This window comes from Ascaphus truei, chromosome 4 (genome assembly GCF_040206685.1).
Source record: "Ascaphus truei isolate aAscTru1 chromosome 4, aAscTru1.hap1, whole genome shotgun sequence".
NCBI lineage: Eukaryota > Metazoa > Chordata > Amphibia > Anura > Ascaphidae > Ascaphus > Ascaphus truei.
In genome coordinates, this window is record NC_134486.1 from 312,272,152 (window position 1) to 312,511,692 (window position 239,541).

General features: G+C 43.3%; 5 protein-coding genes across 10 annotated transcripts; 2 read left to right on the forward strand and 3 right to left on the reverse strand.

Annotated features, from left to right (window-relative positions):
• Positions 1–8,537: 8,537 nt before the first annotated feature.
• AKIRIN2 (akirin 2) lies at positions 8,538–30,813 on the forward strand. Its single transcript, XM_075597844.1, has 5 exons — positions 8,538–9,081; positions 26,035–26,178; positions 27,348–27,491; positions 29,324–29,395; positions 30,093–30,813. The coding sequence occupies exons 1-5, from the start codon at positions 8,910–8,912 to the stop codon at positions 30,101–30,103; spliced, it is 543 nt and encodes a 180-aa protein (XP_075453959.1). The 5' UTR covers positions 8,538–8,909; the 3' UTR covers positions 30,104–30,813.
• Positions 30,814–42,628: 11,815 nt separating this feature from the next.
• ORC3 (origin recognition complex subunit 3) lies at positions 42,629–99,083 on the reverse strand. 5 transcript variants are annotated; one of them, XM_075597846.1, is made up of 21 exons: positions 98,974–99,083; positions 96,003–96,038; positions 94,701–94,755; positions 85,831–85,928; positions 83,346–83,490; positions 82,618–82,722; positions 79,330–79,484; positions 76,169–76,320; positions 75,260–75,419; positions 74,010–74,123; positions 72,493–72,626; positions 71,570–71,633; positions 63,576–63,692; positions 62,371–62,450; positions 59,415–59,548; positions 49,442–49,527; positions 47,376–47,473; positions 45,278–45,419; positions 44,929–45,039; positions 43,769–43,842; positions 42,629–42,875 (listed from the first exon to the last, which is right to left on the reverse strand). In XM_075597846.1, the coding sequence occupies exons 2-21, from the start codon at positions 96,024–96,026 to the stop codon at positions 42,770–42,772; spliced, it is 2,154 nt and encodes a 717-aa protein (XP_075453961.1). In that variant the 5' UTR covers positions 96,027–96,038; positions 98,974–99,083; the 3' UTR covers positions 42,629–42,769. The 5 variants fall into 5 exon arrangements, with proteins under 5 accessions (XP_075453961.1, XP_075453962.1, XP_075453964.1 ...); XM_075597847.1 differs by having other exon boundaries at positions 99,025–99,078; XM_075597849.1 differs by having other exon boundaries at positions 99,055–99,068.
• Positions 99,084–99,140: 57 nt separating this feature from the next.
• Positions 99,141–138,613, forward strand: RARS2 (arginyl-tRNA synthetase 2, mitochondrial). Its single transcript, XM_075597851.1, has 20 exons — positions 99,141–99,400; positions 103,988–104,061; positions 105,765–105,867; positions 107,341–107,424; positions 113,442–113,539; positions 116,795–116,850; positions 117,756–117,839; positions 119,208–119,284; positions 121,204–121,362; positions 121,618–121,724; positions 121,977–122,069; positions 123,038–123,098; positions 124,545–124,621; positions 126,285–126,409; positions 128,697–128,764; positions 130,630–130,739; positions 132,658–132,753; positions 133,504–133,578; positions 136,084–136,147; positions 136,936–138,613. The coding sequence occupies exons 1-20, from the start codon at positions 99,365–99,367 to the stop codon at positions 137,020–137,022; spliced, it is 1,734 nt and encodes a 577-aa protein (XP_075453966.1). The 5' UTR covers positions 99,141–99,364; the 3' UTR covers positions 137,023–138,613.
• A 2,790-nt stretch (positions 138,614–141,403) lies between these two features.
• SLC35A1 (solute carrier family 35 member A1) lies at positions 141,404–159,877 on the reverse strand. The gene is made up of 8 exons (XM_075597852.1): positions 159,525–159,877; positions 155,211–155,394; positions 151,002–151,161; positions 148,482–148,634; positions 145,987–146,053; positions 144,500–144,676; positions 144,256–144,390; positions 141,404–142,869 (listed from the first exon to the last, which is right to left on the reverse strand). The coding sequence occupies exons 1-8, from the start codon at positions 159,535–159,537 to the stop codon at positions 142,736–142,738; spliced, it is 1,023 nt and encodes a 340-aa protein (XP_075453967.1). The 5' UTR covers positions 159,538–159,877; the 3' UTR covers positions 141,404–142,735.
• Positions 159,878–188,563: 28,686 nt separating this feature from the next.
• CFAP206 (cilia and flagella associated protein 206) lies at positions 188,564–228,789 on the reverse strand. Of its 2 annotated transcripts, none has more exons than XM_075597853.1 (13): positions 228,702–228,789; positions 227,639–227,747; positions 224,397–224,480; positions 221,944–222,034; positions 219,529–219,717; positions 217,296–217,454; positions 210,125–210,333; positions 208,637–208,756; positions 206,940–207,138; positions 203,971–204,111; positions 198,761–198,954; positions 191,060–191,203; positions 188,564–188,853 (listed from the first exon to the last, which is right to left on the reverse strand). In XM_075597853.1, exons 2-13 carry the CDS (start codon positions 227,744–227,746, stop codon positions 188,620–188,622), a joined length of 1,872 nt encoding a protein of 623 aa, XP_075453968.1. In that variant the 5' UTR covers position 227,747; positions 228,702–228,789; the 3' UTR covers positions 188,564–188,619. The 2 variants fall into 2 exon arrangements, with proteins under 2 accessions (XP_075453968.1, XP_075453969.1); XM_075597854.1 differs by lacking the exon at positions 228,702–228,789 and adding an exon at positions 228,437–228,692.
• Between the last annotated feature and the right edge of the window lie 10,752 nt (positions 228,790–239,541).

Genomic DNA, 239,541 nt, shown 5'->3' on the forward strand with positions numbered 1-239,541 from the left:
TTGGCGCTTGACTCACCGGGCCTGGGACAGTAGTCCTGGCTGGCCCCCTCTGTTGGTGGCCCTGGGCAACTGCCCCCTTTGCCCATTGGATAAAGGTGCTCTGCATAGACATACAGTAGGTGTTTTCTTGACAGTATCTGCAAAGGTCTGTTTTCTAAAGGTCTGAACTTCACCTTACTTTACCTTGTAAAGTAATACAATGGACCTAAAACATTGCGTGTTTTTCCACCTGAAGATCAACCATTTAATTAATCTGATCGTCAGTCCCAGTTTCATTAACCACAAGCAGAGACGAGTCTCACACGCTGAGTATATTATTCTCCCATCAAAGGGCTATTTAATGACCAGAACGCACACACTTCTAAAGTCAATCTATGATTGTAGGAATCTATTTTGCATGGCAGTTCTCCTAAATGATTTTTGGAATACAAAAACATGAATTTGTATTCCTTTTGGGAAATAATATTGTACTGCATCATCTGAACTTTTGCAGCAAATCTTATCTAGCGTCTTCCTTTAAAGCAGCAGTCCAGGCTGTTGTTTAAAATATATATATATATATATATATATATATATATATATATATATATATATATATATATATATATATATATATATATTGTACAGAGACCTTGCTCAAAACCAACCCCTTGGTGGTAAATGCGTGCTGCCTGGGAGAATGGTAAAATGGATAAAGAGGTGTACCTGAGGAGGGTACGGAAAGATCCCTGATGTAGGCGCACTGCAGACCTTTATATAATAATGTGGTCAGAGGTGAAAAAAATATATATATATTTAAATAAAGACAATTTTATTAATCATGTAGGTGTACTTAAAAGTGATATAAACCCACTGTGGGGTATATATATCTATAAGCTAAAGTTACTCTGTTGTTTATTAGAGCTAGGCACATTTGCCAATGTAATGGGAGGAGATGTGGGCAGATTGTCTGTCTGCACATATACCGTGGTTCGTGCACTGTTAGGTTGTTAACCGATGCTATGACAAAGGCTGATGAGGCTTAGGTATAATACTCTAAGAGTGTTTTATTAATCGCAGAGCAAATATATCCATTCAGTGGGTAGAGGCTATTTGAGGGTATGTTGCCCTCACCCTTGGATGAAACAGGTCTGCTGCCTGTATCCTCATATGAACTCTAGCAGTGTGTTTTTTTGATACAGGCAGCAGACCTGTTTCATCCAAGGGTGAGGGCAACATACCCTCAAATAGCCTCTATCCACAGACATTTGGTCTGAGATTGATATCACACTCTCGGAAAAAACCACCACAAGAACTGTATTAGGGTGTGTTCTCAATACGGACAGCAGACATATGGAGCATGCGCAGTGAATAGCTCCCTACACGAACTATACCAATATGTTTGCTTGACACAGGTAGTAGACCTGCTTCATCTAAGGCTTTAGGAAAATATCCCTTAGTAGCTCTTCACATACTGAAGTTACACACTTGATCTGAGTTTGACATTACATTCTCAGGGATAACCACCACGTGAACTATACTAGTGTATATGTCCAACACGGACAACAGACCCATGGAGCATGCGCAGCTAGCAGCTCCCCATATGAACTCTAGCAGTGTGTCTTTTTGATACAGGCAGCAGACCTGTTTCATCCAAGGGTGAGGGCAACATACCCTCAAATAGCCTCTACCCACTGAATGGATATATTTGCTCTGCGATTAATAAAACACTCAGAGTATTATACCTAAGCCGCATCGGCCTTTGTCATAGCATCGGTTAACAACCTAACAGTGCACGAACCACGGTATATGTGCAGACAGACAATCTGCCCACATCTCCTCCCATTACATTGGCAAATGTGCCTAGCTCTAATAAACAACAGAGTAACTTTAGCTTATAGATATATATACTCCACAGTGGGTTTATATCACTTTTAAGTACACCTACATGATTAATAAAATTGTTTTTATTTAAATATATATATTTTTTTTTCACCTCTGACCACATTATAATATAAAGGTCTGCAGTGCGCCTACATCAGGGATCTTTCCATACCCTCCTCAGGTACACCTCTATATCTATATATATACCCTGTATATATTTTTTTTTTTTTAAATTCCCCCTTTAATTTGTGCATCAGTACAATCCACACAATGATACATAATTAGCTAAATTCCCGATTGATATGTTCTCCTGTGTTTGATTGGCGAAGATTCGACTTGGGGGTTCACTAACTGACTGTCAGTGCAGCAGAAGAGGACCAAAGATGCAAAGTTCTGTGGGAAGATCATATGACCAGGCAGTCACTAGATACAATTGGTGCACTGCTAGAGAGAAGGCAGGGCTCAAAAACGGGTGTGCCAGAGTCTGTTTCAGAATAGGAAGGGGATGTGACTTTGTAAATGGTTGCTATAGAAATAAAAAATGCTTGTTACATTATAATACATTAAAAATGTAATTCAGAGTTGTTTTAAAAAAAATATGTTACAAGTATTTTCTCATAGTACAGAACTGATTTATAAAAAAAAACACACATGTAGGATATTGCTTGGTCTGCAGCTTTAGGCTGGGCTCAGACAGCCTACTACACTACGTTGCGGCCGCGTATGCATGCGATGCGTGCTCATCCCCAGCAGACTGAATGACGCGACTTGGAGACGAGACTTACGTCATCCATTTAATAAAAAAACAAAAACAAAGTGTGTGTGGAATGTAATTGGCTGGCGCAATACACGTGATGCGGCTGCCGCTTGAAATTACAACTTCAGTTGTCTCCTTCAAGTGCAGCAGCGTCAACGCGGTACTTCGCCGCCAGGAGTCGTTTCTTGTTTGACAACTCCCTATAAGAGCGCCGAACGTGTCGTGTAACAAGAACAAAAAGAGAAACAGCGCAAAAAACCTCATGGTGTCGTATATTAAAAATGTGTTTATAAATTAAACGGGTAAGTATTGCACGTACATCAAAGAAAAATAAATATCAGCATGACATGTATAGGGACATGTTACCACTGCAGCCGTGTTGGATCACGTTGTTTCAGCCCAGCAAACGGATCGGGTCTCCCCTTGTCCTCTCTCTGGTAGCAGTCTTTGTGGTCCTTCCGCTCGAGTTGGATGAGACTCTTACTGTATAATGAGGGTACGGCTGCCGTTAACGTGAAGAGAAGAACTCCTTTGCTGGTTCCGGGTATCGGCTCACTGCGCACGCGCTGATGACGTCATCAGAAGGCACCGTCAGTGTCTTCGCGTCGCGTTCTTTGCAGTTTGCCGGCCGAGAATGTTCCAAACAAAGTCAATATGGCAATAATAAAAAACCTCAATAGGTGATCAATTGGAACGCGCCCTCTTCCTTCCTACGCGTTTCGTATAAGAATATACTTTGTCAGGGAATATTGGAGGTTTCTTACTGGGCACTCTTTAGACCTATGCCCGTCCTGTGATTGGCTGTCGGAAGATAAGACAGCCCCTCACTCAGGGAAGGCACAGCTGGTGTACACTAAACTACTATATTTTAAAACACCCTATAATTATGGGTAATATATTTGTAATACATGAAAAACAATTTTATTTTAAACATAAAAGCATGAAGCAATAAATCTCTACAAAATAAAGAGACAAGAGTTAGTGCATAATAAAAAACGGTGGATAATTCTATCTATTACTATATAGATCATAAAGAAAAATTAGGACAGAAGAATACCAGATACCAAGATTAGATCATAAAGAAAAAATACAGAATACAAAATTGGGTTGAATCTTGGTGTTATGTATCTAAATAATTTAAATATTTTAACATTATATGTGGTATAACCAAAAAATAATATATATATATATATATATATATATATATATATATATATATATATATATATATATATATATATATATATATATTTATATAAATTGATTCACATATTCATTTCTAATTAAAAAATAATTAAATACTTTTATTAATACAGTGACCAGACATCAATCTCCTCATTTAGGCCTAATGGAGATAATGTCTGCATTTTGTAAATCCACAGACTTTCTTGCTTAGAAAGCATTTTCTCTCTATCTCCACCACGTCTTCCCAAGGGAACAATCTGGATACCAATATATTTCAAAAGTGTGGGATCACAATTGTGTTTATTTTTAAAGTGTCTAGAAACACTATGTTGGTCCAGAACAAGTCTGATGTTTCTTGCATGTTCAAGAATTCTAATTCTAAGTTATCTTTTTGTACGCACAATATATTGGTATCCACAGGGACACTGTAGGAGGTATATTACATGTGTGGATTTGCAGGATTGTAGAGGGAGGGGGGGGTTGGTCCGATATTAAAGGGGTTGCACCCCATATGGCCACCCCCTGACCTCGCCAGGGAGGCAAGGGGTTAACTGGACTGCGGTCCAGGAATGTAGCTTACACCTTGTCATGTCAGGAAACTGTATGTTCCCCTGTTCCCATGTTTCATTATAATCCTGTATTTGAATGTTTTAAAGTGCATTTCTGTATCTCCAGTTCTGGAGGTCACAGAGAGTTGATATTTGGCCAATATGTGGAGTCACTGTAGGCATTAAAAACTGGCAAATTTCGACCCACTGAGCCCACCAGAATGGAACTTATTAATATGTGTAGATATTAAAGAGTATATGTATGGTATTTTGGATCTGCTCTGAAAAATGCAGACTCCATCTGCTATGCTAAATAGGTCAGGAAGGGCAGCCGGATGATTGAGCCTAAGTACTAATCAACAGATCAAGTACTAATCAACAGACTCTGCCACTCTAATTGTTACCTGAGGGCAGAGAATCATCAAACTGGAGTGGTTTGTAAGTGTTATGTCTACACCTACAAACAATGAAGATCCTATCAGATACTTCATTTGGTAGACTGGTCGTTGCCCCTGATTGAATTATGGGGCTACAGAAATAAGACCCTCAGAGTCCCAGTACACATGGGCTAACTAGCTGGGGGGCATGGGTTAATCTGTGTCTCCACGTTAGGGATTGGATACAGATAATTGTTCACCAATAGTCTGTATTCAATGTTAAGAATAGGGTTACACAGGTATATAAACTGTGTCAACCCTACAGTTTTTAGTTCTTCTTCTGATACCATCTTGAATGTCACCGGATTGCTGGAGAATTGCTAGCTGATACTTCTCCATCCCCCAACCCTAAGTAAGTGTTACCTTTTTGTCTGTTAATTGTACTATATTGCTTTGTTCACCTTTTTAAGGAATAAATTATATTTTATTATATCTAAGCCTCGTTCAGTTCAACCCAGATATTTGGTGTTCATTATATCTTGTCATAAGCTACCGTGACAAGGATATATAGTCTTTAACTGTAAAACTTTCTTTTGTAGTGTTGGAATAAAATAGTTTACGATCTGAATTAAGCATATTACAAGCCTTACATTTTCCACAGCTAAAATTACCGTTAGGTTTTTTTGGCATCCAAGGGATCTCTAGTGATGTATTAATCGGAGGTCCAATGTCACTTGGTGCCAAATAGTGTTTCAATTTCTTTGCCCTACTGTAAATAAAACTGAGTTGTGGCTGAAGGGAAGGACCAAGGATAGGGTCATTACATAAAATATTCCAATTTTTATTTATAATTTTTTGCATATTCATACTGACTGAATTAAACTCAGTAATAAATGGAACTTTGATCTTATCAATTATGTTCTCGTTAGTCTTTTTATGATCTTTTTGTATCAAGAGTGACTCCCTATTCATATTATTAACTTTCTCTAAAGATTTAATTAGCAAGGTCCTATCATATCCTCGTTGAATTAATTTCTCAAGCAGAGTGGTGGATTGAACCTCAAAGTCAGTCTGAAGGCTGCAATTGCGTTTTATACGCATAAACTGACGTGTGGGTATATTATTAATCCAGGATCTTTTATGATTACTGGATGACAATAAAAAGCTGTTAGTGTCCACTTTAAAAAAAAAAAAAGTTTTAGTATTAATTTTTTGACCTATTCTTGATTCTAAATTAAGGTCTAAAAAGTCTATTTGGTTAACATCAGTCTCTGAAGTGAATTTCAAATTAAAATCGTTTGCATTTAGATAAACTTTAAATTGGTCCAAAGTGTTTTTATCAACCTCCCAAATGCACAGGACGTCATCAATATATCTTTGCCAAATGATGACTTTATTTGCAAATGGCCTGGGACCTCTGAGACTCTGCACCACTGTATGGAACATCTGCAGTGAATGCCTGCCAATAAAGACCGTTGTTAATTACACTCCTGTCTAAGTATCAGCCCTTGGGCAGGAGGGACACGTGTGCAATAGTGGGGGCTGATCTCTGGACACCCTGGAGCCCACTACGGCTGGAGGCACTAAACACCAAGAGAAAGAACTAAAGAGAAAGACACCAAGAGAAAGAACTAAAGAGAAAGAACCTAAGCCTGTCCTGATCGCTATACCAACGCAGATTACCAACGCAGATCCAACTCAGCTCTCCGGATCCTAACAGGTATCCACACCACACACCAGGTAGCAGAACCACACACAATATTAGTATTGTATATATATATATACAGTGTTCGACAAACCTATATATTTGCTCGCTAACATCGTGGCGAGCTCCTATTGGCCCAAGCAGCACACGTTTGGTACTAGGTGGCGAGTAGATTTTTTGGTGATTTGTCGACCACTATATATATATATATATATATATATATATATATATATATATATATATATATATATATCCATGTAGAGGTATCAGTACCGTGTTAGCCGAGCTTCAATAATCAAAAAATAAATAGATGATACCGTTCTGTGGCTAACGAAATGCTTTTATTTGTGCGAGCTTTCGAGATACACTGATCTCTTCTTCCGGCGATGTTACAATGAATGAAGCAAGCAAAAGCTATACTATAAACAGTGTCTATTGGAATGTTATCTGTGCTGGTCCTTCCCCCGGTGTGGATGTTTTTTATGGCTGGAGGTGTCAAAAGATATATATATATATATATATATATATATATACGGTGTTCGACAAATCCATTCACCTACAGGCCCGTGGCGACTGGATTTGACCCTGTGGCGACCTCCTCATGGCTGCCCAAGCATGGCGGGATTGGGGGCGGGACTAGGTGGCGAGTAGATTTTTTGGTTCGGCGAGTAGATTTTTGGGTGATTTGTCAACCACTGTATATATATATATATACCATACACATTTAAAGTTATGGTGGGTGAAAAAGGCGACAGAAAACCTCCACCGTTAGCATATAGCCAATAAAGAATATCACTTGTGAGCACATTCACATGTCTTATGCCTCGGGCATCCGTACTGAGGCGCGCTGCTGCTCGGCAGTGAGCCCCTGCAGCCGCAATGAGAGCGGCTTTAGTAGGGGCTCGCGCACGCTTCTGCAAGCATGCGGAAGCGTGTGTCTTATGAAAATTTAAAATTTTCGCGCTCATGGGAGCGCAGGGCCGGTCACGTGAGCGGTTCGCCCAATAAGGGCGAACCAGCTCCGTGACGTCACTGGCCCGCCCCCGACGGCGCGCTAACCAAGGTCAGGGAAAGCACCCGCTTTCCCTCCGCCTCAGCGAGCCTCCGCACGGGCTGAGTCACCATGGACTCAGCCTTAGACAGTTCTTAACATGTATATGGTAAACCTACCCAGCCTAGAAATATTTCAAAGCAAGTATAGACCAACCTCACACAGATGATACCCATCAAGATTGAAACATGTCTATGAGTGGTCTGTACTTGCTTTGCTAGTCCCATACTGTGCTTAAAAGCTGTGTGAACAGCGATGCATCAGATTAAATGGGCTCCATGTGAATGGATATTCCAGGCAAAAGGTGACACATTGTGTGCTCATTTGCATGTCATTTCCCAGAATCCCTTGCTGCAGTGGAAACACTGTATGCTAGGTGATAATGGTTGAAAGGCAGGGTTGCAGACCTGTCCAAGACATGTGAATGTGCTCACAAGTGAGCTATATCTATACAGTAGATATATATACATACATTTTAAGTTATTGTGGGTGAAAAAGGTGACAAAAAACCTCCACCGTTAGCATATAGCCAATAAAGAATGAAGAAACTTGTGAGCACATTCACGTTATACTGGCTTGGCAATTTGAAGCTTTGGACAGGCATCCACCACACATTATTTAAGTTATGTTGGGTAAAAAAAAAAGTGACAAAAAACCCTCCACAGTAAAGCATATAACCAAAAGAAATATTAGTGTGCTCATTTGCATGTCTACAACCCTGCCTTTATTCTAATATCTGCTGCTCAGGCTCAGCAGTTAATGCATTCCGGCTGTTTTCCCTGTGCTATGTGTAAAGATAGAAGCAGACAACCCCTGGATCACTCTTACAGTAAGTACTGTACATGGGGAGGACCTGCACGGGTTGCTGCCTTCAGGAATTCCATTTGCCCCACACAACTGGGATTTAAATTCGAATTCGGAAGTGCCTTTGCGGGTGCACTGCATGCCGGGAGATGTAGTCACTCGCTGCCACCCAGGACCATTACTAGAAGTGACGTGTGAAGGGCGGCGAGAACTACATTTCCCAGCAAGCACCTTGCCTTGCCCAGCGCCTGCCGGTGAGGTGAATGAATCAGTGGCGTTGTTATTAACGCCATATTGAAAGCAGAGAGTCACAGAGGAAAGCTCCGGGTAACGTACGGGCCGCCGTCACTACCTCCTCCCGCGGCATCCCTTGCCATCCTCCTCCGGGGAGGCATTTACTGGGCTGAGAGAGGCTGATAACTGCGCTTCGGACTCCCGGGGACCCGGCTGCGACGGAATTGAGATCCGGAGGCGGCGAAAAGGCGTAAAAAAACCCGCCCGAGGAGGGGCCGGTGATAAGCCGCAGTGTGAGGCCGCTGATACTACACGGGAAGTGCGAGCCGACCACCCCGGCTCGGGATCACTCACCCTCCCCACCCCTCGGGGCTAGTGCTCGGCCATGGCTTGCGGAGCTACCCTAAAAAGGACTATGGACTTCGACCCCCTGCTGAGCCCGTCGGCCTCCCCCAAAAGGAGGAGGTGCGCGCCGCTCTCCCCCGGGCCCTCCCCGCAGAAATACCTCCGCATGGAGCCCTCGCCCTTCGGGGAGGTGTCCTCCCGGCTCACCGCAGGTGGGGCCAATACCAGGGTTAACCGGCGGGGGGATGTTGGGGGCAGGGGGCGATCGATGGAGGGAGGAGGAGGGGGGGGGGGAAGAGGCGGCGGGGGTGTTCTTTGTTGCATATTGTGCGATTGGAGGCGTTGAGGGTGGGCAATCCTGGAAGGGGTATCAAATACTGGAGGGGGTATCAATGATAGAGGCAGTGTGGTAGTAATGGGAGGGGTGGCAGATGCATCATATCTGGGGACGAGAGGGGTTGATTATACTGTGCAGGGGCAACATTATGGGGTATGGGGCAGTTTGGTTGAAAAGGGCTCCCAAATTGATCTTCCATCTGCTTAGGGATTTATATTCACTTTCGCTATAATTCCCCCCCTGCTGGGGGATATATAATCTCTCCGATCCCTCTTCTGGGGGGGGGGGGGGTGGTGTTCTACCCCTTCACCCCCTTTCTTTCTGATCGGGACTCTAGTCGATATCCTCTGCCCCCCACCATTACCTCGCCCCCCCACCCCTCTATATTCTTAGCACCCCAGCTGTGTGAGGATCTCTATATTCTCACCCCTCCCATTATCTCTGCTAGGGATCTCTATCCCCCTCTGTATTCTCACCCCTCTACGCTTCCTCCCTAATGGGGTGGGGTCACTTGAATTCAGACCCCCCCCCCCCGATCCGTGGGCAACTGTGGGGACTTGTTCACTGTCATCGGTCTGTGGGCTGGCATTGAAATGTACCCCTCGCACCTTAGTTCCCTGCCCTCCCCTTGTCATTGTGCACGGTTGGCATGTGGTGATCCCAGTGGGGGAGGGGAATGTAATCAATCACTGATAAAAAGCCTGGACCGAGCTGAAGCAGTTTAACCCCTCGTGTGCAACTAACTGCCCAGCACTCGGCTGTCTATAGTGTTAGAAAAGGGGCATTTGATCCTTGGTCAGGGTGCCATTAAAGGTAGCTGTGCACTGCCAGGATGCACTGAGAGCAAAGGCGCTGTAAACACTATGTGGAGCTTTTAGATGCCAGTTTAAAAGGTTTTAATGTACTTCTGCCATGATTGCAGAAGGGGGTTGATCATTCATGGTTTTTGTCTAAAAAAAAAAAAAACTGGATTTGTTAGACAAATTAAATGAGTTCTCTACTCCCCTTCAGGCATCACTTTGCATTTCTAGATCACACATCTTCATTATATACCAGTGTTGTGGAACTGTGAATCTCTCGGTGTAATTCCCAGTTTCTTGGATAACCTAGTACAGTAGGATAGAACATATTTAAAACCATGTTTGACTAAAAGAGCAGACTGCCAATAATGAGTTTATAAATGAATCGAAGGGTGGTGTCAGTTTTATAATTCACATGACCCCATTCCCATAAAACTCTTGAGAGGGATAATTATAAAGTATTAACAAATCTGCATTTCATTCCTGCCAAATCACTCCACTATTTTTTTTATGTCGATCTCAAGAGAATATGTTATCCAAAATTGGTCATCAATTATAGTCTAAACCAGGTAATACTATTCCAAAAGCAGACTATTCCTTATAAAAGGTTCCAAACTAGCTACACGTGTATATATAATCGGGACTTCTAACAAAAAGTTGAATTCAAATAATATTGTATTTTAGTTTTCTGCAGTAGATTTTGCAGAGCTAGTATTTGTATTTCTAACAATGTATTACTATTCTGTATTTGCTGCTTCGTCGAAAATCGATAGAGGCAAAGGTGAAAGGCTCCTCCACTTTGACAGGATTCTAATTAGTCTTGAGTATGGGCCCTGTATATTGGAGCTGTTTGGGATCCATTGGATGGGGATATGACAAATGCCCAAACTTGTTTGCAAGTAGCATTCTTTTGGCCGTAAGAGGAATGCTAATGGATCACTAATCTTGTTTGCGACTTCCTTCTCCAGCAATGTCTGAAGTTTCTGGCAAGTTATGTATTCTATTTATTCCTGTGTACAATGATGCAACATAAAGCACAAGAGTAACCCACAGCTAAGGGAGGGATATATTTATACATATATACACACCTACTCTTTTCAAATTGGCGTGATTTTTAATAAGTATTCTGCTAATATTTGTCATGTCAGATACCCAATACATTTATATCAACTTGTTCACACTTCTCAATGCAGAGAGGAAATAGAAATACATTTATTCTGATACTTCAATTCTCCCCATGAGGGTTAATGCAGGAATCTTATGATCTAGAAACAAGTAATGTAGTCCTAAAATGTAGTGTATAATAGTTGCTACAGAAGCTTAGATGATACCCTTAACCATAGAAAATTGGTGGTTAGCGCACAGAATGTGAGTCTTTCAAAGACTTGCAGAAAAATGACATTTGAGGAAGTCATGTCATCTTATTAACTATTAGACAGCAACATTACAGGGACCACACTCATGTCCTGTTCATATTTATTTATTTATAAAATATTTTACCAGGAAGTAATACATTGAGAGTTACCTCTCGTTTTCAAGTATGTCCTGGGCATACCTGAAAACGAGATATATGGTGTATGGCCATCAACAGCAAGTGTCTGATTGCATCAATTGAAAAAATGTTTAGTTAATGGTTTGATGCAAAATTGTTACTCGGGTGCATGTGACATTGACATACATGAAGGGCAGGTAAAATATTTAGATGAATCCAATCTGCAGACTCATGCATATAAGGTAGAGTAACTAGATAGATGCAAAAGCTATTTCACATTGCATCCACTTTGCAATATTGTGCTGACCCCGATGTCTAGTATTGGAGCCATGAACAGGTGAGAAGTATAGTCAGTCTTTAGTACATTGGGAAAATCCAATAACAGTTAAGCAAGCAGTGCAGTTTGAGATTAGATTGTCTTTGCAAACTTTACAATTCTGTTCACCAGTTCTTCAATGTCTCTGCGTCTCCCGTACACGACACAAACCTGCTTTCACACTGCAGGCTGGGAATTGTGGAAGTTTAATACGCTTGCAGATTTTCACCATACTGTAAAAAAAAAAATCTACCGTAATCTTGTTTTTTCTAACCACCCCCCTGTTCCTCATTGATCTATTCTTAAACTGAATCCAAAACCTAAACTAAAATGGCTAAGTATCTTGATAACATTAATTTAATCCATTAGCAGCACAACTGGGCTTCAAAGAATCCTCTCTGAGAGGCTGAGTGAGACCCCTTGCATTCTGCATGGATACCGCAGTGATGCAAGGGAAGATAGAGTTCCCTGTTGAACATTCCTCTGCAGGCGGTGGGTCCTTTTTTAAAAAAATAATTAATATACAATCAAAACCGGCTAAGAATTTTGTGGAGAGAACTGCACCATTGAATCCTCACCAGGTTAAATTGGAATAGTCGGTGTCCCTGTGTAAGGCTAAGGCCCCGCTCCCAGAGTCAGCGCACCCGCACTGCTGACAGGCGGTGCGCTGAGATACACAGACCGCGATATGCGGTCTGTAGGGAGCGGGTGGTGGGCGGTTTGACAGGGAGGGGGGCGTGGCTTGAGCGGAGGGACCCGCTACTCTCCCCCCCCCCCCCTCCCTCCACGGACTCGAGCTGGAGCTTCGGTAAGTATTAAACACACACACACGCAGGCACTCATACATACACACACACACACACAGGCAGGCACTCACGCACTCATACACACACGCGCGCACACACAGGCAGGCACTCACGCACTCATACACACACACACACACACACACAGAGGCAGGCACTCGGGCACACACATACACAGACAGGCACGCACGCACACACACAGACACACACACAGAGAAAGGCACTCACCTGCTTTCACTCCACACTCCTCCCCGCTCCCCGAAGCCTCTCCTCCCGCAGCCTCCCCTCCCCATTGGCTCACAGCCTCACGCGTCAAAGCTAGAAAACACCATTCTCTGGTGTCTCCAGCGGCTGACGCGCGACAGCGTGTAGTCAGCTGTGCCGCCAGTGGGGACCGGCTCGCGAGGATTCCCCTGCTGGTGGGGAACTCGCTACATTGCCGCCCGCGCCAACGAGCGCAGCGGGACCGAGGCCTAAATCTCTCCCCCCCCCCCCCTCCTTATTTGATTTGCTTTGCCTCTTTGTTATAGAATTGAAGCAGGGTGTCTCCAGAGCTGAACCCCATTCATTTCCGCTCTGGGAACCCTCTGCTTCCCGAGATACTTATGGGGTGCAGGTATCTGTGGTGCTAAAAGCCCCAGGTAACGGTGGCCAATAGGAAGCCGCACAGGATGCCGTCACGGCTTCCTTTTGGGACATTTAAAACGCTGCCATTTCATCGGGCGCACAGTTCCTTGCCTGCAGAGATACTGGCACAGTTACAGAGGTAAGTATCTCTGGAAGCAGGGGTTTCCGGAGCTGAAATTAACAGGGTTCAGCTCTGGAAACCCACAAATGCAATCCTACAACAAAACCAAAAAAATCAAGCAACCAGTAGTGTTGCTTTAAAGGGGGTGACCTTTAGCAGGTTGAATTAACAAATATTTGTTTATAGGTGTAACTAACACCAGCTATATCTTTTTATTCTTACGTGGTTACTTATCTAAAACAATTTCCCCCATTTAAGGTTTCAATTAAATGTGAAGTGACAAATCACCGAATATACATCATGCTTTTGTGAGGGGTCATGCATTAACTGAGATGAATCCAGCAGCATATCAATCAGTACGTTGATCGGAAGTTAATCAGAGTTGCTGGAATATAACTGAAGCTGCAATCTGTTGCTAGACACAGATTTACATGGACTTTAGGCATAGAATAGGGCCACTTGATCAGTCTGGGGGTTTGAGGGATTTATATATGGCTCCCGAGAATCGCTGTCGCTCGCTCTATGGCCTGCCTCATAGATGTATGGCCTTTTGTTTGCACACATCGCGCAGAGTATGCACGCGGCCTAAGACCGTGTTTGTGATGGGATTTCAATTTCCGCAACCAAAGCCTACAAGGAAAATGGTTATATTCCATGTATCGTAGTTTAAGTTGGGTGACTTGCGTTCATGCTGTTGAAGTAAGTTTTAAATATGGATTGATGAGGCATTATCACAAATGTGTAAGATGCTTACATGATATGCAATAGGATGCAAATCCATTTCACTTTAAGGGGAGCTCTTACAACGAGAAACCTGCTTAGTTTGACCACATCCTGGATTTAAAGCATAACTCCCTTATACTTTGTAATGTAAAAAGCATGATGCCTGTGTGAGCAGCTGCGTTGAAGTTATTCCAATTTGTAGGCAATGAGGAGCCTACAGCCTTAAATACAAATTAGCGATCAGTGGTTGGTTTTGGTTTTATTTATTTTATTTTTTCAAGTTGTATTTAAAAAAAAAAAAAAAAAACTTATTTACTTTTCAGACAAACCCATTTTCCTTTTGGAATAAAACAATCTTAAGAGTACATCTGAACTTCCATAATTAATAAAATGAGGTGGTGAAGTAACGTTTTTGTTTTAGCACTGTATTGCAACTTAAATATCAAATGTTTAATTTCTGTCCCATAAAGCCAGTTTGTTACGTGGTTTTAACTGCTTTTGCATATCCGTTTTAGATTTCTCATCTAATTGAAAAAGTCCCGGAGCTTGATGAAGCCACTAACCCAAGAATTGTGGTGACAAAACTAAAGTAACAATATTTAGCAAACCTTTACTTACATTTTTTTTTTTTTTTTTTTTTTTAAAGGTGAAATCTCTGATCAAAAAACATCTTAAAAAATGAGCAATCTAATTGGCAGGCATAAGCTTAAAGGGATCCATGTTAGAAGTGATGCACGGGGTGCTCATTTGCATGTTATTGCCTAGTTCCTGGCTGCAGTGGCAGCTTTGTATTCTGTGTAATTATGGGGTTTTGTATGTTGTGTAATTACTGGGGGTAAGGTGGGTTTTGAGGACCTGTCTGAGATGTGTGGACTCATGAGTGTTTTATTGCTAAAGGGGATTAAGGAGGAGTAAATGAAAAACGGGTTCTTTGGCACTTTGTCTAAACACTGAGGGCATCTGTTCTCTGAGATTTACTTGGTGATTTCCTTAGTAACTAAAATACAATCGATTAATCTCTTAGCAGCAGGTTTCTGATTACAGTGGGTAGGCACGCACGGACCTAGTGTCATGTAGGGTGTATGCTGCAAAACTAGAACTGGCCTTGGCAGTTGGTGTGTTATCTTTTTGTCCCTCAGATTACCAAAAAAAAAACAATGATTTATATCGATCTATATTCTCAGATTTTACATTACATAAAGACATTGGTTTTATAGTATCTTTAGCTATTGATTACATTTATGGAGATGTCTCGGTTAAAAGGGTTATGAATCACATGTTTAGGGGATCCCTGGTTCTGGGGTTGTAAATTTAAAATATGGTCCTTTGTTTCTTCAGTAGCTCGTGACTCTTTTTTGAACCTGCACCTCTACATAGTTATAGTAGATGAGGTTGAAAAAAGACTTCCGTCCAAGTTCAACCTATGCTAAATTTAGACAACAGATACTTTATCATATCTATACTTATTGATCCAGAGGAAGGCAAACAAAACCCCAGAGTGTCATCATCCAATGATATCTCATAAGGGGAAAAATAAATTCCTTCCTGACTCCCAAGAATTGGCAAAACATACAGGACACCTGCAAGCTCATATTGAACCCCCAAAATAACCAAAAGGTGTAAATAAGCATATAGGTGTCACAGAGGAGTGCTACTGAGCTCAGTAGCACTCCTCTGTGACATATATATATATATATATATATATATATATATATATATATATATATATATATATATATGTTGTGATTATTTTGGGGGTTCAATATGAGCTTGCAGGTGTCCTGTATGTTTTACAAATCTTGTTCAGCTGGTCTTAGTTGACTGGAAGGTGGCTCTTCCTATCTTGTTGAAGCTCACCCCCTCCCACATTTAAATGGTTAAAAGCTTACTCCATAGCATCTCCCACTCTCAGGGGAACTTGCTTGCTTGCAGTATGATTGTGACAAATCTAATACAGAGTGCTTTTCCTGGTAATGTACAGGTTAATAAAAGCTTCAATCAGACTTAGAACTATGCAACTAATTTTGACAGATTTATTATAAATCATTCTTCCTGGTAATGCAAAGGTTAAGCATTTATATTAGTGTTAGGGACCTTTGAGATGTGGTCTGCCGTGTAGTGGCTCAGGGGCTTACAACACTTTGGCCAAAATGTTAAACTAAAAGACCATTTTATTTAATAGATATCTATACATATATATTTAGGCACTGTACCGTGTATAGGTTTCACTGGATGTGCACTGAGCTCTGTCTGTTTCATGTTGTGTCTCTGGTTTTAAATCCAAGAATTGGCAATCGGATTAATCCCTGATCAACATCCTTCCCATGTATACTTATTTGGTATATCCCTGTATACCTTTCCTATCCAAAAAGATGTCCAATCTTTTTTTGAACAAATCTATAGTATCTGCCATCACAGTCTCCATGGGTAATGAATTCCACATTTTAACTGCCCTTACTGTAAAGAACCTTTTCCTTTTGTTGCTGATCTCCTTTCCTCCAATCTTAAGGGATGCCCGAGTCCTTTGTACTGCCCGTGGGATGAATAGTTCTTTTGAAAGCTCCTTGTATTGTCCCGAATATATTTGTATATAGTTATCATATCCCCTCTTAGACGCCTCTTTTCTAATTTAGCTAGTCTCTCCAAGTTAGATTTTCCATACCCTTTATTAATATTAATTTGGTGGCTCTTCTCTTTACTCTCTCTAGTTCCATAATGTCTCTTCTTAGAATTAGTGCCCAAAATTGTACTCCATATTCAAGGTGTGGTCTTACTAATGCTTTGTAAAGGGACATAATTATGTTTACTTCCCTTCCATCCATTGCCCGTTTTGATGCAAGATAAGATCGTGTTTGCCTTTGCAGCTACTGCATGACTTTGGGCACTATTGCTAAGCCTGCTGTCTACAAGCACTCCTAAATCCTTCTCCATCAAGGATTCCCCCAATTTTATCCCCATTTAATGTGTAATTCGCCTTTTTATTCTTGCATCCCAAATGGATAACCTTACATTTATCTGTATTAAACATCATCTGCCATTTACCTGCCCACGTTTCCAGTCTCTCCAAGTCCTTCTGAAGAGAAATTACATCCTGCTCCGATTCTACTACCTTACACAATTTAGTATCATCAGCAAAGATGGAGACTTTGCCCTCGATGCCAACCTCAAGGTCATTAATAAACAAGTTAAAAAGCAGGGGTGCCGGTACCGATCCCAGAGGTACTCCACTCACAACTTTAGCCCAACCTGAAAAAGTTCTTTTTATCACAACATTTGTCCTTGCATCTCTGCTTGTGCTTTAGTCCCATTTCTTCACACCTTTTTCTTCTGCTGGCAGACCCCTTGCCGCACATGGCTGCTTCTAGTGAGACCACCTGTTTCTTATTACCAGAGACACTCATATATTTAATGCTACAAACTTTCTCTGAACCGCCAAGTCATCACAAGCAAAGGCCTTTTAGAAATTGACTAGTTTTCTGTGTTCAGCACTTGAAGCCCACCAAGAACTGTCTGGCTGTAAATGCAATGACCCTACATATTACTACATTTGGAAAACCAAGTAGATTAGTTTTATCAATTTTGTTCTAAAATCTGAGACGCTTTACGGACTTTGATGTAATGTAGAATCAAATCAAGTGTGGGGTTAGAACCACAAGGGGAGTACTGTGTATACTAGCAGGGGTGGCTGAATTTGGGAGTGTACAGTGTATTTATTTTTAATTCTGTGGTAATTAAGTAACTTTTTTTCTTGTGTGTGTTCTATGCACACTTCGGATCAGCTGTTCCAGGGAGCATACCCCTGTAGGAAGTGGGACCAGGTGGTCTCTTTGGAGTCTGATTGCTAATCTGAAGAGGCAATTTGTCAACATCCCTCAATATTGCAATCTTGAAAAGTGTTTAGTGCTCACTGAGTGTGCTCTGGCTGGGACCAGTGGTGCAGAGGGTGGAGCTGTCAATGAGGAACAGGTAGGTAGCTGGGGAAGAGGCAGGCCAGTTCTGAGCTGACCCATCCCAATAGATTTGCCAGATTGTGTGATGGGAGTGTCAGGGCAGGAAGGGCGAGGCTGGGGGAAACTGATAACTCTAGTAGCCAGGGGAATAGTTCGTCCAGCACAGAGATGGCTCAGGATACTCTGCGACCAAGAAAGGTTGTTGTGGTAGGGGCTCCATTATTAGGAAGGTATGTAGGGCAATCTGTTGCTGTGACCACATGAACCGAATGGGGGCTCGAGTTCAGCACATTGGATCGATAGAAAGATTGTTGGGAGGGGCTTGGCATGACCCGAGTTAGAGAAAGCTGGAGGGTCCTAAAAAAATATTTCGGGGATTTAGGCTGCAAGCTTAAGGCAATAACCTCCACGGTTTTTCTTAAATACTAGTGCCATGCGCTACCACAGGGAAGCAGTTGGAGATTAGGGAGGTTAATGAATGGTTAAAAGTGGTGAGGAAGGAGGGTTTGCCGTTTTTAGAGCACTAGGGCATCTCTTTCTGAGAGGTTCTATCTTTTATACTAGGGATGGATTGCACCTCAATGAAGGGGGATCTTCTGTGGTTGGAGGACATTTTAAATTGGGGAGGGGCAAGAAACAGACAATGAACTGAATAGATGGGGATGGGCAAATAGCAAGGGGTCATGGAGGTAGAATGGGGTGGGAGTTTGGCAAGCAAGGAGACACCCATATTAAATACAGCAAATACTATAAAACTTCTAAAGACTAAATCAAGGCAACAGCAGATAAAGGTAATCGTACAGACTGGAATAATCTTTAAAGCTATGCTTGCTAATGCAAGAATCCTGACAGATAAAATGGGGGAGTTTGAATTAATAGCTGCAAGGGAGCAGTATGATATCATAGGTATTACTGAAACCTGGTGGGATAAACTCAGGACCAAGCAAATAGAAGAGAAGGGGGAGTATGGTTCTTTCTATATGAAACCGGATCTAAAACCTATTGTAATGTTTATGAAGGGAATAATGAAAAATGTAGAGATACCTCGTGGATAGAAATTAGCAGTGGAAGCAGAAGGATAAAGAAAATGTTTGTAGGGATGTACTATATATAAACCACCAAATATCTGTGAGATTGAGGAAGCCACAATACTTTGCAAATGGAGAGCATCAAAACTAGGTCATGTCTGCATAATAGATGATTTTAATTATACAGACATAGACTGGGGCAATGAGGTTAGCATTACAACGAACAGGGTTTTGGGGGGTGCTTAAAGACAATCCACATTATTGAGGGGCAATACTGGATTTGGCAATATCAAAGTAGTAATAACAAATATTCAAATCCGGGAACATTTGGGAAACTGATCATAAACTATCTCATTTGAAATAAATGCTCAAAAACCATATTACATGGGTTCAATAATGACTTAAAATTTTAGGCAGATTTTAATAAACGGAGGAATATTCTACAAGGAATAAATGAAGATGGTTTTGCAGTGATAAATAGGCAGTCTTAAATGTGCTTTTCTAACAATTTTTTTTTTATCAGTGTATATACCCTTGGGTTATATAAAAGAAACAAATCTAAACAAATGTGGCTAAATAAACAGATAGCAGAGGAAATGGAGTCGGGCATTTATATTCTTAGTCAGAAGGGATGGAGGCATCATATCAGAATTATGGGGAATATAACAAAAGTTGCAAACAGGCAATAGAATTAGAAAACAATTGAAAATAAAAAAAGATTGCAATAGAAAGATCAACCCTAAAAAGTTATTTTAGTACCTTAATAACCAAATTAGAAAATGCACTATAGGACCCTTCAGTGTGAGATGGGCAGGTAAATAATTAGTGATGAGCAAAAAGCAGAGGGATTAAATTCTTTGCCTCTGTATTTACCACGGAATAATCATAAATTTAACGTAAATCATAATCATAAATTTAACGTAAATAAGGCACCTGGCCCTGGGGCCATACATCCAAGAGTTCTTAAGGAGCCAAGTTCAGTAATGGCCAAAGCATTACATTTAATATTCAAGGACGCCATTTCAATGGCTACGTACCACAAGATTGGCGTAAAGCAGACATGGTGCCTATATTTAAAAGGGGAGCTAGATCACAACCAGAACTTGTAAGCCTGACATCAATAGTGGGGAAACTTCTTGAAGGTTTAGTACAGGATTCAGGAATACCTAATAGAAAACAAAATTATTAGTAATAGTCAGCATGGATTTATGAAGGATTGGTCATGCTAAACTAACCTTATTTGTTTCTTTGAGGAGGTAAGTAGAAATTTAGACCAGGGTAATGCAGTTGATGTGGTCTACTTACATTTTGCAAAGGCTTTTGATACCGTTCCACGCGAAGTTAGTGTACAAAATAAAGCAAATTGTACTCGGTAAAAATATTTGCACCTGGATTGAAAACTGGTTGAAGCATGGACACAAGTTGTTCTAAATGGAATTTTTTCAGGGTGGGCTAAAGTGAGTGGACTACCTCGGATCGGTACTGGGGCTATTGCTTAACTTGTTTGTTAATGACCTTGAGAGCAAAGTCTCCATCCTTGCTAATGACCCTGTATTGTGTAATTTCTCTCAAGAAGGAACTGGATAGATTGGAACCTTGAGCAGGTAAATGGCAGATGAGGCTTAATGCAGATACATGTAAAGTTATGCATTTGTGAAGCAAGAATAAACATGCAATATACTAATACTAATTAAATGGGTTCAATTTGAAGAATCCTTGATGGAGAAAGATTTAGGAGTGCTTGTAGACAGCAGGCTTGGCAATAGTGCCTAATGTCATGCAGTAGCTGCAAAGGCAAACACAATCTTATCTTGCATTAAACAGGGAATGGATGGAAGGGAATTAAACAATGATGCCCCTTTTATAAAGCATTATTAAGACCACACCTTGAATATGGAGTACAATTTTGGGCACCACTCCATAGAATATACATTCTAGAACTAGAAAAGGTGCAGAGAAGAGCCATCAAATAAAGGGGATGGTTAATCTGATTTGAGATGCTAGCTAAATGTAGTTTTGTTTACATTAGAAAATAGGGGATATAACTATATACAAATATTTGGGGACAATACAATAAGCTTTCAAAAGACCTGTTTATACAGAACAAATTAAAGGTTGGAGAAAAGGAGATTTTACCAGCCACAAAGGAAAGGGTTCTTTACAGTAAGGACAGTAAACATTTGGAATTCATTGCCCATGGAGACTGTTGGCATAGTTTTAGAAAGTAACGGTATACAGGGAAGTCAACATGGGCAGGATCCAGGGAGATGATTTGCCAATATTTGGAGTCAGAAAGGGGCTCATTTTTGCCCCTAATGAGCTATCGGTGGATATTTCACTGGGCTTTTTTGTTTGCTTTTCTCTATCAATATACTGTAAGTACATACTATATGTACTGTACATACTTTATCCTATATGTGTACTTAATCTAAATTGAACATAGGTTGAACTTGATGGACGTATGTTTTTTGTTTGTTTTTTTTTTTTTCTCCAACCACATCTATGACTACGATATAAATTGAACAAGTTAGGTTTAAAATGTTAGAATGAGATAATTGGGATTTGGGAAAGTTAGATTAATTTTGTTCTAATGGAATCACTGCATTGAAGGGGTTGGAAGAGGTTGTATGCTAATTTTAGTTTTCTTCACCTTGATGTCAAGTTGAATAGGTTTTATACTTCTCTGCCCATAACACATTAGGTAAACACAATGGGGCAAGTTTACAAAGTGTTCCAGTACAACAGTTTCAGACCTATTTGTTCTCTCCAACTTTCCAGTTTGTAATTTAAGAGTGTATCTCTTAATTTTCTGGTAAATCATTATGGTGTCGTCGTTAACCAAAGACTGGTGTATCAGTAGTGCCTGCAAATGAGGAATGGTTGTTCCCATTGTAATCTTTGTATGGTTATGAATGTAAGGAGTACATTGTAGCTCAGCAATCTTCAGTGATATTCATTCACATCTGAAATATTTTCCTGATCCTTTTTAACAATGAAGAAATAAATACTATGTTCAAAGTTAGTTTATCCTGGTACCAGATGTGAGATTTTGCTCATTTTGCCTTGAGTCAGAAGTACGTATGTTTTTTTTAAATTATTATCCAAGCTGTATTTGGTGGAACTAGATATCTTTAATTATAAATTGGTCTCGGGCAGAGAATTGCATATAAGAAGACCTAGTGGTTGAGATGTAACTTATATTTTGCAGAACCGCTGTCATATTTTGTGGTTTACACCGCTGTAAAGAATAGCTTATTTTCACAATATAGCTGACTTCTCATTTAACTTCCTGTCATTTTGTTTAATTTTTTTCTCGTGTTTAAACATTGCAACACAGATGATGGAAAATGAAGGATTGCAGTTACTGAAATGGATGAATGGCAAAAAATGGGTTTTATGGGGGAAAATCTATCTCTTAGCTAAATTACATTCGTCCAAAAAAATATATATATCCATCTCTTGTTTTCAAAATGTAATCTGATTTTTCTTCACACCCCTGTCATATCAGAACTGACTGGAAAGATACGTGCCCAGGTGCAAGAGAAGTGAATTCAAATTCCCAGGTCTTAATATAGTGCTTACAAGTATTTGCATTGTGTTACTTTCCAGTGATTCATAGGGACACAATGACATTCCTAAGGAATAGACCTTCATATTAACATCTTAATAGTTTTATAGATTTTTATTTTTGTAAACCCTTTTTAGTGGCCATTTGTTTCATCCGAAGTTTGCGTGTCTCTGCTCCAGAAGACTGCCTTCGGATGCAGAGGAACCCTACATCAGACTACTGGGGGTTGGGTACCGTTAATGTGTTTATGAACAGGTTGTGCTTGTTTCACTTGGAATTCATGTAATGTTGGACCAACGCTATGTAAATTTGTGCATGGCCAGGAAATCATTTTTTTTTTTTTTTTTTTAAATCTTTGTAGACTTTCCATTATAAATATGGACTGATGCTTATCCTGGTAATGGGCATAGAGGCGCAATGTGTCAAGTTAATTTTCAACATGGGAAAATATTTCCCCTGAAGAAAAACTTGCTGCAACAGAGACTATTAGACCTACTTGGACCAAATTGCTAACTTTGCCAAGTTTGCCATTGGATTCAGCTGTTGGTAAAATATATATTTTTATGTTTTTTGCCTACTTCTCATTAGCTAATTTAAAACGGATAAAGTTATATGCCTTTGTGTTTTTAGAAAATGTGCTGTTTCCCCTAAACGGTGAATGTTGAGCGTTCTGCTTCTCCAGTTACAGTAGCTCAATTTCCATAGTACATACCCTCTACCAATTAGTCCGAACTTGCACTTAGCTGAGTGAAACCTTTCTAAAAACTGAGAGATAATGGGGAAAGACAGGGTTGCCGACATGCAAATGCACCACAAGTGGTATTTTTAGATACCATGCGGTGGAGGTTGTGTTTTTTTTTGTTTTGTTTTTAATTGTTTGGTTAAACCCACTACCAACTTCACTTTGCAAAGCCATTGACCTCACACTGATGAGATCCAAAAGATTGAAATAGCTGTCTGAGTAGGGTTACTGGCTATGCATTTTTTTAAACCAGTCTGTGCTGAAAAGCTGTGTAATGCTGCAGGCTTAAGCTTATAGGGGGGTCCATATTAAAATGGATGAGCAGTAAAATGACACACTGCTCATTTGCGTGTCGTTACCCAGAATCCGTGGCTGCAGTAGAAGCACTGTTTTCTAAGTGATAATGGTGAAATACATGGTTGCAGACCTATCTGAGACATGCAAATGGACCACAAGTGGTGTGTTTATTTACTCTGCTTAAGGCACAATCCAAGTGGGCTGTTTTTTTTTTTTGTTTTTTGTTTTTTTCCTTTACAGAGGATTGGAGCTAATCCCCATTAATTTCAGCTCTAGGGATCCCTTGCTTCCAGAGATACTTGTCTCCATAGGGGGTGCCGGTATCTACTGCAAGTTTAAAGCTCGTGTCACAGGGGCCAATAGGAAGCCACACCGGATGACATCATGGCTTACTATTGCCCGCAGGGTGCGGGAGCTTTGCAAAGCGGCCATTACGTGAATCCCAGCTAGCTAGCCGGAGTGGCTACCAGCACCTGCACAGGGTTTAGCTCTGCAGACACCCTTTTTCAATCCTATGTTTAAAAAAAAAAATGTAAAAAATCAAAAGGCAAAAAACCTACAGCTTGGATTGCTGCTTTAAATTGACTCCTTAAATTCATGTGACACCATGTTTGACTTGCTTGACTTCTGTGATATCAACAGAAATGAGGTTCAATGTCATGAAGAAGTGCTGGAGATTTTCTGGAGAAATGAACCTTCCTTTCTCTGGCTGGGCTTGGAGGGAAAGTCATTATAAGAAGTGGTGCTAAAAACAACCACAATTTACATTGATTTTTTGCAAGTAAAAATACCACTTGTGAGCACATTCACATCTCGCAGGTCTGCAACCCTGCTTTTCACCATTATCTCCTAGCATTCAGTGCTTCCACTGCAGTCATGGATTCTGGGTAAGGACATGCAAATGAGCAAACGGTGTCACCTTTTTGCTTTTATATTCATTTTAACATGGAGCCCTAACCTTATGCCTGCCGTATATTGATTTCTGACCCTGAAAACTACTGGTTATTAGAAAATGAAGTATTTAATTGCAAGAAATATGAGAAATAATCATTCCTGTTATTTTGTGCAAACTGGGACTGTAAATCTTTAAAGCAGTGGTCCAAGCTGTGTTTTTCTGTGTGCTCCCCCTCTGTTTAATATGTGCATCAATACAATCCACACTAAGTAATTAGCTAAGATGCCAATCGATCTGCTCTCCTGTGATCGATCGGCTGAGATTTGGCTCTTGGTCACTAAATGGCTCAGTGCAGCAGAAGACGACCAAAGATGCTAAGTTCTGTGGGAAAGATCATGTGACCAGACAGTCTCTAGATAAAATTGGTGCACTGCTAGAGAGAGGGCAGGGCTCAAAAAGGGGTGTGCCAGAGCCTGTTTCAGAAGAGGAAGGGGATGTGACTTTGTAAATGGTTGCTACATTATAATACATTAAAAATGTAATTGAGTTGTAGCATTTTTTTTTGTTTAAAAAAAAGTATTTTCTCATAGTACAGAACTGATTTATTTAAAAAAAAAAAAGGCTATTGCTTGGTCTGCAGCTTTAATTCAGTATGGAATTGCGGTATATCAGGCAGAACTTGTTTTGTTTTTTTAAAGCAGGGGAATCTGGAGCTAACCCCATTAATTTGAGCTCGGCGACCCCCTGCTTCCAGACATGCGTACTTCCATAGTGAGTACCACCGGTAGCTTCTCCAGGGTTCCCATGATGGCTGATTTTCAAAGCTTGCGGGCCAATAGGAGACCGTGATGTCTTCTGTGTGCTTTTCTACTGACCCATGTGACGCAGGAGTTACAAAAAGCAGAGCTACCTGCACCCCCTTTTTGGAAGCAAGCATCTCTGGAAGCAGGGGGTCCCTGGAGCTGAAATTAACGGGTTCAGCTCCGGAGACCCCATGCTTCAATCCTGTATACAAAAAGGAGGCAGCTTGGATTGCTGATTTTAAGTATACTTCTCCCCCCCCCCCCCCCCCCCCCACAGGTTCTGATGTTATAATTGCACTTGCAAAGGATATGTTTGTTACGAAACGCATTTCTTCTTTACTGTTCAAGTTGGTTATTAACTTTTGAGTGCACCCATCTAATTTTAGAAGTTACAAGTCTCCTGGGGTTTTTTTTTTTTCATTGTAAAGTTACTAGACAAATGATTAAAGCTGGTTGACTTTATCTCGTAAATAAAATGTCCTCTCGGGGCATCGAAAGATTCAAGTGCTACATCTTACTGTTTTTGAAAACAGATTAAACTCCTAAGAATTTAACTTTTCTGCTACGGGGGCCAGAATAAACCTAGACTGTATGGACTGTGAATGAGATTTGTTTTTTTTTTTGTTGTAAGATTGACACTTTGGATGTTTTTTTTCTTTTCAGAACAAATCCTTTACAACATAAAGCAAGAGTATAAACGCATGCAAAAGCGAAGACATTTAGAAAACCACTTCCAGCCAACAGACCCCTGCTGTTCCACTGGGGGACATCCACACGCTTTCCTCACCTCTGGGCCAACCTTACCTGGTGAGTAGGCTTTGTTACATGCTTTCCTTGCGTAAACCAGCATTACTGGTGACTGTTAGAGATTGCCTTCCATCTTTTTTTTTTTTTTTTTTTTTTTTTTTAAGCAGGGGGTTTCTTAGCTGATTAATTTCTGCTCTGGGGTCCCCCGCTACACAAGATACTTGCCTTTGTAGGGGGTGCCTGTAGCAGCTCCAGCTGGTCTTGGTTAGGCTATCAAAATGGCTTAAACTCCTGCGCTGTCTCTGCTGGCCTACGTGACTGGGACATTTAAAACCTGCGGAGCTGCTACGGCACCCCCTACGGAGGTACGTATCTCCAGGAGAAGGGGTCCCTGGAGCTGAAATGAACGTACCAGAGAGCCCCTGCTTCCCACATAGGAGAGAGCATATGCTTCTTTAAAGCGGCATTTCACTCAAAAAAATGCCCTTAATGAATAGCAACTATTTACACAGTCGCATCACTTCCTCTTTTGAAATAGGCAGCTCTATTGGATGCCCTGGGAAGCAGAATCTTCGCCGATCAATCACGGGGGATAACGGATCGATCAGCAGTTTATATAATTGCATTGCCATAGATGTATACTGCTAAAATGTATTTTTTGTTTTGTTTTGAGGAAATACCCCTATAATTAGTCTGTGGCTAGTAGCGGAGTACACATTCTACACTTGTTTGGGTTCTTTGACCTTCACTTATCTGCCGTTGGTGCACTGAATGAACCTTTAAACAATCCATTTCAACATCCATTGAACTTTACATGAAGCACATTTACCATGGACACTAGATCTCAAACACAAGCCTCTTTAAAGCAATGTATGGCATTCACACACTTTTTTTTTTTTTTTTTTTTCTTCCTTTCCTTTTTTAAACATTTGTATAGAAGTGCTTTGTAGGTGTTTATTGATATTGGCAATGTACAATATTCACAAAAGATCAAGAAGTATTTCATTATGTATTTTGCAATAAGGACTGTAGGTATATAATTTAAAAAAAACTTTCCACTTTATAAGTCCTGTTTGCTTTCACAGTAAGTTTATGCTATTGCTAACACTGCTGTTGAGGTAGTTGTAGTTGCTGAAAGTTGACATTGAGTGGTTGCTGTTTATTAATTTCCACAATGTCCTTAAATGTAAATGTTGTAGAAGTTTTAATTGTACCCTTTCTGCATGAAGGGACGTCCTCTGCATCACCGTTAAGAAAGGAACAACCACTGTTTACTCTAAGGCAAGTTGGAATGATTTGTGAGCGTCTCCTTAAAGAACGTGAAGATAAAGTTCGTGAAGAATATGAAGAAATTTTGACCACAAAACTTGCAGGTATTACCTTTACTTGGCAATAACTCTGGGGGGGAGGGGGTGTCTACTGTTTGGATAGCAACTATTGTATTCAACATTAAAGCAGCAGTTTAAGCAATATCCTACGTGTTTTTTTGGGTTTTTTAAATCAGTTCTGTACTATGAGAAAATACTTGTAGCATTTACAAAAAAAAAAAAGAATGTTTTAAATGTAGCAGCATTTCCAAAGTGACAGCCCCCGTCCCCTTCTGACAGGCTCTGGCTCTTGAGCCCGCCCTCTCTAGCAGTGAACCAATTGTATCTAGTAACTGCCCAGCCAATCATATTCCAGAACTACATTTCCCATAATGCTAAATTAAATAACCCCGAGCAAAGTGATTACATGAGAACGGATCGCTCTGCAGCTTAGCTAATCACTTGTCAGTGTGCAGATTGTATTGATGCACATATTGAATGGGCTATATATAGTTTTTTTTTTTTGTTGTTTGTTTTTTACTGCAGCTTTAAAGGCCTATAACATAGGGAAGCTGGAGATAAAATAGTAATGCATACACAATATTTTTTTGTCATTGTTGATATTTGGAATTCAAGCTTTCTTGCGGTTTCTTGAGACATGGGGATTGTCATAGCCTTGGGGGGGGGGGGGGGGAGAAGTGCTTGGGTTAACATGGGACACGATGGATGCATGGGAAATTGGCCTTTCAATGGATTGCATATGATCCCTACAAATGTGAATTAAAAAGTCTGCTAATTTACTCAACCAGGCCAATTTAACATGTATGCCAGACTTGTAATTGGGTATTGTTCCCACACAGGCTGTGTGGTGTAGTCCAAGTCTGGCGTACATTTTAAGTTGGTCTGGTTTTGTAAATTAGCAGACTTTTTGTTATTATTGTGTTAAGTTTCAGAGCATTTAGGACATTTATTAACATGGTGTTACGTCTTGATGGGTTAAAAAAAATGGATTTTTTTTTATTGGGTGAAAAGCCGGGGGTGTCTGGAGGTGAACCACATTTAATTTCAGCTCCGGGGACCCCCTGCTTCCTGATAGTTGCTTCAAAAGGGGTTGCCGCTCCTGCTGTGCATGGAAAATGCCTGTTTTAGAGGTCCCACGGTCCAATAGGAAGCATGCGCGACCTTTAAAGCTGCAGTTCAAGCTCCCGTTTTATTTTTTTATTTTTTTACTTCAATAGTTTCATGTGGGCAATCTCTACTTACCTAAAGAACTGCTTAGCTGCCGGTCAATTCGTTCTGTGTATTGATCAGCAAAGTTTGGTGCCATCTTTAGATCTGGGGAATGTAAATGGTTGCTATAGGAACAAACATGCTTGTTAAAATAGAATACAAGAAAATTTGTCTTTCAGAGTTTATTTATTTATTTATTTTTAAACAGAAAATGCTAAAAGTATTTTTTCTTACTACAGAACTGATTTATTATTAAAAAAAAAAAAAACACATGCAGGATATTGCTTGAACTGCAGCTTTAAAAAGATATGAGATACCGGAAGCCCCTTGAGAGTTAAGTATCTCAAGGCTCAGTTGGTCCCCTGAAATTAATGTGGTTCAGCTCCGAAGACCCCCTGCTTCAAACCTAGGTGGAATGTTTTGTTTTTTTTCTTAAAGGTATAGCTTATTTACGTTTGCCTGCACATTAATCACTCAATTCAGTGGGTCGCTCTAAAGTTACTCCTAAAAATGTTGGTCTATTTTGTGGAATTGCATCTTGCAATTCTTTCTGAATGCCATCTGGGTAAATGTTCACTACTGGAAGCGTTCCTCATGTTCTTTGCAGCTTACAGGAAAGTATCGAGCGAGACTAGTATTTAACCAACTAATACATTGTTGTTTTTTAGAACAATATGATGCTTTTGTGAAGTTCACGCATGATCAGATAATGCGACGATATGGAGAGCAGCCTGCTAGTTGTAAGTATATGCACTCTGCTTGCAGTAATTGCTTTTTTTTGTATATCCTTGCATCCACTATCCTGCTTTTCAAACAACCATACGCAGCTTAAACAAAACAATGTTTTTAAGACCCAGTCCATTTGAATGTTTTCAGTACTGACGACACAAAAATAAGTTGTGGAAAGCAGACTGCAAAGGGTCTTATTCAAAGTGGGTGGTAGCCAATATCGCACTTCAACGCATTTCCATTAAATGGTCTATAAGGCCCAAAACCTCAAGAACTCGGCTGATCTAAATGGGTTGCATGGAATGCAACTTTAAACTGGGTTCTTGTGTACCTCAAGTCCTCAAGGGCCACCAAAAGGTCATGTTTTGAGGATATACATGCTTCGACACAGGTGGTTGTCTTTGACTGAGCCACCTATGCTGATGCAGGGATATCTTGAAAACATGACCTGTTGGTGGCCCTCGGACATGAGTTGTCCACTACTGCTCTAACACCTAGTCGTTAGAAGCTTGATTGAGCTGCCCTTTTAGAGACCCAGATCTTCTAGAATGCTGATAATGCTTGAAGCGAGACTCCCAAACACTATCCTCCTACATGTTAGTGTGTCGGGGGGCTCTTGAAGGCATAGGTTAAAAAAAAAAATTGATATACTGTTTTTCTCCGTTAAAGATTACTGACTTTATTTTTTTGTTTTTTTTTTCCCTGCAGATGTTTCATGAATTATTCCCTTCCTTCCTGAGCTGCCGTTTTCCCCTTAATTGCTGCAAGATATCCTAGTTATAAAAAAAAAAAAAAAAAAAAAAAAATTGCAGCAATGCCATAATCCCCTTCCCTGTGAACACAGGTTATTTCAAGCTTTTGTCAGTGGCAACCACTCTTATGCAGCAACTGGTTTTTGGAGTGCTCCCTGATGTCCGTGCCACCTGGATGTGGATCTTCGCTACCTGTATTAATATACCAGTGGCCTCATTTGCTGTATCATTGAAATTTGGCTTTTGTTAATGTTTAAAAATGGAAAGGATTAAAGCTGGTGTTCAAGAACATGCCCTTTGCTTGTTGTGTAAATAAGACAAATTAGAATGGCAAACCCTTTTTTGACCGTTTTCGGTGAGGTTTTAATAACTGCACTACATCAACAAAAAAACAGTATCCACCAACATGAAGGTGGAATATTTCCTGGGACAATTTTAAAGTGATATTCCACAGTTTTGATTGGGACAAATAAATGAGGGTATGTCTGTATTAAAGGACTTTGGGGGAGGGAGCGGGGAGTAAGAATGGATTTATATGATTTCTTGTTTTGTAGTTTTTATTTATTCTATCAGTCTTTAACAACTGTTTAATGCATTTTTTTCCCGTCTATCATTGTTTAACTGCCTTGTAGTACTGGAATTTAGTTGGAAAATAAAAAACAAACAAAAAACCCTAATTTTGTTTTTGTCATACTGTTATGTGCTTGTAAAGTAGATGACTAAAATACTTGTATTTTTCCTACATTTGCTATGGCTAGGTGTATTCATCTGTGTGGAGTAGGTAGATGGGATGAATTCTCAATTGGAAGATACAAAGGACCATATTACAATATTACAGGGCAAAATGTTTGGAGCATCAATACTATTGAGGGGATTTAATACTCTTAGAACTTGGCTCGATTAATTGCAACCTTACCTGCAAATTTGTAATATGTCCAGCCTCAACATCACATGTTCAGACACAGGATACTTGTAGATACTATTGAAGCCCTTGGGTTGCAAGTCGGGTACAAACTAGATATATATTTTTTTTATCCCTGCCAAAAGTTAATCCATCATATTGCATTCCTTACATTAAATCTCCAACTGAATCACACTACATGTTGTGGGAACTTTGTGATGGGGTGAATTTGTGCATTCCTTTGGAATGTGCTTAATTTTTTTTTTTCCCTGTGAAGTCAAAAGGCTTGAAGGCTTTTATACGTGTTATAAACATTGCACAACAGCAATAGTTGTCAACTCTAAAATGCAATAAGGCAAGTGTTTGAGTGCATTTACATTTGAATGCAGTTCGGTTCTCCATAAAATATATGGTCTTGTCATGGTTCGAAAATGTATTTGGCAGCTTTAATTAAAAAGTTTTAACTAAAAGCAGCTTCTAATCTGAGCCAAATGGGATTATTTAATTAAAAGGGCACCCGCAGAAAAATATAGCTATTTTTAGATGACATGTTTGCAGAAAAGTTAATGAATTATCCAATTTTTCACATGCAAGGCTGAACAATGTGAAACTATTCAGGAAGCTTGGCAATAGACAAATTAAACTGGATAGGTTTTTAATTTAAAGACTTTTACAATACGTATTAAACATGCCATAACTACAGACTTGGAGGGGTTTTTTTTTGTTTGTTTAATTTCACGTTTGGGAAAAGACTTGATTCCTAACAATTCAAGGGCACTTGGGCAATTTCCAATGTATCTTAACGTAGTACATATTGGAATGGTACAATACAGAATGCTTTAACGGTTTTCAGCCGAATGTGACCTCTTTCTGCAATGATGGCACGTGAGGTAGAACGGATACCGCAGGTTTTTTGGGCGAGGAGAACGTTGTTAATGCTAACAATAAACTAGATCGTTGTTGCAAAAGTCAGAGCATTCCCTTATGGCAGCTGGAACTCCATACTATTCAGACTTGTTAGGAGTATGACAGGTTTGGTGCTAGGGGTGACTTTTTAGTACCGGAAGACCAGAGTACCTAACTGACTTGACACTCAAGGACTCGCTGGAGCTGATTTTAAGATATATCTATAATCTATTCTGCATGCAATTGTATAGAAAAAAAAATGATCCTTAAACTGAAAAATTGAGATGACAGTGAAGGTATTTTCCACCTCCAATATAATGCATTCATTGGCATCTATCCGTGATGTTAGAACAGTACTAGATATGGAATAAGTAAGGAACCGACACTCAGGGGTGATGTTTGTCTAGTGGCCTCAATTAGGGTTGGAACACCATTAGTGGTAGGAAAGTATCGGACTATAGCCAGCTAGCTACAATTTCAAAGTTGGGGCTGGATTCATGTGCTCGAGTCAAGCGGACCTTCACTGCTTTTTGCCTCCTAGACATTGCTGGAATTATGCAAGCTGACCAATTAAATAATTTAATGGGACCTGAGGCTACATGCCTTATTGGTTGGGAATACTCTGGCGAGTAACAGTGCAGTAACGGCAGTGATAGCGCAGGCAATGTGCTTTCATAGCCAGATACACAATACTGATCACACTGAATTGATAAAATGCTGATTAAATTCTGCTTACTGCCTAGGGTGGTGGGCAATAACAAAAACCCCACATTAATACATTTACCATAACTATAAAGAAATATCTGTTCAATAGGAAGTATAGAAAAGGACACTTGGTACAAGAAAAATGGAAGCAAGCAAAACCTTTTAAAATTATTTTTTATAAATTTGAAAAGTAGTTATTTAAAAATCTTCTTTAAATGTTAACATTAAGATAAACTTTTCACCCTCATCCCTGAACATCAGACATGGGGGATAGGGTAGAGAATTGGGTGGACAGGCCAGTGTGGTCTTCCATGGATGGAAAAGCAATATAACGAGAACACATTTCAATAGCCATTTAATCCTTTTTCTTGCACGGTTATATTGTCCAAGTCTTAACAGCGCAGTCTGTAGGCAGGCAGCATTTGTGAGGCCGCGCTTATTGTGCTGGCGACGCGACTGATGACATCACCACCAAAGAAAGTTGTAATTGGGTATGAAGCGACTTGCCACGGGGCGGGCCGCGGTCTCTGATTTAGAGACCGTAACGTGGCGGCTGTCTCTAAAAAAAAATCAAATAGACCCGGCTTCCAAATTTTACGACGCGACATCGCTCCGTCGCACTTATAGGCGCTGGCGACGGAGTCTACTGATTTGTTTTGGAGCGACGTCGCTGTCACAAGGCACTATAAGTGCAACCTTAAGAGGCAATGTATCGAGGTATGATTGAGATTTAAGATCTGCACACCACTGATTTAGTGTCACAGTAAAAATTGTCTGCTCAAAAGCACACGGGTTGTTCATTAAACTGTGATCGTGCCAATCTGGGCACTAGTGCACGTAAACTCCCATTGAAGTGTCCTGAACACAGTTTAATGAATCCCCCCCCCCCCCCATAGTATCTCACAATTTAGGTATTTCTAACCTTTAATCAATGTAATGACAAACTAATGCAAATATGTGTTTATTATAATCATCTGGCTGTAGAAGTAATGCCTCGCACACATTGCCGTTTATCCAACAGCTGTAATCACTGATTACCCCACAGTTCATTTTCAGGCAGCAGATGGAGCAGCATTTATCTCTTCCCAGGTGGAATTTGACTGTAGAGTTGCAAATAATCCTTTATGACTGAAAATAAAACGTTCGGTGTAAAGATGCAGAGTTTTGTTTTTATTTGGCAATGCAGAATCACGGTGTCTGATGTAAGGTGTCATCAAATATCAGTGTGTGACATGACTACGGAGATCAGAGAAATGGCTGGGGGGGGAACAGGCCACACAGAAGACATAACTGGAAGGAGTACGGTTGGAAAAAGATTGTTATTAAAGCAACTAATTAGTAAAGTGACAAGGCATCATCATTTTCTTCTGTACCAAAGTGAAATTCCATGTTAAGGATGGCAGTATATAAATAGAAAGTATGTGTAGTAACAGTGCATTGTAATGACGATTAGTGTATTTACACCAGGGGTAGCCACCTCCAGTCCTATCAATGGGTCAGTATATCCCTGCTTCAGCACAGGGTGGCTTAATCAGTGCGACAGCATGGAAAACCTGACCTGTTGGTAGCTCTTGAGGATTGGGGTTGGCCTCGACTGCTCTACACACTTCCAAACACAAACAGCTTGTTAATTTATAAAATAAAAAGAAAATGATCAAATACCTAGGGGTATATCTCACAAAAGATTACAAAGCATTATATAAGGCAAATTATCCCAAGCTGTTCAAGACTCTAAAGGAGGATATTTCAGGAGATGGGCGGAGTGTGGCATCTCTTGGATTGGAAGAATTCACAGTGTGAAAATGAATCTCCTGCCGAGGGTGCTCTACCTTTTCCAGGCCCTCCCGATCCCCCTGCTGAAAGAGGATATCCTCTCGCTACAGTCTACGATAACGAAGTTTATCTGGAACAAAAAGGGCCCAAGAATAAAAAAAGACATCTTGAGGAGGCCGACCTCGAGAGGAGGGTTGGGGGTGCCTTGCTTCCTCGCCTATTATGAAGCAGCGCAATTGAGCCAAATTGTACAGTGGCACGCAGATCCGAAACTTCGGAGGTGGGTGGCACTGGAAAAAGCATGTTGCGAACCTATAGAGTTGTACAATCTAATTTGGATCTCCAGAAAAACCGGTCCAGAATGCGGACACCGCTGCAGGCCACTTTAAATTCCTTGAAGATATGGGAGGCTACCAAATTTAGATGTTCTCTCACAACGTCAAACTCCTTGATGACGCCCATTTGGGGCAACCCAGACTTTGCTCCAGGCATGGATAGCTCTAACTTTACAATGTGGATTCAGTCAGGGTATTTCAGACTAAAAGATCTGGAGGGCAGAAAATTCGTCAAAACTTTTGACCATATCAAAGAGAAAAAAAATTCCTAACGCTGAATTCTTCAGATACCTCCATATCAGGGCATTCTATAACAAAGCCCTTATTCGGCCCCGCAGAACAAATTTCGAGCAGATGTGTTCAAGAGGTACGGACACGAGGGGACTAACCTCTAGGATGTACAGGGAAGTGGTCTGTCCAGGGACAGAGGACGAACCCAGACTTAGCTACATGAGACAGTGGGAAGAGGATTTAGGGGAGACATTAGAGGACGAGGACTGGGACAGGATCCTGCAGGCAGCAGCCAAAAGCTCTATCTGTACCACGTTAAAGGAGAGCGCATACATAGTCTTGATGCGCTGGTACTACACCCCAAATAAACTATCGAAATTTGTCAAAGGCTATTCAACGCTCTGCCCTTAGCAGTGCTGTGAAAGAGCGGACTTGCGCCACATGCTGTGGTCTTGCATGAAGGTGGCTCCGATTTGGGCGGAGATTAGGGATTGGCTGCAAAGATTGATAGGCGTGGAGGTCCCCCTGGACCCATGGCTGTTCTTATTGGGCAGGCGAACCCGGGGGATCCCGAATGCAACACATAAATTGATCACACACCGCCACCAGATACGAGATCGCAGCATTGTGGAAGCAACCAGATATACCGATTATACACAAAATCAGGAATAGAATTTGGTTTGTCTGCCGGATGGAACAGTTGACAAGTCTAGTTAACGACACCGGCTCAAATTTTCTAAAAGTTTGGTCGCCTTGGTTGGCCCAGACAGACATCCCGGGGGTGGATAGTGCCACGATTTTGTAATAATAGTCTGAAATGCGTTTTCCGCAACCAAGCGGATCCAAGACCACATAGCGACAGTAAATTGGAGAGGCAGGCAGGAGCCCGGAGAGCCCGGGAAATCCCGAGCTGATACGCTAAAATTCCCCAGATCAGTAAGAACCAAATACCCGCCAGAAAGGAGGGACAGATGTGTGTCTGCCCCCCATCCGTCGACTCGGTCGCCCCCCACTCATCCCCCCTGTTAGAAGAAACAGGTGGTTATACTAAAGCCAATGGGATGTGTTACCATGTATGTACTGTATCACCTAATAAAATTGAAGTTATTAAAAAAAAAAAAGCGCATTCCAAACGTAGAGCCTCAAACCACCTAAAATAAAATAATATCGTGCACAGAAATGTCTAAAAACATGGGAGTCCTGCCTTTCTTTTTCTCGATTGGCATTTGAAAAGGCTTAATGTGATTAGGGACAGCAATCTCAGAAGGGTTATGCTTTTTGACAGCCTGTTTTTTGTGTCGTTTCTTTAACAAGCTGCAGCAACAGGTGGTCTGTCAATCATTATATTTGTGATGTCTGGTTCCCTAGACATGCAATCCCAGCTGCATATACCACAATTGCAAAATACCTGTAGCCTACAACTTCTTTAAACATTCAGGTGGTTTGTGGTTACAGATGACAGAGTGCTGCTACATTGTTGTGCTGCTGATCTCATAGTGGCAAATGCTTTATTTTAGGATAACACACATATTGGACATTTCATTAGATCGTATTAGGCCGCGCTTATAGTGCCGTCGATGGCGACACAACAGGTGATGTCACTTGTCGCCACAGGTGAAACTTATATTTCGCTGGGCGGTGGCAGCACGGGTTTCCTGGCATTTGATTTGTTATGGGGCTGTCTCATGAGGCGACAGCCCTTGAAAAATCAAATATTGCCGGCTGCCAGTTTTTGCGACGGCGACAATGCTTACTATAGGCGCACGCGGCGGCAATGCATTTGTTTTCCGTCGCCGGCACTATAAGTGCGGTCTTAACCTTACTGGTGGTGGGACAGCCAATATTGCATAGCTACACAATATACTGCAAGATAGCTAGCACCTTACTACATCATGGCTGTTTCCACTCATAGTAAATTGATTTGCTCCTTATAATATAATGTTCACCACCTTAAGAAAAGTGATACAGATGTGATCTTCCGTTTTAGAGGCTATACTTTGGAGTGAATAAAGGCGACTGCAAAAACACATTGCACATTCAATAAACATTGCTATAAGGGCTATGTTACTAAAGCAGGTATTACAAATATTCTCGTCACCTATGACTTGCGGATACCAATGTTATTTTTGCCATAAGTCCAGTAGACTTCCAGCAACAAATCTGAGAACTTTCCAACACAAGTCAGAAATTGGGCCTCCATATGAATCTCAGCAAGGCCAAATGTGTCAACCAAGATTGAAATAAATGAAATAGAAGTTGTTAAAATTATGTCTACATTGGCCAGTAAGTATCAATGGATGGAAACCTATCAAATTGAATCAAGACAATGAAGATGGGATGGAACACATTTGGAAGAAATGAGACCTTTCAAGGGAACCTCCCACTGTTTCTTACGAGGAAAGTGTTTAACCAGTGCATTATTTATAGCTGTGTTAATAAAATAGTGAAGCGCAAACCCTATGATAAATTAAATCAAAATTCCATAAATACAAATTAATATCACCAATGGAGATGCTGCTGGCGTAGGGATTGGAAAATCCCTCAGGATATGGTACAGAAGCACTCAAAGTGCAAACCCCGCTGCTTGTATGAGGTGATCACTCAGGGAATCTGAAGACAGGAACTCTCGTGCAGATATAAAAGGAGAGAAAAAAGAGAAAATAGTGCAACACAGTTTAATCAAATAAAAAGGAGCAAACAAGCTTAGGCTTGTAAGCAAACAAGCTTAGGCTTAGTAAGCTTACATACTATAGATGTAAATCAGGCGATTTGACCACTCTGGGTCCTGCAGTGGTGTTCAGCTGTTAAAACAGAGCGAGGGGAATCTGTGTACATCAAGCAGCGTTTGCTCACGCTGCCTACTTCCGGATTCAGGTGGCAGGTGACGTCATCAGTCTCGACAGCCAATGGGGATTCAGTTCTCGTCTGAGACCATGCCCCCTGGATACACCGATATCGCCGATGGAAAGCAGCAAGTGCTCAACTTAGATGTAAAACCACCGCTCCAAATCAGCACACTGCAGGAATGGTAGTCCACAAGTGGCTCAAGAGAACTACCCTACGCGTTTCATTCGGATAGAACCGAACTTCCTCAGGGGTGTATGAATACAGAGTGCAGAGCCCAGGTAAAATAGTCCCTAGGGGCGTCGACATCATGACACAAAAGGGGCCGATGCAGCAGTGATAGGCTCAAAGCAAAGTAGTGCAATAGATCATTTACATATATAAACAACACTACCATTATACAAACGGATAATAAAACAAACAGAAAAACTATAATATCTAGTAATGGAGAAAATAATACATTAGGAGGGATGAATGGAGGTATGTAGAGAATCTAGCTAAAACAGACAAAATATTAGTAATGAAAAGACATGTAACTCTAATGCACTCACATAATAGAAAGATTTTACCTGCAGAATGTCTTTTGTGATGAACCATCTGGTGATACCACCAGTATGGATACTACTAAAGAAGAGGACATATCCCCTCACTTCTTCGAATTAGAGAAATTATTATTCTCTGAAACGAGGAAGTTGTGGGACATGGTCTCATTAGAGAATTATTTGAAGTGTAAACGTATTTCACATGGCTTACGCATTTTTAAACTACTTTTAATTTAACAGATAAAGATTTCTTAGATAAACGGAATAACATTATTGACACATGCTCTTTTGAGTTAATGAAACTCCTAATTTCTAATCATAAAATATCCTTAGACCTTCTTGATTAATCTATTAAAGATTTACAAATTAAATTAGAGCCTTTTGAAGATACGGCTAGTTTTAAGGATAAAGATAAATTGTTAGCCAGAACTGACAAATTACAGGCTGCTGTTATCTCTGTTAAACAAAATTAATTTTACAGAGTTAAACATGATTATGAGAACAACAAAATTAGGAACTGGTCTAAAGGTATTAAGGAGACAACTCAAAAAACAGCCAATATTGTGGAAGATAAAATAGTTTCCCCGAAGAAATTGGATACTAGTAAATATCAATCTTCATATGATAGATCTAGATCACCCCGCCAGCATAGAACTGATGATAGGGGGCGAGATAGACACCATTCCAAATCTAATTATAGGAATAAATCTAAACAGAATTATAAAAGAAAAGAACAGGAGAAACAATCTGTCCAACATAGGGAACAATTAAATGAGAGATAAATCTCCTCCTTTTTTGGAGGAGGGTCGTCACTCCAAAAAGAAAGAGGAGGACCTGAAGTTCCCATGGAGAAAAGCTTTTATCATCTTGTTGTCCAAGACTTTGAACAACTTGCGAATGAATCTCAAGGTAAAAACAATGTTTCTAGATTAGAGATAGACGCAATGAATAAATTGGCTGATGATAAAAATCTAGTAATTAAAGCTGCCGACAAGGGTGGGGGTACGGTTACAATGAGTAGGGCTTATTATCTAGAAGAATCCCATAGGATTCGGAATGATCGTAATACCTACTCTATTCTAACTACCGACCCCACTAAATCCTTTTCTTCCGAGCTAGATCTTTTACTCCAAAGAGGCAGGAATATGGGTATTTTAAGTGAACACGAATTTCCTAAAATACCCATTTTTTACTTTTTACCAAAAGTGCATAAGGACATGAATAGACCCCCGGGTCGTCCAATTATCTCCGGCATTAATTCTCTAACAGCCAATCTGTCCCATTACATTGATACTTTTTAAAAAGATTTTGTTTTTAAATTACCTTCCTTTCTTAAAGACTCGACGAAAGTTATCAATGCTATGGAGAACCAAGATTGGCATTTTAATTATATCTGGTGCACGGTAGATGTAACCTCATTATATACTGTAATTGATCATGATCAAGGTTGTAGTGCAGTTAAAAGAACACTAGATGAGTCTACGAAATTTAATCAAGACCAAACTGATTTTATTATAGAGGGTATTAGATTTATTTTAGATCACAACTTCTTTGCTTTTGAGGGATCGTTTTATCTCCAAACCAGGGGGACAGCGATGGGTCCCAGGTTCGCGCCAAGCTACGCAAATTTATTTATGGGTATTTGGGAGAGGGATTATATTCACCACTCCAACCCGTTTGGCGCAAACCTGGTGTCTTGGAAACGCTATATCGACAATATCCTTTTTATTTATCTTAACAACAACCCTCATAATCTGCATTTTACTCATAAATGTCATGAATCTAGCATAGATTTTTTAGACTTGTTTAATACACAGGTTGTGGTAAAATTCACACTAAAGCCTTTTTTAAAGCAGTTGACTGCAATAATTATATCCTAAAAAGCAGCTGTCATCATCCACAATGGACCTCCAATATTCCTTTTGTTCAATTTAGGAGAGTCCATAAAAACTGCTCTGATTTAGAGATTTTGGAATCTGCTTGAACAGAAATTCATAGATAGACAGTATCCTCCTTTAGAAGTGGTGGAGGCCAAAAAGAAAGCAAGGGATACAGATAGAAGCCTCACTTTACAATGTAATCCAAAAAAAGAAGAGAAAAATAATGTCATTCGTTTTATTACACAGTTCAACAGTGAACATTTTAAAATTAATAAAATATTAAACAAGCATTGGCATATTTTAAAAAGTGACCACATTTTAAAAGATTTTTTTTACCAGATCGAGCACAAGTGGTTTATACCAAGGCACGGAATTTGAAAGATAAACTAGCTCCCAGTCTCATAAAACCATTAGCTATTGAGAATACCTGGCTGGGTGAGACACCTAAAGGTTTTTTTTAAATGCACCAAGTGCAAGGCCTGTGAGTATGCAAAAACTAAATCTGACTGCTTTTCATCTAATGTCTCTAAGGAGACTTTTAAAATAAAGAATTTTATTAACTGTAAAAGCTGTTCAGTCATTTATCTGCTCCAATGTCCCTGCGGACTTCAATATGTAGGTCGTACTATTCGACCTCTACGCGTCAGGATATTGGAGCATATTCGAAATATTACTAATGGGTTCGAGAGCCATAACGTGTCCTTACAATTTAAGTTAGTACATCAATCAAACCCTTTGGGTCTTTTATACCAGGGTATTGATATTGTGAAACCACACTGGAGGGGTGGCAATCGTATCCAGGAAGTTTCCCAACAAAAAACTGTCTGGATACATAAGCTAAAAACTCTTAAACCTTTAGGTCTAAACAGATATAGATCTAGTCTCCTTTTTGCACTAATATTACTAAGCTCATTTAATATCTGGTCCCCTTTGCTTGTCTTAATGCTAATCTGATTTAACTGTGTAATTTATTATCTCGGTTATAGTATCATCTCCATTTCAGGGAGTTTATTTTAGCATATTTTTTTATTAATAAGTTTATTATAAATTTTAAAACTTAGTAGTTTTCCATAAGATTTCTGGACAATTATTTTTGTTTTCTAAATTTAATATAGACTTTTTCAGTAGCTTTCTATTTGACAATTAGATCAGATTAGTATCTCTGCACTTAATCTGTTTTAATATTTATAGAATTTTATATTGTTAGAATCTTTCTATTATGTGAGTGCATTAGTTACATGTCTTTTCGTTTACTAATATTTTGTCCGTTTTAGCTAGATTCCCTACATACCTACATTCATCCCTCCTAATGTATTATTTTCTCCATTACTAAATATTATAGTTTTTCTGTTTGTTTTATTACCCGTTTGTATAATGGTAGTGTTGTTTATATATGTAAATAATCTATTGCACTACTTTGCTTTGAACCTATCACTGCTGCGCGCCAGCCCTTTTGCGTCATGATGTCGACGCCCCTAGGGACTATTTTACCTGGGCTCTGCACTCTGTATTCATACACCCCTGAGGAAGTTCGGTTCTATCCGAATGAAACGCTTAGGGTAGTTCTCTTGAGCCACTTGTGGACTACCATTCCTGCAGTGTGCTGATTTGGAGCGGTGGTTTTACATCTAAGTTGAGCACTTGCTGCTTTCCATCGGCGATATCGGTGTATCCAGGGGGCATGGTCTGAGACGAGAACTGAATCCCCATTGGCTGTCGAGACTGATGACGTTACCTGCCACTCGAATCCAGAAGTAGGCAGCGTGAGCAAACGCTGCTTGATGTACACAGATTCCCCTCGCTCTGTTTTAACAGCTGAACACCACTGCAGGACCCAGAGTGGTCAAATCGCCTGATTTACATCTATAGTATGTGAGTGGCCTGAGCTTGTGTGTGTTTCAGCAGAAGGATGACATTTTGAACATACACTTTGAACCATACTTTCACCTCAAACTTGATAGTAATCTTACTTGTTTCAGATGAGACTACAACAGTTTAACACATTTATGAGCTACGAAAAAAAACAAAAAACTGATTGAACGAAAAATATATAGTATAAGATGTGATGGAAAAACAAAAGGGACACACGCTTTTGTTAACGAGCAAAGAATAGTATTAAGTGTAATAGACGCAATCATCCATAAAAATAAAAAAAAAGCGTCAAACAGACATCTTGGCAAAATGTGTGAGAATGTGACCGAGACACCACTAGCATCCAATAAATAACCACTATTCTCAAGTTCTATGTGAGTGCCGGTATTATATTTTACCATTGCTGTAATCACTCATTGCTTCACCAACAGGATTGTGCACCGTTGCAAATCTACAAAAATCGGGAGGGCTCCACATTTTCTGTTTTCATACAATCAACAGACTTACAACAAATATTTTATTTAACAAACTCTGTTCGAAGAGCATTGGATCTTCACTTTCATAAAAAGTACAAAACAGTCATTACAGCCCTCGGTTCGCCTCCCTCCATCTGACATCGCTGGAAAGTATTTTTCTCTACTGGTTTAGCATCCTCCCCACGTCAGCCGGGCCACATGATCAGTCTTCTGTTTGGTGGGCTTTACGAAGCCCAGTAGCTCCAGCTCGGACACCGCCCTGATAAACCGAGCACTGAGAGGAGGAACCAGTGAAGGAATTCAACAATCAAATACTTCCGCACTAATGATCACTTGGCATTACAAGCTCTTCTTAAATAAACACATATCGCAAGTTTATGGAGGGCGTCAAAAGAAAAAGAGCTTTATATCTGTCAGTATACATAGTCACCGGAGACGAGTTTCATTCCCAAAAGTGATCTGCAACAATGTCACAATATGTCCACATATTTCTCATCCCTACACTTGATTGATGTGACTGGTCTCTGTTCCACCCATGTCGCTTCTGTACAGGAGAAGTTTAATAAAAAATACAACTGTAGTTTCAAGCAAGGCTTCCATTAACTATCCTCTTTCACTTTTGGATAATAAACCAATTGATGTATTTAGCAAATGATTGCATTAGAGGGAATTGGGAGAAGAGAAAATGTTCACAGTATCAGGGTTTCGCTGTACTTTTATTACTAAAGTTCTCCAGTATCCAGTAATGTGCACATACTGTATGGATACAGACCAGATACTGCCAACTGCATACAACAGTCGTTCCATCTGGTCTTCAAAAAGAAGGGCAAGCACCCCTTTTGTCTTTAAATGATTTTACTGTTCTGGAACAACATTCAATGTCCTTAGCATGCATTGCTCTTTGACCTTAAGGTCACATAGGTTGTTCATTCATTGTGTGCCATGTTGATCCATTATCCTCTACAGCTAAACCAGAGAATTGTTAGGTAGGAAAAGGATACATAAAATAGAGCAGTTTTTTTTTTTTACATGTTCAGGTTATTACTGACCACACCGAATCACATCCAAGGTCTGACCCCAGGCCACATGCCCGTACTGCATTTCTATATGTACATCTGCTGCTTGCCCCTAATATTTCATTTTTTACGTAGACAGCCGAAAGGATACTGGATAATTTCATAAACTGGCTTAGAGGAATTGGAGTCACTCCTGTCAGCAGAGCCGACTACAGTTGCAAAAGCCTGTGGATAAAAAAAAAAAAAAAATTAAATAATACCTATTGGTGCTTTGGAGCATTTTGTGAATAACCACAAATTAAACAGCAAATAAAAACTGCAAATGCATAATGTACATATAACACTACCCCCTACGGGACTAGGTTATGGTTTAGGAGAACCACAAGCTTGGTGCTTTATGTGGTTGCCTCTAAAGAGAAACAGGAACATTCGAGGAAATGGGAAATACTACCAACAAACTAGGCATAAAATCAATTTCAGTTCCAACATGGCCAGGAAATACAGAATATGTCATGAAAAGCTAGGTGTTACAAACTTTCCCTGCCAAAATAAAATATTGATGCAGAGATACATTAGATGCCATGTGTAATGAGAATAGTTTATTGTGTTTCTGATGGCCAAATCCAAATCAATCTCTTGAACAAGTAATTTTCTTGTCAGAACACCATGTTTTTGCCATGGAGTCTCTTTATTGACTGAGAATATATGACCATATTTACCAAGCAGGGCTATTCCAGAAGACGCCTCCAAGTGCCAAAGACACCTTTCAGTCCATTCAGGGTTTTGAGAAGGAATTAAAATGCCACACACAGATGTTCACAAGTCTGCTATATCTACTTTATATAGTGCCTGGCAAGGACATTCCCAAAGTAGTAAATTATTTCTCTAATGTTTGAAGAAGGGCGTTTAAAGGGTTAGCTCATATAGTTATAATGAAGCTTAATAACTACTGAACATATAAATATAATTACCACTAGACCAAAAATGTAAAAATCAAAACAAAGCACATTTCAATAGGAACATAGCACCAATGTTTCAGATCCCAGCCAAGTTTGCCATCATCCCGACGATGGCCCCGGACAGGGTCTAAAATACTAATTATTTCATATTTCTATTTAATACACTTTATTTTGATTCATACGTTTTTGGGCTAGTGGTTAATATATGTATGTAACAGGTATGGAGTGATTCTACCAAGGTTTCTTTTTTTTTTATGTGCCATATTTATAGACGCACTCTATAGACAACACATTGTTGGTGTGGATTATCCACCATAAACAGCATACGACTCTCTTCTTTCACATACAGTACCTCCAACCAGTCATAGAGGTTAATCAGACGCCCGCATTCAAGGTGCAGTTTGTACGCAATACAGATATCCGGTGCAGCACTGGAAACGGATCCACCGTCACATTCTAACGACTGCTCAGAAGAAAGGATGCAGAGGAAAGAGGTGTCACAACTCTGACCAAACCGTGCGCTGCATTCAATGTGAACGTATTCAACAAGAGAAGCAGATCAGTATGAATATATACTGCTGCATAAAATATGAAAAATGTACGCACCAACAGGCATTGATATAACATATTTGATGCTAAGCTTGTGCATTTTTGTTCCAGTTTTGAAAGGAGACAACGGGAAAGCTGTAGACAACTATTACCTTCAAGTAGCAAGAGGGGTTGTTCAGAGCAGTGTGCAGAGCAACGCGAGGTGCAGCGTTCAAATGCCTGCGGAGGGTACTAGCAGCACTAAAATATACCGCTTCATGCAAAGGCTGCATTTCTGGGGGGGCAAGATACTCTCTGAAACAGAAAGTGGGAACATTTCTAAACAAACTTAGCTAAAAAAAAAAGACCTTTGAGTTTTATGGAAATATTAAGTAGAAGGAATTGTTGTTGGATCAACCTATACACTATGCATGGGTCTGTGGGTTTTCTAGCATGCATCTTCTTCAAATCCATCTTCATTAGAGAGCAAATGACAGATCATCATACAAAAGCATTCATCTCATTTCATAGCACAGGTAACTTTAAATCATGTTTCACGGCTTGTAAGGACTTAAGGGAAAAAAAAGCTGTACTTCGGTTTACGTGCCGGTGCCAAAAAAAGAGTAAAGCTGACAAAAAAAAATAAAAAAAATAAGCATTTTTATTTGTTCAAGCTGATGTGATTATTTCTCAGCTTGCTAGCACTCCAAGCAAATTCTTTGCTGCCTGCACATGAAAACCATGGACTGTGCATAACGTTTCCTGGACTCAGCTTGTACAGATGTTAGGAGTCTCAACACGCTTTGCTTCCATGTAAAAGGAACACAAGCTATCAGGCAGCAGCACGTTCAATCTTAGTGCAAATACACACTTACCATTAATATTCATACAGAATAAGTAAATGCTTAATAACTCAAAGGTGCCCAACCTTCTTAGACAGAAAGAGTTTATAGAACAGTCATGCCATTTTATTTTGCCAATGAAACCACCAGCAAAGGAATACAAAAATACAATCCTGTATAACTGTCCCATAAACATTTGCTGAGCAGACACTGGACACAGTTGACTTTATTTGCATTCAACATCTTTCCAATGCTCTAATAGGATACATTAAAAAATCCAAAGCTGTGAAAAGTCTACCCGCCATGCGGTTAATATACTTAATAGATATACCTCTTCCACAGAAAGCTACTGAAGATATGTCCATTGCTGCATATGCATTAAATATAATATGAATACAATATTTTTAATAACGTGCATGCGTACACACATACATACATACATATATATATATATATAGGTAACAGAGCAGATGGCACACAAATACAGATGAGGACAGGTGCTTAGTCCCATATGAATGAATACAATCAAAGGCTCCTTACCAGGCAGACCAGAGAATCCAGGGAATCCAAAGCAGGCACAGCAAGGAAGAGACAGCACACTTGTTAGCAAAAAGAATTGTATTAGTGAAGCAGGCACAAAACACCAACGTTTCGGTCCTAAAAACAGGACCCTTGATAGGACCCTTCACTAATACAATTCTTTTTGCTAACAAGTGTGCTGTCTCTTCCTTGCTGTGCCTGCTTTGGATTCCCTGGATTCTCTGGTCTGCCTGGTAAGGAGCCTTTGATTATATATATATATATATATATATATATATATATATATATATATATATATATATATATATAGTGGAAGTGCTGTATGCTGGGTGATAATGGGGAAAGGCGGGGTTGCAGACCTGCCTAAGACATGCAGATGAGCATACAGCTATATTTGCATATTTGCTTTCCTGTGGAGGGTTTTTGTCACTTTTTTTACTCACCATAACTTAACTCAGTATTATGGTTTGGCCTATCCCATAAGCCTCTCTTGCATTCCCAGTAAAATCAACCCCACACTGATGAGACCCATCAAGGTCGAAACAGCTGTCTGTGGGTGGTTTTCTGGGTATGCACCTTAACCCTGGCTGTGCTCAAAGCTGTGACCATGCAGCAAGCTTAAGCCTATAGGGAACCATGTTAAAAATGGTTATTGAGGCAAAAAGTGACACTGTGTGCTCATTTGCATGTCATTTCCCAGAATCCCTTGCTGCAGTGGAAGTGCTGTATGCTGGGTGATAATGGGGAAAGGCGGGGTTGCAGACCTGCCTAAGACATGCAGATGAGCATACAGCTATATTTGCATATATATATATATATATATATATATATATATATATATAAAATTATTATACATATACACACACACACACCTTCTACAAACACACACCTTACAAGACTGTCTATAAAGTCCACAACTTCAAGACGGAGTGATTCAAACTTGGTTGGTTTCTTTGATCTTCTTGTTTCTTTCATTTCTAACAATGTCTACATAAAAGAGAGACGCGGTTTACGAACTTTTTCTAGCCATCACTTGTATCAAACATCAGGTTCCAATAAAAGTGCTTCTTTGACCTGCTGTTGAACTCGGATTTAAATCAGTGCGTTTTTAAACTTATCTTTTAGCAGAATATAAAAAAAAAATATTTTTGATTCAACTGACATTTGTTTTAACTGCACATCTGTCAGTGGGAAAGGGCTTATCTGGTTTGGTACGATTTATGCCCCCATTGCTAGCTTTTAGAAACAATTCCCTGAGGGCACACAGAGAAGTATAACCCATTGTCTCCTCAACTTATTAAATCTTACAGTGGAGATCAGACAGTAGGAGACAGAAATCTTTCCCAGTTGCTTACTTAAGGGAATTCAAGAGATTGTCTGACAGAGACATGAATGATTGAATGTTGCCCAGGACATACTTGAAAACGAGAGGTAACTCTCAATGTATTACTTCCTGGTAAAACATTTTTATAAGTAAATAAATACATCTGCAGATGTTTCCCTGGAAATGAAGGTTAGAATCATAAATATCGCAGCACATTTTTATCCGACTGAAAGTCTTAGATTTTTGTTAAAACAACAGTGTGGCTTAAATAAACAGTTCATTGAAATATCCAGCATCTTACTTTCCTGCTTCCAGATAAGTCTGCTATTACATTGCACTTTGATGACAGTCAGGGGTAGATTGTGCAATTGCAGGGCTAAGCATGCACATACTGATGCCAGGGGTCCTTTACCACTGCAAATCCCATTTAGGAAATCCCTCCAGATGTTTCCCCAAGAACACTAAAAGGATTATGACAGAATGGATTCTGAAAGACTTCACCAATGAAGAGAAGTATCTAACTCTCCCACCACAGGTTTAAGAACAGTTGTGTATCCACATCATCATTTGTCTTGGTGTATTAATTTGAGTGCCCCAAGACATACCCTGAACAGCATGAGGGACGGCACTCTAGGGCCCCTATGATGTACAGGGCAGATGTCATGCTATGAATGCTAACTTTCTAGAGTGACATTCACTGATCCACGTCCGTTCACGTTCTGATGGGCCTGCCCGTGACCACGGGGTCACGATCAGGATGACCGGTGCCACTCATTGACTTATGCGAAAAGTTTCTAGAGTCTTACAATGAAGAGGGCAGAATGAGACAGGAGCATCGCAAAAGGAGAAAGCACAAAAGTAGAACAGGACTGAAGAAAAGTGGAGATTATAATCCAGCCCCTTCGTTTACACCAGGGGAGCTACAACTTTTTTTCCCTGCGCCCCCATGCCAGCAGTTCCCCTCTCTCCGCGCACCCCCCCCCCTTACCTCCGCTCCGGCATCGGCGTCATGACCTCGCAGCGTCATTTGAGTTGTCTAAGAAGCCGCCGGAGTCAAGGTAAGTGAGGGTTACAGAGGCCTTCGCCGCTTCCCTGGCACTTAATTTAAGTACCTTCGGGAAGCGCCCGGGGCCCCTGTAAACCCCGCGCCCCCCATAGTCTCGCGCCCCCAGCCCCCCAGTTTGCGCACCGCTGGTTTAGACCATTTTGAATGAAAACCCCGGGGTTTACAAAACACGATTATTTGTTTATTTGTTTGCCAATTTTCTCCCAAATGTTGCATTATCCAATATAGATCATTTTATTAGGAAAATACAACACATTGCATTTGATATATGTGGTATTTGAATAATACTTTTGTATACGACATGCAGAACTTCTGAAATTGACACTGAAGTCCCTATAAGCATCCAGCATATCTTTACATAAAGCGGTAAAATGTGTCTAAATGTAGTAAAATAAAACCATTAAGTTTTTCCTAGAATTAACGCCACCAAAATAAACCCGGACATTTACACACCAAAAAAAACATTTTTATACTGTTCACTCATTTTTGTTGCTGTTGGAAAAATGAAATATAAAATGAAAATGAAGGGTCCCCAACTATAACTGATTAAGAAATATATACTGACCTTCTGAAGTTGATACAAATCTGTCTTTTTCTGGAGGGCTTTCTGCGGAGAAGTATCTTCATCCTCCATCCCACCCAAACTTTCCACTGGAACACACACAGTATTGGAGATGAAAGACATCTTAACATAATGATATGATAAGGTGTATGTTTAACCTTCTTAGTTCCCACCAAATTCCCTCCCCCCCCCGGCTAACTTATTTCTAAACGGTTTTATTTTGGAGCCCAATACAGAAGGTAACATGGCTGCAACATCCACTCTTCCCACACTCTTGACTTCACAGAGCCTTATCTGAGAGACTCAGGATAAAACCGCTTCTCTGATAAGTCTCTCTGAAGCCTTCATGGGAAACAAATCTGAGAAGCAAATAAAAAACAGCAGAAGCGGCCATGCACATTTAAACTACAATGGTCAAACACATAAGAACCGTTCTAATTGCAGACAGCAAAAAGCATAGTACATTTAGGAAGCAGAAACATATTTTAATATAAGCTTTTAAATAGTTCCGAAAAAAGGCCACGGTCGGTCCCGTCTCACACACAGCTCTTACTTCCGCATCAGCTTGCTGAATATGTCAGTGCATGTCCCAATGCATTTCATCACCTGCGTGACTACAGTATGTGCAAGAACTCCTTTAATGATAGCTCGTCTATGCTAAAGGAACCTCACACATAGGGGGTGCTTGGTGTGTCCTATGTATTGGATACCACAAGAACAGGAGAGTAAATAGACTACATGTGTAATTAAACAATTGATGGAACTTGATGGAGCGACACAGTGTCCCTAGGTATTTTTTATCTAGTCACTCAAAAGATCCCGCAAGTTTTACCATTTTGGGATTGGAACATATCCCTGCTTCCCAATTAGGAGGGACAGGTTCAAATCTTTTTGCATTCGTGAATCCTTTTGGATCTAGAATATGGGCATTCTCTCACCATTGGGTCTGAACAAATGCATAGATACTAGCATTTTAGTATAGACATTTGCTAGCCTAAGGCTTTGTCCATAGTGAAAGCGAGCGAGACTGCTACAGTGCTATTTGCCTCGCACAAGCTTTCCTCTCCGGCGATGTGTGGACTGTAGGTTTTTGGAAAGCGAGCAAGGGGGTGGACGCGGTCATGATATGGGGAGAGGCGTGTCAAGGAAGTGTCATGCATGAGAACACACTTTTAGCAAATAATAAAATGCATAATGCCATGCAATTTACAGGTATTCTGCAAACATATATACACTGTCATGCATGAAAACATGCCTTGATAAAAAAAAAAATGTATAAAATGTGATGCATTGAAATAAGCATTATACACAACAACAAAAAATAATAAATTAACAATTATATACAAGTAATACATCAGAAACGTCTCTCCAGAAATTGATATTTCTGCCATGGTATGAATTAAAGGGTCACGTTTGTAAACCTCAGAAATCAAATTTTCAATAGTTGAGTTGTCCATATTCTCACAGCAAGCACAACTCAACTGACCAAGTAATTTGAACAGTATTCAGGCAGAATAGCTTACTACATTTTCATTGGCTGTTAGCCGCTTACATAACCAGACTGTCTCGCTGCAGTAGCAAACAAGTTTGTCTCCTCTGCTTTTGGGATGCTCGCAATCACTATGGCCATGCGCTTTGGAATACACACGTTTGTTTGTAGCGCGAGCTATGTAGCTCGCTCCGTATCTTGCACTATGGATGAGGCCTAATGGTGTTTGTTACCCATGTTTTGCCCTTTGTTCTGCACTCTTCTATTCAATTACAGATGCAGCGGCCGTTATTTAACAAATCACGCGGTCTATACCTCGGAATACCCATGTCATGGCGCGGGATTTCTTCCAACCGCACCACTTTTAGACGCGAGTGCAGGCGAGTGCATAAAATGGCATTTTACTGTTCTGGTTTTTAAACACCTGAAATTGACACAGTAGCACAGTACTGTACACATTACAATTCATTCATTTCATTGCGTTTAATTGCACACAATCCATAAAATTCAAACAAAGCAACCGCGATAAACCCGTGTGCCTGGGGTGATTGGCCGCATTCATGCCGCGTGGGGTACATCAGCGCACACGAAAACGGCGCCATGATGCCTTAAAATAACGTCCGCTGCATCTGTATGCATATACAGTAGTACGTTGGATTATCTCTGCCATTGGTCTACTCCAGGCCTGCACAACATACGGCCCGCGGGCCGCATGCCTCTCTCTGCGGCCCGCGATGACTCCGGCCGGGCGCCAGTTAATTAAATAAATAATAAAAAAAAAAAAATGGCGGCAATTCCTTGTGGTCCCGGCGCGCATGCGCAGGGCCGCTCCCCCCCCGCTCCCAACGTGGGACGGAGGGGGAAGTAACAGCCAGCTCCTCTCCTACGGGCCCGTTCCCCCCTGCTCCCAACGTGGGACGGGGGGGAGGGGGGGAATTAACAGCCAGCTCCTCCTGCGGCCTGCTTCCCGTGTCCCCCTGAGCTCACCTCCCGTGCCCCCCCCCCACAAGCTCACTTCCTGTGCCCCTCCCCCCGATCCCACCCCCCGTGCCCCAAGCCCAACTCCCGTCCCGGGCAGCTGCCGCAGGGATATCGGGGGCAGAAGGGGAAAGCGTCCGGCGGCAACCTGCACCCACCCGGTCAAGGTAAGTCACTGTCACCCACCCAGTCACTGTCACCCACCCAGTCACTGTCACCCACCCAGTCACTGTCACCCACCCAGTCACTGTCTCCCACCCAGTCACTGTCTCCCACCCAGTCACTATCTCCCATCCACCCACCCACCCAGTCACTGTCTCCCACCAACCCACCCAGTCACTGTCTAAGTCACTGTCTCCCACCCACCCACCCAGTCACTGTCTCCCACCCACCCAGTCACTGTCTCCCACCCAGTCACTGTCTCCCACCCAGTCACTGTCTCCCACCCACCCAGTCACTGTCTCCCACCCACCCAGTCACTGTCTCCCACCCACCCAGTCACTGTCTCCCACCCACCCAGTCACTGTCACCCACCCAGTCACTGTCACCCACCCAGTCACTGTCTCCCACCAACCCACCCAGTCACTGTCTAAGTCACTGTCTCCCACCCAGTCACTCTCTCCCACCCAGTCACTGTCTCCCACCCACCCAGTCACTGTCTCCCACCCACCCAGTCACTGTCTCCCACCCAGTCACTGTCTCCCACCCAGTCACTGTCTCCCACCCACCCAGTCACTGTCTCCCACCCACCCAGTCACTGTCTCCCACCCACCCAGTCACTGTCTCCCACCCACCCAGTCACTGTCACCCACCCAGTCACTGTCACCCACCCAGTCACTGTCTCCCACCAACCCACCCAGTCACTGTCTAAGTCACTGTCTCCCACCCAGTCACTGTCTCCCACCCAGTCACTCTCTCCCACCCAGTCACTGTCTCCCACCCACCCAGTCACTGTCTCCCACCCAGTCACTGTCTCCCACCCACCCAGTCACTGTCTCCCACCCACCCAGTCACTGTCTCCCACCCACCCAGTCACTGTCACCCACCCAGTCACTGTCTCCCACCCACCCAGTCAATGTCTCCCACCCATCCAGTCACTGTCTCCCACCCACCCAGTCACTGTCTCCCACCCAGTCACTGTCACCCACCCAGTCACTGTCACACACCCACCCAGTCACTGTCTCCCACCACCCAGTCACTGTCACCCACCCAGTCACTGTCTCCCACCCACCCAGTCACTGTCTCCCACCCACCCAGTCACTGACTCCCAGTCACTGTCTCCCACCCACCCAATCACTGTCTCCCACCCACCCAGTCACTGTCATTCACCCACCCAGTCACTGTCATTCTCCCACCCACCCACCGCCATTCACCCACCCAGTTACTGTCATTCACCCACTCACCCACCCAGGCAGTCACATGTCTTTAGTTGAAAATATAAAAATAAACAGGTTGCATTGTAATGTTTTTTTCTGTATCACAATAAGAAAACAGTTAAGTAAAAGTTGCGCGCCAAAAGATATTTTTTCGTGGTAGGTGCGCTATGGGTTCGGGGGGGGGGGGGGGGCTGCTCCTTTCATTTGTCCCATGATTTCTGTTGGTGGCTCTGTGGGTGATGTGAGGTGCAGGGGGGGGAGAGGGTGATGGGTGATGTGAGGTGCAGGGGGGAGGGTGATGGGAGGTGCAGGGGGTGATTTGAGGTGCAAGGGGGTGATTTGAGGTGCAAGGGGGGTGATTTGAGGTGCATGGGGGGTGATTTGAGGTGCAAGGGGGGAGAGTGATGTGAGGTGCAAGGGGGGAGAGTGATGTGAGGTGCAAGGGGGGAGAGTGATGTGAGGTGCAGGGGGGAGAGTGATGTGAGGTGCAGGGGGGAGAGGGATGTGAGGTGCAGGGGGAGAGTGATGTGAGGTTCAAGGGGGAGAAATGGGAGTATGAGAGATAGATGGGGAGTATCGCAAAGGTTGATAGTGAGGGGTTCTGGGGGAGATATGAGGATGATGATGAAGGGTGCTGGGGGAGATATGAGGAGGATGATGATGATGATGATGAGGTAATGGAGAGATGATGATGGTGATGATGATGATTTTACCCGTGCAGCCCAATTTTTTTTTCCTTGGAGGAGTTCGGCCCTTCTCACTTTACGAGTTGTGCAGGCCTGGTCTACTCTATTGGTCCTTTTATTTTATCGAGAGCTACTTTATTAATTTATCCTCTTGTCCTTCCAGTCATCAACGCTATTATACACAACACTATTATACACTTAGTATACATTTCTAATTCTAATAGTATGTTTTAATATGTTTTATAAATGTATGTCATTATAATATATTCATCTGGTTAGTTTAGTGTTTTTGGTTTTATATATTGTTGCTCAACTATTTAGTTCATGTTATTGATTACTATTTGAATGTCAGTCATATAAGCAGCTGATTGCACCGTTTGTATAATCCGTTGCTTTTTACCCTTTTTAAAACAAGTGGTCCCGGAGCTAAAATCCCGGCTCCCTCCTTCCTGGGTTATTTAATTTTGACATTAACTTATAAGAATTATTGCTCGGGAGACACAAAAGGCCTCGTGGTCATGACATCATCATGAGATGACATTGCAGCTTCTGATTGGGTGACCCAGCCGCATTCTTTGTATTTCCTTGAAAGTACTTGCAAATGTAAAACATTAAATATCTTGGCATTTGGGGGGCTCCCTCAGAGTTTTGAGTGTCACCGTTGAGCTCTGGGGTACCCCATGGTTCATGTAAAGTGAACAAAAAAAAACTTTCACTGTCTGTCTCAGCTTCCTCCCACAAGCAAAATGGCTGCTACCAAGGTGGAGCATCCTCCATTTTACCCACCTACCTCATGCATCCAACTGCTGATTGGCTCGCAAAGTGGGCGGGCCCGATAAGTGAAGTATGTATTTTCAACTTAACTTTATTGTAAAAAAATCTCGCCTTATAAATGGGGCAAAACCGGTACATGCTCATTTGAGCAGACTTTTTTTTGGCTTTTAAGGTCCCACATAGTTTGCATTGTGTTAAAATGTCATCTAGTAGTGAAGGGGTTAAGTGCGCTGGTGCTAATGCCTCCAAAGCTCACAGCTGCAGCTGAGTCAACACAGACAATTCAGAAGCCAAAGTTAAAACACATGTAAGAGAACTTAGTGTTTAGCATCTGCTGTAACTCCTGGCACAGCCCCTGTAGCTTCAAAAGCACTAATGTTACTTCTATGGATGGGAACAGAATATGAGCATCGTGATATTAAGCCAGCTCCATCATTCTGGACAACTGCGGCCCTCCCCCTATATTGTGGGCCCCGCTTGCCACCGCTGTGCATGCACAGAATCAGCTCTCCATAAAATTAAGACGTCAAATTAGCATTTTCCACCACAAACGGCTGCTGTGGATGTAGCAAATTCATAGCCTGGAGATACATTTAGCCATCCCAGAACCAGGATAAAGTTTCATTTCCCAGCTGTGTAACTAGCAAAGCGATATTGTTGTGTATTTGCTTAAATACGCTTGCGGTCTTTGTCTATGTAGCAGTCATTTAACCTTGTGAGTGCAGGCCGACCCCAATAGCACAGCGCGGTCACATGATCGCATCGGCCCTTAACTCTGAAACGGAAGAGGCGTCCTCCTCCTCTCGCTTCCCTTCAAATCGTGGCTTGCGCTTCATTAGGTTAGGTCCCCGTGTGCTGCAGGAACAAGATCCGCCCCTCACTGAGGCCGGGTCCAGCACCTGCCTGCGCGCACGAGTGTGTGTAGAGATCGCGATGCGCGACATTTTGCAAAGACAAGTATTTTGTCTTTACTAGTGGCGACGAGCCCTGGCCATGTCACGGCGGCGGTTCATCCAACGAGGGCGAACCAGCTGTGTGACGTCATGGCCGCGCCCCCACCACGCCCCTCCATCGTGATCTTGTCTTTCCCCTCACAGAACACAGTGGCACGGCTTGACACGGTGCACGCGCCTCCAGGCACTCCAACCCCAGCACGCGTGGAGTGACTGGGGCTGTAGCCTTAGGCCTCAATTATACCAGAAACTGCAGAGCTGCAGAGAGATCCGGTGATGTCATCGTAGCGACGCAGCGGTGCTACATGTGCACATGCAGAAGCGATTTGTAGCACTACTGCAGAGGAGAAATGACCAGTTCATCACTTCCTGGTTTATTTAAGATGCACTGTGATTGGCCTTGCCAATCATTTGATGCGGCCGTCGCTTGTGAAAAGCAAAATCTCTTCAAGAGACAGAAGCTTTGTTCGTCGCGGCGCTACCATCGCGATTGGTATGTGCGCTTTCATTGCATTTGATTGCTTTGTTTTGAAGCTGCGCAGCGTAGCACCAAGCGGCATCGCCAGAGATTTCTGGTATAATCACGGCCTTAGGCTGCATCCATAGTAGAACGCGCTAGCTTCCGCACTCCTCTGCGCAGCGCACATTTACCTGCAAGCAGGAGACATTTCCTGTCCTGCAAGCTGAGGTGTGTCAGGGTGCGCGGCCATGACGTTACGGAGCTGGTTCGCCCTCATTGGGCGAACCGCTCACGTGACCCGGCGTCGGGCGGGAAATAGAAACTTGTTTTTATCTCGAAGCACCGGTCTCCCTGTAGCACATGTCCATGCGCTAGCACGTGCACTATGCACATATGCATTGGCGTCCTAGTGTTTGTTTCGGTGCGAGCTACATAGCTCGCACCGTATCCTGCACTATGGACACAGTTAGAACGCAGGAAAAAAGCCCTCCGCGGGCAGTGACTACCTAGGAGCAACCAAAGGGTTTAAGCAGCAATTTCCTCTACTCACCATAAAAAAATAATAATAATAATAACATGTCCTCTACCACTGTGAAACCCTTCTGCTGCCATCTTAATCAATGCTGTGCTGTTTACAGTCTGCAGGTGCGTTCAGGAGATACCAACTGCTGAAAATGAGACTTCCAAGGAAGTTTAAAATGGCTGCTGCCAGTCACACACACACATTAAAACAACAGCTGATGAAAATAATAAAATAATATAATAAACAGCTGACAAGAGGGGGAAAAAATAGATCAGCACATGAACTGCCAGTTCAGATTATGATCTCGTTGGCATTCATTGGGGGAGGGGAGTGGGATTGCTGCTTTAAAAGGAGCAGTCCCTAATACTTTGTTCTCCATTTCCTTTTCTTTCTGTGATGCCCTTTAAAGCAGATTACTTTCATTGTTTTTATTTTATTTCCTAGCTGTTGATATTATTTTTGATTTTAAAAAGGCCCAAAGCCTGTAGAAGTGTCTTCACATGACAATTCCTGCTGGGTTTTTTCTTCTTCTCATTTGCTCCACCCCAGCAGGCAGCGCACATTTGCATGCAGACTTCAAAGGGACTGATCAGAGTGACTGTCCTATCCTGAGCTTCTCTAATAAGGCTCTTTGAAGTGCAGTGGTGATGTCACAAAATGGGATGAGCTTATCAGTCATATTAATGTCATTTTGGGGGCTACATTTTTAGTAACAAAAAGTCAGTGAAGAGGGGAAGAAAAACTAGAGGCGAAAACAGACATCCTACTGTACAGTATAGTGAGGAAGCAAAAATGTGCAAGGGAACGGCATCTTTGCATTATACTGAACATCTTAGCTATATTAAATGTGCTCGCATATTTTCAGAAAAGGCCCTTCTAAGGAGGATAAGAACTCTGTAGCAAGACATTTAATGACATATGAACACAACATGTTTCCTGATTACAATGCATGATTATAGAACACATTAAAATGATACCACAAGGTGGGGACAGACACAGGAAGGACAGGCCTCACATTACAAGAGACATGTTCCGAAACGTTCTGATTCCTTAGACAATCATTCATTATTTTTTTTCTTTTACTCCACATGACTTACCTTTGTCATATACTTGGGACTCATTTAGTCATTTTTACCCCCAAATGTGATTTACCCTAATTAGAACCGTACTTAGGCCTTTTTGTCCTTACCACTTCCAATAGCTGAAGGGAGAGCCCAGTGCAGTGTGTGCTTTGTTTCCAATCAATACATACTGGCCCAGATACATCCAGCAGTGGTAAGGAAAACTGGGAGGTGTTATGCATGCAAGTTGACGAAAAATGTACAGCTCAACCCCCTTATAACGCTGTGCTTGGGGTCCAAAGAATCACATTGCGTTATAATTGGATCGCGTTAGAAATAATGTACAATTGTATGCATTGTACAATAAAGTATTTAAGATACCAATAATCGTGTTGTAAAAGTATTCATAAATACGAAAATTGGGAGCCACGCTTGCACCGCGTTATAAGCGGATTCGTGTTGTAACGGATCGCGTTATAACGGGGTTGAGCTAATTTTTGGAGATAACTTTTTTTAGTGATTTTCCTTACCACTGCTTGATGTATCTGGGCCATTGTTTCTTGCTCGCCTTATGTGATATTCTCCTATATTGCCCCTTATGATGGGGGATTGCATCCATGTTTTCATTTGGTATACAGTACGTCTTTATTGTGCTACGGTCTGTTTTCCCTTCAGCCGTGAAGCATTTTCCCCTTATTTTTTTTTTTTATCCGGCAATATTTGTATGTCTCTGCGATGCCTCCTACTTTTATATTTGACCCCCAAAGCATTTACTGCTGTTCATTTTTAGTTCAATAACATTACATGACTTCATCTCTTCATCTGACCAGACTACATACAAAGAGATTGCCACAGTTTGGGATATGCTGTTTTAAAATGGGAAAAATGTGAGCAGATTCAGACAACCTTCAAGACCTCTTGATAAAGTGCAGGAGCGCGAAACGCGTAGTTTTTTTTTTTTTAACCTGTTGCTGCGTATGTGAGCTGAATAAATATAACTTTAATAGGATCTACCCTGTCATGATTCTTTTGTTCCTGTCTTGTTGAGGTTGTGCTCCGTTCACATCCGCTCATCTCAACCAGGGGGGTTGATGATCTCAACTGGGGAGGGGTTCCTCTCCCAATTGCGGTCTGTCACCCAGTGGCGAGTTTGACGTTGCCCCTAGTTGGGTTGGTAGGTAGCGTATCAGGTGGGAGCCGCGGGGCACGGTTTAGGTCTGGCTTTGCCTGGTAACCCCCTCCCCAGCCTTGTTGGTATTGTTACCCATGGTTATTAATGCCTATCAAGCATTCTCACCCTTCGTGTACAGTATATATAAAGCAAGGTAATCCAACATAGAGACCCTTGTCCTTTTTGTGACATTGTTTGAGTAGTATGAGAGCAAGAGGGCAGCAAATGTAACTATCAGAGTGATTCTTTAAAATGTTGGTTCTCTAACTAGATGGAGTTCCACTTGGTTAGATTCTGTTATGTTAATCCTTACTTGGAATTGCAGCAAATTCATTTCTAAATAGGCTTTCAATTTTAATTTAATGCTATCCCCCCCCACCCCCCGGCATCTCAGATGGCTACAAGTAAAAAGGTGCACCCAGGTGGGTGGACACAGGTTAAAACCCCCACCATGTGTTATTCTTTATCTCCTGCCAGCCGAGTGAGCTGCGTGATAGACACTTGCCTTCCGGGCTCTGGAAGTGGACCAGGAACGCCTCCAGCTTCACCAACGCACTGCCAAGCTGTTTTCCAGAACACGGTTTTAAAACGTCCACACATTTATGAAGTGTGGCCACAAGCTCATCTTTCGCCAACATCCTGCATTAAAAAAAAAAAGTTGCAGACATTCAGACACTGTACATCTCCTGCAAAAAGGACCCAAAAGCAAAAAAATAAAGCACATTCAAAAAATCTGTTTTGTTTTAAGGTCTAAAACCCACAGACTCTCCAGTTAAGAAAGAAGTGGCTGAGTAGGCAGCACTACATATGCTTACCAGAGAGACACATTTTGATTCCCAGTTACTGCCTTGGGCTGGAACACCCAGACCAACGAGGAATAGATGGATTCAGGAGTTGAAGTGTTGGTAATGAGGCTGAAGACTGGAGTCTACAGTTTGCTTGCTGCAGGATAATAGCACCACTTAAGAAATGTGCCCTATTCAATAAGATGCCTCCTGGTACTGAACAGGCACCTTGTAGCCCATTCAAGTGAATGGGTCAAAAGGCTTCTTCTGGCACGGAAAGAGTTCTTATGGAAAAGCAATTCTTAGTCAATATGGGCCAAAATGTGTACAGCGTTATCTCCCGACAAGGAGAACTGTGATTCTGATTGAGGTCAATTTTTGGGCACTTATCATTGACAAACTGCTTTAATATATACATCAGCAAATAAATTGTTCAGGCGTACCCCATGGGGTTTAAATTAAAAAAACACACACAAAATGGAGAAATAAATCAGCAATCCAGCACTCAAATGGGACATGAGGGACTTGTTTTTATTCTTATGTTCTGGGTGAACATTACTGCATTTGGTGTTTTTCTGGTAAAGCTGCTGCTTTAACCGTCTGAGTGCCACAGCCCGTCGGGCATGTTACGATCACATGATCGTGACATCACTAATGACGTGAACAGGAGTCGTCTCCTCTTTGGGTTCAGATTGGTTGGAAAACCATCTCCTCTAGCAAATGAGCAAAAAGCCCATAATGTAACTACTATAATCATGCCCCCTCCTCCCCCCGCCTGCCAGACCTCATGACGGTGTACGTAGGGATGAAGCAGCAGTCTGCTATAAATCGCCATTTTTGACTTTTTAAAAAAAACATTTTTTTGGATCTCTTCTTGATTTTTCCAACGCAGTTTTTATTTTTTTATTCCGATGCTCCATTCAGGAGATATCCACTTTTAAATATTAAGTGGTTAAAATGCAGCTCTCCCCAGAGCCCGATGCAAAGGTTACCATGCTAACCTCAGGAGCTAGTGACTAAGAAAAGCATGATTTTTAACAGCACATTTTTATTTTGAAGAGCAGTACATGCTCTGGGGGCAAGAGAACTTTATGTTAAACTGCCCCCATTAACCCTTTCACCGTCAGCGGGAGTTGCAATCTGTATCGCAAGAAAAGATGTTCTCTTTGTCTGTGGCGAAGGACTTTGAGGATTGTGTTAAAGTGCTATAACATAGAGCAGGAGTAGCCAACGCCAGTCCGCAAGGGCCACCAACAGGTTTTAAGGATATCCCTGCTTCAGCACAGGTGGCTCAATCAGCAGCTCAGTCACAATGCCTGAATAGCCCCAATATCTGGCCTGTTGTTGGCCCTTGAGGACTGGCGTTGGCCACCCCGGACAAAGAGCAGTCTCAAAAACTAGGGTGCTCCATTTCAACATGCATTCAGTGGGAAGCAGTTCCACCCTGCACAGCAGCGCTTAGAAGTGGTTCAGGACGGGCTACTGACGTCACTGCAGAGCTGCAACAACACTTTCTGGGAAACAGGTCAAAAATGGAAGTTGCATAAAGTTGTGTGTCATACATTATTACAGTAGTTCCTTAAATTAGCAAATCGGTTCATGCTCAGTTCATGCTCTGCTGCGTTGCAATGTCAAGGAGGATGGAGTGTGACCTCCAACCGCGTAAAGCCTACATTAGAGAGACTCAAAAATTAATTGGAGACTCTCCAGCACTGAATAGACCCTGCTTCCCACAGCCCACTCACTGCCTTCAAAAACTGTACATACCCATATAGAATTACCAAGTCCACAGAACAATATTGACTTGGAAGGGGTGTGAGTGTGTATTGAGTCTACAAAAAACAGCAGGGGTTTGGGAGTGTAAAGAGACACTTAGAATAGTTATACAGTGTAGCAAGCTAATTTCCATTAACAAAAAGGGTACATTCTATTTAGGTTTTACTGGACCAACAGTTCTGGACCAACAGTTCTTTGCTGGTGAAATTATACTGAACGAGAATTCCAATGTTGGTCTGCTACAATGCATCACATCCTACATCGAACCTGCTTTCCTCCAGGACCAATACGGCGATTAGAATTTGGAACTACATAAAAGGGTACATACAATTCCCCTTATGTTCAGAAAACTCTGCTTTAAAAGTAATTGGTCAAATGTGTTCACTGCTGGGATGTAGCATCAATAGTGTAGTATACTCCATAAATGTAGAATCCGAAGAATTCAGGTCCTTAAGCAATTGCTTTGTTGCCTAAAATGAATCAGCGCAATATTTGCACAGGGTCAGTGTGTGCAATCAGAGAACCAACATGTTCCTATTACAGTAGGTTAAGGAGCCTTTACACCAGACTCTCTTGGAGATTATACCATCCGATTTGCAGCAAAGGCAGCAGCTGAAGGGCAGCCAAAGGGTGTCAGCCGTTTGCTGATGTCGCAGCTGCCTGTACACACCAACCTTCTTATCCCCCTGTACCCTACATTTCCATTTACCTTTCCTTATAGATTGTAAGCTCCTTGGACAGGACCTTCCTTACCTACTGCAACACGGTACGTCAATGTTTGCTATCTTATTGTTTTTCACCCTCCAACCCTGCTGTACTGCAATCACGGAATATGTTGGCGCGTTATAAATAAGTGATAATAATAAAGATAAGGGAGACTTTCAATGTAGATGTATGTACCGAAGCAGGAGCAATGCAGAGTTATAATCTTCTGATTCCCAGACCTTCTTCTCCAGACATGTGCAGTAAAGCTCTCTGATCTGGAAGCAAAATGCAATAAGCTTAGCACGAATGCAATATGGTTTTTTTTTTGGAGGTGGGGGTTTTAAACGTTGACAATTCTTTGAGAAGAAACAAAACTAATTTTTATTTATGACAAAAGCTTAATAAAGTGAATATCATCAAAACTGTAACATAAGTTACAACAAGGGAAAAACATCTGACAAAGCTAAGACTGTTGAAAGGTCACATCAGCCAAATAAATAAACAGTGAAAACAGCAGGGGGCAGTCAGAGGACGATAAAGCAGGTATGGCTATGGAGTGATATGGCTTTGTGCAACTTAGGAAGATAAGCAGGTTGCTATGGACAACACTTGTGTCCTTGCTGCTCTGCTCAAGTTCTGTACACGCTAATAAGCTAACAATAAGCATGCCAATTAGTTAGAGCAGGGGTGGCCAACTCCACTCCTGAAGGGCCACCAGCAGGCCAGGTTTTCTGGCTATCCCAGTGGCTCAGTCGAAGATTGAGCCAGCTGTGCTGAAGCAGGGATATCCTGATAACCTGACCTGCTGGTGGCCCTTGAGGAGTGGAGTTGGCCACCCCTGCGTCACAGTGTGAGAGCACAGATTGCCGCGGTGCACTGCACATATTTGTGTGTTCCGAGGCGAGTGCCCTCTGGAGGTTATAGTGAAGGTTACCACCTCTAGTCGCCGTCCCTTTTAATAAACGATTCTTGAATGAAATGGGATCATGCAAAATAAAGGAGTATTCAGTATTAGGCAATACCTTTTTTTCCTTGGCAATACTATTATTGCTTACCCGGAGGAAGGAAGTAGAACTTTCGCAAGCTTGTCCTAAAAAAAAGGTATAACCTAATACTGAAGTACTCAAACAGTTCACCAATGTGTGTGGCATCTATGGACGGGCACTTCAATAGAAATAATGAGAGAATTAAAACGTGCACAGTTTCTTAAGGCGGCACACAGACCATTCCGGTTTTATGCTTTTGACTTTTAAACAATGCAAAGGAAACACGCAGTTTTGACTAAAGAAGTTAGTTTTCAAAAACAAGCCACAAACAACCATTATATTTAGCAATTTCTTTTTTTGTTGTAGTACATTAAAGAAGTTCTTTAAAACGCATTGTTGCCCGCTCTCACTCACCTGCTTTCCCAGAGGGTATTTCGGAAGGATCGAGGTGAAATGATGCAGACACCTCAGGACCGGGATATAATTCTCATGGTAGGAATGCAAGTCTTCTAGGAACTTCTGTGTCCTTTCCTGATCAGACAAAAAACAAACAAAAACAGATTGATTTAACCTGACAAACAGTGGTGTGTATTTGCTAATCACAAGAGACAGCATCAAAAACACTGCACAGACTAACTCTTACACATTTGCCTCATAGACATCCCTCTTGGAATCGCAACATAGAAAGGACAAAGTGGGGCCATATCACATTAACCCCGAATACCTGAGAGAACTGTACAAAGTCAATAGCAACAATAAAATGGAAGAATAATATTATTTCCTTTTTTAATTGTCTATTTACGTCTCTAACTGTTAACCCTTTCAATGCCTGCAATGCATCGCGCCCAGCTTAATAGACATAATTCGCAGCATACGGAGTAGGGGCCAGTGTGAAATAAGACCACTCATCTTTTGCTATAGCCGGGCACAGAAATGCAAGGTGATGGGACGAGGGGATCACTGTAGAATGAGTGTAAAAAAGCCAGACACAAACGGGTTATTTTCCCAACAGAAGTTGAAGAGGCTGATCCTCTAAATGTTTCTTCTGCGTGGGAATGTACGTAAAGTAACATGGAAATGATTGTATGTGAATTGCCGGGACTTGTCACCGCCGCCGGCCGCTTTGCCACTAAGTGCCTATGTTTAACCCTTACCCTAAAACCATCTACCCCAAGCCCTTATCCTAAAACCCCTTAAATTACCCCTTACCCTAACCACTAAAAACCCTTAAATTACCCCTTACCCTAACCACTAAAAACCCTTAAATTACCCCCTACCCTAACCACTAAAACCCTTAAATTACCCCCTACCCTAACCAGTAAAACCCTTAAATTACCCCCTACCCTAACCAGTAAAACCCTTAAATTACCCCCTACCCTAACCACTAAAAACCCTTAAATTACCCCCTACCCTAACCACTAAAACCCATAAATTACCCCCTTCCCTAACCAGTAAAACCCTTAAATTACCCCCTACCCTAACCACTAAAAACCCTTAAATTACCCCCTACCCTAACCAGTAAAACCCTTAAATTACCCCCTACCCTAACCAGTAAAACCCTTAAATTACCCCCTACCCCAACCAGTAAAACCCTTAAATTACCCCCTACCCTAACCAGTAAAACCCTTAAATTACCCCCTACCCCAACCAGTAAAACCCTTAAATTACCCCCTACGCTAACCAGTAAAACCCTTAAATTACCCCCTGTCCTAACCACTAAAAACCCTTAAATTACCCTCTACCTTAACCAGTAAAACCCTTAAATTACCCCCTACCCTAACCAGTAGTGAAACTTACCTTAGAAGGGGCCAGTGGCGGGGATTCCATCGGCAAATTGGCGGCGCGGAGTGTCCCATTGTGGCCGAAGACCAGCGGTAATTTGGTCCCAGCTAAAACGGCCGCGACCAAAACCCCATATCGAGTGAATTGTTCCTAACCCCTGATGACCGGGACGCTGTAGACCCCTTTTGGAAGTGTAGTGGTTAAAGGTGCACCCCCCCTTCCAAGCTTCCAGAAATGTTTTGTTCCTCTTTTCTTAAAATCAACCCCCCCCATCCCCAACCAAGCATTTTCCTTAGACAACAAAGCAAAAGCATCACCTACAATGAGACTTTTTACATACTTTTATACATACTGATATGTCCAGATTTCTGCAGCATAGAAATAGAGACAGAAATATCAATGCACAGAGCAGAAATACATACAGCCCCCCACAAACTCACACCCCAAAACCACCACACATTTGTGTTAAAAAGGAGTGCTACTGGGATTGTGACCCCATATTTACAACAAAAGACAAAAAGCCCCAGTGCCACATCCAATATGACAAATTATATAGTTAAATACTTTTCTGTCCTCTTCTTCTAAGTGAGGGTCACTTAGTTACATTCTTTGGCAGAAGCATTTTAAGCTGCACACAACACCAAGGTATCCCCTCTTTTGAAAGCCCTAACACTACTTTACCTGCAAAAGCTCTCCTTTTATTAGCACTAGCAAAAGAGGGCACACGTGGCATGGTTTGCAGGCTTAAAATGCTTTGGAACAAAAGACAGAAAAGCCCAAAGCTACATCCAATATAATAAAATATATAGTAATTGGTATATAGTTAAATACTTCAATAATAATATTCTCATAAACAAGGGTCATTTGGTTAATTAAACCCTTTTGCCAAAGTGCTACAAGCCTGCAAGCCAACGTCAAGGCATGACCAAACTTTGCAGGTCCTAACACTAACCTGTTGAAAACTCTCTCTTACCCCTGTGGAGGGAGATTGACTGCAGTGAGTCCATCAATACACCATAATGAAAGAACATTCCTTGCTTTAAAAATGTGGGGAGGGGAGAGCTTAAACCCTGGGAGGATGGGCCACCAACCTCCAACCAAGTGATACCAGTTGAAAATGAAATGAACGAACACACAACATTAAAATGCTTTGGCCAAAGAATGTAACTACAGTAAATGACCCTCACTTCTGAAAAGAAAAACAGATAAGTATTTAACTATCTCATTTTTCCTATTGGATGTAGCATTGGGGCACAGAGAGCATAAATGACTGAACGTTTCGATAATTCAATGCCCTAAGAAACGACAGGATAGCGGGCATGCACTGGAAGGTCACAAATAAAAACACGTGGGATTCCAATGCGCTACAGCAGGGGGGCGCAAACTTTTTTCTCTGAGCCCCCCCTGCCGGCGGTCCCCTTACCTCCGCGTCCCCCCTCACCGGCATCATGACGTCACGTTGCCATAGCAACATGATGTCACATGACCTCACGGCTTCATTTGACGCCGCATTGCCATGGCGACGCGTGTGAGAGGCCGCCGGAGCCAAGGTAAGTCAGGTTTACAGAGGACCTGCAGCTCCCCCGGCACTTAATTTAAGCGCCTTCGGGAAGCACGCGGGGCCTCTGTAAACCCTGCGCCCCCCGCACTCAGTCTGGCGCCCAACCCTGGGGCTCGCGCCCTTCCATTTGCGTACCACTGCGTTACAGAACAGATTATTTCTAACCGTTTTGCGTAAACCCCCCCCCCCACCTAAAAATCAATGTTATATATTATGTTCTCAGTACAAAATGGCAAATAAATGCCTTATTAATGTCTCATTGTTTACCCATAAAGGTGAAAAGCTAGAAATAAAAAAAAATACGTTTTGCAAAACCTAGTTACAGCTAAAGGCATTGAAGCCTTAATGTTGAAATGAAAGCAAGAGCACAATAAATAAACAAGCTATTGAATGTATTAATCCCTTACCAGCCGCAGGTGCCTACAACATAGAGTATTGCTGTGAAATATGCTACCCACCCCCTTGTGCTGAAGGAGTTTAAAGGCAATTTGTGGAGAAATTAAAAAAAAAAATCAATAGCCTGCCAATTACTCCCAAAGAACCAGACAAACGGGTCGAGTGAAAGCCCCCTTGGGAGCCCAGAAATGCTATTGTGAAATGCTAACCTGGCAGCAGCTGAGAAGCAGTAAAGAAGCAGTAAAGAAGCAGCGCCAATTGAGCCCGACGAGAGAAGGATCCATACTGTGTGCTCTGCCGGGGCAGCGGCCGCAGCGCACAATTAGTCATTTTCTCTTTTGTGATCACAGTCGAAGCCCGCACAGCTTTTCAGAAAAACATCAAGTGCATCTCTTAATAAGCAGCAATTTGCCTTTGCAGTGACTGGATTATCTGTCCTATCTAAATCTGAACTTTCAACAGGGAAAAATAATAATTACATACTTGGTTCACCTAACACTGGAAGAAAAAAAAACGTGTTCTGGGTTAAGTATTGCAGAAGTTGGAGAAACATAGAAGATACGTTTGGCTTTATTCAATATACTCCAAAGTGGCTGTTGCGGTCTGAAAACGGCAACTTTGGACTAGCTACATTTACCCCCTCAAAGTGTTTTTAAGATGCTTAAAAGAAGAAAATGATAAGTTGTAGCAGTGATTTTTTTAGAGTCAGGTAACCACAGTTGTATACTAGTTATACATAATGGCTGCATAACATGGACCAGTCAAAATGCTGCAGTCAAACCCTCACAGGCCGCGTTATTTCTCATAGCCACAAACGGAGTACGTGCAGAAAGCTAAGGTTCTGATTGGCGTAGGCCGTTAGCATGGATATGCTGTATCGTTCTCATCAGTCACTATACATTTCATATCCACAGCTCTTTGGGTGCACCATTAATTTAGAATGCATGGGGGGGGGGGTGGGAGGGGAAATCAACTTTTATTTGACTTGAAGAATTTCAAGATGTCAGAACTAGTACATTAGCAATAGTGTACAATGTCAGGCAGGAGCTGCAAAGGCAAAACATATCTTATCTGATGTAGCGGAGTCCCCCTCCTTACCTACTGTGAGGGGTAGCTGCTCTGCAAAGTTCTGCGCGATCGGGGAGTTAGCAGGGGGCGGCCATTTTGCAGAAAGGCGCGCACGCGCACTGTTGCCAGTGCGGCGGCCATCTTGGATTGGCTCCGCACGGACCGAAGCGGCACTACGAGTCCCAGAATCCTTGGGGGGAGGGAGATCACGTGGGTTGATCCAGCCAATGGCTTGGATGCTGCCTAAAGGAACAGGATATCCTCTGCGGGCGGAGAGTCCGCGAACCAGTCTGACGGAGGCGCCAAGACAGAAGGTAGTGTCCAGGGAGCAGTAGCTTCCTGGACTAGGCCAGACTCTGCCGCACGGCCCCAGTCAGGCCCTGAGCCAACCATAGCTCCGTATTTGTTGGGAAGGCCTCAGATAGGGACCCTCCTCACCTTATCATTACCGCTACACTGTCGCGCCGGTGGACTGATGTCCACGCGGCAGACTGCGGCCTGGGACCAGACTGCAGTGTTCAGGGACCTTTGTGTGAGACACTCCGGCTGGAGCTCACACCACGTGGAGGCCGGGACCCTTAGGCGAGAGGGAATTACTATCGGAGGCCCTGCTGCATGGGACCTGCGTCAGAGGAATTTCCGGAAGCTGCCCCTGGTGTACTGGAGTACCCGGGCAGTAATCACAAGTGCCTCAACGGTTCACATCACACGGTGGATAGCGCTACCTCACACTTTGGGTGGGCTTGCTCGTGTGGACATCGGGTTACAGGTGCTCAGGGCACCCTCAGTACTTTGGGGAACTGATTGATGGTTGTGGTTGTATTGCATTTTACCCATATATTATTGTTATATGTGTGTCAGTAAATACAAGTTATATATTATCTGGTGTGATACTATGTATTACTGACTGTATTGGTTCCAATGAGAAGTCATCCCGCCAATGCTGGGATCCCTCAGAGGTGGAGGCGCTGCACTAAGAGAGAAAGAGCTCACCCGTGGCTCCCAGAAGTGGAGGCTCAGGCCTCCTGTGAGCGTACAGGTGTTAGCAGCACGCGTAGTCGCCCGCGATTTCCCTTAGGCACAGGGAAAGGGGCTACACTTACATTGAATGGGAAACTGATGGAAGGGAAGTAAATATAATTATGCCCCTTTATAAAAAGCATTAGTAAGACCACACCCTGAATATGGAGTACAATTTTGGGCATCACTCCATAAAAAAAGACATTATGGAACTAGAAGTGCAGAGAAGAGCTACCAAATTAATAAAAGGGGATATCTAATCTGATTTATGAGGAGAGGCTAGCTAATTTAGATTTGTTTACATTAGAAAAGAGGCAGTTAGAGGGGATATGATAACTATATACAAATATATTCAGGGTCAATACAAGGAGATTTCAAAAGAACTATTCATCCCACGGGCAGTACTAAGGACTCGGGGGCATCCCTTAATGTTGGAAGAAAGGAGATTTCCCCAGCAACAAAGGAAAGGGTTCTTTACAGTAAGGGCAGTTCAAATGTGGAATTCATTACCCATAGAGACTGTGATGGCAGATACAATAAATATCTTTAAAATAAGGTTGGACATCTTTTTAGAAAGGAAAGGTATACTGGGATATACCAAATAAGTAAACATGGGAAGGATGTTGATCCGGGAGAAATCTGATTGCCAATATTTGGAGTCAGGAATGAATTTATTTTTCCCCTTATGAGATATTATTGGATGATGGTTTTTTTTGTTTGCCTTCCTCTGGATCAATATATTGTAAGTATGGATATAGGATAAAGTATCTGTTGTCTAAATTTTGCATAGGTTGAACTTGACGGACGTACATCTTTTTTCAACCTCATCTACCATGTAACTATGTAAAATACATGAATGGGAAGCAAGGATCTGTATCAAAGGATATCAATAAGTAACACTTGCACTTTAATTTTCAAATATTTCTAAGGGAGACAATTATGTAGGACTGACCTTTTATTGAATATACTACTTAAGGAGGTGAAAATGGTGTGATTTTGGAATCTAAGAAAACAAATCTGCAATGGCAATCAAAACTAAAAGTCCCCGCAAGTGGCTTTATAAATATTTTTTTTCTCCCAGAAATTGAAAACTGCTGAACTTTGACAGTGACGTACGTGCCTGAAAAAGGACAACAAAGAGCTATTTCTAAATGACATATTGGGTATTGTCTGCTATTGGGCCTTTGCAGCCGGAAAACATACACTGGGGGAGAGAAGGAAAACAGGGAAAGTTATCCTCGTACTTTGAGAGAAATTACTATACCCCATTTACCAGGGGAAGACAATACACATGTACGCTGCCAGTTTGCAATGATCATTACAGATCAGGTTAAGCTTACGGTCAGGATAATATCATGAGATATTAAGTATTTTAATCAACCTGGGGCTTCAGGTGTTAATGTGGTTCCTGTTTGTCTTACAAATACAAGATATTGTGTTTATGCCAGGTCAAGAACCTCCCTGGGTCTGGGTTATCACTGATGGCCCACTAAAAGTGAAATATGTGTTGTTTGGCACTGATAGAATCTAGAGATAAGGCATTTGTTTTGCCAGAGATGGGACTACATTATGGCTCTTCCGACACCCAAGTAAACAGGACACTTGTAAAGGTACTTCCAAAGCATTACTGGAAGGGTTCTACAGAGTCCCACATGGTCTTATGTGTGTTTCAATGCAGAAGGTCTGAGCATTAATGTTGGCATGTTTCATAGAAAATCAGAATTCATATGGTAACGTACTGTATAGGGATTTCTGTTTCTTTATCATTTTAAGAAACTGTTCTGCATTTATTGCAACTTTATGTTCCTGTAATAATCTTTTTCTGCAATCTAAAGCACTCTACTGTACATTTATATATGCTTTGGGGCTCTGAATGAACTGTTGAACGCTTTGTAGAAAGTACTTATATTTTCGGACAGATTTTGCTACAACAGATTTGTGTGTGTTAAGTGCATAGTTTTTTCTCTTAGGCTGTGGCTAGGCAGGGAGCGAGCGCGCTGGCGCTCATGCGCTGTGACGTCACGCTCCCTGCTTGGCCGTGCGATGTCACGGAGCTGGTTCGCCCAAATTCAAATTTGCTTGCTCTGGAAGCAGCTAAGCGCCGAGCAGGTGCAGGCGCTTGCTCACGCTGGCGACACACATTGCCTCAATGTGTTTCATAGCGGCCAGTGTGAGCGCGCCCGCCCGCTCAGCGCCACCATGGTTGAGGCCTAATAAACAGGGACCTGGGACCCTGGCAGATATACAATTACATATTTTTGCATATGTCTTGGGTGGTGAAAGCAGATAGATAGGATTGCAATGGAGTAATGAGTTAATATTAACTAATTGAAAGCACCTTGCACAGGAAAAAGGTGAGATGACTAGAGTAGCCGTGTGTATTAACCCTGGTTGCATCTCTAAGTCACGTGCTCACCTGTGTGCTGTTCATGACAGATGGTGTATGGGAACGGAGTGAGGGGAGATATTGTTCATTAGGGACCTTTGTGAAAGGTGAAACGTGGGCCAGCTCGAGAGCTGTGCATTAACCCTTGTCCCGTATGCAGGTCACGTGCTCACATGTGCCGTACGTGACAAGTACCTTTAAATAGCTGTCGCTGGTGAGAAGCTTCACTTGTTTCTCTGGTGTCTGACATTCAACATAACTGGAAGAAAAAGAGACAAAGAGGTGCTTTTCAAGTACATTTATTCACAGTCCAACTGCAAACATGAAGCATTACACGCTTGCTGCTATGTGGTACATGTGTTTTGGGACTCTTTTTTGTTAATGGAAAATCCAAAAATTATATAAGGCTTTGCTCAAGGTGTAACAGAAAAAAAGCAAGAGGCATGAAAATCGGGCACTCTTGCTCATACAAACCTACATTTTATTAAATTCATTTAAAGAAATGGTAGTTGTAATCCACACGTTACCCATGAATATAAACAGCATGCGACTTCATGTCCCGGTAAAGATACTGGTTATTTTATAAGGAGATGATAATTCTGAAGTTGCGATATGATCGCACAAAGAATTTAGCACTCTGGGAAATTAAAATGGCTACTGCCATTTACACACATGAAGCAAGCAGTGGTTCCCATTGGGAACCACTGGGGGGGGGGGGAGGGGGTGAGGGAGTAGAGGTGCATACAAAGCAATAATGTTTTAGAAAAAGATAAAACTGTTAATCAGAGCATCAACAATTAGAATATGTTACTGCCACAATTATGTCCTTATGGGGATTGCTACTGTATGTTAAAGGGGAAATCTCTGATAACAAATATGTGTTTTCAAAATAGGTTAATATCTGATTTCTACAAACATTTTATGCTACTGAAATAATGTGTGTCTGCCTTGATATGATGTAGCTCTCCAGAACTAACGGCTTTTCATTAATTATTGCTGGGGGATAGAACTAAATGGCTGCCATTTCACCCTCACTGCTGTGAAAGAAAGAAGAAACACTAGGGACATGAATTGTTTTAACAGTCCGTTGTCTTCCTATGAACATAATGCCTACTTGCCTCATAAAAGATGACAAATGCCGAATGTTTTCGCACTGCCCATGTGAGAAGTTCTTGGTTCTTTTCCTGGCGTCTGGCAGACTACAGCACAGCACGCTCAGGGGCTGGGAGTGGAACTGTTCCACCACGGACAGCTGTAAAGACAGATCCCAACATGAGTTCATGAAAATGACAGAGTTATTTCCTTAAGAGGAAATAAAGCCAATTATTAGGATAAATGCGTGAGTAACCACCTTAAACTAACCCCACTACCACCACTGACACGTAGCCCTATTTTAATATGATATATAATTATGCCATGGTCATTTTTGTTGATTTTTTTTTTTTTGGCACCAGCAGAAACCATATCAAACAACAATGAAATACAGCCAGATATCTGGTTATCATTCTGCTGTATTTGCATTTTTGTAAATGAAGCACAGAGCCTGGGGCAGTTGAGAGTGAAAGGTATAATTGAGTTCAAAACTAAAACTGGGATACGCTGTGATTTGGGGAGTGACTGATGTTGAGAAGCGGAGCTTTCTGCGGAGATAATCAGTGAGATGGAGAGAATTTGTGTGCATTGAACAATAAGTAATGGAAGTTAATATGCCTGTCCAAATATACAGCAAGAGAGGATTAACTAATACTGAGCCGTATGAAAATAATCTGATCTTGTGGGAGGGAAAAAAAAACTATTCAATAGGTGACTTTATAACAAAATAAATCAAAATGTTACACAATGGTAAATCACCCCATTGAAATGTAGTAATATTAGGGCAATCTTTAAAAAAAAAAAACAGCTAAAAAGCATTTGTGCAGTTTCAGAGATTTTACACAACATTCAATAATTATCTAACAAAAATGTAAAAAGGTCCCAACGTGGAAAGAACAACGGTGGAGATAGCCACGTCTCTGATCTGTTCCACTGTTCCCTCCTGGCTACCAGTTACTACTCGTTGCACATACTGCTTTGGCCCATATTTGCCAAGTGCTGCTATTCCATCAGACACCTGGTTATTCCCTTTAATGGGCTTTGAGGTGTCTTCAAGTGCCAGAAAGGGTCTTACCACTGGTTAGTACGAATGGGCTATTCAATGTTGCCCGTGGTATTGCTGCATAACACTGAATTCTAGGTCATGCGCATTATTCATAAATCATTTTTCCCAACGCTTCTTTTTCAGAAAAAAAATGTGTTTGTTCATTGAGGATGTTAATATTTCTTGTAATAATTAAGATCACAATTCTGTCTATTCTCATTTCAGGTTTGTATCCTAAATGGTAATTCCCACAAATAATAATAATAATAATAATAGCATGTTCTTCTATTGCGCTGCTAGTTGTACGCAGCGCTTTACAGACATAGGTCCCTGCCCCGTGGAGCTTGCAATCTGTTTTTTTTTTTTAATTTTGTGCCTGAGGCACAGGGAGATAAAGTGACTTGCCCAAGGTCACAAGGAGTCGACACCGGGATTTGAACCAGGCAGTGTTGTTACTCACTGAGCCGTTATATCGCCCTATAAATGTATTATCGTTACCTGAAGTCCTTTGATGAAGTTCCGAACGGAGAAGTCATGGTACAAAAAGATGGTGATGAGAACTTGTAGCACTTTGCCGCTGAGCTTAAACGGGAAGTGGTTTGTGAGGAGCAGCTGGGCGAGGAAGAAAGAAAAATACATTTGTTTCTTTGTTCTTCCGGTGAAATCCTTCAACACCAAAAATTCGATCTGCGGTATGTACTATTTTAACCTATTCAATATCATCTAAATGAATAACGTTTGGTGGATATTCCATCACTTCCAGTTTTCTAACTAGCTGAAGGTTTCCATCAGGAGCCAATTCGCGCAGAGGACAATATACCTGCCTAAGACATGCAGATGAGCATACAGTTGTATTTACATTTGCATATTTGCCTTGCTGTGGAGGGTTTTTGTCACTTTTTTTACTCACCATAACTTAACTCTGTATTATGGTTGGCCCATCCTTTAGCTTCTTTGCATACCCAGTTAATCAACCCCACACTGATGAGACCCATTAAGGTCGAAACAGCTGTCTGTGGGTGGTTTTCTGGGTATGCACCTTAAACCTGGCTGTGCTCAAAGCTTTGACCATGCAGCAAGCTTAAGCCTATAGGGAACCATGTTAAAAATGGTTTTTGAAGCAAAAAGTGGCACTGTGTGCTCATTTGCATGTCATTTCCCAGAATCCCTTGCTGCAGTGGAAGTGCTGTGTGCTGGGTGATAATGGGGAAAGGCGGGGTTGTAGACCTGCCTAAGACATGCAGATGAGCATACAGTTGTATTTACATGTATATATATATATATATATATATATATATATATATATAAAAAAAAAAAATATATATATATATATATATATATATATATATATTCTTGCTCTGTCCGAGCACTTTTTTAATGTGCTTATCTTCATTGCTAAACACCATTTTGTAACTATTCATTTGATGAGGTCATCACATGCAGTCATCAGTTCCAAAGACAATGTATTAGATTATCAAATAATTCTTAACTGTGATAATCTACTGTGACAGACCTACAATTGCTCACAATTTATCTTCAAAAGTGCACATTGACCACAGGTAAATAAAAGGTGGTGGAGTAGTTCAACACATCCTTGTAAACATTGTTTATACAGAGGCCCACCATCATACATTGCATTTATGAAGCAGGACTTTTGTTTCAGTCCCGGCTGATGCCAGGACTGAATATTCACAGTGCGGATTTCTGCTGTATGTCACCTGCTACTATTTTTAAGTGTTAAACGTTACCTTATCGACAATGGTGGCCAAGTGCTCAGTGCATGACAAGGACTGAAAGAGTTCGATACAGAGCAGGGAGGAGACCGAGTGGGACAGAAGCCTGTGAATGATCATCGGAGAAGTGGCAATCCCAAAAACCAGTACCAGTGGCAAGTCCCGTATATACTGACTGTTGGAAAACAAACAAAAAACGTTATCATTTACACCGACAATTTAAACATGATAAAATTATTTTACTTAACGTGTAACTTTACATGTTCCGACAGAAATGGCGTTATTAGCAGAAAACAATAGAGGTGACTTTAGCCGTCACAGGACGGTGTTCCATGCCATGACGACCCAGACAAGAAAGTTAAAACAAACTCATCGTTTCGCCTAATTACATTGGCCTCATTAGTCTAATTGCCAAATGAGTTGGTGATTCAGGTTACATTCTCTCTGGTGGGCTGAACCTTAATTTCTCTCCCTTGTTGACATAATCAGTCATGGTTTTCCTTGGTATAGTTCTATGTATCTGCCCGCTTTGTATTTCGAAAATTTAGGGCACAGAGTCATGGAATGGAAGATAATACTCTAACAGGTGAGGTCTGCTCTCTCATGTCTAAGCAAATCCTTTGTGTGAAACAGGCTTTGCTCCTGTAACATTTGTAGTGCATGGCTTGGGGTGCATTACAGTCATCTTCAGTACTGAAGAAGGATGAAGGTGTCAGTGAAGGAGTAGTTACATCGACTCCATACAATAGTCAGCGGGTCATAAGTGAAGTGGATCTTGTGCAGGTCATGATGTGGTTTATTCATTCTACCTTAATGGAAACACAGGCCATTATCTGGGGTAAACAATCTATAAGATGGTCCTGTGAAAAATCCATCACATCCAGTATGAAACAAATGCAGAAGTAATTGTGAGATTGAGAGTACCTGCTGATGACTATGAACTCCTGCAGTACGCTAGCGGTGAAACTTTCCAGGTCCTTGAAGAGCACAACCACCGGAGGTGACTGCCAGTGCACGGAGGAGGACAACCTCTTCTTGCTGGGAGAGTTTGTTTTCTTCATTGGTGAGTTTGTTTTCTTTATTAGATTGGAAATGGCATAAACAAACGAAGGGAATGAATACAGAGATTCATATATTATTTATACATACTCACATATTTTGTGGGTGTGTGTATAATATATGTATAATTAAAAAATCTATGTGTCTTTTCACGCAGTGACACAGGTATTGGTACCTCTAAATCAGGACTGCAGGAACTGAGGGGCTTGAAACTTTCTGGGGGGAGCACAGCGGTTACAGAGGCACCGCGCTATTTCCCAAATCATTTAAATTAAATGCTGGGGAGCGCGTGCGAGGCCTCGGTAACTCACTTACCTAGTCTGCCGCGGCTTCTGGCGATGCGGAGTCAGGGTCACATGACGTTGTGACATCAGAAGATGCCGGAGAACAGGTAAGGGGGGGGGGGGGCGCGAGTAGGGGCGGGAGAGCAGACAGGGGGGCACAGAGTAAAACGTTTGCGCACCCCTGCTTTACATGACCAAAATTACATTGGTTAGGACATGACCCTTTGAGACAAGCTATTCGTATAAAAAATCTTGTGAGGTGATGAAAGCTCTAGGAGCTTACTTACTACTTCTATGAAGAACACTCATTGTTCTCTATCAACAAAATTTTACCAACAGCAAGTACAGCAGTAGCACGTTCCAGCCAAGACCAAGAATGGTTTCTACAACTCTATACTATACAGTGCAATTCCAGACCGACTGCTCGATGGATATCAAAATGAATCCAGCTACTTCGTACGTCTCTATTAAAAATGTCATCTCTTTATTTAAATGCATTACAATTACTACGTTTCTTATCAATAGTCAAAAGATCATTAGTTGCAAGCCTAACTCCTACAGTATACAAAAAAAAATACACTTGATACAAATGATCTTTTAAGAATTGACAAGAAACGTGCTGATTTTAATGATTAATAAATAGAGGTATAATTGAAAGAGACAAATGCTGTGACAGTGTGTAAGATATGAATGTGCTCACAAGTGATATTTTTTTGCTGTATGCAGTACGGTGGAGGGTTGTCACTCACCCACCTCACTCACCATAACTTATATAATGTGTGTTTGAAAGGACATGTGGCCTGGTCCCCTGGCTATCATCTTTTCTGTGGCCCTAACAGTATAAGTCCTGTTAGACCCAGGCACTGTGAGGGATAAGCTCTCTCATGGAGGCCTAGCTTGTTGTTGCAGTCTGGATACACTATTGCTGTATCCAGGAGCTGGCCTACCAACAGCCAGAGAGTGTCATCCCTGGGGAGGATACTTGCTGGATCACATGGCCATGATGTGATGCCTGTCAGTATCGGACCTGCCCTGTTATGAGGCAGGGTTCCAAGCTCCTCCACTGGGGTACATAATCTGACACTCCCAGAAGTCAGGCGGTTCCTTCCCTCCCTCAGTGGAGTGGATGTGTTACCCCTTATCCCATCAGAGGATAAGGGCTCGGCGGCCGCGTGAGCGCTACTCGCCATTGCCTTGTAGCCTCACGATCCGGTCCCAGTCCCTCCTCACTGCCAACTGACTACGTACTGTGACGCGTCAGGCAGCAGGGGATACAAGAGAATTGTGTTCCCGTGCGGCGACGCGTCACGTGGTCTCGCAGTGAGCCAATGAGGAGGGGAGCTGGAGGGAAGTCTGTGTATCTCTGCAGCCGTGAAGCGCCCACCCGCCTCTTGTGCCCGTTTCGCAGGCTGATCCTGCTCCGGGAGGGGGATTTCTGGGAGTGTGAGGGCTACGGGGCTCCAAGAGTGTGAGGGCTATGGTCACTGCCAGAAGCAATGTCAGGGAAATATATATATATATATATAATATCTGCTGCTTTTGCTGGGTGTTGCAAATAGCGTATGTTTTGGCCCGCTCCTGTCATGGCCCCGCCCCCCTGCCACATTTTGAACACTCCCCGCCTCCCCTCCCTCCGGTGCCGGTTTCACTGGAAAGGTTGCGGCCAGCTCCTGCTGAGTTCATCTTCTTCCCGGGGAGGAGAGGCGAGGCAGCAGCAGCAGCATATTTGGTGGTTGGGGGGGGGGGGGGGGGAAGACAGAGAAGCAACACGGCAGAGGGGTTTCCATGTGTGCCTGTGTGTAATGGCCCCGCCCCCCACATCATGACACCCCGCCCACCCGACACGTTTTGGTCACGCCTCCCCGCTCCTAAAAAAGTTTCCTACAGACCGCATATTGCGGTCTGTGTCTGTCAGCGCCCCGCCTGTCTGCAGTGCGGGCGCGCTGACTGAGGGAGCGGGGCCTTAGCCTAAGGGAGCTGAGGAGGGGCGTGTAGGGCCTCAAGCCCTGTGGGTCTGCTCCAGGGAACATCTATGCTGTAACCAGAATGATGCCGATAAAGATCCTGTTGTATACATCTGTTGTGCCCTGTATCAATGGAACACTATATGAGTTGCTAGTAAGAACCATCCTGGCTGCACCAGGATCTTCACCGGCTGGAGGCACTGCGCTATAAGGATCACCACAGAGAGCCTCTCCTGATGTCTCCCCATACCATTGCGGAGTTCTCAGGGCTTCTGTTCAGCCTCACAGGTATGCACCGCACCAGAATACACCGGTAGCTATATGATCTCACTTAGGGTGGGGAAAAAGGTGCTACACACACACAAAAACGTATCAATCTTGTAAAATGCGAAAGTTTCAATGAAGAGTTGACAATTAGTGTGCGAGTGTTCCTTTTCTCCCCTTTAATGCAGATCACGCATTGCATGCCAATTAAAAAGAAAGTTAAATCATGCTGATCTCTCACTCCTCCCTCACTACGTATTTGTGTGTATTAAATTAACACATTAAGGTTAGGAGCCCAAAAATTGATCTACATCATTTTTCATGGAAGAGTAAGCAGCTCGGCGATTTTTTAAATATATATATATATATATATATATATATATATATATATATATATATTTGCTGATACGACAATCTTCAGAATCCCATAGTACATACTGTACATACATTACATTCAGGGGACGTTTAATGAGGGCAGCCACAGCACAGCAAATGTTAGAATGGTTTCATTTACCTTTGTGACCTTCCGATACCAGCCAGCCAGAGAAGCCAGGGAGCAGTTCATCTTACTCTGCGAAATGGCAACATGATCCTCCTCTTCATCAAATTCAACATCCGCACTGCGTCCCATTAGCTGCGTGAGGAGCTTCTGAAGCAGTTGCTTAATGCCTGGAAGAGAGAGTATGGGGAGGAGATGGCTATTTCCATAACAAAATAACTGCACCTCCAGTTCAGTGCTTAGGATTTTGCCTGCTTCCCCCCCGTCCCCTTTCCCAGTCTACCAGCCAGCTGACCTCTAGCTAAATAAATGTAAGATATACAACAGCACAGGTAAGTATTGCACCTGCACGTCCCTTGACAGTCCTTCTCTTAAATGTCATTCCACATAAAAGCCAACAATCCATCATAAATTAACAGTGTTAAGTGTACTGAATATATGGTATCGATCTTGCTATTCAATATCTTTTAATGGCAGATGTCTTAGTTCAGGAGTTTTTTAGTTACATATTTTGGACCAAACATGCACTAGATTGTGTTCCAGGCTGAATAGTATGTGGATAGATCTCTAGGCTAATGGCCATACAGTTCACTGGAGGTTAGTTGGGTGAGCACAATATTTGGCAACATTTGAAACAAATACAATTAGTAGAATACCATATTCATTTAGACTAATGATATTTTGCCTTACTAGGAAATATGGGAATTCCAGGACTCTGTCACATTGCTAGACCCTGTACAGCAGTTCAGAGATTTAACCCCTTAGGTTATTATTTTGTACCCTCTGTTTCGGCAAGGAATCTCTTAAATGGCGCGGACCAGAGGTGGCCAACTCCAGTTCTCTGGGGCCGCCAACAGGTCAGGTTTTCAGGATACCCCGGCTTCAGCGCAGGTGGCTCAGTCTTCCACTGAGCCACTGATTGAGCCACCTGTGCTGAAGCTGGGATATCCTGAAAACCTGACCTGTTGGTGGCCCTTGAGGAGTGGAGTTGGCCACCCTTGGAGTAGACATTTGCCAGTACCTTGTGCTTCATTTAACAACTGCAGGAAGCTCTTTCACACTATATACCGCAACCTCACCTGTCTTATTCCTTACATCTGAATCAAGTGACCATGTTACACATTACAAATGTTTTGCTAACCATGCATTTTTATTGCCATATGCCATTTCATTTCTATTGTGCACAAATGAAAGTATGTATATTCCCAGTAAGTAAGGGTCCCTGCATAAAAATCAGCAAGCTTGAAAAGATTTTCAAGGAAATAAACATCCAGCACACGTAAGTCCGGCACACCACCTCAATAAATACATCTCAAACACTGTGACAGGTTGCAAAAGGTATTTGGCACCCCCCTATGTTCTTCATGAAAGGGCAGTGGATGCAGTGCGGAGACTCACAATGTAGGCTGTTACTGAAAATGTGGTTATTGAATTAATAAAAAGCAAAACCAGTAAGAGCACAAGGGAACAATTAAGACTCGTGATTATGTGGCCCCCGCACCTTATAGTTTGACTGTATATCTGTCAATATGTATGCAAAAAATAGCAAACAGAGTAGGCAAAAAAGCACTTGGAGCATTTAATATTCTTTTGGTTTCTCTGTTCAAACCAAGTGCTACCATAATCCAGCTTGTCACAAGTTTCAATAAATAACGTTTTTGTGTTGGCTCAGTTTATCTAGTGGCAATAAGTACACTGTTTTAGGTGCTATTATAGTGTAAGGTCAACCGGAAAATTTACACTATAGCGCGAGGCCTATCAGGAAACTACAATATTAAAACAAAATTAATTTATTTAATTGAACCATAAACATAAAACTACAATATTAAAACTAAATTGTGAGCTAAATAATAATTCATACTTTATTTTATTTAAAACGTATGTTGATAGGTCAGGGAGTTTTAGGGCAGAAGGTTTTAGGGTAAAAGCTTTTAGGGTAAGGGCTCTTAGGGAAGGAGGTTTTAGGATAAGGGGTTTTAAGGTAAGGGGTTTTAGGATAAGGTCTCTTAGGGTAGGAGGTTTTAGGGTAAGGGATTTTGGGGAAGGAGGTTTTAGGATAAGGGGTTTTAGGGTAAGGGCTCTTAGGGTAGGAGGTTTTAGGGAAGGAGGTTTTAGGATAAGGGGTTTTAGAGTAAGGGCTCTTAGGGTAGGAGGTTTTAGGGTAAGAGCTCTTAGGGAAGGAGGTTTTAGGGTAAGGGCTCTTATGGAAGGAGGTTTTAGGGTAAGGGCTCTTAGGAAAGGAGGTTTTAGGGTAAGGGCTCTTAGGGAAGGAGGTTTTAGGGTAAGGGCTCTTAGGGAAGGAGGTTTTAGGGTAAGGGCTCTTGGGGTAGGAGCCATATAGTGTGCTTACAGCTACTCTGTAGTAGAGATGGGCGAATCCATTCACATCCATTTCACAGATTTTCTAATTTTTCCACCGAAAATCCGTTTTGCAGTGTCAAATCCGGATGTGGTCGATTTGGTGGATTAATCAAAAACCGCCATTGGATACAACACGTGGATGGATTTGTAGAATCCAGTCGACGGATTCAGCAATCCATGAATTCTTCCAACGGATTGCTGAATCCGCGGATTGGATTCTACAAATATCTGTCCACAATTTGCAGAATCTGTGTAGTGTATTGGTAACAATAATAAGAAGTCCGCAAAACACGAATCGCCCCTTATGAGATTGATCCGCTGAAATGCGCGGACCATAGAAGCCGGCCAATTAACTGCGGATCCAAATTTGGCAAAAAAAATCACCCATCTCTACTCTCTAGTGTGCTTATGAACAAGAGCCGACACTCCTGAACCCCAAAACATGGATCAGAGGTAACTAAACGGGCATCTTCACTGTCACAGCTTACAGCTACTCCAGCTGAAACAGAGCGCCCTCTACTGTGCTTACTGCTATTCCAGCAAAAGCAGAGCCCCATCTAGTATAGGCCGCACCCACAGTTTGGTAGACCACAGACATCCAGGTAGACCTCACGCTATAGTAGCACCGTTTTATACAAAAAGTTAAATAGACTTTTGGGGTTGACTATGCACTCCTGTACTTGAACTCAATATTAGTGGTGTACTAAGTGCTGTCCGGGGTCTTTTCCTGTGGCAGAGCCCAAAAGAATATATAGTAACGATAGAAAGGCAGTGGTCGCTCCAAAAAATCTTGAAGAAGATTTCTTTATTATATTATAACATTCCAAAACTTTTCGTTCTCCAGGTGGGACCGAAACGCGTTGGGGAATGGTGTTATAATACAATCTTCAGCAGTGATTTTTTTTGAGTGCGCGCTCACTTTATACAAAAAGTAATACATACCTGGACATTCCTTGGCTTGCAATAGGACTACAAACGGAGTTATATTATCATGAAGAACTTCTGAGAGACTATTAAACGTAAGCTCGTGGTCTGTGACATTCACTCCTAGCAAAAAAGAATGTCGGGATGAGCAAAATTATTAAACAACGACGAACATAATAGTACAATGCACCCTAAACAAAATTACGGAGATGTAAATAAAACTTGAATTAAAATGTATGTCTCTCACATAGGAGCTTTCTACTCGATAAGACACTGTGCATCCCAGATTTGTTTTATATTAAGGATACCCGAGGGCAGGTCATTGGAGGAAAAGGTCATTATGTTCGATTTCCAGGAATCTCGCGAGTGCCGTAGGTGCTACTTAACTGTATAGCTTAGCAATTGAGATCTTCCGTTATGAAAAATAAGGTAAAACAGGAAGAAAAAAAAAAATCCCCAGAAATGTTGAAGTTCTTAAATATTATAAAAAGGTGTTGTAAGGGGACACATACTGTACAGCCAAGCAAATGGAAGTGTTCCATGTATAAACAATGAGTGTGGGGCACCTCCACTACCGGTATTGGGGGCCCTATAAACTTTTAAGAAGAAGGCACTCACTGAGTAATAAAACAGCTCTCAACTGTAATGATCATTTCTCCTAACAATGTTGACATGGCACAAAGTCCCCTACGTTGTTTGAGGCTTAGATACAGTATACAACATGACACATAAGAGCACGAACATACCAAGAACAAGAGCGGCTGTGGGTATTTCACTAGATCTCATCCTGCAGCTCCAACTGTCCTTTTTCTCATGAAAATTTGAGTGGGATTGCCTCAAAAAGCGTGTTAGATTGTCAAAGAGCTTTTTGTTCAAGTCCTCTTGTAGTTGCTGAAAAAAAGGATGGCAAGCCCCCTGAATATTCAAGAAGTGACTTTGTCCTGCTATAATTCGCTCTGTGCATTAGCACGGTTTCAAAGCCATTGGGGCCATTCCTCAGATCTCCTTTTGCTAGTCTCAGAAGGGAGCCTTATGAACTATTAATATTTCACATCGGGTGGGGGGGAAATAAACAATTAAAGTGTTGTGACCGGCAAAGAAAACTACTTGGAAATGTTGAACATATTTGGATGTTAAATTTATGTTATAGTGATGAAAGCAAATAGGATAATTAAACCTTTAACCTTTTCTGCTCAGCAGCACCCCAGATTCTTTAAATACATTCAGGTACAGCACTATTTATTCTTTTAATGGTTTGCTGATTCAGGTCATGATTGTACTAGATATTAAAAACAGATGTAATTTCCATTATTACTTGAATCTCAAATTTTATTTTCCCCGTTTGGATTGTGGATTAAAACTAAACCCCTCCTCTTCGCAAGTTTTGTTTTTTTAAAGTAGCAATTCCATCGAAAACTGATACATTCTATTTAACAGAACTGGAAAAGGAGCTGAATCACATTATATTCAGCTATGGGGACCACATCCGCAGATATCTACCAGTGAAGTTACCAGCATCACTTCCTGATGTCTCCAGGGGGTTTAAGTGGCCGCCCAATAGGTAGGTGCAACCGATGGCGTTGTGGCTTCCTATTGGCTTGCAGGATCCACGAGATTTGAACGGCCATTTTGTTTGAGGGACAGATACTGGTAACTTCACCAGTAAGTATCTATGGGAACAAAGGGTTCCCAAAGCTGAAACTCAGAGACAATAAAGTGACATTACCTTAAAAAAGGGGACGGGCATTATTTTCTCAGTTATCGTTGTACTTATGGAGTTAAATCAAGCTCATTAGCATAGGGCTAACATCCCGTGATAATCAGGATAACCCTGCGTTATCTTCCAATAACGTGATGTTATGTATGTGTTGGCGTTATTTCCATCCAGACCCTTAAATGTATGGGTGTGTATATTTTTATTTATATATAGTGCCAATAGTGTACACAGCGCTTTAGGAAAGAGACAACACAGGGAATTAAAATACATTCATTACAACAAACATAAAATCAGACAATAGGAAAGAAAATCCCAGAGAGTTTACAATCTAATGAGAGGCATCAAAGTCCTATTCCAAGGTCTGGATGGGAGTAAGGCCAGAGTAATTAATAATGCATCGTTATTTCCCAGCGCAATGAGAATGGGATGAATATCATGCAGGCTGTAATGAGCTTGTTTGCAGGTCACAATCCTTGTTAACAGCACATTATTTGTTTTAGTTAAGACGGACTTAGGTTAACGTTACATTAAATATGATAACATAAGTTACCAGAGCTTAGTGAATCTAGCCGTAGAGCAGGGGTGCTCAACTCCAGTCCTCAATCCCAACGGGTCAGGTTTTCAGGATATCCCTGCTTCAGCACAAATGGCTCAATAAGTCCCTGCTTCAGCACAGGTGGCTCAATCAGTCCCTGCTTCAGCACAGGTGGCTCAATCAGTCCCTCCTTCACCACATGTGGCTCAATCAGAGGCTCAGATTGAGCCACCTGTGCTGAAGCTGGGATATCCTGAAAGCCTGACCTGTTGGGGGGCTTGAGTACGGGAGTTGAGCTACCCTGACATAGAGCGTACTGGCAAAAATAAATAATGAATCTGGGCTTTCCAACCTTTATCCGCTGCTCTCAGATCCCAGGCTGGGAGGGAGGAAATCTGAGGATTGGGAGGAAGTCTTGGGACTGAGTCATATGGATTGAGGTCATCTGGTTATATTTGATAGATTTTTCTTAATCCAAATCTAAACTGCCCAGTATGTGTTGTTGCTTTTACTTTATAACATTATTATTATGTGGCAGCCAGGTGCACAGTCTTTTTGCAATACAAGCATACACATACGTTCAAATATATGGGGACATACAGATAATGAAAAAAAAATATATGGAGATGACAAGCACAAGCATAAATCAAAGATAATATAGGGAAGTACACGGACGGAGAAGGAAAGAAGAAGGTCACAGAAAGAAAAAGGTCACATCTCCTACCTACATCTGAACTGAAATATGGCAGGTGTGTCACACAGAATGCATTTGCTTTAAAAAAAAAGGAAGTCTATTATAATCTCCAAACACGGTCTTTCAATGTATTAGTCTGACAATACGAGATACTGGAGGGCTCTTGCAGAGCATTCTCATCAGCAGCAGCTGCCGCCTTGTAGCCTGCGCAGAGCTCATGGACAAGGTCGAGCGTTTGTCAAGGACACACCAAAAATCGTTGACATTATTATGGATCCCACGAACCTCGGTTTCGGATTTCATCTGTTGCCATAACAACTGGCAGCTCTCAAACCGCATCTCGCCGCCTTCTGAATCCTTGAGACCTTTATTAAAATAGTCAGCTGAAAAGAAAATGAGACAATGACATTTCTGAGAGGGCAAACTTAGAGATCTCTTCGTGTCCTTTCCTGGTTTTTTTTATTTTTTTTTTAATTTTAATCTGGAGCTAAAGTGCAGTCTAAAGAAGCAAGAAATAAAGAAAATCATGATTTTGAACACTTAAGTTTTTTTTTTTTAAAGCAGGACATGTTTAGGGGGAAAGCTAAGTGAGGCTTGCCAGGGTTGCCCGTAGGCTGGAGAAGAGGCCTGATCCCCGCTAAGTTAGTTTGGCACCAAGCTGGGCGAGTCTGGGAGCCAGGCTCAGCTGGTTCAATGTACGTGGCTGGGTCGGTGTAGAGGGGGCGGGCCATTTGAGGCCTGTGAGATTTGGTGGGTTGGAGCCCTGGCTAGCCTTTTCTTACATATACTGTGCATACTATGTCTAGTGTACCTTAACTTCTGCTTACCATTGAATTGCTCGTGGTTTAAGTAGAAGGGCTTAGTTGTTTGGCTAATGGAAAGGGGCACCCTTACCTCATACATATGCCATGCAGAAAAGGCCATTTCCCCATGGGATCATTTTGTAATGAACTAGTCATGCTCCATGATCGTAGTGGCTAAAGCAGTAGGATTAAGAAATCCCATTGCTAAACCCAGAATGCATTTCAGTTGACTATGGTGCAGGGGCGTGTACGATATTCATGTCAGTATTTCTCGCCGTACAGTTGCAACTTTAAAAACGTGTCAAGTGCATCATTTAAACAAACAAAACAATGTGTAATCACACATCTGTGAGCATATTTATAATAGCATTATATAGATTTATTCCCTGGCAATGTTCAGATCAATGAGAGCACATTTTCTCAAGAAATTGGCAAAGAAAATGTATGTTCTATATCTTAAGAATAATTAAAAAAAAAAGAAAAATAACATTCTTTCAAAAATAGGTTTGCTTCTTTCATGTTTGAGAACGCTAACTCACAAAGAGGCAATCCCACATAACGGGCAAAAATCAATATCATCAGCTCTCTCTGAAATTTTTATTTTTGTCGGGATTTGAATATTGATTTTATTTGCTTATTGGATAAAAATAAGTAAATTTACATTTTATCTGGTAATTGCTGTTTTTTCCCCCCTTAATCTTTTTTTTTTCCCCCAACTAACCATCATTAAATCAAATACTGCATCAAAGAGAAAGACTTTGAATGAACAATCTCCCTGCATTTAGAACAGTTTACAAATTGAGATAAATACTCCTAAGCCTTTAGTTACGGAGACATTAAAACCTTAAAAAAAAAAAATTATAATAATAATAATTTTGGAAAATACTTACACTGCACTTGTTTGATTTGTATAACATTGTGCCAATGACCTACATTTGTTACCCTACAAAACATGTTCTCTAGTCCTAGGATGGCCTGAGAGCTCATAATAAGAAAGTTACTGATAGCGATGTCTGACAACAATACCCTCTGCTTACTATGGAGGGAGAAGGTAGTTAATGCACAGTTAGGATACTTCCATTCATTTGAAACTCTACACAGGATGCATGTGTAAAGACTATCAAGACCTACTTAGAAGGTGATTTATAATAGTTTTAAAAATACACTGTGTGGATTTGTAATAAACAACCGGAGATGTAAATAAAATGTGTGTCCTGGCCCCTTAGTATTTGCAAATAATCCGTCCGAGAAACAATACATAGAAACACAGGAAGTCCCCAATTATTAGGACAAATTAACAAAAACTCATTTTAAGTGAGGTGACTTTCACGGCAGGACTGGTGTTGATATTGGGATATATTTGGAAAATCTAACATTTGATTTATGTTGCCCGTTTTGCTTTTTCTGTTTACAAGGTTTTATGTTTTACATTTCTGTTATTGTTTTACTAAAAATAACCTTCCATTGTAACTGGATACTTGTCCTACAACTATACTGTATGTAATATCCGCGACCATACTGTATGTAATATCCGCGACCATACTGTATGTAATATCCGCGACCATACTGTATGTAATATCCGCGACCATACTGTATGTAATATCCGCGACCATACTGTATTTAACATCCGCGACCATACTGTATTTAATATCCGCGACCATACTGTATGTAATATCCGCGACCATACTGTATGTAATATCCGCGACCATACTGTATGTAATATCCGCGACCATACTGTATGTAATATCCGCGACCATACTGTATTTAATATCCGCGACCATACTGTATGTAATATCCGCGACCATACTGTATGTAATATCCGCGACCATACTGTATGTAATATCCGCGACCATACTGTATGTAATATCCGCGACCATACTGTATGTAATATCCGCGACCATACTGTATGTAATATCCGCGACCATACTGTATGTAATATCCGCGACCATACTGTATTTAATATCCGCGACCATACTGTATGTAATATCCGCGACCATACTGTATGTAATATCCGCGACCATACTGTATGTAATATCCGCGACCATACTGTATGTAATATCCGCGACCATACTGTATGTAATATCCGCGACCATACTGTATGTAATATCCGCGACCATACTGTATGTAATATCCGCGACCATACTGTATGTAATATCCGCGACCATACTGTATGTAATATCCGCGACCATACTGTATGTAATATCCGCGACCATACTGTATGTAATATCCGCGACCATACTGTATGTAATATCCGCGACCATACTGTATGTAATATCCGCGATCATACTGTATGTAATATCCGCGACCATACTGTATGTAATATCCGCGACCATACTGTATGTAATATCCGCGACCATACTGTATGTAATATCCGCGACCATACTGTATGTAATATCCGCGACCATACTGTATGTAATATCCGCGACCATACTGTATGTAATATCCGCGACCATACTGTATGTAATATCCGCGACCATACTGTATGTAATATCCGCGACCATACTGTATGTAATATCCGCGACCATACTGTATTTAATATCCGCGACCATACTGTATGTAATATCCGCGACCATACTGTATTTAATATCCGCGACCATACTGTATGTAATATCCGCGACCATACTGTATGTAATATCCGCGACCATACTGTATGTAATATCCGCGACCATACTGTATGTAATATCCGCGACCATACTGTATGTAATATCCGCGACCATACTGTATGTAATATCCGCGACCATACTGTATGTAATATCCGCGACCATACTGTATGTAATATCCGCGACCATACTGTATTTAACATCCGCGACCATACTGTATTTAACATCCGCGACCATACTGTATGTAATATCCGCGACCATACTGTATGTAATATCCGCGACCATACTGTAACATCCGCGACCATACTGTATGTAATATCCGCGACCATACTGTATGTAATATCCGCGACCATACTGTATTTAACATCCGCGACCATACTGTATGTAATATCCGCGACCATACTGTATGTAATATCCGCGACCATACTGTATGTAATATCCGCGACCATACTGTATGTAATATCCGCGACCATACTGTATGTAATATCCGCGACCATACTGTATGTAATATCCGCGACCATACTGTATGTAATATCCGCGACCATACTGTATGTAATATCCGCGACCATACTGTAACATCCGCGACCATACTGTATGTAATATCCGCGACCATACTGTATGTAATATCCGCGACCATACTGTAACATCCGCGACCATACTGTATGTAATATCCGCGACCATACTGTATGTAATATCCGCGACCATACTGTATTTAACATCCGCGACCATACTGTATGTAATATCCGCGACCATACTGTATGTAATATCCGCGACCATACTGTAACATCCGCGACCATACTGTATGTAATATCCGCGACCATACTGTATGTAATATCCGCGACCATACTGTATTTAACATCCGCGACCATACTGTATGTAATATCCGCGACCATACTGTATGTAATATCCGCGACCATACTGTATGTAATATCCGCGACCATACTGTATGTAATATCCGCGACCATACTGTATGTAATATCCGCGACCATACTGTATGTAATATCCGCGACCATACTGTATTTAACATCCGCGACCATACTGTATTTAACATCCGCGACCATACTGTATGTAATATCCGCGACCATACTGTATGTAATATCCGCGACCATACTGTATGTAATATCCGCGACCATACTGTATGTAATATCCGCGACCATACTGTATGTAATATCCGCGACCATACTGTATGTAATATCCGCGACCATACTGTATGTAATATCCGCGACCATACTGTATGTAATATCCGCGACCATACTGTATGTAATATCCGCGACCATACTGTATGTAATATCCGCGACCATACTGTATGTAATATCCGCGACCATACTGTATGTAATATCCGCGACCATACTGTATTTAATATCCGCGACCATACTGTATGTAATATCCGCGACCATACTGTATGTAATATCCGCGACCATACTGTATGTAATATCCGCGACCATACTGTATTTAATATCCGCGACCATACTGTATGTAATATCCGCGACCATACTGTATGTAATATCCGCGACCATACTGTATTTAATATCCGCGACCATACTGTATGTAATATCCGCGACCATACTGTATGTAATATCCGCGACCATACTGTATGTAATATCCGCGACCATACTGTATGTAATATCCGCGACCATACTGTATGTAATATCCGCGACCATACTGTATGTAATATCCGCGACCATACTGTATGTAATATCCGCGACCATACTGTATTTAACATCCGCGACCATACTGTATGTAATATCCGCGACCATACTGTAACATCCGCGACCATACTGTATGTAATATCCGCGACCATACTGTATGTAATATCCGCGACCATACTGTATTTAACATCCGCGACCATACTGTATGTAATATCCGCGACCATACTGTATGTAATATCCGCGACCATACTGTATGTAATATCCGCGACCATACTGTATGTAATATCCGCGACCATACTGTATGTAATATCCGCGACCATACTGTATTTAACATCCGCGACCATACTGTATGTAATATCCGCGACCATACTGTATGTAATATCCGCGACCATACTGTATGTAATATCCGCGACCATACTGTATGTAATATCCGCGACCATACTGTATTTAATATCCGCGACCATACTGTATGTAATATCCGCGACCATACTGTATGTAATATCCGCGACCATACTGTATGTAATATCCGCGATCATACTGTATGTAATATCCGCGACCATACTGTATGTAATATCCGCGACCATACTGTATTTAATATCCGCGACCATACTGTATGTAATATCCGCGACCATACTGTATGTAATATCCGCGACCATACTGTATGTAATATCCGCGACCATACTGTATGTAATATCCGCGACCATACTGTATGTAATATCCGCGACCATACTGTATGTAATATCCGCGACCATACTGTATTTAATATCCGCGACCATACTGTATGTAATATCCGCGACCATACTGTATGTAATATCCGCGACCATACTGTATGTAATATCCGCGACCATACTGTATGTAATATCCGCGACCATACTGTATGTAATATCCGCGACCATACTGTATTTAATATCCGTGACCATACTGTATTTAATATCCGCGACCATACTGTATTTAATATCCGTGACCATACTGTATTTAATATCCGCTGTTTCTGTACTTTCCATACCTGATGAAGAACCCTGCAAGGTTCGAAAGGTTGTAACTTATCAACCTGTTGGTCCAAAAAAGCGTATCATACTACCTACTCCTTCTCACTCCTTTGTTATTTTACTGCATCAAAAGGGACAATTGGACTGTTTAATATGTACAATTAACTCTCTGGACGATTTTGATATGTTTATTAAAGTGTGTACTTTGAGTAATATATATATATATATATACACTTGCTATAGAAAGATCATGCCCGGGATGCTGCTCTGGAAATATTGACTCCTGTGTGAAATTAACCAAGTGATGCATTTCACCTTTTCAGAACCACAGCACATCGAGAATGTCATCAGACAATATAAGCACAGTGTTCAAAACAATAGTCCTCCTTGGCGCTGGTGTCAAATGAAAGTGCACATCGTGATATAAAAAAAACCAGGAAAAAGGTGTAAAATACCCAACGATATTATTGTGATTGACTTTGTTCAATTCAAAGTTACGTGTGCAAACAAGATTTGCAAAGGCAAACAAGATCTTATCTTGCAGTAAACGGGCAATGGATGGAAGGGAAGTAAACATAATTATGCCTCTTTACAAAGCATTAGTAAGACCACACCTTGAATATGGAGTACAATTTTGGGCACCACTCCTTAGAAAAGACATTATGGAACTTGAGAGAGTGCAGAGAAGAAACACCAAATTAATAAAGGGGATGGACAATCTAACTTATGAGGAGAGGCTAGCTAAATTAGATTTACATTAGAAAAGAGGCGTCCAAGAGGGGATATGATAACTATATACAAATATATTCGGGCACAGTACAAGGAGCATTCAAAAGAACTATTCATCCCAATGGCAGTACTAAGGACTCGGGCCATCCCTTTATGTTGGAGGAAAGGAGATTACACCAGCAACAAAGGAAAAGGTTCTTTACAGTAAGGGCAGTTCAAATGTGGAATTCATTACCCATGGAGACTGTGATGGCAGATACAATAGATATGTTCATAAAAAGGTTGAACATCTTTTTAGAAAGGAAAGGTATACAGGGATATACCAAATAAGTAAACATGGGAAGAATGTTGATCCAGGGAGTAATCCGATTGCCAATTCTTGGAGTCAGGAAGGAATTTATTTTCCCCTTAATGGGTTTTTTTTGTTTGCCTTCCTCTGGATCAATAAGTAAGTATAGATATAGGATAAACTATCTGCTGTCTAAATTTAGAATAAGTTGAACTTTATGGATGTATGTCTTTTCTCAACCTTATCAACTATGTCTGTGGTGCGCAAACTGTGGTGCGCGAGACTGACTGCGGGGGGCGCAGGGTTTACAGAGGCCCTGCGTGCTTCCCGAAGGCACTTAAATTAAGTACCGGGGGAGCTGCAGGCCCTCTGTAAACCTGACTTACCTTGGCTCTGGCGGCTTCTTAGACGCGTCGCCATGGCAGTCATGTGACGTCCCGTTGCTATGGCAACATGACGTCATGCCGCCAGAGCCGAGGCAAGCGGGGTGGGGGGCGCGGAGAGAGAACCACCGGCAGGGGGCGCAGGGAAAAAAGTTTGCACCCCCCTGTACTATGTAACAGTGAGCAATTGTTACCAACAACCACAAGAAGTGACATCCCACTTGTTTGACAGGGTGGGTGTTCAGTACAAAATCCATCCGACCATTGTATGAGAGAAAAATAATTGATAGTCCTCCAGTACGTGGTCTTATTGCTTCTTTCTCCGTAATATGTAGAGAGAAAACAGAAAACACACCACAAACCAGTGGTATAATATGCGTTGATATCACAAGGGATGTTAGCATAGAGATGAAGTTAAAGAATTTGACACTTGCTGTGCTTTGTTCTTGCTGCATGTATTCCTCTATACCCTTCCTGCTGTTACCTGAAGCTTGTCTTCAAAGTGGATGGCTTTGGATTGCGGGTGATGATGTTGCAGTACGAGAGCTTGCAGATAAACAGGATTCATAGGGCGAAGATTTTTCTAATGGTGACATCACATTCTGGATGTGACAACACGAGTCAGTTGGCAAGTCGGAGGGTTTGCGTCTTCGTTTCAGGAGCTCCCCTGCTGTTCATTCATTCTGATCCTGTGTGGTCTACATGTGCTCTGTTTTCAGTCACCCACCTCCTGTGTTGCTGTATCTGGTGAGAGTCCTTTTGTAGCCGTGTCGGTCCTGTCGGGTGCGTGCAGGCAACCTCTGTAGCAATAGTAGAAACTCCCACGCTCCCTCTGAGCCACGCTTCCTGGATCAGGTACGATCAAATGGAGAATAGCAACAGACATGCAGTGGCATCCGGAGCAGCAGAAATAGACGGCAAAAATGTCTTTTTCTGACATTCACACATGGAGGAGTTTGAATAACCTCCCTGGGACTCTGGCTGCGGGACTACAAGTAACTTTATTGCATTTGAACTGTATAGTATTGTAAAAATAGGTCTAGCGCCGCTCTACCACTCTTTGCCCGACCACTGTATGAGCACTGGGAAGGCTTAAAGGGTGAATCACTCCAAATTATACCCAATACCAATTGAGTGACTACCATTGTCACATTATCATTAGATTTTAATTGTATTCTGCATGGTTCACCATCACTATTATTGTATTTTCAAATAGAGATAAGAATCACAATTACATTTTTATTTGTTTACGTGGCAAGTCACTTTGAATTGAACAATCACAATAATATCATGGAGTATTTTACACCTTCGTTGTTCTGTTTTATATCATGTGCTCTTTCATCTGACACCAGCGCCAAGGAGGATTATTGTTTTCAACATCTGTTGGCAGGCTTTGGACAATCCGGGAGTGCTCCAACCTGCAGGACTTTTTACTTGAAGGTTCATTACCGCATTGTTGTAATTATTGTACCGTGTGTAAAGTCACACTATTTTTATTTCGTTTAAATAGCTGTGGATTAGCGCTGGAATGTGTGTATTATCCTGTTACAATATAAGCATATTGTTTTATACAGTGCCGTGTCAGTTGGGGAGCTTATCAGTTTTTTTTACTTACAAAGGCATTGACATATCAGTGAATCACAGGTTAAAGCAAAGAACCCTATGACAACATGTTTAACCAAACCACCAATAGTAACCCGTTGTTACACTGACCCACTGTAAGAGAAGTCTTTTTCTTCTTTGCACTTGGCTTGAATACAAAGCAGCCCTAAAAAAAATATAAAAAGAAAAAACAAGTGGGTAAAATGACTGTATACAGACACCAAGGCCCATATTTAATAAGCAGACTGCTGCCATAAGACACCTTCTAGTGCTGGAACTGACCCATTAAAGCCCATTCACTTGAATGTCCCTAATTGTACATTCTAAGACCATTGCTGCATCAAGTTCCTGTATCATTCTGCAGCGCAGGTACCTCAGGCTGCAAAGTCACTGTAAATCCCTTGATTTTTGGATTGTGTTCTCCTTTTTTGTGTTGTTGCCTTATTGGCACCTTGTTTTGCACTTTATTGTGATATTTTTAGTATGTAGATCAGTGTGGTGTTCGTCTTCCTTGTCTCCCTTCCCCAGTCCTCCTGGGTATACCCCTCACTGGGGGAGTATGTATCTGGGTAGTTGCATCCTGATAGTGCCCTGTGTAGCATGCCGTTTATGAGATTGTGTTGCTCGCCTTGCATTAAACTGCTTTGAGTTTGACCTCTATTGGTGTCACAACTGTTTAAGAGTGCTGCAGGTACTCTTATTTTTGTATTTCAATTGAGCGAGGATGCTCTCCCTAACATTATTAAGAGACTGAATATGGCTTTTGAATTACATCAACATTGAAAGATTGGAAAGTGGCATATAGAGTAAAAAGACTTTGTATTAAGAAATGTATGAATGTCCTCATGGCTCTTTGGTACATGCACCATATGTAGAGATGATATTCATATACACATCTGGCCTGGGAACCAGTCTCCCCATGTTCAATTAAGGTGATACTAAGCTAGGTGGTAGCTCTAACGATTATGTTTCTATGTATTTACCCATTATTTGCCACACTTGCAGACCTGTCAATCTTCACAGATTGTATGTCAGTCTCACTGATTTTTAGCATCAGCAGTCACAGACTTTTAATACAGTCTGATTGACAGTATTGTGGGATTTTTGTGACCCAGAACCTCAAAATCTCACCAGTTTGGGCCCTTAGGGTTTTTATATCTGCACCTACAATAATGTTTTATTCGTGCGTTGTGTAAGTACAGAAATAGAAAGCTTTAGACCTTGGTAAGCTTCCCTGTTGGAAACAGCTAAGGCTATAAAATCAGGGCTGATTTGTATGCAAGAAACACAGAACTTGATGTATTTAGAATCCATTCCAAACCACCATGGTATTCCTTCCGGGACAATTGGTTCTGAATTATCTGTACTAAAAGGAGATGAAGTACAGTAACTGAACTGTTGCCTGAAACCTACCTTGGAGACAGATGATGTGCTCATGATCTCGGACACCTACAAAAAAAGCAACACACATGAGAAGCGGATTCTGGCGGGATTCAAGTACCCTGCAGCACTCTCTGGATGCACACAACCTCCTGCAGCGTTCTCTCCAAGTCATTTAGCAGGCCTTGCAACTGTACATAGCCACCTAGGACACTCTTTCCACCTGCAAAGATCCCCTGCAGCACTCTCTCCAACTAGCTTCTTGCAACACACACAACAGTACATACAACTGCAGCAAACCTCAGTGCTGTATCTGTGAGATAGCCAGTCTGCAAGATAAGCACACAGACTGCAGCACTTTCTACTTCCCTCCAATACACAGAGAGGGTACACAGCGTACCAGACAGCACTTTCTATTCACTTGAATACACACAGCGGCATTTTCTTTTCTAATATACGCACATTCTCAGGCAGACAGTTTCTCCAAATGCACACATCCTTCTGCCGCAGGTCACACACACGCTGTGTCGTAGTCAAATTAACGACTGCAGCACCGCATGAACCATTGAAGTACGGTAGAGGCTATTTACCAGGTGAGCCGGGTATATAATGCACTTGTTCAGCCTTATTTAACTGTCAGTCGAATAAATAAGACGTTGATCAGCTTAACCTTTAAAGCAGCAGTCCAAGCTTCGGTCCCCTCCCCCCCCCCCCGCCTTTAATATGTGCATCAGTACAATCCACACAATCATAAGTAATTAGCTAAGTTGCTGATCGATCCGTTCTCCTGTGATCGATCAGCGAAGATTTGATTCTGGGGTTCACTAAATGGCTGTCGGAACAGCAGAAGAGAACCAAAGATGCAAAGTTCTGTGGGGAAGATCATGTGACCAGGCAGGCACTAGATACAATTGGTGCACTGCTAGAGAGGGCAGGGGTGTGCCAGAGCCTGTTTCAGAAGAGGAAGGGGGTGTGACTTTGTAAATGATTGCTATAGAAACAAAAAATGCTTGTTACATTATAATACATTAAAAATATAATTCAGAGTTGTTTAAAACAATGCTACAAGTATTTTCTCATAGTACAGAACTGATTTAAAAAAAAAAAAAAAAACACATGTAGGATATTGCTTGGTCTGCAGCTTTAACCTAACCCTAAGGCCGCGCGTATAGTGCCCGCGACGGGCGACGTCACTTGTCAGTTATATTTCGCTTTGCGGCGGTGGCGCGGGCTTACTGGCATTTGATTGGTTCAAGGGCTGTCACATGAGGCGACAGCCCTTGAAAAATCAAATATTGCCAGCTTCCAAAATGCGCGACGCGACATCGCTCCGTCGCAGTCGCGGTTACTATAAGCGCAGGCGGCGGCATTTGTTTTTGGGCGACATCGCAGGCACTATATGCACGGCCTAAGTGCTTTCCCTGGCCATGGTGGACGGGCCATGGGGGGCGTTCATGGTGACGTCATGGAGCTGGTTCGCCCTCATTGGGTGAACCGCTCACGTGACCTGTCTGTCGCGCTGAGAAATCAGTTTTACTGATTTCTCACGCAACGCCCGCCCCCTCCCACTTCCGCGTGCACGCCGCATGGACGCGAACACTGCCCGCACGGTCTGCAGTACCATGGCCCCAGCCTAATATACCAACCTAACAAACAATACCCTATTAATGCCAGTCTTACCCTTACATGACAGATTGACCCTAATATGCCAACTTAACCCATAACCTAATAGTGCCATGTTATCCCAGAATCCTAATATGCCTAATAATCTGGTAGAAAATCACTGCCGGCTAAATAAGGCAGAGGGGAGAGGGAAGAGGTTATAGAGAGATGCTGGGTAAGCAGAGGGGAGAGGGAAGAGGTTATAGAGAGATGCTGGGTAAGCAGAGGGGAGAGGGAAGAGGTTATAGAGAGATGCTGGGTAAGCAGAGGGGAGAGGGAAGAGGTTATAGAGAGATGCTGGGTAAGCAGAGGGGAGAGGGAAGAGGTTATAGAGAGATGCTGGGTAAGCAGAGGGGAGAGGGAAGAGTTTATAGAGAGATGCTGGGTAAGCAGAGGGGAGAGGGAAGAGGTTATAGAGAGATGCTGGGTAAATAGCCAGTCCCTTCAAATACACATCACCGCCACACACTGTGCCCCAGACACCCAAGACCACCGCACTGTACCCGACACCCACCACTGCGCACATTGTTCCCCAGACACACACCACTGCCACACACTGTGTCCCAGACACACACCACTGCCACACACTGTGTCTCAGACACACACCACTGCCACACACTGTGTCCCAGACACACACCACTGCCACACACTGTGTCTCAGACACACACCACTGCCACACACTGTGTCCCAGACACACACCACTGCCACACACTGTGTCCGAGACACACACCACTGCAACACACTGTGTCCCAGACACACACCACTGCAACACACTGTGTCCCAGACACACACCACTGCAACACACTGTGTCCCAGACACACACCACTGCCACACACTGTGTCCCAGAAACACACCACTGCCACACACTGTGTCCCAGACACACACCACTGCAACACACTGTGTCCGAGACACACACCACTGCAACACACTGTGTCCCAGACACACACCACTGCAACACACTGTGTCCCAGACACACACCACTGCCACACACTGTGTCCCAGACACACACCACTGCCACACACTGTGTCCCAGACACACACCACTGCAACACACTGTGCCCCCAGACACACTCACCGGAGCAGCACACTGTCCCATACGCACACCACTACAGCACACTGTGTCCCAGACACATACCACTGCAACACACTGTGCCCCAGACACACACGACACACCACTGCAACACACTGTGCCCCCAGACACACACCAGAGCAGCACACTGTCCCATACACACACCACTACAACACACTGTGCCCCAGACACACACCACTGCAACACACTGTGCCCCAGACACACACCACTGTAGGTCTCTGCGATCTCCCCAATACATACATCCATGCAATACCTTGCCGCACTGCACAGTATATTCCCTCCACTACTTAAACACTACACACACCCAGCAGCACACTGTGCCCCGGACACACACCCTGCAGCGCCTCCCTCACTGCAGTGAGAGGTCACACAGAGCAGCGGAGGCTGGGATTGGAGCAGAGCATGTTCCGGGGGCCGGGCTGTGCGGGTCATGGGGAGCCCATGTGTGACAGGCTGCTACAGTAACACACACTGCAGCTGTGTGCATGTGCACAGTGTGACACGCTGCTGCAGTAACACACACTGCATATGTGCACAGTGTGACACGCTGTGTCTGTGTGCATGCTCCTCGTGCTAAGATGCAGCTGTAGACATCCTGGTCACCCTCCTTTTCCTTGTAGATCTGGGTGCCCTGCAGAGGGGACATGGCTTGTCACTTTCGGAGGGTAATAGCTGAGCAGGTACTGTTACCCTTCCTTGTCCTTCTACTGGGGTGAAGCCACTGATCCCAGCACTGGGTGAGGTACACAGGCGTATTCCCCTTTCTGTTGGATGTTTTCTTTTAATATCTACTGTACTTTTTTCATTAGTAAATCCTAAAGTTTGAATTTCATAGAAAATAAATATATAATATTTATCAGATTGCCGTTTGCTGCAATTATTAAGTTATTACTTGAATATTATATTTAAGTTTTTTTGCTGAATTATTAAGTACAATGAAACCTAATATCAATCAAATTCAGGTGTGAAAATAGATGCATTTTTTTTAACACAATGCTTGGACAACAACGACTTGCAACTTACATTAGGATATAGAGCAGTGTTTGTCACTGAGAAGTAAAACAAAATGTATCACTGTATTCCGAGGCTACTGTTATTTATATTTTTAATATAGTTCGTCCTATATTATATAATTTATATAACGCATCCGTAGAATATTTTGAGATGGTCAATATAAAAAAATGTACCCAAAAATGATTGCGGTATAGTTATGTTTGTCCATTTGCAATTGTGCAATTAAATAAAAAAACAGCACAACACAGTGTGTGTGTGTATGTGTATATGTATATATATATATATATATATATATATATATATATATATATATATATATATATATATATAACACAATTATTAATGTTATGGTGGGTAAAAAAAGTGACAAAAACCCTCCACAGTAAAGCATAAAGCAACTGTAAATATTACTGTATGTTCATTTGCATGTCTAATATATATATTACATATACACACACATACACATACACACACATATACACACACACACACACACACACACACACACACACACACACACACACACACACACACACACATACATTTGTCCCCATCACTGAACACTGCTCTGATGAGATAATCCCACCGTGGATAAAATTTTCATTTTGTTTATGGACAATATATATTTGATCATATTTTCTACAGTGCTGTGTTTTCTTCATTGAACCAGTTTTTGGGTGAAGTGTTTGAATTGTATTCTGTACGGTATGTGCACTTGCCTTTATATAAATGATAACCAAGCATTGAACTGTCTGTGATGTGACCTTATACTGTACATTCTCATTCTGGCATGGATATTTCAGAAATACAGCAAATGTATTTCCTAAACTTGAATTATGGATGTTATACACTTTGCACTGATTCTTTTGAATTGAGACTTCTGGTGCTTTTCAAAGTTTGTTCATTTCTGTGGGGACCATGCTCCCTCTATGTTGTCTTTTCTTAAGAGCATTACTTCGAATGTCGTGGCAGAGAACCTGTTCAGTATAATAGTCACTATGTCAGAACTGCTGAGTTTAGATGACTTTTGTGGTATTTAAGCATTCATTTCTGACATGCACCCCTGACCTGAGACCAGGTACATTATTATACTGTACTAACCGTGCGGACAATATGCCCTATCCGACCTCTGTTACTCTTATGGTATTTTTAAATTGTCTCCTTACTGGATTGTATATTGTATAATACCTAAAAATGTGATGATCCAACAACTGCGTTTAACTTTGGTCTGGTCCCCAGTAAATATTACAACCCTTTTATATTTTCTCTATCTGGGTCTCCTACAATGTGTGAATTATCTACCAGGTCTATGGTGTGCTGCCACAGTCGGTTACCGATGTTAGGTTGTGCTTGGTTAACAGCCCACTGCAATTGTCACATATCATATTTTGTGCATTAATTATTATACTCCACACCAGAATTATTATATTGTTATATTCCACATACCAGCCCTACAGTATATGCCCTTTTATCATATGGCTTGTGGAGAATTTATTTGAAAGTAGTGATGCCGCCCCCACACTGTTGGTTGTTAAAGTATTGAACCTTTACAAACTTATTTGAAAGTTTATTTGTATATTTTTTTTATATGTGGCACATCTATATCCTGGACTTAATTTGAGGTCATTATGCCTTGAATTGTTACCTTTTGATATTTTTGTAACCCCCTGTGTGATGAGCTCACACACTCTCGCTGCCCCCTGGCAGGTTTCTCTCCAATGTGTTATGGGCATGAGAGCAGCGAATAATAATGGCCATGTAAGAGGAGGGACTGTGAGGGAGAGGAGACTTTAGGAAGGGTGGTGGCCATGTTGGGTCAGATCTGCGCGGACCTGAATGCTATCGGTCAAGGTCTGCAGAGAGTGCTCTTGGCGGCTGGAGAGAGAGAGATCCACCAATCGCTGCTGGAGGGGACCCTCAATGGCTATAAAAGCATAGTGGTACCGAAGCAACATCCTTTTTTGAAGATCAGGCCTGCAATAGGTTCAGTACAACACAGGCTTCCACCGTGTGGCCGGCACCATCATAAGCCAACATACCCAGGATTGGGTGGCTACTACACCACTTACACTGGCTCACATCCGCACAGCGTTATTTATGGATTGTAGAAAGGTACTAGAGTCAGTAATGTGCCAATAAACTAGTTGTATCACCCATACTGTGTCTGTATTCTTCCTGTCGTGTGGCCAAGTAAGTTATTAAGAGGCACTCGGGCCCCAGCCTCAGCTATAGTTTTAAGTCCGAGAGGCAAAAGTAGAGGTCTTACATTTTTCATACCTCTAAATGCCTGTTTATTATTGTGGAACCTCTATCTTTTGACTGCTAGTTTCCTCCTAGAGCAGGGGAGCGCAAACTTTTTGAGCTGCGCCCCCCTGCCTGCTCCCGTCCCCCTTACTGTTTGACCGGTGTCAAATGACGCCGGGCGTGATGTCACATGACCCCGTTGCCATGGCAACGCAGCGTCAAATGACGCTGTGGGGTCTTGTGACGTCACGGCGGCGTGGCACAACAAACTACTGAAACCCGGTAAGTAGGTTACAGAGACTTCGCGCGAACCCCCGGCATTTACTTTAAATGTCTTGGAGATGAGTGCGGGGCCTCTGCAAGACCTAGAGTACTATACTGATTGCCGTGGGAATACACCCCTAACTACCTTCCACATTCAATGTCACCCCTCCCCCCCTGCTGTTTTGATTTTTCCGCTGTTTTTTTTATATAACCCTTGTGAAAGGTCCCCCAGGGGGCCGAAACGTCAGGATTTTTGTCTGCATTTTGGATCAATAAATGACCTCCTTTTTTGTTTGTTTTTCAGTTGCTGTGTTGGTATATTCGATCACTCCGGTGATTTACTTGTCATATGTAAATGACGGGCACTCACAAATATCATGGGAACTTGCCTGGGTGCTGCAGAAAAGGGTGTTCACCGTGGATAGAAAAGGTTGGCACTCCAGGTACTTGTGTAAAGTATTTTATTATGATAAATCCCGTCAATACTTCGGTCCTCTCTCTGGACTTTCTTCAAGATTTCGGTATCTGGAAAAAGAACCGAAACGTTGATGTGATTTATTTATCACAATAAATACTTTTCACAAGTCCCTGGAGTGCCTGCTAATGTATGTGTTTTATTTCCCCCCCTTGAAAAGTAAAAATAAACACCTTTGCTAAATATTTCCATATTGCATTCCACTGAATGCTTAGCTTACTGTACATAATGAAATGTTATCGTGGTCATAAAGTAGCTGTGTTACTGCCATTAATATGTAGAGGGGAATGTATGGACACATCTGGTGGTTGTGAAACCTTGTGTTTAACAGGCTAGCAAGTGTTTACATTAATGAGTTTTCGTATAGCTTCCAAATGCTTGTTAATGTAAAATGGGCTTACATTTTGTTATCCCAAGCAACAAATATCGTCTTTTATTTCCTCCTATGTTGGTCTTTCTTTAGTTGTTTCCGAATCACACTGAAAACCTTGTCACAAGGTACCTTTTAACATGCGCAGTTGCACTTATCAATACAGTTTGGTTACTTTGTAATGTTGGTCTTTGAGGAACAATAAATGTATTTATTTATAAAATATTTTACCAGGAAGTAATACATTGAGAGTTACCTCTCGTTTTCAAGTATGTCCTGGGCACAGAGTTAAGACAAATAATACATGTTTACAAATACAGTTACATAATGAGCAGGGTATACATTATATACAAGACATTGCATGCACAGTAAAAGATAATATATATTATGGGCGTATTAAACAGTTACAGACCAGATTAAAATGCGAGACAGCCTTAGATTTGAAAGAACTAAATGCTACAGAAAATGTAGGTGCCCATATCTACATAAGAAAATGTTGTCGAAAATTCGAAGCTTCACTAGTTTAAGGGGGCTGTTCAATAAACTGAGAGTGTAAAGTTAAGTACTATCTCTACTTCTCATAAGTAAGGGTCATTAGTCAATCCTTTGGCCAAAGCATTTTAAGCCTGCAACCATGTCACGGATAACCGTTTAATTGGCAGGGTGCAGGCCCTGCAGTAAAGTGGGATGGGTGAACTTAAATAGCACTCCTATTGATCCCTATGTGTATGTCTGTAGTGGGTTTGGGTTTTGAGCTTGCAGGGACTGTGTGTGTTTTTGAACTAACAGCGTGGCAATATATTCATCTTTAGATAAAATGTGTTGATTTCGACCTGAACATAAGGATGTACTGTGATGGGCATCGCACGGCGTGACCTGGTCTCTGTCTTGTCTTTTTAGGTTTCACGAGTTTTGGGGTTACCATTGGAAAAAGTAGTCCGATCCATTCGAGCAATTCCAGTCTCCAAAAAAGGGTAAAAAAAAAAATTCTCTTGTTATGCATCATTCACCTTTTACTCTTTAAAAAAGATCCAGAATCTAACTCTCCTGGCCTTTGCCATTTAAGCCTCGTGCGTTTCTATGGAGATGTATCAGCGAGTGTTACATTTGTATCTGTACTCATCTATTTAGTGCGTCTTTGTTTAGATTTGAAAATAAATGGAAATGGCTACATAGAACTGGACAGTAAGGATAACCAATTCTGATTCATAATAATAAATGTGATTTTTATTTCTGATTTTATTTTTATTTTTTTAAATATATAAAGGGTCTAACCCAGGAGTGGCCAACTCAAGTCCACAAGGGCCACCAAGAGGTCATGTTTTAAGAATATCCCTGCTTCAGCATAGGTGGCTCAGTCAACAGCCACCTGTGCTGAAGCAGGGATAGCTTTAAAACCTTACCTGTTGGTGGCCCGTGAGCACTGGAGCCGGCCACTCCTGGGGGGTCTAGCCCACACAACACTTACACTTAAAGGCATGCTAAACTATTTTAACATGCTGACATATGAAATTAGTGTACTTCTAAATTAGTGTACTTCTAAATTAGTGTACTTCTAAATTAGTGTAGCTGCATAATAGGACATGTATTATTGCAATTTTCTTTTCAGGAGTCTGGGGAAAGTCATCTGAATTGTGATGTTATTTCTTAATAATCACTTTATCTGCAAGCCTGTCGTGTGTCTCCTCTTGTTCTCCTGAAAGTTTAGACTTCACTAGAGCTGAAGTGACTATACATCAATGTCAATGAGCTTCAGCCTTGCTCATCACAAACCAAAACTGGCTGCCTCCCGACTCAGGAGAAGGACATTTAGATATTACAATGATGTTATTTTAATATAACTCCGGTAGTGTTCATATTTAAAAAAAATAAGTACATCCTCATGGTTAATTACAGGAATTAAAAAAAAAAATTAGGAGTATATTTTATAGCAGATTTATTAGGACTAACAGCAGATACGTTTCACGTTCTATGTGGACGTTTCTTCCGCCTGAAAGGCGGCGTTGCTGCTGTTTACATGCGACTTGTGTTGGCTGCACAGACAGTCCTTGTCTCCTATATTTTTCCATTTCCACATATTTTTTCCTTTACCTTTTTATCCTCCCACATTTTAGAACGGGTAATTTAGTATACTTTACAGCAGCCATTATGGGCATTGAGATGGCTGCTTTGGTGCATATTGAATAAGGCAACAAAAGACAAAAATACCCAATGCTACATCCAATGTGACAAAATACATAGTTAAATACGTCAATGTTAGTATTTCTCACGGCATGACCAGTAAGCAGGTCCTAACACTAACTGTGAATACTACGTATTTTGTCACATTGGATGTAGTATTGGGTATTTTTGTCTTTTGTTGTATACATTGACCACGCTCAGAACTCGTGTGTGTGTTCTGGGGATAGAGCTTGCTGGAATTCTGTGTTCATTAATGTTGAATAAGACCCTTAGGGTTCACAAACTCACTATTATGGGAGTATTTTCCATGTGACTTGTTGGAGGGATTTAGAAGCGTATTTCACAGATAATATGTTAATGAAGGGGAAATGGATGGGTGATAGGACATCATAAGTGCTTAGAGATTGTAATCGGCGCACAAACCGCCGTTTAGAAGTCGGTGTTACATTGCGATGTGCTGTTTATTTGTATTGAATGCTGCCTCCTTCTCTCCCAGGGGGTCAGCAGATTTCCAGTGTTTTGTGGCTTCTGTACTAGCAGATGGCCCTTGCAATGCCAAACCTCACCACCAGGAGAGAGCCCAAGAACTTGCCGGGAAGGTAGTGGCTTCTGTCACAATGCAATGACAATGTGCACACTTGCAACAGTTCTGTCACTGTATTTTAAAATGGAATGTGTGTCGTTTTTTTTTTAAAATAGCCAAATGAACTGTTCTCAAAAATGTGTAAGACGTGTGAAATACATTTCTAACATGTACTACTTTGTAGATATTTCACTTAAACTATCTTGCAGAACAGGAGATTGTTCTTCACCGAGCCTGCAGCCGGACAAGACACTTTTCTGCACATACATGTTCATAGAATATTATGAAAGGTGGATAACGCTATCAGTCAGATATTTATTCAGATATTGAGATGGGCACGTACAAAACAATAATAATAATAATAATAATAATAATAATAATAATTTGAAACACACAATTAAATAGATGTAGCGGTCCTCATCCCATATACTGTAAGGATGCCCTTAATAAATAGCAACACTTTATTATAAATTAAATTCGTGAGGCTTAATTATTTGACTCTTAATGTCTGATTTGATTCCCTGTTAATCCCCACCCGGGGTATTGTGTGTCCTCTAGACCATTGTGTTCTTATAACAAATGACCATATTTTATTTATAAATCTGAAACGTAATTGTACAACAAGTTACACTGACCCTTTCGTGCCGGACTAAGTAGCCAAAGGCGCTGATCTACAACAAAGGGAAACAGGAAGGAGAAACCTGGGCTCTTTCTAATGTCTTTAAGCATTCATGTGACGGCCCACCTGAAAAAACAGCTGAAACTGCACAAGATCCAGGGACAAAACAGTACTTCGGCATTAACACAATATACCAGGATAATTGTTTAAACACATGCATTTTATATTTGTTTGCAGTGGAACCCTCCGTGCAGAATAGTCCATATTGAAACTGGAACTAAACCAAATACAATTTCTGTTGCAAAAAGGGAAATATATGATGACGAGTCATTCATTATTTTGTATAAAAATCGTATCGTTGGCCTTGGTAAAAGCACGTTTGGCTATGCTGCCTTCCAGCACGTGTGATGTCAGTCTTTGAAAGATGACCACCTTTATAACTGGCCACAATACAGTAGAGGCAACGCTTATTCTAACATTTGCTTTAAACTAGCCGGGTTACATTCAGGGTATGTGCTGGGTATGTTCTGGGCTAGTTTGAGGCACGTTTAAGGCATTTCTGCATTGACTAACGACCCATAGGATTAACACAGCAGGGATCCCTGGCAGTCCAATTCAGTTTGAATGGGACTGCCAGGGACCCCCACTGTTAATCTGATAGGCCATTAATCAATGCAGAAATGCTGGGGCTAGTTTAAGGAAAGTTTAAGGCATGTATTCAGAATGTACCTCGGTGTACCTGGGTCTTTTGGGGAATTGCCACTGGTTTGTGTTAGAATAATCGCTGCCTCTACTGTAGCACATCTCTCTTGTTTGCCTGTACAAACACACCTTCACGTGCTGACTTTTTGCTGTATATCCTTGTTCTAGCTAGTCTGTGACTCGGTGATTAGTGAAATTGCCACTGGCCGGGGAACAGTAACCTTTCAAATCAGGAGGGATTTGTTAGCAGAGGTGAGTCTTCATGTATAATTTCCCCTACCGACACTGACCTTCGCAGAAACACAATGAAACGCTATTTGGTTACAGATTCCATGGGAATGTCAACCCTCTTTGCTAACCTTTCAGATTACGTTCCTAATACATCTTTCCTACCTGTATGGTTGAATAAAATTAGTGTGAGTTTGAACGAGGAAGCAAATCAGGTTATTGCATTAAAGCAATATCCTACATGTGGTGTTTTTTTTTTTTTTTTAATCAGTTCTGTACTATGAAAAAAGTCTTGCAGCATTTAAAAAAAAAAAGTAAGACATTTTGAATGTATTATAATGTAACAAGCATTTTTGTTTCTATAGCAACCATTTACAAAATCACATCCCCTTCCTCTTCTGAGACGGGCTCTGGCACACCCCTTTTGCCCTCTCTAGCAGTGCACCAATTGTATCTAGTGCCTGCCTGGTCACATGATCTTCCACACAGACCTTTGTGTGACGGGGAGAAAGGGGTTAATACCTGATTTGCTATGCATTACTGTGGTTGCCCTGTCTCAGACATTTTGTCCCCCATTTACAAGCCATTCCCTGGCTGCCATGTTAAAAGACAAAATGCATTGCTCGCCATACCCTCTAACCGACACATGATGGCAGTATAGAAATCGGCTTTTCAATGAGCTGTAGGTATTTTTATGACGGAGCTTCAAAGGGGTCTCAATGAGCTGTAGGTATTTTTATGACGGAGCCTCAAAAGGGGTCTCACAGATTTAGAGTTTCCCTGTCTAAAAGGGTGTCAGTTATGAAAAGACCCAGATACCCATAAGTTATACACGGCCGGCATTCTGAGGTATCACAGATGCCAGTCTATTGACATTTATTGGTCAAAAATCAGACTGAGCGGCACCAAGTTATGGGTGTAGCCCAGGTATGCTAAGTGGCATGGGCGTCAACCTGACCCACCAGACAGGCCTTTTGACCGGTCTTATGAACTGTGGGTAACTTGGCTATTCGTGGTTTTTTTTGTTCCCACGAGGGGATTGGATCCACATGTTAAAGATAGCATTGGCAGTCTATAACTGTGGCTCACCAGGCATCCCCAGTGTGATTCCTGAATTTTAATCCATAATGTAAAGATGCAAGACTTTGTTCCAGCCCAGCAGCAACCAGTCCAGGAGTGAAGGGGTTAATAACAACATAACCACAGGACTTTTAAAACCAAGGTTGCATTTCTGGCGCTTGCAAGCAAAGGACAATTTCTTTCGTTCCAAGGACAATTTCTTTCGTTCCCTTATCCCAGTGAGTGTTGTTTTCAGTGTATTCTGCAGATGTCGTGTGTTTGTCTATTAAGGAAATAAATCACAATTTATTTTGCAACTTGTTCTATTCAATCAAGTACCCAGAAATATAAATGTGTTGATAAAAGTTGGTGTCATCGTGACACTTTGCATCTTGGGTACTCTTTCGCAGCACTAACAGTGATTTTAGTGAACCCCCGAGCCGAATCTTCACTGATCAATCGGCAACTTAGCTATCACTTGTTGTCAGTGTGCAGATTGTATTGATGCACATATTGAATGAGGGGAAAAAATTGGATGATCCCAGTATTAATCTTATTATTCACAAGTGTTTAGTCCTACAAGAGGTCCATTCTTCTGAGGAAATGGTTTCTATTAAGATTTCAGCAACAAGTCTAGTGGAGGACACTCAAAATAGAGCAATGTACATTCCTGAGAGTGACGCTTAATGCATGCCTGAGATATATGGTATTGCAAATCATGGAGAACAGGGACTGCTTAGGATAAAGAGGGGGGAAGCAGAGTGTATAAAAACCTTTAAACTACAAAACACATCCATAACAGATTTATCATTTCAGAAACACCGTAAAAATATTGGTTATGTTAGGGCAGGCCTGCAAACTCATAAAGTGAGAAGGGCCGAACTGCTCCAAGGAAAAAAAAATTGGGCCGCACGGGTAAAATCATCATCACCATCATCATCACCATCATCATCTCTCCTCCAGCACCTCATCATCATCACCATCCTCATATCTCCCCCAGCACACTTCATCATCATCATCCTCATGTCTCCCCCAGAACCCCTCACTATCAACCTTTGCGATACTCCCCATCTATCTCTCATACCCCCATCTCTCCCCCTCACCCACACACATAATACTCCCCCTCCACATCAAACACACAATACCCCCCTGCACAGAACACACATCACATCCCCCCTGCACCTCACATCCCTCTCCCTCCTTGCACCTCACATCGCTCTCCCCCCTTGCACCTCACATCGCTCTCCCCCCTTGCACCTCACATCAGTCTCCCCCCTTGCACCTCACATCAGTCTCCCCCCTTGCACCTCACATCACTCTCCCCCTTGCACCTCACATCACTCTCCCCCCTTGCACCTCGCATCACTCCCATGCACCTCAAATCACCCCCTTGTACCTCAAATCACCCCCCTTGTACCTCAAATCACCCTCCATGCACCTCCAATGACCCCCCCTTGCACCTCAAATCACCCCCCTTGCACCTCAAATCACCCCCCCATGCACCTCAAATCACCCCCCTTGCACCTCAAATCACCCCCCTTGCACCTCAAATCACCCCCCTTGCACCTCAAATCACCCCCCCTTGCACCTCCAATGACCTGCACCTTCCATCACCCATCACCCTCCCCCCCTGCACCTCACATCACCCATTACCCTCTCCCCCCCCCCCCCCTGCACCTCACATCACCCACAGGGCCGCCAACAGAAATCATGGGGCCCGGGACAAATGAAAGGAGCAGCCCCCCCCCCCCGAACACATAGCGCTCCCCCGAAACCATAGCGCTCCCCCGCCCGAACCAATTGCGCACCTACCACGAAAAAATATCTTTTAGCGCGCAACTTTTACTTAACTGTTTTCCTATTGTGATACAGAAAAAAACATTACAATGCAACCTGTTTATTGTTTATATTTTCAACAAAAGACATGTGACTGCCTGCCTGGGTGGGTGATTGACAGTGACTGGGTGGGTGAGAGTGACTGGGTGGGTGACAGTGACTGGGTGACAGTGACTGGGTGACAGGGTGACGGTGACTGGGTGGGTGATAGTGACTGGGTGGGTGGGTGACAGTGACTCGGTGACAGTGACTGGGTGACAGTGACTGGGTGGGAGAGAGTGACAGTGACTGGGTGACAGTGACTCTGTGACAGTGACTGGGTGGGAGAGAGTGACTGGGTGACAGTGACTGGGTGACAGTGGGTGACAGTGACTGGGTGGGTGACAGTGACTGGGTGGGTGACAGTGACTTTACAGTGACTGGGTGGGTGACAGTGACTGGGTGGGTGACAGTGACTTTACAGTGACTGGGTGGGTGACAGTGACTGGGTGGGTGACTGACAGGGTGACAGTGACTGGGTGGGTGGGTGGGTGACAGTGACTGGGTGGGTGGGTGGTTGACAGTGACTGGGTGGGTGACAGTGACTTACTTTGACCGGGTGGGTGCAGCTTGCCGCCGGACGCTTTCCCCTCCTGCCCCCGATATCCCGGGACGGGAGGTGAGCTCGGGGGGACGCGGGAAGCTGGCCGCGGTGGGAAGCAGGAGGAGCTGGCTGGTACTTCCCCCTTCGTCCCACGGTGGGAGCAGGGGGGGGGGAGCGGCCGCAGAGGAGCTTGCTTGTTACTTCCCCCTCCGTCCCCCGTTGGGAGCGGGGGGGGGGGGAGCGGGCCCTGCGCATGCGCGCAAGGAATCGCCGCCATTTTTTTAAACTTTTTTTTTTTTTTAAATTAATTAACTGGCGTCCAGCCGGAGTCATCGCGGGCCGCACAGAGAGGCCAGGCGGGCTGTACAGAGAGGCCAGACGGGCTGTATGTTGTGCAGGCCAGTATTAGGGCAAAGCTGTATGACATTATCCATATCATGTAGTGAATTTGTTGGTTTCAGCAATGTCATGGTTTGGGATGTTTTCCACATGTAAATAGGATGTTATTGCCGCCTCTTTATTTGTAGTGTCCTTTCTAATGTATAATACAGCCTGTCACGTACGGCCCACCAGAGAGCACGTGGCCTGCATACAGGATAAGGGTTAATGCTCACGCTCGCAAGCGCTACCACTTTTCACCTCTACAGGGGTTCCTCAAATGGACAATATCTCCTTTACAGAACAAGGGTTAATACACAACCCGCAAGCTGTCCCATTCTTCACCTTCGCAAAGGTCCCTCAAATGAGTTAACATCTCCCCTAAATCCGTTCCAATATATCACCATCACGAACAGCACACAAGTGAGCACGTGACTTAGATATGCAACCAGGGTTAATACACACGGCTACTCTAGCCAACTCCCTTTTCTCCTCCGCAAAGGTACCTCCAATGAGTTAATATTAACCCCTTAATTGCAATCATGTCTATACACTGCTACCACCTGGGATATGCAAATTAGATGTAAAATTAATATTTGTCAGGGCCCCAGGTCACTGTTTATTATAGAAAAAAATTATGCACTTTAACACACACAATCCGTTGTAGCAAAATGTGACCGAAAACGTAAATACTCTCTCCAGAGCGTGCAACAGTTCATTCAGAGACCAAAGCATTACTTATTAAGTGTGTGTGTGTCTGTGTGTGTGTGTCTGTGTGTCTGTGTGTGTGTGTGTGTTTAGATTACAGAAAAAAATATTACAAGAACATCCAGTTACAATAAAATGCAGAACAGTCTCTCAAAATAAAAAGGATATAACATAAAAGAACCTATACATCACCACATTTCATATGTTTGATGCCACTGGTTCAGGAACATGAGATTCATGCGTTTGGACCAAACCAAACCTGTTGAAATCTGATTTTTCATAATCTTTGCTCAGACTTAAATACATTCTTTACTCATGGGAAACAACATAAGCCCACCGCCATCGTAAATCAACTGTTAGATTGACAGTTTTATGACAGAATAATAAAAAAACTTTAGAAACGACGTTTGAATCTTGTCTCAATATCTAAATGTACTTATAACTTTCCTTAACTAATACTTATACACACGTGGGTAACCTAATACATTCTGACGTTCATGGTGAACACAGAGAGACCGAGCATGACCATCTTAATCCTAAATTTAAATGACAAATGAATATCAGTTCCCCAGTACCTGCAAGACCTCCCATATCTGAACCCTTTGCGCTCGTCACCCTGTCACGAATGCAAATATCAAAATGCCACTTTTATATTAGAGGTGTTTTTTTTTTTTTTTTAATATAGCATTGAAGCAAAGGGTCTCCGGAGATAAAAACCCATTAATTTAATCTCCGGGGACCTCCTGCTTCCGGAAATAGTTACCTCCGAATTAGGTACCGGTAGCCGCTCAGCTGCCAGGGATCACAATATGTCTGCTGTTTTATAGTTTTTTGTGCGCTGCAGGCCAATAGGAAGCCATGACATCATCGGTGCGGCTTTCTATTAGCCCATGTGACGCAGGAGCATTAAAGTTTAAAGCCCTGCTTGCTGAGCTGAAGTTGCTACTGGCACCTACTTCGGAGGCAAAGTATCTGCAGAATCAGGGGGTCCCTGAATCTGAAATGAATGGGGTTCAACTTGGGAGACCACCTGCTTCAATGCTATATAAGAAAATGTGCAACAAAACTGCTCTCTTGGATTTCTCATTTAAAAATCTAAACTTGAACTGAGGTATTTTTTTTTAGCACCAGTAGATTCACAAAAGGTGTCAACTGAAACCTATAGCTCCATGGCTTTTTATGTAACCTTGGAATCTGTTTAATGGAGATAGAAAAGCCTGGCAATCATAATCTCTAAGTGGTAAGTACATAGCAGGGATTGCTGACATTGGTGTCATCAGTGAGAGAATATATGATCATTATGGTTATGGGTGTCGGCCTTCCCGATTTTGTGGGTATTCCTTTATTTTGGCTCTCAATATTGGCCAATAAAGTCTTTACTAGCATCAGTGTTTCACGATATTACGTTATTGAGCAATTTTCTGGTAATTTATGCACTGGAGAGTGCATTTTATTTATACATTTTTACCTTCTCTAGACTGTTCTGCGGCAGGTAATCAAAGATGGCCCCAGATATGGGTTTAACAGTGAGTTGCTGTCGGGGTTACCTAGAGGGAAGACAATAGTGGAATACAGGTGAGTAGACCATTTGCATTGTAATCAAGCGGATTGAAAAGCATTTCATATCCAATCCATACTATAAGTATTGGTTTTGTGCCTCCCTCGCCCCCACGTTTTAGTTTAACTGGTTGATATACAATCAGTCGTGTTCCTCTGTTTGTTACCCCCCCCCCCCCAAGCATTTAACCAAATCGTTAGTATAGAATACCATGGATGTATAGTGGATCTTATGCTTCACACATGTAAACACGTGGGGGCGTAGATTGCTTACTCCTGATGTCTAATGTAAGGCGCTCTTATTCCAGTACTGTACAGGCATACCCCGCATTAACATACGCAATGGGACCGGAGCATGTTTGTAAAGCGAAAATGTACTTAAAGTGAAGCACTCCCTTTTTCCCACTTATCGATGCATGTACTATACTGCAATCGTCATATACGTGCATAACTGAAGTAAATAACGCATTTGTAACAGGCTCTATCGTCTCCCCGCTTGCGCACAGCTTCGGTACAGGTAGGGAACTGGTATAGCTGTTCAGGACGTGCTGACAGGCGCATGCGTGAACTGCCGTTTGCCTATTGGGCGATATGTACTTACTCGCGAGTGTACTTAAAGTGAGTGTCCTTAAATCGGGGTATGCCTGTATTCAAATGTATGTTCTGCAAAGTTTCTACAGGCATGGCTGCCACCATGTAAATAAAAATATTCTGCCCGTGCAAGGTGCGAAATAGCAGTCGGCCATATTCTTAACGCTTTAACAAATCTGTAACATTTACATTTTGAGAGGTACAAAAAGGCTGTTGAGAGTACAGATGGGTGAAATTTCCGCCGGCTTGGGATTCCGCCACAGATTGGCAGTTTCCAAGAGAGTGACCGAGACCCATATTTTACTACATTCTCAAGTTCTATATAAATCCACTCAAACCTACCTCCAAATAACATAGGCAGAGTCACATGGGCTCAAAAACGAGCCAGAGGTACCTGGGAGATATGCTAATGAGATATGCAAAGTATTTAAATTACTCGCATCCCACACCTCCTAAAATGATTTCCATAAAAACTATATTGTGTTGACATCTAAAGCACCTTGTGAGAATTGGGGTACTGGTGTCGGGCCAAACGGGATTAGAAGCCACAACCTCTGCTAGTCTGAGAAACCGTTCTAGCAGTGTAAGGTTTGAAGGGACATACACACACAAACCCATCTTGAGACCTAGTAAAATAGGTCTCTCTCTACTATAAGCCATATTTCACTGATACGAATTCCAGATGTCTTAAGAATCCGGAATCCGATGGTGGATTCCACGAAATCCCTCTGGAACGGATTCTGCGATACCCGGATAGAGATTTTGTAATGCCCAATCCTCCTTCTGATTCTGGACTGCGAGTCGGATTTTGGTAAAACCACAGCTGAAAATCCGCCAATCTCTAGTTGGGAGGTGAAACTGTAAACTGTCTTGACATACTGTACCTGGTATGCCCATTGTGGTGGTGGGGGGGGGGGGGGGTGCATTTAGGCATCTCATTTTATATCAAATAAGGTAAGTAAGTGCAGTGAGTGACGGGTGGTGCAGCTCTTTGTTAGAGTTTTATAGGGTTTGGGTAAAAATGCAGTTGTCGTGTTTTAAGCTTTGAAGTTGGGCGGTGAGGGAGCTTGAGCTACTGGATTTGGAGTACCATATATTGGGGCAGTAGGTAAATGAAAAAAGGCTCTTGGGATCATGCTTTTGGGGGTTCCTGAGATACTTATCGGTAAAGGTAACGATGGTACGTCATGGTCTTTTTAAATCCTCGGCGTGCCACGGGCCAATAGGAAGCATTTCCCACTGGCCCCCATCATGTATGGGATTTAAACAGCCATTTAATCTCCCCTGAAGGGGACGTTACCAGCGTTACCTGCACTAAGTATCTCTCCAGGAGATCGCCAGAGCTGAAAATAGTGCGTTTAATTTCTGGGGATCCCCTGCTTCCTGTCCAGGTAAAAATACAAGGTGGATTTAAAAGGGGGAAGAAAAACATTTTGAGAAGGGGGATTTTCTCCTTTATTTGTAAACAATTGCATAAAGCAGAGGTGACCAACTCCAGTCCTCAAGGGCCACCAACAGGTCCAGTTTTCAGGATATCCCTGCTTCAGCACAGGTGGCTCAATCTTTGACTGACCCACTAATTGAGCGTCCTGTGCTGAAGGAGGGATATCCTGAAAACCGGACCTGTTGTTGGCACTTGAGAACTGGAGTTGCCCCCTCCCCCCCGGCATAAAGTATGTAAAGAATATTTGTCCCTGCTAATGCCCTTGTAACTTACAGGTACTCAAACAACAGTATTTATTTTGTAGTATTTCTCTTAAATAAAGAAATAGGACACACTAATCACAAATGTCTGATATTCGTAGAATTCCTTATTTCAAATCTATGCCAAGATGGCATATAGTGAAATACTCTACATTTGTGATTTGTTAGGTCTGTAATATAGTGCGCGTACGTTTCATGTGTATGTTGCCAGCGGTGACGCGCGCGGCTCTGACTGCATAGCGTTAGGCCGCGCTGTGATTGGCTCGCGGTGTCACTTGATGCGGCAGCAGCAGCGAGAAAATACAAATTTCTTGTATTGGCTCTGATCTGCCGCGCCACCGTTCACGGCCGTGCGCGCGCGCGTCTCGACTGTGTATCAATGTTGGCCTCCCACAGTCAATTATTATTGACGCGCACGGTAGCGCACGCGCGCACTATATTACAGACCTTAAGTAATCAGTGATCAGACACCGAGAAATCGGTATTTTCTCATTTGTGTCACGCTTCATATGAGAGATGTACGTGAAAATACCATGACATTATTTGCGTTGCATTTTCATGTATTTTATTTGTTTAGATATCAGATATAATCAAACCCAAATCAGACATCATATAAATGTTGCTTTTTTTTTTGTTACTGCTATTTGTATTCTGCTTCAAATGTACATAAACAAACGCTTTTATGGTGCAAAACCATACTTAGACCAGTGTATATTTGGCACCAATAAATTGATCAAAGGTGTCGATTGAAATCTATGGCTCCATGGCTTTTTATTTAACATTAGAATCTCCTTTTTAATAGCAACCCCTGGCAATCATAAGCAAGGATTAAAAGTATAATGCATCGAGACATTCATGTTAAAAACCAACGCTTTAGTAACTACTGTAATATTTTTGCAGGAATACCTGACATCAATAAACTAAATATGAGTTGAATGTCACACGTTTACTGAATTCCATTATTTATTTATTTTGCAGTTCACCTAATATTGCCAAAAAGTTTCATGTTGGACATTTGCGCTCCACAATAATCGGTGAGTTGCAGTTTTTGTTTCATTTCTTTCTCAAGTGTTAGACGCGCTCAAACTGGATGGTTTCTCATAGCTTTGCTGACATGAAATATCTGTTTTATATGCTACTTATTGATCATTTAAAATGGCAACAAGCGACATCTTAATTTCATTTGACAAAATAATGTATTGATCTAACTCTCACACACTCTTTTTGGGGCACTTCTATGTTATGGTGTAGTATTCTGGCTACAAGAAGATCGGTGCTATCATGTCATTATTGATCAATTGGATGCAATCATTTTCTGCGAACATATGTATTCTGAGTTCCTTTTTTAAAAATTATTTTATTAATAGAATATTTCTTGTTTTTTGTTTTTTTTCCCCCCCTTAAAATGTAAAAAAAAAAAGTCCACGTGGGTTGCTATTTTAACCACTTTTTTCATGGTTAGTGAATCGTATGCCCCTCCAACATCAAAGTGGTCAGTGCGATGTGTCAAGGTCCATATGACTGAATATAGATCAGAAATATTAGGCGTTCCAGGTGGCCTTTTAATACATTGCACTGCCTCACACACTACAGTAAGTGAATGAACAGTCTTGGAATAATTCAAAGGTCCCAAAGATGGCGGGCATGCTCCACTCCTTTCCAAGTGGTGGTTGGTGCTCAAGCAGGAAAGCGAGAATCCCAGCAGAAATCGCTCCATAGACTTCAATAGAGAACCGTATCCTTTGGCACTCAAACTCCGTGACAAAAGGCAAATAGACATTTAAGGCTTTTTAATGCGGCAGGCCTAATGCACAATGTTTCGGGGAAATCCCTTCTTCAGGTGGAATACACACGTATGTGCCACAGGATACTGTTATCCATCATTTGCAGTTTTGGAATAAGTCCTCTAAACTTTTCTTTTTCCCTTTTACCCTACCAGGAAATTTTATTGCTAACCTAAAGCAAGCGCTTGGAAATGAAGTTGTGCGAATAAACTACCTTGGTGACTGGGGCCTGCAGTTCGGTATGTTTCATTACACACTTCAGGCAAAAAGTGGTGCTCACTAATAGGAATCAGACATTTGAATTGCCAATACCGAGGCAATAACCATCACCATTCTTCACTAACAGGACCGTTACAGTGTGACAAATGTATCTTAGCGTTTACAAGAGGACCAAATGCATAGAGCCATATTTTTCAGTACCTATTTATCACTGCCCGTCACCAGCCATATAAAATAGGTTGAGTAGATGAAATTATAATTAATCTAAATGTATTTTATGGTTTTGTCAAAAGATCTTAAGGCTGGTCTTTGTGTTACATACAGTCCCTCTCTGAGTAGGGGGGAGAGTGAGACCCACCCAAACCTCGATTGGGTGGATAGATGGGTGCACTAGGGGAAATAATTAATCACAAAAAGAATACCACCCCTGAAGATCTCTCCTAAAAAGGGGAGCATTTGCGAGTGCATCTAATTGGGGTCTCTTCCCTGCCTACTCCCCTTCTTAGTAGCGATCTTTAGGGACAGTATTCTTTTTGGGATTGAATTCCTTCTCCCAACATTATTGTTTATTATTATTATTATTTTGATTTGATTCCGACACAGAAAGAATATGAAAACACAATTGGAAGGACTAGTCACTGTAGGCAGGATTCCAGGCGTCCGTGTTACAGCAGTGCTTGAATTGAAAGGAGAAAAGGATTAGAACTTGACCAGTTTTTCTGTTGTGTTTTCAGGCCTATCTTGGAAATGTTCATTTTAAACTAAAGCTTTTTGCCTGCACAAATTATTGCTGGAGCGGTCACAAGACGTTGCACATTAGTGAAGAGGTTACTACATCTGCAGTGCTAAGCAAAGTCTAAATGACACTTCTTGTCCTTGGCTGCGTCCATGCTTACCGTAACGCGAACATTAGGGGGCGATGGTGCGGGCGATTTTGCGCTTGACAAAATAATTTGATTTTGTGGTGCGACGGCCAGGTCACGTGAGCGGTTCAGCCAATGAGGGCGAACCAGCTCTGTGATGTCACGGGTACGCCTTCCTGTCACATCTCCCCCTAGGCCACAAATTGCCTCTGCTGCAGGCGCGCATGACGCAACTTCGTGCGCGCCTAGTATGGCCTCGGCCTTAGGCTTGAGCGTCACAGAGGCCATGTCTCCTTGGCATTCAAGGAGTCTGTTCGGCTTTACCAAAGGGGTAACCGTAAACATTTTCTCAGAGGAACAACATCACATATACATTTAGTAAACCACTTAATTTGAATAGTAGAATACATCCCTTTTCTTTTCAAAGTGTTGCAGTTCTCTCCTGCAACAAGTGGGTTACATAGTTATTTTCCAATATTTTTGTTGTTCCTCATTAATATTTGAAATGTGTCTGTCTGTTCCCAGGCCTTTTGGGAGTGGGATTCAGAAGGTTTGGCTGTGAGGAGAAACTTCAAGCTAATCCCCTCCAACACCTTTTTGAAGTGAGTTGTGGTAAATCGTTATTTGCGTCATTGCTTCGTCTCCACTCCAGTCCATAACCTAATGCAGGAGTGGCCAACTCCAGTCCTCAAGGGCCACCAACAGGTCAAGGATATCCCTGCAGAATGACTAAGCCACCTGTGCTGAGGCAGGAACATTCTGAATCCCCAACCCGTTGATGGCCCTTGAGGACGGGTGTTGGCCACACCTGATCCAATGCATCATGTGGTTGTGTATCTGTAAGTAGAGAACATGGAGGAGGCTTTGCTAAGTACCTTTATAATTACAAGTCAGTCTGGAAGAATCAACCATACATGTGTGCTATGCACTTATTTAACTCATGTACAAAAATGTAAAGTATAGGCGCTCGAGTGCAGGAGATATATATATATATATATATATATATATATATATATATATTCTATATATCTCTCTCATTTAGTCACGCAAAAATAGAGACACAGAAATTGTGACTAATAATAACAAATGATTAGAGTAAGTGAGTACGAGTCTGCAATGAAGTCCATAATAGGCAAAGGTACCCATAAGGTATGAGCTACTGGGCAAAAACCCACCCATCAAGACCTCATTGGGATAGCCCCTTTTTGCCCACTTCTTTAACCCAGCCTGTGCTGAAAAGCTGTGTGATGTGGCAGACATAAGCTTATAGGGGTCCATGTTAAAATGGATTTGAGCCAAAAGGTGACACTGTGCTTATTGCATTTCATTACCGCAAATCCCTTGCTGCAGTGGAAGCACTGTAGGCTAGGAGATAATGGTGAGAAGCAGGGTTGCAGACCTGTCTGAGACATATGAATGTGCTCACAAGTGGTATTTTTATTTGGTGAAAAAGGAAAGAAGTTGAACTCCCTTCTTTTTTTCACAAGTGACACCTCTCTCAAACCCTGTAAACAGATCTTGTTCAGTGGTATGTTCCTTAGAAAATATAAATTAATGATGGATTTCAAATCCGCAGACGACCATCAAGCAAAGGAAATTAAATATACATGTAATTTCATTCAATATCCATTTGCTTGCAAAGTGAAAGAAAGCAGGAAAAGTAGTTGAAAGATCCGATTAATGCTGCTCCGGTAGTCACTTGCTTATGTTTTGGCCAATATACGCAATCGGGTGGCACTCCCCTTGTACCAGTAATAAGTGCACCAAAAAACGGAAGCGAGCACACTGCAAGGTGAACTTTACATACAGTATGTAATGCCAGGGCTGGCTAAACATATGCACAAGTGTGTATAAATAACATGAAAAGCATGCATTAAAACAAAAGGAGGAAGAAAAGTCACTTCGAGCGACAAAGTACTGTAGCTCCTCCGTGTGAAACAGGAACTGTTATTAAAGTATTTTAAGATCTATAATGATGGCGCCTGCCTGACTTCTCCTCGCCTACCAGCAGAGGGCCTGTTAAGCACAGTCTGGGAGAGTTCTGTTCGCCTGCATTCAGCAGATTTAAGAGCTGTGTAACAGGCAGCCATTCTTAGGCTGAGTCCATAGAAATTTCTCCCGTGCGGAGGCTGAGGGAAAGCGGGTGCTTTCCCTGGCCTTACTACGAGCGCCGTCCGGGGGCGTGTCGATGGGCGGGCCAGTGACGTCACGGAGCTGGTTCGCCGTCATTGGGCAAACCACTCACGTGACCGGCCCTCCGCTCAGCGCTGAAACGGAAAAAAATTTGTCTGCTACGCCTCCGCACGCCTGTGAAGCGTGCGCGAGCCCCTGCTAAAGCCGCTCTCATGGCGGCTGCAGGGGCTCACTGACAATCGTGGGCGCGGGTCAGCGGCCAAGCGCTGACCATGCCCGCGGCCTTACAAAATAAGGTCACTAAACAAATGAAAATAGAGCCTTCTCATTAGCTGACTTCCCGATCCGCTTCGTATTTGCTGAGTATTTAGTTGCTTTGCATCCTCAGGTATATGTGAAGATCAATGCAGCAGCGGAGCAGGAGGAAAATGTTCAGTTATCGGCCCAGGAGTTTCTGAGGAAGCTCGAGGAAGGAGAACCGCAGGCGCTGTCTCTGTGGCAGAACTTCAGAGACCTGAGTATACAGGAGTATATTAAAGTCTACAAGGTACCTTGCCACTTCGTCACTGAGTTGTAGTCGGCAGGTCCAGTGTAAAATGTAGCTTGTCAGCCTATAGGTTAACAAAAGGATTTACGGATATAAAAACCATTTTGATTAGTTCCCAAAGCATAACTCTAGAATAACCGACGGCACGTGAGCAGAAACCCCAAATTTCCCCCTTGTCAATATATCCTGTAACTTGAATGTGGCTTTATTGGGTACAACATGTGATGAGCCTTGGTCTCCTCTTGCTCTTTTCAGCGCCTTGGTGTACATTTTGATGACTATTCTGGCGAGTCGTTTTACAGAGAGAAATCGGAGGATGTCCTGCGGCTGCTAGAGCAACGAGGGATGCTGCAGATAACCAAGTCAGTCTTACCTGAGGCTTCCATAGACTGGTTTTTCATTCATTTATTTAGATTGTAACCTAACTGCACTCCAAGTTGTACAGCACTATCCAATCCTCACCCGAAACACATTACTTTGCACCACAGACTATAGCTGCATCGCACCTCTCAGTGAGATGAACAATGGTGTGCATTTGTAGAGTAGCGTATGAGTCTTTGCTGCACTTTTCTTTCCATCCTCCTGATATGTTATTTGCCTGTTTTTTGTTGTAGTAAAGGCACTGGAGTCATCGACCTCTCAGAAGGAGATCTTGCAGCTCATGCGACCGTGGTCCGCAGCGATGGCACATCACTGTATATCACCAGGTATGGACCAGGCTTCAGGAGCAGCATTGTCTCCGTATGTGTTTTATTTGCAAATGTTCTCATTATTGGCAAGCTCATCCAACATTTTCAGCACTTTTGATCAAGATACTATAACATTTCCTATAATCGGCTAATAAAGTTAATGGAAAGATTATTCCCTAAAATACCAGCAAATAAAAATACCACTTGTGAGCACATTCACATGTCTCAGACAGGTCTACGACTCTGGTTCTCACCATTATCACCTAGCATACAGTGCTTCCACTGCAGCAAGGGATTCTGGGAAATAACATGCAAATGAGCACACAGTGTCACCTTTTACTTCCTGTCCATTTTAACAAGGGTCCCTATAGGTATATGCCTGCCATATAACACCGCTTTTCAGCACAGCCTGGGTTAAAGAAATGCATAGTCGGTAAACCTAAATATCAAAATATGACAAGTGTCTAATATGTTCATGTATAACAACCAGGAGTGTTTCTGGATATATATAATACAAGAAACAAAAACAAAAATGAATTCCAGTGAACGTTTCTGACCCGTATCACACCCTCCGTTTCGCAAAAAAATGAGCCCTTTCCTTTTGCTTCCCCGTTCAGGCCTCATTCAGGGTGGTGCTGAGCGGGCGCGTGCGCTGGGCGCGAGGAAACACGGTGCTGCAATGTGTGTGTCCAGCGTGAGTGAGCGCCTGTGCATGCACAGCGCTTATCTGCTTGCAGGGGCAAGCACATTTGATTATGCCGCTCATTGGCGCGTCACGTGAGCGGTTCGTCCAATGAGGGCGAACCAGCTTAGTGATGTCATGGCCATGCTCCCCCCGCGCAACTAGCTGGCCATAAATCGCCCCGGCAGAGCGTGTGATGTCACCGCGCACGAGCGCCAGCATACTCGCTCCCTTCCTGGCCGCAGCCTAATTATATTGTTTGCTTGAGCAGCATTGCATTGTAATGTCATTATTTCATTTCCAGAGACCTAGCTGCTGCCGCAGATCGCATGGAAAAATACAACTTCGATGAAATGATCTATGTGGTATGTAGTCTGATGACTTGAAGGACATTTTCTGAAAGCACAAGAGGTGGGAGTCTGTGTTTTAAGACACTTGTAACACCTCGGCAAAGCTGATGTTCACAGGTTCAAATCTTCGCGTTGAGATTTGTATAATAATAATGTGTAATGTTATATTTCTTAAAACAATGGTTGTTGCTGACGTGTGTGCTACAGCTTTATCTTGGCATACAGGGCTCAAACTTCCTCCCAAGTCTTCATACCCCTCCCTGCGTAAAGTGCAGTAGACCTGAAAATGGACAGGTTGCCTTACTTAATTTTGTATATTTGTCATTGTGTGTAATCTGATCAAACTTAACAATGTGATTAAAAAAAACAAAACAGTGTTCCTAGGTTGTGTTAGCCAACTTCGTGCTGTGTTTATCAGGAAGTCACAAACCTACTGAAATGGAGCTCATTAGCAAATAAACAATATAGGTTACAGAGCATAGTAAACATGTCCATGTGTTCAGGGGGCCTCTTGGACCATGCTATGCTCCTAGTATTCACAAAGTTGGCTTATTGTTAGACGCCCAAGTTAATGTACCGTGCTTTCTCTGTGTGCTAGGCGGGTACACAGTATATCCAGCTGTGGATATAGCCGGCTTTTGACATTATAATTTTTTGTGCTTATTGCTGTGATCCTTCACTGCCAGGGAGCCGGAAACATTGGCACCTGCCTAAGCGTATTCACATATTCTTATAGTGAGCCTACCCACCACACTTGCGCACCACCTGCCTCACTACTCTGTACCCCGAAAGACTTTGGCATGTCTTTATTTTCCATGGTCAGTTGTTAACTAGCAGTCCAAAAATCCACTTTGTCATGTGTTACACCCCGCTTGTGATGTAATTAATAGAGACATCATGCACTATATTTTTTACAGGAGTAGAATACCTGGATTTGTGTTTGGATAATACTTGGTTTCTAAATGTAAAGATATCCTTACTGTCTCCCCAGAAGTCTAGAAACTGCCACATTGGGCTTGTGAAACCATTTATGCAACTTGAGAGAGGATACAGTGTATTGTGCCTGTTTCACTTTCTGTAGAGATGGAGTCCAAAAAGGAAACCGGTGCACAGCTGAAAAATGCAACTTGGACAGAAATTACCATTTCAAAAGTATTTATTAGTTTAAAAACATACAGGTAGAGTCCTGACAGATCCTCTGACATGTATCACGCACAGGGCCCTTTATCATAGAGTGATCTGTCAGGATAAAGGGTGCCTTGACATAGAGTGTTTTGCTGATAAATCGGCAGTCTCACTTTCTGAGCTAACCATTTAGTTTTTTTTTGTTCAAGATTTGTAACATTTTATAAAGCCTGATATCTTTCGTTTAATAGTCACCTAGCACCTTCCTAATTGTTGGCACAGGATGATATGTTTCATTAACTGGTATATATTAATATACATTTATTTTATCCGAAGACAGACAAAAGTCAGGAAATTCATTTTCAACACCTGTTCAGGATTTTGACGTTAATGGGATGCAAGCGAGCAGAAGGGTGAGCATCGCATTGACTGGTTGATGGGGCAGTCTGCAGACTTTCTGTGCCAAGGATTCATTATGGGCCACGTGTGGAAAGCTCTAAAATTGCAAAGCGTTAGTCGGAGACCAACTTGAACTAATATGCTCCATAAAGTCTCAAATTTGTCTCTGACCAACACTCATTCTCACCATTGTGAGTTTCCCATTCTCTTCACTAAAATTCCTTAAGTGACCACGGCTGCTGTCTTGTCCACTTTTACGCTGTAGAGCAGGGGTGAGCAACTCTAGTCCTCAAGCATCACCAACAGCTCGGGTATTAAGGATACCCCAGCTTCAGCACAGGTGGTGCAGTCTTTGAAGCTGGAATTTCCTTAAAGCCTGACCTGTTGGTGGCCCTTGAGGACCGGAGTTACCCACCCCTGTTCTAGATGATGATTTGTACAGTGTTGCGCCCTCCTCGGCTTGACATGTAAATATCTGGGTTGAGCAGATATGATATACATATTTTTCTCAATTAAAGGGATTGAATCTAATATTTTTTTCATCTGGTTTCGAGTGGTTCATTATACATTGTGTAAGTTTAAAATATAGATTCATTATAGTCAGTGTTTTAATTTTGCTATGATAAAGTTGAGGTATTTTTTTTACTTCTGTAGCCAGATTCCCCAGCCACTAGCCAGTACTGGTCATTTAACGCAGCAATCCTGCCCACAATTCTAATACAGAGCTGAAAATAGAGGCTCCAAAAAAGAATTAAAGACAATAAACCGAGCGGCTGAGATGGCTGCTTTAAAAGTCGACTCTGGGATAAATTATCTTGTGGCTAAAGTATGTTCTGGCGTTTAAATAACTTCTGATCACTTTCACCCTGACTGTGATTTACAGCCTAATCCTGGCAATTATTACTGTGGTTTAAAGGTCCGTGGTGCCAGATATCACTCAGATGAAATAATACAGGTTTAGCATGGGTTGTTAGCATGGGACTTCCATTTAAATGCTGTGTTCTGTGAGATACGACTTTACGGAGGCTGGAACTATAGCCATAGCTCAGTATCAATGCAACATGGAAAATGTTCATTTTCAAGAGCCTCATCCCTCCCATCCCCGAACATGAAATACTATAAATGGATGTTTATTGACCCTCCCAGTGTCATGGCAAAATACTCCACATTACTATGCAAAGTCATGTTTGCTTTGTCCTGTGCATTGAAAATGATTTCCCAATTAATTGAAGAACGTGCTGTACGATTTAGATGAAACAATATTGGTGTCATTTTATTTCCAAGGTATTTGTAACTAAATAAGTAGCAAGTGGATTGACCTGATTTCTCTGTGACTGATTAAGAACAACACCATTTATTCCAGAGCCCCCATTCTACACTTTTTTATAAAATAGTGACACATCCCTTTGCCTGTCACAACTTTTTGTTGCTTGTTTTCTGCCTTGGCATTCAGAATAGTTTACAACCTTGAATATCGGAGAACATTTTTTATAGCTTTTTTAATTGTTTAGATCCTTGACAAACTGACTTTTTTTTATATCTACATCAACTCAACATTCATATAGCAAGTCCCCGGGCTAGACATATTAACAGATGGAGACCCAGATTATGCTGATCTAGTGGCAACAGTGTTTGTTCCCTTTCAAAGGTGGTTACATGTCACTCCTATCATTTCAGCTGTCGCCATGTCCCCTTTGGGCTGGTACAGGGGATGAAGACACGAAGGGGAAATGTTGTTTTTCTGGAAGATGTTTTAGACGAAGCTCGCTCGAGGATGCTGCACAATATGGCAATGAGCAAAAGTGAGCCTTTTTTTTTTTTACTTGCCTAAAATCAAAACACTAGGACAATCCTATGTAGATCTGGATAAATCAGAAAGCAATGTCAGTGTTCCACTGGTATTTATCCAGCCCCGTGGGCTCTGTGGAATCCGTGTCATAGCCTCGGTTTAGATGCCAGATAAAAGGTACAGCTGCTTTATTGCCTGATTTTAACATGGCACGAGTCCAAAGCGAGAGAGGCACTCTTCAATGGATTTGCTTTTTAGTGAGACATTTTATTCAATTTGGAAAATAAATTAAAATAATGGAAGAAAGTAATGACGTCATCAGATACACCGCTTCAGCGCCTCACATACGTCACACATTTAAGGTTATTTGTATATTTGTCGTACACTTTGTGTCTCCGTACATCCCTATTCTGCCCTGGCCTTTTGACTACCTGTTAATCCATGGGCCCAAGCCCTCAAAAAATATAGTGGAGAGTCTTTCCATCAGCATGGTTTCATTTATTCTGTTGAGCACTTGTCTCCTGCTGGGGCTATTGGTTTTTCCATTATGCAGCAGTTGCACATCTGTCCGCCGTTAAGATGTGGGATATAAGTTTGCGTTGGTGAGGGTTACCACCTTCTATAAGATTAGCTAATATGGGGACCAACGGGTCTAGAGGTATTTTTTATTCCTACGGTTTCCTCTACTAGGTCCCGGATACCACTCCAGAATCTACCTAACTTGCATTATGTGTACTAGATCTTCTACCTTGCTGCATTCCCTCCAGCACTTGTCTGTGCATTCCGCGTATATTTTGCTACATTTTTGGGAGTGGTGTTAGTTTTGATGGCTATGAGCGTAAATGAAATCGCAATACTCCATATTTTGAGAGTGAATTTCTTAGTTTGATTTAGTAAAGAGCCCTGATCCCCTTTTATCCTTCTGTTGCCACAGTAGTGCTGGGAGTGTTGTTGGGCTTGCGAAATGTGTTTCTACAGTATGTCTTCCCCTTTGTAGGAGTGGTGCGCAGTGCCAAGTGACTATTTGTTTAAGATGTGCAGCCAAGTAGTATTTTCGGATGTCCGGTACTGCTAATCCACCCTCTGATTTTGGCAATGAGAAAACTGATCTCGCAATCCTTGGGGATTTGCGTTGCCAGATTAGCATACAGAATTTGTTTTGGACTGATTATGGTAGTGTTTGAAAGTAATATAGTAGATGAGGAACAATATTCATCTTTAGTGTTGTCTCCCAGCCAGGATATCTGGAATGTATTGCAGGACAGGTCTTTATTGATTTGGAATATCAATTTGGGATCATTGTGTATGTAGTGACAGATGTGTGTTTGTGATATTAATACCCAGATATCTACTATGTGCATCTTTCCACTTATAATTATAGTTCAGTTGAAGTAGTTTGACTATGTACTAGGTCTTTGTGTGTCTTGTATTTCTTTCCATTTGAACTTTCTGCTTGAAAACTAAAATCTGAAAGTCCTCTTGGCACCAGCAAAGACATGTGAGTTATTAGCTTTGTCATGGAGTTTGTGATTTATTCTGCCTTTCGCTTGCATGGATGATTAAGTAGATATGTATTTGACATCCAGTAATGATGACGCCAACCAAGCAGAAATGTATTTATATTGCTTCATTTGTCACTGTCACAGCGGGGTAAAAGAGATGGCAGTCCGTGGTGCTCTGCATGTTTCTCGCAGTTGGGAAGCACAGTACTCTGTTATAATGTCAGACATCATATTACAAGGAGGAACAGTTGAGCCCTAAACAAATAAACTGTTCCTCTTGGTGGGCGGTGTGCAAAGAGACTTTTCTCTCGCCTGGCATGCTGTTGAAATGCTGGATGTGTGTGCAAAATGTAACCGACGTGACTGTAGATCGGGGGAAAGAAACATGCACTTGTTGATGTGGCGGGAGACGCAAGTAAAAAAACAGAAACAAAAGTTACAGATAAGAGGAAATCAATACCGTGGCTTCTGCTTGTCTCCCGGTAACATAATCAAGATCAGAAATGTCTCTGTAATGGTCTACATAAAACTAGCAGCGCTATACAAGAACATGTTGTTGTGATTGTTATTATCTTCTTTTTCCAGCTGCTTTTCGATGTTTGTGGTCCTATTAGTCTGTTGAGATAATAAATGATAACCAGGGTGTATGGCTCACATAACTATCACAAGAAAAGAGCACAACTTTTTAAAAAGAATACAACAGTCTTGTGGTGATAGTTATGTCTCTCTGTTTGTACATTTAAAAAAAAAATAATAATAATAATTTAAATGTAACTTCTTTTGTTTATCTTTTTATAGCAACCAAAGAACTTGAAGACCCTTCTGACACTGCTGAAAAACTTGGGCTTGCCGCCCTTATCGTGCAGGTGTTGTATTTTTTGTAACTATTGCCTTTTGAAAAAAAGGAATATAGTCAATCAAAGGATAGAGATATTACGCAGGTCAAACACGAAAGCCAAGCTATGTCTGTGTTACGTGGTCACATTACTAGTGCCAAGGTATGACATTGCCATCAATAGGTGCCGAATTGTAAGAGCCTTCTGGATCATGGAAAACAAAATATATTGGGAAGTAGGGATGCTGCATTGAACCAGGTTAACAATTAGGTGGCGAGTCTCTTGCATGAGGCTCTGAGGTTGTTACTTTGTATGCCCCTGTTGTATGATCAGTTTCCTGGTTGCCAAGCAGTTAAAATGCAACTGTACAGTTCGACTACGTGCTATTGGTTCATGTATTGTCCTAGGCAGTAACTGTATAGATCGTGATAGATAAAAGCGAATGAATAAAGACTTATAACATTGTACAATTCCTTTTAAACTTGGTATTTTACAGGAGATCTCACATTACCCATTCAATTTCTTTGGGCCCACCAATAATACATGATTAAAATTAACACACGCGGTGGTTCAGTGTGTTCAGAACTGTTTGAAAATGTTTCCTAAAATTAATTCCAGTGGTGATGGGAGGGAGCAGACTTCATTATAGGGCCTTATTCATACCTGCCTAGAACAAAAGTGAACAGTGGGATATTTCATAGGTTAAATGTTGCCGATTTACACCTCCTTAAAATAAAAACTAAAGAAGTGTTTTCGTATATTTGTCTAATTGTTTTGTATTACCATGGTTTTTAGATTATAAGACCAATTGACAGTTATCAAAATGGTTAGCTGAGGTTTGTTCCTTTTGTTTGCAAAGTCATTCTCATGCCATCATCGGCGAGACAGATAAACAGAAGTGATCCCTGGAAAAACGTCTAAATATTCACACGATAGAAATAATCAAATTAGGGATATGCGCTCCAACATAGAAGTCCAATCCTGGTGTAAATCCTTTAGGTAATAATGTAGAAAAATAGGTACTGGGGCTAGTGAGGTATGTATTCATAATGTAGCATATGCCATTAACAAGAACTCTAGCCCTGAAGGCTGAAATATGAAGAAAATCAGACCTACAGCCTCATTGGGGGAGTCCAGAGGTAGGTAGAAAGAGGAATATCTACTCACAATTTGTATTGCCCCAGTCCTGTAGTTCTTGGTGGGCGTGCAGCCAGGAGAATGCATAGAGATCCAAGGGAATAAAACTCCAACGCACAGCCCTGAACAAAGTAGGTCCCACAAAACTAATAAAAATATATCAAATGCTTTATTCTTCCATAGTTTAAAAAAACGGAGGTAGGTACCCTCCTACGCGTTTCGGGCAATCCGCCCTTAAAGGAGGAGGGTACCTACCTCCGTTTTTTTTAAAACTATGGAAGAATAAAGCATTTGATATATTTTTATTAGTTTTGTGGGATCTACTTTGTTCAGGGCTGTGCGTTGGAGTTTTTTCCCCCACGATAGAAATAAGACAGATCGTTACCTTCTTAAGGGCGATTTAAATCTTTCTAAGAAATCCAATTACAATAATTAAGTTGCTTAAAATATATATTTATTTTTTGGACCCGCTAAGTTGAATACTTGATACTGCCAATCCTAGCACAATAGCAAGAAAACTGCGATTTAAGTTCACTGGCAGTTTCCCCCGCTATCTCGCCGTGCTCTTCTGCACGATCATTACTAAAGGGATTCACCTAGCACCAACATTGGGCATCGCACTGTGATCCTGTGTTATCTGCCATTGACTTGAATGACCGTTACCGCAGGAACGCAGTGCGCCCACCTGCAGAGTCTCTTGGTGAGTGTCCCCCCGGGATGTTTACTACATGCTCTTTATTTTCACGTTTGCATTCTAGGATTTCAAGGGCCAGCTTTTGTCCGATTACCACTTTGACTGGGATCAGGCACTGCAGAGTCGTGGCGATACTGGAGTATTTTTACAGTACACACACGCACGGCTGCACAGGTGAGCACGTGTTACATTATGCTAAATACATGTCCATTGGGGCCTTGTTGCTATTAGGGTGAGGCATGCACACGTATATATAGTTTTATTTATCTGCTGCCATCCATGTACATAGCGCTTTACAGCAGTAACACACGTGACATCATAGGAATAAGCGCTTAACACATAAAAGTAGACTTCAGGAAAAGGAGTCCTTGCCGAAGAGTTTACTATTGGAGTGGTGTATAGTTTGAATCTATTGTTTTAAAGCTGCAGACCAAGCAATATCCTACATGTGTTTTTTTTTAATAAATCAGTTCTGTAAACTCCCCCCCCCCTCACAACTCTTACCTCCCCCCCCCCTCACAAGTCTTACCTCTTCCGCCCTCACAACTCTTACCTTCCCCCCTCACAACTCTTACCTTCTCCCCCCCCCCCCCTCACAACTCTTACCTTCCCCCCCCCTCACAAGTCTTACCTCTTCCGCCCTCACAACTCTTACCTTCCCCCCCCCCCCCCTCACAACTCTTAGGCTGCGGTCCCAGTACAGTCTGTGCGCACGGAGCGGCGTGCACTGTGCGTGTAAGCACCGCACTTCAATGGGGCTGGGCCCAGTAAGCACCGTCATGCAGAAGGTGCAGCTGCGCCGTGCTGCAAGGTTTTTCCCAACTCAATAAAATTGAGTTTACTCCTAGCGACGGAGCCCCCGCAAATCCCCGACCACGCCCCCTCCCGTTGCAAGATTCTCCTCTCCCTCACAAACCGCAGATAGCGCTGTGCACGCGCCCCCCCCCCCCCCCCGCCGGGCGCGCGTGTCACAGACATTACTGGGACCGCAGCCTTAGGCCTTGTTCAGGGTGCAGGCTTCGGAGGGAGCGCGTGCTGACGTGCGTGCAGCCGTCCGACACAATGTATTCAAATTGAATACTGGTTGTCAGGGTAGCAGCTGCACTGTCTCCGAAGTACGGAGTTGACGCTGGCTACAGTTTCAATAAACAACCCAAGTCGTTTTTTTGAAGCTGCAGCAGCGTCACTGGGACCTCGGCAGCCAATGAAATCATTCTTGAGAATGATTTCAAGACTGCAACTTGGATCCCTAAGCTGAGGTCTGTAGCCCCGCCCCCTCCCCGCCTCCTCAACGCCTGAAAACGTCTGCTGGGGAGGATGAACACACATCGCCCAGCAGACTGCCTCCCGCCCTCCAACTCCTGCCTCTGGCACCCTGAACGAGGCCTTACCTCCCCCCCCCCTCACAACTCTTACATCTTCCCCCCTCACAACTCTTACCTCTTCCCCCCTCACAACTCTTACCTCTTCCCCCCTCACAACTCTTACCTCTTCCCCCCTCACAACTCTTACCTCTTCCCCCCCTCACAACTCTTACCTCTTCCCCCCCTCACAACTCTTACCTCCTCCCCCCTCACAACTTTTACCTCCTCCCCCCATCAAAACTTACCGGCGGTGGGGTGCAGCGATCTCCGTCTTCTCCCCTGAAAATTCTACTGTTTCCCCTGCAGGTCCTGGAAAAAATAGCTGTGCGGTGTCAAATGACACCGCGTTGCCATGGCAACGGAACACCAAGACGTCACAGTACCACGCAACATGGCGCCGCGTGTGACGTCACTTAGCGTCCCGTTGCCATGGTCATTTTTATCAGGACCTGCAGGGGAAACAGTAGAATTTTCAGGGGAGAAGCCGGAGATCCCCGCAGGCCGCACAGCGAGTCTGGGGTGTGCGCATGCGGCCCGCGGGCCATATGCTGTGCAGCCTGTATTAAAGGGGAAAAAAGAACGTCAGCTTGGACTGCTGCTTTAAGAGCAGTGGATGAGAGCAGTGTGAGAAGTGCTGTAAATAAATGCTAATATTATTCGGACGCTTTACTCGGGCAGTCATTCTTTGTAGTAATGTTTGTTTAGCTACATCTATTATCTGTATTTAGCCTGCAGCGTATGTGGGATACTGGAGAGCTCAATGACTTCGATGCCGCCTGTTTGCAGGACCCGCCTGCGGTCTCCATACTGCAGCATCTTCTCAGGTATACTCTGCATCCTTCTACATACACGCAAGTATGGGACCGGACCATACGTGTCTCTGCCATTTTATTTGGGGTTGAAACACAAGAAATAAGAAAGAAATGGCAATTTAACTTTTTTGTGTTAGAAACCATAAAATACATGTTTAACTAGATTCTGTAATTTTGTTGAGGACGTTTCAGCCAGGGAGGCACTTTAACTGTAACCCCTTCTCTGCCAGAGGGGCGAGCCTCGCAATGCCAGGAGAGCGACCATGAATACGCTGGCAAAGAGATACATTTCACTAGTGAAGCTCAGGGAGTGTACTATACATATTAACTTAAATTGGTTTATTTTATGATAACTAAAGCATAGTGTTTGGTACTTTATTAGTATACGTTATAGTATAGTGACGAAGCAGGCAAGCGTTGTCTTTTATCACCATACATAAAGGTCACAGCCCTTAGCTTGTTCCGGCCACCAGGAACATCTTGACTAGTTGAGTTGCAATACAACATTATTTACACTATACAGTAGGATTGGTAGTAAATTTGAACCGTAATGTTGATTTTAAAAAGTGGTGCTTTTCCATAAGACCTCCCAGTGCTCAAAGGTGTCATGGGATAGCACCACTTGGTAAACATGCCCCAATATTTTGGGCTTTGTTCTTTACATTTATGGTTTTACCCAATTTAAACACAATTCTGCTTCAGAAATATTCAATACACGCTGCTCTGTAATATGCATGTTGCATGTTATTCTTTCCTACACAGGTACGATGAAGTAATATACAAGTCTGTAGAAGGTCTTCAGCCAAAATATCTGGTTAACTTTCTCCTTGGCCTTGGGTAAATCATTTTGTTGTTACACACTGAAAAATATTACATCCCATATCCACAGTTTTTTTGCTTCTTTTATTTAACAGCGTTTCACTGAGCTGGAGGTATCTGAAGGCACAGTTTTGCAATAAGAACAATGACTCTATATACGTTGGTGCTTATAACACCTATAGTTATAAAATGTGTGCGTACCATAAAGCCATTAAGGTATTTCCACATGCTCCTTTTTATGTGGTTGGGTACAAAAACTGGTTCAACATCATTGCTACTAGTGATATGCCTTACTTTGCCTTTTTATTTATTTATAAAATGTTTTACCAGGAAGTAATACGTTGAGAGTTACCTCTCGTTTTCAAGTATGTTCTGGGCATAGAGTTAAAATGACAAATAATACATGGTTACATATGTTGACAGGGTATACATTATATACACGAAATTGCATGCACAGTTAAAGATAATATATATATTATAGGCGTATGTAACAGTTACAGATGAGATTAAAATGTGAGACTACCTTAGTTTTGAAAGAACTTAAACTGGTAGTGGATGTGAGAGTCTCCGGTAGGTTGTTCCAGTTTTGGGGTGCACGGTAAGAGGAGGAGCGGCCGGATACTTTGTTGAGCTTTGGGACATGAACAGTCTTTTGGAGTCAGATCTCAGATGATAAGTGCTGCGTGTGGTAGGGGTGAGGAGCTTGTTCAGATAGATGGGTAGCTTGCCCAGAAAGTATTTGAAGGCAAGACAGAAGAGATGAACTTTGCATCTAGACTCAAGTGATGACCAATCTAGTTCTTTGAGCATTTCACAGTGATGTGTGTTGTAGTTGCATTGGAGAACAAAACGGCATATTGAATTGTAGAGGGTATCAAGTTTGCTAAGGTGGGTTTGGGGTGCTGAGCCGTATTCTATGTCCCCATAGTCTATAATTTGCATTTGCATCTGCTGTGCGATACGCTTTCTGACCAGGAGACTTAGGAAGGATTTGTTCCTGTAAAGTACACCTAGTTTGGCATAGATTTTGGATGTAAGAGTATCAATGTGCATCCCAAATGTTAAATGGGAGTCAAACCATATGCTCAGGTATTTAAAACTAGTCGCTTCAGTTGGTGATCTCCTTACAGCACAGAACAGCCATTAAAATACCGTGCACATGAAGAGAGCTGCAACAAACTTACAAATATACATTAGAAAAAGGAGCCTGCCTAATGAACTTGGGGTTAATCCAATATGTTTCCATGTGATCTGATGAAAATCCCCATTCAAGTCAGGGGTTAATTCAATATGCTGCAAAAAAAACCTACTAAGGCCCAGATCCGCAAGAGTGCTAACCTTTAGCACGTGTTGTCTGCCATTAATTGGAATAGGAGTGGAGGCGTGCTAAAGCTTAGCACCCTTTTGTGCATCTAGGTCTCAGGCTGAAAGACTAACGAGTTGCAGTAAAGCGGCTAATAGGATAAGCAGGTGGATAGGAACTTTGGATTCTGCACGCGCTATTTCTACAGTGGCCCATTGGCCATAAATAAATATTTCTTTACGATGAGCCTAGCAAAGGTGTAATAATTGCACGTTTGCTGGCCTCATTCTTCCTGTTATCCATGCTTTCCCACATTACATATGACATACCATCATATAATAGTCAGTGACAGAAAGATGAACAGGCAAGTCATGTTCTAGATCACCTTGAACTAGAAAGGAGAGAGCTGCAGGTCTAAACTATGATCACGAGACATCTATTATATCCTAAACCAAATAGGAAGAAGAGATGTTTAACCTCTTTAATGCCAGAGGGGTTTGTAACATATTGCAGCGCCCCCCCCCCCCTTGTTGTAAGCGACGTTAGAGCAGCAGTCCATGCTAAACGCCAGTTTCTTTGCATTAGATATTTTACCTGCTCTTACCTAATCTCCTCTTACTCTTTACATGGCTTTCTTTTTTTTAAACCATAAAAGTGTGAAGGGGCCACAGCACCGGAGGGACCCGGCCCCATCTGCACTCAGAATCACGTGACTTCTCAATCACTGTTGACGAAAGGGGGAATGTCTTCCATCCGTTCCACTTAGTGACAGATCGCGGGGGAGCGCAGAACGCCTCCTTCCCTAGAAAAACAAGCGGGGTCTTTAGGACATAGCTACTACGTCACGGGGCCCCTGGAGTACATCCATTGGGCACCCAAGTGGTTTAAATCTTATGCTTCATTCGGGGGGTAACATGAAGTGTTTGGGACGTTATAATGAAGCTCTCCCCAGAGTCCATTGCAATTTAAAGGTTATCATGGTAACCCAGAAGCTAGATATTCATGGGTTTAAAAAACTTTTTATTTTTTAAGAGTGGGACATATTTAGGGGGCATTACCAGTACAGACGGTAAACACCTATAGGCTTCTACCCTTTTTGCTGCTTTGAGTCCCAGAGCCTCTGTTGATCTTTTCCTTTCTATTTACATTTAATATAAGTTTGTCATGGTTTTTGTTGAGGCTTTTCCAGGGAGATGTACCGTGTGTGTGTTCTGTTTCAGTCACCTGGCTGCAGTGGCGCATCGCACGCTCCATGTGAAAGGAAGTCCCCCTCATGTAGCACAGGTACGTCTTGCAGGGGTTTACCCATTAAAATGAAACCAAACCAGTTCTCATTTCTCTGTTAAAAATACATCTGAATTGTAAAACATGAATTATTTGACATTAAACATCCTAGGACCCTTTCAATGAATAAAATATTTCAACGGTTAGGAAGAGCTAAAGACACCAAATAATCCAGTTTGCAGAGGTCTGTACAGAAGCACAAAACATTAAGATGGTTTTTACATGCCGACTAATATTCTTGATCTCTGATTTCTTGTAATTAAAGTAGCACACATTACTTTTCTGGGCCCAAGTCTTTCTCCAATATATTGCTGTCATATATACCTATCCCATTTGAGCTTTCAAGAAATGTAGCAATATATGGAGACAATAAGAATTTATTGAAAACTGAACATTGGTTGCAGATTTTGACTACTTGGCAGTGTCCAGGTCTGTCAACTCTATACTAGAACAGTATATTTTCTTGTTCCACTTTCTACAACGGTAAGGTGGGCTTGCATACTGTAGGTATATAGATGTGGCTTTTCTTGCCTGCACCCTCACCTTTCTGATGGGCACAGTACTGCTCGTGCCTTATTTGTATTTACTGATCTGACATCAGGGAATATTAGACCTTTGTCTCTACCCAACTAGACCTGTTACAGTGCGTGGCTCAACAGAGCAGTCAGTATTTAATACAATGGTTTAATTATAAATCCTGTGACCACAGACCATGATGTTAATCAAATGACAGTCCTGCATATTGTACATGTACAGCAATTCAACATTGACTTTCCCTTGCTCTGCAGGCTCGACTGCTCCTTTTCAACTGTGTGCGTGTGGTTCTAGCCAGCGGAATGAAACTTCTTGGAATTACACCTGTGATAAAAATGTAATTGAATATATATATATATATATATATATAGACATATATTTATATTAGGTTTAAAAAAAAAAAGCTGATGGTGCCTTAAACCCTACATTGCATTTTGTAGCTGGCTTCTCAATAGCAAATGGGTTGAAATGTGTTCCTCTGATTTTTCATTTCCATTAAAAAAAAAAGAACAAAAACAAATCTGTTGTCCCATTTAAGGTTTTTAGTTTTTTTTTTCCTAGAAAAAAAATGGGTAACTCCTCCCACTAAAAATAGCAAAAAGAGCCACACAAATATTAAAACGTTAAATCCCTCCAAGGATATTTTTAGGAATGACACTGGAAAGTAAAGTTATCTTTAACGAGCATAGAAATGTTGATTGAAAAATTGAAGGTAACAGAAAAGTGCTTCTCAATACAGTAGTATCACAATTGCGTTTGAGGACTGTTTCCCATTGTGTAGTTATCATATGCTCATAACCCACCTTCTGACAGAAGGGGTCATCCCTTCTGATTGCTATTGCAATCTGAACCTTTGGCCACGAGCTCCCATACAAACACACAGAAAGGTGTTCACTGATAAAAAGAGCCCGGACCATTACTGGCCATTAGGACATTAAGTGAACGTCCTCATTTCGGTCATATTTTGCTCATGTTTGAGAGATTGTCTGTCACTCTTAAGAAAAGTGTGAACATAATTGATTATAAAAAAAATAAATAAGCGTTATACCAGGAAGTAATACATGGAGTTCATCTCGTGTTCAAGTATGTCCTGGGCAGTTTTGTTAAATACATGGTTGCATTAAATGAAGAGAAGTTAGACATTCAGTTTAGACACTTCATAGACCGTTAGAGATTATATACGATTATGGGCATATGTAATTACCATACGTCCGTATTGGACATGTCCGGTTATTTAATAGGAAGTCGCCGTTCAGGTGGATTTTTTAAAATAACTAAAACCGTCTGGAATTTCTAGCTGCTCATAGCTAAATCTAAGCCGATAACGCATGTGCTGACTGCACATGTGCAATGGGTGGTCCGGCTTGGTGTCCTGTTTTTTTGAGTGGTGAATTATGCTAACCCTGATGTAACAGTTACAATTATGTTAGAAGGGTTAAGAGAGGCCTGCAATGTATTGTGTTAAGAGGCCCTGCCCTAAGGAGCTTAATAGAAACATCGTACAGGGGGATGAGGAGGTTGGTGTGTTTTGGATTGTACCAGAACCGCTGTAATAACAAACTGCTTACACCTTTTGGCTGCTGCCTTCTTGGCGATGTAGGCTGCATGTCCTTTGTCCAGGGCCATAAATATTGGGCGTGAGGCTGATAAAATACATAGCAGGCAAACGCAGCTCTCGGGGAACCCTTTCAGACGTCCGCCTTTCGGAAGACGCAGAAGAGGAACTTCACTTGTTCTGTGTTTAGAGCGGTCTAATCACTATACTCATGGCACTTGGTTAAAATTGTCATTCCAGTATTCAAAGGGTTAAAGCATTACATATGGTTTTATAGAACCATAGTAGTATATGTACTTACACTACATCTAGGGTGACTAGACGACCCCGTTTTGTGTCCACTGTCCTGGTATTCCTAAATGTCCTGGTTCTCTCTGAGGTTGCCGATCAGAGCTTGCTGGCCGTGCATGTGCGGCTGGCAAGCGCCCCACATGCACGCACGGTCTGCGCTCACCACATTGCGAATGCGCGGACAGCCTTTTGTGCATGCCCCACATGTCTGTTTTTCCTGGGGAAAATATGGTCACCCTAACTGCATCTCATCCTACAATGCACATTTCCATGTCTTCCCAGTTTATTGCCTGAGAACAAACTCTAAGTTCACCTTCTCTATTTCTCATACTTATTCTCTATTGTAGCTTAGCCACCTCAAGGTTGTACACATTGCAGCTCCTTTTACCAGAGAGAGGGTTAAAGTAGGCGGGACATCCAGTGCAGTGAGGGCATTGTACCAATGTGGAGATCTGGTATACACTGGTCACATCTTCCTATGGTGAAATGGGCCAACACCACAGGGGTGCGCTGCGAGGCATTTCAGTTAAATGCTGGGGGGTCCGCGCAAGGCCTCTGCTACCGCTACTTACCGGGGTTCTGTACTCTTCTGGACGCGTCGTCAAGGCAACACAGCATCCTATGACATACGCATCGCCATGGTAACATTGTCATGACACTGCAGGGTCACGTGACTTGACCTGCACAGAGAAGGGTCACAGAAGGGGGGCGCGAGAGCTGGGGCTGTCGCATGGGGGGGTGGGGGGGTGTGCAGCCCAAACTGCACACCCCTGTGTTAGAGCAAGGGAAAAAGAAAATGAGCAAAAGCTGTGTACTTTAAAAAAAAAAAAAAAAAAACATCTCCAATAATAAAAAGGTAGAAATCTTCAGTTGCCGCACTGTTCTAATAGAGCCTCTTTACAAGACAATGTTGTTATTAATCTGCAAATAAACAAGAAATTTGCATGCACAACGTTTCGGGGGATCTCCCTAAAGTTAAATATTTACATCCATAGGATCACCGAAATGTTGTGCGTTATTAATCTGCAAACAAACATATTTAACAACAATGTCTTGTAAAGAGACTCTTAGAACAGTGCAGCAATTTGAAGATTTCTACCTTTTTACTATGATTACGTGGCAGACGTGGGATCCCGGCCACCCTGCACCTCACAGAAGAAAATTACAGCCATTTCAACAGCGTGCATAACAGGACTTGCGATTAAGTGTACTGGGTGAGCTTAAAACCAAAAAGGAAGCAATTGCAGAAATCCCAGCAATTGTTTTGTTTTTTTGTCAATTGGTACCAATTGCTGGGAGGTTTGTGACTCCTCCTCCCTAATTTTACCCAGCCCACTTTTAATAGCAGGTGTCATTGCACTTAGGAATGACCAGTGTATTGAGACATTTCTTCCTCCGTTCGAGGTGGAGAACATTTACAGGTAGTGTAGGACCTGCAGAAAAGGTGATATGGTTGCAAGCTTGTAATGCTTTGGCCAAAGAATTGAACTATATTACCCTTATGAGAATAAATAGTATTCAACGATAATTTGTCAGATCTAATGTAGGATTGGAGTTTTTTTTTTGACTTTGGTTGTATTACATTGTCATTAACTCAGTAGCACTTACATTGACAACTACATTGTGTAGTAGGTTAGGGTTTTGAGCCGACTGGAAATGAATAAATACTGTTATCATGTGATACAAAGTACTGACGAGATTGTGGTGTCACTGAATCCAGAAACGAGCAGTTTACATCCTCTGCTATTTCCCTGCGTGCCAGCCTGTGCACAGAACCCCATCTCCCCCAGGAAAACACAGGAGAATATCCATCTCTCTTACATTCACACGTGCTGTATGTTCTTGCTTCAGTTCTGCCGATATTTCAGAATATTAAATGTTTTTTTATTCTCACTAATTTTCTGCAAGTCAAACCACAAGGTGTCAATATTATATAAATGAAAAACCATTTTTGGTCCAGAACCCCCAGAAAACGTCACTTATTTAGTCTTGGAGATTGACATTACTGCAGCTCATATGAAAATCATGGACATCAATGATAACAAGCAGAGCCACCCTTGGGATCAACAACTTATCTATTGATACTACAGGAAATCCCTCACATTTTAGTTGGTAAAAAAAAAAATTTACTCTCCAAATCTGATTTTAAGATCAAATATTAGGGCACTCTGGTGATTTATCAGCATTAAAGCGCCATAATAATTTAAACATGAACATCTCAACAATATGCCACCTGACATCAAAGAGAAGCAGCAGGCCATGTGAACATTTGAGACCTGTTTACCAAGTAACTTTTTGTAATCATCTTTAGTTTTGAGAGAGATTGATGTGACATTTAAGTGATGTGGTGCTATGGGTTCCCAGCTTGTAGCAAAAAAAAAAAAAAAAAAAATGCAACAATTTAGGTACAAATAGGTGATATTTATGACCCCCGCCACCCAATTATAACTGCCATTATATTTTTACAGGGGCTTGAGAAAGGGCATCATGCCTCAAACATTGCATATTTGTGTGTTTTGTAATGAAGAATAAAGAAATTAAGTTTTATTTTATTTTCTTTGATCTACCATTATATCTGTGTGTTCTGGCAAGTATTAACAAACAAATGACATGCTCGGCTTCCAGCTGCCCCAAACCTAAATGGCATATGACCAGCTATTTCCACCATCCACTCCCCCCATTTCTGGTCTTTAATTTTTACGGCGTTTTACATTTGTCCAGCTAACCCAACAGAAATGGAATCTATGTCAGACTGCAACTTACCTTGTAAGTGTGACTTCAAATTGTCCCAATATTACTGACTCATTAGCTAATTCAACTGTAATAGGTTTATTAAAATGGTTTATTTAAAAAAAAAAAAAAAAAAGTCTTCAGTCTTTGAACCATTAAAATGATCTGGTCTTTAAAAGAAGTGCCAAATAAAGCACTACAGGTAGCATTGAGTGACAATACTGCACCATTAACAGAAAATAAGAACATGAACCAGCAGTTAATACAGATGTAACACCCGCTATTTTTAACCATGGCATGTAATAGCGCGTTTACTGCGACACTAGGCCGGCGCGTGTAGAAAATAAAAAGCATTCTTGCCTTTTTTGTTTTGTTAAAAATGCAGTAAAAGTTGCTAAATGTACATAAATTCTCACGTAACTTGGATTCCAGAATAGGGACGTGCAGAGTCCCTATTGGGACTGATCATTTACAGTGTTAACGTGCCACCAGGGTTTTTGTTTGCCTTCCTCTGGATAAAAATACTGTATATACAAATATAGGATAAGTATCTGCCATCTAAATTTAGCATAGCTTGAACTTGACAGACAAGTCTTTTTCAACCTTTTCTATGATGGAACTAGAATTCTCAATATATTTCTCCCGAGAATTTGCAAAGCCCTTGCACATGCTGAAAATGTGTACGGTGTCCCAATTCCCAAACAGAAGTTACACAAGAAGTTACGTAAAGTGCATAACTGTCACAGCAAGTTTACAAATAAAGAATGCTTTCAATGTTGTAGGGCAGTCCTGGTGGAACTAACTGCTCAACAGTTAAAGATCAGCTCTGCTACATTTGTACGTGCAGGAGATCTGCGACCTTCAGAGGGGGCAGTTTTATCGGCTGCTAAACAAAAAAATTCTCTGGTGGACGAGCAGCTTCGAGCAAAAGTTTCCAAATACATATTTTACACTGTACATTGATCCTTCATTAATTCGTTCTGGTTCTGTATTACGTTCCTTCTGAGATACTCATGGGTATTTCTGCACAGTAGCAATTGACCCCGTCGAATGCTGGAGCGCTGTATCCTCGCTCCTCATAGCAATCCTGGGTTAGGTTCGCTTTAGCGTTTTCTTACTCCTCTCAGACTCTCCCCATGCTGCTGTAATCAGCATTTTGATGCTAGGAACCGTCAACATTTCAAGTCATTCATACCCAGTGCTGACCTTCATAATACGCAGACTTTACATTGTCACGGCAGGAATGCCTACGAAAACAAATAATTTGGCCTTCCATACACAATATTACTGCTTTGGGCATTCAGTTGTAAACGTGCTTTCCACTGAATTGCCAGAGTACTTTCCATGACAGCACCGTTCTGCATTGGTGGCTGGCTTAAGGCGACAGAGGAATATAATACAGGACTTTTTTTGTTTAATTTTTTCCTTATTTTTTTGTTTTTTTTAATTGTCCGATTTGGTCTTTCATTTGGCAAATGTCACACACTGACAAGTCTCTGTTTGAAGTTTTTGCTGGGTTCCGCTGCTTCTAACTTGGTAGTGTCTTTTCTGGGTAATCCATAGGTGTATATTGACACACACACAAGTAGGGCGCCTACAGAGAAAGTTGATGCTAAAATAAAAAAGATAAAAAATACATATTAAAAATGGTTGCAATATACCGGGGGTAGCCAACGCCAGTCTTCAACGGCCACCAACAGGTCAGGTCTTCGACAGCCACCTGTGCTGACGCAGGATATCCTGAAAACCTGACCTGTTGGTGGCCCTTGAGGACCGAAGTTGGCCACCCCTGCAATATGCAATCAAAACTTTCAGTGTTAGACCCCACTGCAAGCACCCCGACACTAAACGTCCGTATTCTCCCCACTGCCAGCCAGGCCTGAAACACACCGTGCGCCCGTGGCAATGAAACGGTTAACACGTAGCACAGACATTCTTTTTCTTCTATTACTGTCACATCCCATATGATTATTTTCAGTACTAGATTATTACGTTCCTACATTTTCAGCATTCAGCCAACAGTGTTCTTTGATTTATTAGATGATCAAAGCCATAAGTAGCGTTTTTCAGAGCAAGTTTCAATGGGGGCATACCAGTAATTTTGGGCAAAGGTGTCTGCTTGTACAGTTCGGCTTTTAAAAGTAAATGTGACTATAAAAAAAAAACAACAAGCAACTAGTGTCGTATTTTTTCCATTGGGATCACGACCCCTTCAGTGCGCAACGTACATTCACCAAAGTGGCATTCCCGGGGGGGCCCTTATACTGTACGTCACCACACCTTGCGTGTTTTTTTTTTTTTTTCCAACTTTGTATTTTATTAATTTTCATTTAAAAGGTACAGCAGTTGGTACCGCATTTGTATTACATATTATTATACATATCATAGCTTAGCATGGTCAATCTTCTCTATAATATGTCTGCTTCGTTTAGTGTAACCAATCAAATGCACATATAAACACAGCACCAAGACTCGGGAGGGGGAGGGGGAAGGATGACACATGAGGAAAAAAAAGGGGGGGGGAGAAGGAACCCTGGATTCACATCCGCGAATTCTTCTGTGGATCACTTCCTCTCCTGAATTGCAATCTCCTTGTAGGTGTTTCCACCCACTCTATAATTTCCATGTGTGCTGCCTGCGCACTCTGGCTAACCTCTCCAGATGGAACATTGGTCACCTCCATCTGTCTCGTCTGTCGTCTCTCTATGCTTGCCACTATTTGTCAAAGGACAAATACGCTCCTTGCGTGTTTTATGGGGCTGTACGCGAAGGAATACCACACTGAAGGGACGCGCGCCCCCCCGCCCCCATGTCACAGCCGGCCCGATGGATGGTACTGAAACAGCAACACATGATGCAGGAGTCCCGGAGGGTCCGTGGCCAGAGGTGTGGTACGACCCTCCAGCACTGAAGGGGTTAAAGCAGCAACCCTCCCAGAAGCCTATACAGGTTTAACTCACACAGGTCTGTTTTATAAGTAAGATATAAAAGAACATACTTATCTGTAAGCCAAAGAGCATCACAGATGCAATGGTTGAAAGGACAATCGCTGCTGCTGCAGAGAAACCCTTCATAATATTATCGGTGTATTTTACAACGACTGAAGTGTAGAGACCCCCAACACTAGCCAGTACTGCAAGAAAAGACAAAAGCAAACGTGTCATCAGCAGCAATCTGGCAGCACTCTACAATTGCCCCCACCCCCATCCCAGTGATCAGTTTCAGAAAACCTAGGTACTTACAAATTACAATCCCGACAAGGTAACTGTAGCCAAAGAAAAATCCCTTTTCAATGACCTGTGCACCGTCTGACACGTAGACACCAACTAATGTCACCGCAATGCCAGAAATGTACATCTGAATGTTCCTCACCCACAGGGAAGTGTCAGAACTCTTTAATACCTTCTCAAAATACACTCCTGAAAAAGAAAGACACGTTATTCCGACTAATGTTAAGTTTTTTTTTTTACAAATGGGCACAAATAGTTTTACTAAATCAGTTTTTAAGTTGAAGATACACAAACATGCAAAAAGACTTCAGCAGTACATTTGTTACAGCAAAACTGGCTTTTCTACATTATTCATCTGCCTAAAGCAGGGTGGAAAGCACAGAGGCATGAGGAGCTGAACTATGCTATTTCCAGCTTAAAGGACCTTCCTGCTTTCCGAGACATTTACCAGTGAAGTTATTGCGTTTCAATCTCCTCCAGGAGGAACAAAAAGCAGGCCAACAGCAAACCGCAACATCATCGGTTGCAGCTCCTTGTTGGAAGTACTTTTATGTCCCTTTTAAAACTAGAAAGTAATGCCTGTAACTTCAACGGTAAGTATCTCGGGAACAGGAGCAGCACTTAGCTGATAATAGCAATGGGTCAGTTCTGCAGGATCCCCTAGGCCTCTGTAGCAGCAAAACCTCAAATCCGTTCTGTCACATTGGTATCCAGGTAAAAGGTTGGCTATCCACCACAAACTAAGGTTTACATCACATTTCTACATGACTTTTACTAAAGTGCATTACAATAGTAAATATAAATTCAAAACAGACACTCAAATATAATACTAAATGGCCTTACTAGATCAAATATTTATAGCAATAACAGTGCCACAATCAGGTGATACATTAGTACAGAGAAAAATCAGACGTGACTAATCGGAGGCTTCCTTGATTAATTAAGAGTAAAAAAAGAAAGTACAGCTGAATCCCGTTATAACGCAGCGCTCAGGGTCCACCCGATGTGACGCGTTCTAACCAGATCGCAAAAAAAATATATCCGATGTTTCGCGTCCGCCGCGTACTGTACCTGTACCCTGCATCCTCCTCCTCTCAGCTCGGCGCTCTCCCTCGCTCCTGACGTCACAGAATCCACGGCCCAATCATGCCCCGGGTAGAGGTCAGTGGGCGGGACCGTCCAAAACGATGTGCTCTGGATGTGCTGCTCACGCCGGAGCAGAGGAGGAGGGGGGATGCCAGAGCAGAGGAGGGAGGGGGGCGCCTGCACCCGCCCATGCACCGCAACCAGCATGATCCAAGGTAGGAGAGGCAACCACTGCGTTTTGTTTTTGTGCTAAGGGGGAAAACGGGAGCCACATACAGACCGCGTTATAAGAGGATCCACGTTGTAGCGGATCGCGCTATAACGGCGTTGAGCTGTATATTCTAAAACAATGAGCAGCCCGTAGAGTGACAGCTAAGATAATGAAATGGGTCAAAAGGTCATGTTTAACATACCAGCAAACCCAGAGCACAACACTGCAACAGCCACTGCACCAAAGCCCAACAGGGGGTTCTGTTCAACCTGTGAAGTGACAAAATGCAAAAATCAGGTGTGCAAAACTCCACTATGTAGACACAGCGGACATGTCTCCTGCTATGCAGAAATGCCTGAAGGAGGGACCATGAACCTGAAAACATGTCTCTTTATAACCCATCATTTAGTCAAGAAGGGCATCATCTAATAAACTGCATGCATCTTCTGTTGGTCATCATAGTACGTGCCTCCGGCTGCATGAGCAAAAACTCACAAAACCAAGCCCTTCACGTCACACTGACTCAGGTAGCATTTCTGTGGCCAACAGTCTATGCTATTTTTTCCCCCCATAGTCTCTAATGCAAAGGTGGGCAAACCACAGCACAACCTGTGGCTCCTTCAGGGGCTCCAACATTACTTACAAGGACATATCTATTTGGTATTGAAGTGTCCAATGTATTCTTAAATAACATATCAAAAGTATATTAAGGAAATTTGGCTTTGCACCTTGATAATAAGACAGCAACCACACTACTGTCACCATTAGCTCAGCTTTCCCACCACTGCTGCAATGGAATAAGATGTGCCAGTGTCTCAACTACCACTATGATTTGCATGGGTGACTGTGAAGACCCAACACCGTAGACTCGTTTCTCAGCAATTTACACAGATCTTTGGCAACACCCTTCAATGTCATCATTAAAATGGTGCGATACAGACAGATGCAAGCAGGGTTCAACTTTCCAGTCTACTCATTTTCCAACTATTTGGCTGTGATATTGGTTTAGCGGTGGAACTCTTCCCGTGGGGGGGGGGGGGGGGGAGATGAATAAACATTTATTGTGAAGACAGCAAAACCATCACTACTCTGGTATATAAAAACATGCATCTCAACTATATTGTACACGAGAAAAAAAAAACAATCCAAGAATTACAAGGATATACCTCGGAGATATTATAGAATATAAAAGAAAGAGAAGTATTTCTGTAGAAGGAATGAAAGCAAAAGTATTAAAGATTCAGGCATCACTAGAGTATTACACTTTTTATTTTTCATGTCACCTTAGAATGGCAACATTTCCCAGGTGACTCTTAGGTGCAGGAAAAAGGCAAACCACTTAAGGGAGTGTTTCCCCGAGTCATTTGATCTTGCAGGGCGGATGCCCTTATCCTCTTATGAACATGAAAAAGGTCTCTTCAATGCCCGATAATGAAAGGACTAGTGCTGAAAGCACAATAGCTTTGAGTATGCAACGTCACGAGCAGGAACCTCGAGCGGTAAAGGTTCGCTGTGACATGTGTAAAGTCACGTACTGTATTTGAATAATTTTGGGTGAGGCTCAAATGTCAAATATGTTCTACAATTATGCAAACCACCCGCTTCTGCTCATGACATGGATCATGAACAGCAATACCACACCTGTCTAAACAGTGTTAATCCTTTTGCTACTACAGCACATTCAATATTTGTGTGTTTAATAGGCACTCATATATGCTTTTGCAATAGAGAATATACTTTGTAGTCTCCCTCTGTCATCTCAAGCTCCCACGCTGTCAAAAGATTTAGAAACAAAATCTACTTAGGCGTCAAAGCCTTTTCAGGGTTACACAAAGAAAATATGTTGCTTTAATATTCCCCGATTTCACATATTGCTCTATTCCTTTTTGTATCAAGTTTTTTTTGTGTGTCAATTTAGCTCTGCTAGCATCACTTAGGGATTTAGGGGAGTGAGTTTTGGAGCAAACAGAAGATTAGCCAAGAGCAATAACAAGAAAGGGGTAAAAAAGCTCTATTACAATCTTCATACTGTACATATGTGCAGCTGCAAAACAAATCACTTTCACTGTAGTATGCAAACTGCGCCATCTTGACACATATGCCCTTCACGTCAAGAAAAGTAATCTGACACAAAGATGTACAAAGATTATTTTTTTTGTCTGTACGTCACAAGAAAAAATTCTTCATGTTGTAAATGTGCAGTGCTCTTCACCTGCTCCCTATGGTAATAGAAGTTAATATTTTAACGTGTCTATGATTAGTTTTCACATTTGGCAAAAGAGCTGCCTGTCATTACCCAAAAAAATTTAAAATGACAAAAACTGTATTTATATACTATAAGAAATGTCATGTACTTTTTATTTGTGCACAGCAGGTGTGTGTAGCTTATTATTGGTGATACACTGACTTTCCTATTTCCTAATCTGTTACCCCTGAATATAAAGCTTGGACATTTCCCATACATAAATAATTAACCTGAGGCACATTTAATAGAAGGTCAGCTGCTTTGAGAAGATTTGTAAGAGATGAGATACTCAGATCTCTGCTTTGTACATGGGGAAAATGTCACGACTCCAGGCTACCTCAGGCTACGGCTCAAACTGGATTTCACTCCAGCCCTTTGACGAGGCAAATGTGATACTCAGAGTTAAAGCAAAATAAATGTTTGATGTGTCTCTCGAATCTAAAGCGACTTACCTGTACTTTCGTGGCCTCCACCGGGCTGTACTGCACAAGTGTCACCCCTCCACACAAGATGAACACCGAGATCCACTGCAGCTTGCTCAGCGAGCGCTGGAGCATTAAAACGGTACACAAGGCCGTGCATGGGATTTTCAGCTGGTAGGTCACCTAAAAAGAATAACTTTGTGGTGAGCATTTCTATCAAAAAGACACAGTCAACGGTACTTTGTGTGGTACTATGATCCCCTACACCAAAGAGCTTGCAATCTAATTTTGGCAGAAGACGCGGGATGTGACTTGCTCAAGTGAAAGCAAGTTAAATCATGGAGATGAATCCAGTAGCGTTGTTGGCATATTGAGGTAATAGAGTTATGTCCCAAGAACATCCCTGCAATAAACCGTCTTGAATAATACTAGTGCCCAGACCATGTGCTTCCAGGAATCATTTAAAGAGGCACTGCACCTTTGGTTGAGGGAGGAAATAGATTTAATGCAACCATAATAATAATTCTGAGTGCATGTATGCATGGCTAACATCTCCAATGCTCTTCTTCAATTCGCTGTTGCTTAAAAAAATTGAATATCAGGGTAATAGAGAGAACCTCGCTCAAACCCCAAATGTGTGGTGCTGCCTGGGAGTGGGTAGAACAAATGGAGAGTTGGTGTAGACTTAAGAGGACAGAATACACACATAGAATCCCTAATAGTGGCGCACTGCAGACCAATAGTTATATTATAATAAGGTCTAGGCACGACAGTGTATAAACAGTTAATATTAAATTTATTAATATTAGTGTAATATTAATTAAAATACTATAAATCCATAGGATATAGATGTATGGTTTCTATGAGAGTATAACTGTTATATGGCTAGTTATCCATACATCCAAAAATTGATCCAGATAATCGGGTCAGGGTATATGTATACCTAGAATGGATGTATGTCCCATTCACTCGTGTCAAGTTAACTGTGAGTGAAAGGTGGGGGTGTACGTACCTCCTATGCATTAGTGTCAAGCATAAATAGCTACAGCTATACTCTGAATTGTCCGGTATAGTTGGTGTGGAAACTAGTATATGGATTACTTAATAGATTATATGAGTATAGTCCTATCCCCTGGTATGCAGACGTCTCTGCAGCCAGAGGGTGTATGGAGTATATCCCTCAATTGGATGGATCAGTGCCTATCCTGTTTGGGGGGAATAACTGCTGTAGATCCTCTCTTTTCTAGATGGATAGAGTGTTGATCTATATATTACTACTCCACAAGACTGAAAATGCAGATAAGTAATCCATAAAAAATTGCTTGGTCAAACTAACTTGTTGACGCTGAGAGTATAACTCTAATATTACCAGTAGTGTACTATAAACTTGCAGTATAAGTATCTGTTGGGCATCTAGTGAGAAAGTTATAACCATATGTGACTAACTAGGATTCCCGTGCAGCTGTCTGATGGTAAGATAATACCCAGCTGTATGGTCTGCGCATGCGCAGTTAACGCAATGTAGCGTGTGATCTGCGGTGATTAGTAATTGTTTACACTGACACCGTTCCTGTTCCAGACTTGGAGTGGAAAACCGTTATACTCAAATGTAAGTATGTGTTATAAGGAGAAGCTGTTGTACTCTCTCACTAGATGCCCAATGGATACTTATACTGCAAGTTTATAGTACACTACTGGTAATATTAGAGTTATACTCTCAGCGTCAACATGTTAGTTTGACCAAGCAATTTTTTATGGATTACTTATCTGCATTTTCAGTCTCATGGAGTAGTAATATATAGATCAACACTCTATCCATCTAGAAAAGAGAGGATCTACAGCAGTTATTCCCCCCAAACAGGATAGGCACTGATCCATCCAGGGGAACTCTGTGACCCCCAATTGAGGGATATACTCCATACTCCCTCTGGCTGCAGAGACGTCTGCATACCAGGGGATAGGACTATACTCATATAATCTATTAAGTAATCCATATACTACTAGTTTCCACACCAACTATACCGGACAATTCAGAGTATAGCTGTAGCTATTTATGCTTGACACTAACGCATAGGAGGTACGTACACCCCCACCTTTCACTCACAGTTAACTTGACACGAGTGAATGGGACATACATCCATTCTAGGTATACATATACCCTGACCCGATTATCTGGATCAATTTTTGGATGTATGGATAACTAGCCATATAACAGATTTATACTCTCATAGTAACCATACATCTATATCCTACTCTTTCGAATCTGGATTTATAGTATTTTAATTATTGTTACACTAATATTAATAAATTTCATTTTAACTGTTTATACACTGTCGTGCCTAGACCTTATTATAATATAACTATTGGTCTGCCGTGTGCCACTATTAGGGATTCTATGTGTGTATTCTGTCCTCTTAACAGTCTACACCAACTCTCCATTAAAAAAATTGAATACACAGAAGTTGCAGGAATATTTGCAAATATCTGCTTGGACTATGAGGTGCAATCTGCAGCTGTGTCTCCTGTGCTACTTGTGGCATTACTACCCACCTGATAAACTGCTGCATCCAGATTGCTCAATGCCACGAAAGCCATGTTGTTCTGCAGAGCGTACACTACAGAGGGCACACACAACTTAAGCATTTCCACCGGGCTTCCCCAGACATTTTCTTTTAAAGATGCTATCAATCTACTAAGGCTTCCAGTTTCTCTACATTGGAAGAGAGAATATTTTATTATACATAGTATAATGCATGCAGCTATATAGAGAACACAAGAAGTGCAATAACAGAATGGCTTATAATCCATTTTAGTGCGTGACAAGGGGAAGTTACCTGCCCAAGGTCACCCCAAAGTAGCATGCAGTGAAAACCAGCTGGTTTACAATTTAGATGTCATTGCATTCAAAGCAAGAGATGCATATTTTTTCCCCATCCCTTTAAGACTACTGCAAGGAATTAGGGAAGCGTATTAAATTGTGTTCAGCTTAATGAGCTTCCCTAATTTCTTGCAGTATTAGTCAGAAAACATGCGTTTAAAACCAAAACAACAAAAAACTTCTCAATGATTTATTAGAAATTCCAAGCGGAAGTTTAAACCAAATTTCAGATTGATAAATTATAAGTCTGGCTGCCTTACTAGAAAAGTCGGCACATTGCCATAAGAGATACATATTTCTGTGCTATGCTGACATTTTATAGTGCCACAAAAATGGTGGCATGGGGAAAGAGTTGGGACAACTACAAATAAAAGGAGCACTGCTATATTGGTGAACACGTCCTGAAATAAGGATATGTACAGTAGCACAAGATCTGCAATGAAACAGCCACAAGACACTAATCACAACTCAACGGTGAATGGCAAACGTTAATTGTACACTTATACAGACGCCTTCAGAGTGTAAAGAAAAAAAACCTGATAATGGTCTTAACCACTGTAGGTTGTTTTCCTGAGGCGGAGATTAAATCTACAGATGTAGATGAGAGACTGTGTGTGAGGAGTTTCTAAAATGTGCAAGAGACATTCCTTGTGCCGCACAGTAGAACTATTCATGAGCGGGCGTGTCCAACCAAGGCGACGGCCCTTTGGTCTGAAATCATTCCTTGTGTCTGACAAAAGGTCCCTAAGCAGCACGTTTTTCTACACAGCTATTTTTAGATATAAAAGTACATTAAAGATAACCTGTATGAATTGCAAAACCCAGGCGAATCAATACCTAAGGGTAACAGGAATACGGACACAGAAATTCCACCCAAAAGCTACAGACATTCTGTGTTCCAACGAACCAAGTGTCAATAAGAAGTGTTATATTGGTAGCTGGTTTAAGAGCTGGAGCAACATCCAAGTCGTGAAGGTTTGGAACCATATTTACAAAGAAGTGTTAAGACAAAAGACATCTTATGGCTCCATAGGCATCTTACAGCTCAGTCACTTGGTGCTTGAAGAAGCAGGTCCGGCCTACACTTTTTTTCTGAACCACATTACTTTCAGCTCAGAGGACCCCTTGCGTTCTGAGATACTTCTCTCCGTAGATGCTGCCGGTAACATGCCCGGCTGGGTGAACAATATGGAGGCTTAAATCTCCCGCAGCACAGGAGTCAAGAAGCAGCTGCAACGTTATCCATTGTGACATATTGGCACACGTTTGAGGATATCAGAATTACAAACGGAGCTAATTGCAATCTACTTGCAGGCATAAACCATTAAGATTAGGTAAATATAAAATGCATTTTACTATCCTGCAAAGAAAAAAAGCATAAAATATATATTTTTTTTAATTCTCTCAAAAACCAAGTGCGCCAATAACCTTATACTCAACCCAATAAACAAGTCACAGCTATTAACGTGGTCTCAGGACGTACTGTCCCTTGAGTTGGACCTGTAGGCGGTGTGCTGTATCCAAACCATCACAGGCCCAACACTTTCCTGGGTCACGTTAATGTTTGTTTTTGTGCCATCTTTCCCACTGACAAAAGCGCTTTCCACTTTAATTCTTCCTTGCATTATCACGTCTTAGAAAGGCATAACAGGAGTATAGAAAACAGATATGTAATCTTCAACCTTGGTCAAGAAAGCATTCCTTCGTAATTTGAAATTGGTGTGGAACACTGAATTGGCCAACTCCAGTACTCAAGGGCCACCAACAGGTCAGGGTTTAAGGATATCCCAGCTCCTGCATCGGTGGCTCAGTCAATGAGTTGGCCATCCCTGGGTTAGACTATTCTAGATATCTCACCTTTACACACAATAATATACTTGCTATATGACTATAGTAGACATAGGCAGAAAGACTATTTAGAAGGCTCTGGTTAAGTGGTGAACTATATATTAACACATTTACAATGACAGGTCAAGTTTAATTATGCTCATTTTCACTTCATAGCCATTCAATTTGTCAAAGATAAATGTATAATTATATTTAACAAGTCGAGTGTGGCACAGCTAGCATTTTGAAGGATTGCTAGTCAATGCGGCTAATGTGAGATTTCTTTTGATAATGGCTCATAAAATCGGGGAAACAGTGGCATGAGAAAAGATCACAATGACAGCAGACGTAAGTACACCAAAGGGGAGTGAGTGCCTCTGAAAGTTTTAGACACATAAAATTTAACAGCTGTATAATATTGCATAAAAAGTATTTCTGATATGCTCCTAGTTTCTCCCAGGAATCTGGTGCCAGCTAATTTTGATTTGTGTCGCTGCAAGTATCAATCGAGCTGCCGTGTATTTTAACTCAACAAAAACTTTTTGGTTTTGATTTTCCAGAAACATAGGGAAATTTCTCTTGCTCAAGTGTAGCTACGATGAAGAACAGAGGCAGATCTGTGTTTGCTACAGAAGCTGCAGAAACCAGAAGGATCAATGAGTAAACATAACACAATAAGATTAGAAACCCGAGATTGCCAACAGCCAACTCCTTGTGAGATTTTAATCATTTGATATAGCTTGTTATAACTTTCTCACTAGTAACTGTTTGTAGTAGTAGTTGCATTCACATGACCAGTTTAAAAAATCAAACTATCGAGCGGGATCGATACGTTACTACATGGAAGAAAGGACCAACACAGCTACCTGCCCTTCTTTGCTTTTTTTAAATCAGTGTTTTTCAACCAGGGTTCCCTGGGTATCCCTAACAGTTCCCTGCAATCCTCAGGTCATTTGAAAATTGTACCAAATACAGAAGAATTTACAATGCATCTGATCTCAGACGCGCTATTAGAGAGGGTTGGGGTTCCTTACAATGCATCTGATCTCAGACGTGCTATTAGAGGTTGGGGTTCCTTACAATGCATCTGATCTCAGACGCGCTATTAGAGAGGGTTGGGGTTCCTTACAATGCATCTGATCTCAGACACACTATTAGAAGGGGTTGGGATTCCATAGAATTTCAAAATATAATTATAGAATTCCTTTACCAAAAAAAAGGTTGAAATCCACTGGTTTAAGTAAACAGGCTTTTCTCAGCTCTCCTGCCAGAGACACAAGTATAGTACAGTTCCAAAGTGTGGCAGATAGGATCAGGCGAGGAGAATCCTGCTTGTGCAGCCAACACACCAGAGAAACCAGTTCTTCAAAATGCAGGTCTCCTCCAGAACAGAGGTACACTCACAAGTTCATAATGCAATTGTTCATTTATTGTGACAGCCAAGAACAGACGAGGAACAACGTTTCAGGTCCCATATGGACCATTCATCAGGTCCCTGATGAAGCCTGGATATCCTGACCTGTTGGTGGAGTTGACCACTCTTGATCTAATAATAAACAGATTTATTTAAAAAAAAAAAAAAAGATTTCTAATTGAAATGCTGCTTTAACTGCATGTGTATATCTGCACTGAATTTTGACATTCAGCACCCACGGTGATGCAATACCTGTCACAGCATCTTATGCATACATAGTTCACAGGGCAGGTCACCATGCATTATAACTCGAAACACATACATGCTATCTTATGCACGTGACAGTTACCACTAGTCAAACCTTGAGAAAGCGCCGTTTGGTGTGAAACGCGTGGGAGGATTTTTTTTTTGGTCTTTTGTATTCCAATATGTCTTGAATAAAGTTGTTTTATTTTTTTTCTAATTCATTGAGTCCGTCACATTTGTTGCCAGCCGCGACTCCGCACGCATTCAATTTTTTGCCACCAATTAAATCATAGTAAGATTAAAAAATATTGGATGCAGAACTCTGGATATTTTGCTAGGTTGCTCAATATGAAAACAGTCTAGCACAGAAAAAGAAACGAGTGGTACTACTTACTTCGCCAAAATACACACACTGAGTAGTAACTTTATAACTTCTGAAATACAGACGGCCGTAGTGGAAAAGTACAGCTCTGATTTGACTGTTGTGGTTCTTGTGTAGCGTAGTAATACTGTGTATGCTGCAGCAATCAGCGTCATCACCAGCAAACAGTACAGCTTGAAGAGCAGGCTGACATTTTCTGAGGAGACACAAGAAAGGTAAGAGATGAAAAAAAAAAAAAAAATCTTCAGCATTTGAAGGTCTTCTCCAGATGCTCCATATTAAAAACATGCATGTGAATGCCTCTGGGTACAGCCATGCAAACAAATAAACCAACGAGCAATAGGGTAAAAAAAAAAGTATTAACTCAATGCAATTGTCTTTTTTGAACATTTTACTTAAAAGGGCAGTTAAATACTTAACTTATTTGCTTCCAGTTTAAAAAAAAGAATAGTTATAGTTGAAAAGGTTCCAGATGAAGGAAAAAATGCCAGTGCATCCCTCGCTCAGAAAAGGAGGTACTGGGACACAACAACCAATAGTTTTATTGAATGTTAAAAACCATGAAAGATAGCACAGGCAAAAACACTAGCGCGTTTCACACGCCGGGTGCTTTATCAATGTGTGAAACGCGTTAGAGTGTTTGTGCCAGTACTATCTCATGTTTTTTACAGTCAATAAAACTTTGTGTCATTATGTCCCAGTACCTCCTTTTCTGAACGAGTGGTGCACCGGCATTTTTTCCTTCATCTGGAACCCTTTGAACTACAGTATACCTTACTTTCGCCTGAGAGCACGCACAGCAGGAGATTGCCCAGCGGTACCGTGCATTTTTCAGCTATCAACATCATTGTGCTTTATGGTTAGAAAGTTGTTATTGTTAATATTAGAGATTCCAGCTGCAGGGTGACGTGGACGCATCGGGTCACGGTTAACACGTGGCTTCACCCAGGCAAACGGTACTTATGTATTTTCACATTTAAGTACACGGAGACCGCATTCATATGGACTTTTTTTTGTGCTTACACATTACTCCTAGTGATGTCATTAGAGGAACTTTATTGGTATCGGTTGTGATACATATATACAAGCTGCATTTATGAGGAGTTCTTTGGAGCACCGGATTAGGGGCCCTGTTTCAACTCAATTTATTCTATATAAAAACAATTTAAAAAAAAATAAAATAAAAAAGAATAGTTCCCTTGATTTGAACTCATGAAACAGTAGCATCTTGCCCCAGACCATGTAATTCTCTTTTTTAATCCCCCTTTTTTTGGTAGGGTTAAAAATAACGATGTCTTAGGCCTCGTTCAGGGTGCTGGCTTCGGAGGGAGGGCGTGCTGCCGTGAGAAACAAAGTATTCAATTTGAATACTGGTTTTCAGGGTAGCAACTGCCCTGTCTCCGAAGCCAGGAGTTGAAGCTGACTACACTTTCAATAAACGAAAATTTCGTTTTTTGGAGCTGCAGCAGCGTCACAGGGACCAAGGCAGCCAATGAAATCATTCTTCAGAATGATTTCATGACTGCAACTTGGATACTTACCCTGCTGTGTGTAAGCCCGCCCCCTCCCCAACGCTGAAAAGTCTGCTGGGGGATAAACACAGATCGCCCAGCAAACTGCAGCACTGCCTCCCTCCCGCCCTCCCTCCGAGTCCTGCAGCTGGCACCCTGAACGAGGCCTTAGGCTCTAGGGTCTGAGGTTGCCATGGTAACCTTCACACTGCAATGGGGACAGCTCCATTTTAACCTCCTGGACACTTAATATTTCAAGCGGTTACATATAATGGAACGGAGCATCAGATCTATATAAAATAAACGCATTGGAAAAGGCAAGAGGAGAGCTCAAAGTGGGGGGGGGGGGAATGGAATGCAAAACAATGTTGATAAGCAGGAACTGTTGCTTTAATGCTAATATTATCTGCCTGTGGGGTAGTTAAGAGCACTATATGGAAATACCAGCAGTAATGAATGTATACGTTTCTCCTACACAATACAAAAAAGTGGCACATTAGCTAAAGTTGTAACATTTCTGATATGCAACTGTTTAATGTTGCAGTAGTGCAGTAGAAGGGCTGCATGCCGTGCCAAAGGGATTCACTTCTGGCCCTATTCACCACATTTACGCTAAAGCCAGGATTCATGAAGCCGCAATGCATGTTTATCCCACCTCGATCTGGGGGCGACAACTGCCGTTCAAGTCAATGGCAGTTATCTGGGTTTCATAACACGAGAATGTGATCAGAGTCATCGCTCTGATCACATTTCCGTGTTATGTATTGCTAATTATTTCCCTTTTGCACCTTTGTTGTCCCAGTTGTGACATTAATTTGGTTGAGCGGTTTCACATCTTTACATTAAATAAACCCTAATAACCTACTGCAGAGTATTTCCATAATGTAAAAGCTACTTTTCTGTTATAGAGAAAGTTACAAGCAGATTGTTGCCCCCAAAACATTTACAGGGGAGTGTGATATCTCCAGAGAAGGGAGACACTGGTAATGTCAGAGGGGCTGACACATTGTACAGCAAATGGTCTCATCGGTCACTAAACATGTTAATAAAAAAAAACTTCACTATGGGAGGAGCCTAAGCAAATTGTGTAGAATGCACTTAAAAATGTCATAAGTATTTCCATGTATTTTGCATCTTAAAAATAAATATATGTATTAAAAATATATATATATATCATGTCAAATAGTTGAAGGTACAGCAATTAGTTCACTTAATGGTCTTGACATTGCCTTTTATAATGAAGCCAACAAAGACATTGGAAACTTTACAAACGATCCGTTTTCTTCTAGGGACAAAGTATAGCTCAATTCAATGACCATCTTAACATTCAGGAGGTAGCCTGGTTTGAATGGTGTGCGTTGCTATCAACTGAATAGCAGGTGTAGAGAAATAGGTAAAAACACCGATAAGTGACCAAAGAGGGTCACTAAAAGTCCCTATAGTTTGCACTCATTAATAAATATCTAATATACATAAAGAACCAGTTTAATAACTAGTACCACTAAATTGAAAATGTTACGGACCAAATGGGGATTACCCACACAACCAAAACTATAACACAACAAAATATACAATTTTATTATACTAAAATATGCCGAAATGCATAAAATAACAACTACATTAAAAAGATCCCCTTGTGGGCGAAACAGAAAATGTGGGTGAATAAAGGTGCTTAGTTTGAACCTATGCTCATGGCCCCATAGAAATGTAAGGGGACAGAGTCCAAATTATACTAGCACAGCTTAATAGCCTCATCATAACATAATGCAGAGTAACAACCTTACACCACAGGATAGTTTCACAACGCTAGAGATAAAGCATATCCAGGACAAACATTGATATGTCAAATCTGAAATAATAACCACCATAGTGATGGTATAGAGTGGATACAATGAGTTAGGTGTACAGTAGGCTAAACACATATCCATATAGATGTTAATGGATTTGAACGGCTGTATAAAACTAGGTTGCCTCCCCTCTCTGTGTATGTGTGTGATCTCTCCCCTCTCTGTGTATGTGTGTGATCTCTCCCCTCTCTGTGTATGTGTGTGATCTCTCCCCTCTCTGTGTATGTGTGTGATCTCTCCCCTCTCTGTGTATGTGTGTGATCTCTCCCCTCTCTGTGTATGTGTGTGATCTCTCCCCTCTCTGTGTATGTGTGTGATCTCTCCCCTCTCTGTGTATGTGTGTGATCTCTCCCCTCTCTGTGTATGTGTGTGATCTCTCCCCTCTCTGTGTATGTGTGTGATCTCTCCCCTCTCTGTGTATGTGTGTGATACTGTATCTCCCCGCTGTGTGTATGTGTGTGATCTCTCCCGTCTGTGTATGATATCTCCCCTCTCTCTCTCTTTCTCTGTGTATGTGTGTGATCTCTCCCCTCTCTGTGTATGTGTGTGATCTCTCCCCTCTCTGTGTATGTGTGTGATCTCTCCCCTCTCTGTGTATGTGTGTGATCTCTCCCCTCTCTGTGTATGTGTGTGATCTCTCCCCTCTCTGTGTATGTGTGTGATACTGTATCTCCCAGCTGTGTGTATGTGTGTGATCTCTCCCGTCTGTGTATGATATCTCCCCTCTCTCTCTCTTTCTCTGTGTATGTGTGTGATATCTCCCCTCTCTGTGTATGTGTGTATCTCCCCTCTCTGTGTATGATATCTCCCCTCTTTGTGTATGTGTGTGATCTCTCCCCTCTCTGTGTATATGTGTGATCTCTCCCCTCTCTGTGTATGTGTGTGATCTCTCCCCTCTCTGTATGTGAGATCTCCCCTCTCTCTGTCTCTGGGTGATACTGTATCTCCCCGCTCTGTGTGCCGCTCACCTCGCAGCGCCATGCTCCCATCCGCTCCTCTCACTTCTTGCCTTCAGTTTCCCGGAGTCCGCATGACCCCGGATGTGACGTCACGGGCAAAGCAGCTGTCTTCGGAGGGGTGGGGAGAGCAGATAGAACGTCATCCTGTGTCACGTGACGTGCGAGCATATTTCAAACCTGAAATTGCCGTATGCGCAGTAGCAGAATTATATGACGCAGAAACAGAACTATATGACGTACCAGGCGCTACTTCGTGAGTTAATGCTGCTGTGTGCAGGCAGAGACTAAGCTAAATGTGTGCAGTGTGCAATGTTCTCCATACATAGTGGCATGAAACTACATACTCTATACATATATCCATATTATTATAGTATGTATTTATGTAGCAAGGTCCCCCCTCTTGCTCCCCCCCCCCCCCTCAGTCACCTCCCCTGCTGTGGGGGGATGTTGTGGGTGGCGACGGGTTCGCCGGCGGCTCCCTCTGCTGGGTGCCGCCATGTTGGTGGTGCGCGCGCATGCGCAGTAAGAGCTGCAGCGGCAATTATAGAGTCGTGCATTCGCAGTACACTATGCGCACACGGCGGCGGCAATAGAATAGGGGCTCTGCGGGGACTACAACTCCAAGCAGCCCCAGGGGCTGGAGTCACATGGGTGCAATCGGCCAATAGGGCGGCGAGAATCACGGCAGTTTGGAGAGAGACTTGGCGCGCTCAGAGCTGGTAGGCAGTCGCAGCTGGGAGATAGTTAGGGGAGGTTGTATGTGCCACTTGGCTTATATTTATTTAGACACCATCACGATGCATAAGGAGATCCATGTATATAATGCAATACAAACCTAAGCGGTCCAATTTTGCTCATCTTTGCAACCGCTATAAGGGTTTGCAAGAGGGTAAAATTAGAACCTCACTACTAATATTATAAATATCACCACGGGGGTAAGGGGATCCAGGTATACAGTTTAATAAATGCATGGATCTGCAATGACCGCTATGGGCAGACCAGCCAGCTATCACTTCACTCCTACTACACTATATCATAGTTATTTATATTTATAATTATTCATATGGCTTTCTTATAATTTTGTTTAGTGACACACATTATCCACCCAGATTGCTTTATTTAGACACTATCACGATGTATAAGGGGATCCAGGTATATAATGTAACACAAACCTAGATCTGTATTGACCCTTTGAGCAGATCATCTAATTTGATATTTCACTACTACAATACACACACACATGTGCACTATCAAAAGAGAGAACATCATTGTAATCATCCATTGGCTTGTAATCCCTATGTGCTATATATCTGCAATTAGACACACTATGCCGAGACACAATGATCTAACAACAGAATAAATATACTCACCATTACTTAACCTTTCTAATAGTAGTGGTACTTTTCAGCCAACGAGTAACACATTAAGCATATTTACCAACAATGCCATTGTTAAACCGACATCCCACACTCTCATACCCACGATTGACACCACACAACAAATTAGACAATACAGTCCACCTAGGATATTTATATCTTTATTATAGGGAACAAAGTTGTTAATTAATAGGACTTCAACGCTTTACCTGGTGCAAATACCAGATACTATCGCGGAATCACGGATAAAACCGCCCCCTGACGTTCAAAGGGGCGTGATCTTTCAATTATCTAAATTGTATATATACTCACCACCAAGCCCTCAGGGTAACTCCTCCTCCCCTGATGAAGCGTAACCCTACGTGAAACGGCCGTCGGGAAGTAACGTCACTAGTTGACGTCATCTGAGGTGGCGACATCCCCGCGATCCTAAGACCCTAGTGAAGACAGGCTTATATATACAGCGGTGCTGGATAAGAGATACACTGGCAATGAACCGCCGAGATCACAGATCATACCATTGGGCATAATGCATTGTCATCTTAGCTAGAAGAGGACTTATAAAGGTCCTAGATGTATATAGTCACTCTATTTCTGAATCGAAATACTGACCCACGATACAGTTCAGTTAGATGTGACAAGTAACTACAGGTTGTATCCATTACAATTAACTCAATACATTGACTGTATATACGAACTGGACACAGTGGTACTGCTATTCAAATTTGTATGCAGCACAGATAATAAAGTTTACCAGCTGCACACTATATAAAGATATACAGCCTGTTGTTTATTTACAACCCAGGGGATTATTTAAGGATCTCATTACTAGTTCGGTAAACAATAGATTATACCGACAGAGATGTCTGTGAGTCAACAGGACATACGTTAACTTGGGTATATTCCTGATACAATTGTTGATCACAATAGCCACCTCCGTTTTGAGGGATTTTAAAAGTATGAATGTTATGTTCGTGTTTTTAAATAATTAACTAAATAAAAATGTATTATTTTTCTGATCGGACCTGGTGGGACTCAAAGGGTTACTTAATCCCCATATACATTGTAATGCAGGTAATTTGAACCTGTCAGATCATTGTTATCTAACTCTACTTTATTTGGCATGAGTGCTTTTGTTTCTTTGGGGAAAAAAATCTGGATCATATCTGTAATTAAATTTTCACGTGACGTGCGAGCATATTTCAAACCTGAAATTGCCGTATGCGCAGTAGCAGAATTATATGACGCAGAAACAGAACTATATGACGTACCAGGCGCTACTTCGTGAGTTAATGCTGCTGTGTGCAGGCAGAGACTAAGCTAAATGTGTGCAGTGTGCAATGTTCTCCATACATAGTGGCATGAAACTACATACTCTATACATATATCCATATTATTATAGTATGTATTTATGTAGCAAGGTCCCCCCTCTTGCTCCCCCCCCCCCCTCAGTCACCTCCCCTGCTGTGGGGGGATGTTGTGGGTGGCGACGGGTTCGCCGGCGGCTCCCTCTGCTGGGTGCCGCCATGTTGGTGGTGCGCGCGCATGCGCAGTAAGAGCTGCAGCGGCAATTATAGAGTCGTGCATTCGCAGTACACTATGCGCACACGGCGGCGGCAATAGAATAGGGGCTCTGCGGGGACTACAACTCCAAGCAGCCCCAGGGGCTGGAGTCACATGGGTGCAATCGGCCAATAGGGCGGCGAGAATCACGGCAGTTTGGAGAGAGACTTGGCGCGCTCAGAGCTGGTAGGCAGTCGCAGCTGGGAGATAGTTAGGGGAGGTTGTATGTGCAGGGCGTCTGTGACCCCTGCACTAGGCCAGAGCCCCCTGATAGGCCCAAGACTGTCTGAACGTGGGACCCTCCAGCTGGATACCACCCACGCGGAGGAGGACCCACCACAGATGCAGAAGCCATCGCTGGATGAGTGGATTCTGCACAGATATCCATCAGCGGGCCCGGGTGCTGGAGCACCCGGCAGGTACCTATATCTTGAAGTGCACCAACCAAGTACACACACCATAGTGACAGCACTGACCACATACAGGGGTGGGGGTTATATTCTCATGGACACCAGGGTGGTTGGGTGCCTGAGGGCCCCGTCAGGTACTGTGGACACGGTGTGGGTTACATGGTGGTGGGATAAGGCCATGTGAGGCTGAAGGGGTAGCTGTAACCAGTAGCATTACTATCTTCATTATCATTGCATATATATGTTCTTAAGTAAAGGTTATTGTTATGGTATAGTGTGTGTAACAGAATTGTGATCCCTATGAGGGGCTCCTCCCACTACGTTGGGATCCCTCCCAGGTGGAGGCACTGCACCAAGATTGTGTTGTTATATCAGCCCGGACTCCCTATGGAGGCTTGGGATCTCCGTGAGCCAACAGGTAATGCCAGCACCAGTAGAATCTTTACACTAGGGGGAAAGAGGGCTACATTTGGAGGCACTGCTGAGATCTCAGACCTGGGGTGCCCTACTCAGCAGTCAAATTAGTTAGTCAAAATTCACAGCATGTTCTCCCCATCCAAACAACAGGTCCGTGATTGGGCTTTGGAACTCAATGAATCGCCCCGCCACATGGTCGCGGTGGTGGGGTGTGCCCTTTGACACTACCCCTCAAGAAGTCATGAAACAACTTGGGCCCCTCCTGGATTTTGGCCAAATGCGACTGGTCAGAAGTGGGACCCCACATTCCGCTGGCACATCCCCATCCTAGCAACCCGCCACGAGGTACGTGAAGATGATACTCCTAGTGCCTTACACTTTCCGGGAGCTCTGCCTCCGGGGTGCCTTGTCATCTTTCCCAAATTGTCCTTGCCAGTGGCAATTCCTGGCCCTAAGCGCTCCTACATTGTGCCCTATCACGCGGAGACTCCGTGTCCCTCACACACCAATGGGAAGTGTGACGCATTACTCACGGGGTGCTCACTACTGTATTCTGACCTCCTGCCCAGAGTGATCTTCAGTCCCGGTACCCCACAAGAAAGCCCCCTACGAACGGAGACCCTGCGACCCTCCCTGGACGGTGTCTATTCATCGGTCTTGTTAGACCCTGGGTCCCAAGTGACCATCATATACCGGGGGTTCTATAACCAACACCTACAGTAGCGTACTTTGCAGCAGTCGGAGCATATGAAGGTGAGGGGGCTGAATAACCAAGACTATCCCATTGACGGGATTATAAAGGTACGTCTGGAAATCGTTCAACTGAACACCGATGACGCACCCTATGGATGTGGAGGCCCCAGTGTGTCCTGAGCCCCAGGAACAGCCTAAGTATCCGATTATCCTGGGAACTAATACGGATATAGTGCGAACAATCATCCGAGCCTACCTACAAGAAGTTGGAGAACTACCTTTGAACAGCCTCAACCTCCATCCCCTCTTACTAGAAGAGTGCTGCAAAATTTCTGTCCTAGATCATCACAGGGATCTCTTTAACCGGCACGCCGTACTGACCGAAATTCCCCCAGGGGGAGTGCAGCGCATGGTTGCCTGGTGCTGCTATCCCGACAGAGCCGAAGCTGACCACCTTTTCTCCTTGGAAAGCACACCGGAGGAAGATGCTCGGAGAGGGTGCAAGTTAATACATGAAGTGAGAGAATGGACGTCTAACATCCGAATTTACGTGTATGTTCAGAATATTTCCCTGTACAGTACACTATGGCTTTTGATGAGGGACAGAAATTGGGTCGTATATATCCTGTCAGCCCTGTGGAGACGATGCCTCAGGTGAACACTGCCATAGTGTCCGAGCAATCAGCTGAGCTGGGCTTCAACTTCGGAGATTCGACGTTACCATCAGAATGGAAAAACCGACTGAAGGCCAAGTTGCAAGAGCGATGGGCTGTGTTCTCCACGAGTGAGATGGATGTGGGTTGCAGCCGCAGCTCCCAACATACCATCCAAATGAGTGATTCTACCCCCTTCCGAGAGCATTCTCGCCGCATAGCCCCTCAGGATGTGGATGATGTAAGGGGTGTACTACATGAGATGGAAGAGGCGGAAATTGTGATCAAATCACGGAGCCCCTACGCCTCACCCATCATAGTGGTAAGAAAGAAGAATGGGTCGGTGAGACTGTCGATTACCAGACACTGAATAATCGTACAGTACCGGATCAGTACACTCTTCCCCGCATAGAAGAGATTCTTAATACCTTAAACGGGAGTCAGTGGTTCAGGGTTCTGGACTTAAGATCTGGGTACTACCAGCTACCAATGAGTATAGAAGATCAGGGAAAGACTGCCTTCATATGTCTCCTAGGCTTCTACCAGTTTACACGTACGCCTCAAGGTATCTGTGGAGTCCAGCGACTTTCCAACGCCTAATGGATAAGACGATAGGAGACATGAATCCTCTGGAGTGTTTAGTTTACCTGGACGATATTATTGTCTTTGGTAAGACCTTGGAGAAGCATGAAGAACAGTTACTTAAAGTACTGGAAATTGTCGCTCGACAAGTGCCGGTTCTGTCACACCTCGGTGACCTACGTAGGACACATTGTGTCTGCCAAGGGAATCGCCACGGATCTGACCAAAGTGGTAGCTGTTGTGAACTGGCCTCATCCAGAGAATGTCATGGAGCTACGCTCATTCCTTGGCTTCTGTGGATACTACCGTCGCTTTGTGGAAGAGTACTCCAGTAGGGCCAAGCCCCTCAACAATCTCCTGAAGATATACCCTGAAGATACACGGTGAAAGGCCATCTCGGCCCATCAGCAGTTCGGCGATAAGTGGACGCCTGAATGTGAACGGGCCTTCCGGGGCCTGAAGAAAAGCCTGACAGAAGCACCGGTTCTCACCTATGCTGACTCAGAACAGCCCTACGTTCTGCACGTGGACGCCAAACTCAATGGACTAGGTGCAGTCCTACATCAGAAACACCCAGAGGGACTCTGGCCCGTGGCCTATGTCAGCCGCAGTCTGACTCCCAGTGAACAAAACTATCCTATGCACAAGTTAGAGTTTCTTGCTCTGAAATGGACAATCATGGACAAACTCCATGATTACCTCTATGGAGTCACTTTCGAAGTACGGACAGATAATAACCCACTCACATCTTGACTTCAGCCAAGCTGGATGCTTCCGGTCACCGATGGCTGGCAGCCTTATCCATTACAACTTCACCTTGAAGTATAAACCTGGGCCCCTGAACATTGAGCTGATGCCCTATATCGAAGTCCAGGGCTAAGTGCTACCTCAGACGACGATCAATGAGAGGAGATCCCGTGGCCAGGGATGGAGCTATGTGCAGTTTGGCAGCCATTATCAATGACCGAGTGGCCTTTTCGGAGTTGAGTCACGGATGCCTTAGGATGTAATTCCCAAGCCATTCCTGCTGCTTATGCAGGAAGCTGATAAATTCGAGATCTACAATGAGCTACCCTACAGTATGGTGCAATATCACAACCACCCGGATAGACGACAACTGGTTCTACCCAGGAACCTACAACATATGGTCCTGAAGGCCCTTCATGATGAGCACGGACATCTCGGTATAGACAGACGTTCTGACTCATCAGAGACCGGTCCTACTGGCCCAAGATGCGTGAGTCGGTGGAACGACATTGTCGAAGATGCTCCAGGTGCATCCAACGCAAGACATTACCAACCCGAGCGGCACCCATAGCTCACTTGAAACGCTTGGGCCCCATGGATTTGGTATACATGGACTTCCTGTGCATCGAGCCTGATACCAATGGTATCTGTAACGTGCTGGTCATCACGGACCATTACACACGATACGCCCAAGCGTTCCCGACCAAAGACCAGAAGGCCATTACGGTGGCGAAGATCCTCAGGGAGAAATATTTCATGCATTATGGCCTACCCAACCGCCTTCATTCTGATCAAGGCTGGGACTTTGAGAGCAATTTGATTCGGGAGCTATTAAAAATCCTGGATATCATCAAGTCTCGGACAACTCCGTACCATCCTGAGGGTGACGCTCTGCCGTAGCAGTTCAACCGGACGTTGCTGGGCACGTTAAACGGGGGACAGAGAGACAGAGTGGAGTCGGCATGTGGAGACCCTGGTACATGCATATAACTGCACCCGCCATGAGTCCATGGGATTCTCACCATACTTGCTTATGTTTGGGCGAGAAGCCAGACTGCCAGTGAATGTACGTCTACGGGTATCAACGGATGGGATACACAATGCCACCCATTTTAAATATGTGCAGTGACTACAAGAAAGTTTACAACAGGCTTATCAACAAGCTGAAAAGTCTGCTGAAAAACTCAAAGCCAACAACAAACGGCGCTATGACCATAAGGTCAGACACCGGGAAATTCGCCCTTGAGATGTCGTGCTTCTCCGCAATCAGGGAGTCCCAGGAAAATACAAACTAGCCGACCATTGGCGGGATGGCGTCTACAAAGTTGAGTCACAGATGCCTGGCCTCCCGGTCTACCACATAAAAAACGCGGATGGGCGGCTAAAGGTATGGCACAGGAATCATCTGCTCCCCATCCCACAAGTGGGAGATGATCAGCCTGAAATACCGGCTACACCCCTGGATGGTGAGCCGAATCCATCAGAGGTTGGTCAAGAGACTGTAAATGATACCACCTCTAAGGATCATATGGAGGGACCCTCTCAAAGGGACCCTCAAATTCAAGGGGCATCTCCCAAAGGAGCTACGGGTAAAGGCACCCGTCGACAAACACCTACTAGGGTGACTTCAGCGAGTCAGCCCCTGGATCTGCAGAGCCCGTGCTTTCTGCCCCAAAGAGACTGCTCAGAGACATTACTTCCCTCAAGGGAAGAGGCTAAGCCTCAGGCATATGCTTACACTCAAAAAAGAAAAATTGTGATAAAGCGCTAAAGTTTAAACACCAATATGATAATAAACAGTAAAAAATATCCTTTACATAAACGTAGGCTGCCTGGTACCTACTGCTAGTACAGTACAAACAGATAACACCGTGAAAAAAGAAAAACCTGGCGCCAAATGTTCATATGGAAAGTCCTGTGATCCTCAAAGAATCTGCACGAGTGCTTGACAGGCCATGAAACGAGAGAAAAGAAAACAAACACAGATCATAGCGTATAACTGCTCATAGATCATAAAGAAAAGAAAACTTTTCTTTTTTCACAACTATGCTTGTTACTCTCCAGAGGGAGTGGCTGAAGAGCAGCTCCGCCGGAGCCAGAGAGAGTTGGTCAGCCTCCAATGAAGATGACCTATGATCAAATTGGGGCACCCCATTATGAGGCTCATCAGTGGGCCCTCAGTAGAGTGAAATACGTCATAGTGATGTTCACTGAAATGTACAATCTTATGTAAAGCCGATATACAGTTGTGTGAAAAAGAAAGTGCACCCTCTGAATTCTATGGTTTTACATATCAGGACATAATAACAATCATCTGTTCCTTAGCAGGCCTTATAATTAGGCAAAATACAACCTCAGCTGAACAACAACACATGACATATTACACGGTGTCATGATTTATTTAACAAAAATAAAGCCAAAATGGAGACATGTTTCTGGTGATCCAATATGTTGTCTGAAAAGACTAGGATCTCATCCAGGTATGCCACTATGAACTGGTCTAATATTTCCCGGAGAAAGTCGTTAATGAGATGCTGGATGGTAGCAGGGGCATTACAGAGTCCTAAAGGCATCACCAGGAATTCATAGTGCCCATAGCAGGTTCAGAAAGTCTTCCTCTCGTCTCCTGGTTGGATGTGGATCAAATTGTACGCTCCTCAGACATCTAACTTGGTGAAGATCTTAGCTGACCGCATTCTTTCCAGTAGTTGAGGAATCTTATTCAGTTCTCGATAATCAATACAGGGGCATAGGGAGCCATCCTTTTCTACGAATAAGAGAGCTGCACCCGCCAGGAAAGTAGAGGGTTGGATGAAACCCTTAGACAGATTCTCCTGGAGGTAGTCCTTTAGAACCTTCAATTCTGTCTCTCAAAGGGAATAGATTCTCCTGAAGGTAATGGCAGCACTTGGTCTTAGTCCAATGGGGAATTTGCAAACATCCAAGAACTCTGAGTATTGAGTAGGCAGCAGACCTTCCTGAAAGTAAGAAATCTTGTGTATTCACATACAGGAGAGCTGGTAGTGCTCCGAGGGAAAGGCGAGTACCCAGGTCTTCCACTAATTGATTGGATTATCATGAGCTATGCAATTCCCGGAATCTGAGGTGAAGGGATAGACTAAAAGAAATCTTCTCCTGGTTATTGGGATCTATGATTAAGGTTAAACCAGGTTTAATGGGTGGCAGGTCCTGAGCTCAAGGAAGAACCCTCAACAAATTCCATCCTTTCAGGGGACTCTTTGGGTAGAGAAGGTATCAAATGGCTCTCTGCGAATTCAATGTCCATTAAATTTCCTCCCGTCCCAGAGTTGACCAGTACTGTGGTTAAAAAAACTCTGTATTCCCTCCTTGAGAATAATGGGGATAAGGCAATGTGGATGTATAGGAGTGTCATTTTTACCTTGAGAGGTAAATGCAGCTGATTCTCCTGGGACTCTGGGAAGAGGATCGCCTGGACTTATTCGGGCAATCAACAAGATAGTTCCCTGAATTCTTGCAATACGGAGACCCTCTGAATAGTGAAACTGCAGGGGATTGGTGGACAGCGCAAACACGAAAAAAAAGCACTCTCAGCTCACTGGGTGTTGCCAAAAATAAAAAAATATTTATTAAACTACATAATTAAAAAAGATATACTAGGGAGAAAACAAAGGGGTTCTTCGCCCACATGTTTCACGCTTACACTGCGCTTTCTCAAGGGTTGCATACCCTCTGAATTGCGTCTATTATTTTCTTCAAGGGGAATAGGTCCTTGCAACATGTTCACTTACATCGGCTCAACCTCAGTTTCCCTGAAGAGTCATAGGGTGTTAGAATTTCTAACCCCGGGGTCCTTGGGCATGAACCCCTGCCCCGCCAATCTCCTTTCAGTAAGCCTTCGATTTCAATGCATAAATGGAGAAAGTCCTCGAACCCCTCTGGAGGCACCACCCAAGCAAGTTCAGCTTTAATTTGTTCAAAGAGGCCCTGGCAAAAAAATTCTGAGTAACTTCGTTCCAATTAGTAACAGTAACCCATCTGCGGAACTCAGCGTCGTACTCTGCTGCCGGGCGTCTTTCTTGACAAAGGTTGGTCAGAGTTGCCCTAGCTGTCACATGATTGTTTGGGTCATGAAAACTCAGGCTCATGGCTTCTTTGAATCCCTGCAGGTCCCTTAGTAGTGGGCTATTCTTTAGCAGCATAGGGGAGACCCAAGCAAGGGCCTCATCCTTGGGCAGGGGGATAATTTGTCCAACCTGGCTTTGTTAGTATTATAGACAGTGGAGAATTTCCCATTAGCGATAAAACAAAAGTCCTCCAGCGCGTAGTATCACGTACCTTCCTCTCCATGGTATATAGGGAGAAAAAAAACAAAAAAAAACCACATACAGATGGTGTAATATGGGTTGATATCACTTATGAATGATACTGAAAGCTAAAACTAGAGAACTTAGCACTTGCCTGTGTTCTGTTCCCAGTGTGTGTGCTCCTCAATATCATTCCTGATGGTATCTTGAAATTAGAATGGAGAAAGGCATAGCATAATACTGTTTAATGACAATAAAAAAAAGAGATACAAAATAAAATTTACACTCACAAACAAACAAACACACAAGGCATTGTGGTTTGATTTGCAGCTTATGTTGTTTGGAAGCAGTCTCTCTCCGTTGGGATGTCCGTGCGGTCATCTGTTTTTAGCCCTCAAACATCGGTTGGCTCCTCCAGCGTTCAGAGGCTTCCCCAGGCTTGTGCACAGTCTGGTTTACCTCTCTCTGCTCGCGTCTCTATTCCGCTGATGCGCCGGTTCCTCCGATAGTTCACAGAGCTGATTGAACAGATGGCAATCCCCAGAGGTACGGTGGCTCCAAAAGTTCATAAAACATCAACATCAAACGCGTTTCGCCAGGCTGGCTTCCTCAGTGATGTAATCTATCTTTTCCGAGGATTTTCCATTAGGCTGAGTAGGCTATCGCCTAGAGTGGCAATTTTTTTGGGGCGGCAATTTTGGGGGAGAAAGTGTGTGAGGGCAAGCCTTATCTTTTCCGGAGCAGGCCCCCACCTGTAGCGTTGTCATCATGGGCACCGAATGTCAAATGATGCCGCTATGTTACATGATGATTAGTTGTCATGACGTCACTACACTAGGACGGTGAGCCGCCCCTCGCCTATGGGTGGCAAAAACATAAGTCTGCCACTGATTATAGACGATGTGCTGTAGTTGAAACAGGAGTTGGCATGGATTGAGAAAACCCCAGAATTGTTGTAGTTTTCGCCCCAAAAATTCTGGAAGGGGTAGACGGTGAGCGGTTTGAACAGGCAGAACAGGATGAGGGGTAGACCATTCATGTAATTGATTTTCTGTGCTGACAAGGCGACTGTCCCTGGTTTCTCCCTTTTTCTCTTACATATGTTTTCTATATTGTTCCATACCCCTTGGTGGTATGTGTTCTATTTTTCATTAAACTATTTTGGCTTATATTCATTTTTCTTTTGTCTTTTATGAGTACTGGGAACATTTTTTTGTATCTATTGTTCTGTTGGAAATAGGGTTCCTCCTTGTTCCACGCTGAACCAATTTAAATTTCGTGTATGCTATTGTGAGTGCTGTCTATTTTTTTTTTTTAGTTTGATTTTAAATAGCAACCAAAAACCATTAAATACCTAGGAGTAGTTATAACAAAAAAAGAGTATTTCTATAGCAGGCAAACTTTCCTAAAATTATTATGAAGCTACAGGGAGATCTACAAGTTTGGAACAGGTTTCCAATCCAATCTCCTGGATTGGAAGAATTTGCTCCATCAAAATTATCTCCGTCCCTTATTATACCCGTTCCAAACGCTCCTTATATGGTCGAGAGAAATTAAAAATGTACATTAAAAAAATTATAGATTTGGGGGGCTTCTGGTGACGTCATCCGGCATGGTCGAGTACTAGGAGAGCTCCGTGGACCACAAAATCGACCACATTTCCCCCAACTTTTTTCGACCTAAACTACCATCCCCAGAAGGGTGAATACCGCAGCAATGCAGCTGAAGCCAAAGAAACCCACAACTCAGGCTGTAACTAAATATTTCCCCCCGGCACAGAGGAGCCCGGGCGCTGCGCCCGAAATCCAAGATGGCGCCGACACACGCAGCTCTCCCGCCATTGCAAGTGGTCAGCAACTGCTAAAGGAGACCCAGGGCCAGAGGACTTGATTACAAAATCGTATTTAGAAGAGCTAATGACCTCCCTACATAATAAACTGTACTCATCTCTACACCATGACCTTAAAGCCGCCGTCTCAGAGCTAAAGCAAGAGATGTCAGGACTGGCTGATAGGACTACTGGAAACAAAGCTAGGAGAGTCCCTCCAGAGGCAAATGGAGGCAGAGGACGAAATATTCCGTCTGGGAGAGGAGGTGGCTAACCTTAAAGACGAGATGGAGGACCAGGAGAACAGGGATAGGAGACAAAACCTCAGAATACGCAATGTACCTGAATCTGTTCTCCCTGACTTCCTCCGGCCGTACCTCTCTAAACTCTTCTCCACAATCTGCAATGATATTGACGCCAGAGACCTGGAGATAGACCGGGAACACCGCGCTCTGGGACCCAGATCTGAAGACCCAAACAGGCGCAGGGATCTAATAATACGATTCCATAGTTACACAACCAGGGAGAAAATCCTGACAGCCTGCAGAGACAAAGGCGACATAACGTTCCCGAAACTCCAAGTTTACAGTGACCTCTCCAGAATAACTGTAAACAGACGGCGGGAACTTAAGCCCCTAACTCTTCTGTTGCGCGAAAATGGCGTCCGATATAGGTGGGGTTTCCCATTCAAATTAACTGCCAGCAGAAACGGAAAATTTCTAACCCTGAGACGCCCGGAGGAAATGGCCGCATTCACAAGAGCACTGGGCCTCTCCCCCCGCTCTCTTGGAAGGAGGGAGGGCGCCCGGGCCGGGACGCAGGAGAGGGCGACGAAACCATCCGATCCTCCCGTAGAATAGCCGCCCAGTCCCAGTCACAACCTAGAGGGAAATAATTTCTCCAAGGCTCAGAACTACCCTACCAACCTTACCAATCCTAGTTGGCCGTTGCCACTTACCCGTTCTAGCGCAAGGAGACTAGCGCGTTCCTGCTGTGCCACCAGAAGAGGAGCTCGCACCGACCCTGCTGCCAGCCGCCCACTCCGCTGAGCACATCCAGACACCGCGTCCTGAATCCCGGACTTCCCGACGACTCGCCCGCAACCTGACGGGTGATTCTGCGCTTAGTACCAGAAGAGAAGCTGGAGAGGAGCTGCCGTTCTAAGCCGTTGCTTGGGGGGTGGGGAAGCGGGAGGTTGAGGAGATCGCGAGACGAGCCGAGTTGCGGCTTGCCCGGTCCTCCCCTTACCGGGGAGCCAGCAGAATGAGGACGAAGCACCCGCCATAGGAAGATGAGCTTGATCCTGCTGACGGTCTGTAAAAGGGGGTTTGGGAGGCCTACGGAGGGGATTGTGACTGCGCTTACTGTCCCCCCCCCTGCACAAAGTAGATTGTGAACATTTACGATCCCCCGATGCGAACTTACACGTGTAGACCCCCACTACTAAGGAGGCCCTAGCCCCGGGCCCCCCCCCCCTCCTTGCCCCCCCCTCCAGGTCCCCATCCCACCCCCCCTCTTCCCCCTCTCTCCCCCCCCCCCCAAGCGGACCCTTGCCCACCTCCCCCCCCCTCCCCATCCTTCCCGCGAGCTCACCCCTTTCACCCCCCCCCCCAGAAGCTCTGGACATACCACAGAACCTAAAAAGAACTTGGATCCGTGACAAGGATCACCTGCAGCGCAATGTTTGTGCCTCCCGTGCCCTCCCCCCTCCCTTTCCCCCCAGGTGCAATTGACTGTGTTTTATGCATATAAATAATGCTAAGATGTGAATGATCTGGCTACTATGATCAAACCATGGAGGTATACGTCGGCGACATATGTCCCACTACAGACAGGCCTGTCATAGCTTTCCGATTGGCGTTATAATATGTCAGCTTAGATGTATGGTCCACGGTAGACAATCCCCCGAAAGACTCCCGGGTATCCGCTGGTAATGCACCTCGCCACCTGTTTGATCGCCCCCCCTTTCCCTCCCCCTTTCCCCCCCTACACACACTCCCCCCTCCCCACCACACATTCCCCCCCTCCCCCCGCACTCCACCTACCCACCTACGCACCCCTCTTCCCTGCGCCGCGACCTGTCCCCCCTCCCCCCCTCAGAATATATGCACCGCAACCCCTGAGGCCACAAAAAAGATCAGAGACTCCCCCCCTGGGCTTGCTAGCACCCAACCTAATTAAAAATAAGCAGCTACACGGATACCCCCGCACAAGAACCGCCAAGCTGCGATTGCCCCCTCCTCCACCACCCATGCACCCTCAGGCGTAGACCCTGACACAGCGGCCCAACTGCCTCACGGCATTACTAGAGTTGAAAGAACCTAGCGACACACGAAACAGTCTCTGCGCAGGCTGTAAATAATGTACGGCTGTTGATAAGATCTGTGAAAACTGTACCATAAGCACTTACACCGCAGCTGTCTGACTCCACAACAAGCTCACTGATAGAGTCATAAGGGAACACACACGCACAAAACAGATACGGTTCAGGTCGCAAATGTTGTGTTTACGGTCACTGCGGCTACTGAAAGTAAAGCCACAGGCTCCCCCACAGCAGCTGATGATCCACTCCACTACAAGGTCACTGGCAGAGCTAGTTATGTTTATCTTGTTTCAGTTCTGTTAAAGTTACGGTTATGTATAACGTTACTGTCGTTTGTAAAGTTTTATGGAAAAGTTTAAACACAGGCTTTCTCAATGCAGCCAACCCTCCTGGCAGGGAGACTATGGCCAGAACTATTTGTGCCTATGTTAGCGCAGAAAGTGTTTATATTACCTGACCCTATTATACTAAAAACTACATTACCGCAGAGGCCCTACACCTCCCCCCCCTTCTCTCTTCCCCCCCCCCTCCTCCCCCCATCCCCCTTCCCCCTATTATACTAAAAACTACATTACCGCAGAGGCCCTACACCCCCCCCCCTTTTCTCTTCCCCCCCCTCCTCTCCCTCCCCCTTCCCCCCCCTCCTCCTCTCCCTCCCCCTTCCCCCTCCACCCCCACCCCACACACCCCGAGAATCAACCAGAGTTCCTGAAAAAGGTCCTAGACACGATCAACCCCACCTATCTGTCATCACTGATAGTGGGGGGGGGACCTAAACATGGCCCTGAACCCTACTGAGGACAGATCACTCCCCTTAAACCGCCCACACACGGTTCTCTCCCTGAAGACAGGAAGGGCATTTAGAGCGATCATCAAGGAGTATTCCTTGGTGGACGTTTGGAGATCCCAACATCAGGGCCAAAGGGACTATACCTTCTACTCCACGCCCCACCAGACCTATTCTCGCATTGATTACCTTTTTACAACCAAGAATGTTTTGGAGACCTCCTTACAAACGGAAGTAGGCCCGATCACATGGTCGGACCATGCCCCTATTTCACTAACTCTCTCTGTTCCATTCGTAAAGTCGAGCACATTTAACTGGAAACGAAATGATTCATTGTTGAATCACCCGGAAATAGAGAGAGAAATCAAGTCAGCCCTGTCAGAGTATTTTAGGATCAACTCAGGTTCAGTCTCTTCCCCAGCGTTACTATGGGAGGCCCATAAGGCAACTATCAGAGGCACTCTTATCTCCATAGCATCCCATAGAAAAAAAGTTAAAATTACTCAAAGACTTGACTGAGAAAATAATCAAACTAGAACAACATAAATCCAACCCCTCTGGGAAAATATATAAAGCTTTAACTGCCGTTAGAAACGAGTTGAAAAAGATCCAACTCGAAGATGTTGAAAAAGCCCTCTGATGGACGAACCAGAGATATTATGACAAGGGCAACAAAGCTGACAGACTTTTGGCCAGCAAATTAAGAGGGGTACAAAAAAGGTCCCAAATAACTGCGATTAAGAATAGGTCAGGTGAAATTCTATATAATGATAAGCAAATCGCGGAGGAATTCACCAAATTTTATACTAAATTATACAACCTCAGAACCCAAGAGGAAAACAATAGAGCATCAAGGCTCACAGCAATATCGGACTATCTAGATAACTGTAATCTTCCATCGTTAACAGAGGAGGAGAATGAGAAGCTTAACGGGAAAATAACAAAAGAGGAATTGGCAGATGCGGTAAAAGCACTAAAACTCTCCAAAGCCCCTGGCCCTGATGGGTTCACAAATGCCTACTATAAGTGATTTCTCCCGACCCTATCAGATCACTTACTAAATCTGTTCAACTCCTTTATGGAGGGTGATCCCATTCCAGCCTCAATGTCCTTAGCCAATCTGGCAATAATCCATAAAGATGGCCGAGACCCAATGCAGTGTGGGAGCTACCGGCCCATATCGCTGCTGAATAACGACCTCAAACTCTACAGCAAAATATTAGCTAATAGACTGAATTCTATTCTACCCAGACTCATCCACCACAACCAGGTGGGGTTTGTCTCAGGCCGGCAGGCCTCGGACAACACCCGCAAAATTATCAATATAGTAAACCATATTAATCTCACAAGCACCAAGGCGGTTCTTCTGAGCTTGGATGCAGAGAAGGCGTTTGACAGAATTAACTGGCTATTCCTTGATAAAACCTTACAGAAATTCGGCTTCAAGGACTCATTCCTAGAGGGGGTCCGAGCACTGTACCAAAACCCATCAGCAGCAATTAAACTCCCGAGAGGCACAACACAGAGATTTTCAATTAAGAATGGTACAAGGCAGGGCTGCCCCCTGTCCCCTCTCCTCTTCGCCCTGACGATCGAGCCGCTGGCAGCCAAAATACGCGAGAGCGTAAACATCCAGGGCGTACCAATCGGTGAAACAAATTATAAAATTTCCCTCTTTGCTGATGATATAATATTATCCCTAACCCACCCCCAAACATCCCTTCCCAACCTACATAAAGAATTGATAGAGTTTGGCAAAATTTCGGACTACAAAATTAATAATGACAAATCAGAAGCCCTACACCTAAATGTACCCGAGCCGGAAGTCAATCTACTGAAATTAAACTTTAACTATAGATGGAGTTCCTCATACATTAAGTATCTGGGAGTGAATGTAACAGGAAATTACCACTCACTATACAAATATAACTACCCAAATTTGTTCGGGAAAATTAAAAAAGATCTAGATAAATGGGAAGGTTATCAGATCTCAAGGATCGGGAGGATGATCTCGGTAAAAATGAACATACTCCCCAGATTGTTATACTTCTTCCAGATACTCCCGATCCATGTTCCTGCCTCGGAACTCAAAAACATTCAAAACAAAATGTTTAATTTTATTTGGAAGGGCAAAAGGCCCAGGGTTTGCGAGGTCGGTCCTCTTATCGTCCAGAGGAAGATGGGGCCTGGGGGTCCCAGGCATCTCAAAATATTACTTAGCAGCCCAACTGAGACAAGCCGTAGTGTGGAACGCAGACCCAGGCCTCTACTGCTGGCTAGATATTAAATCCCACTACGTAAAAACGCCTTCTCTGCAGGCCCATCTTTGGAGTACAGATAAAGGAGATAGACCTCCCCCCAGATTTGAGCTTGGGGCGGTGAGACTCACCTGGGAAGTGTGGCGGAAATGCAAAACTAAGTTTAAACTATCATCCCCAGTTCACTCCTCACACCGATCCATAATAACCCCAGTTTTCCTCCAGGATGTGAACCCTAACAATTCGACAATTTCAGATTGAAGGGGATCAGGGTGATCACCGACCTGTTGAGCGGTGGAAGGCTGCTGAACTTTCAAGAACTACGCGCAAAGCACGAGGCTCCAGAACTGGGCCCATTTAAGTATCTCCAAATTAGGCACTTTCTCCAAAAAATGTCCCCAAAATGTGAGTTTCCTCCTCTCACAAATTTTGAGATGTTGTGCCAAACGAGCACTCAAACAGCCTTGATCTCTAAAATATACGCTGGCTTGGAGATAACAGCGGGCCCCTCCACTCACGACTATATGTCCAAGTGGGCGGCGGAATTAAACATAGACATAGATAGAGAAGACTGGGAGGACATATGGGACGCTGCTTCAGGAACTTCCATTTGTACCACAACAAAAGAAAATATCTACAAAATCATATTCCACTGGTATCTTACCCCAGTTAGATTGAAGCAAATCTACCCCCTGGCCTCAGATCTATGCTGGAGAGGCTGTGGGCAGAGAGGCGACATGGCCCACATTTGGTGGTCATGCCCAAAAATCCAGAACTTTTGGTTTACAATCCAAATTTTAATCCAAGAGTTAACCGGCCTCACAATACCTCCTGACCCACTGACCTACCTCCTGGGCAGGCCAATAGAGGAAATTGACCGCCCAGTGGGGAAATTAATCTCCTTTATCCTCACTGCGGCAAGGTACGCTGTGGCGTTCTCCTGGAAAAAGATCTCTCCACCCTCCAAACAGGCGGTGAAGAGAAGAGTGGATGACGTGATGCTAATGGAGAGGGCTGACAGCTTTCCTCAAGCGTAAGACAGAGTCACTACAAAATATGGGAACCCTGGGTGGGTCACTGATCCCCAAAGGGGCCCATCTACAGGTCTCCTGGCCAAAGAGACCAAAGCATGAACTACGGACAGGCCACCACAGTTGGGGTGGGAACCCCTTTACCCCCCCCCCCCCCCTTTTTTTCTTTTTCAGACCTCTCGCTCCCCAGGTCATTATGTGACCCAGAGGTCACGCCTCTCTTGGCGGTACCCCTCCCTACCCTCAGAAATGGAAAAATGGAAAACCAATGTGTATTAGGAAGTTGCAATGTGATATATGCTTGTATTCCTGTCTATTTCCTAATAAAAATGTTATAAAAAAAAAAAAAAATTACAGATTTAATCTGTAATAAGAAAAGACCCAGAATACGTAGGCAGGTCCTAACTATCACTTCGAGAGCAGGAGGGCTGCACTTCCATGTCTAATGTCCTGTGGTGAGAAAATTTTAAACTAAAAGCATATAATCAGCGCTCAAACCTAAAGATCTATACCTACTTATAAATTAAAAATAATTAGGTGCTCTATATATAAAAAAGGGGGGATCCCCTATAGGGAAAACCCTAGTGATAATTCCTCACAACCTATTTTGGTAGATTAGGGAATGGCTGCCTCAGGAATAAACAAACCTATCCACAAGGATTGTATAACATGCACAAAAATTACAACAGAAAGGAACAGATATTACAACATATACAGTGATTCCCTGGCGCACTACCAGATATTGAACCTGACAGAAGGAAGTAGTCCCATAAATCGATTGATGATATGAATGAGATCCACAGTCCACAATGTCCCGTTCTTTTAGATAGGTGACTTGTCTGAAAATACAAATGAAACGACCATTGCGCAGTACCCTATGGTCAGTGTTCCACACCCCCACCGTTGCTATCTACTTACTTAAAAATAGACAGAATTGGGCCTCAAAAGGTTTCTTTACATCTCCTCACGGTTGGCTCCTACTGATTCTTGCTACTGGTACACGATATTCACTTCCAGCATCAGCAACACCATACCGATTGGGAACAGAAAGGGGCACCAATAGTGTAATACTAAAACATTTATTATTAAAAATAACAAGCTTGTAAGACATGCAGCGACGTGCAGACCCTGTGCAGGAAGAAGAGGTTGATTGGCGGGGAACGTCATCGGAGGAGGGACTAGGCGCTCCGAGTCGCGGCCACGAAGCGGGGATACACGCCGACTCCAGCCTCCTCCTGCAATCCCTCGGCATCCTTGCATGTGAAGCGGACGGCACGTTGTAGGACACACATAGGGCTTTTCAGCATGTGAGTTCATGTCTCTAAGCCTGTTATTTTTAATAATAAATGTTTTAGTATTACACTATTGGTGCCCCTTTCTGTTCCCAATCGGTATGGTGTTGCTGATGCTGGAAGTGAATATCGTGTACCAGTAGCAGGAATCAGTAGGAGCCAACCGTGAGGAGATGTAAAGAAACCTTTTGAGGCCCAATTCTGTCTATTTTTAAGTAAGTAGATAGCAACGGTGGGGGTGTGGAACACTGACCATAGGGTACTGCGCAATGGTCGTTTCATTTGTATTTTCAGACAAGTCACCTATCTAAAAGAACGGGACATTGTGGACTGTGGATCTCATTCATATCATCAATCGATTTACTGTATGGGACTACTTCCTTCTGTCAGGTTCAATATCTGGTAGTGCGCCAGGGAATCACTGTATATGTTGTAATATCTGTTCCTTTCTGTTGTAATTTTTGTGCATGTCTAATGTCCTACCAGAGGGCGTCACAAGCAGCTCAACTGGTCCTGTGGCACTCAGACCAAGCTGAGAAGATAGCTGGCACCGGAATCGGCCCTGATAGCCCCCATGGAACTGAAAAACTTGCCAAAGTTGCCAGTTCAGACCAGAAAAAAGGCTGGTATGGCATTGCCAAACATCCCAAACCGGAAACCTTTCCATTTCTTAGAATGAATAACGTTCAATTTTGGAGGCACCCCCTTCTCCCTCACCCAATTTGGAAGATTACATTCTGTGTGTCTGATTCCCACACACAATCTCTCAACTCTATGGATATTTTTCGTTCCCATTGGTGGAATCAGATTTTTAGACCAAAATATATGGCTCAATGGGAATCCACCGTCAATGAGGTGCTGGAGGGTGAGGATTGGGAGGGATATTTTTGAAGCTACAGCTAAGAGCTCTATGTGTACTTCTATAAAAGAACCCGCCTATAAGATTCTAATGAGGCGGTACCTTACTCCCCTTAGGCCGCGGGCATGGTCAGCGCCCGCGCTCGGCAGTGAGCCCCTGCAGCCGCAATGAGAGCGCCTTTAGCAGGGGCTCGCACACGCTTCCGCAGGCGTACGGAAGCGTAGCCGACAATTCAATTTTAGTTTCAGCGTTCACGGGAGCGCAGGGCCGGTCACGTGAGTGGTTCGCCCAATGAGGGCGAACCAGCTCTGTGATGTCACTGGCCTGCCCCCGACACGCCCCCGGACGGCACGCGAACTAAGGCCAGGGAAAGCACCCGCTTTCCCTCAGCGCGCCTCCGCACGGCTGCAGTCTCTATGGACTCAGCCTTAGACTGTCAAAGATCATTCCGAATTACTCCCCTCTCTGCACCAAGGGTTGTGGAGGCCTAGTCTCCATTATCCATATGTGGTGGTCTTGCCCAAAGATAGCACAGCTTTGGGAGAAAACCAGAGAGTGGTCCCAAAGGATACTACAAATAGACATTCCACTGGACCTGTGGCTGTTTCTCCTGAGTAGGCCCCTTAAAGATTAATTGAGAGCAGAAAACAAGCTACAATCAAACATAGCGACCGTAACTAGAATAGGGATAGCAGCTTGCGTGTACTGATTGATCTGTGTGGTTGATTGAAGTGCTGTTGGTTAAAGTGTGTGCAGTTAGAACCAGAAGCAGTTTGAACAAGGAAGCAGTTAAACAAGGTATAGTTTATTGAAGTACAGTTTACTGTTAGTACTTCTAAACTTCATAGTTGCTAGAATGAGCAGGATTGAAAATGCCACTCATCTTGCCACATGTATGTGCACTTGGAGCAGCTGTTCCAAGGAGCATACCGCTGTGAGAAGTGTGAGCAGGTGGTCTCTTTAGAATCAGAGATTGCTGATCTGAAGAGGCAACTTGCAATATTGAGGGACATTGGCAATCTTGAAAGGGAATTAGAGCTCACTGAGCAGGCCCTTGCTTCGACTAGTGGTGCAGATGGTGGCGCTTTTAGTGAGGAGCAGGTAGGTAGCTTAGTTGCTGTTAGTGAGGAGCAGGTAGGTAGCTGGGTGACAGTTAGAAGGGGAAGCAGGGGCAATAGGGAGAGGCAGGTCGTTTCTTAGCTGACACATCCCAATAGATTTGCCATGTTGAGTGAAGATATTGGGAATGTTGGGGCAGAAATGGCAAGGCTGGAGGAGACTAATTCCTCTAGCAGCCAGGGGAATAGTTCCTCCAGCACAGTGGGGACTCAGGATGCTCAGATGCAAAGAAAGATTGTGGTGGTAGGGGACTCCATTATTAGGAAGGTAGATAGGGCAATCTGTTGCCGGGACCGCATGAACCGAACAGTTTGTTGTCTCCCGGGTGCTCGGGTTCGGCACATTGCGGATCGGGTAGACAGATTGTTGGGGGGGGGGGGGCTGGGATTGACCCGGCGGTCTTGGTACATGTTGGACCAATGACAAAGTTAGAGAAAGATGGAGGGTCCTACAAAATGATTACAGGGATCTAGGCCAAAAGCTTAAGGCAAGAACCTCCAAGGTAGTATTTTCTGAAATACTACCAGTGCCATGCGCTACCGCAGGGAGACAGTCAGAGATCAGGGAGGTTAATGCATGGCTAAGAAAGTGGTGTAGGAAGGAGGGGTTTGGGTTTTTAGAGCACTGGGACTCCTTTTCTGAGAGGTGCCATCTATATTCCAGGGACGGATTGCACCTCAATGAAGAGGGATCTTCTGTGCTAGGGGGGAGAATGCTAAAACGGTTGGAGGAGATTTTAAACTAGGATGGAGGGGGGAGGGGAATGAAACAGATAATGAACTAAATGGAATAGATGAGGATACAAGGTGGTATGGAGGTAGAATGGGGGAAAGTGCAAGTTTGACAAGCAGTGAGATACCCATAGTAAATAGAGATAATACTAGAAAACTTCTAAAGTCTAAACCAAGTGGGAGCAGAAAGGAAGGAGCAGGTAAGATAATAGTACAGGCTGAAAAAAAACTTAAATGCATGCTTGCTAATGCAAGAAGCCTGACAGATAAAATGGGGGAGCTTGAATTAATAGCTACAAGGGAGCAGTATGATATCATAGGCATTACTGAAACATGGTGGGATGAAACTCATGACTGGACAGTTAATTTAGAGGGGTATTCTCTTTTTCAGAAGGATCGAACAAATAGAAGGGGAGGTGGAGTATGTCTATATATTAAACCAGATCTAAAACCTATTATAAGGGATGATGTCTATGAAGGGAATGATGAAAATGTAGAGACCTTGTGGATAGAAATTAGCAGTGGAGGTAAAAGTATAAAGAAAATGTTTGTGGGAATATGCTATAAACCACCAAATATCTGTGAGATTGATGAAGCTAAAATACATTTGCAAATGGAGAAGGCATCAAAACTGGGTCATGTTTGCATAATGGGGAATTTTAATTATCCAGACAGACTGGGGCAATGAGATTAGCGTTACAACAAAAGGAAACAGGTTTTTGGGGGTGCTTAAAGATAATTATATGACCCAAATTATTGAGGAACCAACCAGGAGAGGGGCAGTTCTGGATTTGGTCATATCACCCAATGTAGAAGTAATAACAAATATTCAAGTCCTGGAACATTTGGGTAACAGTGATCATAACATGGTCTCATTTGAAATAAATTATCAAAAGACAGATTACTTGGGTTCAACAAAGACTTTAAACTTTAGAAAGGCAGATTTTAATAAACTGAGGTCTAATCTAGTAGTAATATAATGGGATGATGTTTTTGCAGGGAAAAATGTAGAAGATAAATGGGCAGTCTTTAAAACATTGTTAGAAAAGCACACTTATCAGTGTATACCCTTGGGTAATAAGTATAAAAGAAATAAGTCAAAACCAATGTGGCTAAATAAACAGGTAGGGGAGGAAATGGACAAGAAGAGGAAGGCGTTTAGATTCTTTAAGTCAGAAGGGACAGAGACATTGTATCAGAATTATAAGGAATGTAACAAAAATTGCAAAAGGGCAATTAAATTAGCAAAAATGGATAATGAAAAAAGGATTGCAATAGAAAATAAGGTCAACCCTAAAAAGTTCTTTAATTACCTTAATAACAAAAAAATGAGAAAAGAAAATATAGGACCCTTTCAGTGTGAGATGGGTAGGCAGATTATTGGAGATAAGGAAAAAGCAGAGGTATTAAACAAATTCTTTGCCTCTGTGTTTACCAGGGAAGAATCAAGTTCAATAGTAGCGCCACAGGAGGAAGCCACAACCTCCATATTAATGACCAATTGGTTAACTGAGGAAGAAGTTCTTAAGCGACTTGAAAAAATTAAAGTAAATAAGGCACCTGGCCCCGATGGCATACATCCAAGAGTTCTCAAGGAGTTAAGCTCAGTAATAGCAAAACCATTATATTTAATATTCAAGGACTCCATTTCCACAGGCTCAGTACCACAAGATTGGTGTAAAGCAGATGTGGTGCCTATATTTAAAAAGGGAGCTAGATCACACCCAGGGAATTACAGACCTGTAAGCCTGACTTCAATAGTAGGGAAACTACTTGAAGGTTTAATACGGGGTAATATTCAGGAATACCTAATGGGAAACAAAATTATTAGTAATAGTCAGCATGGATTTATGAAGGATAGATCTTGCCAAACTAACCTTATTTGTTTATTTGAGGAGTAAGTAGGAATTTAGACCAGGGTAATGCAGTTGATGTGGTCTACTTAGATTTTGCAAAGGCTTTTGATACGGTTTCACACAAGAGGTTGGTGTACAAAATAAAGAAAATTGGACTCAGTAATAATATATGCACCTGGATTGAAAACTGGTTAAAGGACAGACAACAGAGGGTTGTCATAAATGGAACTTTTTCAGGTTGGGCTAAAGTCATGAGTGGAGTACCTCAAGGATCGGTACTGGGACCCCTGCTTTTTAACTTGTTTATTAATGACTTTGAGGTTGGGATCGAGAGCAAAGTCTCCATCTTTGCTGATGATACTAAATTGTGTAAGGTAATAGAATCAGAGCAGGATGTAATTTCTCTTCAGAAGGACTTGGAGAGACTGGAAACGTGGGCAGGTAAATGGCAAATGAGGTTTAATACAGATAAATGTAAGGTTATGCATTTGGGATGCAAGAATAAAAAGGCGACTTACAAATTAAATGGAGATATATTGGGGGAATCCTTGATGGAGAAGGATTTAGGAGTGCTTGTAGACAGCAGGCTTAGCAATAGTGCCCAATGTCATGCAGTAGCTGCAAAGGCAAACAAGATCTTATCCTGCATCAAACGGGCAATGGATGGAAGGGAAGTAAACATAATTATGCACCTTTACAAAGCATTAGTAAAACCACACCTTGAATATGGAGTACAATTTTGGGCACTAATCCTAAGAAAAGACATTAAGGAACTAGAGAGAGTGCAGAGAAGAGCCACCAAATTAATAAAGGGGATGGACATTCTAACTTATGAGGAGAGGCTAGCTATATTAGATTTATTTACATTAGAAAAGAGGCGTCTAAGAGGGGATATGATAACTATATACAAATATATTCAGGGACAATACAAGGAGCTTTCAAAAGAACTATTCATCCCACGGGCAGTACAAAGGACTCGGGGCCATCCCTTAAGGTTGGAGGAAAGGAAATTTCACCAGCAACAAAGGAAAGGGTTCTTTACAGTAAGGGCAGTTAAAATGTGGAATTCATTACCCATGGAGACTGTGATGGCAGATACAATAGATTTGTTCAAAAAAAGGTTGGACATCTTTTTAGATGGGAAAGGTATACAGGGATATACCAAATAAGTATACATGGGAAGGATGTTGATCCAGGGATTAATCCGATTGCCAATTCTTGGAGTCAGGAAGGAATTAATTTTTCCCCTTAATGGGGTTTTTTGTTTGCCTTCCTCTGGATCAATAAGTAAGTATAGATATAGAATAAAGTATCTGTTGTCTAAATTTAGCATAGGTTGAACTTGATGGACGTACGTCTTTTTTCAACCTCATCTACTATGTAACTATATGTAACTACTAGCTGAGAGCCCCGGCGTTGCCCGGGATGTTTGTGGTGTGGGTGTGGCATTTGGGTGGGGAGTGGTCCACGCGGCCCATGTGCGGTGGTAGTGCTGCTCTGGCTGTACTGATGGTGATTGTATTGGTGTGCTGATTTGGGAGGGTTTGGTGCTGATGTGGGGGTGCGGATGTGGGTGTGCCGATGGGGGAGGTGCAAAGGTGGCGATGTGTGGGTGCTGATGGTGTTGATGGGGGCTGGGAATGGTGGGGAGCCGAGAATGCCAGTGTGCTGGGGGGGCATGGGATACCGGTGTGCTGATGTGGTGGTGCTGGGGTGTGTGTGTGTGTATACATGTTTGTGTGTATACATTGTATGTGTGTGTGTGTATACATGTGTGTGTGTGTGTATGTGTACGTGTGTGTGTATACACGTATGTGTATACACGTGTATGTGTATACACGTGTGTGTGTATACACGTGTGTGTGTATACACGTATGTGTGTGTATACACGTGTGTGTGTGTATACACGTGTGTGTATACACGTGTGTGTGTGTATACACGTGTGTGTGTGTATAGACGTGTGTGTGTGTATAGACGTGTGTGTATACACATGTGTGTGTGTGTGTATACACGTGTGTGTATACACGTGTGTGTATACATTGTGTGTATGTATATATTGTGTGTATGTATATATTGTGTGTGTACGTGTGTGTATACGTGTGGTGGGGAGGGGGGGGGTGGTGGGGAGGGGGGGGGGGTGGGGGGGAGGTGGTGGGGAGGGGGGTGGGTGGGGGGGGAGGTGGTGGGAAGGGGGGGGGTGGTGGGGAGTTGGGGGAGGTGGGAAGGGGGGTGGAGGTGGTGAGGAGGTGGTGGGAGGTTGTAAGGGGGGAGTGAAGGGAAGGTGAAGGGGGGGTGAAGGTGGGGGTGGAGGGGAGGTGAAGGGTGGGGGTGGAGGGGAGGTGAAGGGGGGGGGGTGGAGGGGAGGTGAAGGGGGGGGGGTGGAGGGGAGGTGAAGGGGGGGGTGGAGGGGAGGTGAAGGGGGGGGTGGAGGGGAGGTGAAGGGGGGGGTGGAGGGGAGGTGAAGGGGGGGGTGGAGGGGAGGTGAAGGGGGGGGTGGAGGGGAGGTGAAGGGGGGGGTGGAGGGGAGGTGAAGGGGGGGGTGGAGGGGAGGTGAACGGGGGGGGTGGAGGGGAGGTGAAGGGGGGGGTGGAGGGGAGGTGAAGGGGGGGTGGAGGGGAGGTGAAGGGGGGGGTGGAGGGGAGGTGAAGGGGGGGGTGGAGGGGAGGTGAAGGGGGGGGGGGTGGAGGGGAGGTGGGGGGGGGGGGGTGGAGGGGAGGTGAAGGGGGGGGTGGAGGGGAGGTGGGGGGGGGTGAAGGGGAGGTGGGGGGGGTGAAGGGGAGGTGGGGGGGTGAAGGGGAGGTGGGGGGGTGAAGGGGAGGTGGGGGGGTGAAGGGGAGGTGAAGGGAAGGGAAGTGGAGTGAGGGGAGGTGAGGGGTGGGTGAGGGGAGGTGAAGGGGGGTGAGGGGAGGTGAAGGGGGGTGAGGGGAGGTGAAGGGGGGTGAGGGGAGGTGAAGGCCGCTCCCTCACCCGTCCGGCCGCTCACTCACCCGTCCGGCAGCTCCCTCACCCGTCCGGCCGCTCCCATGTGGATCTGAGGCGGGAGGCAGCTTGTTGTGGCCGCTCCCCCGCTGTGTCCCGGGCGCTCGCTCGCTCGCTCCGCTGACTGTAGCGGCGCCGGGGGGGGGGGGGTGGAGGGGAGGTGATTTGAAGGGGGGTGAGGGGTGGGTGAAGGCCGCTCACTCACCCGTCCGGCCGCTCCCACGTGGAACTGAGGCGGGAGGCAGCTTGTTGTGGCCGCTCCCCCGCTGTGTCCCGGGCACTCGCTCCTCCGCTGACTGTAGCGGCGCCGGGGGGGGGGGGGGGGTTTGAAAGCGCGGGAGACACGGGGAGAGGAGGAGGTGCGCGCGGGTGTGGAGGCTGATTTCGGGGAGGAAGAGGCGGAGGCTCCGGCGGGTATGTGAGGGCCCCCCCCCCCCCCGGGTTATACATGCTGCTAATGTACACCCCCCCCCCTACTGTGTGTGTGTGTGTGTCCCTGTGTGTGTGTCCCTGTGTGTGTGTCCCTGTGTGTGTGTCCCTGTGTGTGTCCCTGTGTGTGTGTTTGTGTCCCTGTGTGTCCTTTGGGCCGTCACTCCGCCTCAGGCCAATGAGAGGTGTGCGGGGGCGGCCCAAGGGACCAATGAGATTTCCCCTAGGGACACCGGACATCCAGCAGGCAGGCAGGCTGGCATGCATGCAGGCAGGCAGGCATACAGTGCTTTCACTAATATAGTATAAGATGTAGCTCTATGGAAACAAAACTTGATCCTGACAAGGGTCACAATCTGTAATAAAATTTGATTTAACTACCAGATGGAAAAAATGACGTGCATGATTAATGGTTTATACTCCTGTGTTAAGTTTCAGAAGGTCTGGTAGCCCTGGATGGTGTACTGTACTCTGCTATCCCGGGTCTTGACCAACATTTGTTGAGCCTCTAAACTGAAAAAAAGCTTACATTCCTCTTTCACAATTTTCTTTACGTTAAGTTGTCATAAGAAGTGCTTTGGCTCCCATATAGGCATTGCAGTATAGAGGATTATGCAAATACAAGTGGAAAGCAACTGTTTTCAATGTGACCCCTACATTTATGTTATTGGAAACAATTGATCCCTCCTCACATCCCACCTCTCCCCAATTTTGATTTATACGGCACCCCCACCCCATCCCTTCCTCAAATCTGTCATTTTTACACATTGTTAAAACTGTAAAACTTTCAATAAAACGAAGTCAAGCAATAAATAAAAAGTTAACAGTGTGCATTTTACCATAATGGAAATATTTATTGTATTAATTAACAAATGTATTTTGCAGTTAAGATTCATCAACAGCTCTTGTTAAATTCACTTTGACCATGTTAGTAGGTTTTGACATCCCTCCTCCACGAAGTCCTGCCAGATAGATCTGTGGCTTGGGCACATTGCTTGAGTTGTCCCGTTTAGTCTGAGTACTGACTTGCTTTGGTAGGTAGACCTGGGAAAAATTATCTCTTCTCATGTGACTGCCATGTGTCTGCATTGAGTGAGTCACTTTCTTGCGCAAATTAGCCTGCAGTTGGGGAAAAAACAAATAACATTACATGTAGAAAGGCGAAGAGGCAAGCAAGAAATTGAGAAAGCTGAATCTGCATACAGCTCATAGCCATAAACTTTACATACCACATGGGGTATAATTCTCTATAGTCCCAAGTGTACAACAGGGTTTTTTCGGACAATGGAGGTACGTGCTTCGGACAATATGGTATTACCCCCATAGTGTGACACTGGTTAGGCTGTAGCTACACAGGGAAGTTTGGATGGAAGGAGGATCTTATCCTCCTTACTCTCTGCAGAAGACACAGAGAGATGAGGTTTTGTTTCTAGTAGAAGGGTTAACTCACACTGACGTAGCATACCCAGAGTTAGTGAAAATGAATGTTCCTAGTAGTTAAAAGCGGCAGGCCACGCTGACTGCAATTGCATTGCATATTTATTTTACTTACTTTAGGAGATTTCTTCCTGCCCTTTCAGGTGTTACTATTTTTTAAAATCTGCTCCTTCGTTCAGGAGATACTTGCTAGAAATATTAATTGTCCTCTGGGATGTTAAAATGGCGCTCTCCTTGCAGCCCAGTGCAGTACAACGGTTACCATGGTAACCTCAGCTGCTAGAGATTAATACAATCATGGTTTTTAACACTAAAAAATAAACAAAATAATAGCAGGGCATGGCAATATGCCAACATAATATGAGTTAAACTCATATAGGTTTATGGGTGGGATTGTTGCTTTAACACTTTGAGTGCCTAAATACCAGCAGCACCTGAACAATCTTCCTGCCCTCAACCTTGTGATCACAAGGTTGCAGAGAGGCACCCCAGGACGGGAATGGAAGTAGAGAATAACCCATTTCTGTTCGGATCGCGTTATGTGGTGGATGCGATCTCCACCTACAAAACAAACACTTCTAGCATGACATACCATCTATGTTATAACGCATCTAGAGTGCTGGGCAGGGTCCATTTTGGGACACTCAAAGGATTAAAGTGGTTTACATAAAGGAAATGGTACTGTGCCTGGGGGGGGGGGGGGAATGCATTTTATTGGTGACCTCACGAACACGTCATTTTTTCTAATACTTGCAACAACAAAAATAAAAACTCAAACATCCTGCACACCGCGGTTTTCCAGCGCTCAGAACAATGCTTGCTTTCAGACGGGATTGCTGCTTTATATAGTACTTGTGGTATAGAAACAGAAAGGAAGAGAGTCTTTCTAAAATAAGTCTGTTTCTTTTTTACAAGTAAGTCAAACAAGAAGTCTGCGAATAAAAAAAAATGTATTTATGTTTTAAATGTAGGTAATCTACAAAAAAATTTTTAAGAATGCATCAGTATGATTGTCACGATTTGGGGGTGACCAGACTACTAGGGATCGTAATCACCATGCAGAACACAAGAGTTAATAAACGTAAATTTATTTGACCAGAGCCAACAGTGAGCAACACAAGCAAAGACACCAGAGTAACCGTGAACAACTGCGGAGACGAGATCCGCGTCGGGTTCTATAGTTTCCCATCCTTCATTTGGAAACATGGAGAACTGGGTGCCGACCAAACAGGGGAGTCCCTGTACTCCACTGAGCCAATCCGTTGTGAGGGGGTGGGCCAATAGCCCGCGAAGCGCCAACGTCACGGTGCCATGACGTTGACGCTGCTTCGCTCTGATTGGAGGTTTTCAGACGACAGCGCGCTCAGAAACAGGTTCTGCTGTCGGCTGAAAATCCCTGCGCCTCAGCACGCCTGGGGACGCTCGCGGGAGCCCCCTCTCAAGACATCCTCATTGAGGATGACGGGGCTCATCACGGAGCGTCCACACGGCTCAGCGCCGACTGTCCATCTATGGACGCAGCCTTAGGTTTAACCTTTATTTGGGAATGCCATGCTCCCCCTGCTGTCACAATGACATATATATTTACTTGTTTCATTTTGCAATGTTCGTTTACTAATCATAGTTCGCACAAGACAATAATGGCTTCACTTGCACCATTTGAAATACCTGATACATTTTAGGTTACAGTATGTTAAGATGCTAAATATTACGGTTTCAGATTAGAAATTAAAGATGTGTACTGTTGTTCAGTTAAGGACATAACAACCTGCTGATCATTTTCATTGTTTCTCATATTCAATCATGTTTTCAGAAATGCTTACTACATGTGGAAGAAAGATGTACTAACCCCAATTTTAAAAAAATACCTGAGACTATAAATACAAACCAGTTTAATCGCTTTTCTTCTCAGTTCCCATTCATTCCACTCATACGACTTGACAATATTTGTTTCCACTATGTGAGTATCAGTTTGTGTGCCTCTATTGCACTTAGAGATTGGCTTCATTAAAAGTTTTTCAGCAGCTTGGGCCTGGTGGAAGAAAGAAGAATGTAATACCAATTATAACAGTTACATCTAAACTAACCTACATTCATGCTGTCAATGGTCAAAATGAATTTGTATTTATTTTATATACTATATATATATATATATATATATATATATATATGTGTGTGTGTGTGTGTGTGTGTGTGTGTGTGTGTGTGTGTGTGTGTGTGTACTCATTTGCATGTCATTTCCCAGAATCCCTTGCTGCAGTGGAAGTGCTGTGTGCTGGGTGATAATGGTGAAAGGTGGGGTTGCAGACCTGCCTAAGACATGCAAATGAGCATACAGTTATATTTCCATTTGCTATACACACACACACACACACATATATATAGGAACCATGTTAAAAATGGTTTTTGAGGCAAAAAGTGACAATGTGTGCTCATTTGCATGTCATTTCCCAGAATCCCTTGCTGCAGTGGAAGTGCTGTATGCTGGGTGATAATGGGGAAAGGCGGGGTTGCAGACCTGCCTAAGACATGCAGATGAGCATACAGTTGTATTTGCATATATATATATATATATATATATATATATATATATATATATATATATATATATATATAAAACTCTGCTTAATATATATATATGTATATATATATATATATATATATATATATATATATATATATATATATATATATATGTAGCGGTCATGTAAAATGCCTACAGTCATCTCTCCTGTTGGCAGTAAGGCCTGGTAAGTGTGGGCATGCCAGCAGTAATTATGGAGGTTTCCCCTCACACCCTGGTGGGGTGCCCTGTGTATGGCTGGGACTGGTCACATGCTCTGACTCCATGGTTAGTGATGTCAGAGGTGTGTCAGCCTCAGAAGCTTACATAAGGCACAGCACTGTGTCTAAAAGTTAGTTGCTAGAAGGTTCTGCTGAGAGGAGGAGGAAGAGTTCAGCTCTTGTCAGAGCTGAGGCAGGAGTTCAAGTTCTATTAGAGTGTCAGTTATGTTATAGTAACTCCATGGGAGGCTGTGTCCAGGGACCTGGCACAGGATAGTGATTCCTGAGGGAATAAGTGAATCCCTGATCTAGGTGATATACCTATCTAAAGGGAGCACGGGCGAGATGATCGGCTGAATATACCCATTGTGGAGGGCAGCTATGCCCACCGTGACAATAAAGATGGAGCTGATCAGAGAAACCCCTGTGTGTGAGAGTCCAATGATTACACAGGAGGTTGCACCACCGAGGAGTTCCTCGTCAGGATCATCCCCATGCGGACGCAGGGACCCTGGTGAGGTGGAGGCGCTGCACTGGAACTAGGTGAGACTCAGCACACTACCTCAGCTGCCTGTCTGGACGGGTTCTCCCCACACACCATCATGCGGGAGACTCAGGAGTCCTGTAGCCAACGGGTGCACCATATGACATATCCACACTGTAATGGGGTCCGGTTAGACCACAGGGGCCAATGTGAGATTGGGTGGGTCAGACCGGGCCAGAAACACCGTTACATTTGGAGGCGCTGCTGAGATCAGATCTGTCATCAGGACAGGCTCTAGCTAGGTCACTTGGAAACAGGGAGAGTGTCTGCTGCCACTTTGTGCTGCGTAGGGACGGACCTAGGGGTGGTCAGGGGGCTGACGGGACAACCTAGGGGCCTGAAGGGAGTGAGGGGTCTGGAGCCGGGTTATAGCTGACCGAGTCACCTTGAGGCAGTGCTAGTTGGTAGGATGCCAGAAGGGATAGCCTGTTAACTTGGTCAGGAGTCCTGGAGAGGGTCTGCGCTAGGCTGACCAAGACAGGTAGACGCCCCAAGTACTGCATGGCAGAGCCAGAGTACCTAGCCCATTCCAGACACTCACCGTAGGGAGCACAGACTGGGAGGAAGGAGCCACAGCAGACACTGAGAGAGTGAGCCTAGCCTGAGGTAGTGCAACACTGGGTCACACCTAGATAAGGTACACATGTGGTGGTGCATCTGAAGCTGATCTTTATTGTACCGGTGTGGTGGCTGCCCCGCAGAGTGGAGCCCCATGTACGACAACTGTTACGAGAGAGTGGAGGATCCGCGTGGTGCGGAGAACATGAAATGGTGGACAGAGGCTGATGGGGAGGGCACCCGTGGCGTGCAACCCACTGAAGAGCAGACTGTCGCCGAGTTGTCATTGACCAGGCTGCTCTGGAGCGGAGCGAAGGCTATGGCTGCCCCGTTTTTATCCTGTATGGGACAGCGAGGGGCCACCCTTGAAGAGTGTGAGGAAATTGTAATAATTGGGGGAGAACCCCGTGAGGAGAGCAAACACATGGACTTTTTGGGCGCAAAAATCAACCAAAATGGCGGTTCCCGCTTGCTAGGGAAACCGCATGGGACAGTTACAGAAAATGTGGCTGGTGCAGGACTTGCAAAAAGCTGGCCGGGAATGGCGCGAACAGCAGAGCCCCGCCCTAAAGGGGGGCATGGCGCGAAAGCTATGGCTGCGCCGGGATGGACAGTGACTAATTCAGCCCCTGTGCTGAGTCAACCGTTGAGTTTATGGGACCCTCCCCTGATTTCTACCAGGGGGAGTGACTATCAACTATGGCCTGTGGGGATGCACCCACTGGGCCCAGGGACTGATATTCAGACGGCGCCACTACAGAAAGTAGTTCCGGCCGTGGAAGAGCCGTGCAAAAAGGATGGTTATCTTGCACGAAGGGCGGCTGCCAGGAGAAGGCGGGAACTAGCCGCGGGAAAAGACCCCCAAATTGGCGCGAAAACGCTAACCGCGCCCACCAGGACTGAGAGAGGTGCGGCCTTAATTAGGGGGCATGATATTCCCCTGTGGGACCCGCCCATTATTGCAACCCCTGGGGGCGGGTTCCAGCTCTGTCAAAGAAGGGAGGAGCCGAAGCAGGGAGTGGCGGATCCAGCAACTTCCATCAGTCAGTTGCGAGGAACCACTGAGAAGGAGAGACCTGTACAGGAAGTGGCTCCTGTAAAGAGAATGGCCTGCTCCTCCACTGGGGGCACAATGGTCTCTACACAGCCCTACTCAGTGCCCGGCGGGGTGCTAGTAGTGAGGGTGGCCAATACCGAGACGGTGGTTGGGCTATGCCTACAATGCGGGCTGCCCGGAGGCACGGTCAACACGGCGGCACGTTGCCCTCATTGCGGGACTTTGTACCTGTGGCCTATGCCCACATTTATTCCTATACAGCCTGCTGACCCCCCGGTGGACGTGACAAGGCGCTCCGCCGAGTCCCCGGGCGCGCTATGGCTCAACCGCGCGAGTCCCGGAACCAAGGGACTGGAGCCGGTCAAGTCGGCTGGGTCACTGGCGATTGAGGCGGCTGAATCAACCCCCGCGTTCGGGGAAAAGAGACTGTCACCCCGCCCGGAGACCCCTAAGTCCGGGCGAGGGGATTACTCAGACGAGGACCTCCGTGAGCTGGCGGTAGTAAAGACGGAGCTGAAAAGGCATACCGGGAGAACGACACCCCGTGGGGTGAGTGACAGGACGTCCCCCGCAGATCGGCGATCCAACCGACGGAGTCCCGCCATTCCAGGACCTGGCGGAGACGGGAGAGAGACGCCTACACCCCTGCGGACGGGTAAGCCAAGCAGCCCTATTACTTACTTGGTTGCAGCAGACGGCGAAGCGCTGGAAGGGCCGCGCCAGGCCCAACGCGCACGTGGAGAGACGGCATCACTTCCGGTGGTGACGGCGGAGCAACCGGATGTCGTCATAGAGGAAGAGATCCCGCATGGGGGTCCCACGCGAGATGGCGACGCTTCCGGTTCCGGGGAGGACGTCACTTCCGGTGGCGACGGCGGAACCCAGGAAGACAAAGCAGCGACGCTTCGGCGGTCGGGGGAAGGTCCCCGATCACTTACAAGGCCCAGAAATTGGAGAGACGATCTCAGGACTGAGGAGGGTGAGACATCATCCTTGGACCAGTCTACGGACAGCCAGGAGCGGGTCGTAACCCCGTGGGGTCCCGTTCCGTGCCCCTATGCCCAAACCCCCGCCATAGTTAATACCCCTACCCCCATCACACGGTCACCGGGTTCACCGCCTAGCCTGGAGTACGTGGACAATTCACAAGGGGGAGAGGGAAGACGGACTGGGGAAAGGCAGCGCAGTGGCGCTACGGAGGGCGATTCACGGGGAGGGGGAGAATTGAGGGTAGCAGATACAGCACCCCAACCGGCAGTAAAGGCTCCGGGGTCCTCGAGGTGGTTCAACTCGCGATCCACAAGGTCGTCAGGGGTATTTTCATTTGACGACGACAGGGAACCAGGGCCTAACCCATTTAAGGAGACCCGGTGGTGGGCCCCGCTATTTGAAGGGTACTCCGCGTGGATGGACCGTACTCGGTTCCTCATCCGGCGGGAGGACGTGGTAGATTTCTGGTGGAGAGAGGGAGAGTTTACACCCGAGCAGAGGGACAGGGAATTACAGGAGAGGTGGTTCCAGCTGGAGCGTAGAGACATAGCGCCCATGGGTCCCGACACACTGTCAGATCCAGTCGATCCTGATGAGCCCCTATCATGGGTGTTACCTGGGAGGGCAGGTAATGCTGATCTGACCAGGGTCAGTAGGGCGGAGAGGGCTATAATAGTCAAATATAAAAAATCCCATGGGTTGGAGTATCCCTATGTTCCGGAGCCCCTGATGGATGAAATTGAGGACAATAGGGAAAAGTGGCTCCAAGAGACTATAGAGCTGTATTTAGTAAATAGGGGGAGCGCCATTGTAGGTAAGAAGGCGGAAGAAAGGATAGACACCCTGATGCGAGTGTGGAGCATAGGGAGAAATGTTCACAAACATAGGGTGACCTATGTGCCAGAGAGAGGATCACCTAGGCATTACTATGTCACGGTCCTGGATATGGGTAACAGGGAGGTGAGGAAACCCGACCCAGATCACTATTTTTAGGGGGTACTAACGCATCACGCGGGTCTGTGGCTGCTGGTCGGGGCGGGCTTGGCGGATGACTGTATTCATATGTACTGCATTATGAGGAAATTTGTGTGATGTTAATTATGTTTTCCGTTACAGTGCTTCCTGGAAAGAGGTATACAAATTTAGGTCCCAGCGAGGACGATGGGATTCACCAGGGGGAGAATGTAGCGGTCATGTAAAATGCCTACAGTCATCTCTCCTGTTGGCAGTAAGGCCTGGTAAGTGTGGGCATGCCAGCAGTAATTATGGAGGTTTCCCCTCACACCCTGGTGGGGTGCCCTGTGTATGGCTGGGACTGGTCACATGCTCTGACTCCATGGTTAGTGATGTCAGAGGTGTGTCAGCCTCAGAAGCTTACATAAGGCACAGCACTGTGTCTAAAAGTTAGTTGCTAGAAGGTTCTGCTGAGAGGAGGAGGAAGAGTTCAGCTCTTGTCAGAGCTGAGGCAGGAGTTCAAGTTCTATTAGAGTGTCAGTTATGTTATAGTAACTCCATGGGAGGCTGTGTCCAGGGACCTGGCACAGGATAGTGATTCCTGAGGGAATAAGTGAATCCCTGATCTAGGTGATATACCTATCTAAAGGGAGCACGGGCGAGATGATCGGCTGAATATACCCATTGTGGAGGGCAGCTATGCCCACCGTGACAATAAAGATGGAGCTTATCAGAGAAACCCCTGTGTGTGAGAGTCCAATGATTACACAGGAGGTTGCACCACCGAGGAGTTCCTCGTCAGGATCATCCCCATGCGGACGCAGGGACCCTGGTGAGGTGGAGGCGCTGCACTGGAACTAGGTGAGACTCAGCACACTACCTCAGCTGCCTGTCTGGACGGGTTCTCCCCACACACCATCATGCGGGAGACTCAGGAGTCCTGTAGCCAACGGGTGCACCATATGACATATCCACACTGTAATGGGGTCCGGTTAGACCACAGGGGCCAATGTGAGATTGGGTGGGTCAGACCGGGCCAGAAACACCGTTACATATATAAAAAACATCTTTGATATATTTGTGTACTGTATATTAGTGAAAATAAACTGGAAAAGAGAAATGAGACTAAAAGCAGAGCTAAATACATAACAAACCAATTTAATCTCACCGATTAATCGCAAATAATTATTTTGATGCAAAAATTGAACATTAAAAAGCCCATACTCAAACAATAGAAAAAGCGAAAATATGCCCCCAAAAACGCTATTGCATAAATGTAATATGGTCAGTAAATAATGTTTTTTCCTCACTCATCCTTTGTGGTCTCTGTTAGTGTACATTACGATTTGCAGAAAAATAAGAACTTTTGCAGTGGATATTCATCACGCAAAATACCTGGCTGGATCAGCATTCGGTAATAGAGAAAAGGATAAAAAAAAAAAAAATACACTCACGTGTACCTTTTGACATCAACTAGATTTCTTCTTTAATGTACAGATTATACAGACACACACTTATCGCAGCACAATGAGCAACGTTTCAAGGCCCCTGGCCCATGACGAAGAAATCTAGTTGATACCAAAAGGAACACGCGAGTGTATTTTTTTTTATCCTTTTCTCTATTACCGAGTGCTAATCCAGTCAGGTATTGTGTTATAACATGCGCCTAGTGGTATGGCTGTAGGATCATAACACCTGTTGATGTTGCTATATCACAAACGCTGAGTGCAAGTTCTACCATTTTTGATCAAAACACACAAACGCTACAAATATCCCACCAGCGCGAATAAGGCCAGGTGCCCTGTGTGATAACGACCACAGTCCTGTTTTTACATTCGCCTTTGCAGGTTTCAGCAACGGTGTAGTAGAGTAATATCTGAAGAAAGAGCAGCCTGGATCATTATCACGCTGACCTCGCATTAGTTGGTAGGTATGTCATATATTTGTTTCAAGGGATATTTTTGGTAATGTATGTAATAAGCATTTGCTTTATGTAACAATGTATCTAATAGGACTTTGATTGAAAACAATTACTGTGCGCAACAGACCCACTGCTGAGAAACGCGTAGGTGATGAATATTTATAGGGTCTCATCACCCACCAATGTGGCTCACATCACCCATCATTTTCACAAACTACATGTTTTTACCCTTTATATATGTATTATGCATGTATTAAGCGTCAGGGATCTGTTGTCTCAGAGGTCATGTGCTCCCCCGCCGTAGGCCTATTTCAGCCTTAGAATAAAGTGTCTGCTGTTAGAAAAACATTCACAAAGAGAAGGAAGAAAAGTGCTACCGAGGTGTTCTTCCAAACTGATACAACCCCCCCCCCCCCCCCCCCATGAATATGGTCATGGTTAGATTACGAGAAAACTCAAAGGTTCTTCTTTATTCAAAGATTAGTATTTACACGGAAATGCCACATTGAAGGGGTGATCGGCAAAACTGAATTCAACAATGCAAGGTACAAGCACAAAGAAACCAAAAAGAGAGGAGGAGACTCAAACTGGAAACTAATTGGCATCTTCCATTTGATAAAGTGGCCCTTTCAGCCTTTTTTGCTGTTGACTTATGTTCCTACTGTATGTTTTATTTGTATGAATAATGGCTCTTAAAATGGGCAGTGATGCAACTTATTTCAAGCAACCTAAGAGATTAGATAGAAAACAAAAAAAAAATTAGAAAGCTATTGTCACATACCTGGGAGTAAGGAGTAATGGATGCAAATTGATCATGCAACTCTAGTAACTGTATGAGCTCTGCGCATTGCTTGGCTTTCTCTCCAATTAAGCTGATGTAGTGATCTGGATCCTGCGCAAACATGCAGGCAGCTTCCTTTGAACTAAAAACATAATACCTTTCCTGGTGCTTCAAAATGCCAATGTCTGGGTTTCCTGAGCAAGAAAAACAAACAAGCATAGGCACATATACAATTTAAAATGTTAATTATAATCAACCATTATGTGACATAATATGGCATAATATTATGTGATGTACAAGTGTAGTATAATATAATTAGCAGCAACAATGAAAGCTTTCCATATAATACACCATCAATTCTACAAATTGGTTATAACAACAAGAAGTCAAGATGCTTGTACATTTTGAGGCATCTCTACTAAGCATTGCTAGGGAATAAGACACCTTACAGCACATTCACTTGAATCATCTGTAAATCTTCTGGCACCGGAAGGAGTCTTATAGCATAGCACTGCTTAGTAATTACACTCTTATATTTACATGGACATATTTATTTTTTCAACCTCATCTACTATGTAACTATATGACTATCACGTTCAAACTATACTAAATTTAGACAACAGATATTTATCCTATATTTGTATTTACAGTATTTTTATCCACACAAAAGCAAACAAATATCCCCAGTGAAACACTATTCAATGATGTCTCAAAAGGGGGGAAATAAATTCCTTCCTGACTCCAAATAATGGAAATCAGCTTACTCCCTGGATCAACATCCTTCCCATGTTTAATTATTTGGTATATCCCTTGACAAAGTTGAGAAAAAAGTACATTATGGGGGGGTCTGACGTAAACAGCACTGGGATCTGAGCAGCCATTTTAAGTCAGCATCCATCTTAGGTGCCTGATATTGTCATCCATTTTGTTCATTGTATGACAATTGGGGAAGTATGAAAGAGATTTTTTCTTTTCTGCTCCTAAAGTTTTTAGTGATAATAAGCCTTTCAGCTAACCACAAGAATTGGAAATGGGAGGACTGTTATGAAAATAAAATATAGATAACAGGCACATCTCGCATTCAGGGGGAGGGTCTCATGGTCAAATACACCCTTTCTCAGAAATCACGTATATAGAGAAAAGGTCACTGGCTTGAATAATAGTATGAATCTTACAGTTATGTTATTAACTGAATGTTCATATTCATATTTTGTTTATTTTATAAGCTTATGTAATGAAGCACACGCCACCTCATAAAGGGGGCATGGGCTTAGTATTTTTGGTATAAATATGTCTTGTAGGCCACATTTGATGGGGAAGTTTTATTTTTAAACTTCCTTCTATGTGTGCACATGTATACAAAATAAACTCGTTTGTTATTCTGCAATAATCCTCAGATGTGTCTCCTTTATTCACACTTTTCACACCCTTTATACCTTTCCTTTCTAAAAATATGTCCAACCCTTTTTTTGAAGTTATCTATTGTATCTGCCATCACAGTCTCTATAGGTAATGAATTCCACACTGTAACTGCCCTTACTCTAAGAACCATCTCCTTTCCTCCAACATTAAGGGATGACCTGCATTGTTTGTACTGCCCTTGGGATGAATAGTTATTTTGAAAGCTCCTTGTATTGACTTTGAATAAATTTGTATATAGTTATTGACACAGGAGACAAGGATAATCTACACGGGATCGCAAGCACCAGACAGAATGAAGGAGTTAAATAAAACAGGTTTATTTCGTCTGGAGCCAGCAGAAGAAGGACAATACTCAACTTCAGGATCACACTCCAAAACGGGTTACGGGGGGAGTCCTAGCTTGCTAGGTGCTGGGTGCCACTTCTGTAGGCTTACAGGCTTACCCAAGATGTCTTCCACACACCGGTAGTCTCAGTACCACAGTACCATAGGGATGCTAGAAAGTTAAAAATTCCCGCTTGTCTACGTGTTACGCCGGTGCTGCCCGCAGACCAGATTCGTCCCCTGAGCTGAAGGGGGAAGTGGTAATACATGCACCCGCAGCTAAGGGAGCGTGTCCGGAGTGTGGTATAAAGTGTTGCCAGGCCAGGTGTAGTAATGTAGACAATACTTGCCGGTACCGGTTGTAGAGATAGAGTGAAGAATGCCTTGCCGAGGTCAAGGAGTGGAGAGCGGAGATAGGTTGTAGTCCAAGCTGGGTTCGAGGGGTATCAGAGTGAGCGTTGTCCAAGGAGTGCCGAGATCGAGAGCCAGAGGGGGTAGTCGTACGAGCCGTGTCAGAACCTGTGAAAACACTGAGAGAATCCTGAAGTACTTCCATGCAGAGACTATGTCGAGCAAAGACTGAGAGCAGAGAGGAGCTAGATAAAGCTGGAAGGTCCAATTAGGAACGGAGGCGGGATAGGAAGAGCTACAGGTAGACACTGCAGATTGGTGCAGGCATAACAGGCCAGGTGAGACTTGTTGGTAACCTGAGTATGCCCGTGCGGCTTGTGGGGGCGGAGCCTGAGGTCCGGGGGATGGAAAGAAGAGTGTGCAGAACGAGCGCGCTTCGTAACCGGTGTACGCGTGTGGACCGAGCCAGTGGATGGTGCAGGTGTGCGCGCGGGAGGGCGTGGGCGCGCCGCTGAGCGGAGGAATCGAAGAAGGAAGTGAGTGCTCTGTGTGGGGAGCGCGGAGAACGCCGATTCCTAACACTACGCAACCGAGCCTTGTTCTGGAACTGTGTGCCTCCGGCAAAACCTCAGAGTAACACACCAACTGAATCTGGAACTGTGATCGGCAGGGGGTTACACAGTTTCCCAATCTCCTTCCCAATCTCCATCCCAAACCATGGAAGACCGGGTGCCGACCAATCAGAGCATGGATGCTACATACCAGCCAATCACAGAGCGAGGGCTCGACGGTGATGAACCAATCCGGGCCACGGGCGGGGACAGTGCTCTAGAAACAGCCGAAAGGGCTGGGCTTAAGGGCAGTGGGAATCATGCTGACGGGGCTAAGACCCAGCAATAATTCCCAGTACAGATCTGATACCTCCTGCAGAGATAGGTGCCTCAGAGTTGGGGACGAACATTGGATCCGCTTTTGGACTGTTTCCCACCTGGACTGTAACACCCCTCCCCATTCCTCCAGTGTCCCAAGCACCTCAACCTAACCCACATTTACATAGCATGCCCAGATTCCTTACTGTGCTGACTGTGAATTGTGGGCTCAGTTAATTATCAACCCAGCACATAAAAGGAGTCATACCATTGCATTACAGTTACATGGGGAACAAACATTTCAGCGGGCACACAGTATAACACTGGCCAGCCATTTAAGCCACATATGATGGTCTGTTAGCTTGTAACCCAGACATCCATCTTGACAGATGGGGCAACAGACGGGCTTAACCTTTAATGTGACATACTGCCCCTACCATCACAGTTATCCTATCATATCATATCTTAGAGATTTGTTACATATTGTTTTATTGCAATGAATTAGAAATACAAACAAAACACCATACATCAACAACTACAGTTGTACTTGTCATGCCCTATTTGTTTTACTACAGATCTTTCCCACCCACTTAATACCTTGCCCCAACTTGTCTGCAAGGCTTCGGTCATGAGATCCTCGTTGTCAATTTCCCAACACTACTCTCTATTAGACTTATTCCTTCTCTATATGACTTACCAATATAAAAAAACAACACACACTTTCAAAGGAGATGTACAGTAATCTCCTGCAAAAAGCCTGTCATGGGAGACCAGCACTTTTAACACCTTTATGCCTTCTGGGATAAATTCACTAGGCAAAACAAGGTAGTGGAATAAAATGAGGTTTATTCAGGTAAACCCGCGTACACAAAAATGAATACAAAATACAGACGAAATACACACTTACTGAGGGTCTAGGAGTGAAAACTAGGCTCAAATAGGTGCAGGGTGCCTGCTTCGGAAGGCTTACCCTGACTGGGAAATCCCTCCCGGCTTCCTGGTCCTCTTTTTGGCTAGAAAGCCTAGCCGCGACCGCTACGTTCTAAAATGAGAACTTAGTCCCGACGCTTGACTTAGCCTCAGCTAGGTAGGCTTTCTTAGCTCCAAAAATGAAGCCGGTTACTCTGTTATTCGCTTTGAAAAGCCCGCCTTTGCATCACCGGCCCAAGTCATAGAATGGTCTAGTTCTCCGTCTCTGCCATCGCCTTACATACACTCCGCTGTTCTCTCTCTAACATGGAAGTAGGATGAGCGACCAATCAGAGCGTGGGAATTCCCTCCCACTAGCCAGTAGAAACAGGGGCTCGTCTCTTAGCTGACGTCAGAGGAGGAGGCGTGCCAAGCCGGCTCGAAAAGCTGGGCGGGCGGGAAATATGAATTAGCCAATGGGAAAATGTGTCTACGAGCTGTATCTCCCCCAGTTAAATCATTGCCCCCCGCTGGGCAGGCTCCACCAGGTCTTTGTTCTCCTGACCTGGCAAGTTGCCCTTCCTCGCCCACCAAGTGGTTTTGTTACCTTTGGACATCCTCCCTCCTTTGAACTCTGATGTCTATCCAGACATCCCGGCATCTATGGGGATGCCCAGTCTGACTGCATAGACATTTATAAGAAATGCACCAGACACAATAAAATATGTTTTAATACAGAATATGACTTGGGGGGGGGTTGGGGGCGGGACTCATACCTGTGAGGGAAATGTGTCTGAGATATCTGGGTTCGAAAACCAAGAGTCTGGGTGATGCTGGGTAGCCCCGGTATAATTCAACCCGTATACCGGTAAATCATGCTTGCACGCCGGGGAGAATTAGGGCACTACCGGTAACTTTGGCCCCCAAACTCCTGCAAACAAAATAACTGCATTTCCAAACAAAACTTATACTCCTGAAGTTTCATGTTTCTGGGGCAAGGGGAACATGTAAAGTGGAAAAGCACTTTGACTTTTACAGGTTACATTACATGGCCCCTGGTGCTACTTAGCTGCCAGTGACCCACGGTTTTCAGGGGTAACCAGTCTGGCTTAACCTTTATTACGCAGACCAGCTACCCCCTACCCCCTGCAAACCGGTTGTTGGTCGTGTACTGGGGACTTCTCCTCGAATTTTACTAATACCTATTTAATTAATCACTGTGTTTCAATCCCTTCCCCATCCATTTACATCATATGATGTTCTGATCAAAGGCCCCATTACCTGTCTGTATCTGTGTGTGTCAGCACACTGAATTCAATGATAAAAGTAACATACCAGGCAACAAGAGGCCATCTTTTGCAGCAACGGTATAGCCACAAAACCCATGGAACTGAATTGGAAGCCGTTCAACATGAACTGTGTTTTCTGGGAAGTACCACTCTTGAGTCCGAACATCAGAGGGATTTACACGGGTTCCTAAAATAAAAAACTAAATTTAAGATCTAGCAATTAAAATCACTAAGTTAGTGACGATAAAAGAAATACAATTTCAACATAAATATTTTTACAGGAGCATTTCTTCTTTCAAGCATCCCCAAGTCTGCTGCAGTCTCGAAAACTTCATACAGTGTTTGAATTTTAATGGGTAAAAATAGTCTATTTATGTATACAGTATGAAGTAGCAATCAACTATTGCAAACAGTAATGCATCTATGTATGAAAACATATCAGGCACTCTAGGAGTTTAGGGCTGACACCTTTTTTTTTTTTTTTTTTAACCAAGATGATAATATTTTACAGATGTTCAATATGCTCTTAAAAATGATAGCGTTTTTTCTAATAAAATCCCCCCCCCGTCATTTTTTTGCAATGAGATTTTGTTTTCCAACCTTTACCTATCCTTGTATGTATATGGAGAAATAAATCCCCTTGTGGTGCTACAGAAAATATTGAAAGTCCAATTGTATTAAAAAAAATATCTTCTGAATCCCTAAATAGGATGAAGTCCATTCACAGGCTGAATTATCAGACCAGATAAATAGCTATTACAATTGAAACCAATAGGAGTCTCACAATAATGTGGGGCAACCCATGGAGTCAAAAAACAACCAGCAGCTCTGGGTCAAAACCGTGTAGATTCCATAGGCTGTGAGCCAACCACAGGAAAATATTCACTTTACTCACGGACAGCTTTCATGATTGGAACCATAAATCTCATTCTGCGTGCATCCCGTCCACGAAATCCAAAGCAGAAGGTAGAGAAAAACAGAGCACTGCAGCTGAAGAACTGGAGGCAGGATCAATTAAAATAAAAAAAGCTTTATTTGCAAAAAAAATGCCCATGAGAGAGCTAAAAAGCACTCTGACGCGTTTCTCGCCGAACTGGCGCTGTATCAAAGAAACGCGTCAGAGTGCCTTTTAGCTCTCATTGGCATTTTTTGCAAATAAAGCTTTTTTATTTTTTCATAATTGATCCTGCCTCCAGTTGTTCAGCTGCAGAGCTCTGTTTTTCTCTACCTACTGCTTTACCTATCCTTGGACTGGTATAAATGTATATACAGTAGAATGAAAAGCTTCTTAACAACATTTTACCTAAAACACATACCTCCTTCCAGATAATAAACCTAAACACACATCACAGCTATGTGTGAGGATGTACAGTAAATACTATATATAAAGAGCCATCCTATTTTTCCCAGGGTCAATTAGGAATACATCTTGTGTCCAACTTGAGCTCAAGAAATCTGGACTGATCTTTTACAGTTTTGCCATTAATCCAGTCTTGGACTAAGGCAGGAGAATCTTACCCTCGTCTATGACCTGTCTGTCTACACTGACTGTTTCTATTGGCTGCTCATTTGCTTTCACGTCAAACTGTTTGAATGTCCAGCTCTGGCTTTCTGTAACATTGTATAGGTAGTGAACAGAACTATTTCAAAGTGATACAAATATCCATATCCAGCAGTCAGCTTGGTCTGAGGCAAAGACCATGCTTCTTTTAAATTCTCTCTCTCTCTCTATATATATATATATATATATATATATATATATATATATATATATATATATATATATATATATATATATATATATATATATATATATATCCCCTCTTATCTCCTGGCTTGCAGGAGAGGGACGGCTATAGGGGTGGCTCCGGTGGGGGCTGCGAGCAGTCAGGGAGCTGCGCTACTGTTCCGGAGCTCCTCGGAGGGACGTTGGTTAGGGCACCACCATCTTTAATTAGCCGCGCATGCGCAAATGCAACTGGCGCATGCGCAGATGAGTCCATCTCAGGGGCCATCAGGAAGCTTGCGCATGCGCAGAGGTTCCACGGTAGCGTCGGCCATCTTATTAAATGCTCTGCAGGGGAACTACAACCTCCGAGGATCCCTTGGGCGGCCCCATCACGTGACGCAACACAGCCAATAGGGCTGCTGTATTCCCGAGTTCCAGAGAGTACAGTTTGGCACGAAGCAAGGCACCACGCCAGTCAGGAGCGGGACGGAGTGGAAGAAGGTAGTGTCATGGGAGCAGTGCTTTGCTGGACTAGGCCAGACTTCCCCCCAGGTCCAAGCTAGGCCCCGACTCCCTGTAGATTGCGTGTGTTGCAGGGAAAGCCCAGAGGTAGGGATGCTTCCCCAGTACTGCATAGTGTCAGGGACACAGGGACAGACTCTGGGCTGTGACTTGCGGCCTGTGGTCTGGGACCAGACCACCATCTACTAAGAGACTCTTTATGCTGAGACACTTCAGCGGGGATCACCCCACGCAGAGGCGGACCAGACCACCATACGTCGGTGGATCAGACGGATCCTTTGTGTTGTTCAGCGGTACCTGGGTACTGGAGTGCCTGGGAACTTATCACCATCTAAGTGCACCAATGGCCACACACACACTGTGGGTAGCGCTACGCCACACACCTTGGGTGGGTTTGACTCTGTGGACACCGGGTGGTTAAGTCCCCAGGGCACCTCAGTACTTTGGGGGTCTCACCAGGGTGGCATTATTGTGTTGGGGGTATGGTATTGCAGAGTTATATGTGTTGCCAGTAAAGATAAGTTGTTATATCACCATGTGTATATTTATTCTTTACTGTGTGTTCCTGGGAAGGGGTTATCCAACTGCGCTGGGATCCCTCCCAGGTGGAGGCACTGTCATCAGATAGACCATGAGCACCCCAGGCTCTCTGCAGTGGAGGATCAGGCCTCCTGTGAGCCATTCAGGTAACGCACCACACGTAGTTCCCTTAGACACGGGGAAAGGGAGCTACATATATACACACATTATATATTTTTTCTTACCCATGGTTTCCTTAATCCTTTCCTCGTCACTTTTCACTGTTGTCCCGCTAAGAAGCGATTGTATGGTGTCTGCTGGAAAGAGCTCCTCATGGATCCCTAGGAATGGCTGCAGGTTAGCAGCCAGGTTGCTCAGGACACTTAGCAGCACAATCTCATCCTGGAAGCTGTTCCACAGTTTGGAGACTGAAATAAAGAGCGGCTGAAAGAGAGAGTGATGCACAGGTAAGGAGTAAATGGCAAGATGGTTGGGGCAAATGCATAGCTGCACCATAGCAACAAAGCCACTATACTACACAGCACAAATCTAAACCTGATTGGAAACTGGTAAACATACTTTTCTTTTTCTTCTAATTTTTTTATTTCAAGCAGAAATTAAGCAGTTAAGTGTGCAATCCCTCCCTGGACCAAAATTAAGCAAAACCGCAACAAGTTAGAGGTTAAATCAGAGACCTATAAGTATTTAAACACACAGAAAAGGGAGAAAAAAAACAGTGCACATAGGGAAGCGAAAAACATATGGATTCTTCAAGAAACTCAGGGAGAATTCCTATTCAATTCATTTATTTAGAATTCATGCCACAAAGACGAGGGGCTATGTGCAAGATACACAACAGTGCAATATAAAATACCCAATAGTTCGGCTAGTTACCATTAAAGAGTAGTCCTACACTTTTCTTTTTGTCCCAGCAGTATAGTTTTTTTAGTGTTTTATTATCAATATCTATATATATTTCTCGCAGGATGTCTGCACATCCCTCTGTGATAGGCCGAGCAGTCTGTCACTCACCCAGGAAACACTGGGGACGATGAGGGGGGGATTTTAGTGACAGTGGTGACAGCAAGGAGAGGAGGAGACAGATGAGATGAGTAGGAGAGAATGGAGTGTAGTGTCCACAGAGAGGAGCAGACACAGTAAGGCATGGAGTGCAAAGAGAGGAGAGGGCAAAAACAAGCAGGGCATGATGGAGGGGGGAGGAGAGACAGCAAGGAGGGGAGAGGAGACAGAGAGACAGCGGAGAACAGTGTGCACATGGGGGACAAGAGACAGCAAGGTGAGTAGGTGGAGGAAACAGACAGCAAGGAGAGGAGGAGACAGGTGAGTAGGAGAGGAGGGAATGTAGTGTGCACTGAGAGAAGCAGACACAGTAAGGCAGGGAGTGCAAAGAGAGGGGAGGAGAGAGTGCCAAGAGGGTCAGGGCATGATGGAGGAGGGAGAGGAGAGACCGAAAGGAGGGGAGGAGACAGAAGGATGATGAGGAAGAGGGACTGTAGAGCAGTGTGCACATGGGGCAGGATTGAGTGCAAAGAGAGGGGAGGAGACACAACGAAGTCAGTATGAAAAGGAGGAGACAGATGAGAAGAGTAGAAGAGGAGGGAGTGTAGTGTGCACAGACAGGAGCAGACACAGTAAGGCAGGGAGCTGCAAGAGGCAAAGCTGCAGAAACCGTCTCGACGCATTTCGTCACATTAATTTGACTTCCTATAGGGTAAGGGGTACCCTTGAGGAAGTCTCATAAGTGTGATGATACGCGTCATTTTGAAATGAACCGCTTTTATAAATTAAATTGATCTGTGCTATGGAGCATGCGCTTCTTTGCATTCAAGGTTTTTGTGAAAGCAGACAGGTGAAATAACCTAATAAATAAAACAAAGAAATTAAAACAACGAGTATCAAATCGATATCCTACAGCACTTACATAGACCTGCGCTGTGGAAATAGCTGTCTTTGACCGAACTGTGGATCTTAATTGCTCCATCTGTGCTGCAAATTGTTTTTCCATCATTTCCACTTGTTGCGCACATGTGATCACGTCTGACTGGGAAATGAAAACCGCAGTTTAAGAAACATGGCCAGGTTCATATATTTAAAATACACTTATCATTTTTAACAGCCCCAATCAGTGGGGTGTTACTGTCTTTGTCAAGTTGGAATTACAGATGTAATAAATATGTGAACTCAAACTTTTAAGCTATTGACCAAAAGGCTCTATTTAACTTTTTTAATGCAGTTTTCTTAGACAAAATATGAAAAGTGGTGACGGATGATGAAATGACAGATGAATGCCTTTCCTATATATACAAGTAACACAAAGCCCAGCACACACTGTCTATAGATAATAGAACAAATGAAACGGATAATGCCAGAAAGAAATGAAATGACATTTAATATCTAACACAAACCACCAAAAACAGAACCACATCCACTACATCAAAAATGATAACATGTAATAATAGAAACATATAGCAGGCACAAACAAAGGGAGTAAGGAAGGGGGGAGGGGGCGGTGAATAGGGTACAAATACAATATAGGGACAAGACAACACATAAGTGGGTAATTAATTTTAAAGGTCATAAGCCTGAGAGCTTGGTACACCTTTGTGTGAGCTATCTTATGATGTATGAAATCTGGGTGAAACATGCTTCTCTTTCACATAAAATATGGCCTTAACTCACAAAATCAGAGAACGTCACCAATTTCTCTCCTTTTTTCATTATGTTGCAGGCCCCTCTGCCATGTACTGTAATATACTTAATCATTGTGCTGCTAAAGACTATGCTTTGTTTGCCATCAATGTCAACCATGAAACCTATTGTTTCCTTTTGAACCTTGTTGCGAATTAATACAAATCTATTGGAACTGCAAAATTACTTATAGGATCCAATTTATTCAACTCATATTCAAATGGATAAACCTTTGTATCAAGCACAAACTGCAGCAGAGCTATTAAGTCATAATCCAGGCACGGATCAAAACTATTTTTCGGTGGCCTCCTTTTTACAACTTGAATATCAATGATCTGTATTGCGCTACAAACTAATGCCCATTTTCCCAGTATACACCGACTCTCTAAGGCTGCATTCATAGTCCGTGCAATGTCGCGCAGGCAGGAAACAAAAGTCCGTACTTCAATAAGGACGGCCATAAAACGCGCAACGGTGTGGCCAATTTTTCGCGAGACAAAATCTTTTGATTTTGTCGCGTTGGCCGGGTCACGTGCGCGGTTCAGCCAATGAGGGCGAACTGCTCCCATGACGTCACGGCCATGCCACCGACAACGCCTCCCTGTTGCGCCTCCTCCACATCCCACGGATCGCCGCTGCAGCAGGAGCGCTCGACACCACGCGCTCCGTCGTGCGCTCCTACTATATCCGAGGCCTACGATCTTTCAGCCTGATTTCTTACCAGAATGATATTTAAGAAGAACTCATGTTGCCTTAAGTTGAAAAGAGCTTCTTTCAGCTGATTAAAGTTCGGCAGGATGCTTGTGTCTCGCTTCCCTTCCATCGCCTCAATGAGTGCTGTATATTGGTATATCATCTCCAGCGATGCATGAAGCTCTGAATCAATGTGCTTGGTGGTGGCTGGAATTGCCTCCTTCAGAATAGTTGGCACTTCAGAGACAGATATCATATTAACACAGGTGTTTCCAGCCAATTACCCTTTAATTGCCAGGGGGCTTTTCAATTACTTCGTAAAGCTTTTGTTCACTTGTATTATTTTACAATTATTAGCACTTTGGAACATAATTCTTAAAAAATTCCCATTTTTAAATTTTTTTTTATGATAAACATCATAAAGTTAATCTGGAAATGTACAATCTAAATTCTAAGACTTGTATACTGCAACACTCATGCTTTTCATCATAGGTGATGTTTTATACATCTGTCACTTGCATGGATAGTGATCTATGTGATTTATAACAATACTGCAATATGCGGAGCCAGCAGTTTCATGGGGAATATAGCAAATAAAAATACCACTTCTGAGTACATTCGCATGTCTCAGACAGATCTGCAACCCTATCTTTCCCCATTATCTAATGCTTCTACTGCAGCCAGGGATTCTGGGTAATGACATGCATATGAGCACAGTGTGTCACTCTTTACTTCTTATCCATTGTAACATGGACCCCTATGAGCTTATGCCTGCTGCATTACACAGCTTTTCAGCACAGCCTGGGTTAAAGAAGTGCATAGTCTGTAATCCTACTCACAGACAGCTATTTTGACCTTTTTGGTCTCATCAGTGGGAGGTTGGTTGCTGGCTATATATAGGAAAAAAGCAACAATATATATATATATATATATATATATATATATATATATATATATATATATATATATATATATATATATATATATATATATATATATATATATATACACACACACACACACATACTTTGCCAACATCTTGCTTGTTTACTACTACTGAAAAAATAACAATAGAGGAAGAAAAGAAAATCAAGCACAAATACCATTTAACAATATAAATAGTGAACACACCTGTGATACCAAAAATAAATATATTACATTTTGAGGTAGTGCAGCTCCAGAAAAAGGACTCACACCGGCATCCAAAACAGGTACACTGAAGCCAGGGGATCAAAAGCGAAAATACTCCCCAAATATGTGGAAAAATACGGTTCTGGGAAAAAAGGGGTCTGCACAATCATCAGGAGTTGATGAAGCTCCTGTGAGTGAAATGCGTAGGGTGAGTGTGCAGATCCTTTGGAGATCCCTGAGCTGTGTGGAAGACTATTCTGAGGATACTGGACCAAGTTCTGCCTGGTCTCTGCCTGCACCTGAGTAGCATTCTTTGTAGATGGCCACCACAGCTTCTAATTCCAGGAGTAAGTGACAGCATCCTATCCACGTTCTGACCAAAGGGTAGTCCACATGCCTGCACCTCTAGCACTTATGTAAGTGTATTACTTTTGAATTGCTGTTTATAAAACAACCTTTAATATCCGTGTCCTCTCTATTTTGTGCGCCTATGGGAATTACCTCATCTCCTGTTCCTGAGGAATATCCACTAGCATTTATTGGAAGAAATCCTCTGAGTTGGTGACTCTGAATAACCACACCGTCTATATTTTGCTTCTCAATTGTGAGTGAGATACCTCCTATTACCAACCCAGCATTTATTTATTTATACGTTATTGCACTATTGTGTGTTTCTCTTATTTTTTTCCACATATATGGGGAGTATTTGCACTTTTGACAAAATAACAAAACAGAGAATTCTTTAAATTTAACGTGTAATTTTCCCAAATGTTTTGTTGATGCCTAGGCCTTTATTCATTTTTTTGCCACAAAGATTGCCACATGTAGACAATTATCAGCAACAAACAAAAATCAAAAAGCCCGAATGCAACATCCAAATGACACAGTATATAGTTAAATACTTACAGTATCTGTCTGTTTTCTCATAAGTAAGGGGTCATTTAGTTAAACTCTTTGGCCAAAGCGTTACAACCCTGCAGCCACATCAAGGCATGACCACTCTGCAGGTCTAACACTAACTGAGAAACTTCTCATTTACCTCTGTAATGGAGGGAGACATTTCTTAATAGACCATTTTCCTCAGGTGCATGAAAAAAACCTGCTACTTAAAAATTGGGAAAGGCGAGGTATAAAACAGGGAGGAGGGGTCCCAAACCTCCAAAGAACTGTTACCAGTTGACAATTAGTAAACACATACAATCCCTGCAAGCTCTGAACCCAACAAGTGGTCATGCCATGACGTGGCTGCAGGCTTATGACACTTTGGCCAAAGAGTATAACTAAATGACTTATGCTAATGAGAAGACAAACAGCAAACCGGAGAGAAAGCACCTAGTAAGGGCACTCTAAACACATAGGTGGTATGGTGAACACTTTAAAACATACACTTTATTCAAATAATTTAAAATAATGGGTGATAAAATAAGAATTAAACGTTTAGATCCTTCATATGAACACTGAATGTGGTGTTCTGGATCAATGAATGCTGACTGCAAATATCCTCTATTAATGTATGTTGCAGTTTGGACCAGTGAGTATGGTGAGTCACTGTCCAGATGAACCAAAGCACCCTAAATGTCGCTGCTGTAGCAGTATGTGCCAGTATAAACAAACCCTAATACGCAGAATATACAGCACTCTAGCATACATAAGGAACCCTAGCCAGGTCTGCCAAAAAACAATGAGGTACTGTGACTGGCTGAATGAATGGGATCCTGGCTAATAATATAGCTAGTACAGAGCTAGGATTACTGTAGATAGATGATAGAATATAGGGTTTGTATGTAATCAGCTCAATATCACTGGCTATGAATATAACCCTAGGAGAAGTGATTATGAGTCTAGGGAGCATTACAATAAGTCCCTAACCACAGTGTGGGTATAACATACTAGGCTCACATACATAGTAACAACGGTAGGGCTGACTCAGCACAGGTAGGTATAAAGTCTGTTCAGCGTCTCTCAGGTAGGTGGTGTTATAATAACCAATCTATCTATGAGGTGGTAAACAGTACTGACCCAACACCAACTCTGTTGTCAGAGTTGATCTCTAAAGGATCAGTACTCAGTGAGAGGTAGGAGATAAATACATGGTAATGCTGAAATAAATAATCAGCTTACTGCTACGTGTGACAGCAGGGAGAAGGGTATCTTGGTTCGTGTGGGCTCCCTATAGATCATCCGATCGCAGAGAAGCACCTAATTTGAAAAATAGCGCACTGCAGTAGCTGCCGTCAGCTGACTCATGTGTGTGAAGGAGTCCTGCGCGTGCACCCATCTGCCGACGCGCACGTTTCACGTAGCCGCTTCCTCAAGGCAGTACAAGGGTGTGTCTCTCCCCCCCCTTGTACTGCCTTGAGGAAGCGGCTACGTGAAATGCCCGCGTCGGCAGATGGGTGCACGCGCAGGACTCCTTCACACACAGGAGTCGCGCTATTTTTCAAATTAGCTGCTTCCCTGCGATCGGATGATCTATAGGGAGCCCACACGAACCAAGATACCCTTCTCCCTGCTGTCACACGTAGCAGTAAGCTGATTATTTATTTCAGCATTACCATGTATTTATCTCCTACCTCTCACTGAGTACTGATCCTTTAGAGATCAACTCTGACAACAGAGTTGGTGTTGGGTCAGTACTGTTTACTACCTTATAGATAGATTGGTTATTATAACACCACCTACCTGAGAGACGCTGAACAGACTTTATACCTACCTGATCTGAGTCAGCCCTACCGTTGTTACTATGTATGTGAGCCTAGTATGTTATACCCACATTGTGGTCAGGGACTTATTGTAATGCTCCCTAGACTCATAATCACTTCTCCTAGGGTTATATTCATAGCCAGTGATATTGAGCTGATTACATACAAACCCTATATTCTATCATCTATCTACAGTATTCCTAGCTCTGTACTAGCTATATTATTAGCCAGGATCCCATTCATTCAGCCAGTCACACTACCTCATTGTTTTTTTGGCAGACCTGGCTATGGTTCCTTATGTATGCTAGAGTGCTGTATATTCTGCGTATTAGGGTTTGTTTATACTGGCACATACTGCTACAGCAGCGACATTTAGGGTGCTTTGGTTCATCTGGACAGTGACTCACCATACTCACTGGTCCAAACTGCAACATACATTAATAGAGGATATTTGCAGTCAGCATTCATTGATCCAGAACACCACATTCAGTGTTCATATGAAGGATCTAAACGTTTAATTCTTATTTTATCACCCATTATTTTAAAATGATTTGAATAAAGTGTATGTTTTAAAGTGTTCACCATACCACCTATGTGTTTAGAGTGCCCTTACTAGGTGCTTTCTCTCCGGTCTGTTGTTATATGCACTTACCTAGGGAGCACCGACACATTTACATTCAGACAGTTGCGGGGGTTCCCTCTTTTGTTACCGAGAAGACAAACAGATAAGTATTTAACTATGACCTTCGTCCTTTTGACGTTGCATTGGGACTTTTTGTTTTTTGTTGTATACAGTACACTTGGCCACACCCAACAGCACTCCTTTTGACAATATATATATATATATATATATATATATATATATATATATATATATATACGGGGCTACCAACAGGGCGGAGGAGAGTCGGGACAAGGGTCCTGGGCACAGAGGCTATAGGGGGCCTGGCCGGCGCTGGAAGTTGGGCTAACTTCTGTGTCCAGCTGCCTGGCTCCTGGTGGCCGCCGCCAGGCCCCGGCTCTCCCCAGCTGCTGCTTGCCTCTTCCCACTCCGTCCTCTCTGTCCTGCCAGTATGCGCCAGAAGCTGGGTGCAACCAGGCCCAGCTTCCGGCAGCAAGAGAGAGTGGCAGTCCCAGCGTGGGAAAAGGCAGACATCTGGGGGGGCGTAGGGGTGTCGGCATCTGGGGGGTCGTAGGGGGTGACGGCATCTAGGGGGGTGTAGGGGGTGTCTGCATCTGGGAGGGCGCAGGGGGCGTGTCAGGAATAGCCCTGACAGTTTCCTAAATCTCCCTCTCTCCAGTTGCTTTGTCTGTCCACAGGGTGTGCTGCTGTTTTTGCCTGCTCTGGGTTTTCCTCTGTCTGTCTCCTCTTGGTGCTCCTGTCCTCCTTCTCTGTCTGTCTTTGTAGTTTCCTGTTTCCTGTATCTCCTGGCCTTTATTTTGTGATCCTGACTCCTGTTTCTGTCATGACCTGACCTGTTCCTTGTAGTTCTGGTAACATTAGTAAAGGCCCTTGCTATTGAACTACCTTGCCCCAGTCTGTTGCATGCTAGCAAATCCCAGCCCCAGCCCTGTTCCCCAGTCCCAGCCCTGTTCCCCAGTCCCAGCCCCTGTTCCTCAGTCCCAGCCCCGGTTCCTCAGTCCCAGCCCCTGTTCCTCAGTCCCAGCCCCTGTTCCTCAGTCCCAGCCCCTGTTCCTCAGTCCCAGCCCCTGTTCCTCAGTCCCAGCCCCTGTTCCTCAGTCCCAGCCCCTGTTCCTCAGTCCCAGCCCCTGTTCCTCAGTCCCAGCCCCTGTTCCTCAGTCCCAGCCCCTGTTCCTCAGTCCCAGCCCCTGTTCCTCAGTCCCAGCCCCTGTTCCTCAGTCCCAGTCCTGTATCTGCTGCTTGCCTCCGACCTCTGCCTGTGACCCCGACCACACCACCTGCCTCCACAGGCAGAGGCCTGTGACCACGACCATGCTATCTGTCGCCTGCCTCTGACCTCTGCATGTGACCCCCGACCACGCTATCTGCCATCTGCCATCTGCCTGCGACCCTCACAATCCTTGCCTGCTCCCCGCTGTTCCGGCTACCGAGGGCCTACCCGCTCCTGGAGTCTCTCTCGTGACAGGGTGTCTATCTGGGGGGGTGGGGGGGAGCGTAGGCGTGTCTGTATCTGGGGGAGTAATGGTAATTGTATCTGGGGATAGTGGTAATTGTATCTGGGGTAGGGGTGTTTGTATCTGGGGGCGTAGTAGTGTCTGTATTTGGGGGGCATAGTAGTGTCTGTATTTGGGGGGCATAGTAGTGTCTGTATTTGGGGGGCGTAGTAGTGTCTGTATCTGGGGGGGAAATGAGGTGTCTGCATCTGGGAGGAATGGGGTGTCTATCTGGCAGGGCATAGGGTTCTCTTTCTGGGGGGGAATAGGGGTGTCTACCTGGGGGGGGAATAGGGGTGTCTATCTGGGGGGGAATAGGGGTGTCTATCTGGGATGGGGGTCGTGGTAATTGTATCTAAGATGGGAGTAGTGGCAATTGTATCTGGGGGTAGTGGCAATTGTATCTGGGGGTAGTGGCAATTGTATCTGAGGGCATAGTGGTGATTGTACTGTATGTAGGGGGGGCGTAGGGGTGCCTGTATCTGGGGGGGGGGTAATATTATATGGGGAGTAGTGGTGTTTGTATCTGGGGGGTAGTGGTAGTGTTATATATTGAGAGGGGATTATTGTGTGTGTATTGGGGGAGGTAATTATTGTGGGGATAATTATTGTGTGGGGGGGTTGTATGGGTATTGGGGGGAATTGTGTGTGTGGCCAGGGAATGAGGGGTAAATGAGTGTGAAGAAAGTGGGATTGAGTAAGAGTGTGTAATTGGGGGGGGGGGGGGGGGGGGCAGGCGAAACTCTAGTCCTGGGCCCCGGGAATTCGGTCGGCGGGCCTGTATGTGGTGGGTGTAGGGTTCAGAGTGTATAGGAATTGTGTGTTTTCATTATCAGGAACAACAACAAAAGGAAAAGGAAAAAATAAGAAATTGTGAATATAATTGTGTACAAGGAGGAGACGATAAGGCCTGCGGTATTTTCCACACAGAAAGAAATTGCTACATCAGTGTATAGCGCTAGAACAGGAGTGGCCAACCTGAGTCCTCAAGGGCCACGAACAGGTCAGGTTTTAATGATATCCCCGCTTCAGCACAAGTGGCTCAATCACTGGGTCAGTCAACGACTGAGCCACCTGTGCTGAAGCAGGGATATCTTTAAAACCTGTATTGTAGGTGGCCCTTGAGGACTGGAGTTGGCCACCCATGCACTAGAAGATCGTGCGTACATGAGCAGGATGAATGACAGGAGTTAGTAGTGTAACATCCTGCAATAGTGGTAGAGTACGTACAGTCATCAATGCCTTCTCCACCTTTCTCGCAGTCCTTGTTGAACAATCGGATGCCAGTGATAATCATGGTAAGCTCCCTCAGCTGCCGCTCCTTGTCTTTCTTGCCAAGAGACAGAAAGGTGCCAAGCTGTGTGTGAGGGAACACACTCTGCAGGGCGGCTGTAACAAACACACAAACTAAAATGTCACACAACGAAGGTTATGGCGTCACTCAAAAGAACACATCAAAATGTCTCCTCCCGTTTTGGCCCATGTGCGCGAGATTGCGATTCGTCTATTGTCAAAAGGAGAAGTCCCGGAGAAGTTACATGGCACATGCATTGTAATGAGATAGATGAAGTGGCACGCTTCTGTACTTCGTCTTTCTCTGCATTAAAATACCGTCTGGGTCTGAGGTGCGGTAAAACCTAGTCATTTCTGCCAGGTGTACAATATTTGAACAACAAGCTAGTTACATATGGAGCATAGAGCAATCTTCATACTTTTTATTCACCGTATAAGTGCTTGTTAAAAGATGATATAATGCTGATGTTTTGATGTGTGGGAGATGTAGAGTCAAAATTATGTTGAATATATAGAAGTTGATTGCCCTGCCCACACTTTAAAAATAGCCCTTTGAGCTGCTTGCAATATGCGCCTTACTTGGGCAGGAACACCATATGTTCTATTTTTAAGTCTATTTTTCTATTATATTTTTGTTTTATTTGGTTGATTTTACGAAGCATGTACGATAACGACAAAAACATGTAGAAGGATTAGCTCTACCGTCTTTAACCGTCCGCTCAACCAGAGCGCTATAGTAGGTAAATGACCAAGTATCCCGGTGCAAAGGGATATGTACCATAGAAAAACACCACAGTGTGTGAGATCAGAGACTCACACAAAAGCCCTTACCTTGCATAACACCACAGTGTGTGAGATTAAGGAGAAGGCTCAGCCAGTGGTAACTACAAAGCGGTCAGGTTAGGAAACGGAGAATCAAGGTTATGAACTCTAAAAGTATAGTACAAATGACCCTACAGTTTAAATGGTCTTCTAGCAGCATTATCACACTTCCAGCTCCATGTTTCTGAAGCAGGATGAATGACCACATTAGACCTTATTACCCTGAGAGGCTCCCGTTATGAAAATAATGAAGATGAAGCTAATTTAACTATTTGTTTAAAGTCTAAGCATAAATTCAGCACAATGTAAAAATGACTTGGGCGGTAGCAGTAGGCCCAGGCGTGCTTAGTCAGTGTGGTGAGAAGTGAAGTGAATGGAAGGGAATGCATTGTGAACTTTGTATTACCCATCTTCTCACTATCTTGAATAGAGGGCAATAGAGTGACGTTAAACCCATGGCTATCACAACTGACGCGGGAACAGTTGGATGCTCTTAGTAAGTTGCCGAGGTGGGACTGTAAATGTCCATCATGGCAGCCCTTTAGTCAGCTGGTGCTACTAGGTTTGGAGATACAGTTGCTTGGTGTTGGTTAAAGGGCTCTTCAGACTACTAATACAGAAAGCCTTCCATTGATTGTTGTTACTGATATAACAATGGGCAGAATGCACTCATACATTGTATGCAGACCAGACATTCAGCAATATGCTGCTTTATATTTTATATATATAAAGGAATTTAAAAAATACCTAAATTCTACGATATATCCAGGGCCCATAATGTTTTTGGCTGTGAACAGAAGTAACTTTATGTGGTTGGAGAGGCACAGTTTAGGTGGCAATGTATAGTGCTCCTTCAAGCAGCAATCCCTCCTCCCATCCCCTAAAAAAGGTGAAGTCATAAAATAATCTGATCATTTTGGTTATGCTGATATTTTTGAGACTGTACATTTTTCTCAAAATCTTTATTTTTTGCAGAGTTTTCGCTTGCTTATTATTGTAGCTTATTATCAGCTGTTACTGTGCCAACCTCTGTTGCCTTGATGAGTGAACGACACTGGTCATTTTAACCTCCCGGGCCCATTTTCACCAATAGATCTCTCCGGGATTCAACCACAGAATTTAAAAAGGGCAGGGCCGCAAAAACAGAAGCAAATGGTATAAAGTAGAGTGGATTGCAGCTTTGATTGGCCACATACCCAACACAGATTAAATAGATGGCAAAGCTATGGAAACCTACTGTCAGTGCATACTGTACAAAGTACTCCAGGCCCTTTCCAGTTAGCAGGAAAACCAAACCAGCATTTTCCTTTTCTATGCGTTAACCAGGCATTTAGGCAAATTGTCTGACCTGTTGCTTCCCTGACGACCTTAATATCAGTAGGGGACCCGAGGCCAGAGCGCAGCAACACATAGCTGACAACCTTGCGATACAGGCTCTCTAACTCCTCCGCTGTGCGTGCCCGACTGTCGGTGATTTCCCTGCATACTGGGTCGAGTCTCGATTCCAGCACATGATGGTGCTCGGCCACAAATTCATCTACAGTAGGGACAAAGCATAACATGGTTAGGGGTGGCTGCACTTCTAAGAGGAGGGGATACATCTTTGCCGTTGCCACGGGGTGATTTTGTGATCATGGCTGTTTTCTTTATCTCTCCGAGTCTCAGACATCACAAAATGGTTTGTAAGATCGCCAGGACAGAGATCCATTACTGGGCTTAGAGAGAGGGAGTGCCCCTTCACGTTTGAGGTGGGAAACTGTAGCTGGAAATTAGTTGAGCTTAGAAACTTTATTTTAGTTGGTCCTTTTTTTTTTTTTTTAAAGATATTCTTCAGGGTGTGTGTGTGTATTTGTTCATATTCCCTTTGCTGCATTTTTCTTTTAAAATGAGCTTAAATTATATTTGACAGACCCATGCATCTGTCTTAAATGCTGTTCTTAAAGGTGCAATGCCACGTAGCTGACCAGAAAACAACTTTTTGTACAGAATATCACAGCTTAGCTTTCCAAAACAATTAGCCATTTGAAATGGAATTTTTTAGTGGTCTCTTAATGGGGAAGTGTGTGGGATAAAGGGCAGGGAAACACTTGATTGACACTGTCCTGAGAGACAATACCGATAGAGGCGGGTGACAGAGGGGCCTCTGGCTGTACAAGCACTAGCTGAACAAACAGTGATATCAGACAAAAGGGAACAGCCAAAGGAAATCAAACCGCTCCTGATTCTCAGCTCATTATGTTTACATAATAAATGTAAACATGACTTGAAATACATATGCGTCAGATCTGAGTAACAAGGGTTTCGCCTTAAACATGTCACTGCCATTAGTTCATTTTGTCCTAGGAAGGATTGCCACTTTACAGTATGTTTGAAGAAGAGTAATCTAGCTCAGGGCTGCGCAAACTTTTTGCCCTGCACCCCAATGCCTGCTCTCCCCCATTGCTCACGCCCCCCTTACCTTGTGTCAAGCGTCAAATGACGCTGCAGGATCATGTAATGTCATGTCACGTGACCCGCGGCATCATTTGATGCCACGTTGCCATGGTGAGTAAAACTAAGGGTAATATACAGAGACCTTGCGCGGTCCCCCGGCATTTGATTTAAATGCCTTTGGGAAAAGCACAGGGACTCTGTAAGCATAGCGACCCCCCCCCTCACCCCCCCCAAAAAAAATATCTTGCGCCCCCTAGTTTGCACCCCCCTGGTATAGCTGTTCACTCTAACCTAAATTAACATTACCATATATTTACAGAAATGTGTCTAGTGAACACTTTAATAATTTCATTTTAGACAAATGAATGGTAAACAGACTGCCACTGCTACTTCAAATAGTTCTTACATACATTTAAAAAATATGAAAATCATTATGATTTTCTTGGCACTGTGATGATATATACGTATGTACAGTACATTATTTACCAGTATAAGTATATATAGCAGACCCTCCAACTGTACCGATTTGGGGGATGCTGTACTGGCCTCTGTGCTGTGTACATGCTTGTACTGATCTCCCCCGCGACTGCACACCACACTCACTACCTCGCTGCTACCGAGGGCCAATCAGAATCTTCAGCAACGCTGATAGGCTGTCCGTGTGGCGTCACTACCTATCAGCGGCGCCGAAGATTTTAACTGGCCCGTAGTTGCAATACAGCTTTTGCGAGAGCACCGGCAGGAAACTTGTTGGTAACCCAAGGACTGCTGCCCGTGCTGCAGGGTGACAACTGCGCCCCTGCGGCCTTGTTCCTCTGCCACTACCTGTCCATCGCAGCAGCCTGGGAATCAGAGTAAGGGGTAAGGCTATGTTATTGGTAAATGTCATAGGGGTGGGGGGTTCTTATGTGGGTTGTTGGGGGTCTATGAGAAGGGCTGGTGGTCTTACTTTAGAAAGCATAAAGATCTGTTAAAAGTAGTAACAAAAAAAAATAATTGTGTAGAATGAGAGTGGACTGCTGCTTTGACACCACATACTGAGTAGTGCGTTTTACTTAATGTCTGCATGTGTACCTTTTTTTCAAACTGAGACATGTTGGAAGGTATGACAGCGAACTTGTGTTCATGTGATTATAACACTGTGTAATATTATACTATGTACAAAATAAAATATGAGCAGCTTTGTACAGCCTGGCTTGAGTTTTCATCTTAGGTTTGTGATAGTAGGTTTATAGACTAGTATTTCAAGTCTTCGTTGTTAATACTGGATCCTTAAATATGACATACTATTCAATATGTATATTAAAATAGAGAATCGCGGACACATTACCTCGGTTTGTGTAGTTCATATCAAAGTACACTTGCATCTTTATTGTTTCAAGGCATAGACTTCTTGTATCAAGCAGTCTGTCCACACAGAGCTTTAAAGAAACATTGAGACGAGTTAATTTCTTGCCAATATTATCTCCATGAAAGGAGATGCACACACAGTGCAAGCGGCTTTATCTTTTATGCACGCTTTCGATAAAATAAACATTTATTAGGTATTGTCTATTTGCTTATAATGGGCTTAACCAAGAGGATTAAAAGCATTTGCTTTTCTAATTCTTAGCTGTTGTGATGAGCAGAATATCCGTTTTCATATAACCAATATATTCGATAATTATTTTACAGCTAGAAACGTAATAAACCAGAGGTAGCCAGCACCACTTCAAGGGCCACCAATAGGTCAGGTTGTTAGGATATCCTGGCTTCAGCACAAGTGATGGAGCCACCTGTGCTGAAGCAGGGATATCCTTAAAACCTGACCTGTTCGTGGCCCTTGAGAACTGGAGCTGGGCACCTCTGCATTCAACACAAACTCAGACACTGCTGGCCTTTCTAGCACTTAAAGATGCAGCCCGCGCCGATTGCCATCTTCTTTTTCTTTTACTTTAAGATATCGCTTCTTACCCACTTCAGCTTTGATTTTATTTTTTAAATCTTATGCTCAGTTCAGAACATATAGTCAAAAAAAGAGAACCCACCGAGGTGGGGGAGACAGCAGGGAGGTCCCAATGGCAGGCACTCAATGCTAGCTGCAGAAGTTGGGGAAATTCCGTATCATAGAACGTGGCGATACCTAAGGCAGTATTCAAATGGCCCTCAACCAATACAGGTGAATAAGAGTCCTGAAATCTGTGTGTAGTAGTTAATTATAATTAAAGTACAATTTATTAATAGTAGTATAAAAGATTGGGGACTATAACGACGTAACTCATAGGCCAAGGATAACTAACTATGAGATCAGCATAAGGCTGTGGTTAGTGATCCATAAAAGACCAAAATAAAAGAGTTCGGTGAGAAGGGCATTAGAGCATTAGAAACCTGGCCCTAGATACAGTACATACCCAGTGGAATGAGGGGGGTGGATATACAGGATAGCCAGCAACAGTGGCGGCGCAAAGGAGGAAGGGCAGGAGAGGTACCCTAGTGACTAAACCTCCAATTAAGGTGTTTGTGAATCGAGTCACTAGAAACTTTGAGTTAGTCTCAGGTTGGACCCCCCACACTAATTTGTCATTGAATGAACTGGCAGCTCTCAGGGAACTCCAGCACAATTCTGACACAGTTATTAATCCCTCCGACAAGGGAGGGAGAAGGCAAGCGTCATGACGTCATCAAGCACGCGACCACGTGATGTCTAATACACCGGTGTAAACTCGAGCAGGATCCAGGATTCCTTGCACTGCTGGGGAGATGTGCTAAAACCTGCTATAGAAATCAAAGGATGCTCAGTATATTAAAACTCATTATAAATGACATTAAGAGTTGAATAAAAAAAAAATGCAGTAGATATTATCTAATACTACAGAACTGATTTATTTAAAAAAAAAAAAAAACCCACTATACATCCTTTTTCTTGCTTGGTAAGCACATTTTTATTACATTTATAGCCTAGCCTCCCGGGCGCTATTTCTTTTTCCTGGGCCTTTCCAGTGTCAGTCCTGTTAGGTGCAGGCAGTGGAAAGGTTAATTCCTTGTTTTGGCTGTGTGTGTGTGTTTTACAGACTTGGATACAATTCTGGTATCCAAAGACAGGCCTGGCAACCACCAGAGAGTGTCAGCCTGAGAGAAGGATACTGATTGGTTCATCCAAAAGCAGTTATCACCAATCAGTACAGTATTCAACCTGTTCTGATATGGGGCAGGATTCCAACCCCCAATCTCAGGTTATAAATTCTGACACTCTCCTAAATTCAGTTGGTAGAGTTCAGAGAGGAGAGAGATGAAGAAGTTCTAGAAGGTGTGAGGAGTCTCTTCCTCCATCCCACCAGGGGATGGGAGGAAGGGTTAACAGGCCTGAAAGGGGCCAAAGGCCTGAGTCAGGGCACTGACCAGGAGATGGGAACAAGGAGAGAAAAGGGATGCAACTGTGTTTGCTGTCTGATATCACCTATCTGCAATAAAGCCAGTTGTACCCAGCATCATTGTAATTACTGTACTGTCTGCTGCCTGCTGTTAAGAAGAACAAGGTGTCAGCATGGCTCATCCTCTGCCCCTGCAGAGAACCTGTGCTGACTGGAGGCGCTGCACCACTCTGGAATGAAAGGTAACCTGCACCCCTGTTCTGGCTCTCCCCACACCATCGCGGAGCACTCAGCCCTCTTGTTCACCAACAGGTCACAGCCCAACACACTTAGAAGTAGCTGGAGATAACATACCCACCCAAATCTCACTTAGGGGTGGGGGAAACAGGGCTACACATGCATACAATACTTGTCAAAACCTTGTAAAATGTACCTTAATAAGCTTCTGCACATCATTTTTGGTGAGGGTTCTCTCCACATTAAATCCATTTCTTGGATCCAACACAACAGCTTTTACCTGAATGGAGTATTAGAGAAATAACTTCTGTTACTGTATATCAGTATAATGCATCACTTTGATTGTAGTGAAGCCCACCTCAATTTGTCTAAGGTCCTCCCCATACTTTGAATGCAACGTGGGTTTCAGATGAGTTAAACGAGTATGTTGTTAATGCGATTTTGAAAGGAAGCGCAACAAGCAACCGCCTCATGGTGTAGTATATCTTTACCAGAACGCCCTCCTACTGTCTCGGTACGTTCTTCCAACCTACCAAGTAGATTGTAAGCTCTTTGCAGCAGGGACTCCTTTTCCTAGATGTTACTTTTATGTCTGAAGCACTTCTTCCCATGATGTGTTATTTGTATTATTTGTTATTTATATCATTGTCACGTGTATTACTGCTGTGAAGCGCTATGTAAAGTAATGGCGCTATATAAATAAAGACATACTGTACATACAATAAGAGAATTGTATCCGATAGTATCGTACTCACAGTTTTAGGTAAAAACAGCTTATCTGCATAATAAATCCTCCTCTTGGGTACAGGATGCCCAGTCTCCTACTACGCGCCGCGTCTGCCTGTAGTATTGGCTGTGATACTTCATCACCGAGTGCTATGAAACGCGTCAGACAGACTTTCTTCCCTCTAGAGGATTCGTAGCTTGACTGCTGCCCGTACGTAAGCTTCACACCACCGGAGCTATCGCCTTTAGCACTGCAGCCAATACTGCAGACGGACGCGGTGCATAATATGAGGCTGGGAATACTGTACCCAAAAGGATTTATTATGCAGATAAGCTGTTTTTACATAAATTGTGAGTACAAGTCTATTGGATACAATTCTCTTATTAACTATATACTACACCATGAGGCGGTTCCTTGTTGTGCTTCCTTTCTAAATTTCTTTAGCATAGTCAATACAGGTATATAAGGAGGTGACATCACACGCCCAATATTTTTTTCCATTTAATCTCCTAGATGGAATCGATAACGTGCAGCGTGTCTCTCAGGTGAGACCTTAGTTTGACCACATACAGTAAGGTTGAAGAACATATTGAGGACAGGCTGGATGTCATTTACCCCACCCTGGAGATAATAGTTCGACATGGAGGGTCCTTTATATTTTTATGAACTTTAGGTAAATTATATAACATTGGCACCCTACGATGTACAATATGTAAAAATGTATATATATTCGAGTAATGATGTTAGATCTTAAAGCCTTCTGTAAATGATTGTAAGATAATATTTGATATTAAAGCAGATATACATACAGTTAGGTCCGGAAATAATTGGACACTGACACAATTTTCATAATTTTGGCTCTGTACGCCACCACAATGAATTTGAAATGAAACAACTGAGATGCAATAGAAGTGCAGACTTTCAGCTTTAATTCAAGGGGTTGAACAAAAATATCATATGAAACGTTTAGGAATTGCAACCATTTTCATACACAGTCCCCTTATTTCAGGGGCTCAAATGTAATTGGACAAATTAACACAATCATAAATAAAACGTTCAGTTTTAATACTTTGTCGAAAATCCTTTGCAGGCAATGACTGCTTGAAGTCTGGAACGCATGGGTTTCATTCTTTATGATGCTTTGCCAGGCCTTTACTGCAGCTGTCTTAAGTTGTTGTTTGTTCGTGGGTCTTTCTGTCTTAAGTTTTGTCTTCAGCAAGTGAAATGAATGCTCGATTGGGTTGAGATCAAGTGATTGACTCGGCCATTGCAGAATATTCCACTTCTTTGCCTTAAAAAAACTCCTGGGTTGCTTTCGCAGTATGTAAAGTGAAGCGCTGTCCATTCATCATCGCTGAATTTGGCTGAATCTGAGCAGACAATATATCCCTATACACTTCAGAAATCATCCGGCTGCTTCTGTCTTCTGTCACATCATCAATAAACACTAGTGACCCAGTTCCATTGTAAGCCATGCATGCCCATGCCATCACACTGCCTCCACCATGTTTTACAGATGATGTGGTATGCTTTGGATCATGAGCCGTTCCAAGCCTTCTCCATACTTTTTTCTTCCCATCATTCTGGTACAGGTTGATCTTAGTTTCATCTGTCCAAAGAATGCTGTTCCAGAACTGGGTGGGCTTTTTTTTTAGATATTGTTTGGCAAGGTCTAATCTGGCCTTTCTATTCTTGAGGCTTATGAATTGTTGCACCTTGTGGTGAACCCTCTGTATTTGCTCCTGTGAAGTCTTCTCTTTATGGTAGACTTGGATAATGATATGCCTACCTCCTGGAGAGTGTTCTTCACTTGTCTGGATGTTGTGAAGGGGTTTTTCTTTACCATGGAAAGGATCCTACAATCATCCACCAGTGTTGTCTTCCGTGGACATCCTGGCCTTTTTGTGTTGCAGAGCTCACCAGTGCGTTCTTTTTTTCTCAGAATGTACCAAACTGTTGATTTGGCCACTCTTAATGTTCCTGCTATCTCTCTGATGGATTTTTTTTTTTTTTGGCAGCCTAAGGATGCCCTGTTTCACCTGCATTGAGAGCTCCTTTGACCGCATGTTGTGGGTTTACAGCAACATCTTCCAAATTCGAATGCCACACCTGGAATCAACTCCAGACCTTTTACCTGCTTAATTGATGATGAAATAACGAAGGAATAGCCCACACCAGTCCATGAAACAGCTTTTAAGTCAATTGTCCAATTACTTTTGGTCCCTTGAAAAAGAGGGGGCAACATATTAAAGAGATGTAATTTCTAAACCCTTCCTCCAATTTGGATGTGAATGCCCTCAAATTAAAGCTGATCGACTGCATTTTAAGCCCATATTCATTATTTAACTGTAACTTGAATTTATTTTGGTACACAGCCGAAATAACAAAACTTGTATCAGTGTCCAATTATTTCCGGACCTAACTGTATGTGTGTGTGTGTGTGTGTATATATTTAAAAAAGCAGGCATACCAAATTATACAATAAATCTGTCTTTACTGGCTCAACGTTTCGACTTCCCAATGGAGCCTTTTTCAAGTACTGTACGTTAGCAGAAGCAACCGCTCCAATGTTTTGGATTATTATTGTTATTGTGTGGCACACACACACAAATCTTGCATTGTTAAACTTGATTGCAAACCAGACCCATACATGGAAGGAACCTCATGATTCATAAACACACTGCAGGTGAACATGCTCAGGACTCTCTTACCACAAAAGCCACCATTGTTTCGGACACAGGCTGCGCCCTTGCTGCACATTCCTGGCCAATTTCCCGGATGATGTTTTTTATAACACTTTCAGCTTGAGGATTTGACATCCTGATAAGAAAGCACATTAATGTTAAAATTAGCAGTTAAAAATAAAGAACATAAAACAACATTTCCCCATTTTGAAGTCAATGGGGAATTTGTGCCTGAGCTGCGGCTTGCACAGAATAAGCCCCTGGGCAGGTATCCTTCCTATCCGGGGCACTCTGTCTCAGTAATATTTATTTCACCGATTTCCTTGAAGATGTTCAATTTTCTTTTTTGCCTGCTTTTTTACTCCTGTTTTTTAAAAACACAGCTGTACGAGTTCAAAGTAGTTTTTGTTATTATTATAATAAATAAGCACCTTTTCTAAAAGATCGTGTCATTCAATTCATAGGAAGTCATATCCTATGGGACAAAATTATATTAATTAATTTACTACTAAAAAAAAAATCAGTGACAGTTGACAAGTCTACACAGGTAAAGTGAGACCTGCAACTCAACCTCTTTACATTTGAATTAAGGCCCTGTTAGTTTATTGGGAGTCGTTAAAACACATTTAAAATTCCTCAGTTGTCAAAGTACTTTTGACACCAAGAAGAACAACCACCCAGCAGCTCAGTGCCTTGTCACAGGAGACAGCACAATCACATTTCACCCTTTCACTTTGATTTAAAGAGTACATTTTTTTTAAACATAGCAAGAGAATAAGTTTACAATCATATCAATAATAAGAAATAGTAATAAAGCAGACTTGCCATGAAAAAACAAGGGTAGAAACGATTACTCTTAAGTGATGTGCACCCAGTCAGTGGGTAACTCCTGCCAGAGAGTGGGATCTGAGTGGTCCTGAATGCGTGCACTTTTCAGTGATCTATTTCCAGGTACCATTTTCCCCACCATGTGATCGGTTTCCTATGACAGCTCTTTATTAACGGGCAAACATAGCAATCATGCTCCCCCTGCACCAACAAAAAGCAGTTATACCGAGTAGTCTACACATGACAGTCACACTCGTTCTACCTGACAGCTCCTGTCCGGTCCTGCAGCAGATTCTGCTGCCTCGGTTTGTTTACAACGCGGTTGCCTTGGAGATAGAACGCAGTCCTGGGGGAGTGGGCGTGGCTTAGACTGGCACCAGCAGCGGCCGACGTCATCTTTAATTTGGGCAAAATGTTCCCTTTCTTCAAATTAAAGGGCAGATGCGCGGAAACCGAAGACCAGAGATTACAAATCGCAGCCGAAAAGCTCAGCCCAGAGTTGCAGGATTCGAGGGAAAGAATATAAAACCCCAAATGTCCGTTTAACCCAGCGCGGAAGGGGTTACAATATGGGAGGGCAGGCGAACCTGGATGTTCCTGATTATGCATCTTTCATGGTAGCTGATAACAGTTCATGGGCATCACGCCTTGTGATGTAGGTTTTTTTAAAGGTATTATAATGGGGAAAATACCGATATGTATTGGTAAAACCTCTCAGGAGAAACTGATTTTCTGAGTCTCACTTCTGGTCAGTGAGGTGGCTAATGAACACAACCAGTGGTTGAACTGTAACTACTAGGGGGGGGGGGGGGGGGGAGAGGGTGTGTGTGGGGGGGGGGGGGGGGGGGGGGAATGGGGGTAACAATACTAGGGGTCCTGAGTACCACTATTTAACAATCTACTAGCCTAGACTAGAGCACAACTACTTTTTATTGAGAAACGTATGTTTATTTTGTTTCTACCTTTCCCAAGCATAAATGTTGTCATCATTCTAAAAATATGGGCATCACCTTTTCCCCAATACATGCTATAAACGAAAAGACAAACACAGACCTCTTTAGAAATGTTCAAAGATATGTATTAGGCCACAAGCCCCCATCTTACAAGTAAAGAAATGGTAGTGCAGCATCAGAGGAATACAAGGGTAAGTATTGATGTAGTCACCACAATGAAACACACTGTCCCATCCCAGTAGGTGTCCATGCAAGACAAAACGTGAGTACCATTATCTTGTGAGGCACGTCGTGATGTCCAGTTGTCATTCCTGGTGATAGTTCGTCAGGGGCAGCCGATTGGGATCCGCGTCTTGGGAATGCTGCAGTCGCCTCAACAGCAGGACTCCCCGCGCTGTGATCCTCTCGTTCTCTTCCGGGTTCTCGTGCCCAACACTGATGTCTAGCGTCTTACGTCGGCGTCACCACTGGCCGTTTGCCAGGAAAATCTTACAGTCCTTGTTGCAATCCTCTGAAAAGAATGTACAGCGCCACCTAGCGACCCCTACGCGTTTCGCTTGTTCCTAGAGCTTTGTCAGCTTCCCCAACACAATTTAGTGGAGTGCCAGCTTTTAGAGCTGGGGTGGGGTTTGTAACTCTGCCCCATAACAGGGCAGGTCCAGGTAATGACAGGCATCACACCATCTGCATGTGATCCAGTCAGTACCCTCCAAAGCATGACACTCCAAAGTGACCTGGATATGGTAAGATCGTATCCTATCCAGTCTGCAATTCACATGCTAGGCCTCTGTGCAGGAGTTTAACCCCAACACTGCCTGTTCCTATCAGGACTTATAATGTTAGGGCCAAAGAAAAGGGTATAGCCAGGGGCACTAGGCTACATCCTCCCTCTGGTGAAAAACATCCTCACGTCCATGCATGAGGAGCATAATTTATGCACCACCAATAAATTGTGCCGGCAAACATAGAATTGGAAAATAACAGTTAATACAATAACAGTCAGGATCAGGCTTAGGCCCTGCCCCCATGATGCATCTCGCGACGTCACGAGTGACGCATCAGCCGCAACCTGTGTGCAGGCACTGCGCTGCCAGGAAGGAAAACACCGCAGGAACCGTCTCCAGGCTGCGCCTCCGTGACGACACAGGCAACCTATAGCGCACGCTAGCTACACACAGACGCCGCGCGAACACAAGCAAACAAGGGGTAAATTCTCAATGATTCCTCAGCTGATATGCACTCCGCCCCTGCCTATCAGTGGACAGCCTATGTCTGATTGCTCATTACCCTGCAGCTGTGGGCTGTCCTGCATTCGTTACCTTGCACCTGTGTGCTGCCTTTCCATTGGCTGCCTGCTCGTTAAATACTGAGCCAGCCCTCCTACAAACTGGCTGAGCATAAACTCTGTTCTTGTGACTTGTGCTTAACCCTAGCTTCTTGCTGTCCTGCCTTTGCCTCGATCCCTGTATTTTGACCTCAGTTTTGACTCCTGCCTTCTCTGACACCTGGACAACGGCTACGGATACGACTATTCTACATTCTATACCCCTGGACCCCGGCACCGCACAACGACAATCCGATCCCTCCTCTCCAAGACCATGACAAGTACCTCGACCAATCTGACTTCTCCTACCCTGACCCAGCTACACGACTACCACTCTGCACTCTGGACGTGGCCGCTCAGTTGTAGGTCGGTGGCTACCAACATCCCCACCTTGTTTGTGGTGAGCACTCATTACAAACAGTTAGTATAACTGGTTCCTCTTATATAGGAGAACCTTTTACCCTGCGCAGCACATGTCCTGCTCTGTAATTCTCCCCATAACAGTATGCAGTACCGCTCCTGCTCTATCAATAATAGTGATCCGGGTCGGGTTTTCGGACTAACTTGCCCTCACTATCCGGTACTGTGACCGAATAGCATCTCTTCTGCCCGTGCTCACCGACATACAAAACCCTATCAAGGTGAATATTACTGCCCACTTGCCAAACCTTCACCAAATACCCAGCCCTGTTTGCTCTTTAATGGCCCGCGCTACTGCACTTGGCAGCCATATACTCCAGAACAGCTGCCCGCACCCACTCGTCCCTATGTACCTCTGCTGCTCATTAATGGTTCAGGGATATAGGGATAATCGTACCCATGGGACATGCGGAACCTCTGCACTAGCACCCCGGTCGGCGCGGCTGCTTTTCATTAAATTGTGACCGCACGCACGCCCTGGCAGAACCCAGAATAACGGTCCCTCCCATGGAGAATCATAGGTATCTTCCTCCTTAAATGGAGGGGAGAAAAGACCATTTTCCATACACTGGCAGCGCTCGCGCATTACTTCCACCTCCTGCTCAGGAGTATACTTTACATCTTCCCACCAATGATCCACCTGATTACCCCTTTCTAGGACAAAGCGTGTCCTATTCATATGCGGCACATACCCTCTGAACATAGGATCCCACCATTCAAATGCATCATTCCCCGCAGATGTCATCACATACATTGGCATCAGCACATTTGGGAACCACGGACATCAAAGGTAACTGGGGCCGGGTGATAGGGGTCTGTACTTGTTGTAGGGGTCTCTGAGCGGGATTCGGGGAAGGCAAAACAGGGTTCGACTGGCACAGAAATGTCCCGGTTCTGCTTGGCAGCAGTTACCTCCGTGACCGGAGAATTATTAGTGTCCCGAGTCCCTACCCTGTCGGCAGTGAAATAAGAAAGTTCAGATTTGGCCTTCACCTTGGAACGGCCCAACCCATTACCGACACCATATAGGCTCTTTCAAGGTCGGCAAGGCCCTGAAGTTCAGGGACCGCAGCTTCAGCGAGGGCCTCAGCTATCCAATTGTCCCTCTTGCTCCCGCTCCCGGCACCGCAACAAAAAGGGTTCAGCTGCGGTAGCACTCACCGGAGCAGGAGTGTCGATCCTCGGATCCATCCAGACGAACCGCCTTGGTTAACTCCCACCAGCAGCGCCGGAGGATTCTTTGTGGCAGCCGCAGTAGTAGTACCGGCCGGCACTTTGGAAAGGGATGCCTTCGTATCGATTTGCGGGGCTGAAGCACCCACACAGACCTCACAGAGCAGAAAATTCACCAGCCGCTCTTCCGAGGCGGCCACGTGCACTGCGGATCGAGCTCGGTCCTGCTGGACCTCCTTACAATGCTGCAGAAACTGGTTCGTGGTCACGTGGGCCTCCACCCAGGTTGGATCGACGTCCTGGATCACCACGCTGGGATAGAGGTCCGGCTCCTAGTCCGATGAGACGACTTCCAATTCAGGAGCGATGGAGGCTCCGTCCGGTTCCTCTATGATGGACGCATCCTTATGGACTTACGGTCGGAAGCTGGTACCACAGTCGCAGACATCTCCTACTTGGGACTGGCCACCGGAGACGGAGTAGATAGAATCCGGCAGTACTCCCCCAGACAGCGACTAGCATCCTCAATGACACGAATTTGCGCCTGCTCCATCATGAAGAAAGAAAAGGACTTGGGGCCTCTCACACCAGCCGGCATGGAGTCAGGTAAGTCCTCTTTAATTTCCTCAAATTCAGCAGGACTAGAATAGAAACTCTCCTCTCGGCCCACGGCTCCTAGGGATCCCGCTCCAGAATTTGCACTCATGAAACAATGTTCCCTGCAAGAGCCAAAGTCCAGGCAATGCAGATCAGGATGGAATAGATAGTAGACTATTCTTTTAGCCTTTCTGGAAGATTTTCTCGCTAGAGTCCGTAGCTTACGTACCAGGGCGTAAAGGCTCCGCAGCTCCCCTTGGGTTCAGAGTAGTCAGGGGCTGCTCAGAAACCTTCTGCCTCGATAGTAGATACGGTACGTTGCACCTTTGACAGCGAGATGCTAACTCCAGCTCATCCCCCGGGAGATCACAGATGGGGCAGATCAAGTGTACGAAGTTCTCCATGTCAGCAGGAGGTCTCCTGGCAGCTATAATCTTTGGCCTAGTTGTGCAGCCATATTATCAAACAATGTGGTAGGGAGCAGCTCAGACACAGGTCTTGGCTGGATGGTCACCACGTGCGTCTGCTGATAGTGCTCACAACATCCGGCTACACCCGACAGGCAGGCCGCTAGCTCCTCGTCTCCTCCCCCTGGCGGATCCAGGAGTCCCATGCAGTAGAAAAGGGACGCGGCTATGGCTTTTGCTCCAAGCCACAGGCACTTTGCAAACTCACCACGCGGTTCTCCCGATTTTGGCGGGAACGGCTCTCAGACTTCTTAATCTCTCAGTTGTCTCCAATTTCTTTGGTGTGCTTGCCGGTAGCCCCGCATGCTCTAATAGGACTGGAGTTGAGCACACATGGCCGTTGTACTCTAGGGGGTTCTGGTACCGGACCGGAGATCCACACCGGACCAAATTCCATGTGCGCTCAATAGAACTTAGTAGTTGAGCACACGCTGCGCTGTCCTCTAGGGGTTCTGGTCTCAGACCAGAGATTCACACTGGACCTAGCTCCGCGTGCACTCGGTTGATACAGTGGTTTTCAGGCACTCCTCAAACTTGGAACAGTGAAATAAGGGAAGTACACACTGGCGTTGCCCTCTAGGGGGTTCTGGTACAGGGGACCAGAGATCCACACCGGGCCTAACACCAGGTGCACTTGGCTGATACTATGGTTGTCAAGCACATCTTAGCCTTAGAACATGTGGATGGACACAGCTCTGATAGTGTTTATCAGGCATCTCTCAGATACAGTGAGTGTCCCAATCTATAGAAAATGGCTCTGATACAGTGCTTTTCAGGCACCTCTCAGATAAGCAGCGGTGAGTTTGCACTCTTGAGCTGGATACTACCCTGAGCATATCCTGCTTGCAAACAGTTGGGAATATCTGGCTTGGATACAGTGAGTGCCCCCATTCACTTTTCGTACGGCATATATCCCATTCCTTTTAGGCTGTTCCTGTTGATTATCTCAGCAGCGCCTCCAAATTTAACACCCTTATCCACTTACCACCCCCCTAAGGAAGATCTACTCTTATGGGAAAAGAGCCACATGTTACTGGTGTGATGGTGCACACCTGTAGGCTCACAGCAGACTGAGTGCTCTGCAGATGGTATAGGGAGGTTCAACAGGAGAGGTTCTTAGCTCAGATCTTTCAGTACAGCGCCTCCATCTTGCAGGGCTCCTGTCAGGGACAGGAGTTCTCCCCACAAGCACTCCTTCTCCATAAACACACATAGGCAGGTGATAATATAACGTGTTTATTGAGATATTCAAAGCCACTCCATTCTCCTACTTCCCTGGATTAGACCCAAGGGGCTTGAGGCCCCAAGAGCCCACCCTCGACCCACTTATCCCCTGATGGGGAAAGGTGGAATAGATCCCACTCCACAGAGGGAGGCTACAGAACCAACACAATGTAGTGGAGTGATCGCTTTTATACCTGGGGAGGGGTTTGTAACCGTGCCCCATAACAGGGCTGGTCAAGGTACTAACAGGGATCACACCATCTGCATGTGATCCAGTCAGTATCCTCCCAGGCTTGACACTCCACTGCTGGTTAGGCATGCACCTGGATATGATAAGGTTGTTTCCTATCCAGTCTGCAATTCACATGCTAGGCTTCTGTCCAGGAGTTTAACCCAAACATTGCCTGTTCCTATCAGGACTTGTAATGTAGGGCCAAAGAAAAGGGTATAGCCAGGGGCACTCGGCTACATCTGTATGAAAAATTTCTAGCCTAAACAATCATTACATGCTTAAAAGAAACCTTGTTTATGTGTTTACACATTAAAAATAATAAAAACATATAAACAGTCTCCTGTGTCACTCAAAGCTTGAATCAATATATGATTGTCACGATGACACCAACTTTTATCAACACATTTATATTTCTGGGTACTTGATTGAACAGAACAAGTTGCAAAATAAATTGTGATTTATTTCCTTAATAGAGAAACACACGACATCTGCAGAATACACTTAAAACAATATTCACTGGAATAAGGGAACAAAATAAATTGTCCTTGGAATGAAAGAAATTGTCCTTTGCTTGCCAGTGAAAGAAATGCAGCCTTGGTTTTAAAAGTCCTGTGGTTATGTTGTTGTTAACCCTTCACTCCTGGACAGGTTGCTGCTGTGCTGGAACAAAGTCTTGCATCTTTACATCATGGATTAAAATTCAGGAATCACCCTGGGGAGCCACAGTTATAGACTGCCCAAAGCTATCTTTAACATGTGGATCCAATCCCCTCGTGGGAACAAAAAAACCCACGAATAGCCAAGTTACCCACAGCTCATAAGACCGGTCAAAAGGGCTGTCCGGTGGGCAGGGCGAATGGGTCAGGTTGACGCCCATGCCACTTAGCATACCTGGGCTACACCCATAACTTGGTGCCGCTCCGTCTGATTTTTGACCAATACATGTCACTAGCCTGACATCTGCTGTGCATCAGTATGCCAGTATTGTATACATTATGGGTCTCTGGGTCTTTTCATAACTGACACTCTTTTAGACAGGGGGACTCTAAATCTGTGAGAGCCTTTTGAGGCTCCGTCATAAAAATAACGACAGCCCATTGAGAGCCCTTTGAGGCTTGGTCATAAAAATAGCCCCAGCTCATTCACAGCTGGATGTCCAAGTAATTCCTGCTTGGACTTACAAAAAATACCTCCTGCCTTACATTTAAGATCTGCCATCATGTGTCGGTTAGAGGGTATGGCAAGCAATGCATCTTGTCTTTTACCCTTGCAGGTAGGGAATGGCCTACAAATGGGGGTAAAAATTGCTGGGACAGGGCAAACACAGTAATGCATAGCAAATAAGTTTAACCCCTTCCTTCCCCATCACAATGATCAAATGACCATATAATAACGATGTATCCGTAAAAGATACATAATGTAATACTAATGTCAATTCTGTGAATTCAAAACTGGATTTGGTTATAATGAACCCTTGTATACTGTATGTAGCTGGTGATTGAACAGGGCAGAAAAAAAATATAGATAGTACTTCATTCCAAGTTTTAGTGAAATCTCCATCATTAAATGTAGGGTTCTTAGTAATCTGAGCCCCCTAGGGACCCACCCTTCATATTATATATATATGTATATATATATATATATGTATATATATATATATATATATATATATATATATATATATATATATATATATATTTATTTATATGGTTTTCTGGGTATGCACCTTAACCCTGGCTGTGCTCAAAGCTGTGACCATGCAGCAAGCTTAAGCCTATAGGGAACCATGTTAAAAATGGTTTTTGAAGCAAAAAGTTGCACTGTGTGCTCATTTGCATGTCATTTCCCAGAATCCCTTGCTGCAGTGGAAGTGCTGTGTGCTGGGTGATAATGGTGAAAGGCTGGGTTGCAGACCTGCCTAAGACATGCAAATGAGCATACAGTTGTATTTACACATGCATATATATATTTAGGAATACAGTATCCCACCAGTGTCTAGCTTCTAATTTAAGCCAATCTTCCTGTTTGTGAAATTCTGTGGCTAGGTCACAGTTGGCCTCTTCCTCAATCACATTGGTTTGATTGAATACCTTTAAATCAGATTTTTCCTTCTAAGGAACCTGCCATTTCCAGTGGCAAAGCTAGCCATGTTTTAATACCAACTCAAGAGTGATCGTTTCCAGCAGCACAACCCGTGTTTAGATGAAGCACTGTATTGTGTGAAACGCGTTGCAGAGTTCACACAGTGCTATTGGTATTCAGATATTTGGCAGAACAAGCTCCAGCTCTCCCACAAGCAGTTAGAGACTTTTTTTCTTTGCTCGAGTGAGATTTATGCTGGAGGACCGGAGATAGTGGTGGGCTACTAAACACGGGTCCTGCGAGAAGCCGCAAACCCGGAAGTAACAACGTGGTGCCGAGCAAGCCAGCCCCAGCGCGCAGGACTGACCTGTGAGCCTCAGCACCTACCCCCTGCGCCTAAGAAGCCATCTGAACTGATACCTAAGCACTGATCTACTGGACTTATATACAGTATTCCTATATGTAAGTTTTTACTTGTTATTTTATTTCTTTGTTTTACATAAATCTTGATCCTTGGTGCGCTTCTGTGTTTATTTTTTCATTGACATCTGACGTTTGGAGCCTTTCCGACGGTACTGGTGGAGGAGGGGTGCCTTCACATCGCATCAGCAGCAAGAGGGAAGAGTTGATCTACTTCAAGATCCTTTTAGGAAGCAAGAGCGCGGTTTGATTTTATCATCCAAAATACTCACAAACCTCAATGAACTGAAGCAACGTTGTAAAGAAGAGTGGGCCAAAATTCCTCCACAACGATGTTTGTGACTGATAGTCATACAGTGGCGGCCCGCTTTAGTCTAATGCGGCCACCACCGCGGGTAATTTTAAACCCCGTTCAGACGCGGGCTTTTTTTTTTTCTTCTCTGCGCTTCTATTGTTCAGAGCCATTCAGCACTGATTGAAGAAACGGCCGTGCGCGTCCGTGATGCGGCTGGCGCGCGGCCAATTCCGGTGCCAAAATTTAAATGGCTGGGACAAATGCGGGCAAGCTTTAGATTAAGCTTGGCCGCAGCAGTACATAAAACGATTACTTCAAGTTATTGCTGCTAAAGGTGGTTCTACAAGCTATTGAATCATAAGGTGTACTTAGTTTTTCACACATGGCTTCTCCATTTTGGCTTTATTTTTATTAAATAAATCATGACACGGTGTAATATGTCATGTGTTGTTGTTCATCGGAGGTTGTATTTACCTAATTTTAAGACCTGCTATGGAACAGATTATTGTTATGCCCGGTTATGTAAAACCATGGAATTCAAAGAGGGTGTACTTTCTTTTTCACATAACTGTATGTAGCACATATGCCCCCAACCTCTAGGAGATACTTGTTGCGGCTACAGCGGTTTGTGGTGCACATACCTTTGAGGGTCAGGACAGCCGAGTCGTCTGCGATGGTGAGGAGACCAGGACAGGCTTTTGGTGTCATCTGAGGTTCATTCTCTGGTGTTCAGTGCCTCCAGCTTCATCAGGCTCTAGGGGGTCCCAGAGGCAGTCCCATCTGAAGCACATATCCTACACCCAGGCCACCGACAAATCCAGGCAGGTGTAAAAAGTAACAAGGGATTTTTGCTTGTGGCAGTCACTGAAGATCTTTCACAGCGGTGCATAGGTCTCAGATGGTGCTTGCTCTGAGTCTGGAGCATTCAGATTTGCATGGCCAGCCATGAGGGCTGACTGGCCTCTCTCACTCCCACTCCTTGGGAAGAAGGGGAACAGACTTTGGCACTGCCTCTCTGAGGAACAAGAAGGTGAGGGCTCGAGGTCTGTACCTATACCTGAAAGGCTATACACAGGTCTTGAGTCACCACCACCCTTCTGTCACTCAGAGAGGAGCATGATGGGTGGGGGGGATCAAAAGCCCACAGGATGGACTGTCACAGCCTAGACTGCTTAGGTGATAGAGGGGGAAAGGGGTAGACTAGACTACCCATGTTACACATGTATTTTTCTGCCCCGAACAATCACCAGCTACATGTACAAGGGTTTATTATAACCAAATCCAGTTGTGAATTCATAGAATTTACATTAGTATTACATTAGGTATCTTTTACTGATAAATTGTTCTTATATGGTTATTTTATCATATATTGATTCAAGCTTTGAATGACACAGGAGACTATGTTTTTATTGATGTGTATACACACAAAAAAAAAAAGTTTCTTTTAAGCATGTAATGATTGTTTAGGCTAGACATTTTTCATACATATACGACATGAACCACTGTTTAGCTCCAAGGGTGCTTTCCCCCTACTACACACTGAGGTTAAGAGTTAACACCATGTATTAAAACCTATCAGGGGTTAACTCCCTTACATCTGTTAATCAATGTGGTGCCTCCGACCCTCCAGTGTTTAAGAGGGGGAGCAGACACTTTTCTTGCATTATCCCCGAGGAAGGCATTATGCAGAAACGCATAGGATACGGATACTAAGTCCAAGCAGGTAGCACTGCCAAGAGCTAAGGTGGTCTGCTTGCAAGTTCCTGCAGCTCACAGACCTTGCAGTCAAACAGTCTGCGTTCCTGCTCTCCTAAGGCCACGCTTATAGTCCTTGCTACAGCGACGGCATCCATCACAGTTGTAGCAGCGATTTTTGCTTATAGTGTTAGAGAACAGACTGGGAACGTGGCAGGGG

Excerpts from the sequence above, each read along its gene's own strand:
- ORC3 (XM_075597845.1), bottom strand. Across the intron at positions 75,420-76,168 it reads GAGTTCATAGTCATCAGCAG|TCAGTATATACGGGACTTGC; the intron begins GTACTCTCAATC and ends GTTTTCCAACAG. Across the intron at positions 63,693-71,569 it reads CCAGCGACAGCTATTTAAAG|GAAAGGACACAGAAGTTCCT; the intron begins GTACTTGTCACG and ends TTGTCTGATCAG.
- RARS2 (XM_075597851.1), top strand. The coding sequence starts at position 99,365 with ATGGCTTGTCACTTTCGGAGGGTAATAGCTGAGCAG. Across the intron at positions 121,363-121,617 it reads AGTATATTAAAGTCTACAAG|CGCCTTGGTGTACATTTTGA; the intron begins GTACCTTGCCAC and ends TGCTCTTTTCAG. Across the intron at positions 136,148-136,935 it reads GTCCCCCTCATGTAGCACAG|GCTCGACTGCTCCTTTTCAA; the intron begins GTACGTCTTGCA and ends CTTGCTCTGCAG.
- CFAP206 (XM_075597853.1), bottom strand. The coding sequence starts at position 227,746 with ATGTCAAATCCTCAAGCTGAAAGTGTTATAAAAAACATCATCCGGGAA. Across the intron at positions 224,481-227,638 it reads AAACAATGGTGGCTTTTGTG|GTAAAAGCTGTTGTGTTGGA; the intron begins GTAAGAGAGTCC and ends TACTCCATTCAG. Across the intron at positions 198,955-203,970 it reads AGATGGCCTCTTGTTGCCTG|GAAACCCAGACATTGGCATT; the intron begins GTATGTTACTTT and ends TTTCTTGCTCAG.
- SLC35A1 (XM_075597852.1), bottom strand. Across the intron at positions 148,635-151,001 it reads TGGATGCAGCAGTTTATCAG|GTGACCTACCAGCTGAAAAT; the intron begins GTGGGTAGTAAT and ends TATTCTTTTTAG. Across the intron at positions 146,054-148,481 it reads TGGAGGCCACGAAAGTACAG|GTTGAACAGAACCCCCTGTT; the intron begins GTAAGTCGCTTT and ends GTCACTTCACAG.
- AKIRIN2 (XM_075597844.1), top strand. The coding sequence starts at position 8,910 with ATGGCTTGCGGAGCTACCCTAAAAAGGACTATGGACTTCGACCCCCTG. Across the intron at positions 9,082-26,034 it reads GTCCTCCCGGCTCACCGCAG|AACAAATCCTTTACAACATA; the intron begins GTGGGGCCAATA and ends TTTTCTTTTCAG. Across the intron at positions 26,179-27,347 it reads CTCTGGGCCAACCTTACCTG|GGACGTCCTCTGCATCACCG; the intron begins GTGAGTAGGCTT and ends TTCTGCATGAAG.